This window comes from Diplotaxodon limnothrissa, linkage group LG7, assembly GCF_057381915.1.
Source record: "Diplotaxodon limnothrissa isolate DT_005_m linkage group LG7, D_limnothrissa_male_GT1.1, whole genome shotgun sequence".
Taxonomy (NCBI): domain Eukaryota; kingdom Metazoa; phylum Chordata; class Actinopteri; order Cichliformes; family Cichlidae; genus Diplotaxodon; species Diplotaxodon limnothrissa.
In genome coordinates, this window is record NC_140602.1 from 15,334,074 (window position 1) to 15,578,377 (window position 244,304).

At 40.6% G+C, this 244,304-nt stretch overlaps 17 protein-coding genes and 1 long non-coding RNA gene across 28 annotated transcripts; 5 read left to right on the forward strand and 13 right to left on the reverse strand.

The window, feature by feature from the left end:
• The first annotated feature begins 1,436 nt into the window (after positions 1 to 1,436).
• On the forward strand, positions 1,437 to 48,782 carry ano3 (anoctamin 3). Its single transcript, XM_085359285.1, has 25 exons — positions 1,437 to 1,497; positions 15,797 to 16,003; positions 23,200 to 23,330; positions 23,455 to 23,610; positions 23,702 to 23,802; positions 23,927 to 23,971; positions 27,979 to 28,113; positions 28,688 to 28,794; positions 29,407 to 29,462; positions 32,467 to 32,588; positions 33,393 to 33,527; positions 33,609 to 33,705; positions 34,221 to 34,281; positions 38,508 to 38,590; positions 38,701 to 38,841; positions 39,225 to 39,389; positions 39,567 to 39,603; positions 39,715 to 39,826; positions 40,167 to 40,224; positions 40,531 to 40,628; positions 40,892 to 41,046; positions 41,192 to 41,344; positions 47,698 to 47,848; positions 47,932 to 48,121; positions 48,600 to 48,782. The coding sequence occupies exons 1-25, from the start codon at positions 1,452 to 1,454 to the stop codon at positions 48,780 to 48,782; spliced, it is 2,925 nt and encodes a 974-aa protein (XP_085215411.1). The 5' UTR covers positions 1,437 to 1,451.
• A 17,858-nt stretch (positions 48,783 to 66,640) lies between these two features.
• Positions 66,641 to 67,352, forward strand: fibina (fin bud initiation factor a). Its single transcript, XM_085359309.1, has one exon. The coding sequence runs from the start codon at positions 66,647 to 66,649 to the stop codon at positions 67,274 to 67,276; it is 630 nt and encodes a 209-aa protein (XP_085215435.1). The 5' UTR covers positions 66,641 to 66,646; the 3' UTR covers positions 67,277 to 67,352.
• Positions 67,353 to 72,608: 5,256 nt separating this feature from the next.
• tmem276a (transmembrane protein 276a) lies at positions 72,609 to 74,651 on the reverse strand. Its single transcript, XM_085359305.1, has 4 exons — positions 74,016 to 74,651; positions 73,488 to 73,601; positions 73,245 to 73,382; positions 72,609 to 73,109 (listed from the first exon to the last, which is right to left on the reverse strand). The coding sequence occupies exons 1-4, from the start codon at positions 74,416 to 74,418 to the stop codon at positions 72,862 to 72,864; spliced, it is 903 nt and encodes a 300-aa protein (XP_085215431.1). The 5' UTR covers positions 74,419 to 74,651; the 3' UTR covers positions 72,609 to 72,861.
• Positions 74,652 to 75,873: 1,222 nt separating this feature from the next.
• Positions 75,874 to 78,327, forward strand: spi1a (Spi-1 proto-oncogene a). Its single transcript, XM_085359307.1, has 5 exons — positions 75,874 to 75,936; positions 76,351 to 76,474; positions 76,550 to 76,722; positions 77,752 to 77,917; positions 78,017 to 78,327. The coding sequence occupies exons 1-5, from the start codon at positions 75,910 to 75,912 to the stop codon at positions 78,325 to 78,327; spliced, it is 801 nt and encodes a 266-aa protein (XP_085215433.1). The 5' UTR covers positions 75,874 to 75,909.
• Positions 78,328 to 79,336: 1,009 nt separating this feature from the next.
• LOC146628023 (protein regulator of cytokinesis 1-like) lies at positions 79,337 to 86,364 on the forward strand. The gene is made up of 14 exons (XM_085359295.1): positions 79,337 to 79,347; positions 80,190 to 80,322; positions 80,412 to 80,534; positions 80,643 to 80,876; positions 80,953 to 81,123; positions 81,207 to 81,356; positions 81,469 to 81,616; positions 81,714 to 81,850; positions 81,940 to 82,035; positions 82,815 to 82,961; positions 83,075 to 83,185; positions 84,771 to 84,878; positions 85,266 to 85,442; positions 86,293 to 86,364. Exons 1-14 carry the CDS (start codon positions 79,337 to 79,339, stop codon positions 86,362 to 86,364), a joined length of 1,818 nt encoding a protein of 605 aa, XP_085215421.1.
• A 660-nt stretch (positions 86,365 to 87,024) lies between these two features.
• On the reverse strand, positions 87,025 to 90,564 carry LOC146628024 (ubiquitin-associated protein 1-like). The gene is made up of 6 exons (XM_085359310.1): positions 90,490 to 90,564; positions 90,268 to 90,418; positions 89,109 to 89,756; positions 88,841 to 89,011; positions 87,245 to 87,346; positions 87,025 to 87,159 (listed from the first exon to the last, which is right to left on the reverse strand). Exons 2-6 carry the CDS (start codon positions 90,388 to 90,390, stop codon positions 87,025 to 87,027), a joined length of 1,179 nt encoding a protein of 392 aa, XP_085215436.1. The 5' UTR covers positions 90,391 to 90,418; positions 90,490 to 90,564.
• Positions 90,565 to 91,390: 826 nt separating this feature from the next.
• On the reverse strand, positions 91,391 to 103,968 carry clpxb (caseinolytic mitochondrial matrix peptidase chaperone subunit Xb). Of its 3 annotated transcripts, none has more exons than XM_085359291.1 (16): positions 103,875 to 103,968; positions 101,146 to 101,184; positions 100,595 to 100,670; positions 99,714 to 99,874; positions 99,490 to 99,604; positions 97,896 to 98,050; positions 97,624 to 97,783; positions 96,453 to 96,494; positions 95,644 to 95,820; positions 95,369 to 95,533; positions 94,353 to 94,441; positions 93,922 to 94,086; positions 93,522 to 93,821; positions 93,078 to 93,170; positions 92,882 to 92,988; positions 91,391 to 92,760 (listed from the first exon to the last, which is right to left on the reverse strand). In XM_085359291.1, the coding sequence occupies exons 1-16, from the start codon at positions 103,935 to 103,937 to the stop codon at positions 92,670 to 92,672; spliced, it is 1,998 nt and encodes a 665-aa protein (XP_085215417.1). In that variant the 5' UTR covers positions 103,938 to 103,968; the 3' UTR covers positions 91,391 to 92,669. The 3 variants fall into 3 exon arrangements, with proteins under 3 accessions (XP_085215417.1, XP_085215415.1, XP_085215416.1); XM_085359289.1 differs by lacking the exon at positions 103,875 to 103,968 and adding an exon at positions 103,688 to 103,845; XM_085359290.1 differs by lacking the exons at positions 96,453 to 96,494; positions 103,875 to 103,968 and having other exon boundaries at positions 101,146 to 101,863.
• An 8,619-nt stretch (positions 103,969 to 112,587) lies between these two features.
• On the reverse strand, positions 112,588 to 114,064 carry LOC146628026 (uncharacterized). The gene is made up of 3 exons (XR_014906385.1): positions 113,704 to 114,064; positions 113,540 to 113,620; positions 112,588 to 113,051 (listed from the first exon to the last, which is right to left on the reverse strand). It is a non-coding gene; the product is annotated as an uncharacterized LOC146628026 (long non-coding RNA).
• A 4,154-nt stretch (positions 114,065 to 118,218) lies between these two features.
• Positions 118,219 to 130,231, reverse strand: LOC146628027 (uncharacterized). 4 transcript variants are annotated; one of them, XM_085359276.1, is made up of 26 exons: positions 129,767 to 130,231; positions 129,047 to 129,098; positions 128,921 to 128,938; positions 128,770 to 128,832; positions 126,583 to 126,684; positions 125,809 to 125,880; positions 125,611 to 125,715; positions 125,431 to 125,502; positions 125,103 to 125,195; positions 124,568 to 124,654; positions 124,373 to 124,462; positions 122,372 to 122,494; positions 122,206 to 122,283; positions 122,030 to 122,104; positions 121,690 to 121,782; positions 121,520 to 121,600; positions 121,160 to 121,231; positions 120,986 to 121,078; positions 120,829 to 120,903; positions 120,658 to 120,747; positions 120,481 to 120,561; positions 119,798 to 119,878; positions 119,583 to 119,651; positions 119,348 to 119,473; positions 119,109 to 119,256; positions 118,219 to 119,023 (listed from the first exon to the last, which is right to left on the reverse strand). In XM_085359276.1, the coding sequence occupies exons 1-26, from the start codon at positions 130,229 to 130,231 to the stop codon at positions 118,561 to 118,563; spliced, it is 2,967 nt and encodes a 988-aa protein (XP_085215402.1). In that variant the 3' UTR covers positions 118,219 to 118,560. The 4 variants fall into 4 exon arrangements, with proteins under 4 accessions (XP_085215402.1, XP_085215404.1, XP_085215403.1 ...); XM_085359278.1 differs by lacking the exon at positions 124,373 to 124,462 and having other exon boundaries at positions 122,372 to 122,476; positions 129,767 to 130,159; XM_085359277.1 differs by lacking the exon at positions 124,373 to 124,462 and having other exon boundaries at positions 129,767 to 130,159.
• Positions 130,232 to 132,338: 2,107 nt separating this feature from the next.
• LOC146628028 (aromatase-like) lies at positions 132,339 to 136,271 on the forward strand. Its single transcript, XM_085359299.1, has 9 exons — positions 132,339 to 132,486; positions 134,243 to 134,393; positions 134,492 to 134,646; positions 134,734 to 134,910; positions 135,046 to 135,160; positions 135,246 to 135,360; positions 135,434 to 135,596; positions 135,687 to 135,928; positions 136,041 to 136,271. Exons 1-9 carry the CDS (start codon positions 132,339 to 132,341, stop codon positions 136,269 to 136,271), a joined length of 1,497 nt encoding a protein of 498 aa, XP_085215425.1.
• A 1,052-nt stretch (positions 136,272 to 137,323) lies between these two features.
• ap4e1 (adaptor related protein complex 4 subunit epsilon 1) lies at positions 137,324 to 154,625 on the reverse strand. The gene is made up of 21 exons (XM_085359315.1): positions 154,326 to 154,625; positions 151,924 to 151,995; positions 151,681 to 151,804; positions 150,951 to 151,024; positions 150,745 to 150,866; positions 150,482 to 150,641; positions 150,231 to 150,397; positions 150,073 to 150,146; positions 149,864 to 149,986; positions 149,667 to 149,776; positions 149,437 to 149,576; positions 147,776 to 147,888; positions 147,538 to 147,656; positions 143,210 to 143,512; positions 142,636 to 142,747; positions 142,420 to 142,558; positions 142,070 to 142,325; positions 140,404 to 140,955; positions 140,121 to 140,311; positions 139,889 to 140,049; positions 137,324 to 139,437 (listed from the first exon to the last, which is right to left on the reverse strand). Exons 1-21 carry the CDS (start codon positions 154,464 to 154,466, stop codon positions 139,277 to 139,279), a joined length of 3,414 nt encoding a protein of 1,137 aa, XP_085215441.1. The 5' UTR covers positions 154,467 to 154,625; the 3' UTR covers positions 137,324 to 139,276.
• A 1,207-nt stretch (positions 154,626 to 155,832) lies between these two features.
• On the reverse strand, positions 155,833 to 158,971 carry gnb5a (guanine nucleotide binding protein (G protein), beta 5a). The gene is made up of 9 exons (XM_085359306.1): positions 158,860 to 158,971; positions 158,152 to 158,288; positions 158,008 to 158,049; positions 157,551 to 157,627; positions 157,307 to 157,439; positions 156,696 to 156,787; positions 156,334 to 156,382; positions 156,101 to 156,197; positions 155,833 to 156,005 (listed from the first exon to the last, which is right to left on the reverse strand). The coding sequence occupies exons 1-9, from the start codon at positions 158,969 to 158,971 to the stop codon at positions 155,833 to 155,835; spliced, it is 912 nt and encodes a 303-aa protein (XP_085215432.1).
• A 959-nt stretch (positions 158,972 to 159,930) lies between these two features.
• On the reverse strand, positions 159,931 to 170,753 carry myo5c (myosin VC). 2 transcript variants are annotated; one of them, XM_085359270.1, is made up of 40 exons: positions 170,711 to 170,753; positions 170,276 to 170,386; positions 169,991 to 170,162; positions 169,438 to 169,582; positions 168,506 to 168,662; positions 168,245 to 168,388; positions 168,074 to 168,155; positions 167,815 to 167,922; positions 167,629 to 167,735; positions 167,276 to 167,541; positions 167,092 to 167,173; positions 166,863 to 167,003; positions 166,639 to 166,761; positions 166,459 to 166,542; positions 166,243 to 166,374; positions 166,003 to 166,100; positions 165,818 to 165,904; positions 165,481 to 165,592; positions 165,187 to 165,398; positions 164,917 to 165,082; positions 164,678 to 164,824; positions 164,430 to 164,594; positions 164,225 to 164,318; positions 164,079 to 164,142; positions 163,488 to 163,762; positions 163,334 to 163,397; positions 163,173 to 163,253; positions 162,882 to 163,062; positions 162,696 to 162,789; positions 162,551 to 162,614; positions 162,293 to 162,461; positions 162,136 to 162,220; positions 161,942 to 162,040; positions 161,620 to 161,774; positions 161,236 to 161,325; positions 160,973 to 161,123; positions 160,607 to 160,892; positions 160,353 to 160,527; positions 160,174 to 160,254; positions 159,931 to 160,083 (listed from the first exon to the last, which is right to left on the reverse strand). In XM_085359270.1, exons 1-40 carry the CDS (start codon positions 170,735 to 170,737, stop codon positions 159,931 to 159,933), a joined length of 5,229 nt encoding a protein of 1,742 aa, XP_085215396.1. In that variant the 5' UTR covers positions 170,738 to 170,753. The 2 variants fall into 2 exon arrangements, with proteins under 2 accessions (XP_085215396.1, XP_085215395.1); XM_085359269.1 differs by having other exon boundaries at positions 161,942 to 162,081; positions 162,117 to 162,220; positions 166,441 to 166,542.
• A 1,933-nt stretch (positions 170,754 to 172,686) lies between these two features.
• LOC146628032 (unconventional myosin-Va-like) lies at positions 172,687 to 190,381 on the reverse strand. 4 transcript variants are annotated; one of them, XM_085359274.1, is made up of 40 exons: positions 190,324 to 190,381; positions 189,886 to 189,996; positions 189,197 to 189,368; positions 186,537 to 186,681; positions 186,281 to 186,434; positions 185,556 to 185,699; positions 185,191 to 185,272; positions 184,966 to 185,073; positions 184,067 to 184,173; positions 183,683 to 183,948; positions 183,512 to 183,593; positions 183,226 to 183,366; positions 182,963 to 183,088; positions 182,404 to 182,487; positions 182,029 to 182,154; positions 181,147 to 181,244; positions 180,944 to 181,030; positions 180,714 to 180,822; positions 180,393 to 180,604; positions 180,145 to 180,301; positions 178,953 to 179,192; positions 178,569 to 178,817; positions 178,174 to 178,267; positions 177,938 to 178,080; positions 177,616 to 177,729; positions 177,198 to 177,326; positions 177,006 to 177,062; positions 176,590 to 176,817; positions 176,172 to 176,239; positions 176,009 to 176,083; positions 175,730 to 175,928; positions 175,476 to 175,569; positions 175,236 to 175,379; positions 175,004 to 175,158; positions 174,834 to 174,923; positions 174,585 to 174,735; positions 174,217 to 174,499; positions 173,109 to 173,283; positions 172,930 to 173,010; positions 172,687 to 172,839 (listed from the first exon to the last, which is right to left on the reverse strand). In XM_085359274.1, exons 1-40 carry the CDS (start codon positions 190,348 to 190,350, stop codon positions 172,687 to 172,689), a joined length of 5,460 nt encoding a protein of 1,819 aa, XP_085215400.1. In that variant the 5' UTR covers positions 190,351 to 190,381. The 4 variants fall into 4 exon arrangements, with proteins under 4 accessions (XP_085215400.1, XP_085215398.1, XP_085215397.1 ...); XM_085359272.1 differs by having other exon boundaries at positions 177,192 to 177,326; XM_085359271.1 differs by having other exon boundaries at positions 177,192 to 177,326; positions 177,616 to 177,721; positions 177,921 to 178,080.
• Positions 190,382 to 193,116: 2,735 nt separating this feature from the next.
• arpp19b (cAMP-regulated phosphoprotein 19b) lies at positions 193,117 to 194,915 on the reverse strand. Its single transcript, XM_085359313.1, has 3 exons — positions 194,773 to 194,915; positions 194,188 to 194,310; positions 193,117 to 194,098 (listed from the first exon to the last, which is right to left on the reverse strand). The coding sequence occupies exons 1-3, from the start codon at positions 194,815 to 194,817 to the stop codon at positions 193,928 to 193,930; spliced, it is 339 nt and encodes a 112-aa protein (XP_085215439.1). The 5' UTR covers positions 194,818 to 194,915; the 3' UTR covers positions 193,117 to 193,927.
• A 1,398-nt stretch (positions 194,916 to 196,313) lies between these two features.
• rsl24d1 (ribosomal L24 domain containing 1) lies at positions 196,314 to 199,602 on the reverse strand. Its single transcript, XM_085359311.1, has 6 exons — positions 199,470 to 199,602; positions 198,304 to 198,417; positions 198,151 to 198,223; positions 197,291 to 197,354; positions 197,048 to 197,133; positions 196,314 to 196,716 (listed from the first exon to the last, which is right to left on the reverse strand). Exons 1-6 carry the CDS (start codon positions 199,548 to 199,550, stop codon positions 196,640 to 196,642), a joined length of 495 nt encoding a protein of 164 aa, XP_085215437.1. The 5' UTR covers positions 199,551 to 199,602; the 3' UTR covers positions 196,314 to 196,639.
• Positions 199,603 to 202,791: 3,189 nt separating this feature from the next.
• LOC146628035 (protogenin B-like) lies at positions 202,792 to 217,454 on the reverse strand. The gene is made up of 19 exons (XM_085359275.1): positions 217,388 to 217,454; positions 216,550 to 216,849; positions 213,255 to 213,399; positions 212,983 to 213,116; positions 212,599 to 212,895; positions 212,225 to 212,384; positions 211,847 to 212,094; positions 211,099 to 211,263; positions 210,585 to 210,890; positions 209,724 to 209,909; positions 208,012 to 208,107; positions 205,700 to 205,886; positions 205,407 to 205,534; positions 205,109 to 205,283; positions 204,556 to 204,734; positions 203,717 to 203,840; positions 203,452 to 203,581; positions 203,263 to 203,358; positions 202,792 to 203,169 (listed from the first exon to the last, which is right to left on the reverse strand). The coding sequence occupies exons 1-19, from the start codon at positions 217,452 to 217,454 to the stop codon at positions 202,792 to 202,794; spliced, it is 3,501 nt and encodes a 1,166-aa protein (XP_085215401.1).
• Positions 217,455 to 220,455: 3,001 nt separating this feature from the next.
• Positions 220,456 to 235,753, reverse strand: rfx7b (regulatory factor X7b). 2 transcript variants are annotated; one of them, XM_085359317.1, is made up of 10 exons: positions 235,377 to 235,753; positions 232,918 to 232,951; positions 230,993 to 231,079; positions 230,577 to 230,614; positions 230,364 to 230,486; positions 230,153 to 230,272; positions 228,247 to 228,328; positions 227,945 to 228,152; positions 226,776 to 227,071; positions 220,456 to 226,683 (listed from the first exon to the last, which is right to left on the reverse strand). In XM_085359317.1, the coding sequence occupies exons 1-10, from the start codon at positions 235,502 to 235,504 to the stop codon at positions 223,303 to 223,305; spliced, it is 4,497 nt and encodes a 1,498-aa protein (XP_085215443.1). In that variant the 5' UTR covers positions 235,505 to 235,753; the 3' UTR covers positions 220,456 to 223,302. The 2 variants fall into 2 exon arrangements, with proteins under 2 accessions (XP_085215443.1, XP_085215444.1); XM_085359318.1 differs by lacking the exon at positions 230,577 to 230,614 and having other exon boundaries at positions 230,994 to 231,079.
• Between the last annotated feature and the right edge of the window lie 8,551 nt (positions 235,754 to 244,304).

The window sequence follows — 244,304 nt, forward strand, 5'->3', positions numbered from 1 at the left end:
TTCCACATAACTGTAATATAACTGTTTAACACTGTCAAAAGCAGTGCAGGTGAAAACAAAAATGTTAACGTGCAGAAGCAGAGAATGATTTCCTGATGAAATATACACTGTTGTGTATTTCACTGCCCAAATCTGCAATAAACAACAAATCTCTCATTTAAGTGGATTTCTGTTTGAGCAGTGCACGACTATTAGTCCTCCAGTTTTAATAGTCTGCAATCAAAGTGCACTGCAGCTACATGGTGCCCTGTTCAGCTTTAGTTTTCATGACTGATGAAACATTTACTGTCATACAAGGGGTCCCCTGCCTCTGCAGCCTGGGCTCTGTGAGGCCTGTGTGAGCTGAGATATTGACTTTACAGACCTTTTGCTTTTGCATTTAGTTATTTTTTTTTATTATTATTATTATTTCTTTTAGTGTTAAAAAATTTGAATTGAAGCCTGACTGTAGCTGCAGCTTCCTCTAACAATAATAATGGATTGGATTTATATAGCGCTTTACAATTCCATTATTCATTCACTCTCACATTCACACACTGGTGGAGGCAGCTACAGTTGTAGCCACAGCTGCCCTGGGGCAGACTGACAGAAGCGAGGCTGCCATATCGCGCCATCGGCCCCTCACCAGTAGGCGGTAGGGTAAAGTGTCTTGCCCAAGGACACAACGACCAGGACAGAGAGCTCGGGGATCGAACCGGCGACCTTCCGGTTACATATACGCTTCCCAACCCCCCTGAGCCTCGGTCGCCCCCCTAACAACAACTTTACGCCATCATTGGTCTTGGATTTTTATGATCATGTGTCCCATGGCTTGAGAAAATTAGAGAGGGAAAGAAAGTATTTTTACATTTTCGTATTTTTCGTTTTGTTATAAAAAGGCTGATTGCAGTGTCTCAAATGTGAATTCAACTTAAAAAGAACAAACAACAACGTCCCCATGATTACATATTTTTATCTGTGATATTTGGGAAGCAGTAGCCTGTACTGCATTATATTTAACTTAATACTGGGTCCACGGCTGTGGGTTTTTTTTTCTGTTTGGATAAGTGCAGCTTTCAGCAGGAGGATAACTGGAGAGCAAATCAAATTTGTCGACGGTCCATTTGCAATTTGCCGTCCGTGGTAATTTCCCGCAGCTTTAGTAAATCAGCACGGAGGAGGACAGGAGGTGGACGCGTCCATCTCAGGACCTCCCCTACCTCCGGTCGCCATGACAACAGCCGTGGATGGTGGCGATAGGGGAGCGGAGGGGGGTGTTGGGGTAGGGGGGTGGGAGCTTGCATAGAGGAGACAGGTGTTGCTGGCGTTTGCGCATCGCCAGTGAGCTCGTTTGGCAGGATGGGAGCTGAGGGAACACCTACACAACCCCGCCACAGTTTCCCATGTTTTCCGCAGTTTTGCTTTTTTAAATACGGAATTTGATTTGCGCTGGGAACCAACTGAACGCCGCCATGGTGCACCACTCGGGCTCAATCCAGTCCTTCAAGCAGCAGAAAGGTTTGTGGATAACGTCAGGGGAAATTCAAGGTGTCAAGATGTGATTTTCTTTTTTGTCGTTGTTTTTAGACGAGTGTGGCTACTTTTTTTCCTCTTGTTGAACAGTTTGTGTGTGAAGTGGTGCTCGGAGGTAATGGTCTCTCCACTTGCTGTTAGTGTGACGCAGAGTTGGAAGCTTTGCAGCCTCGTCCTCCTGGGAAGAAGCCTGTTTCTGAAACCTGCACTTTTGGTATTTTGTCCGCTACTTGACGTTGCACCGACAGTCATACCCACGTTTTTATTATAAAGGTCCAGCCTAGTTAAATAAAACCGTACAGGTCAAAATGATCAGTAATGTAAAACAAAGATCAACAACTTGAAACTTGAAGCACGTTTGGTAGATTTAAGCGGAAAGCTGCGGGTTCTCAGAGAAAACACATTTCTGCGCAGTTCATACAAAAAATATCCCAGTTTCTAAACTTGTGTTCGTATCCATGCTCATATGAATGAGTAGGACAAGAAGCTGATAACCAAACTTAATATTCAGCTGTGCTTTGAAGGGGAAAAATAAATAAAAACCATTCTGTTTAGATCTGTTCAGAAGCATGCCAGATAGTTTGTGACAAAGTGATATGTTTGTGCCCTGAAACCTGCGAGGAGTAGCTTCCTCAGCGTTTTCTGACAGTCGTTTTTTTTTTTTTTTAATGAAGCTGTTAAAAGTTCCTGTAATGCAGTCAAAATGGAGGGGAAAACAGTCAGATTTAATTTCTCCATGTTGGTGTGCTGTTGGTTGTTTTGCATTTCGGACAGGTACTCTTTTTACACACAGGACAAACTGTTCTGTAAAAGAAAACTACAGTCAGCGCTCCAGAGGGCTATATCAGATTTATGTTAAAGTTTGTAACCCAGAGGACCCACTCAATATTTCAGTGGCTGTTAAGTGCACCATTAAAATAAACGCGAAGGTGGTGAATTTTGGCTCACAAAGGCCTGCTAAAGCAAAACTCAGCGATTATATTGCACTTCCTGGAACACAATCAATTGCGCCATATGCATTAAAAGGCTTGGAGCTGGAAATGCTGTTTCACCATATGAATCCATATGAAAAGCTTTAGTAGGATTCCTGCAGCAAAAAATTGAAATTGAAATTTAACAGAAGAGATGTCCTTTTCATCTTGCCTTCAAAAATATCTCACTCGGGTGATATGAACAGCAAAAAAAGCACAGCTACAGTTAGTCTTTGGCAAAAATGACTCATCTGATTTGTGCTTTCAAAGATTTGAGTGAATTTCAAATGCTCTTTGGCAGACTGATCATGAAGTCAGATTTGTCTGCAGCATGCTGGTGGATCATGTTGAAATCCTGAACACTCTGCAGAAAGTTTTTCTTCTTTTTTTTTTGCTTTAAGCGAATAAAAATTTAAAGGTAACCTGGTTCTTCAATCAAAGATTTAAGTCTAAGCTCCATGCTTCTACGTAGCGTTGTGCACTTTGGTGAGAGGTGTGTAGTCCTTCCAGCCGGCTTCTATTATAGTTTGTATGTTCTATATCAGATGATATTCTGCTCATCTTCATCATGGGTGTTGCTTTTTTATTTATTTATTTATTTTTAACCCAGAAGCCCTCATTAGCTTAAAAGGGAGTAACTTTGATGTTTGCGAGTGCTTGTCAGTGGTAGATGGCATCTGTAGGACTGAGGCTGTGCTCTCTTTGCAGTTTTCTACAGTAAATGTTGAAGTTTTTGTGTATTTGTTGTTGTGGTGTGTGCATGCACACGTGCATAAACCTTTGCTTGCACAGTCCAGGGCTGACCACCTGTCCTCTTATGCAAGCAGGCAGATGAGTTTATTGCCACAGACACTAATATCAGAACAGATAATATTATCTGTCTATTATATATTTAAACAGGCTACTGTAGGATAGTAAGCAGACATCAGTTTTATGTACGATGATTTATTCAGCATGCTTGGCTGAAACTAACAAAATAACAAAAACAAGTCTTGTCTTCTATGTGTGTGCGCACATGTGTGTGTGTTGTCTGGCAGTTAGCGGCTTTAACACTTTCACAGTCCTTAAATAGTCGGCGCTTGTTTGGTTGCTAGGTTATAAGAACAATGCAGGCAGAAGTTCTGCTGGAGCCCAAAACATATTTAATCACATCCACAAACCCCCGCAGAGTCTGAGCATTTGGGCATTTTAAACCAAACCAAACCTCTGTACAATATAGGCTTGATGTTGCATATTGTATCCTGTAGCTTGTATCCATTCCCTCCTCAGGTGTGTATGCAGAAATGCAACAGAGGCTTTGCAGAAAATCCTGTCATGTAGTGGAATCAGAAGCAATCGGAGGCATAAGTGGATAGTGTGACGTTAAAGCGATGAGGACGCAGATTGGAAGAGAAAGAGGATGTTTAATCTCCTATAATGATGCAACCCAGAGGTCCTGCCAGGCTTGTATAATAGGATCCTGAATTGTGTAAACAGTGGGTAAAAATTTGCCATCTGTGCAGAGGTACATTTACGGTCAGGCTGTCCGGCTCAACTGCACGTGACTGACAGACGTGTCCGTGGGGCTAATTATAAATGTTAGAAACCATTTATGAATTCATGTATTTCAAAGTGTTTTGCTGTTGGCATTTAAAAGTTTAATCGAAGCAGTGACCGTGCTATGTTGTTCTTTGAAACCAGACTGATTAGAGACCAAGTATTTTTTTTAATTGGTCATTCACCAGTTTCTCAAGCACTTTAGCTGGGATGCAAACTTCAGAAATGGGTTGATAGTTATTTAATAAAGTGGGATCACCACCTTTTTGGTAAAGGTAACACAAAAGTTCTTCTCCAAATATCAGGAACAGTTTAAGAACATTTGACACTGTTTGGGCTATAATACCAGCAGTGAGATGCAAGAAATATGGAGGGAGGTTATGAAGACCTGCTGATTTTTTTTTAGGATTGAGGCCTTTTACAGTCTTTAAACTTCACTGACAGAAAATACAGAAATAGAAAAAGTTTGATATTTGAGAATTTTTAGCCCTTATTTGAGCCTTTATTTTGCAAATACTAATTGTTTTGTGATGGACTCGCAGGCCTAGGCCCCTGCAGCCTTTCAGCATATGGGTCGCTTACTCAAACAGATGACATATAGTTTTAGCTCCATTGCCTGTTTTTTAAATGCTTTTAAAGCTATTGTAGCCTAATGCCACTGTTTAACCACACGGTTCATTACACAAAAAAAGTTTGAGGGCTGAATCAATTATTAGTGCACAACAGAGTCGCCAAAACTGCAATTTTATGACAGCTGAATAAATGCACTGAATACTGCTGCGTGTTAAATCAAGCTTAGGGATGCGTTATTGCACTCTGCTGTGAATCTATCACTTGGCAGGTGTGCACTGAAAACAATCCGCCACCCTTTGCCATCTAATGGCTTTTAAGATCGTTCAAGGAAGCTGTTTGCACCAAAATTCTCATATGACTCATATCATTAGAATAGCCTTCACACCATGTTTTACTGGCTAGGCCTGATAAGGGACGGATGAATGGGAAAAGTGCCCTTGCTCTATGTGTTACGGCTCTTGTTCAGGTCCTTCTAATTAAATGAACTTTCCAAGAGGTGATACATCTTCAATGCCTGATGAAGCATTAAGCTTTAGAAGCTTAGAGTTAAGGCAATCTTAAATACTGTGAAGAAAAACAAGACTCGAAGACTCTCCGGACTTTACTCAGCAATGTTTTAAGACTGAATTTCTCATCATCTGGAAGTGGGGAGTCATAACTGTGTATGAAAAAGAAATGTGGTAATCTGTGTGTCTTCAGTCAGTGTTTGCAGGTCTTTAAACTTAAAAAGTATTGGTTTATTAAAGATGGCATCATTTTGTGCTTCAAACCAGTGTGCCATTCTCCCAGTAACTTAAATGTGTGTCTGTGGTCGTAGTGTCATTGTGTTCCTGAGGTCTGGGCAATTTCCACAGTGTGATCATCATATCGCCCCCCTGTGTGATCAGCAGTAACTGTCGCCATCATCCCTGGGGGTGTATCACAAAAAAACGCAAACAACACTCTCACCAGAACTGCTGACACACACACACACACACATGTTTTGGAGTTTATTTCCCACTCACAGCATGATAACAAAGAATAGAGGCTATACCAGCGGGAAAGCCTCCTTCGCATACAGTGGTGAATGATTTAATTTACTGTTGTGGATGGATATATCGGCCGGACAGCTAAAACCCTGTGAAGTCATAACATTTGCTCGGTTCTTTATTTTTCTTTGTCCCTGCATGTCTTCCTCTCTGTTTTCATATCTATAAAATGAGCAATCCCCACACACAGCAGACTCTTTGACACCTGCCTAGTTTTTGAAGGTGAAGACGGAGGATGAGCGTGTATTTCTGCAAAGGCTCAAATGCAATAAGCTTCAAATCAAGCCAGCAGACACAAACTGCACTCCTGCTGTTGTCCTGATGATGATGGATCAGTGTAACTCCTCTCCAGACGCACATTCATCTCAAAGAGGAGAGACGTGAGCTTGAACTTCTGCGTGGGTGCCCAGACAGGTTTCTGTAGCAAGTGTCAGTTATTTATATGCAAGGATGCTGACATGAAACTATAGCAGGTTAAATATAATGTGAACCTTATAATGATGATAATAATAGCTGAGTACAGTAATAGGGCTGCATGCAGAAATTTGCAGTGATTTGGAAGCTGTTACCAGTCACTCCACCCATCATCCACCCTAATGCAGAGAGCTTCGACCCATTGTGTTCCAGTGTTCACAAGCAAAACGGCTTTTTGTAGATCTGTGTCCTTTAACTTTAGCAGGCAGTTAGGTGACTACAGTATCGACAGTGTCTTACTCACCAAAAACACTCTGACATTGCACTCAGGATCATTTCCAGTTGATAGGAGGATGGAGGCAGCTGGGCAAGGTAGTGCTTCAAATGATTTCAGAATATATTCTACTGTGGCCAGGCTTCATGTCAAGTATTGTTCAAGTAAGCTTTTACCTGACACCAGGGGGAAACTGTGGACTTTCATGTAAGATAAGATAAGAGATAAGATAAGATAAGATAAGATAAGATAACTCTTTATTGTCATTGCACAGTCATACATAGTACAGTAGTACAATGAAATTGGAAAAACTGTCCTACGTCGGCACTACATATAACACAACACGACACGATATGACACATCACAACGTAACAAACAACACAACACAGTATATTAACTTAGTATAAAAAAGAAGAATAAGTGTATGTGTATTGCACACTGTTATTATTGCACATTAATTATTATTGCACCTTGTTATAAATATAAATATTATTGTTATCGTTTTAAACATTGTTACCTCCCCCTAAAAAGTCCAGGGAGGTATCCAGTCAGGTCAGCTATTTACATTGATCAGGGCTATTGCCCTGTTGTAAAAGCTGTCCTTGAGTCTATTTGTTTGGGACCTCAGCAGCCTGAACCTCCTGCCAGACGGCAGCAGCTTAAACACCCAGTGTCCTGGGTGTGTGCAGTCCCGTAGGATGCTGCGTGCCCTCTTGAGACAGCGAGTGCTGTACAGGTCCTTCAGGGAGGGAAGAGGATGTCCAATGATTTTTTGGGCCATGTTGATGACCCTCTGGAGTGCCTTTCTGTGTGCTGTGGTGCAGCTGGAGAACCACACACCGATGCAATATGTCAGCACACTTTCAATGGAGCAGCGGTAGTGGACTTGTACAGGATATTACAGACACTGAGCAAGTCCTCTCACCGGATGTGGATGAACAAGAACCAGTTGGATAATGAACACATGTGATTTCCCTTCACAGCTCACCCTGAAAGGCTCTTTGAACCTCATGAAGTCTTTAAAACAAGACAGAGGCCCCACTTGGCTGGAGTATTGGAGTATTCTGTCTGCGCACAGGCCCGTACTTGATCTGAGCCTGCAGATTTTCTGACCTCGATCATATTTGTTTTTTTACATACTTAATGCTCCTTAGAGGAGGTGCATTTGTTCATTCCCATGTGCTGTTGCCTCGGCGTTTTACTGCAAATGTCAAGTCTGATGGTGCTTGATCCTGCAAACCTATGCATGAGTAGGTTTGAGTCATCTAGAACCGTACTGTTTATTTTGTGAGGTGTTTGGAGGAAAAGCTAATTGTGTTGGTCACAAACGTTAATCCAGGCCACAGTGGTGGTGAGGGAGAGGCCATAGTTGTTATGAATGGTTTACTACATGAGCTTTTCTCGTTGCTGCCCCACTTCCGTATGTCTGTTTTATGGAGGGATTCTATTCTTGAAGTTAAACCAAGCTAAACGCTACAGTTAAGAATCACGTGGGCTTTGAAACACGCTGCCAAACTCTCGAGAGACAACATCAGTCACATTAACACAGACTTCTGAATAAGTCTGTCCCAGCAGCTAGCAGAGAGAGCACTCAGGTCACATTATTATCATCTGAACTGATTCTGTCAAGATTTTATTATATAAGAAAAACATGAAGTATTACACACCCAGAAAGTACAGTGAAATATAACATTAATGGTGATGATGATAACAAGAAACACTCCGAGAGTGCAAATCTCCCCCGGGCAGCTCACTCTCTGGGTATTCTTTACTTTTAAGGGAATATTTGTTTTCTTTGTGGTAGTGCAGGAAAATAATGTATTTTGAAAGAAACGCAGATGTGAAAGTGAGGTCAAAGGTCAAATGTGTATAAAATGCATCCTTGAATGTGATATTTAGAAACACCATATACCAACATCATTTTCTAAATGTTCCCAAACAAGCAAAGGCAGCAGAATTTCAAGCATAGCTTTAAAGATAAAATACATTTTATGAAGATTTGAATTTATTTGACCTTGAAGAAAAGGTCAGAGGTCCAAAGTAATGTTATGCTGTTGAACGGCAGTAAGAAACATAGTTTTGAAAAGCTGTATATAGCAGTATTATCACTTTGACCATCACATCAATCTAGTGGCCTCAGATGAAAAGTCAAAGGTCAAATGTGACATGATATTTTAAATATTTCTACAATAACAGTACACACCACACTTGGTTATTCAGGGTTTTTATCCATTTTTGACCAATAAATCATTGAGTTGACATTTAAAAACAATTCACATCCTAGAAAATAAATGTGGACGTTCACGGAAGAAGAAGAAAAAAGCTTCATCATAAAAAAAACACAAACAAGGTTACATGTTCACAGTTGCAGTGATCTATAGAGATTGACAGACCACGTGACTTTCGCGCGTTGCATGCCGGGAACTCGTGGCGAAACAATCCAAGTACCGCATCAAATGCAAGCATTTGCAGCACCGCAAAACATTCATTCTCCGGTTCCAATAAATTCTTGGTTTTTCTTTGCCCCCCAAAAAAGGTATGTACAAAACGAAGGAGAACAATGCCGGTCCGTACAAAGACAGACTTGATGAAAAGTCAAAGAAAAGATACGAGGAAAAAATCAAAGGAGTGAAAGGGTTAGACCCTTACGAGCACACAGAGTGGACAAAATACGTTAGCGTGCTGCCCAACTTTCACCACGCTCATATTTATAATTACACGGTTCTTGGAGTGAGTGCATACACTCATGAAGTTTAGTAACTTCAGGTCACTGTAACAAGCCCAGGTACGGACCTTGAAATACACCGTGTAGAACGAAAGACCATCGTACGTATCATAAGTTTACCAGTCTCACAAATCGTCTTCATAAATACACATTCGTTAACCGTTTATTAATAGGACCTTTGAGCTCAACGGTAATTAATTAGTAGTGGAAATAATTTCTGGTAGCATCACAGAAATGTAGCAGTGACAATAATATTGTATGCTGTAATCGTACTGGGCAATTAGTGATACAAAACAACTGTTTTATCCTGTGAATAAAAGTATATGTTTTTGTCAATGTACTATAATAACAGAAGCGAAACACAATATTGTGTCAGGACAATTCACTATTTATGCACAATAAACAAAGGAGCATAGCGCGACAATTTCTTATATAGGATCACCAGTCATATCTGACAATTTCAGACTTGCTTGTAACCTATATCACCAATTATGTTAAGAAAAATGACGTATTAACTACTACAAAACACTGACCTTTGTGGAAATGCTTGGAGCAGACTAACCTGTGAGCTGGAGTGTTCTGAGATGTTATATTTGGTCTTTGAATGGCTGCAATCCAGGCCATCCGTCGCCTCTTTGTTACTTTGGAAACATGGCTCGAACAATTTCTCCTCAACGACGTAATCCGATAACAACCGATCTCTTTACCCGTCGGCTTTCCGTGGCTGTCATGCGACCGGCTATTGCAGTTAATAATACAACGGCTTCTTGCCATTTTTTGTGTTTCTTTTTATCTCTGTATAACTGATTTCAATTGAAAGCCTGCGTGCGCTAGTACCTCTTGCCACGAGTTCCCAGAATTCTTTGCGGTTTTACCCCTGAATGACGTCACATTTTCAATCTCTATTCTGACCAACTCTCTGTGAGAGAGAGGGTTTGACAGCATTTATCCAGTGCCTGACGTCTGGTCTGAGTTTTACTTTGTTTTGCTTTTAGAGATGAAATAAAAGAAGTGCCTTCGGGTGAAGTGTATTTTCCTTTTGAGATACTCCTGCTGTTTTTTCATCGGAGGCCACACATAGCACTTAACCAAAGTGATTGTGTGTCAAATGTGACTAGAGAAAAAAATAATGAAAAACTCAATTATCTATAAATCACCACGTCTTGAAAAAAATATATTAATTAAACATCATGAAGAAAATAATGGTGATCCAGCATGGAGGAGTGACTCGCTTTGATAATGTAAAAAGTGTTATCTTAGGATGCAATGAAAATGTAAACTAATCAATATGAAAAAATCGAATTTTTAAATGTAATTTGGTCTAATTAATATTTTTCTTTTGTAATCTGATGACACAATCCAAGTGATGTTTAATCCTTAAGTACCTAACCCCAGCATTGTTTGAAAAGGCCTTGATGCAGTGTTCCTAATTTGAAAGCTGTGACAGCGAAAGTGTTATAAGCTGAACAAGGATGAATAATTCAAAGGGTAAAGCAAGGAAACTTAGAGGCATGATGGGAAACAGCCCACTGACCTGAATTCTCTTTGTGCAACATCCTTTCACATAAAGCCTCAATGCCTCATAGCCCTTTTCAGTGATAGCGGACAAAAGTGACTCAAAGTGACATCCCGCAGAACTTTACGTCTGTTTCACCGCACTGTTTTTAATATCTCACTGCTTGTACCTGATCATCAAATCCTTGCTGTTTTTCAAATCAACCGCTTGCTCTTCCAGCTGGCTCAGAGTAGAATCGCTGCATTCACACCTAGACACAGTGCTGTGAAGCTGTCAGGCGTACGCCAGACTTATCATATTATGACAGAATTAATCAAGAGGAGCATAACGATCTGATAATCATCCTCCTTTCTTGGCTTTAGCATTTGTCACTAACATTTGGAGGCAGTAATAGAGTACACAGTATACGATCAAACAGGCACATGTATACGGTATCATACCCACACACATGGACAGACCTGAAAAATCCTTTTAATCTCACATTAAAAGACCGTCATGGACAAGCTGCACAGGAGAGATCCAAATCCCAGATCACGACCCTCCCTGAAGCTCGTCCAGCTTCACGTCAGATGAGCCTGAGTGGGTGTTTGCGAGAGTGCACAGAAACTGTCTTAGAGACTTTGTTGTATGCTGATGCAGAGAGAATTTGGAGGTGTTTTTTAACCTTATCACCTCACAGCGAGCGTCTTTTTCTCTGAATAGTGGGCGAGTCCCGTACAAAACTCGGACGTGCACACATGCACGCACAGTCTGAGCATGCACATGGGATTAACTTTCTCCTCACAAACCAGTTTAAGCCAGAACACAGCGAGATTAAGCATTACTAGATGAACCCCTTTTATATTTATGTCTTACACGGTGCACCGTCTTCAGATGCTCTGACAACAGAGTACATAGATTCATCGTGCATGACAAAATTGGGCCAATATTATTGATCAGGCCAGTGATTGTCAGATAACTATTATCATATCCCTAATATCCACAGAGTCTGATTTGAATGGTGCTTTTATCATCTCTAAATCATCTCAATTTCCACAGAAGCAATTTCACACAACACCAACTCCAATTTGTGGGTCTATTTTAAACTTTGAGGACCCATCAAGACCACCAAGCAGTGCCCCCGCAGACCAATTAGCTCACTTTGCTCTGACATATCATCTCAGACATGTTGAGTCTTGCTGCTGTCTTTTAAAATAATCGGGACATTGTTTGACTTTTTTAACCTTTATGCATAAACATAAGCGATTCAACACAGAGTCAGCTTATTGGACAGTTACATTGTATAAGGATACAGCCACTCTTTAATCTAATCCACTGTGACCAGTACACTTTAGGCCTCTAGCCACTTAAGCTCTCAATGATTTACTCCAGTCATAAAGCAAAACACGCGCTGAGCCTTTTTGCTAACCGGACCGTAAAAGCTCTGTTTTCTTTTTAAATGTTAGTGCAGATGTAATTGTCACAAGAAGTCTCCCCACAGAAAAAAGTGCTTGACAACCTACAGCTCTGAGTTGATTAGAAATATCAAAAGTCCTTCCAGAAACAAGTCTTGTCACTAGTCTTGCCATCTTGAAATGCCTCTGGGAACTTAGTTGCTCAGTTATTTTGAAGCATTGCCTTTTAGTGGCCACTGGGACAACTTGTATAGGATCACCAGTCATATCTGACACTTAAAAAGTTTGAAAACTTTTCCCCAAAATAATGTTTTAAAACTTGGAAGTTGTGCCTCTACAACTGTCTTTTGAATTGATTTATCCCACAGATTTCAGTCTCTGCATGTAATGACTCTCTCTGATAATGCCTCTGATGAAACTGACTGAAACGTTAAGCGTGCCAAGGAGGAACCTTTGTGATCCCATGTTGTTATGAGCCTGAGGACAAATTACATGATGAAAACAAAAAAATAATTTCCAGCCCCCATGTCGTGTTTTTGCTGACCATTCAGAGTTATTTTTAAATCCCCGCTCTTGAATGGAGTGGATTTTAAGCTGTAAGCACAATTTTTCTTTAATGCATTGAAGTTTTTCACTTTAATAATTCATTGTAGATGTTAGCTAGAGCTTACGACTTTCATTCATTTCATATCTGCGGGGTTATTGGGGGAACGAACACCATGATTGGCCGACAAGCTTGCATATTAAACTGGCTTTATTCTCACTCAGTGCTGAAAGATCCCGTGATGGTTGGCTGAATGTTAAAAGCATCAGGGGTCATTAAGTTGTTTCCGATTCGAAGCTTGCATTTTTGTTTTATTTTCCCTTTGTCTTTGGAGCTGGGGATTAATGCTGCACATTTACAGTTAAATTCATTAACTGTAAAAAATGAAGAGCAACAGGATGCTTTAAACTTTAAAAGGAGAAACTATAACATACAACTTTGCACCGGGCTATAACCTTTTAAAGTTGGGCCCTTGGTAGAGCAGCCACTGTGGCCTGATTTACCAAAATGACCCTTGTTTATATAAAGCAGTCTGCTGCCTTAGCCTACGGGGCAAAGGCAAATTTTTCAGACTCCAGTGTTGCCAGCATATCTCCAGATAGTTAAAAAATGGATGTCTGGCTCAAGACATCCTGCCGCGTGCATTAGTCATTGTTTACAAATGCAGATGATTTCAAAAATCTTATAAGAGGCGAAACTGTTGTCATGCAGCAGCAAATGGATTTCAGATTGTATATCAGCAAATTCAATCCCTCTTTTGCTTTCTACATAACTCGCTTCAGTCCAAACTCTGAATAATCCATTCAAACTTTTTATTTTTTACACTCCTACATTTTTCTATTTCATCCATAAAAACTACAAGTAAATCCTTCTTAAACCTCACCACTGATTTAAATTTAGTCTACAAGCAGACTCTAAACAGAAACCAGGTCTGATACCAAGCATCTTGTAAATTCTGCATATTCGCATGTAAATATCTGTTTATTAAGATTGTGCAGACCAGTCCAGAAGAAAAAAAGAATCAATTAACTTAAAGCGGTGCTCTTTCATTAACAGACTATATTTAAACAATACTAAGCATGCTAATAGTGGAAACTTGGTCTCCAGCTGCCTCCAAGCTTTCCTCCTCGTTATGTCATCAAGGAAAGCCCACACCACATGGGGGTCAGTTTGGTCCTTCCTGCTTTTAAACCAGAGAAAGTGCGGCCTAGAAAACAGGTGAGAAACACGAAAATGAATTAAAATCTTCTTCAAGATCTCATATATGACCCTGTGTTCAGCATAACACTCACAGGTTTAAATGCTTAACCTGCAGCACGATGGAAGGATGAGGATGACTGCGGTCGACGAACACTGCGTGCCACGTCCTCTTTAATTTACAGGGCCTCCCCATGACAATCCCATTCAGCTCAATGTCATGAAAATGAATTATTGAACAGCTTGCAGCTCGGGCCCTCACTGTACAGAGAGTAAATGATCAATTCATGTTTCACTTGAATGTTTCAGGAAGGTCAGTGAGTGAATTCATCACTGGATGTGAAAAGAAGTCACGTTCCCGTCTAAAGACAACGCCTTAATTTCGTTAATAAATAAGTCAGGAGCTGCAGAGCTGAGGCTGAAGGTCATTTACAGTGTTCTGTTTCAACTGATGGTCGTTCATTATTCTCATTAACTTCTCTCTTTACAGTTCATCGTCACAGTGATGAATATTCTGTTAGCGCAAAGCTAATCGGGGTGTAGAACAAGTTAATGTTATTAAATGTTTATTTGTTCAGGCGGTTGGAGTGCTAAGGCACTGCTGGTCTCGAGGTACTGGAGTGCGTCATTTGATGGAAATGAGGGAGTGCTGATGGTTTTAATGCACTATGAAGGACAGACATTAAAAGTGGACCTTTTGACAGAGATTTCTCCTTTCTTTTGGGTTTTTTTTTTCATCCCCTCTCATGATTTCAGGGCACTCAGTTTTTTTTTTTATGTTTTGTTGTTATTATTACTGGTCATATATGCTGTTTTGTAAGATACAAGCAAATATAAAAATGGTGAATGCAAAGCAGATACAAGCAAGGAAGTAAAATGATAAGATGAATATTTTATATAAACTTGTAGCAGGTTGACTAACTCTCGTGTTGCCTCAGTGATGATTCATGATCTGCTTTCCATGGGGAGTTTGCATGTTTGTGTTGGTGTTGCTTTTCTATGGGTGCTCTGGTTTCCTCCCACAGTCCAGAGACAAACACTTTAATTAAATGTTGATTCTGAATTGGGCTGTTAGTCATGTGATGTAGCTGTTAAAGGTGTAACCCTACATCTTGCCTAATGTCAGCTGGGATAGATTTCAGCCCCACTGTGACCCTGGTTGGATAAATGATTAAGAAAATGGATGGAAACCTGATAGGAAACAGCGGAAAGAAACTCATTAATGCTATAATTGATGTACAGCATGTCAAGTTCTTCTTACTTTAACATCTTACCAGGGGTGTTATTTTACTGTTTATTGACTTCAGCTGCTTTATTGCATGAGATAATCCAGTCATGCGGTGTTTATTATATTATATAAAACTGGCTGACCCAGAAGAGCTGGATTTATTAAAGAATTATCCAAACTGATGCAACATCAAATGTCCAAACTGAAATGCCATCATTGTGGTGATTTCCACAATGTTGTACAAGCATTGAAATTGGAGAACAGCATTACATGACTGTTGTCCACTTAGCCATAACAAGTAAGCTTACTTTCTGTTGAGCGGTGCGCCTTTCATATTTTCTTATCACTTTCTCATTCATTAGCTACTATGCTACCAGCTGTCAACATGTAATCTAACGGTGTGAGTTGTGAGCAGACCTCTTCCCTGATTATTTTCAGAGACTTTCGTGGTAATACGTGTAACCATCACATACCACATGGACTTTAGAGTACCACTTTTGTAGTATTGCTGACTTATAATGAAGTGCTGATGTAGTGGTGAGTAGTTCTCTCTGCATAATTTTTTGTTTTTTTGATGTCTCTTTGAGAGCTTCATCAACGAGCGCAGCCAAAGCCAATCCATCCTTTAATGCAAGTGCATCTGATTAAAACATATTTGTATTATTCTATTTGCCGTATATAGAAATATAAATTTCACAGTGGATCTGTGTATAAATTGTACAATATGACATAAAACTAAGTGTATAAAACACTTTCTTTTTCTCCATGAGCTATTCTGAAAAACTCATGCATGGAATTTTTTTAGGCTTGAGAGATTTCTGACTGCTCTTCTTTCTTTTAAGCAACTATTGGCATGAACTTTTCCTCCGTTTCTTTTTCCTCAGGCATGCACACAAGCATCAGCGAGATCCTGAAGGAGAAGAGCCTAAAGCCATCTCGCCGCAGTCTGCCCTGCCTGGCCCAGAGTCAGACTCATCCAACCAACCTCAACCACTTCCTGTCTGTGCCTCTGAGCCCGGAGCCTAAACCAGAGGTTGAGGGTCTGAGTCAGAGCATCAGCACTTCCTGCAGCCTCCTCCCCCCACAGAAAGGTCAGTCCGCTGTCAGTAACTCACATGTTTTCTATACTCATTAGTGGACGAGATGCTTCAGTTATTAGAGAGCGCCTACATCAATTTAAATTGATCTTGCGAGATATTGAAGCTCACCATGAAAGTATGTGCACACTTTAACATTACAATATCATACAACTGTAGGTTTAATCACTGTGTCTTGTTTGCTTTTAATTTGTGACTTCTGCTGTTCTTTGCTGGCCAAAAAGAAATAAATAAAAAAAATAACTTGAAAAAAGAAATTCTTGTTTTTGTTGACGAAGCTTTATTTTATTTATTTATTTTTTTTAAAGATCCACAGCAATCATGGTCTGCAGGGCCTCCTAATAAATATACAGTGGAGGAAATAATTTCTTGATCCGGTTAATGTGCTTCTTCTTTAGTCACTCGTTTGTTTTTTGGTGGTATGATTGCATGTTTTGGATCACTGTCGTGCTAGAAGACCAAGAGTTCTGGCTGAGGGAAGGAGGTTCTCTTCCAGGATTTTATGGTACATGGCCCCGTCTAATGGCCCCACAGTGACGTACAGTTATCACGTACTCTAGCACAAGAACGGCCCAAAAACATAACGTTTACATCTCCATGCTTGATGGGGATAGTGTTCTTTGGGTTTATACTCAGCATTGCTCTTCCTAAAGAATTATTTCCCCCAGTGTAAGTGTTTTCTGTGAAGTAATTGTGTTGTATACATCACAGGTTGTATAATATTTCCAAAAAAACAAAAGCCTCTGAAATGTTTTCACCATTATCGCCTTTCATTGTCTGAATGGCATGTTTAATTATTTTCTCCGTACTGTGGACTGATTGTATTGAACTTTAGGTTCAACAGGAATTGAGCTGGTCACTACACGGATTTTTATATTGATGGTGGTACTTAAGGTTAGTGTGTAATATTGATGGAACAGATTGTGTTAATGCTGCAGGGGATTTAGAAAACACTGCGCAAAGTCGCAGCTGCTGGGAGCACATTCCGAGGGAATGCGATAGCATGGGAAAACGCTGGTAATATAAATACAGTATATTATTGTTATGGGCCAGTACCACGGATGTGCCTGCTGAAGACGAAAATTACTCGGTCTCATTAACAGCTTCAAGAATATTTAGAGGCCACAGACGGTGAGAGTGCAATTTTTTTCACAGCATGAAAACTAGTGCATGCAGCACTTCAGCATATTGGTATTTTCCTGACCTTGAAATGCCCTTTGTCTGCATACTTGTTATTTTGGTGCGGAGTGCAGTGTGCAAAAGTGGGACTTGATATAAGAATTACACACTGTCTGCACGAGGTGTTTCTATTCTGGTGTAAACCGTCTCTTCGTGTGAGGAGCAGGTCTGAATTTTTTTTTTTCCTTTTTGGCTCAGAGTGCAGACAGAAGGAGAGAGTGTAGACAGAGCAAAAAGCAGGAGCTGGTAAACAAGGAAGATCATCCATCAACAGTTTCCCACCTGTGGAAAGTGACAGATGTTTTTCAGTGGTTCTCAAGCTGGAAGACAAACTGCTAGAGAACTGAAAATGTACAGCGGGTTATATTTTACTGCTATTGTTATCATTTTATCGCACCTTGAAACAGGAACTACAGGCATAAAAATCCACACAATTTTTATTTGAATGAGAACTTGAACAGTGCCCACATTATATAAAGACAATTAGATCACACTTCACCTTAAAGGGACACATTCTGCTCATTATTCCACCTCCTTACGTGTACAGAATGGTGACAACTGCACGCTCAAGAAACCCTGCAGCACCTGTGGTGAGCCACTTTGGTCCTTCGAGCCGGATATGCCGCACCTGCATGACATGGCTGCCTCCAGAGAGCAGGATGATGCACGAAGTCCCAGTCCTAGCAGGATCCATCGAATCCCTGGACATCTGGTGGACTATGAGTTGTCCTACCATATCCGTGGGCCAAGGCTGTCACCCAGTCTAACAGAGGAGGTTATGATGGCACCGTCAGACTCCCACTACACAAGGAGGCCGGATGTGGAGGAGATAAGATGGCGAAGAATGGAGGATTGTCTGATTAATATCCAGCATCAGATGTGATCTCTGCAAGTGACTGTAGCAGAGTCCCGCGACCTTAACAAACGTGTGCAGCGACTTGAGCGGCTCACCTCTCCAGTGCCAAAGGGGATATTAATGGAGGTGGAACCAATGGCTTCAGCTGTCTCTACACCAAATCCTACAGCCAGGGAGCCCGAATCAATTCAGGAGGGGGAGAGAATTACAGAGCCCATCCGTGTGATGTCAGCTCCTTTAGCCCCAGTCCCTGGCACTTCCACTGCACACGTTGGGCCACCCACAGTGCTCTCTATGGATAGATCAGCGTCTGCCCCGAGATTCACTTCGCCATGTCCTTACTATCTTCTCACACCAGTGCATCCAGCAACTCCTGCTCCACCTGCTGTAGCCAGCACTGTAGCTCCACCAGCAATACAGATGTCTGGGCCTCCTGTGCCATCGCAGACACCTCAACCAGACCCTCCCTTAGTGGCTGAGCCAGCCACTATGCAACCTTCTACTGCAAAGGAGGATTTCACTCGGGGTTTCGAGCCATGGATCCCCCCACTTTGCCCTCTGCCTCAACAGCCTCGATATGCTTCATTCCAGCCTGTGCTATCTGCACAGGAGCTTAGACCTCAGCCAGGTATGCCCCCAGCAGCAAACCACGTGAGTTCAGAACCCAGTATGTTGGAAATGTTGATTGCATCATTCTATGGCCTCCCTAAGCCCAAGCTCACTGTTTTCAGTTCTGGGAAGGAGAGTGACTTTGCCTTACTGAAGAAAGGACTGGATAGTGTTCTTGGGCCTCACAAGCACTTGTCCGAGGATTATAAGTATCAGATCTTGCTAGATCACTTGAAGTTCCCAAGTGCATTCCAAGTGACTAAACGCTACATCCATGACCCAACTCCATATACTAGTGCAATGAGGGCTCTTGAGCAGAAGTATGGTCAGCCAAGACAACTGGTACAGAGTGAACTCAGCGATATCCTGTGCAAACCCAAGTTGGCCTCTGTTTATTATGGACCTGAAACCACAGCCACCAAACCACCTGCTGTGGCCCATCCAGGTCCAAAGGCTGTTGCGATGCAGAAGAAAAGAGAACGTTTCAAGCCTTACTACCCTTTCTGTGAAGGGACAGAGCATTACTGGAGTAGATGTAATGAGTTCTCCCGGCTGGATGTGGCTGCGGTTTGGACTGGATCAAAGATAAGAATAAATGTTGGAGGTGTGGCCGGAACCATTCTGCTGACAACTGCACGCTCAAGAAACCCTGTAGCACCTGTGGTGAGCAACACCTCCTTGTATTACATAGCCTCGCCAAGGCTAAAGAGCAGAACCTCAGTATCCTGACCATGTGCACAGCATCCAGTGTCATCTATGTTGACCATCCCAGTCACTCTGGGAGAGTGATGTTGAAGGTGGTAAGAGTTCAACTCCACAATGGGAAGAAAACCATGGACACCTATGCTGTGCTGGATGACGGTTCAGAGAGAACCATAATATTGCCTGCTGCTGTGAAGTTCCTCGGCCTAGCCCCAACAGACGAGGCTCTGGCCCTCCGAACCATCAGACAGGATGTCCTGCAGCTGCATGGGGGAAGCATATCATTGGAGGTGTCCACTAAAGCTAAGCCGAAGGTGAGGCATCAAATACTAAATGCATTCACAACAAAACAACTGGTTCGGGCGGAGCAATCTAGCCCAGTGGAAACACTCAAAAGGAAGTACAGTCATCTACAAAGACTTCCCTTCACAGGTTTCAGCAAGGTGAAACCTATGATCCTGATTGGATCAGATCACCCGCACCTTATCACTCCAGTATACCCGGTGATTCGTGGACCACCTGGAGGGACAGTAGCAGTCTGCACAGAGCTGGGGTTGATGCTGCAGGGACCTGCCAAGAGTCTTCCTCATCCAGCGGCTGGACAGGCATGCTTGCACTCATCATTCATCCCACAGACTTCAGAGCTCTCCAAAGATGTTTAGAGGCTATGGCAGCTTGACGTCCTCCCGTTTAGGAATGAAAAGGAGGCCACCAGGTCAAAGGAGGACCAGCAGGCAATCGACATTCTTGAATCAAGGACAGTCCGCGTACAGGTAGAGGGAGTCCACCGATATGCTACTCCCTTGCTTCGCCGCACGGAGTTTCCTCAGGTGAAGGCACCTCAAGAAGCTGTCATGGCTCTTCTGAGGGCCAATGAGCGTCGGCTATGAAAACTGGAGAAGGCGGGCTATCCACTTTGTACAGAATGGTGTACGTCAGTTTAATGCTGGGTGGTGCTGCAATAGTAACTATCCTCGGTCAGAAGGAGAGGCTGACATCCAGGGATTAGATTACCGCAGGTGGAGTTTATTGGTGGTCAGATGGATGGTACAGGGAGGTATGGCATACAGTAGGAGGATGTGGGGGGGTAATATGGTGTGGTTTGTTTATGTGACGCACACCATCCCCAACAAATACAGGATGGGCTATTTGCTTTCCTTCCCAGCAGCTCTCTCCTCAATTGTTAGCCCAGGAACGAACGAAGACCATCTAGCTCAGAAATCCCATGAATCCCATCGCTGCCCAGAGGCCACTGGGTAATGTAGTTCACACTAACACACTGGCTTTTCTACATTAAGTCTATTGTTTGACTCTACTCCGCATTATTAACAGTCCAAAGTAATCCTTACTTATCTCAGACTGGTTCTTGGTGCAACACCTCAGTTAATACACTCACAGAAAGAAGCTATTTTACCTCTCTTCCCCCTGTAACAGTACACCTGACAGAAAACAGGGAGAAACATAACCGGTCCCCCTTAAAGATAAAAAGGTTTTGACAGTTAACATCACATTAAGTAGCAAGTATTTCTGCTCATCTGTATTATAATGATATTTTTTCCAGATGTGAAATAAAATAGATAAATCCGCTCGCTTTTTACTTCTGAGCCTCTTCATGAATCATCGCAACTGATCAGCTTCAAATATTCATATTAGTTTCACAGTGTAATTGGACATCTCGTCTCCTTTTGGATTTGTTTTACTACCAAATATTAGCCAGACGTCAGTCATTTTTCAGCACAATACTTTTATTTCTAAATGATAAAAAAACTACAAATATTAACTTTAATTGTGGGGAAACTTTAAACTAGCTGCTTTGTTAGGTACATCTTACAAAGTACTGAGTGTGGACCCCCTTTTTCCTTCAGAGCTTCCTTAATTCATTATTGCGTATATTCATAAAGGTGCTGGAAACATCCAACACATCCCCAAGGTGATCTATTAGATTGAGATCTGGTGATTGTGGGGGCGTTTTGAGCACAGTGAACTCGTTGTACCAGTTTGAGTTTTGTGACATGATGTGTTGTCCTGGTGGAAGCATTATCCACTGTGGTCATAAAGGGCAGGCTGTGGTGGTTAAACAATGCTCAGTCGGTACTAAGGGAGCCTAAAGTGTGCCACAAAATTATGCCACCATGAGCGTGAACTACTGATTTAAGGCAGAATGGATCCATGCTTTCATGTTGTTTATGATAAATTCAGAGCCTACCTTCCCAACACTCCTGCAGAAATTGAAACTCATCAAATCAAGCAATGTTGTTCGAGTCTTCTCTTGTGCACGTTTGGTGAGGCTGTGCAAGCTATATCCTTGGTTCCCTGTTGTTAGCTGACAACAGTGACTTTCTGTGTTGTCCATCTGCTTCTCTGTGTTCAGAGATGTTCTGCATACATTGATTGTAACGAGTGGCTATGTCAGGTATTGTTGCCTTCCTGTTAGCTCAAAACAGTCTGGCTATTCTCTTCTGTCATCACCACCCAGAGAACTGCTGCTCACTAAATATTTTCTCTCTTTCGGTCCATTTTCTGTAAACCCTGGAGACAACTGTATGTGAAAATCCCATTAGATCAGCTTTTTGTGAAATACTCAACCCACCTTGTCTGGCACCAACAACCATGCCACATTCAAATCACCTTTCCTCCCTCTGTTATTTGGTTTGAACTTCAGCAGAAGGCACACTCTACACCTGCCCCACTTCATTAACAAGCAGTTGAGCGGGTGTACCTAATAAAGTGAGTATAAATAGAGAATTAAAACAAACTGTATACAAACTGTGTACACCAGTAGGTGTAAAGAAGGTTGTCAATTTAGCTCCTCTTTCTGGACTAGATTTGTAGACTTGGGAAGAAATGCTTTAATACTATTATAGTTTCATCCTGTTTGTGCTGGGGAACAGATATTTCCTTCCATAACCTCCCTGCATTCGACATCTGACACATGTGAAGGTGAGCTGAAAACGTGGAGGTTGTTAGCCACAGCAGGTAGAAATGAACCCTATGCTTCTTTTTTTTTCCAAACACTGAAGTTTTGGCTCATTCTGATCGCTCTAAAAATCCAGACGAAAACTCCAGGTCACAGGAGCAAGGTTAGCTACAGAAAAATAAGTAGAACCCATACAGCAGCATTGCTTCTCTTAATATGGATTTCTTATACTTGGTTTCTGCACATCAGTATCAAACAATACACTACACTGATAAGGAGGTAAAGATACAGCTGCCTGAAGAAATTAGCTAATGAGCTGTCACATGTACCTGAGAAAGTATAACTTGTGCTGTGCTGTGCTGTGAAATGCCTCATCTCCCATGTCACGCAATTACAGAGCTTGTATTATGAAGTTTAGATTGTGTCATAACAACCCACACAACAAGTATTTCTTGAGACTAATAAATCATTTTGTTTTGCACAGCAAATACATTTGCCCTCATAAAATGGTGAGCTGAAAAGCTAACACACATTTTGCTCCAGATGAATAATCAGCAAGGCAAAAAAAAAGCAATGCTGGGACATTTAGAAAATGAATTTATGGCACAATATTTACTGTTTATATTGTGTGGGCTGGACAAAATGTTATTTGGTTTGCACATATCAAGGCAGGAAATAAGATTGGGGCTTTTTAAACGTCGGTGCTCGGATCTGTTAAATTGCATCAAGGTGCCGTTTTCAACCTGACACCCACGTTTAAATAAGTTAGCTCTTAGCGAAATAAAAATCTAATGTCAGCGTTGGCAGCCAGATTAGGGAGAATATTGACTTTAGCAAGAACAAAGACCTATTGCACTTCAGGTACTCTTAGTTGTTTCTTACCAGTTCAGTAGTGTTTTTATTGGTCCTGCTGTGACTTGTGTGCAGCAGAGGATGGCAAGGATCACTTTGTGGAGGAGTCTGAAGTGAGTACGTGTGAAACGAGGGCAGACGAGTCATTTCTGCTGCAAAAGCCTGTCACCCGTGCTAAATTAGAGGCCCGCACAGATTCAGTTCAGGTAACACACTTTCACTGATCCACCTGAATCATCACAAAATGTAAACTGATGATGTTCCAAGTTATTTTGGCATTAGCACACTGAGAAGCAGTCCTTTGTGTTGGATAAAACTTTGTTGTTCCAGAGAAAGAAACCAACGGATTCATCCGGGCTCTTTTTCCGAGATGGTAAAAAGCGCATCGACTACATCCTGGTTTATAAGAAGTCGAGTCCACAGGTGGAGAAGAGGTGCACGTTTGAGAAGAATTTACGAGCTGAAGGTCTGATGCTGGAGAAAGAGGTAAATATACCTGGGAGACTTTTAGTTGCTTTATTATTTACTTAAATCTCCCTTGTTCTCAGTTCCCTGCACTCCTTTTTTGTTTCGAAAGCCTTCCTTGACGAACAACGACATCATGTTTGTGAAGATCCATGCTACCTGGGACACGCTTTGCAAGTACGCTGAGCAGATGAATATCCGAATGCCTTTCAGGTAAATAAAGAATGAACCTTTTAACTCTGAAAAAACATAAAAGTAGATCTTTTTGTTGTTGTTTTTTAAGCCACAAGCAACTTTACACAGTCTTTCTAACCTATATTCTTGTCTGTTATTAAAGAAAAAAATGCTACTTTACAGACTGGAAGAGCAAAACCTTGGGCAGGTAAGTCGATTTAAGGAATAATTTACTCTGAATACATCTGTGTCTCTAATCAAATCCATAGGCATAGGTGTGTCTGGGGGATTCAGTAGTAAGTTGGATGATGGACTGAATTTATGAGTCTGTGAGGAACAGAGACGGTGGAAGATTGAGTAAGCCTGTTTTTGTCCTTTTGCAGCCCTCATAGTGATAAAGTATGTGAAAGTTGAGTGTACTGTACATATAGAGTATTTATAAACATTGGAATTTTAAAGTTGGAAGGTATGCAGTAAAGATGAGTTGCAATAAATAATTGAAAAGGAAAGCTTTTAACAATAATTAACAATATCAACTACTATTCTTAACTGATTAAGTGCGGTACTTAATTTTTCAGGGTTTTCCAAATACATGGCCTTTTTTATTTATTTAAAAAATAATGAGTTTACGATACAGCACGTTTTTAAAGGTCCAGTAAAGCAGCTCACCCAGTTCTGACTGCTTTTCTATAAAATACTCTTCATATTTAAAATGGAGCCCCACAGACTTATTTGCATGCTATTTTTAGAGAGCCGCATTTGCGCTTTGATGTGGTGTTCAAGTGTTGTCCAAGTTCTGTGAAGAACTCCAAATTTCCATTTCCTCTTCTCACTGGAAAGCAGACAGAAATAACCAGAAACTGAAAGAAAATGTGGTAGAACACTGTTTTAAAAACCACCATACTAAAAATCAAAACACCTGGTTCTTAGATTTTTGTACACCAAACTTATTTTCCCAGTCATGTAAAGGTCGCATCAAATTGCTGGATAGATCATCAGTATGTGGTTAATCACTCGTGAATGAGTCGTGCACAGCCATAGTTTTCATTAAATGCAAATGATTCTCAACTGATGGTCAAATATATTGATTTACAATATTTCCTTTAAAATATATACTCACTCATGCAGCAAAATGTTTGATAACTTTAGTCATGGCTTATTTGTTATAATTATTTAACATTATGGAGAAATGCATAAAATTTGAAAGCTATTTTTTCAATGGCTTTACTCACTTGATGAGAAAGAACTAAAATGATACTTGAGCAACAGCAAAGTGGACACTTAATGTCTGAGCTATGAAAGGGCCTTTGTTAAGCTCTGTAAAGGTAACATTTAGTGAAGTGTGATACTGCTGGTGGTGGAGGACTGTTCGCTTCAATCCATTAAACTATGAACATGCTGGGAGTGTTGTCGTTACTGTTGTTTTGCTGTTTTGAACACAGCTTATTAGCATAGCTGAACAAGGCTAAGTGGACCTGACACACTAACTGCAGTATAAGTGCCCGCTTTAGTGTTTTATTCTACTTAAATGCCGACTGCGTTGTAGCCATAAACTAACACAATGACATATGATAGACAGACTGTAGTCAGTAGAAAATTAAAGAGGATGACCGTACTCTGATAACTGCAGGCTTGTTTTGTTACGCTTTCACATACCGTGTATGCACACTAACCGCACGCACAAAAATCAGACAATATCACACGGACAGACAAGAATCACTCGCCCACCTGTCCAACTGAGAACAAAGCACTTCAGGGAACTAAATTAAATCTTGTGTGAGAGCGATCTTAGTCATTGTGAAGAATGAGGATCATTATGTTTTCCTCAGCGCTCCTGCAGGCTTTCGCTAAGCTGTTGTTCTTAAAAGAAAAATCTACCTGAGCAGTAAATGAGCTTTATGTGTTAACTAATGGTTTGTCTCTAACTCACATTTCTGTAATGCTGAACAAATGGGCTGTGGCGACTGCTTGTTGGTTTGATATCAGTATCTTTACATACAGTACCTGGAGCCTTCATAACAACACATTAAACACTATCTGTCAGCAAGTACGTTTTGCAGCAGAATTGCTATTTGTATTTATTTAATGCATACAAGAACAGCAGCCTCACAAATTACTGGAGGCCTCTCCAACAAATCTGGAGAAGGATGCATTGCCAAGCGAGCAGATTTTTAGCTGCATAGCAGAGTCACTGAAAGAGTGTCTGTCTGAAGGCTGATCAAACACTTGTCCAGACTGAAGGATTGTCAGGACATTTTGTACAGAAACTGATGGCTGCCTGAGGATAATTCCTGCTGGGACTGATATTAAAGTCAGATACATTTTATTAATAAAGCCCGGTATCAAAAACTGTGATGTCCTCTCTACCCTTAGATCCTTACATCTGTTTCTTTTTGCAGCTTCTTACTACTTATGTCATCACCATTAGGTTTCAATTTATTAGATTTTAACTTAAAATTTCTTTATAATTGTGAGTCGACTACAGTTAAATTTTATATGCAAATTTTTACATTTATACAGACCAAGGCATCGGCAGCAGCTCTGAGATTTTCACCTTTTTATACTTTGAAATATCTTCAAATGTACTCTTTGCATTGATGAAAATGATAATTCAGTTAACTTGTTATTGACTAAATATCTGAAAATTAATGCTTCACTGTATTTTTTTTATGACAAGTTAATGTCCTAAAATTAGATAGTGTGCAATGTAAAACTCAGACAGGATATAAAAGATATCCAACAGTATCACCCAGTTTGTTAAATTCTGTTTTAAACTCTCTTTTTTTGGGCGCCACAAATGACCATACTTGGAACTGGGTTCAGTGCTAACGTAATACTATACATTTGGTTATTCCTGAATGGTGAATATATGTATATATGGCACAGTCATACAGATAGACACTAGTGCACATTTAAATGGCCTGTATTTGTATAGCGCTTTTACTAGTCCCCCCCCTAGGGACCCCAAAGCACTTTACACACCCAGTCATTCACCCATTCACACACACATTCACACACTGGTGGAGGCAAGCTACAGTTGCCCTGGGGGAGACTGACAGAAGTCAGGCTGCCATATCGCGCCATCGGCCCTTCTGGCCAACACCAGTAGGCGGTAGGTGAAGTGTCCAAGGACACAACGACCGAGACTGTCCGAGCCGGGGCTCGAACCGGCAACCTTCCGATTACAAGGCAAACTCCCAACTCTTGAGCCACGATCGCCCTACTACTTACTACTTCTATAGGAATTCAGAGGCTAAGTTGGTGCCAGATGTCTGCAATTAGATACCCAGGAAAACCTCATCTCTCTGACAGCCCAGCTTAGATTTGCAGTGTCCTTTGGACCACATTGGAGATGTTTGGCATAATACACAGTGGAACAGTTGATTTGGGCTTGTTTTGCAGCCACAGGACCTGGGCAGCTTAGTCATTTAGTCGAGTATGAGCTCCGCTGTATATCAGTGTATTATAGAGTCAAATGTTAGGCCATCTGCCCAACAGCTAAAGCTTGGCCTGAAACTGGGTCATACACCAAGACAATGATGCCAAGCACAGCAGCAAAGCTACAACAGAATTGCTGAAAAAGAAAACAATCAAGGAGCTGCAATGACCCAAAGTTCAGAGCTCAACCAAACTGAAATGCTTTAGCTGCATGCAAACCTCAATGAAGTAAAGTAACGTTTTAAAGAAGAGTAGGTTAAAATTCTTTATAAGTGAGACACTTATAAAGTCATATAGAAAATGATTGCTTCACGTTATTGCTGCTAAAGGGGGTTGTGGACGCTGTAAAATGTAATGGCCTACACCTTTCACCAAATGAAAACATTTGGCATGAAATAAACAATAAAAAAAAAAGTTTGTGTGTATAGAGACCGCATGGAGTTCAACAAAAACTTTCCTTTTTCAATTGACTTGGGTAGGTGTTTGTTAGCATAAGCAAAAAATATAGTGATGCTATGATTTGGATTAAGCTAGCTGTTATCCTGGATCAGTCTCTCTCGGGCTCACGGGTCATGGAAATGAGAATGAAAAAAGATAATCAGACGTGCTGTCCAGCAATGCATGTACATGTGTGTGCAAACATGCTTTTTTGTGCTAGCGCGAAGTCGTCATGGTAGGTCAGGAGAAAAGGGTCAGGGAACTCCGTCTCATACCAAAGTAAACAATCTTCATTTAATCTGTGCTGTTAATCTCGTTTCTCTGCGTGCGCCTGTGCAGCAGGTTTCATCTGAGATGTCGCCAAATCAAAAGCTGGCTTCCCAGAAATCCCATGAAGCTGGACAAAGAGGCCTTGCCTGACCTGGAGGAAACCGACTGCTACACAGCTCCCTTCAGCAGAGCACGCATGCATCAGTAAGGAGGATGTATACACACTCGTGCATGCCAGGACACACAAACAGGATCACAGTGTTTTTACAGGGCACCAGCAGTCCTAGCCCCCCCACCCCTCTTTTTAACCATCACTTCCACTCACGTCCTGAAGTCTTAATGTGGAATTTAGAAACCACGCGATGAAGTTTGCACTTTAAAGTCTTGTATATTTTATAGTTTTGCATCTGAACTTGGGAGCCATGATGATAAAGACAAGTTGATCATAAATAAGAAATTGAAATACAGCAGCAGATGTGCGTGAAATAACTTGCTTGCTGTTCCATATTTTCAACACTTCCCTGTGATGAAAGGCATCATCTAATCTCGTCTATCAGTGAATCATTTCCACTTTCCCTTAGCTTGTCAGCCTGGGCCGTTTTTTTAAGGGGGAAGGGGATAATAATGTTGGGATGAATACAAGCTTTGCACCATAAATTGTGTTTTAATAACCTCCCATCGTTATCGACTCAGCTCTCATTAAAGGCCTCTGCTGAGTGATATTGATACACTGTTGCTTTATGAATAACTGAAGGAGTGTGCCGTTATTTCCTCCCAGCTTCACGATCAACAACAGAGAGACCTTCTTCTCCAATTCTACCAGAAGTAGAATAGTCCATCATGTCCTGCAGCGCACCAAGTATGAGGACGGAAAATCAAAGATGGGTAAATCACCGTGCTTTCTCCTCACGTTCAGAACAATGTTTCCCGCAGCATCGCACAAATGCCATTCCGTATAACCATCTTAATGATCCATTTAGGACAATTTATCCACTGAGAAAGGAACGGAGCCTACATTTATTTTAAAAGGGAAAACGTCAGTTTCTGTTAATTTGATTTCAGAGTGATAGGGGGAGCTGCCGATGCAAAAGTGGTACAGTCTAATTTGTGTCTGATCTCTCCTCTCTTCTCCTTCTGGGCAATTGGTTTTCTTTTTTTCTTTTTATCTCAGCATCTTCTCTGTCTACTGCCAACATTATTTGCTGATTAAAGTTTGGCCTCAGCATCTTGGAATGGGTTTCACGTTAATATTTTAATAGCTTTGACCACTTTACTTTCCAAGAAATCAGATCAGCTCAGTCACAAGATGGAGCAACCCTTTTCAAATCCATACTCCACCTTATCGCACTGTCTGGTGTTTCAGTGAATGGATGACAATAATTGCGCTTTTGTCCTGCAGAAATAACGGTTTTAATGAGCCACTCTGTGGATTTGTCTCTCAATTACAAGTGGGTTTAAATTTTTAATGTGGCATCCTTGTTCTTTATTCCACTGTAGGAATCAACCGGCTATTGGGCAACAATACGTATGAGGCTGCATTTCCTCCACATGAGGTGAGATGATTTTAATTCCTACTGAAAAGATGTTGAGACTCACAAATTACTAATATGAGTAATCACATTTTTATTCATGCAGAGTTTTTAAAGGCATTCAGAGACCTTTTGCATTGATTCATTCATTCAAAGAGAGAGAAAGTCTTTAAACTACGTGGTTTGATTACAAATCCATAAAGAGCAAATGAGATACCTGATATAAATTTGGCTGCTATTCTCTTCCAAGTTCGCTCCTCACAAGGTAATGCACCTCATCCAGAAGTCTTGCTATAAGACTGTGCATACTCATGCCAGGTCTTGTACTTACTACATGAATATTCACAATTGCAATTTTACCATTTGATGTCAGACTATCGATGCAGAGCTCTACAACTGAGGTGTCTGAGAGAATGATCAATGCAAACAACCTAAACTTGTGGCTCCAATTCAGTTCCAGTTCAGTTCCAATTCAGGGTTGTACCTAAAAGCTAATTCAGAAATTAACTTATCCTTTGGACTCTGGGAAGAAGCTGGAGTACCCGAAAAGAACCAATGTGTGCCCAGGTAGAACACGCAAACACACACAGAAATGTCCTGGCTGTCTGACTGGCTGGCTGGTGGATTCAAACCCTGACGCGAGTCCCAGATTTGGCTAAAATTAAATTCAGATTGCTTGCACAGGCTGTGCAAACATCTTGAGCTCAGTCCCTCACTTCTTTAAATTTTGCTAAGAAAGTGAAAAGCAGTTAATTTTTATTTAAACATTGTTACAAAATCAGTTTCACCCCGGTTCTTTTTTATTCCTCGAAGCATCCAGAGACGGCACCGGACTCAGTAGTCATTTTCACAAAAACCTTTATTCATCTTTATTCATCTTCATTTACGCATGCATCTTCTAGAAGGGAAGACGTGCAAGGCCGGTGTCCCTCTGCAGATCTTCCACTCCTTTGTCTGTGAAACACAATTTTGTAGAAGTGACCCCATCATAAAACCCCCATGGTGTGCTGCAAACTCTGTGTCTGTGTGTATGCACGAGCACGTGAGTGCCTGTGTGTGCGTGTACCCTGTATGACTATGTGAGTGCACGTGAGTGAATGTGCGTGTGGATGTGTGAGTGTAACAGTTTAAGCACTGTGTGTGTGTGTCTCTGCGTACGTGACTTCCTGGGGGTCATAAAAGTAATCTCACCCAAGCTACACCAAATTCCTCTACACAACATAGAAAACAGAGTTAACATATTACAAACACTGAGACCCCCACTCTGCATGGGTCAGATGGGCCATTGGCCTCTTGTTGTCTTACATTTACAGATAAGGTGGAGAGTCTCCTACAAACCTACTTCTAAGTTTATAACAATTATGAGTTTTATTAAAGGTACAAGCATCAGCATCAGCAATCCCCAACTGTAGCTTCCTGTCTCCTTTTATGGCAGGCAGACCCCCAGTGTCCATAAATTCCTTTTTCTCTAAACAAATACACACTCTCAGGCCTACAGCTAAGCCAAACTAAAACGCAGACAAATCCTTCCCTATTCCTCTGATCTAAACAAATTTAACACATCATATTATAATAATTATTTTCTTGTACTCACAATAATACATAGAAATACATATATATATGTATTTGGCATAACCACCTTTACTTCAAAGTTTGAACTCTCTTAGTCAAACTTTCTTAGAATTTCTATCTGAAGATGACTTTTCCATAAAGTCATCTTTAGGAATATCCATTCTCTTCTGCTTATCCTTTTCAGGGTCACAGGGGGGGCTGAAAAGGGCCTCTTGCCTTAAGCTGTCTTAGGGCAAGAGGCAGGGTACACACTGGACAGGTCACCCATCTGTCGCAGGGTCAACAAATAGAGACAAACAACCATTCACACTCACAGCTATGGGCAATTTAGAGTTACCAGTCAACCTAACCCCACTAACTGCATGTCTTGACTTTGGACAAGAGAATGTGGGAGGAAGGTGGAGTACCCAGAGAGAGCCCACGCAAACACGGGGAGAACATGCAAACTCCACACAGAGAGACGTTGGCCTGATGGTGGAATTAAACTCAGCACCTACCCACTGTGAGGCAGCACCTTGCCACCGTGCTGTCCCATCTTCAGGAATATTGCTACAGATTTTTTTTCAGATCACATTCAAATCTCTTCTTTGAATGTTGTCTGCCTTTTGTTTTGTTTTCAGTAAAGGTGATCCTACACAGTTTGTGAGACATTGTGTGTTTTTCTGTCCAGGCATTCTTTTACTGCATTGGCACTATGTTTACAACTATTGTCGTGCTGAAAAATGAAGCTGCTGCCAATAAGATGCTTTCCGTATGGTATTGCATGGTGGATCAAATCTGATGATACTTTTTGAGTTCATAAATCCATCAATTTTGAAATGCAGCCCCAAACCAAGACAGAGCCTCCGCCACAGTTTACAATTAGCTGTAGACACTAAGTGTTGTACACTGACACTGATTTTGATGAGGCCTTTGTGGACAGTACGTGGCTCACCAAAGAGACCTAAAGAAATTGGTTCTTTGCTAACTGGCTGTTGTGTGTAGACACAAAACAAACAAAACATTCCTCTGAAAATAGTCAGGTACGAGAACTGGACTGAAGATATTTGAAAAAGCAGATAATGTACAAAGAAAACCTTCGACCTTCAGAAAGCCTGGAAAACAATTGCTCAAGACCACTTTCAAAATTACGAGCAAGTCTGGCACCTCTGAATCGAAATGTAAAGAAATGAGGTGCGGCTCAAGATTATTACACAGTACTGTACATCATTTTTACACTGTGAAAGACTTCCGGTGCCCTTCACAGAGGTGCAGGTGGAGAGAACCTGACTTTCCATGAAAGGCAGCAAATATAGGAGTAGCTTTGGTAGTACTTCACTACATCACAAAAAACAACAATGCAGGGGATAGTGTGAAAATTCAAATCTGGTATGTTTTGTGTTTCTTATCGGCTGATTATATCTGAAGGATATAAAAAAATTTTTTAGTCTAGACTCTTCTTCTCTTGTCTCATCAGGGCGGTTACAAGAGCAGACATTCAATCAAGACGCACGGTGCCCAGAACCACAGGCATCTTCTGTATGAGCGCTGGGCCCGCTGGGGGATGTGGTACAAATACCAGCCTCTGGATCTCATCAGGTAATCAGCTTTGAAGCAGGTGACACAAATCACGAGCTGTTTTCGTACACATACATTGTGTACGTGTGTGCGTCGTACGCGAGATACCGCGTCCTGATTATGTTGCCGATCCTTTCTTTGATCACAGTCAAGATATGTTGTTTAAATGGAGTTTGAAGTCTGCACGATCACAGATTTCTCACGAGGAGCAGTCTCATCTACAACTCCTTGACATCGCAGCACGTCTGTTATTTCTGAAGTGATGGAGCTATTTTAACAGCTGATGATGAACTCGCTTTAGTTTCCGGCTTCCTTGGTAGCTCTGCATTTCATCACCATCTGTCAAGTCTGTCATATCCATCTTATTACGAGGAACATGAGAGTGGCAAGGAATGGTTTCATATTTAGGGAAATATTATTTTCACTTTCTTGTCAAGAGGGAGTTGAAATGATGACTGTCTCTGAAGCACACCTTGTCATTTTCACATTCACAGCTTTGTATGCATTAAACAGGTGACAGACAGCGTGAAAGTCATTAGGTTTTCGAGGTTCTAGTAAGTACTTTGGAGAGGTTTTTTGGTTTTACACTGTATTGGATCTTTACGAGAGCAGTTTTGAAATAAATGTCTTGCTTAAGCTTGCTGGGATCATCGATTATTTTCCAGCCTTAGCGTTCAACCTTCTATCCATTAAGCCGCTGTGATCATCTCACAGTGCACCACTGACGCCCACAACTCCACGCTGAACGGGCACGGTCAAGTCTAATTAAGTCGTCACAGTTAATTGGTGAATTTTCTCCACTCTATTTTTTTGTGTCTCTCCCAGGCGATACTTTGGTGAGAAAATCGGTCTGTACTTTGCGTGGTTGGGCTGGTACACGGGCATGTTAATCCCCGCTGCCCTGGTTGGGGTTTTTGTCTTCCTCTATGGTCTTTTAACCATGGACGCGAGCCAAATCAGGTCAGTTCACACAACTATGCCATGTAAGTCCGAACATCGTGTCGGTTGATGATGGCATTTATTGGTTTACTCTCTCCCCAGTAAAGAGATTTGCGAGGCCAACACTACCATCATGTGTCCCATGTGTGAGGAAAACTGTGAGCCTTGGACGCTGAGTGACAGTTGTGTATATGCAAAGGTCAGTGCAGCTTTGGTATTTCTCCATATGCACAACATTACATGATCTTAGAGTTTCTCAAAACTGTTACAAAGATGCCAGCAGACATGTATCTAGACTAGAAACGGGGGCACAGTGAACCTGGTTCTTCAGGTGAAACCTTAGGTTTATTATTTTATTTGACTTTTTTAATGTTGATTAAATAAATTAGGTCTTTTTTTAGTAAGTATTAGGTGGATTTATTCCCACTTGACAATAACCAGTGAGCTGTTTCCACCTGCTTCCAGTCTGCATGCCAAGCTAAGCTAATCAGTTGGTAGCTGTAGCTGTACGATCATTATTATAGGCAGTTGATGCTATTTTAAAACCATGATTTCTTTAACAAATCTCCTGCGTTGGGACCTGAACTCAAAAATGTTGATTGTCAGAGAGCCTGGAGATCTTTTTGGGTAAAATTGGGGCTGTGGATATTGATAATGTATTCTGTTTCACTTTTGTGTTTTTAAGAGCAGCGCTCCGTGTGCTTGTGCTTCTAGGTGACCTATCTGTTTGACAACGGTGGCACTGTATTCTTCGCTATCTTCATGGCTATTTGGGGTGCGTAGAAGCAGTTTGTGTTGGTGGCTTTTTCTTGTTGTTCCACATAAGCTTTGTTCTCTGCCTGATACCAACCCTACTGGAATTTGATTCTATTTATACTCGAGTGCTTGTGTTTCCACTCACCACTCATCTCTCCCAAACGTATTAAGTTTTTCAACTGAGAATTTAGTCCACAAGACACTCTGCAGTACACAAACAAGACAAACAAGAGATCGTCAGTCTGTAATGTGTTTTTCAGTAAGTAAATCTCAGTCCGCCTTCTCTGACTCCACACTTGTACTTCCAGTGCAGTTCTGATGTAATTAGTTTGATAATTAAAGATTTCTCCAGGGGCAGAATATCACTCGGCTGTCAAGGTTGTAGAATTGCACTGTGATATTCATATATTGCAGCTACGTTTCCCACAGCTATAATAACTTTGTAACGTGAAGTGTGAGCATTAGAGTGCATCGGCTGGCCCAGATCCATCTATCTGTCAAGGAGGTAAATAATCACTTGTGCCAGAGGGAGCAATCGACACAATTTGTTCTTTATTTGGACTAAGTGAAGGATAATGAGAGCTCAAAAGCCAAAGAATGTCCACACAGTTGCACTAACTGAGGTCTGTAGCTCCAAATCCTGCATAAAAGCTTTTGGCTATCTGGACCAAAGTTAGCAGCACTGCACCACTGAGTGAGTGCACTCAAAGTCTGGAGTTAGTGTTAGTGAGTGTGTGTGAGATAGACATGAAAAATTGGTTAGCCCAAGGGATTGAATGTAGGCATCAGAGAAGGCCGCTTTTCTCTCTCTTTAAACAAAAGTGGGTCAAGCTATATTAAACTTCAACATCTTTACGAGCGGCTAAAGTTGTTCTGACTGAGGATTCAAACTCTGGTGCATTTTTTGCCTCTGGTCTTTCTCATTTTACTCTACATTAAATAAGTTCACAGAAAATATATCACTTGTTTGGTTGCTTTGTTTGCTTGATTTATCACTTATTAATCTGCAGGCTTTTAATAATTTGAGTTAAAACAGTGCCGGAAAAAAAGCAAAACAAACCACATGAGGTTTAAAAAAATCCCCAAGGATAAAACATTTTAATAGATAAATGAGAGCCATTGTGAGGCTACAAAGAACCAACCACATATTTATATATTTTATTGGAAATCTGTTATAAAAACCACATTGTGTGCATATCTAATGCAAACTAATACACAAACTGTATCACTGCTACAGTGAGGTCAATAATATTTTGGACAAAGACACAATTTGTGTAGTTTTGCCTCTGCACTACAGCACAGTGGCTTCTAAATCAAACAATCGAGATGTGATTGAAGAGCCAACGTTCAGCTTCAATTCAAGGGGTTTAACAAAAGCACTGAATTAAGCATCGCTCATTTTTACAATATAAACTGGACAAGATCGGTTTTCTTGTTCTTTCATGACAAATAATTTTCAAAATTCATTCGAAAATATTGTATTTTGTCTTTCTTAAATATGAGATGAGATTTCAGGGCAAGTGAGGGAGGACTGAAAAGACATAAAAACTTCAGGAGCAGCCAAATCAACAATCTTACATACTTGAACAGATGGTGTTGTCAGCTCAGCAACACCAAAATAACAAGAAAGACCCCAGAAGACTACTAAAGGCTGTGATGACTAGGGATGGGTATCATTTAGGTTTTATCCGATACCAGTACCAAACCGGTACTTCTGAAACGGTGCCGGTGCTTAAACGGTGCTCGAACCGGTGCTTAAAGAATGGAGAACACAAAATTGGTCCAAAAACCTCTCATGTGCAGCTGTTTTTTTTGTAAAAAGATAACAATGTTAGCCTTTTCTGCAGCTATAGGGGATTTATGGTATCACTCTTGGCTGGAAGCAGTGCTTAATCAATGGAAAAAACACAAACTTTGTCCAAAAACCTCTCATTTTTAGCTGTTTTTCACTTTTCCTTTGGTCATTTTAGCCTTTTTGGCCAGGGTGAAGGGAGTATCTGCCATCAAACAAGAAGACAGCCTCGTGTAACTACGACGGTGTTTGCTAGTTCACCTTACGTGCATTAATGTAATCACGCGGTTAGCGTACTCAACGTAAATTACACACGAACAACATTAAGCTACTCACGCAGAGAAGAACGGCTGCTGCTGCATCATCATCCGTCATCATTTCTGCTACACTGGCAGGGCTAGGGGCCAGGACTCTCCTTTTCGGGTTTTTGGGGGATGTTGCAAACTCCGGGTCCGATAACAGGCACCACACCCGCAGTAGATGTGCACGGTGTGAGGTCTCGCAGCAAGCTATCAAATACGGCGCATTTCTCGGCTTTTAACAAAAGGCTATAGGTCGCCAGGTTCGTCGTCAGATTCGAGGAGTTACCTCCTTTGCACAGTATCACCTTAAAGCACTTGTTGCAGGCTGCTGAGTTTGCATCTTTTGCTGTGAAGTACAGCCAGACTTTTGACCGCTTCGCCTTGGGCATTTTTACTCTGTAGCTCTGCTCTAAAAGAACGTACGTACCTGGGCCCGCCTACTATCATTGGAAACGTAAAATGATTGGCTAGAATCCAAAATGTATCACAGCTCAGGAAAGAAAAGCACCGAAATAAAGCACCGAAATAAAGCACCGAAATGTGCGCTGCTTTTCGGTCTGTTTACTATCGTTTATGTCAGAACCGATACCGGTACCCATTCCTAGTGATGACAGACTTTTTTTTGTCCTTAGTTAAGAAAAACAACTTCTCAACATCCAACCAAGAATACTGTCAACGAGGCAAGACTATCACTGTCAAGATCTGCACTCAAGAGATGCCTTCATAAAAGGAAATAAGTGTTTACAACAGGTGCAAACCACTAGTTACACTCAAGATCAGGAAGGCCAGATTAGACTCGAAAGACTTGGAAACATCTAAAAAAGAGCCTTCACAGTTTGGAAACAATATTTGGACAGGTGAAACCTGAAAGATGAATTTGTACCAGAATGATGGGAACAGAAAATTATACAGCTGGAGAGAAACAATTCATGATCTGAAGCATACCACATCTGTCAAACATGTTAGAGGCAGTGCTATGGCATGTGCATGTATGGCTGCAATTGGAACTGGGACACTGGTGTTTCATGATGATCTGACTGCAGGTAGAAGTAGCAGGATGAACTGTGAAGTGTGCAGGGCTGTACTCTCTGCCTAGAGTCAGCCAAATACTTATAAAAATAGGATATTCTTCAATGGCGAAATAGGTGACATGATCTCAACCCAGCCGAGGCGCTTTTCAGTTGCTGAATGCAAAACTGACGACAGAGAGACCCATCTCAACCCAGCGTGATGTCCATGGGTTCTAGACTTCATGCAGTCGTTGAGTGTACAGGATTTTCACCAAAATAATAAAAACAGTCCTTATATTTCAAATTACATTAGTTTGTAGAATTAATTTTGAGCCTCTGAAAATGGAGACATCTGTCTAAAATATTTTAAATTTCCTAAACAGTTAGTGCAACACTTTTGTTAAACTACTTGAATTAAAACTGAAAGTCTGCAGTTCAGTCTTAGTTATTTTATTTAAAATCCACTGTGATGTTAACAGAGGTAAAACTGCAACAATTGCGTCTTAATCCAGCAAATTGTGCATCTTAATGTATAGAATTACATTGTGTTTTCCATCATACATGATAAAGTTTCAGTTTTTTACTGACTTTGAAGCCAAATTCTTCCAACATGTGGATTTATGTAAATGATTCCTTTGTGTGCACGTTTATAAAAGCCCCCGTTTCTCTGTTACACATTTGTCACATTTTCAAGGCGGAAAACATAAAAAGCCTTGACAGAAAAAGAACATAATTTCCGACGTTGTTTTTTACCTCAAGTCACAACAGAGCCTGACACAAAGGAAACAATGCCTCCAGTCTGAAGTCATCCCACAAAAAGCTTTACTTTAGAAGTCTCTCAACCCAAAATGGATCTTGCTCGACAAAGACACAGTTTGAGGATGTGCACTGAACAAGAAAAAGTCTATTTGCTGTTGCCAGTCTCCTTTAACTTGACATCCACAGTGTGAGTGTGAACTGATGACTGTAATCAGTCTCCATCTTGGGCCGTGCACATCACTGCAGCCTGTTTCACCCAGGATATCTGACTATGATGTGCTGTTTGCTTCTGCATGGCCTCTTCCTCTTTGCAGTTAGCTGTGCTATAGTGTATACATCAAAAATGATCAATAACGTGATTGATTCATGATCACTTCTGCAGCCACTGTATTCCTTGAGTTCTGGAAAAGAAGAAGGGCAGAACTGACTTATGACTGGGATCTTATTGATTGGGAGGAGGAAGAGGTATGTTAGACATATGCTCAAATATATGATTACCTCACAGTTTTAAGGTGTTCATGCTGTAAGAGAGCTACAGTTCAGTAGACAATGCTGGAATATGTGTTGTTAATCAGGAGGAGCTGAGGCCACAGTTTGAAGCCAAGTACTCCAGGATGGAGAGAGTTAACCCCATCTCCGGCAAGCCCGAGCCTTTCCAGCCTTTCTCAGACAAGCTTAGTCGGCTCATGGTGTCTGTGTCCGGAATATTCTTCATGGTAAACCCTTTAACCTTTGAATAATCTGTCTTTTTGGGAATCGGGCTCGGTGTAAGCTCACAGTTATTTTGTGTGCCATCTTTATTAGAACAGTGTGATGCGTTTGCAGTGGTGTAACATCTCCCCCTGCTGGACAAAGACCATACTCAAAGGAAATGGTGTATTAGCCCTTTCTCATGGCCTAATTTCTCCTGTTTACATATAAGTTGCTTCTGATTATCTATCATCTAAATAGTTCAATGTTTCTAAACTTACAGTTTTTTCATATTTATGGCACACTTCTTCCTTATAGGATAAATTCAAAACTTTTTTTCACCCTGTTAATCGTACTGGTTCTTCATCCTTTCTGCTGTGCTTGTCTTCTCTCCATCACCTCTGCTTAGATTTCCCTTGTTCTGACAGCAGTGTTTGCTGTAGTGGTTTTCCGCCTTATTGCGATGGAGAAGTTTGCTTCCTTTAACTGGTATTTTGTGAAGAAGAACTGGCAGTTCGCCACCTCTGGCACCGGTGTCTGCATCAACTTTATGATCATCATGTCTCTCAATGTGGTGGGTGCCCGGACGAGCATCATCCTACATCCCACGTTCGCATTTTCTATCCCATAAATACTTCACTCAGCACTTATTTAAGACTTTTTTTTCATTCCAGCCTTCCTCTGTTTCTCATAATCATTACCCTCCTCAACCTTTTCCTGTTGACACTGATGTGTACTATCATTTTGTCAGGTGTATGAAAAGGTGGCCTATCTGCTGACTAATTTAGGTGAGTGTTTCATGCATTTATGCCTTCATTATCTTTGGCTTCCCAGCTGGTTGAACATTATTTATTCTCTTCACCCATCTGCCTAACAAACCCCTGTCCCTCCCCTTTTAGAGCACCCACGGACGGAGTCTGAGTGGGAGAACAGCTTTGCTCTGAAGATGTTTCTGTTCCAGTTTGTGAATTTAAACAGCTCCACGTTTTATATCGCCTTCTTCCTTGGAAGGTAGGCAAACTGCCATAAACTTTACAGTGACTGTTTACACCGACTTTAATGAGGGATTGTGCAAAGATGTTTCCTTTCAAACTCCCAGTCATGACCAAGCCAAGACTCCTTCCCTTCCCCTCCTCAGCCGGGGAAATCGTGTTTTTTGGGTGTTTCATCTTTCAGCAGTTACAAAATGCTGCCCTGCCTACAAGTGTAACTAGGTCACGGATTGTTGCACATAATTAGCACCTCTAAGTGTCTTTTTTTTCTACTCTAAGTTTATTATTATTATTATTATTATTATTATTATTACATTGATTGAATCAACAGCTAATGTTGGCCGTCTTAATTTGATCAGGTTTGCTGGCAGGCCTGGAAAATACAATAAACTCTTTAGTCGATGGAGATTGGAGGAGGTGAGTGCAATTAGCCATCAAACGTAAGTAGGTGATTATGTCAGCAGTGACTGGGCTGATTAGTGCCTTCTGTTTTGGGATATATTTAGAAATTTCGAGTAATTCATCTTTCTAATGATCCGCCTGCATGTGAACCATTAATCTCACCACATAATTACTGTGATTTTCAATTTTAATGATTAAAAAAATGGAATCGGATCAAGTGTGTCCCAGAGTTTGCTCCTAGCTCTGAATTATTAGGCACGAAATATGAATGATACGGTTTTTGTATTATTATTATTTTTCATTGAAATCTATTTTTCTCAGTGTCACCCAAGTGGGTGTTTGATTGATCTGTGTCTGCAAATGGGAGTCATCATGTTCTTCAAGCAAATCTGGAACAACTTCATGGAGCTCGGTTATCCGTAAGTGCCTCATTATAATCGCACGCCTTCTTGTCTATGAACTATTAGAAATGACATGAAGCTTAATGACGTGAATTCAAGTGATGGCAATTAACAGGCCGTATGTAGTTTCTGCATGGCTTTTCCTCTTTCAGCTCATTTGCATGTGAAAAGATTTTTCTCCTGAAGAAGCACATCAAATCCTCTCGCATGTGGCTCAGTAAAACAGTTCTTGCAGAGCACAGTGCTTTGCCAGGGTTTATCGCTACTCTCTATGTTTTCAGTCTGCTGCAGAACTGGTGGTCTCGTAGAAAGATGAAGAAAGGAGGTGGTGGAGGGCAGAATGTAGAGAATAAGGCCCAGCTTCCTCAGTGGGACAAGGACTGGAATCTGCAGCCGATGAACGCCCATGGGCTTGTGGATGAATATCTCGAAATGGGTAAAAAATGCACTCCTACTAAGAATTGTGTTTTGACTTTCTGGAGAAGGAAATAATCCATGCAAATGCAGGCTATTATTCAAACCTCAGCATTTTTTTTTTTTTCGTGCCAGTGTTGACATCTGAATGATTCTTTCCGCTGCAGTTCTTCAGTTTGGCTTCACCACCATCTTTGTAGCAGCTTTCCCGCTGGCTCCTCTCCTCGCTCTGCTCAACAACATCATTGAGATTCGTCTTGACGCCTACAAATTTGTCACTCAGTGGAGGAGACCCATGCCTGCTCGAGCCACTGATATAGGTCTGTGCGGCTCACACGACATCTTCTTGGATCAGAGTCACTTTTAATTATTGTTTTTTCTTCCAGCAGTAAAATGTTGTGTTAGTTTAACATGACCTCTCCTACAGTGATGGATATGTTTCCATATCCTGTCCTTCTGCAACTCCATATGCTGCACCTCCCCTCTCATCAGCCCATCTCCCCATACGATTACAAACTGCATCCTTAAACTGCCATATGACCCAGTGATTCATGTGGCATGTTTCCTTGTAATTAAAGGAGGAATCCACCCTGAAACATTTAGAAATTCCTCCGCTGTAATGAACACATTATGTGTCAGTCACACAGCAAGCTAAGCTCCTTTGAAGAGTTAGGCTGACATTTCCTGATCATCCACACACAGATCTAAGGCAGATAAGGAGGAGAGATCCTTTTTATCTACTGTCTCTGTCTTCATTCAACTGCCACAAAACAAAACATTTTGTGTAATTCAATATGCTCCATTACCGGAAGCTGTTCAATCGCATTCGGGGACATTATTAACTAAGGCAGAAGTAAATCGAGTGCAGTGAAGTGAAAATGGCATCTTGAAAATTGTTACTTATAGAGCTTGAGCTACACATGTCAGGAACTGCTAACAACTGTGACCATAAAAGGTTCATTTCTGTTATTTGTGACCTTATCACTAATATGGAGTCTTGTCACACCTTCAGTTTCTCTGATCAGAAGCGAGCCAATTAGATGACGCTTACTATGCGCACAATGGGTAGGTGGAGAAGGAGCAGGATTGTTCACCCCGGGAGAAGCTTTAAACAAAAACCTGTGCAACCTATAAATTTACTGCAATTTAAACTTTAGTTTATTGGTTAAAAAGGGAGCAAGAACAACTGAATAAGATGGCCTCGTCCTTATTATTATAAATCTATCAGCTGCATTCTCATATTCACTGCATGAATGTTTAATCAGCATATCAATTTATCGGTGCCTACAGTATTTGATGTAGTATGTGTTTTATAAGGCAAGGCAAGGCAAGTTTATTTGTATAGCACAATTCAACAACAAGGTGATTCAAAGTGCTTTACAGAGACATTAGAAACAAGAACAAATAAAAAGCATGATTTAAAATTGATTAAAACAAGCAAATAAACTAACTAACTAATTAACAAACAAACAAACAAACAAAACAGTATATAAAATCAAAACAGATAAAATCAGAACAGTAGATAAAATCAGTAGTTAAATGTAAGTTTTGAAATTTAAGCTTAAAGTGTGGATTTGGTGCTTTATTCAAATGCAGCTGAGAACAGGTGAGTCTTCAACCTGGATTTAAATAAACTGAGTGTTTCAGCTGATCTGAGGCTTTCTGGGAGTTTGTTCCAGATATAAGGAGCATAAAAGCTGAATGCAGCTTCTCGGTGTCTGGTTCTGACTCTGGGAACTGATAAAAGACCGGATCCAGATGACCTGAGGGATCTGGATGGTTCATACTGGGTCAGGAGGTCATTGATGTATTTTGGTCCTAAACCATTCAGAGCTTTATAGGCCAGCATCAGAACTTTAAAGTCTATCCTATGACGGACAGGCAGCCAGTGTAAGGACCTCAGAGCTGGACTGATGTGGTCCACTTTTTTGGTCTTAGTGAGGACTCGAGCAGCAGAGTTCTGAATGAGCTGTAGTTGTCTGACTGATTTTTTTAGGTAGACCTGTAAAGATGCTGTTACAGTAATCAAGCCTACTAAAGATGAATGCATGGACTAGTTTTTCCAGGTCCTGTTGAGACATCAGATCTTTTATCCTTGATATATTCTTGAGGTGATAGTAAGCTGACTTTGTTATTGTCTTAATGTGTTTTTCTAAGTTTAGGTCTGCATCCATCACTACACCCAAATTTCTCGCCTGGTTTGTGGTTTTTAGATGTATAGATTGAAGTTCTCTGGTGACCTGTAATCGTTTTTCTTTGGCGCCAAAGACTATTACCTCAGTTTTGTTTTTGTTTAGCTGGAGAAAATTGTGGCACAACCAGTCATTGATTTCCTCAATGCATTTACCAAGAGCCTGTACAGGGCCTCGGTCTCCTGGTGACATTGTGATACATATTTGTGTGTCATCTGCATAGCTGTGATAGTTTATTTTGTTGTTGTTTATAATCTGTGCCAGTGGGAGCATGTAGATGTTAAACAGAAGGGGTCCCAAGATGGAACCTTGGGGAACTCCACATGTGATACTTGTCTGCTCAGATGTGAAGTTACCTATTGATACAAAGTATTTCCTGTTTTCTACGTATGTTTTGAACCAGTTTAGTACAGTTCCTGAAAGACCTGTCCAGTTCTCCAGTCGTTTGAGTAATATGTTGTGGTCAACTGTATCAAATGCTGCACTGAGATCCAGTAAAACTAGGACTGACATTTTTCCACTGTCTGTATTCAGACATATGTCATTAAACACTTTGGTCAGAGCGGTTTCAGTGCTGTGGTTCTGTCTAAAACCTGACTGGAAGGCATCGTAGCAATTATTCTGTTTTAAGAAGTAACTGAGCTGTTGAGAAACTGCTTTTTCAATGATCTTACTTAAAAACGGGAGATTTGAGATCGGCCTGTAGTTGTTCATTTGTGTCTTGTCAAGATTGTCCTTTTTCAGTATAGGTTTGATTACAGCAGTTTTTAGTGATTCTGGAAACACACCTGATAATAAAGAAAAGTTGACGATCTGTAACAGGTCTGACTCTAAAGTCTTTGAGACCTTTTTGAAAAAACTTGTTGGCAGGACATCTAAACAGCAGGAGGAGGAGTTCAGTTTACCTAAGATGTCCTCCAGGTCTTTGCTGTTAATAGGTTGAAACTGTTTCATGGTGTTTAAACAGTTTTTTGGTGGACACAGTACATATCCTGGATCTGCTGTTGATGTACCAATTGCTTGTCTAATTTTTTGGATTTTTTCAGTGAAGAATTTGGCAAAGTCATTGCAGGCCATGGTCGAATGAAGTTCAGCTGCCACTGACACAGGGGGGTTTGTTAGCCTGTCAACTGTAGAAAATAAGACCCGAGCATTATGGCTGTTTTTAGTGATGATGTCAGAGAAGTAGGACCTCCTTGCATTCCTCAGTTGTAAATTATAATTGTGAAGTTTCTCTTTATAAATGTCATAATGAACCTGGAGGTTTGTTTTTCTCCATCTGCGCTCAGCTTTCCTACACTCTCTTTTTTCTTTTTTCACCAGTGTGGAGTTTCTCCATGGAGACTTTTTCCTTCCAGAGATAACCTTCACCTTAATGGGAGCAATAGTGTCCATTACATTTAACATGTTAGCATTGAAGCTATTGACGAGCTCATTGACTGAACCTTTGGACAGGTCAGGTGTTAATGGGAAGACCTGGTTAAAAATTGCACTACTGTGTTCAGTTATACACCGTTTTGTGATCACTGTTGTTGATATATTTGTGTGGGCTGAGATTTTACTTTCAAAGAAAACACAGTAATGATCAGACAGGCCCACATCAGACACAGTAACCTTTGAAATGCTCAGGCCTTTGGAGATCAGTAGGTCAAGAGTGTGTCCTCTATTATGTGTGGCCTCTGTTACATGCTGAGTCAGCCCAAAGTTGCCCAGAGTGTTACTCAGGTCTTTAGTCCCTTTGTCCTGAGGGTTGTCCACATGAATGTTAAAATCCCCAGCAATAATTACACAGTCAAAATCAACACAGATCACAGACAGCAGTTCACTGAGGTCATTAAAAAAGTCTGTGCAGTATTTGGGAGGCCTGTAAACATTAAGAAACACAACTTTGGATGGGGCCTTCAGCTGTAAAGCCATATATTCAAAAGACTGAAAACTTCCAGGAGATAGCTGCTTACATTGAAATGATTCATTAAATAAGACAGCAACCCCTCCTCCTCTCCTGCTCGCCCTGACCTCACTGATAAAACTGTAGTTAGGAGGGGTCGTCTCGATGAGAACAGCTCCACTGTTACTTTGGTCCAACCAAGTTTCAGTTAAAAACATAAAATCAAGGCTGTGCTCAGTGATTAAATCATTAATTAAAAATGTTTTCCCAGCTAGAGATCTAATGTTTAATAAAGCCAACTTAAGTGTTTTAGAGGTATTACTTGTCCCCTCATGTTTGGGAGCAGTCTGTGGCACACAAGGTATGTTTACTATATTTAAAGATCTTTTAGAGTGCAGCTCTCTGTGTTTTGACCAGGCCACATGTCTCCTGTCACCTAAAAGTACAGAAATTTTAAAACCTTCTAGTAAACAGGGTCCCAGCTTCTCCTGGGAAAAGTCATCACTGCCATAATCCTCACAGCCCGGACCCTTCACACATCACGCATCAGACTGCGGAGACAGGGCATGAAGAGGAACTAAGGGGGGCGAGGCTGGGCAATGTGACTTCGATTGCTCTGTTGAGGGTGGGGCTCGATGGCGAACCTTTGGCCGCTCTGGTGGGGGGTTTATGGGGGATAAAAAGGGATTGGGACGGGGGGTAGATCTGAGCCCAGCATTGACCCGCTCCATCATCTCCTCAGTGAATTTCAGGTGTGGGGAGGAGGGAGAAAGGGAGGGGGAGGAGGGTGATGGCCTGTCAGGGGTTTGGGGGACTGGGGAAGGTCGTGGTCCCTTGTCCTGGTCGTTGGTGTTGTTGAGAGAGTTGGAGGCAAATAGGGACCCCTCTTCTTGCCTTAGATGTCGCTCCTTTCTGAGGCTCTTCCTCAGATGCCATGGATGTCTCTCCTTTCTGAGGCTCTTCCCGGGTGGGGGCAAATGGAGCTCCTCCTCAAGGTTTCTGCTGGGCTTTGTCTGTTCTTGGAGTACTGTTTGTTCCTCTTTATGAGATAACTCCTCGTTTATCTCAGCCTTGGCACCAAGCACGGATGGATGACGTATGGAATAAAACAAGTTGGAGGTGAACAGTTTCACCCCTGACTTGTTAAAATTAAATCCATTTGCTTTGAACAGATGCCTGCGTTCCCAAAAAATATTAAAGTTGTCGATAAAGTGCACTGAGTGGTCAGCACATGCTGATATAAGCCATTTATTCAGTGTAAACAACCTGCTGAATCTCTCGTCTCCTCCTCTGACCGGCGGTACAGGTCCACTGATGAATACAGCTGCATTCAGAGAGTTTACAGTATTTAATAATCCAGTAAAGTCCCGTTTCAGAACCTCCGACTGTTGTTTGGACACATCGTTTGACCCTGTATGCAGAACAATGTTTGTCACAGTTGGATATTCATCTGCAATTTGAAGAATTCTCTCCTTCAGGTTGTTGACCATATCGTTAGGAAAGCAGAGGACTTTAGTGTTCTTACCACACATCCTTTGTACATCCTTTACGGCAGAGTCACCCACAATCAGAGTTTCAGGCCTAGCCTTTAGCTTTCCCTGTGGCCTTTCACTTTTCAACAGATTTTCAGACCTTATTTCGCTGCTTTTAGATGGATGGTTGTCCGATATAGATCCAGGGTCCTTTGATAGTGGAGCAAATCTGTTCTGCAGTTTCACATTCAGTTGTTTTGGAGGTTTGTTGTTAACCTTCCTATTCACGGTTGTCCAATCCTGTTTCCTCCCGTATATAGGGGTAGAAGAGCTTCTCTGTCTCGTAGGAAGTGAAGGCCAGTCGGTTTCAGAGATTTCAGCTCGCTGTGCCCTGCCTGTGATACGTCCTCCCCCTTCCAGGAGACATGATTTATGTCTTGGTTTTGCACCAAGACAGTCTAAGGGGGGATTATCACTTGAGGATTTATAATAATGCACAGAGTCTACTTTCTTGGTCATGTTATCTGTGCTCCTTAGCTGTGTACTAGCTTGCTCATCGCCATTGTTTTGAATCAAAGGCAAGGTTGTTTCATTTCCACACAGTCCATTTACCTCCACGTTTACTTCTAAGCGATGAATTTTTGTCTCCAGTACTGCAATCTTCTGCAGGAGGCTGTGGTAGTCATCTGTGGAGAGGGAAGGCATCTTGTTGCTAGTTAGCCTAGCGGTTAGCACCTTTCCAGGCTATTGAGGCTGCTCGGTGCCCAGACGCTGTAATCAGGCTTCAGCTGTGTCTAGGCCACAGACACACGGAGCGCTGAGGACAAGGTAACCATAAAATGTTGCTGTTTCTGTTAAGAACACTCTAGTCCTAATGATCTACAAGTGTCCAGAAGTTATCGCAGGTAAGCTCACACGGAAAAAAGGGAAAAAATCAGCATAAAAATCAATAAAAATCAATATAAGAAGCAAAGCATTCAAGAGCAAAGAGATGAAGCGTCCACACTCACAAAGGGGAGGAAAATACGGTATGCTGGTCATGTCAGCCATTGCAGATAAAGGCACCCAGGTTTAAACCAACATACCAGCTGTTTTTCTTTCTTCTTTGTTTTGTCTGTCAGGGATCTGGCACGGGATTCTCGAAGGTATTGGTGTGCTGGCAGTCATCACTAACGCCTTCGTCATTGCCATAACCTCAGACTATATCCCCCGCTTTGTTTACGCCTTCAAATATGGCCCATGTGTGAACAAGAGGCACCACCATGGCAATGAGTAAGCCTTAAAAACAGCGTGTAACCTTTAAGTGCCCTGTATGTAGCCTATGCGTTTTACGTGATGGCCGTCTGCTTTCGCAGGTGTTTGCAAGGCTACGTGAACAGCAGCCTGTCCGTGTTTGACATGGGTGAGCTGAATAACAGAAACCACTCGGGATACTGCAGGTATAGAGACTACCGAGCGCCGCCCTGGAACACAGTGCCATACGAATTCACTCTGCAGTTCTGGCATGTCTTGGCTGCCAGGCTGGCATTCATCATCGTCTTTGAGGTTTGTAACCATTGGCCATTTCTCTTCTGTATGTTTACAAGCAGGACAAGCAGCTGAAGCTAAATCCTCTTACGCTGTGCCACTTTGAGTCAGCCTCAATATTTTTGTAGCTTTGCAAATGTTTTATTTTAATTATTTTATGTGCTGAGACTGAAACCGAAACCTCACAGCAGCAATTTAAGTGATTTTCATGGGTTAATTAAATCAAGGTCCTGGAGAAGGCTGAGAAAATTCTACCATTCGAAAAAAAAAAAAATAAAAACCATCACAAATTACATGGTTGCCATGCAAGATATTCCCTTGACAACACTGCCTTGCACATTCTACACTACACTACATATAAAAGATAGAAGGGCATATGAAGTTCCTTGGGTTTACTTTTACTCTTGCATGCGCCACTAATACCAAAACAAAATTGGCATCTAAAGCACGTGATTTCTCTGGATGTTGACTTATGAATAATTTAATCTTCCCTCAGCACCTGGTGTTTGGGATCAAGTCCTTCATAGCGTACCTCATTCCAGACATGCCGAAGGATCTCTGCGATCGCATGAGGAGGGAAAAGTACCTGATGCAAGAGATGATGTATGAAGCAGAACTCGAGCATCTGCAGAAGGAGAGGAAGAAGAATGGGAAGCGTTATCACCACGAGTGGCCTTAGCTTAAATCCCCTCACCCTGTCTCCGCTACGCGATCCTCAGCTCACAAGCTCCACCTCCCCTGCCTGCTTATTTATGTGTTAGCTTTTAGAGTCTAGCTTCACTGATGGCTGATTCTGTACACCAAAGACACCCTCTCGAGATCCTCTCCAGATCTGGCACTGGCCACTCCCTTGCCATCTGTTCCACCTCCCGGTTTCTGGCTCTGACCCTTTCTGCCTCCGCCCTCATCCCTTACCTGGCTTCACCCAACAGGGTGCCCTTGGGTCTGTGCTGCATTGTGGCTTAGCTGGGGAAAAAAAAAAAAACAACTTTGCAATTGTAATGTTTACTATGCAGATCAAGGGCTGCAGATCAGCACTGTTCACTGTCCCATCCTGCACTCTCTCTCTCTCCGTGTGGCAGCTACCACTTTGCTTTGACTCTGCAGTCCAGTGCAGCTCGCAGCATGGCCGTGTATCCCCTCCCCCGCCACCGCCCCAACCCTTCGTGAACATCAGCAGAGCCACTTCTGTGTGACAGAACTACAGTGGCATTTTTATTGTTGCAAAGTGATTCTGGTGATGTGGCTACCAAATAAGAATGACTCTGTTCTTGCTTCCTAAATGTATATTTGCTGTTGAAGCATGCTGATTAATATTTGCAAAGGAAAAAAAACAAACAAAACAAAACTGAAAAGCACTCCTTGTAAAGGATGTTAGCATCCATTTAGTACATCTGACAAAGTAAGGCAAGGCAAGGCAAGGCAAGTTTATTTGTATAGCACAATTCAACAACAAGGTGATTCAAAGTGCTTTACAGAGACATTAGAAACAAGAACAAATAAAAAGCATGATTTAAAATTGATTAAAACAAGCAAATAAACTAACTAACTAATTAACAAACAAACAAACAAACAAACAAAACAGTATATAAAATCAAAACAGATAAAATCAGAACAGTAGATAAAATCAGTAGTTAAATGTAAGTTTTGAAATTTAAGCTTAAAGTGTGGATTTGGTGCTTTATTCAAATGCAGCTGAGAACAGGTGAGTCTTCAACCTGGATTTAAATAAACTGAGTGTTTCAGCTGATCTGAGGCTTTCTGGGAGTTTGTTCCAGATATAAGGAGCATAAAAGCTGAATGCAGCTTCTCCGTGTCTGGTTCTGACTCTGGGAACTGATAAAAGACCGGATCCAGATGACCTGAGGGATCTGGATGGTTCATACTGGGTCAGGAGGTCATTGATGTATTTTGGTCCTAAACCATTCAGAGCTTTATAGGCCAGCATCAGAACTTTAAAGTCTATCCTCTGACGGACAGGCAGCCAGTGTAAGGACCTCAGAGCTGGACTGATGTGGTCCACTTTTTTGGTCTTAGTGAGGACTCGAGCAGCAGAGTTCTGAATGAGCTGTAGTTGTCTGACTGATTTTTTAGGTAGACCTGTAAAGATGCTGTTACAGTAATCAAGCCTACTAAAGATGAATGCATGGACTAGTTTTTCCAGGTCCTGTTGAGACATCAGATCTTTTATCCTTGATATATTCTTGAGGTGATAGTAAGCTGACTTTGTTATTGTCTTAATGTGTTTTTCTAAGTTTAGGTCTGCATCCATCACTACACCCAAATTTCTCGCCTGGTTTGTGGTTTTTAGATGTATAGATTGAAGTTCTCTGGTGACCTGTAATCGTTTTTCTTTGGCGCCAAAGACTATTACCTCAGTTTTGTTTTTGTTTAGCTGGAGAAAATTGTGGCACAACCAGTCATTGATTTCCTCAATGCATTTACCAAGAGCCTGTACAGGGCCTCGGTCTCCTGGTGACATTGTGATATATATTTGTGTGTCATCTGCATAGCTGTGATAGTTTATTTTGTTGTTGTTTATAATCTGTGCCAGTGGGAGCATGTAGATGTTAAACAGAAGGGGTCCCAAGATGGAACCTTGGGGAACTCCACATGTGATACTTGTCTGCTCAGATGTGAAGTTACCTATTGATACAAAGTATTTCCTGTTTTCTACGTATGTTTTGAACCAGTTTAGTACAGTTCCTGAAAGACCTGTCCAGTTCTCCAGTCGTTTGAGTAATATGTTGTGGTCAACTGTATCAAATGCTGCACTGAGATCCAGTAAAACTAGGACTGACATTTTTCCACTGTCTGTATTCAGACATATGTCATTAAACACTTTGGTCAGAGCGGTTTCAGTGCTGTGGTTCTGTCTAAAACCTGACTGGAAGGCATCGTAGCAATTATTCTGTTTTAAGAAGTAACTGAGCTGTTGAGAAACTGCTTTTTCAATGATCTTACTTAAAAACGGGAGATTTGAGATCGGCCTGTAGTTGTTCATTTGTGTCTTGTCAAGATTGTCCTTTTTCAGTATAGGTTTGATTACAGCAGTTTTTAGTGATTCTGGAAACACACCTGATAATAAAGAAAAGTTGACGATCTGTATTCCCTCAGACATCACAAGAAGTGCATGGTAATCCTGCTTTGTACCTTTTCGATAGACAAACTTCCTGTCTCGAGGCCTGGTTCACATGTGTCTGTACTCAGTGTGAGCTGTGTGTTAATCTCTGTGCTACCGCTGAGCTTGACTGTCTCGAGTTGAGGAAATGTGAACTCTGTGCAATTTGACTGTGCCTACAGTGTAACAACATGGCCGCGTACCACAGTTTGTGTCACCGAACATCACGTGTGCCTGTGTTGTGCAGCACGTGCTTTTTTTTGTTTTTCTTTGAAGTGCAAGAAATATTCTCTCTCCTCATCCTGTTGTCCTGATCTGCAGCAGACTCTCTGAACTCTCCGTTTAGGATTTGTTTTGGACATGAGTCACGCCGCAGTGTACCTACTCGGATCTCGGCTGACGTCAGCAGCGCACGCCCTAACATAACGTGTACGCTCGCATGCAGGATCCACAAATCTGCTCTTCCGCTCTGACCCTCGCAGTCTGGTTTTCATTTGCTGCTGGAAGCCCCAAAGCGTGGTTGAAAACTTGGATCACTTAGAAATACCTGTGGCTTGGATGTTCAGTTTTGAAACGAACTTCTATCCACTGTTCTTCGCTCGCATAATACGCTACAAGCTTCTGTTGCAGACTTTTATTAAACACACAGTGAGACACACGGTTTCAGCAGCTGTCTGATCTTTGATCAAACGGACGCGAGAGTTTATTCAGTTGCAGACTGGTGACATTGCCTTTTTTTTATATTGTGATCAGATTTGATGTCATGGATTAGAGAAGTGTGTTTTTGCCTAATGAACTCAGGAAAATAGGCATCGTGGCAGGTATAGTTGGACCTGCGAGGTTGAGTCGGGATAATTTCCTTTCTCTGTGCTGTTGAGTTTAAGAGTTAAAGGGTGTGTGATGTGAACTGAGATGGGGACTTCAAACACTTAAATGCATCATATTGATCATGTGGTGTTAAATGTAAAAATGTTATGCACTGTAAAGGTAAAAGCTGCACCAATCTAACATCTGAAGGGAAAATTTCTACCCTGAATGCATTGACAACAATGACAACATTCTTCATTTTGCAAGGATTGTCCTCCTTTCTTTATTTTACTTTGCCTGTTTTTTGTATATACATTTAATGACATACGTAATGTTTTTATACATTTGATTTTGCGCTATCACGTGCAAGTTCACTCGTTCTCACCCTCAGATAGAAAACGTTACGTCCACTTGTCTCAGGTGTCCTCTGAATGTCTGCAATGATCAACTTTTTTATCATATTTTCTAAGATGCAATCAAAGGTATTCTGCTTTTTTTAGATATATATTTTTGCACTGCCATGTTTTTGCATGACTCAAATGCGCACTCACAATAATAAGCATGTTTTGTTTTTTTTATTATTTTGCTGTATGTTAGAGCAGATCAAAGATCATGGAACGCACTCACATACTTCATTTAGTTGGCTTTTTTTTTTTTTCCAGGTTGTTGGTCAAAAAACTCCTTTCGGGTCACATTCAGTCCAACAATTCACGATTTCATTCACCAGAGAGAGAGATATATTTGCTTTCAAATCTTATTCCAATACTTAGGAAAGTAGTCAGTGTTTTCAGAGTATCCTCCCTGCTATGTGAACACCTAAAATCTATGCATGTTGTTATCCTTGAATGCTATGTTTATTTTGAACAGTCATAAATGTACTGGTACATTTGTGCTGTGGAGTATGCATGACTTAACTACTGCTTTGAGCAGAGCTAACTTCTGTAAAGTTGCGTCTTAAACATATCACTTCCCTGTTTTTTTTTAGTGTTGATCGTTTCTGGAAGGACCGGTGTGTTTCTAGATGTGGCAGGATTTTATACTGGTGCAGTATTTTCTAAAATAACAGCATGATCTCCAGACTGATTCATTTAAAAAATATGTCCGGGAATTTTACGCAGAGTCTGATAAAACATGTGAAACCTCAGACTTCCTCCGCTTGGACATATAATCACGCTTACACTCTAACAGCTGAAGCATTTAACCGAAGGGAATAGGGGCACTTTATGAATGAAAAATTACATGACCTTGGATGTTTGGCTTGCCCAGTTACTAATCGTTTCTGGGTGGATCTTCATCAGTTCACCTCACTGATACTAATGCTGTACAGTGGTGGAAAGGTGTCTCTCATGCTTTCTACTGTTGGCAATAGCACAATCTGGGTATTGTATAATAAGTAATAATAGCGTGACCTTGCACATCTCTGAAAATATAGCAGTCTGGAGGGGGATTAAGCTTTCTGTTCTATGCCTCCTAATAGGATTGTGCTTGAGTAATGATGTACTTGAAGCACAGTGACGTAAGCCCGTAGATTTATTTGTATAATAGGACGATAGCAGTCGTGACATGAAGTGTATCAATAACATTGTTTACTTTGTTCCTGTTTACATGTAAAAAAAGAAACAATGTAACATAAACTAATTTGGATATCACTCTTTTCTGTAATAAATCATGGATTGTATCTTTTAAATCAATTCTGCTCGCTTCATTCTTGTCTCTCTTATAAACAGCAGAGAAAAGGCCTTTGTGCCTATAGCTGATATTCTTCACACACCAAAGGGTGCTTTTTTTCCCCTTTCTTTCTTTTTTCCTCACTATTATCATAAACCACCAAGCCTCTGGCCACAGAGTGTTCATGTAACATATTGTTAAAAAAGATTGCATTTCTGTAACAAACCCACTATTTGAGTATGGCAGGGGTATTTTCCCCCCACAACTATGTTACTGTTAAATGCTGCTTCTCTTCTATCTGCTTTTCCGTTTATGTCGTCTTGGTTAACATTAGGCTTCATTTTTTACAATGAAATCTAAACAGTCCAGAAGAAACATGGTACGGTTTCGTTTACTTTGAGCCCCGATGACTGATATTCTATACTCTGAGTATTTTCCTCTCTTCTGGCGCCCACACTGACATATATCCTTTCACCTCTTTGACTTAGAAAGCTGTGGTTTGACTTTCATGTCAGTGTTGAGCCTTTCAGGGAGAATAGCATTTCAAAAGTGGATACAGATATTTTTATCTTCTAGTACTGTTGCTCCATGTGGGAGGAGCTAGACCATGTGATAATGGAAAAACCTTAAAGCCTCAGATCTATAGAAGGAAAAAAAAATGCCACTAATGGACAAAAAACTAATGAAATGGAAGCAAAACACCCAAAAACAGAATCAAATTATAGACGAGGGAAAAACCAGCGACTGAAACAATGTAGCAGTAACAGATATCTACTATCCTGCAGCACTCTAAATACATTTGAGTAGTAATAATACACTTACCAGCCACTTGATTGGGTAAACCTGTGAAAAGGTTCATTAACACATACATCTAAAAGCCAATCACATGTCAGCAATGTAGACATGGTCAACACAACCATGTGGTTCAAACTGAGCATCAGAATGGGGCATGAAGGGTGATGTAAGTGACTTTGAATGTTGTTGGTACCAGACACGCTGGTCTCAGTATTTCTGAAACTGCTGATCCACTGTGATTTTTCCACACAAGTGTGTCTAGGGTTTACAGAGAATGGTCTGAAAAAGAGAAACTATTCAGTGAGCTGCAATTATTATAGTCAGACTGCTTTGAGCTGAGAGGAAGGTAACTGCAACTCAAGCAACCAAGATATGCAGAAGAGCATGTCTGTAGGCACAACATGAATGCACTGATCTTACACTCTGGATGCTCCTGTATTGGCAGAAGCATAAAGACCCGCACCAGCAGATTCAGGGACAGTTTCTACCCACGAGCCATCAGTCTACTGAACTACTGAAACACTGGGCAGTTTATTTTGTACAATCAGTCTACACCTCTACACGAGAGCCTACAGTAGTTTTAGTAATCTGTATTTATTTATTTTATTCTGTTATATTTTTTTCTTTATTTATATACCTCATCTTATTTTTATCCAAGTGTTACTTACTTACCTTTTTATGTGCGATATTGAGAGTGCTCTGAACCCAAGAATTTCATTTCCAGTAGTAATGTGCCATTTTACCTGTACATGACAAATAAAACTTGAAACATGCTGAACCTTCAAGCAGATGAGCTACAGCAGAAGCGCAGTGCCACTCCTCTTGTATCCTTGTATCGATGTTCAGGCCTGCAGTGTAATTGTGTGGGAGATATTTTCTTGCCACACTTTGAGCCCCTTAGTACCAACTGACCATCATTTAAACCTCACAGCCTACTTGAGTATTGTTGCTTACCATGTCCATTCCTTTATTACCACAGTGTACCCATCTTCTGACAGCAGGAAGGTCTCAAACTGTGTTTTATATACAGTACATAACAAAGAATACACTGTGCACTGCTCAAATGCTTAGCTGCTCTCAATCCAATAGAGAACCTGTGTTGGAAGAGGAGATAGCTTCTGCTTCAGAAGGGGGTTCACCCCAGTACTATGAAGGTGTACCTAACAAAGTGGCTATCTCACATTTTGAAAAAAGTTATATACATAGTTATTTTTTTTTCAAGGCTTGATTGAACAGTCAACCCTTGAGAAGCTCGACTTGTTATTTTATATTTTAGCCACAAAAAGTTTCACTGTTCAGTTTTAAAGCACGTCCAAGTCTGATGGAAAACACTGACCATATAAACCAGTTCCGATTACTGTGAGGCTCTTGTGGCTGTTTTCAAACTGAGGATTAAATAAAAGACGAAAGAGACCCTCGGTGTCCAAATATTGCTGTGATGGGTGCCATGATTATCATTTATATTATTATTGTTGTCATATATCGAATAAAACAAACTGAGAACATTCTGATTCTGCTGAAAAAAAGAAGGAAAAAAATGAATGAATAATGTAAGAAAGTCAAACAAATGGATGAAAAGGCTCCAGAGAGACAAGCAATATTTTCACGTCTGCTCCCCACAAAACGACAGATGCTCTGGTTCAATACAATATTTATTCTCCACTGAGAAGCACGTTAGTAGCTCTGCCACTAAAACAGAAAGGTTATTCACATTTTAGGCTGAGCAACCATATACTGAATGATTTAACTATCTTTCCACCCCTGACTGCAGACATCAGTTCTTGGTCTCCAAGAGCAGCGCCATGTGACTGACGTTATTGATACAACACAGATCTACACTACAAGTTAGAAAGGCAATCAATAGATCCCCTGAGACTGCCGTCATAAATCCACCAGCACAGATGTGTAAACAGGACAGTGAGTAAATAAAGACCAGCAGCAACAAATCAGAGCACTGAGATAGCTCAGTGCAGGAAAATGCTCTCAGCATTATGTAGGGAGGTGTTTACTCTTCCATAATGTGTACTTAATGAGATTTGTAATGGAAAAATGTGTTTTCACAAGCAAGTCAGAATATTTATGAATTTCCACTGATTTCATCTGGTAGTTAAGTTTTAGTTGTCCTAGAGAGATGATTCAAAGATGATTCATGGTCGTTCTCCAGAAAGAGATCTCACAATCTTTTAGTCAGTGTGCCATGACATTTTGTGCAGACATGATCCTCACAGGTTGAAAGCCCACTAACATTTTTCTCTGCACCCTCTGCGTCAGCGTGGAGGATGTTCCGAGTGAGTTTTCTCACCAGCTAAATGGACTGGTATTTACTGGTCTGGCTTTTCGCTTACCACTCAAAAGCCTTTTACATTGTGTTCAACCATTGACACACGCTCTATGCAGTTTAAGTGCTTAATGCAGAAGCTAACATGCTAATGAATGCATCGGCGACAACTGTTGTGTCGAAACGTGACCATCTGCCAAAAATGATTGCCCATATTTGAACTGTTGCAAATCACTTGTTGGCCTATAATCTGTCAAACATATCTCTCATGAATGATATCAAGCCATTTTGAACCAGAAAGAACATTCATGTCACGATGTAGAAGCTGCAATCAGTGACTAAAAGTGTAATTGACATTTAAAATGTCTTTTTCCAGAGAGATGTGGCCAGGAGGGCAGCAGAAATTGCAAAAAATATAACATCACAGCTCTGCAAAGATATTCTTTGTGGTCAAAAACGACTGGACTGATTATACTGTAGGCACAATAATGCAGTCATGAATATACTTACAAAACAGGTCATTTGTTTATTTTATATATAAGCCCTTCATAATTCCTGTTGACTCCAGTCTATGTGCCAGTGTAAGCAAAAGTATTACACAGAAAATATACAGAAACATTTGAAATCACTGTTTGGCACAGCAACGACACTGGAGGAGCCAGGGGATCGAACCCCAAACCTTCTGATTAAGTGCTCACCAGAGTTTCCATCAAGTAACAAGTTTTCTTCTGTCACACCATTAGAAAAATTGGGGCTCATAGTCTGTTTTTTTTTTTTTTTTTTGCTCCTAAAGGTCATGCAGTAGCCCAAACAATCCAGACAGCGTTCCCATCAGCTTCATTTTTGGTTTTTTGGGGTTTTTTGTTAGCAACACGCATTCTAAATGGATACATGGTAGCCATTTTTGTCATCGTGAGCAAGTTTTTTTCTTATCTGGTGGCATAATACCTATCAGAGAGAGACAATTTTAGACACGCAGCTGAACCACTTTGAGTAACATTTATAAGAATATAATTTGGTATTTTGCAGAGCATACGAGGGGAAGATAGATGTGCAGCACGCACGTTGGGAAAATGAGCTGGGTGTAAAGAGGTGAGACTCAGATATGAGGCGTGAATAACAGCGATGATGGATGAGTGGACCTAGGTAAAGCCTCCTGCACAGAGAAGCAGCCTCAAATTACTTCACAGAGCTCAATGGATGAACGATTTGGCGGCTGTGCAGAGGGACAAAGCAAAACGTCTCTGAAGCACCAGGACCTTAATGAGCAGACTCCATCTTTTTATGCCATCATGCTATTATTCTCATAATAGAGTTAGCAGTAATAGTATTAGGAGAGTGGGTGTACTCCCACACCAGAACTCATTTTACTTTTGAAAGCATTTTTTGGTCGTTTCCTATTAGAGAACATGAAAACTGACAGTGAAGTGCATGCTGCTTCAAAGTAAACATGAAAAGATTAATCCAACATCTGGTCCTACCTTGTAAAAATGTGTTATGTTGCATCTGCTTGGCCACTTTAACATATTACTGGTTCATGTTTGTGATTATTATCCTGATTATTCTCGTTCGTGTGTGTTTATACAAACTTTTATGCTGGTAGCACTGAAGACAGTCATACCGCACAGCTCTGATGTCAGTCACTGCTGCGCTGCTGTTGATGGTCTCAATGCCGGTGTGATAATCATTAGCAAACTGGTTCTCTTTATGTTTTAAAGGTGCAAGCTGCAACACAATGCTCAGAAAATCTATGAAAAGTGAACGCAGTCCAGAAAAATGTGTGAACTTTTACAAGAAGTTCAGTAAAGCACACTCTAGTAAAGCAAGCAGTGGAAGCTGTGTAGCTGTGTGGAACTAGGGGCACTTAATTCCGTGTCAACACTTGCGTGGGAGGTGAAATCTGCAGAGTTTCCACATGAAAAGTCATCATTAAAGCGGGCGACTCAACGCAGGAAACGAGTGATGAGCACGGGGAGACGACAGAGAGACAGTGCACAGGAGGGAAGGGCAGTGTGAGAAAAATCTCCCTCGTTTAGACTTTTGAATATAAATGTGACCTTCAGCAGGTGGATTTCCAGTGGATTAATAATTTAATGCTCCTTCATCACAGATGGGCTGGAGACCTTGTTGCTTTCGGTGATGAGTATGCGCAGTTCATAACATAAAGGCATAAACCCTACTGTGACTGATCATAATGCTACAGCTGACAGTGGCATGTTTTGTAGTTATAACAATAGTCTATTGGGGCTGCTGACAATTATTTAACAATTATTTGATTGGCTTCAGTGGATTTCTTCTTTTTGCTTGTAAGATTGTCAAACTGGGATCAATAGCAAGCCAGAGAAAAGCCTTCTGACTTTACGGTTAATTCCCAAACCCCTTACAGTTCACGCTTTGGATGCTAATCAATTTCAACTGCAGCTGCAGTGAGATCTGACTGATCTGACTCGGCATGTGATCTGCAAAAATCAAACCAACACAGCTTGAAACAAATACTTGATTGTCCTGTGGTGGTGCACAGTCAAGACTGAAAGGCTTACCCATGTGTTTATGAAGATCCAACTTGTTTTACTGAAGCATGAGATATAAAACAATCTTTTTTTCATTTAAAATGTTACATTTATTTCCAGTTTTTCACCAAAGTTTCTTACACTTCTGTTTGGCACTTTTGTTTTTTTCAACACCCTGATTTGTTTTCCTGTATGTTGCTGCCAAATTTAGCTCATTTTACAAAACTACCTCTCTTGAATATTTAATGAAAAAACACTTAAGGGCATATGGCCAAAATGCCAGTCTGATGCAGTCCTCCAAAGATAGCATTTTTTCTCACAGAACTGCAGCAACAGTCCTTCATTAATCTTTCATCTAACTAGGGCGGTGAGAGGGGCTGGAGCCTTTCCCAGTTCACAGTAGACAGGTCTCCACAGGCTCAAATCCAATCCCTCTCCTACTCCACTATGGTGTAACTCTATTGAGTCTCTGCTATGGAGTTCATAGATTGTATAAAAACAAATAGATGTAGTCACATAATGTCATCCATCAATTTGGCTGCTAACATGTTTTTTGATGCCACAAGTGATCGTGTTCGGATGAGAAGGTGGCGTGCTAAGTAATCAGCTAACAATAGCAAGATTCATAACCCACTTCTGCTTGAGGCTGTTTGGTTTGCAAAAGGAGTCAAGTGTGTAGCCAGAGGGTGCGGAGGCCAGATTGGTACCAGGACTGTCACGGGGCTGACACAGGGAGACAAACAACCCTTCATCCTCACATCCACACCTGTGGCCAATTTGGAATCACTGCCTAACCCAACATGCATGCTTTCTGGACTGAGGGGGTCCTGTACAGATTTGAAGTGGCTATAGAGAGATTTAGAGGGTTGCGTTGAGGTTTGTCCTCTCTGCGTGCTTTGGAAACTTTTTTGCTGATTAGCGGAGGTCACCGTTTTAAATCCTCTGCTTTAATAAAACATGTGAGCATGAGCCTGATATGAATGATCACATCAAAATAATCCTTTTGATGGAATGAAATGAGCATGAAGTCATTAACAGCGAGCTGACTCACAGTCTCACAGTGAGTCAGCTCGCTGTTTCTGCAGTCTCCCACGCAGCCCGCAGGGCCTCGACCTATGCACCATGAGGAAGCCCATCACCATCAAATAGGGATCTGCTAGAAACAATAGACTCTGGGCCTTCTTATTCACATGCACTGCACACGTACACACTCACAAAGTCAACAATAGTGGATCAACAAGAACATCCCTTCCAACTCCGCTAAATTATATTTGTTTCTGCATGTGTTAAACATCTGCTTTTGGGCCGCTTTATTTTACCCCATGGTACCCCGCTCTGCCTCTGCGAGCAGGACAGTTTATTCTGTTCGTGTTTATATTGAGAGACGCTGTATTTATTCAGGTGTGTGACTTAAGAAGAAACAGAGAGGGCCTGCATGCCGAGAAGCCTCAAGCTGTCTCTGCTTGTTTCCCTCATTCAGCAGTGTGTTCAGAAGTGCAACAGCAGTTTCAAACAAACAAGCAACACTCCGATGACCCAGAGCTGACGGGAAATGAAAAACATGTGCATTTGTAGCATTTCTCACATGTATTTCAAAGTGCAATTGAAACATATTTCCATGAAGACTAAGATGAGATAGAATACACTTCATTTATGGGAAATCCCTGCATTAGAACAGTTATAGCAATGAGCTTAATCTGGAGGGAGGCCTGTGAGCTAGTTCAACCAGTCATCTCAAGCTGCACTGTGTCATATACATCATATCTCTGTCCCCTCCCATCATCCCCACCCCACTTTTGGGGTGCATTTAAGCTCCATATGTTCAATCTCTTTGCCACTGTTGCCCTATAATGACACCAGCTGTGTCAGCCCCTCCACCACCTCAACATCCACCTGTATGGGCTCCCTGATTTTTATATGTGACATAACTGTGGGGAACTCTAACTATATTTTTCTGGGGCCATAAATCATCTCAAATGTGGGTTTTCTGACTAAACAGCACATCTGCTTCTGATTAATCATCCTCTTTATCCAAGCATCAGTCTGCCTTGCCACAAGGTTTTAAGAGATGCTTTAACATTATAGAGAGGGAAACCTCCCATTATGTATGCTGACATGGCTTACTGATACTCTTAGAAGGAGCCTAGACTGTGTTAGCATTAATTATTAAATAAAAAGCAGAATGCAGAAAAGCCCATTACCTCTTTCTGCAGCAGTTGCCCCCCCTGTATTTCCACTTTTCCATCAGTCCATTTCTGTCCATAAGAGTAACCCCAATCTCTATTCAACTGTTGTTTTCCTACCTTTTTTTTTATTTTTTTGGTTTTGTTTGCTGCTGCTGTCAGCTTACATCTTGCTGACCTATATCCTTCCTGTTGACAAATCCTATAAATCCTGCTTTTATCCTGCTGCTCTAAACTGCTTGTTGGTGTCAGTCAAGAAAGGCAAGTGAAGGAACAGCAACTCCTGCATGCTGAATGTGAAATACTGCAAATTTAGAGCTCACTGAATATTTTTGCATGGTCCTAGTTCATGAATAAATCCAGTCTGTTTTGTATTATTGTAAAAAAAAAAAAAAAAAAAAAAAAGCATTTCCAACCGCTCTACCTCATTGTTTAGTGACAAAGATGCATCCCCTCTATAGCAAATACTATATGGATCAAACACAGGACCAAACAAGACATTTCCAGCCTTGTGTTTACAACTCACCATATGTTTCCAATTTGGGTGACTATTGCTGACAAGCTGTGAGCCATATTTGAGGCCACCCGGTGATGATGCAATTATCTTGGACAGGATGTGCATTAGAGGGGATCGAAGCCCAGGGGACTCTCCCCTTTACAGTAATGTAATCACCTGACTAAAGTCATCAGAGTGAGTGCTCACTGCTCACTATATTCTCACAGTCTGAAAATATAATAAAAATGCATTAACTACTAAATCTGTTTGAGACACTCCTATCCCCATGGAGGCACAGCACAACATTAAAACTACATATTAATTTGGAGGCCCCCCCACCACCACAGCAGCTCTAACCCATCAGTGTATAGACAGGGGGGTTCTGGAGGTAACCTCTAGTGCAAATGTAGAAAACATACAGCCAGAGGGCCAGAACTGACCCATGCGCTATCTCAATATGACCCCTAATGTCTTCAATGGGAAATTAAACATCCGCTAACATTTAAAAAATCTATAAAACACAGCCTCCAATTAATGGACCGTGACGTCTTTGACTATAGCAAGTCTGTACTGCCCTATGACTTGATTTTAGCACAGGGTAATCCAAATGTTTTTTCTGCAATAAACTTCAGCACCTTTATTCTAAAGATTAAAATTATATTGTGAAAAATAAAATTGATATAGCTTTTAAATGGATTGTTTTGTGCCACAATACACCATACTGAGGAAAAGTAGACAATTTCTAACACAAAGATTTTTGTTTTTGAATTAAGAATTCATTCTTTTCCCCACAAATGTTCATAGAGTTGAGCATTATGTACAGAATGCTTCTACTCAGTTTGTTCAAAATGCAGCTCTTCATTCACTTTAGCAAATACATTTCTAAAAAATGTTGCCCACCCCTGCTAGTGTGGCACCTGGAAAATGACAGTTGATCCTTTGGATTCAGTAGGTGGTGGGGTGACGCCTCCGTGGATCGGGCTTGTTACATTGCACTCAAAAAAATGAAATTGGGTGGTTGTTACATTTACAAATTTCAAGCTTGTAATGTGAACAAAATAATTTCATGTTTCGGTGGTGAATGTAATTAAATCATGTAGGATCTGCATGAAATTCAGCAACTTAAATTATTCTTGTTGAGCTGACATGATACAATCTACTAAGAGTGGTTAGTTAGCTGGACTCACAAAATTCACAAGATCACCCAAGAGTTCAAACCACAGGAAAATCACTGGGGTTAGAAGAGACAGACAACCATACACACACTATGTACATGCCTTTACTATTTATTGTGGTTTAACCTGTAAAGGACAAAAACGTACAGAAAATTCTACATCAAGCCTTGTAATCATAGCCTCCCTATTTTTTGAAGTCTATATTGACAGCTCGGTGGCACAGTAGTTAGCACTGTTGCCTCGCAGGGCTGGACTGGGACAAAAAATCAGCCCGGGCATTTTGACTAGAGACCCGCCCACCAGGTATTATAGGAAAAACCATAAAGCCTTTGAATGAAAACAAACGCTGTTGTCACAGTGATATACACTGTCTTGTTGGCATATATGTATCAATCTAATAAACTTTAAGTTTATTAGATTGATACATCTACAACACATGGTGGAAACACATGGTGGAAACCTGAAATTAAGACAGAGAAGACTACAGGTGAGACATGACCATTAGTGAATATTAAAAATAATAAATGACAGATTTAAGGATATTTTCATAAACTATTCATTTACCACATCAATAATCAGCATGGCAGGGCAAGATATTTTTTCTAACATAACCTTTAAAAAGTGAAAGGAGATAGAAAGACAGGTGAGAAAGAATAAAACTTAATTGACTTTTTGATGGTATTTTACACACAGTACTGGTACAGAATCTAGAAAATGTGGGAAAATACTGGCATCATATACAGTACTTAGCTACTTCTGAAGAAATTATGATGGGACCCTAAAAAAAATTACTATGAACAATAATGGATTTCTATACATTTAGTCAGATGACCACTTTTGTTGTAAGATTCAGATAATTATGTATTCAAAGTTTTTAAATGACATAACAAAGAAAAGTATTTCTTTGTGCCCCCTTTCCCTGTTAATGCCCTACCTGGCCCCCTGGACAAACGTTGCTAGACCCGCCCCTGCACAGTTACCAGCTGTCAGCTACTTAGAAAAGGATCCTGGTGTTATTTGTTTCTCAGAAACAGTTCATAACTTCCCTTCAACTCATTCATGTCACCTAAAAGGTAAATCTGTTTCTCCATCACCTGTTCAGCTCTGATGATCCAGTAAGGACATCTCCTGGTTGCATCTTCATGTTTCCCTCTCACCACATATCCAAACCGACATCATGACCAGCAGCTTTTACAGCTGTGGCTCCAGCAAACATCAGTTGATACTAGAAATTAATATCAAATAAATTCTAACAACAGCTGATCAAGCTTTTCATAACTTCTTACCTGAAATTCAGTTCACCTGACACTCGGACTGGTGGCCGCCTCGGGTCTGTCCTCCTCCTGCCTCCCCTTTCTCTCATCCACCTACTGGCCTCCACCACTTGCTAATGTTACTGAATCTGTGGAAGCTCCACGATAGCCACCACCAAACAACTGAGTTATTTTTACACATCTCCCAGCATCTGGCCAATCCACCACCTTTCAGTGTTTATACCGTTACGGAAAAACAAACAAAGATCGGCCCATAAAAACGAAAAATCACATCGGCCCACCGGGCAAATGCCAGGCATGCCCGATGGCCAGTCCAGCTATGTTGCCTCGCAGCAAAAAGGTCTTGGGTATAAATCTGTAATCTGGCCAAGTTTGCAGTGGGTTCTCTCTGGGTACTCTGGTTTCCTGCCACAGTTAAAAGTCACGCAGTAATTAGGATTAGGTTAATTGTCGTTTCTAAAATATCTGTGAACATGAGTGCAGATGGTTGTTTGTTTCTCTGTGATAGACTGGTGACCTGTCCAGTACTCTGACTGTCACCCTATCACATCTGGGATAGGCCCCAACCTCCCTGCAACCCTGGTAAAGATAAGAGGATGGATGGAGTGGAAGTTATGATAAATGCCTTAACATTTTATGTTAGCCAGACCCTAGACTGTTGAACACTCCAAAAAAATAACTCATTTAATGAACTTAAAATAATCATGGAAAGGATTTGCACATTAATAAATGGCTTTCTATTACGATTAAGCATTTTTGTCACACTAACGTAATTTGCATGGGTTGGATCAACTCAATTAAATTAAGTTGGACTCAAATGTAGTGAAACAGTTGATTCATCATTAATTAATCAAGTGCATTAAGTTGGAATAACAGAATTGCATAATGCTAAAATAAAGCAATTTTAATTATGTGGAAATTCTTTCCATGATTTTTTTATGTTCATTCAAAGAGTTATTTTTTTGAGTGTGCTCGCCCAATTTAAGTCTAATGCTCCATCGCTGTATTTGGCTCTTTGTCATTTTCCTTTTGATATTTCTGACACCGGATTTGTCACGTGGTGTGTGAAATTATTCTCCTGTAGGAGGTTTGTTCTATTGAGGAGCGCCTTTAGTTAGTAAATGTCAAAGTCACATCCATCTGAATCCCAAAACCCACAATTTCTCAGCAGCACAGTGTCATTGTGAATGTAGAAGGAAGCACTTTGTACCCTCTTGCTGGTGAGCCACGCTTTGCTTATTATATGCCATGGATGTTTCCATGCTTCCAAAAAGGCAATTAAGACATGTAACAATTTTGCATGTTATGGCTTATTACCAACAGCTGCCACAAAAAACTGTGTCTGTATTATATCCGTGTAAAAACCAGCTAAACACCTAAACATCACATGCAACTTTCCCCACAAAAATCTTGCTCTTGTTGTTTCCTGGACCCTTTAAATCATGTTCAGGCCCACAAAACGCCCCACAAAGGACAAAAAGCAAACAGTGGGAATGCACTTGTATTGAAATAAGCACTGCTCTTCACAAGAGCTGCATAAATACACTTACCTGCACCCTTTTCTAATCATATGACAATCACTTACATTTATGGCCAATGCTGTCTCTTTATCTTAAAGCGTCTGTTCACTATGCACTTAGTAGCGGCTCAAGGGCCTGAGAGAAGAGCATTAAAAGGATCAATATCAAATCAATAAATGGTTAATGGTTCTCGTGTGTAAGTTTATGCTTCTCAGTGTGCAAATGTTCTACCTAAAAGTGCAAATATGCCCAGAAAAGTGTCTAGCAAGGTTTCTGATTGTAACAAAAGGGGGGGGGGGGGGGATGCAAACCAGACTGCTGATACATGATCGATTGCAAATAACTGTTAAATACGAGGTTATATTTGTAAATCATAGAGCATAATGCACAAAACACGCTGTAGAAAAACCACTTATTCTAGATATGACTGACGGAATGCTTATTTTCCACCCAAAGATATTTTTCTGCTGTGAACCATGCCTTAAAATTCTGCGGTCGGAAACACAGACGCTCAAAGATCAGCCGCATGACTCTGCACTGGTGCTGCGCGCTTTGCCTGACCCTGGAGCCACCGCAGAGGGGCCCTTCTGCCTTAAAACAGGCAGTCTGCGCCTTTTAGGTGACGGGGGACTGTGTAATATGAGTCGGGATGAAAACTGCGCGCTGAATCCGGCTGCCAGTCCAGATGCTGTTCGCTGGAGAGAGAGAGGAGGTGCATGATGGATCCCGTCCCACTGCTGCTCATCATCGTCACATCTCTGCCAATTTGCTCGGCAGTCTACACTGGGCCCCTGCAGCCCGAGATCTCCAATGGCACTTTCCATCACTTCTTCGTCCCGGATGGAGATTACGAGGAGACAGAAGATCCCGAGAAGTGCCAGATGCTGTTTAAATTTTCAGACGTGTATCCATGCGCGGCCTTAGAGGACAGTGACTCTGTAGTGAGGGAGGACTTCGTCCTCACGAAGCTGCAGGCGGAGGACTCGGCGCGCCTGCTCGAGGGCATCGGCCGGACTGTGGCCCAGGATCTGGACGGAGAGGACAGCTACGGAAAGTTCCTCCGGCGGGAGATCTCCCAGATCGGCGAGGCTTTTTCAAACGTGGACAAGTCCCTGGTGGAGCTGGAGGTGAAGTTTAAACAAAGTCAAGAGACTGAGCTAAGGGAAGAGCAACAGCTGAACGGGCATGTGGTGAAGCAAGTGGGTGACGTTAGGGACGCACTGAAGGAAACCACCGACATCTCGCTGGGCCTGAAAGATAAACATGAGCTGCTGTCTCTCATCATTCGCAGTCACGGTACCAGGCTGAGCAACCTAAAGACTGAGTATCTTAATGCTGGTTCTTAGTGGGGCTGTGGGAGCTTTAAGTGTGTGTTTGTGTATGTGTGTATGAAAGAGAGAGCGAGAGACTGAGGAAAAAGAAAGAGCGAGGACGCTCCAGTTCATTAACCAACTGGAAAGTTTATTGTGGCTTATGAATATCCTTCTTAAGCATTTGAACTTCTCTGACCTTTGGTTGTTCCCATTCCTTGGAGCTGTGTCACTGAAGGAGCTCTAACAGAAATATTAGCACATTCCTCTGAATCAGGAGGGAACAAAGAAATGTGGACATAAGTTATGTCTGCAAGGAACCCTCAGTGCCACCCCAGAGGAGAAATCTTATCCAGAAGAGAGAGTGTGAAAACAACCCCCCCCCTCCCCCAACATGGATTTATTGTCAGTAAAATATGTAACTCTGTATGATTTTAACTATGCTGTTCACGCTGTTAGGTTGTCATAACTGATCAAATAAATATTAAATATCTGATATTTCTCCCTTTCTTTCAAGCAAGACAAAATGTTCTTCATTCTTCTCACCACATCAGGACTTTCAGGTATTTTCTTTTTCAATGTGAGACGTCTCCCATCCTTTAAAATTTGCGATGTGCAATAAGAACTCGAAATCTTTGAAATTGTAATTTTTTTCACTTTCATCACTTTCATGTGACCCTCCTCCTCCCTCATGTCTTGACATCACCGTGTTTGCTGTTGGCACTACAAGTGGCAGGCTCGACTGTCCCTTCAAGTGGCCGTGGTTAATTGGCGTCTGAAGTCTGTCACTGCCTCCCACTTCCATCTGGAAGTAATCTGCTCGAGTATGAAATATGCTTCTTCAAAGGCCGTCACTGTCATCATTATCTAGTCTTTTGTCTGTCATAATCCACGCAGTTCGAGGTTGACATGAGATGTTACTGTGTTTAAACTCTGAGCTGTTTTGGATTATGTCATTTTTACTAAAAATAGGCTTTTAACTGGCAAGTTGTTTATATGCCTATAAAAAAAGCCCTGTTTTGCTCTTGAGTTTATTTCAGAGACACTGTTTATGGATGGAAAATTGTTTTGAATTTCCAAAATAAGCATTAACCCTGGCTAACAGGGTCACACATAAACACATCTGTTAGGCAGTCTTCATTTGAAGTGCCTTGGATTTAATATCACAAATGCCTTTGGTGGTAATCTCTGTATTTTCTTTCTCTGACTACCGTAAAATGTTCTTATTCCAGCCAACGTCTGCAACAACCACAAAGTAACAGCTACAAGCATGCCCACTTTTTTTCTTTCTTACTTTTTTTTGTTAACAGATATGATGTCTATGCAGATGTGAGTGAGCCAGATGGGCTGCAATGGGCGCAACTGGGTGTGATTTCCTCTGTCTGGTTTTCCTCACAGTCCAGCTTCCCCTGAGGGACCCCTTTTTAAAAAAACAGCTCTTTCTTTCTTAGCACAGTGCAGACCAGCACAGCAAAAACCCAGAGCTGCAGGAGCTCCTGAGAAACCCTATATGTCTATACAGCTCTTAATTTCCAGGGGCACAGTACAGGGCTCCAAGATTTGATTAAAATATTTGGACAAAATTTCCACTGTGTTAGTAAAAGTGGAGCTATTCGCAAAACCTCTCATAAGCAACCTGCCCATCATAGTTAATTTGTCTTTTTTGGCTCTGATATAAATCCACCTATAGGAAAATATTTTTTTCCCGCAAGATTAGATTCAGATCCACGCTGCTTAGAGGCACGACTGCCCGAGCGTTAAGCATGCTGTTGAAGAATTTATTCTCCTTAAGAAAAAGAAAGAAAGGTCAAGAATGCAGACCACAGTCGACCTGAAACTACTCTGACCCGAAAATGACAGGCCTCTGGGGTGCTATTGTTAGAAAGGAGAGATTTGTTAAGTGCTCCATCTGCTACTAGTCTTACCGTTATTATTACTGCAATGAAACGACTGATCGTTTTAATATGATTCAACTGCATCTGACGCTCTTTTAAGGAGCTCTTGTTCAATAAAAATAGAGATACTGTTTAACTTCTCAAGTTTTTTAACACATCTCAGTGGACCAGCTCCATGACAACAGAGAAATTTCCCACTGAGCAAAGTCTGCCTTCTGCTAAAGACCATGAAAGCTCTTGAAAGAGCAGGAAAGTGAACCTTGAGATAAGACTTTTTTTCAGATTGCTATGTTGAAGGCCAACCCCCCCCCCTTTCACATACTCAGGAGCAGAATTAATTTACATCCTTAACAAATGTTGCTGATGTAACAAGACAACATAACTAAGTCAAAGACGAAAAGAAGTGAGAGCTTTAACTTCAGTAAAAAAGAAACACTTATACCAGTGTGGTATGCAGGGATGTAAGCAAAAATCCTACATTTAAAATTAATTTTAGTATAGGAAGTATTGTTAAAGAAAACAAAATGCAGAATAGCCCATTCGGAAGGGACGGATGACCTCTTTCACTGCTTAATTGCAATGAAAAAGCATTACTTTGCTGTAAGTGGAAAAGTTGATTCCTTACTCTATAGTAGCTGGTGATCAACTATAACTATTTATGTATATCAGTCTGTCTTATTTTTTTATATTTGTAAAGTCATTACTTAATTGATGAGAAATGGAAAGTACAATATTTTTTTCAAAAATATATTTTAGTATAAACCAGAATAAAATACCAACATTTAAGTACAATGGCCTTCAAACTGTACTTTAGTAAATAGTCCTTGCTACTTTCAGCATCCAGGCCTATGGAAAACTAAGTACACTCTTACTGCTTCCACTGAAATTCAAAGAGTAAGGCACAGTGAGGTGCTACTAATTACTTGATTACACTTGATTAATTAATCATCTGTATGTGTGAGCACCCTTGTAAAACCAGATGTTTTGGCAGTTTGATGTCTGCAGCATTCAGGTGGGTGTTAATGGAATACCAAGAACTGTTCCTGCCCATCAATTTGAGATGAGTTATGAGGCCATTTCCAAACAATTTGAAGTTCATCATTGTGCAGTGAGGAAGATTATTCACACGTGGAAAGCTTTCAAGACACTTCAAGCTCAGACTGTGCAATGCTCGGAGAAACTGCCAAAAACAAAACAAGAGGTACATCTCAGACTCTGCAGGCCTCAGTTAGCATGTTAAATGTAAAAGTTCATGAATATCACAATCAGGAAAACAAATGTGGTTTGTTTGGAATGGTTGCCAGGAGAAAGCCTCTTCTCTCTGAAAAAAACATGACGGCACAGCTTTGGATTGCAAAACTGCATCTGAACAAAACAAAAGGCTTCTGGAACAATTTCCTTTGGACAGACAGGACCAAAGTGGAGATGCTTGGCCATAATACACAGCACTCATCCTGGAGCGAACACTTAATACTAACTGTCAAGCACGGTGGTGGAAAAGTGATGATTTAGGCTTGTTTTGCAGTCATGAGTCGACAATGAACTCTTCTGTATAGTCAAATGTGAAGCCATCTGTCTGACAGTTAAAGCTTGGTGTAAAACTGCATTATGTAACAGGTCGATGGTCCCAAACGCAGCAGCAAATCTTCAACAGAATGGCTGAACAAATATGTTGCAATGGCCCAAAGTCCAGACCTGTTTGAAATGCTGTGATAGGACCTTAAGAGAGCTGTGCATAAATGAGTCCCTCAGTGAACTGAAGCCACGCTGTAAAGAAAAGTTGGCTACAAGCTACTGAATCATGGGCTGCATTTAGCTTTTCTTTTCACAAGACTCCACAGAGTCCCATTTGACCTTATATAGAGAAAAGCATACACGCTTTTTACTCCACTTATCTGACATGGTATTAGTCACTGTTGGGGTTGGGGTTTTTAATGCAAAGCATACTTAAAGTTCAAGCAATTGAATGCACTTTGGCCAACAAGCCATGGGTATGTAGCATAATTAGACCACCTACAGCACCGGATGACTTTTTAATGATGTGGGCACATGTAGGACATGTATGATTCCTCCTCATTAACCACACAGTCCTTTGTATCATTGATACCAGACACTGTAACACTGCAAAACAAACCAGTCTTCACAATTCGTTTGAACAGTTAGATACATTTACAACAGAGGACTACTGTTTGTTTACATGAAAAATGTTTTCATGTTTCCAGGGGCTGTTAACGGAATAAAAAGGAGCTCTTTGCAATGAATTAACGGTCCACTAAGAGAGTCTGTGCATCCTCTGGCAAATGATTTTATCACTGAATATATTTTGTTCATTTATGATGGAGAGTGTCTGTTTACTTAAATCTCCAGTGACTTAAGTAAACAAACACTGTGCCTAATCAACAACAGGGATTTATTTGAAGACTGCAGATGAAGATTGCCACAATCTGAGCAACAGAATAGCACCGATGAGCAGCAAAAGTTCAGGAAATGAGTGAAGCCAATATTTGAATTAGCTGTCAGAACGATTAATTTTTTTCTTAAAACTAGTACGCATGAAAAAAAAAACACCTTGAAAAATTATCAGCAACATCAGTGTGTTAATCTGTGAATTGTCAGCATGTTGTGATCCGAGAGCTTTGGCTGAAGTTGTCCGGACATTCCTCATTTTATGTGGCCCTGCTGTTTATAAACATAGATTGAATTTCCACTGAAGCGTGCAGGCGGAAAAAAAATTACTTCACTTTCATGTTCTATTAAATTTGGACTGATTTATTTCTGTCAGTTTTGTCACTCAGTTTTGGTCACTGATGCACATTTTGGCCACTGACATTTGCACATTTAAGCATTTAGAAGTGGTTGCATAAAACGGTGGCCTGCAAGCAGCTCCAACACCAAGAGAAATAAATTCAGCTGCAGTTTTAAAACAATGCTGTAAACGCCTTGACTCGGTTAGCAGGCCTCTTCTGCCTGCTGGCATAACAGTGAACACATGTTAAGACATAAGACAACCACAAAGGTTTTTTTTGCTTTTGTTTCTTTTTATATGATGTCTGTTCAGTGCATTACATGAGGGGGGAGGGAAAAAAATACTTTTGCATGGCTCTTTTATTTTTCAAAAATATTCCGACAGGGGTAAGACCTCAAGAACAACAAAACACTTCCCTCAAACACAGTTTGGTCTAATGCTCATTATTTTTTTTCCTTGAATAAACACAAATGCATCTGCATACATACAATTCATAAAGTACATGTACATATCTTGTTTTGAATGGGTACATAATGATACACAGTTGCCCTTTGAAATGTGAATTACAAGTCCATGGTTTGATCTTCAGTTCCCATTTGAAAGTTGTGCTATTGACCTCCTGCCAGTGCATCTTTTTCTCTTTTTTATTCTGTTTTTCTTCTCAAACTAGCAGATTTTACAAGAAGAAATTGTTATATTCTCCTCTTGAAGAGCAAGCAATGACACTCAACAGTTTATTCATAAAGAGGGACAGAAGAAAAAATCAAAAAGCACCAGAGGAACTGAAACCGTCTTCAGTCAAATGTCACCTCTTTATCATTTCCCATGTGAGTGCGAGCAAGTGTCCCATGCTTTCTCTGTGCCTGGCTAAGTGAAGGCTTTCTCTTCTCTCTGAGTCCCTGGGTGAAGCTGTCTCTGGAACAGGGCTCGTCACTGTTTCACAGATGAGACAGGTGTCTGTTTGGTATGCCCGCGGCCTGTCACACACAGCCGTTCTCCTGTCTGGGCTTGTGCACCGCACTGGCCTGTGGGGGGTAGAGGGAGGGAGCGAGTGTGCACAGGAAGCCAGCCAGCAACGTGAGGCCCAGTCCACCCCACGCACAAAACATGGACCAGCCGTAACCATGACTGATGTCCTCTGGTATGCCAAACATGTAGCGCGGATAGCGGGACAGTTCAAAGTTGATTCCGGCCACACACGTGCAAAGGGAGATTATGCAGCACGTCCCTGCCAGAGAGCGAGGATGAAACAAGTCAGCAACCCGATTTGATCCCCCCGTTTTGATGCGCCACGGTTAATAAAGACCACACCGCCCCTCTGCGGTGAGTCGGGGCAGTGCTCTTTATGTAAAGAACTTCTTACCTCCCATGAGGAAGAGAAGTCCGGCGACATACTGCATCAGATCGTGGTCTTGACAGCAGCCCAGAGCGCCTATGATCCAGCCGAACATGATGATGGATATGGCCATTCCTATGAAACTGGCAGTCATCCTCTGGAGATCTGCAAAAAAAAAAAAAAAAAGGCACAGCAGAAAACACCGTGTATGTCAGGGGGCGTGCTCAGTTTTTCTACATTAATTCATCAGATTAAAAAAAGGTAACTCACGAAGCGCGTGCCACTCATCCTGCCTTATTGTCTTCGTCAGATTGATTGGCAGATTTCTGGGGAGCTCTGATGATGAGTAGTAGTATTTTATTGGTGTGCAGCGTGGAACCAATCCTGTGGATGTAAACAACACAAAAAGGATGTCTCACATTAGCACTGAGACGAGATGAAGAGGATATCACAAGGCTCGCTCCTGCCACCCCCCACCTCCCAAAAATACGCACCCAGCCCCCACTCCACCACCGCCCACCCACACCACTGTGGAGTAGCTTATTGTACGCATCCCGAGGCTTCTGTTACTACAGGCTGCCCTTTTGTGCTGGGGCGAGAGAAAAAAACAGCACGTCGATCGCATTGTAACTGTACTCCGTGCGATACTGCGTAGGCCTCGAGGGTCTTTGCGCAGCATCAGCACCTTGGATAGCGCATTCGTGCACAAAGTATTGTTACCGACAGCGCCTGTCACTCGACACAAAGCTTCCGAAACAAACACGTTACAGCACAAAAACACGAAGCCCGACACCAAACCTTTAAAGATCAAATCCTCCGTCTCCAAGTCAAACCCTTCTCTGTGGCACTTCCTCCACAGTCCGGTGACGGTGGAGTTGAAATGCCGACTGCAGAGAGACTCCATTGCCGGGGCAGGAGGCAAGAAGTGCCGCTTAGCCCGCAGCAGCATTTCGCCGCTGACACTGGAGCCCTTTCTTTCAACGTTTTTCTCCTTTGGCAGCATCCGAAGCGGAAGGTTGTTGTTGGAGATGTAAATGTAGCCGGGGTCGTTTCTTTTGTTTGAGTAATTCTTGCAGCGTTCCCGGTGCCTCCTGGCGTCAGTCTCGTACCAGTTGTCGGTGCTGATCGCCACCGCGATCAGTCCCAAAGCGCAAAAAGCCAAAAACAGACCTGCCACGGTTAAAGTCCTCATAGCAGCCATGTTCCATGCGTATCTCGCCTCTGTGCCGTGATATTTCCACGGGACAGCGGGACTCCGCTCCTGGCTGCTGCTGATGTCAGTGTCTAAGGTGGGGAGGAAATTTGGCAATACTTGGAAATCGGAAATGCTGATCAATCGGCGAAGCCCTCATTTCTCTAATTTGTCAAGCATCCCCTAAAAGAGCCATATTCGGGGGCGGAGGATAAATAGATTTGGGCCTCGATGTGCTATTTTGGTTGTCTCCTCTATGCCTCTGAACTCAGTCTAGCCTAGATACTGGCCAGTTCAACGTTTCTTTCCAGTAGATGGAGACAGAGCAAATATTTGAAAGCACGAGAAGCCCCAGACCTGCACTTTACGCACCGTGGGTCACGGTTTGCAGTCGTCATAAACACGATTTTCTGGGGTTAAACAAAATAAAGGAACCTTTGCCGTCTTTTAATAGACCATGTCTCAAGGCACCTCAGCTGATGTGTTCCGTGAAACACAAAAATGCAGACAAACAACCTGCTTTTCTCCCTGTGGTGTGCTCACAGGAAACAGTTTCATCACAGCCAGCAGACTGCCTCTGGTAAGTTTCCATTAAACAGAGGCAAAGATGTCAAAGCACAGCGTAATAATGTTTGACTCATTCGATTATTTTAAAAGAAGTCATAAAAATCCACCTCCATGCCAGAAAAAAAAAGTCAGAAGGTGGTTATAAAAATCTCAGTGTTGTATGTATAAAAACGTAGACAAGTTACAGGGACAAAGTGAGTCCAGCTCTTTCCGTCTTTTTTTCACTGGTTTCATCTCATGGTCAGAACTTCCTCAATTGAAACCATAATGCCAAACAAAAAGAGGAACAAGGCTGGTCCAAACTTCACTTTTGGTTTCGACTGCTGCCTGCAGTAGCGATTAAAAAATTCCTGTGTGAATAAACCATACTCATTGTAATTGAGAGTTAGAATCTCATAAAGCCTGCTTTCCTCTTCAATTATGATGTGTTAAATGAAATAAGTGTTGCATTATCTTTAAGTTTAATCATGTTAGGAATGAGTGCAAAGATTAGAGTTAATGTCTCTCTAATCACATCAGTTGAACTGATGAGAGAGAAGAGTTGAAGCAGGGAAGGGCTCGTCATTTAATATGTGATAACCTTCTCCTCTCACTGCGTCTTCTTTAAGGGTGTGAATGTTTTCACAGACATGTGGAGATGTTTTGCACTCAGAGTGTGCTATAACACACAAAAAAAGCACACTGGGCTTTAGACTTTTAATGCATGCATGTAAACATGGTGTATGGCCATCAGGAACTAACTCACCATATGAACCTAGCAACTGGATATGAATGCAGACTGTATATGTTCCAGCTTATTTCTCACTTTCAGTTCCCATTTGCGTGCTGCAGTCAGTGCCTGGCGACACTCCGTATTTATCGGTGAAGCAATAAGAAAAAGTTAAAAATTACCACAAGCTTAAAGAACCAAGAAGCTCATGAAGCCTTGTTTACATGATGGATGGCTATGTTATATCATCTGTAAGTGGATCTCTTTTGATTTTTTTACCATGTATATGTCATACACCAGGAGATAAGGCTTTGATTTCAGTTTGCGACATCGTGAAGGTATTTTGTTTTCCATGTGGGTTTCTGTTAGATTGAGTTTTCAGTTACCTTTGAAGGTTATTCTAGTGACCAAAGTAGAGCTTTAAGACACTGGAGGTGGTACTTTATTTGTTATTAATGTCTGCAAAGATGATTTTTGTTTGTGTTTAAACAGGATATACTTATTTCACTGCATTTTAACCGTTAACATATGGTAAAGTCCAGTATATAATCTGCACTCCTGCTTTATTCAGCTGATTTGATTGTTTTGTCTGTTTTATGTTCTTCTAAAATCATATCTGAAAACATTTTGGAAAGACAAAGAGACTCAAACTTTTAATTTTTCAGAAACAACATCTCATATTTCCCCCCCAAAAGGCTTCAGAGGAGGTTATTGCAAATGAGGCAGAGAACTATCGACCGTCTGTGGAGCTGTACCCTTACCTCACCGGCGTGGGGGAGATTTGCGATGGTTAGTAGACTGGATTTCAGTGTTAGAAGGTGACTCATCATACGGCCATGTGCTTAAACCTCGGTCACTTTTCAGAACGTAGATGGACCTTCCAATCTGAGCGGGTCCAGGCGTCAGACTTTGAGAATCCCCTCACGGAGCTTCAGGCCGTGTCTCCCCCACAGCTGATACCACCCTACCGCTATGGCAGTGAGTCACTGTACCTCCAACTTGATCCTCCACTCGTTCCTCTGTCTGCATCACCACAAGTAAGTCCATGTATGGTAGCTTGAAAAAACACAGTTTCCATTGATGTGATTGGAATTACTGACAAGTGGCCTGACAAGTAACGAACCCCCTTCTATTAGGATACACTCACTGCCCAAGCTACTATTCTAAAGTAGAGAAATCCTTTTAAGTGTACTGCCGGGTTGTTTTTTTTTATTTGTTTTACTGTGATTGAGGTATTAACATGTAGCAGTGATGTTAGGCAGTGATGAAAAAAACATTTACTCAACTGTTACTACACTGCGTGACTCACATCAGTCTGATTGCTCATTATTTCTTCCCTGAGGGAGAATACATTTACTGGAGTCTTTAAAAAGACCTCAAACATTAAAAGAAACTCAGAAAAAAAAACAAAAAAACCCTAAAGCTTTGGTAATTATTCTCACTGTCTTGAACACAGCCATGTCTGAAGTAACAGTAAATTATTTGACTTTACTCTGATTCATTTGACATTAAAATGTTCCTCATGTAAGGGTCACGTTCACTATGAAGCCTACATAATGTCAGAAAATTGCCTATAACAATTTTCTATACTCCAAGCAGAATCACAGGCCAAGAAGACCAGACAATATTTGGTATTTTTCTACTACACACTTGTAATGAACATATTTAGTTGACAGATTAATCAACAAATGGATTAGCCATTTCACACATAACTGTGTATATAAACTGTACGTGCTCCTGACTTTCAGAATCATTCAACTGCTGCCAAGAAATGAAAACAAACTGTGCTGCTGTGAACTGAATCGGGGATTTAGAAGATTATAATGTGATTTTATCTACACAAATACAGCACATGATGTGGACAGTCTGGGATATTTCCTCTGAAATGTCATCTGCACTGTTGGGTACTGCTGAGCACTGAATTCTAATTCTGGCACGGCAACTTCCTCTTTTAACACAATGACTGAGTTTAAATGAAAATGTCAGGTGATGAATAACTGCAAAACAAAAAATGTTGCCCGGTCTGTCACTTCTGTGCATAAACATGCTTTAAATTTCCCCTAAAGATCCCATATTACACCTCACCCCTGTGCTACCAGTACCCGCCTTCGGCCTCACCTGGACAGTACTACTCAGAGGAGGACCAGAGAGGAATCAGTCCACCGCTTGAGGTATCAGAGGGCGAGGATGAATATGAAGGTCATAACCCTTCTTCCTTCAGGAGAGACACTAGTGGGTATTTTCAAACCTCTTTTTTTTTTCTTACATTCAGTCATAAACCTTGTAAACTGAATAAAATTGCTTTAGCAATTCTTATACTTTCCACTCCAGACAACAAGAAGAAAATCCGTCTGTACCAGTTCCTCCTGGACATGCTAAGAAACGGCGACATGAGTGAGAGTATCTGGTGGGTGGACCAGGACAAGGGCATCTTCCAGTTCTCCACCAAACACAAGGAAGCCCTGGCGAACCACTGGGGTATTCAGAAAGGAAACCGCAAAAAAATGACCTACCAGAAAATGGCTCGAGCTCTGAGAAACTATGGTAAAACCGGAGAGATTAAAAAAGTGAAGAAGAAGCTAACCTACCAGTTCAGTGAGAATGTGTTGAGAAACTTATATTCACGTCAGTACCCTCAATGACAAGGGAACAAACGCTGTCTTTAATCATGCTAAACTACTCAAATTTTGTCTGTAGATTTACAATTTCAGTTTGTTTTTCTACCATGTTTCCTTCCTTATTTATTTGTAATCTGTGACATTTGCTAATGTCTATATAAACAGCTTAATTTTAAACTCAAATTATGGGTGAATAAGAACAAAACTAAGAGTAAAAGATCAGTGACAGCTGCAAATAAATGTTTTAAAAATGCATATTGTAATTTTCTGAATGCTGTAAATAAATATAATGCTCTGCTATTTTTGTCAAATTATTCAAATGAACTGGGTCTGTCTTTGAACAAACAAAAAATGTGTTTTACTCCTTAAAATAAAAATCTTCCTAGCCTTGTTAAAAAGGCAGAATAGAGCTGTCCCTCTCTGGAAAGATAGAGAACTCATTAGAATATTAAATTAAATAGATGTCGCAACAACACTCTTCGTGCAAAAGATTAAGTACAATAGTTGCTACGAAATGACCTGCGAGTAAATTATAAAGGTGTATTTAGTCTGTACCTATGTAACGTCCTTCCTTGGACAAAACTTTTTCTTCACTCGTCAGTATAGTCCTTATACCTGGCTATTTAAGAGGAAGGACTTTTATTTTTCTTTGTTTTGTTTTATTTTGTTTGTTGCAGACATTTCAAACACTTTTGTATGAATCATTAAAGCAATGTATCCCCATTTACCTCTTGCTGAAGACTGCTGCAGCCCCGCGTTTGGACAAGTGGGAGAAGTTGCACGTACAGCATAAGCTTTTATTTTACAAGTTCTCTGGTTCCGCTCCACAGCTATTTCCGCTTACGTCATTTCACCGGCCAATCAGAGTCCAAGCATTGTTTCGGTCCAAATTTCAAATGCACTCGACAAACGAACGGGCAGTCGGGCAACTACACTGACTTTAACCTAGATTTTTTTATTTGAGGAGTCAAAAGACCGTCTGCAGGAACAGGACGATTCTTTTTAAAACATTTCAATTGTCTGCGGTGGCGAAATGAGAGTGAGGTTAGTACTGAATATAAATATAATTCTTAGCGGTTTATGTAAGTTGTGTTCTAAACTTGCTGATTAGCTTTAGCATTTAATGTTAATTGTGAGAAAGGTCGCACAGCCTGTTTCACACATTGAGACGGAGCAGTCGTTAGGTTATGCTGTCATTACTATTTGGGTTTTTTTGGTCACTCATATTGTTCAGGATTAGGGATACCACGGATATACTACGCCGTCTGCAACTATTTAAATGTTAGTTTGCTCGGTCGATGGTGGAAGGGCTGTTGCGTCTGGTTTTGCGGGTGCTAACACAGCTGTTTCCTGTCTGGTTTTAAAATCCCTGGCTTACTGTAGTATAAAATAATATACTTTTTTGTTTACATTTTGAGTAATTGAAACACTAGTTAAAATATCAAAGTCCTGCTAACGTACAGGCCGCCCCCCACCCACCCCGAGGGCCACTTTGAGTCAGGAAAAACCCAGTGAAACCTGTCTGATTTGATTGTTAGCCCCGAATACACACCCGTAACCTCTGTGTACACCAGCTTATTTTATTACAGTATCCACCACACTTTACACTCGGTTACCCTGAACCTGTGAGCGGATACGTTTTTCCGTTTGATGAGCTCTTGAACTTTATTTTTACTTCATGAAATTAAAATTTTACTTGTATTGCGTTGTCATGTTGTATTTTATTTCATTGAAATGTATACCTTTCTACTTTTTTATGCCATTTTGTTATGTTTTTTGTTTGTTTTTTGTATTTAGCTTATTTTTGAACTGCTGCAACAAAGGAATTGCTCAACTTTTGTGGTAAAGTGTATCTTAACAAACTTGAGGATCTGGTTCTCTTCCAGTGAAGTCCACGCTGCTGAGTCTGTTGCCTACCTGAACAGAGCCCTGGTCAGGTTGCAGGATATTTGGGAAGAGATAGGGATTCCTGAAGAGCAGCGCCTACAAAGAACCAATGATGTTCACAAGCACATTAAAGTGAGTTCTGACACTGGTGTACATTATGGTACCTTTTGGCCTTGTAGGACTAATCATACAATTGCCTCTTTGGTTTTTCTTGCCTTCAGGGTTTGCTGGACCTCATGATTGCAGAAGAAGAGGAGCTCAAGAAGAGAGTACTCAAAAGTATAGAGTCTTGTCGCAAGGAACTCAGTATTTTGTATAGTGAGCTTCAGATGGCCCCTTTTGAGGTATTTACATTTGAGAAGTGTGTCTGAGTGTTTTTTTTTTGTTTTTTTGTTTTTTTATAACCAACAAGACGATCTGTGTTAGGCCTTACCTTTTGGATTTCTTTGCAGGAGGAGGATGGCTGCAGCATGTTGCAGATGGAGAAGAACTGCCGCACACATCTGGAGGTGATGAAGGAGCACAAAAAGCAAAGAATGGAAGAGCTTAAAGGCCTCGTTGTCAAAGACCGAGAGCTGTGTGATGTTATGTGCACTACCCCATTTTGCATCAACCAGGACTCTGTTCCATCATTGACACAGCTAGAGAGCTATCGGGCCTACGTTGATGATCTCACCAAAGAGAAGGTGTTTTTGATTTTCTGTTTGTTTCTTTAATATTACAGTTTTTGCTTTTGGTTTGTAACCTGTCTCGTCACTGCAGGAGCATCGTCGCAAGGAATTTGTGAGCATCAAAAAGGAGATCATTGTATGCATGGATGATCTGGAGCAGCAGCCAGAGACGAGTTTTGAGACTGATGTGATTTGTGAGGATGAAGAGGCATTTTGCCTGTCGAATGACAACATTGCTGCTCTCAAACTCCTCCTCGGTCAAGTGAGTTTGTGATCTTTCCTTTTCTAATATGATCCGTCTATGGTATTGCATAGAATAACGTGGGTGATTTCTTCTTCTTCCAGTTGCAAAACCGCAAGGCTGAGAATGAGCTCCTTTGTTCAGGTTACCGCACTAAGATCCAGGAGCTCTGGGAACGGCTTCAGATTCCCCAAGAGGACAGGGAAATTTTCTCAGAGCATATGATCAACACAAAGAAAAGAAACATGGAAGCGGTACAAACCTACCTTTTGATTTATAATTTTAAATAATGTGTCTGTTTACTTTCCACCCAGATCCTCTAAGCCCTCGTAAAAGGTTCTGATAATGTGTATCCTGTGTTTCTAGCTCCAGGCTGAGGTCCAGCGTCTAGAGGTGCTGAAAATGCAGAGCATGCAAAGTGTCATTGAGGCCATCCGAGCAGAGATCGCCCTCCTATGGAATAAATGTTTCTACAGCCCCGAACAGCAACAAGCTTTTGCTCCATTCCATGATGGTGAATGTCTGTTTTAATAACGACTGCTTTATTTCAAACATATGCACCAAAGGTCACAGAGGGCGTTACTGTTCTGGTACATCTTTTCTTTACTCAGATGATTTCACAGAAGAGCTCCTCAATCTACATGAGGCTAAGATCACGACCTTGAAGAAGTGTTATGAGGACCACAAAGATCTCTTTGAGGGAGTCACTAAATGGCAGGACAACTGGACGTTGTACTTGGAGCTTGACGTGAGTGCTGTCTCTAAGTTTTTTGTGGAAGCTTTTAAAATGCTTATCTCTGGGCATGGTGACATGTGGCTGTATGCTTCCCCTTTTAGAAAAAGGCTAATGACCCTTCAAGATTCAACAACAGGGGTGGGAACCTTCTGAAAGAAGAGAAGCAGAGAACTGACCTGCAGAAAAGTTTGCCTAAGGTGAGAATTTCTATGCTGCTTCAGTAAAAATAGCATTACTGTAAGCAGATGCCAGCCTGTAAGATATTCTCTTAGAAGACATTTCAAAGATGTCATATTGGATGAATTGGCAAATAAAAGGAGATGAAGAAAAACTCCATTGCTGTATTGCAGGTTTTGTCCAACAGATGGGGATATTAAATGACTGTCACTCTCTGGTTCAGGTGCATATGTCTGTTCATCAAAAGCATTTCAGAAATTGATGTAATCTGAAAGTCCACTGTCAGTGCAGAAGCTGTTAAAAGGGAATCGGCTGAGCTCTACTAATCCAAAAATGCGCATTTTGCTGTTCAAAATGGGCTTTATTTAGATAGCCTAGTCAGGGGACACATGCAGCAAAGGGCCTCTGGTGGGTGGCCCTGCATTTCTGCCTTGCAATCTATGGTCAACTGTATATCGTGTGAGTTCAACTGCTTTGGGATTTTCTCTGGAAAAAGAACAGTTCAGAGCAAATCATTAAATGCTCAAAATTACTCTGACATTATGTCCGTGATGACTGGATGTAATCTTTCCTACCTTACTTCAGGCCCACACGGTCTTTAAAAAACCAGTTGAGTGCAGTTTGAAGCCTTGAGTTTTGGCTCACAGGGATTTTTCTCACATTAGACTCCCTCCTCATTATTAAGTATTGGTATTGTTTCACAGTGGTGTCTGTTTGTTTTTTAAAGTGTACATATAAGAGAAGTAAGTGTAATAAGGCCCCTTTTTGTGACAACATAAAAACTTATGCTTGTTTTCAGTTGGAAAAGAGTCTGAAAGCCCAAATCGACGTTTGGGAGCAGGAGCATGGCAAAGATTTTCTGGTGAATGGACAGAAATTCCTCGATTATGTGCAGCAGCAGTGGGATCAACACCACAATGAAAAGGAGAAGGAGAAGCTTGAAAGGGTATGTGAGGTTATTGCTGTGACACACTCTGTCGTGACTTTCACTTCCCTGTAGCAGTAGTTTTGCCAGTGCATTTTTTTTTTTCTTTAAATGCATTGTTCTTTGGAAAATAGCAAATGAAGAAAACTAAGCAGATGCAAGAGGAAATGCTGTATGGAACGATGGTGAAAACCCCGTCTAAAAGGCGGATAGGAGGGACTCCAACACCTGGAAAAATGAAAAAGGTAAATGGGTAGATATTTCTGTGGTTTTTCTCAATCAATCAAAGCTTTATTCGTCACATGCAGGTTGCCCTGCAGTGAAATGGGACCCCCCCGACCTTACACATATAGCACAAACATTACATGGGGATACAGGTCGGAGATTGGTAGAATCAGAGAAAAAAAACATTGAAATGTACACTACAGTGGGGAAAGTACAAGAGGGGAAAAAAGAGACCCCTACTCATGCTGTGCTTCCATGGTAGGACAGCATGAGAACAGGAAACAAAAAAACTCCTCTGCACATAAATGTCCACAGCACAACATTGTGAAGATATGACAAGCCACAGGGGTGGGTGGGGGGTGAGGAGTAATCCGAAGCGAACACAGCAGCCGCCCTGCACAGCGCTACCATTCCAACGCGGCACACAGACCCGCCGTGTTCCCTCGCAGGAAACAAGCATCGAAGGCGTTGGAAAGGGAGGGGGGATGAGTGAGTGCCTATCAGTGCAAGTGTATGTGTGTGCGTGTCCATAGTTCAGCTGAGACAGTGTCCTTCGGCCTATCAGGCTAAGTAAACAGTCCTCCAGCCAATCCAGGTGTCCTTGCATGGGATGGGAAGAATAGCCGTAACACAGTCGTTATCAGGGAGTGATTGTTCGGCTCCAGCCTTGGGCCTGCAGCTGGCGCCGTGATGGGGATCCGCAATGTTCATGTTGATTTTGTTAATTTCCATGCGAGCAGCCCAGGAGAATTTTCAGGCTGCTCTTTAACACTCCGACGCTGGTCTCTCAATCTCCCGTTGGAGAGTCGCGAGCCTCCCCATGATGGTATCAAACTTCTGTTCCATGGTGTTATCATTCTTTTGATTCTGAGACCTCACAACTGCAGTGATCCGTTCCGCGATGTTTTCCAACTGTCACTCAAGGGTCTCATTTTGAGCAGGCCTCTCTCTGATGTTTCCCCCCATACGCTCACTGGTGTTGTTTTGAGCCTTCACAGCAGCTGCAAGCGTCTCCAAGGTGTTGACCATATTACGTTCGTTGTGAGAGGTTGCGCCTCGTTCCATTTCGATTCCAGCGGGCAGCCTTGGGGGGGGTTTGAACAGCCGGTTCCGCTCTCTTATTTCTCCAATAAACCAGGGCTAAGCCAACTCCGATCAGCATGAACCCTGTTATCACGGTTCCGAATAGATGGATATCTTCAGCGTCCTCGATAGACAGTCCCGCCAGGCACATGATCCTCCAGTTCTGCCACCCGTCCATCGTGTATCCGGCAGGGAAAGTCCCTCCAGGGCACTCAGGCTCTCCCGAGCCCAGATTTCTCGTTGAGAAAAGGGTGTCAATAGCATTCAGAGACCAGTTGATCAAATCCATAATTCTCTTTTAGGTTTTAGAGAACGACAGTGTGAGGCTATTCCAGGGAAAGTAATGCACACAAGACAAGGACATAGGCTAAGTAGGGAAGATAAGGGTGAGGAGGAGAGGAGAAAAGTGCGACCGCCTTCGCTGAGAGCTGAAGAAGAAAAATATTTCTGTGGTTTTTCTGTAACTGTGTTAATGTCAAACGTGAGCACTGACTGAAACGCCTGTGTGCCCTGTCCACTCAGCTCAATGGCACCTCAACTTTCTCCACTCCAACCAGCTTCCTGAGTTCAGGCCTCAGTGGGACCATGTGCCTGTCGTCCACCCAGAAACCACCGTTGTCTGCTAGCAAGGTATTGTGCTTCATGTTGTTTTTGACAGTCAAACCATCAGGATTAGATTGGCTTGTTCAGTATCTTAGACAGGTTTGATCATCATTATTTTCATATTGAAACGGTAAAACCTCTTACATTAGTTTGTATCTAGACTCAATGTTGGTCAACGTTTGAGTTTAGTGTGCTCTGAATATGATGCAGACGTTGACACTGATAATCATTCTACCCAACTAGTCAAGTCCAGTGTCGTTAACTAAGATAAATATACATAATATCAAATGCATTATTTTGTATGTCAAGATATTGGACACGGTGAAAGTGCTCATCTGTCATAATGTCCTATATAGTCTTTAAAATGAAAGGGCTTGCCAAAACACATCATCATTCTAGTTGGTCTCATTGTAGGGTCTTGGCCTGCGAACCCCTGGACATGGAAAGGCACCCCGTGCGCTAGAGCGAAACAAGGAAAATATCTCCCACCTTAATAGAAACACTCCAAGTGGCACACCACTAAGGTCTCAGGATACTCAAGATCACACCTTCACCTTTAACTCTATTGCTGGCTCCTATTTGGAATTTGCGGTAAATGGGGTTTTTACATCTGTTTAGTCAACTCAGTGGTAAAGATTATTGTAAGACTAAACATTTGGCTCACAGTTTAAGTTTACCACCAAATGTACAACTTATTTAATTTCTTGCTATGTGGGTGTACATGTATTTTATAATGCAGATGAAATTCCCACATTATGCAGTTGTGATGCAAAGAAAAAGCTACAAAAATCATTTATAACATGATGACAAGACTTTAAGAAACAAAGCTGTCTGCCATCTTTTAATGTTTGAATACATTTATTCCAAATTTCGTCATACAGTCAGCAGTAATTAATATATAGAAAATGTTGATTATTTGTATTGAGATTTACACGAACCACCACCTTTTACATATAAGTATACATATAGTGTTTGACACATCCACTGGGAGAGCGGGCAGGGGGATTGCGTCAGAAGGGGCAGCCGGCATACAATCAAAGTTACTGATTCATCCACTGAGGCAACCCCCTGTTAATAAAGGGACAGCCAAAAGAATCTGTCTACAATGAATGTATAAATTTAAAAAGTCAAAGTACACTAGGTCTTATGAAAAAAATATTGAAATGGCTACGGCCCTGTGCTATAACTAATAAATCAAAAAAAAAAAATCCTGTCATGCCAAAGTTTCAATGACTTATTTGTCTGAGCTGCAGCTAAAACTTTCCACCACATGACTCAAATCTGGTCATCATGAGGTTAAAGGTTTCCAAAGTGAATACATCTACTTAATTTGTCATGTGAGAAAACCATGTTGATACACAAATATTTTACCTTTGATCTTTTTTTTTTCTTCTTTTTTTTTTTTAAATATGAAAACATTAATTTGGACTGTTTCTTACAGAGGGACCTCACGAAGTCTTCTAAATCGAATGTAAAGTCAGGACTGCTGAACTCGACTGTCAGTCATCAGTGATGGTTCAACAGAGCTGCTCTGGCACAGAGGGTCGCCCACCTCAGGGGTAGTTTGGTGACACAATGAACAAGAGGGAACTTCTTACAAAAAACTGTAAATATTTTGTCAACATTTCTCTTTATTAGAATTTTTTCCAGGGTTTCCTCTGCTCTTTGCATTTCTCTGGCATTTTAAAAGTTTTACGATGTCTTTTTATTTGATCCTATTTTGGCTTAGATTAAATATTATCTGTTATCTACGGCACTACTGTTTTACTAAATTGGAAAGTGGCACCATGATTTTCTTTTTCGAGCTGGATTGACAGCTAATTTTGCTTATCAGAAACCAAACATAGGGTGGTTTTATTCTTTTCTTTAACCTGTAAATAAACGTTTTAAAAGCAGTTTGTTCTCTGTGGCTATTATTTTCCCATCATTCCTGCCCCTAATTTTTCAGCTGAACATGGTTTTACTTCAGCTGAGTGTAAGCCAAAACGCAGTATTTGATTTCAGCCAGAGGTAAATCCTTGCCAGAGTTATCATTGTAATTGTAAAGTATTGTTCTTTCTATAAAACTATAGGTAGGGGACTGGTCTGGAGGAACTGAGCTCTCACGAGTGCTCTTCTAGTGAGTGGATGTAAAAGTCCTTCCCTTCTTTTCACTGGAAATGTGATGACTTATTTAAGCCATGCGTGTCATGAGCTCCTCAAGAGCCCTCTCACGGTGATTTTCATTAACAAGCAGCACTTCTTTGATTGCGCTTTGCTGGAAGCCCATCTCGTTAAACTGAGCCAACAGGCGTAGGAACTCAGCAGCCTGGAAAAAGAAGATATTGTTTTGCTCCTTCACGTCAAGGTACAATAGTGTGTGACAGGTGCTGACTTGGAAAAACTGGATTTACCTTGCTTTCACAGTTCTGAAACATCTCCAAAGCCTCTTCCACCTGTGCTTGGTCATAACCCAGCTGACACAGACGATCACAGGTAACCAGATATTTTAACACCTGTCGATAGCAGAAAAAGCATGAATTTTATCCATTTCTGTGTACAATTTTATGAAGTCTATTCATTAACGTTTGGGAATGTGAATACAGGATATAGCTTGACCTACATACTATTACTTTACAGATGTGTTTTATGTTTACCGGTAATGCATTAGAAAAACATTGGTTTGCCAAGTATTGCAAATTAGGTGAGGGATAATTGTGATTGCTGTATTTTCTTTAACCTCTTCTGATGCCATTACTTTTTTTTTTTTTTTTTAAGTATGTGTGTATTGGTTTTTAAATACTTAAAAAACGCATTTATACAAAACAAACAGGCCATTGGTGGCGGCTCAGAAAAAGCATTACTTGAGTTATAAGTATTCATAGTACAATGTGATATTGTTAATCCACAGGACAATGGATAGAATAAAGATTTATTTTGATCACCAATTTCATGGTGATTGGTTCCCCAGGAGTTCCCTATTTAATGCCTTGGTGGAAAAACTCAAATTAGTTACCCCAAAACGTCTATAAACTGTTACTGTAACTTGTTGAACTCATTAGATAGGGTTCCTTGCTCTGTTCAAAAATTTACACACAGAGGTGAAGTGCCTTTGAATATTTTACTTAATCTAATTGGATAGAAGTATGGACAGCTTTGAATTGAGGTGTGCTGAGCATTTATAGAGATACTGTGAATGTTTACCAATCCAGTTTTACATGCCAATCTGCCTGGAATGACTGAGGATGGATCATTTACATTTGGTTGGATGCTGTAGAGTTGAGACACAGCTCATTTGGAAAATAGCTTAATTTTCAGGAGACCATCCAAGACCGCGTGGCTGGGCTTCTGTTCATCTTTAAAAAGGATACATGTCTCAAGTTTGCGCACGTCTTTCAGTTTTTCAATGGAAAGCTTGAATGTCTTCTGTAATTTTTGGAAAGGGGCAAGCTAGCCCTCTATAGAGGTCTCCCAACTAACTTATACCCTTCTGCCTCCAGATTTTAAACACACAGTCCTCCAAACCTGGACTGAATGATTGATTGAAGCATATTGGGGACTCGACATATACCTTGGGGCCTTTCAGTAGTAAGAGCACCTGAGGCCAGACTTGATGCCCAGTGTCTTTAATTAAAATACAATAGCATATATCTTATCCCACCACTCATAACTGTGATGCTGGGCTAACAAAGAGACAGATACCATTCATGCTCACTTTCACACCTATGGCCAATTTAGATTCACATATTAACCCAACATGCAGGTATTTGGACTGTGCAAAGAAGCCAGAGAACCCACACAGGCAGGAGAACATGTAAACTCAACACAAAAGGCTCCAGCTGGCTAGTAGATTTGAACCTTCTTGGTGCTAACTACTGTATCACTGTGCCGCTCTATCCTAAAAGTTTTAATTTCGAGTCAGAATTTACTCAGTCAGACTTAAGAGTTCACAGTTTCGTAGAAAAATGCAATCATTAAACGGCATGTTCTAGCCCCAGTGTGTTACGTACCTTTTCAGGGCTCCTATAGCCTGTCTTCTGCAGCGCCAGAATAGCTGTTCTTAAAGGGTAGCCTTTCTCAGTGATTGTTTCAAGTAACTCTCTCTCTTCCTGGCTGAGGGCTGTCAAAAGCTCTGCTGCACAGTCGAAGAAAACCCCCCGAGACACACCGCTCGTCAGAACCTGATGATGACAAGGGAAGACCAGGCACAAATAATAGAAAACAGCTTTACCTGCTTCAAGTATTATATTGTTATGTGACGCTCTCAGAAAAACCAACCTTCTTTCTGCGGTTTTGTAAAACAGGCCCTGCAGAGGAGGGTCGTTGTTGCTGCCTCGGTGGGGAAGGTCCAGCGGGTGGTGTGTTTTGGGAGAACTTCCTGCCTGAAGAGCGCTGCCTCTTCTTGATGTTCCTCTGGCCCTGAGGGAGCGGGCTGGCTTGCTGTGATCTGTGCTGCTCGAGCACACGCAGAGGCTGTCTGCACTCTTGGGGAGAAGACGTGCCCCTGTGACCTCTGAAACACTGAGCTGAGCCAGTCTTACAGTTGTGAGGGGAAGCAACAAAGTGCATGTCTTTGACTCTGGAGATTGGGCCTTTGAGTGAAGCGCTCCGGGGCCGCTCCCTGCAATTGATGAGGTGAGGGGCATCTTCAGTAGAGGACATTTCATTGTCCTCATGATAACCATCTTCATCATCAGAGTCAGATACGAGGAACTTGACGGTGCGATGGCGCAGCCAGTGAGCGTCTGCAGAGTTCAAGCTGTGGCTGCGGGGCCAAGGGTTGGGGACCCACTGATCGCTGCTCCTGGGAGTGACTCTGTGACTCTCCTTAGGGCTGCTGAACATCAACCAGTAAGGTGGGCAGGATGGAGCCTGGCAGACTGGCTGCTGGCCAGTTAAAATCCATCTCTCCAGGTTGAATCCGTACTGCAGAAAAATTATAAAGATTTGGAGCATTAGCCTTTTCCACAGCTGACATTTACAGGTGTGGAGGTTACTAAAAACCGTAATAACTGTGTAGTATTCAAGTGTGGACATGACCCTAAATATACAAATTTTATCATACAACCTGTGCTTTTCTTCCAGGGGAAAAAGACCTATACCAGTAATGTTAATAAGGTGCAATAAAAACCATTTTCAACTTCACAGTAAAAGCCCAATCTAGCTTTTTTATTTGAACTTAATCCTTCATTACAGTGTGCATATTGTTTCAGGAGAACATTGTCTTCAGCACTGTTTAAACTCTTATTAGAATCTGTAACTTCAGAAGTGCATTAAAATGAAGAAAAAAAAAAAGCTTTGCTAAACTCCAAAACTCAAACCCTGGATTTTAAAGTAATTAAACTGAGAAAGTAAAATTGCAAGCAGATACTGAACAAGAAAGAACACACAGGCTCTATATTGAGAAATTTTTTGAAATGTTTTTTTAATGTTTGACCTCAGTTTCCTTCATTATCTGTCGGCAGTCTGGTAGAGTAATGTCCGGAGCAGGCAACAGCTGCATTTCTTCCTCCAGTGGACCCAGCTCGGTCTGAAACGGGACATCTTCCAGCATGTTCATCACCACCAAAATGTTTCAAATCACCAACCTGCATCAGAAGACATGAAGATCTCCTGTATCTTCAGCTTTAAGTTTTAAAAGAAAGTTTTACCTTTTGACATTTTTACCTTGGTCAGATATGTTCTTCCAGGTCCACGGTCCTCTGAAACAATCGGCAAGTGTTTGGAGTAAATGACTCACCAGACAGCAGACGTGATAAACCCCTTCGCCACTAAGCCTCTGACATCATTGAGTTTGTTTACCAATACCTCAGGTGCCTGCTTTAACCTCCTAAGACCCGAACTCTTAAACGGCATGCATTTTTAATTTCTCTTTGATATTTGGGCATATTAGGGCCCGATGAATGTAAAAACAAAGAATTACCAGATTTTCTTTTTTTTAACCTTATTTTTGTTTTTAGAAAAATAAGAGCCACAAATGAAGATATTCGTTTAAAATTTTAGAACAGTAGCAGTATAATGTCCTCGTAAGTGGATATCAGGCCCTTGTAGAGCAAAATTGAGTATGTTGGTCTAAATAACCCAAAATGTGATGTCCACATATGTGGACGCCAGGTCCTAGGAGGTTAATCCCACAGTCATACAGCCATTAGAAATATATCAAACAAACATATCAAAATTAAACCATGTAACACCAAAACATATTATACATATTATATTTTGAAAAACAAATACAGTTGTCTAACATTTATAAGTATTATTATTAAAACTTCACTATTTTATCCCTTTCAGCAGATTGTATCATTTTCCATCTGTATTCAAGGCCACACTAAAGACTTTGTACGGACACTTTGTGACTTTCCTATGTACTAGGAGGAGGATTAGGGAAATGCTGAGGTATCAGGAAACAAAGCACAGCACAATACTTTCCAGAGATTAGCTGATTACATAAAGGTGACAGCCTAACAGTGCATCGCAACATTGTGATGTCTGTTGCATTCATTTATTCGCACCTCAAACTTAAATGAGAATGAAAGAACAATTAAAAAAAATTGTACCGAGATATACATTTTATTTGTACACTTTAAACAATCACAATAAATTTAAGATTCACAATATTTTGGGGGTAGGGGGGTACAGGTTCTGTAACAGACCTCTGAAAACTTTAGTAAAATAAAATGAAGCTTCAAGCAAAGGGGGGAACAAATCTAGTTTAATCTAGTTTGAAAGCACAAACAGCATTTTAAAGACCGCAGCAGCATGGTTCAGTCAGAGCATTTAAGTAGAGGCTTGATTACAGACGTGTACTGAGGTACCATTTAGTAACAGGATATTACATCACTAAAGGTAAGGTGAGCTTCCAACAACCAACCAGGCAACCACAAGGAAAATAAAAAATATCCATGCTGCTCTGAGGGGTGTTTGACAATGCAGGTTTGGAGAGGCAGCCAGCATTAACAGGAAAGAGAGCATCTGAACACGGTTCAGTTTTTATAAAACAAAACTTCAGAAGCTATTTCACTGATACTTCAAAGTGACCCGGCTAACCAGCTTTGTGAAACAGCCCTCTGTGAGACAGGTCTGTAAGTAAACACTTATACATTCCCTAAAAAGTGTGCTAAAGGAGGAAGCCAAAAACTGAAAATAACCATTCTGGCTGTTTAAAAGGTCACCATTGTGTCTCACCTGCTGTAATTAGTGTGCTGGTGCATTATACCTCACAATATGTTTTAATAATTAGAGGTCATGTCATACAAACTGCTTACAAATGCTACCTAAGCAGCGTGCCTAAACATTTACAGCTGATTTCACTGTGAGCACCATTATTACAATGGTGGTAAAGGAAAAAGAAAACATCAAAAATATTGATGTGCTCATGGAATATGATGCCCTGATGAGGCATCAGCTAACATGTTAACATCATATCGGGTCTTTCTTTTCTCAGCATCCCATGTTTGCAAGTGTACAGTATGATCCCATAATTTCCATTTGCTTCCCTTGCCATTACAACCCCTCACTACAAAAAGGAAAAACAAACTAGCTACAAATATTTCCATGAATAAAATTTCATTATCTTTATATAGATAAAATGTTAACAATCCCCAGAGATTGAAATATTTTAAGGTCCACCCTGTGAGTGCACCACTATAGAATCTACATCTGATGCACAGGACCCAAGGCTGTTACACTCTCTTAACTTCATCACAAAAACCCTCCCCACCAGTGTCCACAGCTTATTCGTCAGGGGCTTTAATAAAAGAGTTGGTACCAAACTTGGTATCCAAAAGGTTCATAGTGATCTAATGATTTGCGACAGCGTGGCCTTTAGGGTAAAATGGTTCAGTTGTTAGCAGCGTCTGCCTGCCTAGGCCAGTTGTCCTCCTCGATGCCAGAGTCGTATTCCTCTTCTGCCGAATCCTTGGCAGGAGTTCTGAAATTCAAATAAAGGATGCAGGTCGAGTTTCAGTTACTGAGTCGCCATGTACTCTGTGTAAGAAAACTGATCTCTAGCATGACCCATCTACCCCGAAACTGTGAGGAGAGGTACTGACCTGACATATCTGGGTTGGGATTTTCCTTGGACAACATCTTTGTCCAGCTCAACAGCCATGATGTCAGAGTGGGGCACCTCAAACATGGGCTCAAGGAGGAGTTTTTCCTGTGCATAAAGACAAGTTTTCACTTTACACCACACCACAACAAAAAAATAAAAACCTAAGTTTGGCACCTTCTGTAAAAATCACATACCATGATGGATCTGAGGCCACGAGCTCCAGTTTTCCTCTCCAAAGCCATTCTTGCTATTGCCCTCAAGGCATCCTGAGTCACATTGAGATCACACTGAAACAACAGATATTGACCATTTAATTTTAATTCTAAAAATCAAGTCATTTAAGTCACAAACACAAATGTATTATGTTTCTGTACATTGATCTAACAAAAGAAATAGAGGCTGTGTTTAGAGAGACATGATTTTTTGGTACCAGTGAAACAAGAAAGTACATGCATCAGATTACTCTCTGGAAAGTGTTTGTATTATAAATAAAAGGACTGTGTGCAGATATTTGAGAGGACACTGCTGTATTTTGACTCAAGAAAACCTTACTGTGCAAACACAGCAGCCCAAATATGAGAATGTCTACCTCCACCACCCACACAGCGTTGCAGCAACTACAATATTAGAACTCCTACTTTGTCCATGCTGAACAGAGCCTGGTACTGGGGCACTACAGCATTGCGTGGTTCAGTCAAGATCCGGACAAGCGTGTCTTCATCCAAGCTGTGCAGAGGAACGATAACGGGAAGACGGCCAACAAACTCTGGGATCATTCCAAACTCAATTAGATCCCTGGCCTCGACGTGCTTCAGCAGCCTGTCCTTCTCCTCGATCTCTGCTACGGTGTCTGTCTCGCCGCTGGTATTTGCCAGATCTGCAGCAGCAGCTGCGCGGCGCCCTTTCCCCAGGTTAGAGGGAGTTCCAAAACCCAAATACTGGACAGATATGAAACACAAGGAACATTTTAAAGGCAGGAATAACAAACAGGCTGAACACCTGCTGGCGTGCAATACATCTGAGCCTTGTCAAGTTTACCTTTTCATTCTTTCTTCTGCTAATGATTCTGTCAAGTCCATTAAAGGCACCAGATGCAACAAAGAGTATGTTTGTTGTGTCGACCTGCACAGTTTCTCCTCTCAGTTTCCTGGAGTTTTTCTCAGGAACGTTGACAACTGTACCCTCCAGAAGTTTAAGTAAACCCTGACAGAGCAGAAAAAGTGAATGTAAGTCTCAGTTGACCAATACAGAATGAAAAGGACAACAAACAGAAAACCGCAAGGTCATAAATGTAAACAAAATCTGTCTGTGTTCGCACAAAACAAACCAAAAAAAAAACCTGGACTGTCCTAAAACTTTAACAAGGAGGAATAAATCGAACATATGATCTCTAAATTAAATAAAAGTATAATCAAAAATAATTTGTTGCAGCCTTTAAACAAACTGCTGCATAAAGATTGCATACTAACCTGCTGAACTCCCTCACCACCCACATCTCTCAGCTGATGGATTCCAGGAACACTGCCAATCTTGTCAACCTCATCCAGAAACACAATACCTGCACATGAAACAGGAGAACAAAGCTTAATGTCTTACAAAGACACTGCCTGAGACACTTCTTGTCTTTGATGAGCTTTCTGTGGATAACTGCTTAGTATTTTCTTCCAATTTCATGCTTTCTGGTGCATACACCTCACCAGTATTCATGCTGAAAGCTTGGAAACACGCAGTGCAGAGTACAGTGCATGTGTAAGCTAACTTGTTAATTTAACCTGAAATCCAATTAATTTAAACCTGTTCCTCTTCTTGTCAGTATATTCAACATAGTAAAGCCATAAACACATTCTTTAGCACAGTAAAGGATGCAACATGAAAAAAAGCATTCTAGTTTTTAGATGTGTTGTAGCAGAGTAATTCAGTAATGTATATGAAAATGAAACAGCATTAATCTTCTCAATGATTAAGCTTCACAAAGTGATTTTCCATACAAGAGTCCTATGGTACCATTTTAATTTGTTTATACTCTAATCTTATCTACTCCCAGTCCTCTAATCTAATTACTACTGAGTTTTGGTCTCGCAGTTGAGGCCTTGTTTTTATAAAATACCACTGTGATTGCTTTCTTTTAGGGTCACCATAAATGAATCTGTAAATAATCAGGTACATTAATTTGTACAACAATGGTTTGTATGGTAAACATTGTGACATTCAAATATTTTCTCATTAATCCAACACTTGTCTTAATTTTAGGTAATGATTTGAGACTTCCTATATCAAATGAAATATTATTATTAATTGCATGTTAACATTAAAGAAACAGTTGGGTGGATGTGAGGGGGAGGAACGAGATTATGTTTGTGTTAGATACTGCTGGTGCTTGCTGCTTGTGCTCAGTGTTTTCAAAACAGGCAGTTTCTTACTTAGTAAACATACGTATCATTCTGACACTGGAAACTCCTTCTGTAAATAAAGTCCCTCTGCCCACCTTGCTGTGCTTTTTCCACTGAGTAGTTGGCATCTTGCAGGAGTTTGGCAATAACCGACTCGATGTCCTCTCCCACGTATCCAGCTTGAGTTAGTGTGGTGCAGTCGCAAATTGCAAATGGAACATCCAGACAACGTGCCAGTGTCTGCGCCAACAATGTCTTTCCTGTGAAAATTTATGTGAATCATAAAATTGTCTGGAGAAGGACATAATACAAACACATTGCACAGTGTATCTGACAGAATCAGCTTAAAAGTATTACAAACCAAACTTACCTGAACCAGTTGGACCAAGCAGAATAATGTTGCTCTTCTCCAGTTTAATCTCAGTGTGTGTAGAGTCCAACACTTCCCCACCTCTCCTTTCCTGAGGTGCCTGTTGGCTCGCCTGCTGCTGCATGGACGCCCCGAGAGCATTTCCATGAGGGCTGATTCCTGCAATCTGCAACAGCTCTGGAACAACAAGCCAACCGGACAGGTCACCTCATTACTAAAAAGAACTGTAAAAACTCTATGCTTCATAAATCACTAAAATGCAATGCAATGATGTAATGGATTCCTTTGAGTCACTGTTAGACAAATATGCCATTCACTGATCATGAATGCAACCATTTGTGTAGAGTAACAGTTCCCATACATGGGCTAAAAATACACACACCCTGTTCAGTGTCACTGTGACTTACTGAGAACAGCTCAACTAAAATTAGCAAACATCTGAAAGTCGGTCAAAGGTCAACTTCATCTGCTTGTCTGGTCTGTCAATCATTGAAAAGTGTAATTTTACTGGTTCAATTTCTAGGTTTTATTTTATACAAAAGGTCACCGTTACAAACTGGAAATATACCCTACTATCTGATGTTGACAAAATGCCTTAATCATTTTAGTTCAAAGTTCATCATTTTTTAAATTGGACACGGCCATAAATGCATAAAAAATGTAATCTCTCTCTGAAAAAGGCAAAACAAACCCTTGACTGTCACAGCGGTCTGTACACTTTGGCATTTGCACAATTTAAAAACAACAAACTGCTGATTAAGTGACTTCAAAAGTGCTAAAAGACAACAGCGAGTAGGACAGTCACTTACTTGTGAACCTGTATTCATCCTCTCGTCTTCTCATCTCTAGCTCTACAGGGAGAGGGTGAAAGTGCTTAAATCAATATTAATACTAATATTGCTATATTACCATTATAACATTATCAATGCAGTTGCTGAAAAAGAGCTTTATGAAATCATATGATAAATATTGAACAAATGCCAAATAATACAGATTATAACTTAAGGCCACAGCTGTAACCTCTCTACGGTTATTTGTAAGGACGTTTCAAGAGGAACCGTTGATACTCTTAACATGCAAATATTAATATTGTTTTCAATACTTAATATTGGGGGTGGCTGTAGCTCAGGTGGCAGAGCAGGTCAGCCACTAATCAGAAGGTTGGTGGTTCAATCCCAGGCTGCCTCCTGGCTGCATGCCAAATATCCTTGGGCAAGATACTAACCCCGTGTTTGCCTACTGGTGGTGGTCAGAGGGCCCGGTGGCGCCAGTGCCCGGCAGCCTCGCCTCTGTCAGTGCGCCCCAGGGCAGCTGTGGCTACAATGTAGCTTGCCATCGCCAGTGTGTGAATGTGTGTGTGAATGGGTGAATGACTGAATGTAGTGTGAAGCGCTTTGGGGTCCTTAGGGACTAGACAAGCGCTATACAAATGCAGGCCATTTACCATTATTGTTTTCAATGTGGCAAACATTAAAGTCTGCTTATTTATTTTGATATTTGCATGAACACATTTCAAAGTGAAAACTTGCATGATCATATTTTGTTAATTTATTACCAGCTTATTTAAATGAGCTTTGCTTTTAGGACATACTGTTGCTGTGTCCAAATTCAACTTAGAATTCACCAATTCTCTACTCCAAGTTTGACAGACATTCAGCACAGCCTATTTTCACTTTGAGGTTTAGTTTTGAAATCATTAAAAAAAAAATTTTTTTTAAAGATTCATATTACATTTCAGCTCTTGTTCATTTATGGATCGTGTTTCTGCTTTTAAATGAAGACAAGAATTTCACACAAAATTTGACTAAGCTCGGCACTATCTACCAATACCGAAAAAGGACTTTCATAAGCTTTAAAAAATAAATAAATAAATAGATAAAATCAAGTATGGTTTCCATCAGACAGTAATGGTCGATATTATTTGAAATAAATCCTTAGATGCAGAATGATGCCGTGTCTGCAGAGAAGACTGACACTAACCACGAGGTGTTAAAGATGGCTGTTTTTCCACCTCCACCTGCTGTCGGCTCCCAGAGGGGATGTTATTGTAGATGCGCTTATAGTGATTATACACAGCAACTGCCAACACTTTTTTTGCATAGGACTGGCCAACCACATACTTGTCAAGATAGGCATATATCTGGGAAGGAAAAAAAAAAAAATCTTTCACAACAGGAGAAAAACACAATCAAATTCCCAATCGAATGTTAAAAGCTTGTTTTGACAAATTGTTTCCTGCTTCAGTTTCTTACCTTCTTTGGAGGTGGAGGAGGTTTCTGTGCAAATGCCAGTTTCACTGCCTCCGCAGCAGATTCTGGCTCTTTGTTTAGCCCTTTCTTAGAGTCAGTTTCAGACAGCACCACGAAGAAGTGATGACATTTCTCACATTTGACAAATCGTGTTGATGCTACAAAAAAAAAACAAAAAAAAAAAAAACACCACATACAGTATTAAAGACATTTTTAAACCAAGCTGAAGTAATTTTTAAAGACACTTCAACATAAATTTATGCATTAATCCCACTGATGCTGAAACCTAAACTAAATATGGAAAAAGTGAAAAACTGCACCTTATTATGTTTTTGATCCTTCGTTGTTTTGAATACTGTTCAGCTTTGATTACCAATAACAGTCAACACATGCTCATTTAAGATCCAGTTAAGGACAATCACAATCTAACACATAACAAGCAGTTCTCTTCATCGCATGCATTACAGGCTTAAGAAAATTAACTCCCCAATAACCCCATCAGATTTCCTGTAGCTGCTCATATTCATTTCCTCTGTAAGCTATAGATAGTTCATGAATATTTCTGAGATGTGTTGACTGACTAGTGTGGTGTCGACCATCTACCCCTAGACAACAGGAAAAGCTCAACATTTTCTGCATTTGTTTGTCTTACTGAGAAATAATGAAAACCCAGATATTGATTTTTCTTAGGCCTTTGTTTATAAAGACCTTTATTACCTGCAACTCAGGTTTTATCCTCCTAACTGGAACACCTGATTCTCAAGCTTTTATTTTTGTTTTAATTTGAGCATCAAAACAAACCTCCACCTTTTCCCTGTGGTCTATAAGAGGATAAATTGTTAAACAGCTCACGAACTGTACATCATAAACCACTTCTCTGTCTGGAAAGTGTATTGTAGATTTAGATTGGCAAAAATTAATAAAGCAGGTACAGCTGATGTAAATGTGATTTTTAATTGATAGTACTCACTATGATTGGCCGATTTAAAGTCAGAAAGTCGTAAAAACAAATATACCAGCCCCTCTTGGTTTAAAGCAATGAGTCAAAATGTTTATGTGGCACCGCAAACTCTAAAACATTCCTGAGACAGCAATAAAACCGACATTACACAGTTTATATCCACATCTTTATTTTGACAAGCTGTGCCAGGAAAATACTTGAAGTGGTGGTTTGTGGTGCACTATTCATCTCCTGTGTTTACACTAGTGTTTATAGTTATTTCCATGCACAAAGGTCTGTGTAACAGAGAAATATGAAAGTTGATGTTAACATGTTTTAACACTAAATCATGAATTTAAGTGACGTCTAATTCATCTTTTTTTCTCCCTGCTCATCATCCATGTTGAGAGGAATCCAGTAACAGCAACCATTTATTCAGCAACCATTAGTTTTCTAGCAGTGATAATACCATGTATTTATTTATAATCAGTTTATTTACTTTGGTTTGTTTTTTTTAACAACTGGTAAACAACAACTTTATATCGTAAGAAAACATCTGGGACACAAACATTTCCACAACTGACACAACATGACATGACATCATTCAACAGTTAGACCATTTGTAAATAATTGTTGAAGAGTAATATGTGAACTCACATACAAAGGTCTCTACATGTGTGCAGGGGTCCCCACACTTAGGGCAGCGTAGCTGGCTTCCACCCTTACCCGATCCTCCGGAGCCAGACATTCTCTTCCCCTCACTGAGGCTCTTCTGTGTAAAAACAACTGTGTTAGCACGTGTTAAATTAAAGTATTATCATCCACTGCTTTAACTAGGTTGTGTACGTCCACATTTACAAAATGTTGCAAATAAAGATTACCTTTCCACCATCACTTCCACCATCCTTGGTTGTCCCATCTTTAGAGCCATAACAGACAGAGGTCTCTGAAAACGACCTCACACGTACTCGAGGAGGCAAATGAGTTTCTCGAAACCCGTGACGACTCAGAAAAAACAACTGAATCCGAGAGCACGACAGTCCTGTTAAAAAAAAAATTTTAAAATTTTAAAAAAAGCAACATCCCTTTAGATTTCTATCAGCCATAAGTCTGAAAACTAATGACATTTACATATGATTTTAATTGCGTTTTCCTATACAATGCATAGTGTCCTTAGCATTAATTTTGGGGGAAGAGGGCATAATATTTTCACTTAAATTTTCTTTTAGTTTTCAATTAGGCTCCACGTGTGTCTGGGAAATGGGCAAATAAAGGTTAAAAGTAAAACAAAAATGTTTTTTAGAAACGTTTAAAGATTTAAAAAGGGGCATTTTAACAACATGTCTAATATTACATGTTATAAGGCTACATAATGCATAAATACCATAATACCAAAGACCATATTTCTATTTCATGTATATTATTAAGAGCAGTACTTCACGGTCTGATGCAAGCATTGTATTTACATGGGGTAAAATCGCTCCTTATGTTTTTGTTGTTTGTCATGAAATCATATGTATTGTTGGTCTAAAATCTGAAATACGAAAACGTAGGTGATGTGACAACATTGTCCTAACTTTAGCTTCTAAACTGTCATGAATTACCTTTTTACCTCCTGTTGACGTTAGCTACAGAACTGTCATAACAAACAGTAATCTAGGTCAGCTGGGGCCCTGATTCCACAAGTTGAAGCAAATAGCGCAATGTCATGCAGCTTAACGCAGCTGTAGGGCAGGGAGTGTGTGCGTCTTCCCTTTCGTACCTCTGTTAGCAGTGTTTAGGAACAACCTGGCAGCCGAAGCACATGGACAGGACATCTTTTCTTCTGTCTCAAACTCCTTAAACAAGCAAAAAAGTGTCAAGTTAGCATCGTGCAGCTAACAGACTGCGCTGAATAAGACAGGCCGGTTTAACGCCTCAATACTCCAACGTCACAGTTAGCATTAGCACAGCAGCTCGTTGACGAGACTAGATAGTCGCCACTACAGTCTAAATATTTACACTGTACACCACACGAAAAGGTGTTGGTATTTTAAGCTATCACGCAATGCTAATGCTATAAAGGTACCCTTTATGAACACTCTATCTAGTTAGCTTACGTAAATAGGTAACTGTTAGCTTCGCATGCTAGGCCTTAACAAAATTCACTAAGCGTTTTCTTCTAGAGGAAATGACAAGCAGCCGACGCTGCAGAGCTAATAGGCAGAGTGACTCCTAAGAAAAACAAATTTGCAGGTATCGTTCCCAGCTTATTTAAAACTACTAACTACGAAACACAAAGCAACATTTAACTAGCTTTCCAGTTTTACTCACAGTGCGCGTTGAAAGCAGTCGCGTCTTGACAGCCCCTCTCTGAAACACAAATTTGATAAATCACTAAAGCTTCTGCACGTTTGTTACAGCTAGAAAGGTCAGTGTGTCATGCTAATGCCACAGTGCCTGTTACATGGACTGAAAAGTGTCAACTTCTTTAGACCGTTATTTCACAGGTGTGACACGAACTAAAGTGATGTAACGCCTGCTGTTATGAGCTAGGTTATTAGGTTGGTTACCCGGCTAGCGAACTAGCCTTCCCCAAAGGAAGCGTTAAAAACAGTGTGCAAGGTGTCAGCAGCATGGTGGATTCATTCGTGCCAGAGCATTCAAAACCCATCCAGATATTTTGAGATCTGCTCAAACATAGCGCGATTCGTGGTGCGTTCATGACAACATAGTAATATGCAACGTTAACAAAGATATTGTGAAATTAAGTTGCGTTTGGTAGTTAAGGGACATATCACATCTAGCATTATAACCTGTTAACAGTCGTTTCAGTCACACTTTGTTATTTGATAGGCTCAGTTCAGATTCAGTATGCATTATTATGTAGAAGTTTAACACAGCCTTGGTACTCATGAGAGTTAGTTTGACATTTTAATGCATGTGATGAGATGAGATGAGATAGCCTTTATTTGTCAGTTGCAGGTCTTTTGCCCACAACCGAGATGACAGACCTTGCCGACCGTACATACAATACAAACATCACATTGGGGAGACAGGTCAGGCCAGGTAGCGAGGGAAAAAAAACATTGAAATGTGCAACACAAAAGGATAATACAGGAATGCACAGGTATCAACACACCATAACACAATAAACACAGACAAGCAACATGGGAAAGAGTTCCAGTGTGTACACCAGGGCCCTGTGCTTCGTACGTCGCTTACTACATCCAAGATCAAATGAAACATCCAAGATCAAATGAAACATCCAAGACCAAATCATCGCGCTAACTCTGAGCTCGCTATTCCGGTTCCCCGAACACACCTGTTGTTGACGATTAGTACAGCTGGATGAAGTAATGTGAGATCACTGGGTGGCCCAACAGGGGCTACGCATCGATAGTAGAAACATTGATCGGCAACCCTTTGATTGGTCGGCGAAAATGTCGAAGGAGCGCGCTCGGTATTTTTCGGCAGCAGAGCAAGAACTCTTGAGTGAGGGATTTCAGGAGTTTCAGAGTTTAATTAAAACGCAAGGGAACACTGCAAAGGCTGCAAAAGCAAGGAGAGAGGGCTGGCAGAAAGTTGCTGACAAATCAAACTCGTAAGTAATTCAATAATAACAATAATAATGGAGTGGATTTATATAGCGCTTTTCAAGGCACCCAAAGCGCTTTACAATGCCACTATTCATTCACTCTCACATTCACACACTGGTGGAGGCAGCTACGGTTGTAGCCACAGCTGCCCTGGGGCAGACTGACAGAAGCCAGGCTGCCATATTGCGCCATCGGCCCCTCTGGCCAACACCAGTAGGCGGTAGGGTAGATTTATCATATCACACCATATTATCCAATATTATATTATTACATTATATTATATTATAATATGTTATATTATATCCCCTTTCACATTAGAGCCACAACAGGACCCACTAGAACATGGGAACAAGTAAAAGTGAAATATAAGAATATTCTACAGAATGGTAACATTTATCACTTATATTGCTTGTCGTCTCTTGGAAAGAGACCCTGGAATACTCTGTTTGTTTGTTCATAACAGCAACCAAGAAAAGGGCAGAGCAAAAAAAAAGACAGGTGGTGGTCCTGCACCCCCTCGTCAACAAGTTGGTTAAGTGAATAATACCCTCACGGGAAAATCGATATCTCTCTATGAGCACACTGTCGCGCTGAGCTAAAGGATCCTGTCTGTCCCGCAATATACTGTAACGATGGTTAAGTGTTACTGGACAGTGACATGTTGGTTTTCTCTGCACACTGTTGTTGTTCCTTTAAGATTCATGTTTGGTTGGGCTGCAGGAAGTAGTGAGGGTGGTGTACAGGAAGGGGTGGGGGGACCTGGTTGTTCTGTGTGTGTGCCAGGCTGAAGAGAGGTGTAGTTCGAGAGCGCTTCCCCCTGAGTTAACAACCCGCTGGCTTATGTGCCGAATAAACGGACAAACTGAGACCCCAACCGTCTGGTTCTTGTGAACGTTACAATACGCTGAATTCTGAGGACTCTCCTTATCAATCTTGCACCTTCCGCAATGGGTTGCTCGCGTAAACGGACAGGATATGACTGCGACAGACTTCCCAAATCCACCTTCGCTTTTATAGCCGTGGTCTCTCATCTTGATTACACGAAGTAATTTACAATTACTACTCTGAAATATGAATTACATCTGTAATAATCACATACATGTAATAGAATGTTAATAGTACATTTCCCTTTTTTAGGGAATGACCTGTATGTATCTGTGTGACATCAATAAAAGGATCAAGTGCTGCATTATCTTTAGTTACATTGATGTTATTTATTTATGGTGAAACAGTGGTGGAATATCGCTGTTGCTTTCGTATGAATGACGCGGACATACCTGCGTGGCCGCGATCTAATCCTGTTTACATAAAGTAAACCTGCTCCCCAGCAGGTTTACGCTTACGGCTCTGTTGCTATGACAGCAAGTCCCGGATGGGCTTCGGGGAACCGAACGATCCAGGATCACGCGAAATCGTCAACAATCTCATCCAGCTAACTCACTTAGCGCGGTACGAAGAACAGGCCCCTGATCTGGGACCGCTGCAATCTCTCGACTGCGCCTCCAGCTGACCCGATGTCCACATCATGGGGGAGGTAAGCGTTGGAGGTGGCGTTGGATCCGGGGTAGGGAGGGTGATGCGTCAGTGAGTGCTTATCAGTATCAGTATGTGTGTGCGTGTCCATAGTTCAGCTGAGACAGTGTCCTTCGCCCTTGTTACAGGAAAAATGATTCTATGTTTCTTTACCTTCTTTTAAATGTGCAAGCATGCCCTTTTGTCTATGGTTAGATTAGTTTAGAATTATCTTTTTAGACTTTCTCAGCAAAGACATACTGTTTTGGGACATATTGTTTTAGATTGTTTTATCTCTCACAGCTTTCTCCCAGCTCTCTGCTGACGAGACTAGCGCCACATATGGAGTTGTTTATTTTATCTGTTTTGTATTTTTCTTATCCTGTTCTCACTGTCTTTCCTATAAAAAGTGCCCAGCCTCTGTACACGTTGTGAGTTGTTCTTAGCAGCTCACCCGTGTACACGTTTGATAAAGAAAGTAACTTTGTCTCATTGTGTCTTTATTTCTCCTGGGTTTTTTACAGAGTTTTCCCCCAACATTTCTTGGTCCTTCGACAGCCGGAGCGCCTCCATCGTGTCCCATCTCCGTGACCAGTCCACGTTGTTCGTCTGTCAACAGCTCACACACCAGGTGTGTGATAAAAGTCCAAGAGCGTTTAAATTCGGGTCTTGGCCAACGTCTTAGAAAGCGACCCACGGTGGTGGGACCCGATCGAGGTGGACCAGACCCGGCGACACTGACCAGGTAGATACAGACACACTGACACAATCTTGCGTAAAAGCGCATTTTGAATTCAGGGAATTTAAAATAGCGGAAGTAGCTCGTCGACTGGTAGCTCTGGGAGCTCGTCGACTGGTAGCGTAGCTCGTCGACTGGTAGCGTAGCTCGTCGACTGGTAGCTCTGGGAGCTCGTCGACTGGTAGCTTTGGAGCTCTGGGTAGCTCCCCCAGCTGGGTCTAGACTGGGTCTAGGGAGTAAGTAGCTCTGGGAGCTCCCCTTATCATAAGGGTTCTGGTCGCGCGCGCGTCGAAGCTGTGAATGTGAATGTGTGTGTGTGTATTGTTTTAATTAATGGAGCAAGCTGAATTTTCACGGTCCAATAAGAGACTGAGCTGCTCCTACTGTGTTTTTCTTTTACTGCTATTCACTGACGTGCTGGTGAGTTGAGAGAACGGTCGAGTTCCGTCTCGTAAAGTTCACACCGCTTTTGGAAATAGTCCGAAAGTAGAAGGGCGTGTGAGCAACCACTCTCGTCTCTAATACCAGCGAAGGTGATAGCAGCTGTATTGTGTATATATTACTTAAACAAAAATAAGTAAATACATAAATAAGATGGGTAATCAAGCAAGTGAAATTAAAACTCACTCCTGCTGACGAGCAGTGGTGAGAAAAGAAAAGTCTAGACGCCGGACAAAAACAGTGTCTGTAAACTGAGAGATTTAAGAAAACAAAATATAAACAGTCAGAAGAACAGAACTCAACTGCCAGTTTAGTAAAACCAGAAGACGAGACACTGTGCAGTTCCCACAATCCTTTTAGTAAACCATCACTCACTCCTGCAGCCGCATCTGCAGCAACACCCATATCAGGAAGAACATAATAATCCCTTATTAAGTGAAAACTAGAGATCACAGTAGTTTTGTAGTAGTTTAAAAGGGTTGAAAACAGACCCCACTGAGTAGATATAAATATAAAAAGTACGAAATAAAGATGAACAAAGGGAAAGTTACAGTAGAAATTATCTTTAGAGTATTTGAAATTAATAATAGCAAGGATAACAACCTGTAAAGTGATATTATCAATGAAACACAGTTGGCATGATGACCATGCCCAGCATGTATAAAATGAATATAAAGCAAATAATTCACACGAAAATATTTTAATAAAATAAATAAGGTATATTAAGGCTGTGTCATTGTTCAGCCAAGGACAGTGTGTGAAAAGGTAACTGTCTCCACCCTGGGAAAAGGATGATTCTGCAGGTCATCTGAAGCCCTTGATGGATACAAAATAAAATATAAATAATATATTATAATAGAACTGCCTGGTCCGTCATGCAACAGAGAGAACAAATGTGACCGCAGATTGGATGAATTCTAAATTATCTGTTTGCTGAATAAGATGATCCTAACTAACAAATTGGCTCAGGAGTAGTATAGTGGTACACACTGATAAAATATTATGCTATTGCTGTTATATAAGACAAAGAGGATAATATTAACAATGACATAATATTAATATGAAGAGGCACCTTAATCGGTTATGATGTGAGGTGGATAATTGTTAAGCAGTAGTCTGCATCAAGCTTAAGGTTTGCTGAAACTCAGTGTAATGACATGTGAGATGAAGACAATACAGAGAATAACTAAACTAATGAAGTGCATAGAGGCACTTGACCAGCTTGAAACCTATCATCCTAGAATGACACATTGCTGAGATATAGAGCACACCTATAATAACAACCAATAAGCAAAACCCTGTAGACAACAGCTAAAACTACAGGATTGAGAAGCTGAATTAAATATGTAGACACTGCTAAGCTGATGAGCATGTTACACATTTTCTTTTCTTTTTATTTATTTGTTTCTTTTAGAGCAGAAGCTGCTGTAACACACCCAAAGAAAGACTCTAGGTCTGACCAACCGTCTCAGTCGTGGGCAAAAAGATGTCAGTCAATAAAATTCTAAAAGATAATTTATTGACAAAAAATATATCAAGAGATAAAAGATAAAACAGTCCAGTGTCCCACTTAAGAATTGTATAAAAACACACAGTCCCAAGGCCAGAGCCAGCTATGCCACACAGCCAAGTTGCACTCCACATGTTGCCTTTAACAGGGTTAGAAGTTGTCCTTGGAGACCCACCACCCTGCAAGCATATAGTCAGTGGTAGTGATGGCCCGCTTGAAGCTGACGCTCCGGAGCGTGTGTCGAAAAAAACAACACACTGGTTCAGAAGCACTGTGTCGAGGCTTGCTTCGTTTGGCAAAAGTCACGTGACCAGTTGTGGCATGAATAAGGCACGGCGGGACCACGGAGCGACGTTCAGAGCCAACTTTATTTGATTCACGTCACACCACACCACCACCAACCCCTGAGTCCCCGTGTTTTAACACGGCGGGCGTGATTGCGGATGCCGTGCAGGTGCGTCCGTACGGCCCCGCAGACCACGCCCCACCACATACCCCCATCACCCGATTGAGGCCGGGGAGCAATCCGGCCGAACCTACTCTTTCCCCCCCCCCCGCGAACTGGGGCGAGACTCGGCCCCTACACATCGGCGCCCCAGCCCCTGACCAAGCGACGGGGAAGCGTCCGTTCTGGTGGCCGCCCGCGCATCCAGCGGCAACGGCGAAGCTGGTCCGGAGGCCGGCCGCGTAGCAAGCGGACACGGCCCCACAGGCATGGCCGTGCGCTCCTGCACACAGGCGGCTGGGCAGACGTCAGGCGCGCAGAATCGACTGGTGGCAGCGAGGCTGGACTAGCCAGCCCACCGATCCCCGGCCTAGCGGGGCTGTCCCGCTCCTCTGCCTCCAACTCCGGCTGCACAGGCTGCCCTGGAGCAGGGACCTCCGTCTCCCCGCACAACTGCTCCGCCACCGCCTCCGCCTCCGCCACTCCCGTTTGGAGCGGCTCCCCGCACTGCGCCTCCGCCCCCAGCAGGCACAGCCCCTCGCCCACCTCTGGGTGGAGCGACTCCTCTGCCTCCGGCAGGTGTAGACCCTCGCCCGCCTCGTCCTCGGCCTCCGATTGGAGCGGCTCCTCCACCGCTCCCGGCAGGAGCAGCCCTTCACCCGGCTGCTCCTCCTCCTCCGGCAGGCTCGGACCCCCGCGTGGCTCGTCCACCACCTCCGGCTGCCGAGGTGACCCACACGGCTCCTCCACCGCTTCACTGTCCTCGGGACACACTTGTGGGGGTGGCGCCCAGGCCCAGAGCAGCGCTGCCAGCTCTGCCATCTTCCCCAGGTGGCGTTCGCTCTCCTTCCGCAGCTCTTCCTGTTGGCGACGCACCTCCGCCGCCTGCTTCCGCTGGGTGGCCGCTATTTCGGCCACCCTCTCGGCCAGCTCTTTCCTTTCCTGGCTCTGATAGGTACCCGCCATGCCGCCTCCTGGGTTTCGGCACCAATGTGGCATGAATAAGGCACGGCGGGACCACGGAGCGACGTTCAGAGCCAACTTTATTTGATTCACGTCACACCACACCACCACCAACCCCTGAGTCCCCGTGTTTTAACACGGCGGGCGTGATTGCGGATGCCGTGCAGGTGCGTCCGTACGGCCCCGCAGACCACGCCCCACCACACCAGTGACGTCCGAAGCTTCATTACGCACGTAACTGCTTCGGTACCTGATTCAAACGGATATAAGGAAGTGAATCATCCACGGGATTCGTGGAGTGTGTTGATGGTGACAGAGAGCGAAGAGGTGATCATTCCACTGACAGATATGGAGCCAGCGAGGAAGAGAGGACATTCTGGCGTGTGGGAATATTTTGAGTTGATTTTGCTCAATTCATTTTATCTGCCGAAGTGAAAAACTTGAAATGTCCAAAATCATGTTTTCATAATGGAAATATCATTACAGCATATGACTTTAGGAACACTTCCATGTGAATTAAAGCTAATGAAGACTACAACAATGTATTTGACACTATACGTACATGACATTGCTACACAGTTTAGAAAATCATTTTGTTTATTGTTTTTAGGTGATAGTCTGCAGGACCCAGGAATACCTGCATATCTACCAGCTTGCAGTGTAGTTCCTGCACTCCACAGCCTCTTCTGTTCCATGCAAGTGGATTTTCTCCAGGGCAGGAGAAACTATTTCTAAGAAAAGAAACAGACTCAGCCAGCGCACAGTAACACTAATCCTCTTGTTAACTGTAAATAACAAAAGGGCTACCTTACATTGATCATGTTTTTACTTTGCAAGTTCTTGATTAGGGGTGGGTTTTGATTATCGCCTTTCTGATTACAATCCATGCTAAATTGAATAAAGTGATATTGATTCATTAAAATCCCGTGTCGATTTGTAAATTAACGTTATTATGCCTGAAACGCCAGCATCTCAGGTTAAACCTCACAACATGTCGTCAAACACCATGCAGCTAAAACAGTAACTGGGAGCAGGTTTACGGATTCTGCATACAAACGTGAACACAGAGCGCGGACCCGACGCGTCAGAGTCAGATTTTGATGTGTCGTCGGGTCCGCGCTGTGTTTGCCTCTTTTTTTTTCGCTGGCTTCTGCAGCTGCAGGTTTCATAACTCTCTGTTTACATCTCTAATTAAGTCTCACATGTGTCAGCTTTCTTTTAATAGATACGAAATTATGGATATATACTGTTAAATGATCAGAATTATAATATTTCTGACTGAGGCAAAACTTTCCAGATTCCAATCAAATTGAATCGGATCCTGTATCGAATCAAAAATGATTCTACAAATCAGTGACGATGCAGCCGTACTCAGCTCCCTAAGCATTTTCCCTTTCCAGTTCACAATCAATCCCACCCCTAGGTCAAAAATATGTATAGGACAATTGGCCTCATCTAATATTTTGTATGAACCTGTCCAGCTGTCCAGTGATTAAACGACAAGTAGATGGAGGCAGGACTTCACAGCAGGGGCATACTCCATAATGTGCTGTGCATTCTCATATGTATATTATATATATTGCTCACTTATTGTATTTACCAACATCAAGGAGTTATGAGCAAAGAAAGGCCACCATAGTGCATGTTTAAATAGGGAAAGTTTATTGATCAAAATGTATTACGCAAATACGCATTACATTTTTTTCAGCCCCCCAATCGAGAAAACAAAACCAATTACATGTTCAAAGCAACGGAACGGTGGCCCAATATCAGAGAGAACTCCACTCTTGAGTGAGCAGTGATAATTGAGCAGTCCGTTTTATTTTGCAGATTCAAGCTGCTCTTCAAAATTTTCACCACCAGATGTCACCGGAGAGGACTGTGTTGAAAAGCTTCGAGTAATGAACCGTTTTTCAATACAAGCTTCAGTGCTTCGGAAAGCTTCATTTGGCCATCACTAGTCAGTGGTCACTCAAGCCTCTGCAACTCTGCTGCCTTTAGGCTGTGGCATATAATAGGCCCTGGCCTGCACAGAGAGACAAAACGACACACTTAATATAAAATTCATAGGGCAAAACCCATCCATCCCAAACATATCTGATTTCATCACATTACATACCTGCACAGAGAGACAAAACAACACAGCAGTGTTTGTAGTGTGGGCTATAAGAAGACCAGTGTATCAGTGCAATCAAGTACACCTGCCTCTAATTAGTCCAACCCCATTCCAGCCATTGGCTCACCAAAAATGCGACACACACAAAACCACTCCCAACCCAGTGCAACTTCACACAATAATATGGAGCTGAATTAACACAGGCACATTAGTCTACCATGTTACAAGCTGCATGCTATTACAAGCCAACATATGCAGACTTCTGCCTTGTTCGGGTGGCAGCATTTTTCTTTTTTCTTTTGTGTCCTGACACGTTTATGTTTTTTGTTTTTGTTTGATTATTGTGTTGGTTTTGGAAACGAATTTAAACGAACCTGTGACAATACTTGAGAATCACAGTGACACATAGTGATTAGGCATATGATTGAAAAATGCCTAGGTTTAGAGCTGTGAGCTATGAGCTGTGAGCAATGCAAAGTTAAATATATATATATTTGTATAAATGGGAAACAACCCTAACTTGAAAGTTTGAAATGTGTGAGATCCATGAATTGTTTGAAGAACTAGAAATTATCTAAAAATGCCTTAAGTGAAAATGTAGAGTTGCATCTATTCTCCCAAACCAAAAAAAAAAAAAAAGGAGAAGAAGCATTCTGTAACTTAGAAATAAGGCTGACGTGTTGACAACAGACTAAAACACTAATTCGCAGGTGGCTACCAGGAACAGAGAGGCGAGCAAAGTCACAAACACCAAGGCTGCAGACAGCCACGCAGAAACAGCAGATAACATAGAGACAACGCCTGCTAGAACCGTGGAGAGGAAGGTCACTTCACACGAGATTGTAGGAGTAGGCCACAGAGAAATAATGCAAAACAGTTTTGAGGCAGCCACTTAAACTGACAGTTTTCAAAGGACAAATTAGTTGTAAAGTCAGCTTCAGGCCACACAACTGTACAACAATTAACTGCCCCTTTAGAACTAGTACATACAGCAAGTGGCCGCAGGTGCTTTATTAAATGCATATATGACCCGTCGTGTCCAGTAAATTTGCTAGGTAGAGACGCTCTGACAAAACTTAAGATAGCAGTCATGCCATTCTTTTCTGGTATTACACCTGAGTGCATGCTAAATGACACCCGCCACATCCACTTTCCAGAAACCGACCGAGTATCACAACATTCTGAGATTTAAACAAACTCCAGGCCCAGATCCACCTTATGATCAGCAAGTGTGGAAGCTAGGAGTACAGCATTTGACCTTACAGCACAGGCCGAAATTGTGTAGGTTACGCAGTAACCACAGATAGTAAAATAATAGAAGCAAAACCACTTTCTTCTTCATATTCTGCACAGAGCGCTGAGCTGTCAGCTGTGATTTGCGCATGTGAAATACACAAAGATAAACAAATAACCATTTATATAGACAGCCAGTATGTTTTCTCTGCTGTGCATCATTTTGCAAAAAATCTGGAAAACCAGAGGAATGATTACACCAACCGGAAAACCAGTTCAGCATGCCAACCTCTTACAACGCCTCTTTCATTGCTACAGGCAATAACTTTGCTGACAGAGCAGCAAAACTGGCGGCACAAAAGACAAACATCACATTGATGGCAGTAAACACACATCAGATTCCACTGGATGTGTTGAAAAATGAACAAAAAGCAGCAAGCACAGCAGAGCAGGCAAAATGGCTAAAACACGGTGCAGTTCTGACAAACGACTTAATGATGTGTTATGGCAAGCCAGTGCTGCCAAAATCTCTCCACAAGATGGCGGCATTAGTGACTCATGGCTATACGCATTTGTCATCGGGGGGAATGACCTGTATTGTCAACTCTCATTTCTACACTGTAAATTTTGAAACTTCAGCAAAACAATTTGTCAGAACGTGCATGACGTGTCAAAAATATAATGCTCAGGGAAATCTGCGACCAAAAAGAGGCCGTTTTCCCACTCCACCTTATCCTTTTCACACAATTCATATGGATTTTATTGAACTAAGCGAATGTCAAGGGTCGAAATACGCCCTAGTGGTTATAGACGTGTTCTCAAAATGGCCGGAAATCTATCCAGTGAAAAAGGCAGATGCAATTTCAGTAGCAAAGTGTCTGTGCAATCACTTCATACCCACATATGGCATCCCAGCTTTGATACGATCAGACAACGGCACTCATTTTGTAAATGATGTCATCACTAAGGTCTCTGAAGCACTCGGTTTCAGCATAAAACACCACTGTGCTTATCACCCTCAGAGCGCAGGCCTTGTAGAGAGAACTAACGGCACTATAAAACAAAGGCTCAGGAAATGCATGGCAGAAACAGGAAGGCCGTGGCCTGAATGTTTGGGTTTAGTGAAAATGTGGATGCGCTTAACGCAAGGCTCCCATAAACTAACTCCATTTGAAATCATTCATGGCAGGCCGTTCCCACTGCCGATCACCAGTCAACCAATTGTAACCAACTTTAAGGTATAAAGGTGAATTACAGCGCAATAATTACTTGGGCTCGTAATAAGACCCTGGCCAGAATCAGAAGACACCAAATTCGTATGGAGCCAAAGTATTGAGCAGCAATAATGACCTGGACACAATGTTAACTTTTGAGTAGCCACTCTTGTATTGTTACAAAGTATAACAGGTATTTGTCCAATTTGTACAGATAAAGTATAAAATAAAATAAATAGTGTGCACACTCAACAAAATAAAAGTACTCGTTGGGGCCCTTTAAGAATTTAGAGTTAAGCTGGCGATAGCCAACTTCAAAGGTCCTTGTGAATGTAACTGGAATGTATGAGTGTGTGGTGTGTATCTTCTTTGGGGTAGATCGTCCTCAAAGTGGTTGGCTCGCCATCTATCACAACCAGAATATCGTCCTGGTCCTTGGACTTTTCCGTCCTCTCCAAAAAACCTGACCTATAATCCAGGTCATAAAATGTACATTCTAATCAGTCTGTTTCAGATGCATTGTTTAAGGTTAAAATACAAAATCAAAATATTGCATCACCTCATATTCATTGCATCAACATCTTAAATCTTATCAAATCTCACAGTTCTGTTGTACAACATTCAATTTTCAAGCATATCAAATATGAGAACTAAACATCTAAGTTGCTCAAATATTTCTCTATTCATGTAAACATTAATTAAACAATACTTATGGTAAGTAACCATTGACACTCAAAATACAATACACCATAACAAATTCAGAACTATGTGCAAATAAGCAACAAAATATACATATGAGTTCAGTTCAGAGGCATTAAAGCAGTGTGCTTAATTTCTCCACGCTATAGGCCTATTCGTGAGAGAGAAATGCACTAAAAATTACCCTCTAGATTACTTTAAACTCACAGTGAACTGACAAAATTTAGCTTTAGAGCAGCTAAGAACATGTTGCTCACCGTTGCTCTGTTTCACAAAAGCCCAACACACACTGGCGTTGGAATTGCAGCAGCTCTCCGGATGAAAGGTGAGTGGTTAGCCTGTGAGACACCGAGCTAGCATTAGCATGATCGCGACGGTAAGTCTCTACAAGTTTTTTCCATCAGAATAACACTCGTCTTACCGACGTTGCCTCTCTCCTTCATCCAGCCACTCGACTCCGGACTTCCAGCAGGTAAGTAGGCTGGTTTTCCTTCCTCTCAATCCTGAGTTTTCCTCTCTTTTGTCCGTGGATTTCTCGGTTTGAGTAGCAGATGCCTCCACTCCTCTTGCTGAGATAAGAAAAACCCGGGACACCATGCACCTCCACCTCACTTCCTGGCTGACAGGGTCAATGCGGCCTGGGTAGGCTCTGATTGGTTGCTGAGCTAGGTGCCCTCACGTGGGGTGAACTGAGAGGTGCATTCAATGGTCATAGGAAATACGACGCTTGTTGATGTGGACAGTTAATATAAAGAGAATAAGTATGATATTTTTCATCTGGGCTACACAATAGACAAAGCAATCAGAGAAAACACATTAGCAGAATGGATGTCTAAGCTATTGGAAAACAAAGAGATCATTGTACATAATCAACAACCTGATGATGTTTCTCCAGTGTCTTGCAGACTAAAGCCCGGTGACTGGGTTCTGATCAAGGTGCTCCAAAGGAAAAACTGGAGCACACCCAGGTGGGAGGGGCCATACCAAGTCCTCCTCACTACACCGACCGCTTGCAAAATTGCGGAACGACCATCCTGGATCCATCAGAGTCACTGCAGGCGAGTAAGTGAAGCCATCTAAACACAGCTGACAGCAGGCTTGCCCACTTGTTGTGATCTCGCCCGGTGGAGGGGTCAGCTTTCCTGGCCGGGGGGTCTACTCGCGACAGGAGGGTGTGTCCCGTCGTCATGAGGTGGTGGCTCTTAATAACTGCAGTGGCCCTGACCATGGCCGGGCTCCTCATCTTTGCTTCCGTGAGGGACAACAAGTCACGCAATATGAAGAAAAGGCAGACACTGTATGACAAAGGACAGTACACCAAGTTTCCCCATGGCTACGCCACTAACTTTTGGTGGCAGTTTATGAACACTACAGCTCACTGGAATAATAAAACTGACTGCTATGCATGTACCCATATGCCCCTATCCTCGCAGACGTCTGGCCTGTGGCCGTACAGCATACCTGAAGATCGCAGTTGGTGTCTGTTGGGCCTGGCAACACATCCAGGCTACGGTACTCTTTGGTCCAAGGCCAACTACAGCATCCCAGCAAAAGCAACCTGGAGGTCATCATCACCCACAAATGTGAACTGTTCCGGACAGACCTACCTACTGACCTGGCCCCAAGTCTCAGACCCACTGCCTGATGTAATTCTACTGAACAAGCTGAACGCAGCGCAACTGCCAGTATGTGTGATGAACAATGGATCGCGGGCAGTGGGGGAGCTGCCTACTCACCTATCTACCGGATGCCACTACAAACAAAGACTCAGTACCAGACAGGATGTGCACGGACGGCACCAAGCAGTAAAGGAACCAGAGTTTCGCATCTGAGGAGGAGTGAAATTCTTACAGAGCTTGATCCCCGGCATTGGAGCTGCCGAGGTGCGGGATCATGTGGAGATCAACCGATATGCTCTGCTACGACGCATCAACTTTGACAAAGACCCTGGGACCGGCTTTAGCAGGAGAACAGAAGGCCATCAGAACGATGGTGCTGCAGAACAGACTGACTCTAGACCTGCTAACAGCATCACAAGGAGGAGTTTGTAAGCGGAGACATTTATGAAGCTTTGCAGAATTTGACCATTCTGCAGAAATATGTCACTGACCACACATCTGGAGCAGCTACACCGCCATGTCTAAGAGTAATGATTTCAAAGATGATAACAACTACAATGACTGCTTATGTTGCCGTGCCTCAAGAAGAACAGCATCCCGTTGCAATTCTGTTAGAGGAGAACTTGTAATAACTGCTAATGAATGACGTGGTGATTAAAAATGACTTGTCAAGTGATCATGCACTGATTAACACATTAGTAGTTTATGCAGGTACAATATAAGGTTTTCATCATTTTAAACATAAGGTTTTCATCCTTTTATTTTTTGTAGTTTAGTTTTATTATTTTTTCTTGTTTATTCCACTTGTTATTTCATTTACTATGATTTTCATTTACTATGATTTTCATTTACTATGATTTTCTTTGTTCTTTTTATTATTTTATTTTGTTTTATTCTTTAGACCAAATGATTTCCATTTCTGCTATGCTGACATTTTGAAAATTAAAAAATTGCTTAAGATAATAAATAACCTTCACAGACAATTGTTGTATACATTTAAAATAAGTTAAAACAGGAGGGAATGTTACAGGAAAAATGATTCTATGTTTCTTTACCTTCTTTTAAATGTGCAAGCATGCCCTTTTGTCTATGGTTAGATTAGTTTAGAATTATCTTTTTAGACTTTCTCAGCAAAGACATACTGTTTTGGGACATATTGTTTTAGATTGTTTTATCTCTCACAGCTTTCTCACAGCTCTCTGCTGACGAGACTAGCGCCACATATGGAGTTGTTTATTTTATCTGTTTTGTATTTTTCTTATCCTGTTCTCACTGTCTTTCCTATAAAAAGTGCCCAGCCTCTGTACACGTTGTGAGTTGTTCTTAGCAGCTCACCCGTGTACACGTTTGATAAAGAAAGTAACTTTGTCTCATTGTGTCTTTATTTCTCCTGGGTTTTTTACAGAGTTTTCCCCCAACAGCCCTGCCAGGCTAAGTAAACAGTCTTCCAGCCAACCCAGGTGGCCTTGTAGGGAATGGGAAGGAACAGACTCAACCAAGTCGTTATCAGGGAGTTTTTGTTCGGTTCCAGCCTTGAGCTCCGGCCTTGAGCCCACAGCTGGCGCCGAAGGGGTAGCCGCATTATGATGGTACTTGAGAATTTCAAGCTGTTTTTAACACTCCGACACTGGTCTCTCAATCTCCCGTTAATAGCTGCGAGCTTCTCCGTGATGTTATTAGCCGTCGATTCTGTGGTCTTGTCACTCTTTTTTGCTCACATAGCAGATTCTGAGACCTCACGACCGCAGCCAAATGCATGTAACTTTAAACAAAGAAAGAAATGAAGAAATACTCTCAGAAATATGGGCTAGGTTTGACATCACCCGTGTTATTGGCAAATATGCACTATTTTGTCTTTGTTCTTGATACTGTGCAGTGTTCTTGTTAATTTGTGTATTTCCTGTTGCGCTATCCAATAGTGTTTGCGATTTTATAGTTCAGTACATCACTTATGGATTCTTGTGATATGTGTCCGCCTCTGTAACCCAGAGCCACTCAAAGTTAGGGCCATTTGTCTGTCTACATGTAGTGGAAGGGCCCGAGGGTTAAAAAATACTGTGCAGTCCTATATAAAGTTGTCTTTGTGTCACTGTTTTGCTGACAAGGTTTTTTTGGACACTTGATGAGATCGAGTCTGTGAAGTGAAAAAAAAAAGTGTATGATTATCTTGACCGTTTCATATGTCATGCTGTTTCTGCACAGCTAATTCTTCACCCTGTTAAAGCAGCTTGATAAAAGACAGACAGAACTTTAAATCAGAAGTTATGCCCGTTATCTATGGATGACAGAAAAAATACAAATTTTAGGGACATGTTTCATCAGAAATATACTGTATGCTACAAACAAGAAGCTGTTTTTTTGTTTTAAGAAGGGGCCATGACACTTTGTCATGGATGTTATATGGATAACGGAAAAACTACTAATTTTAGGGACATGTTTCATCAGAAATACTGTATGCTACTATCATTCAAACAGACGGCTGTCACAAGATGTCTTGTTAAATATAAGTGAATGAATGTGAGGTCAGAGAATAATGGCCAAACTTCTCTGAGCTGATTGGAAGGTAACAGTAACTCAAATCACCACTTGTTACATCCAAGTGTATGCAGAAGAGCATACCTTGAAGCTTCAGCAGCAAAACATAACACTCAAGACTGCATCTCCTGTCAGCTAAGAACAGGAAACCAAAGCTACATTGAATTCACAAATGCTCACCAAAATTGGACAACAGAAGATCTGAAAAAACATTACCTGATTGAATGGTTCTCAGTTTATACTGCAACATTTGTATGGTAATTAAGGCAGTTCTAAAAGCAAAAGGAGGTCCAGCCCGGTACTAGCAAATTGTACCTATAAAAGTAGCCAATGAGTGTATGTGTAAGGTTACAACTTTTTTCCCAGTCAGTTGTACAAAGTAAGACATGCAAACAAAAACGACTCATATAAATTTACATTTAAAGTCTGATTTCAAATGTCTCAACCCAGCTGCACAGTTAGCTGTAAAAGCTGTTCCAGTGTGTCATCTCTTAAGGCTCCTGGACAAAACTTGGCTTGTGAGCTTCTGCCGTCCACCACCACCTGTACACCACCATCATGTATTCAGATAGCTTTATCACATGCACATACTCATTAAGGCAGGCTCTCGAGAGAAGTGAAAAATGCTAAATATCACGTTGACACAGTAGAACCTGATTATTATTAAAGAGGTATCACACACCTTTTATTTGACCGGATTATAAGACTTTCAGTACAGAAGTCTGTCTACAGAAAAATACAAAAATATACGTTGCTATGAATACTATTCATCCTTGGTTTTTTGTTGTTTTTCACAAACAAATTAAACTGAAAAGCACACATCAAGAAAAATTGCGCTTTGTAGCAACTGAAAATAAAATAAATTCATAATTATAATAAAGGTCAATCAAATGGACCAATATGGCAAGGCCATGATGATCCACTTGGTAAAATAAATCCGCTTGGCATCTTTCTTGGCCTTAAGACAACAATTCTGATGGCTAAAGATCCAAACGGGACACAAAAAAAATAAAAAAAATTTAAAAAAATTGCGCAATTATTTACCTGTATATTGTGACAAAACTAAATCATACAATGCCTTGTGAAGCCAACTGCATGATGTCATAGAGTTTGATTATTTATTTTTAGGTCTTTTTGAATTTAACTCTGCAGGTATTCACACTTTTGTTGTCCCACACGTACAAAATCTTTTTGTTGGGATAGTACGACAGCATAGCTAAGATTCCATTACCTGATCTTATGTCAAAACCTGCATCCACAGGACTCTCTTTCTTTAAATCATAGGCATATGTCACCCTTCTGTCTTTGTCATCTGTGAAATACAGCACCCCACACACAATGAAAGCATTTCCTGCTTTAGCTGTCGGGTAGGTGGTGTTTATGACAGACTCTATAGAGAATGTGTCATCGTCGAGCTTTGCGACCAGTGTGCTGTCATCTGCGTTTGAGGCAAAGATGACCCACAGTCCACTTTCATCCACAGCAAACTTGAAGTATGTCTTTGAGTTTCGAAAAAGATAAGTCAGGTTGTGATATCTGGTGTCTGGCATGGTCAGAATCTGCGTTCTCTTCGTTTTCAGACCAAATCTGTAAAAATTTAAAATATTGACCATTAAATAAATGTTGCAGGCATCAAACACCTCAAGACAGTTGCAGATGGTGCAGCACTTACTTTATAAGTCTGTTTTTTCCGCCGTTGTGGTAGTAAAATGATCCTTTATAAACAACATGGCCACACCCCTGGTAGAACCTCTTGGTGTCTATAGTGTTTTTAGTGTTTTGCGATGTTGAAAGGTCCTGATATTCCCACAAATGTCGACCTGGTGACAAAAAGTTCTTGCGTTAAATCCAATCAAATAACTCTCAAAAGTCTGTTATGAAGTGAGAATTCATGGATGTTGTGTAAGTCACCTGAAAAATGATCGGCTACCCAGTACTGATCTTCATCCAGCTGCGACGCGTCTGACATCCAGGCTCCATAGGTGCTTTCCATTTCAGTGGGCTTCTCTGAGCATATTATGTTTTTAATAATACACTCTAAACAAAAAAAAGCACACACACACACACTTTTGTATTTCAGTAAACTATACAGTAGAAGGTAATTAGATAATGGCATGATTTGAAGCTTAATTAGCAAGTCTCTAACCACTTTCTGTTGATTTGTCACCGGTGGTCACACTGATCTTATTATCAGACCAGAGCTTATTTGAAGAATCTGAAAAAAAAATGAAAGATCATTTTTAATGTAAATATTAATGATGTTTGAGTCATAGCAAGTGATCATTACTTTGTATTTTTGTGTGAGGTGTGAAGTGAAGTGTCAGTATTGAGGTCAAAATGGGACACGTGGCAATTCCTCACCAGTTGTCATGGGTTTATCATTGACGTTTCCACTATTATTGAAAGTGTCTCTGTTTTTATCCAGTTCTTCAGAAAGTGAACCTTTAAATTGAAAAAAAAAATGAAAGAGTGTATAGAGATTCTAATGATATTATAGTTTCAAAAACACCATATTAGGCACATACTGGCACCAGGTTGGGCCCTCTTTTTCCTTCACACCTTTGATTTTTTTGGCATAGATTCAACAAGGTATTGTAAACAACACTCAGAGATTTTGGTCCATATTGATATGATAGCAACACACAGTTGCTGCAAATTTGTCAGCTGCATATCCATAATGTGAACCTCCCACCCAACATATCCCAGAGGTGCTCCATTGGATTGAGTTCTGGTGAATGTGGAGCCCATTTGAGGAGTCATGTCAATTAACCAGTTTGCTAGAAGCAGCCATTCAGAAGACGTGTACACTGTGGTCATAAGCACATGGACATGATCAGGATCAATACGCGGGTAGGCCACGGTCTTTAATGATGTTTAACTTGTACTTAGGGGCCCAAAAATCCATGCTGTCACATGGTGTTTACGTAAAATTTTAACCATACCATCCAAATGTTCCAGCAAAAATCAAGACTCCAATATAAATAGGATGAAATATTCCATATAAATAAATAACGCTATGAGAGTAACGAGTGTGTTAGTCTTACCTATAAATCGTGTCACTAATGCCTCTGTAGCATTTCGTATAGCAACATTGAAGGCAACATCTTTATCAGCCTCTTTTAGCTCTAGAAAACAAAGTAGAGTGCTTACTCTCTTGTTTTTTTTTCTCTTTTTTTCATATATTTAGACTTCAGTTTATCTCTAGTGTCTTAATGTTTTACCAGGTTCTATTGTTTTATCTGCTTCCTTTTTAGAACCAGGAACAGTAAAAGCATCTCTGGTGTTTTCAGCTGGATGTGGAGTTGGTGTTACTGCAGATACAAAGATACAAGTGAGTTAGTACACGTATAAACAGTATAACCAGAATCAGATACAGTATGGCAGTTTTTTACCTGTTATTGTGCTTGTTTTAATGATGGTTCTCCTGCCATTAAATGTATCACTCTTTATGTTGGCATCACGTGGGGCTGCAGAGTGAAATTGGAGCCACATTCAGAACTTTTATTATGAAAGAAGTAACTTAACCATTCAAAGCATATGATTTCCTACCTATTAATACTCTTACTGGACCCTCTGTGACATTTGCAGTGTCTGTATCATTCCAGGAGCCCTGGCTGTCATTTTGATCAAAATTTAAGGACTCTGGAAAATTTAAAGAAAAAAATGGCTTTAGCATTTTCTCTTCATGTAGTCAGACTAAGGTTTGTCTCATCTGAGGTTTACCAAGTTCTGTTGTTGCATCTGAAACATTCAAAGCACCTCTGGATTTTTCTGGTGAATGTTCTGTTGGTGATTCTACAAAAAGAAAGAAAACTTTTACTAGAAGAGCTGGCACACCAACTAGAATCAACCAGTCCTTATAAGCTTGAGCTTCTTGTCACTAAATGTAAAAAGTTAAGATATTTAAGGTTTAGTTAAATATTGAACCTTGAGTCAGCATAGCTCCTGATTTTGTCAGCAGCTCAGGCATCATTTTGGATATTTATTCAAGATTAGAGTGAAATGATAAAGTTCAAGAATTTTATATAAATAATAACCAAAGTCAAATAGGATATTTCATAATCCAAAGCAATGATTTCATACCTGTTAACAGCATTACTGGTCCTTTAGTTTCTGTGTCATTCAAGGTCCCCTGGCTTTCATCGTCATCAAATGTTACTGGTTCTATGATTTTAAAAAATAAGTATTAGGTTGAATTTTGTTTTTTAATATATTCAAACTTATGTTTGCCTTTGCAGTCTTGGTTGATTTACCAGTTTTCACTTTCATGCTCAGATGTTTCTCAGATTCAGAGACATTCAAAGCATCTGTGGTGGCTTTCTGAAGAGGATACGCTGTTGGTGATTCTTCAGGAAGAAACACAAGATGTAACTACAATTTCTGCTGCACACATTAGATTTGTATACAAGTAATATATAAAAATTGGTTTCTCACTCCTGGTTAAATCTCACTGTTCATGAGATAAAAAAAATAAAAAGCCTAAACTATATATTTTCATAATTAATGATGTTTAAGAGATAAAGCTCTTACCACCCCAAAACATTTACTACAGAAACATAAAACAGCACTGAACTTTAAACAGCTTGAATTTACCAGTTTTCAGAGTTGCTTTAATGAAGGTCTCGCTGCCATTAGAGGAGTCACTGTTTAAATCTGCATCAGGTGGAGCTGTGAAAAGAAGACAACAAAGTTCAACACGTCTTCTTTGCATACCAAGCACAACAAGAGGAGGACATGCAGTTAATAACTCAAAGCACAAGGTTTATTACCTGGTAATAATTGTACTGGTCCATTTGTAACATTTTCAGTGTTGGCATCATTAAAGTTGTTCATAAATGGTTTTGTGTCTAGAGGAATTAAAATGTTGTCATTAATCAGTCCTGGTGAATTTTTTGTGTTGGATTTTTGTGTCAGAAGGGTTACAAATGTTCATACCTCCTCTGGTGTTTGTAGTGATGGGATTTCCGGCTCTTTTTAGAGATCCGGCTCTTTCGGTTCCGCTCACTAAAAAGAGCCGGTTCTTTCGGCTCCGAACCGGCCCTTCAGGTTGTTTTGTTGCTTTAATTAATTTATTATTAACAATAATATAAAATTATGCACAAAAGGAATTACTAACGTAAAAACAAGTGGTTTTATTTATATATGTTTATATATAAATATATGCGGTGGCCCCTAGAGACAAAACACGTACAAACTCCAAAACACATTTCTAGCATGAACTGAACTTCCAAAGCAGAGCTACTAGATCACTTAAATTACACAATTGAAAGCATGTGTGTATTGTTTGTGTATTTATACACAGGCACTCATATATATATTCAAATAATTTTTAAAAAAGTTCATTTACCTGTTATTACCACACACCAAATCCGGTCATTGGTACTTGCTGGCTTGTGTAGCCACAAGATAACAAAGGCTCAACACTGCGCCCAGCATCCTGGAGCACTTCTGTTGTTCTTTTGTACGTGTTTTGAGTTTTTATGTGCTTCTGAGTTTTTATATGCTTCTGAGTTTTTACGTGCTTCGGAGTTTGTACGTGTTTTTACGTGTTTTGGAGTTTTTACGTGTTTTGGAGTTTGTACGTGTTTTTACGTGTTTTGGAGTTTGTACATGCTTCAGAGTTCGTACGTGATTTGAAGTTTGTATGTGCTTTGTCTCTAGGGGCCACCGTAAATATACTTTTATTTATTCACTCCACATAAAATGTAATAAATAAATCATCTAATACAAAAATCAACTATTCACATTTCAAGTTTTAACTATTTACATTTTCAGCTTTTTCCTTTCACAAATTTAAAGTGAAAAGAACACAAAACACTGCAAACCACAACACAATTAAATATAAATTATAATATGAAAACTAAAAGAACATGCATATTCTCTGTCATATGGACCTGCATGAATAAACTTTCTCAATCCTTTATCATCTGCAACCGAAAATAGTTGTGGATGATTACTATACCTTTCTAATGTTGTTGTCCCTGCCTCTCTTTCTCTCTCTCTGGCTCTGTTCCTGTGCTACTGAGTGTAACTACCGCCCCTCCCCCCTCTGCCCAGCGTAAAGCACAAGGCTCGCGTGCAGAGTGAAGCGGAAAAAAAGTGCGAGAGAGAGGCTGAGAGAAAGAAAAAAAAAAAAAAAAAACCACGTGACGGCTCGCGATAAGGAGCCGGCTCGCGTCGTTCACGTCAAAGAGTCGGCTCTAAGAGCCATTTCGTTCGCGAACGACCCATCACTAGGTGTTTGCAGCTGGACCATCTGTTGGTGATTCTTCAGTAAGAAAGAGAAGTTGGTCCACACATTAGAAAAATTATATATTCGAATAGTTAATTGCTTCAATTTGGAGCTCAACTTCATACTCTGCTGCAAGTATTTTAAACAGTTTTTCATTCTTAGGAAAAATTTAATTTGCAGTTTATTTTAATCCCAAAATTGGAAAAATCTTTTTTCATAGAAGTTAAAATCAAGTTAAACACTGCAGACATGATTAAGTTGCTTAAATAAATAGAGCTCAATAACATAGAATACAGTATGATCACATTAGGATCAAAAACAAGTGTTAAAAAACAATCTGAAAGCAAATGAAGTAAAATAAGTATGGATTAAAAATATGAAGTGATAATATAATACTATATAACTAAGGTAAGTATTCAAAGACATTTAAAAGATATTAGTGCACAGTCTGTTAGTCAGTTGTAACGTCAGCTTGTGAATGATTGTGAACGAATAAAGTATCTGCAGCCAGTAAAACTAATCAAACCAAGTATGAGCCCGTACACTCACAACAGGAGCATTTTTAAAACACACCAGTTTTTACTGTTGTTCACTGACAGTTCTGCTGCCCTTAAATGCAGCACTGTTTAGATCTGCATCACTGGGGTCTATACAGTGAAAGCACTTCTAAAGTGACAGAAAGAGGATGTTTTAGAGTTTAATACCTGTTAATTTTCCTGCTGCCTCTGTGATGACTTCAGGGTTTCTAAGAATTGCTGTGCTGTAGCTGTAATCTTCATAAAACGGTGAACGGTCTAGAATGGGGTTTTTTTGTTTTTTTTGGGGGGGGGGGGGGGTTTAAACTGTGTGGTTTAAATACATTTTTCATATATTCAAATTTAGTTTTTTTGATCATTTACCTGATTCTGTCTTATTGTCCAGTTTCTCAGAGTCAGAGACATTCAAAGCATCTATGAGGTTTTCAGATGGATGTGCTGTTGGTGATTCTGCAGAAGGAACGTAGAAGATGTCACTGGATGATTGGACACACAATTTATCATAATTGTAGAAGAAACTTGCTGGTTTATTACAAACAGCAAGCGATCTTTATGTCATATCGTGTGTAATTTAAAATCACATAATTCACCAGTTTTTGTGTCTCCAGTTATTAGGTGATCGTAAATGTATCGTTTGCAGAAATATAAATGAATTTGTTAACGTCAGTTCTAAAACATTCAGCCGTCTCTTAAATATCTTAGCAGAGACACTCTGACACTCAAATGGTTTCTTACCAGCTTTCAAATATGTGTCTAAAGTTTCATCAGAGAGAGCTTTTCCAGCATCATGCGGCTCACCTGGTGTTGGTAACACCGTGGAATCAAAGAGGAAATCCAGTACAATGAGTATAGTGTGAAATAAGATTTGTGTGTACAATGAATGAGTACCAATATTAACCTGCTAATAAATTCATTGGTGCTTCTGTAACATTTTCTGGGTCGATTTCAGTCAGGTTGTCACTTTGGTAATCTGGGTGAGGTGATATCCAGTCTGCAGAAAAGAAACATGATCAGCATAACCATAAATGTTTTAAATGAATCCAGATACACTATTATACTGTATATGTGGCCAAAGTTTCAAATCCTTTTGAGCCAAAATGGAAATAAGCACAAAAGATCGCATTTAAGGTTTAACTGAGTGGGAAATGCAATTATTCAACCATTTTTATTTGTGTTCTGAAGTGATGTGGCAATACTGATAGCAAGCACAGCAGACATTTTCTTACCACTTTCCACTGTAGTAACAGTAACATTTCTGAAGGAGTCGCTGTTGTTGTCTAAGGCTACACTCAGCAGGCCTGGAGGGAAAAAGAGGACATTTACAATTCTGCAGCATTTTCAGTTGTGACACAAAAAACAAATGATCGTGGCTGCGCTGACTGTTGTTGAAGTTCAGCACTTCTCACCTGCTGATGATTGGGACCTCTCACCTGCTGGGACCTCTGTGACATTTTCTTCTTTGGTATTGTTGAAGGCGTCTTGACTGTGGTTTGGATAAAAAGAACCAAAATCTAGGAAATAAAAGATGTTGAGTTTGATGCTTTTTCTTAGTCAAATATTAGTCTGCCAAACAAGACTTCTTATCGCTCAGAGTGGTAACTAACCTAATTTTATATTTGTGCCACTAACATTCAAAACATTAGTTGTGTTATCAGCTGGACGTGGTGTCGGTGATTCTGTGAAGAAGAAAAAAAGAGACATAAATTGCTACCCTTATCTCAGAGCAGTTACGAAGCACACACCATCCATAACATCCACCCATACAGACATACATATATACTTTGCAACTTGTTGTTTTCTGTGTTGTTTTATTAGCTATTAATTTTAACCCTGTGAGGTCTAAGTCATCATCAGTGATCACCCTGACTCTAACTCTAAACAATCAGAAGATGGATGAATGGATGAACAGTTGTCGATCAGGCTAATGGACACCTCTATGACCAGTGTGTTGGGAACTTATCTTTAAGATCAACATGACTGAAACTAAGAGACTAAATAAAATAGAGACAAATCCAGACAATCAAAGAGTTTAAATTAAAATCTAAATAACAGTCTTAAATCTTGTTTCTGTAGGAGAATGGCTTCTGTGCTTTTAAAATCTCGGCATTAATCATGCCTTTGACCAGTCTGATTTGTGAGGAGAGACGTGAAAAGATTTTACTTTGTGGTAAAACAACTAGAACTGTGAATGTTACACTGCTTAATATCATAGTGGATAAACAAGTGATTTTTAACTACTACTGAAATCGAATATAGAGTGAACAAAAGCAACTGAACACTCTTCAGGTCAGCCAACACTGTTTTTTTAATAATCACACAGCTTCTCATATCATGTTTGCGGTCCTTGGTCCACTGGCTCATTGTGGCATTATTCCTACCTCTCCATGCGTAAATTTGACGACTACTTCCTTCAGTAATCTTGTTTTTCATGTCACTGGAACAACAGGTGGAGCAGGGTGGACCAGGTGGACCAGGAAGACCTTTATGTACACAGATTATTAAAAATATGATGTGCAGAACAGACCAAATTAACAATACTGCTAATATAGACTCTTTAATATTAACCCAATTATATTTATATAGTGAAAAGTCAAAACATAAGTCATCTCAGAGTATTTTTACACTGTAAGGCTAAGACTTCACGTGGTGGGTGGGTGGGGGCTCTGATTCTATATTCATTTTGAATGTTACCAGCCAAAGAAGCTGTTATCAGTTATTGCCACTTTCATAAATATCACTGGATGCATAAATATGAGGTGAGTGACTTTAACATGAAGAAAGATCAGCCTGGGCCACACTTATGAAGAGCACACATCAGCCTTGACTGGTTGGGTTAAAGGGAGAGAGGAGAAAATAGGTCAAGGAGACAATTAAAACAAAGAAGGTTGGCTGAGTCAGAAATGTTCAGCTCCAGAGCCAGAGACCTCTGCTGAAAGCACAGGGAGGTAATGGCATGCAATGTTCATGGCCCTTTGAAGTCTGTGGAGTAAAAGAGAGAAGAGTAGAGGAAAGGTGCTCGATGCGTCATGGGAGGTTCCTCTGACGCAGCAGCATAACTAAGTGATGGTTCAGGGTCACCTGATTCAGCCCTAACTACAGGCTTTATCAAAAATGACCGTTTTAAAACTAATCTTAAAAGTAGAGATGGTGTCTGCCTCACAAACCCAAACTGGGAGCTGGTTTCAAATGAGAGCAGCATGATATCTGAAGGCTCTGCCTCCCACTGAAATGCTGAAAATGTGAGGATCAGAAGTAAGTCTGCCCTCTGGTGCTATCTACAGAATATGGTACCATGAGATCTATAACATGTGTCAGAGTGTGATTAAGCAGGACTGCAATTCGGTTCTAGATTTAACAGGAAACAAATGAAAGGGCCTTATTATGACAGAAATATCACCTCTCTCTACTCCCTGTAAGTACTCTTGCTGCAGAGTTTTAGAACAGCTGCATCCTGTTATAAGGTGTATGGTAAGTACAGAAGTCTGGCACAGAAGTAACAAAAACAATAAAAGAAAAAGGAATGCTGTGATGTGGGCTACCCTATTAACTGTTCATATAAGACTGTTTTAACCTTAGTAATGACTTGTGATGCCTCAAATGTATTCAGTTCAGTTACATTTTATTTTTATCGTATTAAACCACAACAGCCAACGACCACAATAAAGGTGCTTTATATTGTAAGGTAAAGATGCTACAATAACAGAGAAAAAGCCACAAAAATCAGGTGATATGAGCAAGCACTTGGGGACAGTGGGAAAGAAAAACTACTACCGGGGAGTGGCAGCCTCTGCCATGACTGGTTTGGGAGTGAGTGAAGGGAAACAGGACACAAGACATATTAAAGGTGTGTTTTTTGATGGAAATTAGAACACTGGGGTTTTCAGGTAGCCCTAGTGAGCTGTATGGGCAGAGATTACCCTCATTAACATTTGATGCACACCCAGTTATTTTGTTCTGGAAGCAGGCCTGAAAAATGACAAAAGCTACTCAGTTTAGAAAAGAGAAGTAAGGATTAGCCCTACTTAGCATAAATTTAACACATCACAAAAAGACTGAAGAGTTGAAGGAAGGAAAAGGAACCAATAACAGTTAACAGTCTTTTAAGGTAATGTCAGGCTCCCTGAGTATTCATCAAGAGCTTCATGTTAGTTCAAAAACCTAAATTTCTTCAGAATCTCAGATTAATCTCAGAGTTTAAGCCATGCAGAGTTGGTAAAAAGATACAGTGAATGAGTGAAAGTTAAAAAAAAACAAAAAAACATTGCCCACACTGCAATTTTCAGTTTCAAAACAACAAAAATACTATAATTTGGGCTAATCAGTGCTAATCAGTGCAGCAAACACTTATCCCACTGCAGTAAACAGCTATGTGGCAGCTAAATACAAGTTTCTTGCAGACAGTGAGTGGGATGCTCGTGTTGTGCAATCACAGCAGGAACAATGAAAGACTGTTTGAAATGCACGAGAAGCTTCTGTTCTGCAAATTTGGTTGTTTTCATACAGCTTTTCGCTGAATGGGAGAGGAGATGGGTTCTCAGATTTCTTAGACATATAAAAGTTCTCACCTTTTCTACCTCGTCTCCCCTCTGGCCCCGGTGGACCTGGGGGTCCAGGTGAACCAGGTTTACCTGACAGAACAAAAACACTTTGTAATGCAGTAGGAATTTAGCATAATTTGAGTAAATTTACTCAGTAAATTTAAATTTCAGTTTTTACCTGGGGGTCCAGGTGGGCCTGGAAAGAAAAAAACAATTCACATATTTAAAAAAAACAACAACAACAACTATGGGCAGTAAATACGCAAATGAAAACAGTGGAGATGCATGTTTTTATGATGTGCACCTGTTAAACAAATTCCTTTGGAGCTCCTGCACATGTCTGTGAAGGCTTTGACCTGAAATAAAGAAAAAGACAGGCATGAGGAAAGTTTTGATTTAGGTGTAAGTTAACCACATATAGGGCCATTTGAGTTAGGCCCTGTTAACACAGAAAGGACAGGGTGTTTTCTAAAGGTCTATATTTTAATCTTTTGCCATGTTCAGTGTTTATTCCCAAAATCCAGCAAAAGAATCATTCTCGTTAACAGAGCTGAAGCAGTTAGAGTATAACAACAACAACAACTAAAATTCCCTAAAATTTTCTCACTTCTTAAATGTCTGCTGTTCTTTTAATCTTTAGGCTTTAGATGAAACAAACTGAAAGTGAAGATTAATTGTTAATAAAAACAATGATACTGCCCCCGGCTCCCTCACAAAATATACAGTAGCACGGCTTTGAAGAAATGCCAGTTTTGTAGTGGAAGAAAGTGGAGCCGAGGGAGGAGCAGTCACTCTTCACAGCACAAAGTACTTTTCCAGGAAGCACTCAAGACTAGAAATTTGTTAATGGTTACAACAGACTCCTGGATTTCTTAGATTGCAAGGAGATGCCTCACATGATCGTATTAAAGACACCAAACTCTGGAAAAATAAAAAAATTCAGTTTTTGTCATAATAGAGTAAACAACTTTTAGCATTAGTATTCACAGTCCTACAGAAACATCCAAGCATGCTGATGTCTTACAGGAACCATAGAGTATGTCATGAGCATCAGCATATCCTTCTGATCTTCGCTTTGCATTGGATCTTCTTCCTGGTTTCTCCTGCGGCGGTGGAGCTTCCTGAACTCTCGGGCCTCTCCGGGGTCGACGGGCAGGATTCCCGTCCGCAACCTGCAGCTCTCTGTCAGCTCCTGCATCTGGGACTCCAGCCTAAACAGCTCATCTGCCAACTCTTTCTGCCGAAACAGCAGAAACACTAAACCTGCCGTGCTCAGGAGCAGCAGCACGCACATCCCCACCAGCAACACTTTCCACATGGGAGAAACAACACTTCCCTCTTTCATGTTTGTGCCCCGTTCCTTGGTCCTCGCTGCACAGTGATCCGGGCTGTGTAATTCAGAAGCACATAAAGCACATTTCTGAACACCTGCCAGCAGATGACACGTCAGAGAGAAACCACAGTAGAGCAGTTGGAGAGGAATAAACATGTCAAAATCTGCCTGGAACTACAGCGAGAGAGAGAGACACGTGATGCATTGCATAATAACAAACATCTGCAAGACTGCTGAAATCTGTAGGCTTGCATGATTTAAATGCAGCTAATGGACATATTTCCAGAATGACACATCCTCCAGACAGCATAGGGCTTCCCATCATTCTGGTGCCTGTTTTCCTCAGCATTTTCACTAGCTTGTCCTACTCAAAATTACATGGAAGTGGAATAAATAAGCTTCGAACAAGGGACACATTGTTGGGATCTACAAAAGAACTTTCAGAGAGCTTTCAGCAAATGTCTGCGAGTGTGCGGATGTACATGTGTGGGTGTCAGAATATCCTTTTTATGAAAGGGTTTTGTTTTTTTCTATTCATTGCAATATGAATTTCGAAATTGAAAGTTTCGTAAATAGTCAATGTTACATTTTTTTTGATTGATTTTTGATTTGCTGCTTTTTCGGGGGTGGGGGGAAGAGGTCATTGTAGCTTCTGTTGCTAATTTCAGAGCAAGACCAACACATCCACCCCTAGATGTGTGGCCAGTATCTTTAAACAGGGCATACCAGCTATTCACAGGTACCAAGCATGAAAGCCAGCTCATTCACAAAAGCTTTCCATGAACAGTGTTTTTTCCTTTCAACTTTGCAACTATGATTTCTTACACTGGACTAACTAACATGCAATCAATCAATCACTTTGACAGCACTTTTAGATTAAATTATTAAAACTGAGCTTTTAAGAATATAATTATGACATTTTTTAATTCTTCTTTTCCCTTTCTGAACTCCTGAGTAAGTCCTTGTCTCCTTTGACACAGGTCAGTCTGACCCAGCTAATTAATTTCCCTTTCAAAAGCCTCCCAGGTTGATGAATTGGACAGTGGGGTTTCTCTGGGTGCAACAAAGCTAAATGTGAAGTAAGCCCATCTAAACACTAATGCAGAGCACAACCAGTGAAAGCCTTGCAGGTTCTCCATTCTTATGAATAAAAAGCACCTCCTTTGTTCTGCTGGAAACTGCTTTGTGGTTCAGATATGCACTGCTGTGTCTCAGGTTCACTCCTCTGCCATGGTGCTTGTAACCCTCAAGTGACCACGTCTCCAGGCAACTGTTAAAGTGAAAGCTCAGCCAAAGGATTTATAAACACTTGAAACACTGGATTTATTTGCACAAAGGATGCTGGTCACCTTTAAAACCAGTAGAGGAAGTACTGCACCTCTTCAAATTATACTCTAAGTTGGACTGGAGCAGGAGAGGAAAGAGAAGTAAGTAGAATTATTCAACCTTTTTTTGTTACAAAGATTTATGAAGCAAACCTCTCACATAGACTGTTAATTTTTTTAAATTTAGATTTTCTATATATATATATATATATATATTTTTTTTTTTTTTTTTTTTTTATTCCTATTTATTCTATTTATCCCCTTTGTATATTTTATTTATATTTGTCTCTGTATTTATATATGTGTGTGTGTGTGTGTATATATATATATATATATATATATATATAACAATTCTGTAACTGTAACTTCGGTCGTTGCTGTGCTTTTTGGAAGTCGAATTTCCCAGAGGAACCCACCCGAGGGATTAATAAAGTTCTATCTTATCTTATCTCTCTCTTATATATATATATATATATATATTGTATTTGGACCTTGAATTGAGACACTGTGTTTGATATTAGACTTTAATATTAAATCAGTTTCTGCGTCTGGCATCTTGCTTATTTAGTCTATTTATTTATAATGAGCTCACATTTCGCTGCTCATCAGTGTCCTTCTGATGCAGTCTGACAGCAGCAAATTCATGTTGTTCAATTTTCTGCAGCACAGTGATGAAAAACTTAAGATACATGACAAAATACTGTAATTGTAAAATAACTATAAAGGTATAAATAGTTTAGAAAATATCAAAGACAATAAGTAAGATAAGGGCTAATGACCCTATAATTGTAAGATAACAGAGATCATCATGAAAAAAAATCATAATGATGTCTGTAATTACTGTATATTTGATGCTAACTACTTCAGTAATACAAACAGTTAATGATAAAGGTTGATGTGGGTGTATTTTGATTTGAATGTGGCTCAGTGCTAGAGAAATGCAGAGGATGCTGCCGGTAGAGGAGCTCATCGCTGGCCCCATGGTGGCTGATAGAGCGTCAGAAGTCACTGCTGTCCTGCTACTTCTGCTGCTGTTGCTGTTGCTTTTCACCACCTGGAGACAAAGAAAACAGTCACACATACCAGGTAGGCACTAATATATATATATATATATATATATATATATATATATATATATATAAATGGTAAATGGCCTGTATTTGTATAGCGCTTTACTCAGTCCCTAAGGACCCCAAAGCGCTTTACACTACATTCAGTCATTCACCCATTCACACACACATTCACACACTGGCAATGGCAAGCTACATTGTAGCCACAGCTGCCCTGGGGCGCACTGACAGAGTGCGCCCCAGGGAGCCTTTAATTAATATGGTATATAAATACTTATAGTTAGTACAGTAATTACAGTAATTACACTCTAAATACACTTCAAATTACAATTAAAAAATCTTTACCTTATTTATCAAATCCTATTATTCATCCTAAATATCTCTCTATAAGGAACATATTATTCCATTATATCAACATTATATCAATATGAGTGTGTGTGTATACTATATATATATATATACATACAGTGGGGCAAAAAAGTATTTAGTCAGCCACCGATTGTGCAAGTTCCCCCACTTAAACTGATGACAGAGGTCAGTAATTTGCACCAGAGGTACACTTCAACTGTGAGAGACAGAATGTGAAAAAAAAATCCATGAATTCACATGGTAGGATTTGTAAAGAATTTATTCGTAAATTAGGGTAGAAAATAAGTATTTGGTCACCTCAAACAAGGAAAATCTCTGGCTCTCACAGACCTGTAACATCTTCTGTAAGAAGCTTTTCTGTCCCCCACTCGTTACCTGTATGAATGGCACCTGACATACAAGACCACTGATAATCTCCCTCGATCTGGGGCTCCACGCAAGATCTCATCCCGTGGGGTCAAAATGATCATGAGAACGGTGAGCAAAGATCCCAGAACCACACGGGGGGACCTGGTGAATGACCTGCAGAGAGCTGGGACCAAAGTAACAAAGGTCACCATCAGTAACACACTACAACGGCAGGGAATCAAATCCCGCAGTGCCAGACGTGTTCCGCTGCTGAAGCCAGTGCATGTCCAGGCCCGTCTGAAGTTTGCCAGAGAGCACATGGATGATACAGCAGCTATAAATACTAACTATAAATATGTAACTATAAATATATAAATGTACTAACTATAAATACTTATAGTTAGTACGGTAATTACAGTAATTACACTCTAAATACACTTCAAATTGCAATTAAAAAATCTTTACCTTATTTATCAAATCCTATTATTCATCCTAAATAACTATATATATATATATATATATATATATATATATATATATATATATATACATACACATAGAGTTATATATACTATATACTATAAGTATTTATATACCATATTAATTAAAGGCTCCAAAGTGTCTTTTTATATCATTTAGCCATCCACTGCGAAGGAATCAGATACAGAGTAAAGTCAGCAAGCATCTAATGACAAAGAAAGGGAAACCCTCATATACACAGAAGGTCTGCATCAATGACAAAACAAGGTTTACTCAACCATCACAGAGCGTGTTCCTTGTCTATTAAAACTATCACAAACAGTCTCTGTTTTGCAGCTCCAGGTGCAAATTCCTGTATACTGATGAAAATGGTTCATGCAGAAGTCAAATAACAGTTACACACAGAACAAAGAGTGCCGTCCTTACTTGCCACTCTCCTATATACTAAGATCAGAGCCTGGCAGCTATCCCAAAAAAATACACTATCTTTCTCAAATTAAACTCAACAGACAAGGTTCTTGCTAATTTGCAGTAGAAGTGGGAGTCTACTATCATAACCTATTTCTCTCTGTCAGGCCCTTCCTTCTTAGCAGGACTCGGTCCCATTCTCTCCTACAGCAGGTTCATCTGGTCTGGGATTGGAACAGCGTGTAACTACTACAACAACAAATATGGGAGCATTGTGCGGGTGTGGATAAACGGAGAGGAGACCCTGATTTTGAGCAGGCAAGTGGGTTGTTTTTTTTGTTTTTGTTTTTTAGAGTAAACCGAACTTGTTTTACAGTAAATTTTCAGATAAAGGTAAAGCCTGGTTTCTTCTGCAGGTCCTCTGAAGTGTACCACGTTTTGAGGAGTGCCCACTACACCTCCAGATTTGGGAGCAAAAAAGGACTCGAGTGCATCGGCATGTACGGAAATGGTATCATTTTCAACAGTGATGTCCTGCTTTGGAAAAAAGTGAGAACATATTTTTCTAAAGGTGAGCGATTACCACACACTGACAGCACATACTGTGGTTAGACTATTGCTTTCTTGAACTGTGGAGCTACTGAATGTTACTGTGCAGCTCTGACTGGACCCGGCCTGCAGAGGACCGTAGGAATCTGTGTGAGCTCCACAGCCAAACACCTGGACAACTTACAGGATATGACTGACCCCTCTGGACATGTGGATACTCTCAGTCTCCTGAGAGCCATCATTTTGGACATCTCCAACAGGCTGTTCCTAGGAGTGCCGTTAAATGGTCAATTGCGTGTTTACTGCACATAGATTCCTAAAACCGCATACTATCTGCAAGAAATTGTGACGCATGAGCTCTGGCGCTGCATCTATTGATTTTTTGTTGTTGTTGTTGTTGTTGTTCTTTTTAATAATTCAGAGAAAGAATTCTTGATGAAAATTCACAACTACTTTGAGACCTGGCAGACAGTTCTAATAAAACCAGATATATTCTTCAAGGTTGGATGGCTGTACAACAAGCATAAGAGAGCAGCGTAAGACACCTCATCTCACAGTAAGTCAGTATTGTGGTTTGCGATTTCTTCAACCTAATGTTTGTGTTGCTTTTTGTGCCAACAGACAGGAGCTGCAAGATGCGATGGAGAGCCTGCTTGAAGTTAAGAAAAAGATGATTCATGAAGCCGAGAAACTGGACGACGAGCTCGACTTTGCAACAGAGCTCATCTTTGCCCAGGTCGGTCTCTTTGGAGGGATTTTTGTCGTCCCCCCAATTGTCTTTTCTTATTCCCGTCTGTTGTGTTTAACAGAACTACGGAGAGCTATCAGCAGATAATGTCAGGCAGTGTGTGCTAGAGATGGTAATCGCAGCCCCCGACACACTTTCCATCAGCCTCTTCTTCATGCTGATGCTGCTGAAACAGAGCCCGGACATAGAGCTGCAGCTAGTGGAGGAGATGAACACCGTCTTGAGTTAGTGCAGCTTTACAGTGTTTCCAATATTCCATATTCACAGTTTCACTCTGGTGAGTAGAAGTATTCTGACACATCTTTCATTTTCAGATGAAAAAGACGTGGAAAATATCGATTACCAAAGTCTGAAAGTGATGGAGAGCTTCATCAACGAGTCTTTGAGGTTTCATCCTGTGGTCGATTTCACAATGAGGAAAGCTCTGGAGGACAACGACATCGCAGGTACAAAAATCAAGAAAGGCACCAACATCATTCTCAACATTGGCCTCATGCACAAAACCGAATTCTTCCCCAAGCCTAAAGAGTTCAACCTCACGAACTTTGAAAAAACGGTAAGTGAGCAGAGTGTAGTTCAGCAATAAATGTTTAATGGTTTAAACTAAAAAAAAAACATGCACACACACACACACACACATTTGAGTCTTTGCTTTCTCTCTTTGGCAGGTACCCAGTCGTTACTTCCAGCCCTTTGGCTGCGGGCCTCGTTCCTGTGTGGGCAAACACATCGCCATGGTGATGATGAAGGCCATCCTGGTCACTCTCCTGTCTCGGTACACTGTGTGTCCTCGTCAAGGCTGCACGTTCAACAGCATCAAGCAGACCAACAACCTGTCACAGCAGCCAGTGAAAGACGAGCACATCCTGGCCATGCGCTTCATCCCACGAATGACATAACCCCACAATATCAAGCTGCGAAACATAACGGCGCTTTTTACACTTCAGATGAAAACATCTTGAAATGGGTTTAAAGGCCTTAATGAAGTCCTGTACTAGGAAATACTCACAGTAAATTTGTATTAACAGCACATGTACTCCAAATTAAACTTTACTAATCTTTAACAAAGTACACTTGTTAAGTATAGATTTCTGATTAATGTTTTGACAGTGTACACAGCTCATACATTTAATAAAGATGCATTTACAATGATTGAAATAACTGAAGAAAAAAATCACATGCAGAGGAGCAATGGTTCTGTATTTACATTAGTTTTATTTGTATTATGTTTTCAGTTTGATATCAGTTTCTTCTCATCTCATTTAGCATCTGTTGTTTTGTAAGTGGGTCACCCAAACATTACATTACTACAGGAGCTGCTCAGCTACAGAATCTCACGCTATGAACCTTTCTCAAAATTTCTCAAACTACAGTAAACTGTTGCAATGGTGGCACAGTGATTGGTCCTGAGTTCAACTCCACCACCTGGCTTGGGCATGATCTCTCCGGGTACTCAGTGTAGTCTCATTTTTGGCTGTGTTGACAAATTTGGTCAAATTAACTTGAGACTTTTTACTCTGTGGTTTTGTAATTACCCAACATTATGCCTGATTTTTAAAAAAGGTTTTTTAGTTTATATAACTAAAAATAAAGCTATAGAAAAAGTACATTATGGCTAAGAACAATAACCCTTTTCATGAATGATTTACCGTAAATAAAATCTGCATTTACTTTGCCTTTGTGGGTATTTCTATGTTATATAATCAGTGTAGAAATATGCTATAATGCTGTATATACTTCAGCTTCACCATGCAAACAACTTCACATAAAAAAGCTCATTTTAAATATTCATTTTCATTATTGTGCAGAATCAGTAGTTCATATAAATTTTCGTATTATTACTTCCTGTTTCACACCCAATACATGTGTTAATAAGCATAAACTCCATGAGAGCCTCAATTTATTAAATAACCAATGAGTCAAAGTCAAAGGGTCATTTTCACATGTTGAATTTATTCATAAGTTAACTGAATGTAATGACAGGCACTCCAAGAAACAAGGATGTTTTTTTTCCTCTGTACCACAGGCACAAATCAAACATGCCGTACTGGCATTAAAACATAAGGCGTAGGGTTAAAACTGAGTATTAGAGACACTGTTAGCATCACACTGTGCTTCAAACCAGCACACAGGCATAGAAGAAACGCAGAAAGCAAACTTTCCCTTCAGGCTGAATTACTTAAAACAAGCCAAAACATGTCAAAGAAACATACAGGTGTAATCTGGCACAGACCAGTCAAACAGCACATGAAGAACAATGGTTCCCTTTCTTTCAGTGAAATGCATGTAAACATTTTGTAAGAATATAAACGCATAAATATGTTCTTTTAATACTGCAGTCATACAAAAATATAACAACCCTTAACATCCACCTAATGAGAAACATGAGTGCTTAAATAATCAGTCCATACCGTCCAAGACAGACCGCTCACTGTACGTGTCAGAAAGAAAAAAGGGGAAGTTCACGTCAGCCGCGAGCAGGCCAACTGGATATTTTACAAATATTTACAACACTTTAAATTTCATGAATATGCCAAACATGACCGATCAAATGCTTCAATTTCTTATTAACCTCCACGTGGAGTCGTTGTCAGTATCGTCCTGTGCTTTTTCAATAAAGGAGCAAAAGAGCTGCAAATAAAATGAACTAGTGCAAATATACTGTGCGCTCATCCATTCAAGAGACTAAATCAAAATCAGAGGACAAGCTGCTGATTCTTGGAAAATAATCAAACACTGCACTTCTGTTTAGCATCTCATGAGACAAGTCTGTAAAAAGTGAACAAGAGAGCATCTTTCTTCAGTTTTATTTGCATTTCAGCCTGCTGTTATTATGGTGAAAGTCAAAAAAAAATTAAAAGTGTAGCAATTCTGTAAATCCGAGGTTCAGTTGTAAGCAGGAAAAGGTGGTTGGGCTGGTTTTACCATGAGATTTATCGCTAGATCATGATTAGATCAAGTAGAAATAATCTCCATTAAGCGTCTTTAAATATTAAAGCTAGCATGCTTTACATTTACTGGGCATTAGCCATCACAGCTCAATAGGGCTAATATGTTAAAGGTGTAGAATGTATATAGTGGTGCTGCTAATTTTGAAACCGCAACGTTTGCATTTTATCAGCCACCGTGCTGGTCTTTTGGAGAGAGAAGCAATCAATCAGCCTCAAGGGGCCATTTTTGGTTAGTGCTGCATATTTAGCAACCATGCTTGGCTAACGAACTAATAGAAAGTGGCTTAGTGATGACATGATCCTTCAGTTTCTCTGCCGTGGCCGTCATGTAATCCTTCTGATTTGTCTGTGGTTATTCATACACTGAAGTTGCTACACTATCTTTTCTTCAATGCATCTGTTGTAAATGTGAAAGTGGAAGAGGGACAAGTGACTGTGGACTTACTCGCTCCACTGTTATGATTGTTGTAGCCTAGAAAATGTATTTCAGATCACAAAAAATATATATCTTCTCTCTGGTGTACAGGAAAAAGAAACAACTGAGAACTTCATTATTTTACACTTTGAGAATTTTCTGTTATACAAAGCATACCATCAGAATTTAACCAGGAAGAAGGCTTCAATTGTTTAGTGATTATGGAGCTCTTTCACGACTAAAAGGCAATAATGAAACACCCACAGATGATTAAACACCATCATTTGACCCTGAGCTTTTAACCTGCCATGTCTTTCAATGAGTTATAGTTCTGCCAAATAAATACAACCAAATCTTACTAAATAACTTTGAGTGAAATTCATAAAGACCGCAAAATAAAGATCAAAAGCCACAACAGCAGGTTTCTCCTTTTCTGTTCAGCACTTCAGCTCTGTGTACCTTCCTCTTCAGTGAGGGTCTAGTGGGTTTAGTTCCTCAGTGGTTTCAGTGGTGGTGAGTGGTGCTGCAGCTCTGAGTCTCAGAGGCTCTGTAAAGCTCTCTGGCAGTGGTAGATCAGGCAGTCGGGCAGGTCGGGCACCGGCGACCGCAGCCAGACAGCCAGCCAGCCGGCATTCACCCGGCAATGCATCAGACACGGCAGATCCTGAAGGAGACGGCAAGCTACGATTCCTTCCATGCCTGAGCAGAAAACAATGAAGGTTACTCAGCAAAAAGTATAGGACACATTAATATCTATGTCTCCTTTTCTATATGCAATTTTAAAATCTTCTTCTTCTTCCCCTTTGTAATGCTGTTTATTGGTACCGCCGTGTTATTTAATGATGTTCATGCTGCATACAAGCGAAAGTTAAAGTTGTAAGTTTTCTTCATAAACTCCTAAGTACACCTCATTAGAGGCATATTTGACGTATAGTCAAGCTGCATTATCTCATCTTTTTAATTAATGTAGTTTTTTAAAACAGTTATTCCTAATGTTAAGAATAAATAAACAGTAGTTACCACAGATGAGTTGGTGAATATTCTAACACACACATGTTGATGTGAATGCTGCTTTTATATGCATTAAGCATAAAATGATACTCTCAGTTTGAACAGCTTGAATACGAGCAGGAAACAAATGTTCATTCACCTATAACTTCCACAACATGAAGCTGGAGCTTCTTCTTCAGAGCATTCAGAGTGGCTGTGAGAGGTTCTTGGTTGTCATTTATCAACGTCAGATTCTGCTTTGTGTCGTGAGAGAAGGAAAGCCACATCGTCCCATATTCCTCTGTGGACACCACAAAAGGCCTGCAGGAAACTTGGATTAATTTTATGTCACTTAAATGCTGCACTTCAAATACGAGCACTACATATCTCACCTGATGAAGCTGGTTAAAGGGACTTTATATGAAAACTGCAATGACTGAGACGTCCCAGCAGGCAGCTGGTAAGATACCGTCCCGACCACCTCGACGTGAACCGCAGGCCTCTTCACAGTTAGAGAATACTGGCCCACTGCTACACTGTAGCTTGTCACCTCCCCCGCTGGACTATCACATAGGCAGGATACCTAAAAATAAACAATACAACGAAGCAACCTCATTATAAAAGACTAATGGACACCAAACGACTCTATTGATAATTTTCTACTGAATAATTTACCTCAAGTTCTTCAGAGTCGACCTGAAGCAGCATCTGTTGTATGGCAGACTCGGAGGAGTTCATAATAAAAACAACTAATATTAATGAATCTTCCTTCTGCACATGACAGGCTGAGAGATTCAGGCTTTGGTTGGCACACAAGGGAGCGATTTCTGAGTGTGAAAGGCCAGAAAGCTCTGCAGGAAGATAAGAATCCAGACACACTTCTGTTAGTCTGCCTGGGTCGTTATGTGGACCAGGACCAGCAGCTACCACACAGTTATCCCTGCGGAGAGCAGGGTTACATCCCTTTGTGTCAGATTCAGTTAACTCTGCCTCTGCGTGACAGGTGCCATTAGCAGTAGTGAGGCTCTGAGAGAGCTGAGATGTCTGTTCGGCCAGCTCTGAGGCGTTGTTGGAGTCTAGTAGGTTGTTACACAGCAGGTTATCTACAGCACTGGGAGGAGAGATGAGGGAGCTGGATATTTGCTCGTTTGCGATAAAGGACGAGCCCAGACCTTGACCTTTGGCTTTTCTTCGGAATCGCTGTGGCATCGGCTCAGATTTTCCCATCTGTTAGAAGCAAAAACACATATATGTAGGAAAAATGTTCAGAATCAGCAATGCAAATAGCTGCACAAATAGCTCCACGTTAAGCACTTTCACTTATAGCAGGGGTTTTAAATGAGAATTGGCCCTGCAAGGTCTCCAATGGACTTTGAAACGTGTTCAAGACATACCTATGCAAGTTTAAATGAAAGTTTAAATGAAAGAACTACTAGAACTTTTTATGCATTTATCATGTAATTTCAAAGATCTGGCCCACTTAAGATCAAAGTGCGCTGCATGTGGTCTATGATGTAAAATGAGTTTGACATCCTTAAATTAATAGCATTAGTAGATCCTACCACCCGAGAAAATGTTCAGCCAATCATTGAATATGTTCTAAAAAGCAACACCTTTTGTCTCATCTTAGACTCACCGAGTAGCTAAATGGGCCTCACAAAAATGTAAGAAATGTTTGGTTCATCATCATTAATTTTGATAATAAAAACAGACGAGTGTTCATCCGGTCCTCTTTGTTGCCCTCTATGTTGAAATTGCCAAAAATGTAAAAATAGATTAACACATATTTTATTCAGGGCTACCTTCAGGGATGAAGTGCGATCATAAAGTTCCACAACTCTGGCCATAAATATCAAAAACCGTCACTGATTTAAATGCTCCTTAAAGATCATCTCCTTTGGCAACACTCCAATGTTTTCAGTGTGGCTGCTATTTTTGAATCAGAGGAACTCCTGTTCTACCCCACTGCCCTTGTGGGTGATGCATGCTTTATCTCCTCCTCATTTCAAAATGATGACCCTTCAAAAGAATGAATGAATTAAAGGCAGGCAAATCTGGTGAGTTGGGTGATAAGCACAGACTGAGTTGTCGAGGCCAAAAAAAAATATTCATTTTAATTGTATGTTAAATGTGCTGTCAGTAGGCACATTATGACATGTACAAGTGATGAGCTTGTTTACAGCATAACTGACTCCGGTGACAGTTTAAACTCTGACCTGATGCCCTAAAACTCCTGTGGCTAAAGTGTTTTCGGTGATCCTCCACATAAAAATCAGAACAGTCTGAACCATAAGCTGATGCTTGCTCTTTGCACATATGGTATATGGACTGATAACCTCACCAGAGACACAGAGCTTTGGGAAGCCAGGCCAACAAACAGCGAAGAAGCCAGCTGCTGTTTCTCTTGTTCAGGCTCTGGGGTCGGTGTCTGAGTTGGAGTTTGGCTGTGCAAACTGTCGCCTTCGCCCTGCCGGCCGGGAGACTGAATGGGACTGGGAACCTCAACCTGTGCAGCTTCCTCTACAGGTTCTCTCTGGGCCAGATAGCCCTCCCTTCCCCACACCCTCTTTATGCCATCCAGCTTCAAAGCTGAAGAGCTGAAACACAAACAGCAAGTCTTCAGTGTGAATTCAACACTAAAACTAGGAACTTGATTACACCAACAAATGCATGCATGTGGTGTCCACATACCCTCCTTTGTGTGAGAGGTCAGCGCTATCCCCTGACAGACCCGAGCTCATGGACAACAGTGTAGGAGACTGTCTGTCAGTGATGCTGCAGGAGGACATGCTGATAGGCAGAGAAAGGCCATAGGGCTCCAGGCTCAAGGCTGAGATAGACAACAAAGTCAGAACAAATCCAAACAAGATGCCGAATGTGCTGCCAAGATATTTATCTACATTTTACCTTTTGACTGATCTAATTCCTCCTGCCGTTGGTGGGGAGGTTTGTATGGAGCAGCGCCAGCAGCCAACGCCTCTGACACAAATCTGTCAAGAAATGACAGCGAGGAATCCACCTAAAAACAATCAAACAGTCACGCAAAATTGCCGCAGGACTGAAGACGTTGCGCCTGAGTGCTCTGTGTGCTTTGCTCAGCTACACAAAAACATATAATTACTAATTTATGTGTTTAAAATAAAATTCTTGGCCAAAAGAAGAGAGATTGGTTTTCTTGCTCTCTAAATGAATGAAAGTGAGTCCGATACTGAATGAAGTTCTCTGGAGAGCTCCGCCCTTCAGACTTCTCCAGACATGTTACAGGTTTGATTACTCATAAAATGAATAATGTGATTACGGTAAAGGCTGTCATCAATCTAATCAATTTTGCACCCTGAGGGGTGTTTCCATAAAGTGTTTGCAGGTTTTCACAACCGTCAACTAACCTGCTTTTACTGTGAAAAGAGCTACAGAGTTAATATTTAAATGTTATTAATGTGGCCGGGTTCTCTGCTCACTGCAAACAAGTTAAACACGTTACCTCCAGAGTCTCTGGTTTGGCACCTCGTGGCAACACCCTGGCTCTTAGTTCAGGGTCTTGGCTGAGGTACTGCAACTCATGCGCCCTTTGTCTCAGCACTGTATCCAAGGAGCTGCTGTATGTCTCAGAAACCTCCTGAGTTACAGAAGCATCAGCACCACCTTTGCAGAGTTTGGTCATGGCCATGAGGACCCAGCTCTTGGTTTCACTGCTGCTGTTTTTCATGTCCAAAAGTTTGGCTAGCAGGCTCAGGACTTCAGCAGGTTCAAGATCCTCCCTCAAATGAGAGTATTCCCCAAGCACCTGGGAATTACAGAGAGTAAGTAAAGGTTTAGCATATGTAGCCCTGGCTGTATAAGTAGCTCATTATTTAAATTTGTTCATTAATATTGATAGTTAATTGCAAATGTTTAATGTGTTCAAGAATGTATACAAATGCCTGCAAAGTATGTGATGTGTGTCAGTTAAATGCACAACCTTTTTATTTGTATTTTGAGGTTTATGTCATTATTTTTGATATGGTATTGATATGTACTACAGCTCCAGTGAACCCTGAAGTAGTCTCAGGTAGAGGGGTGGGAGTAAGTGGGGAGCCGTGTGCACTCTGCAGGAAGCGAGAGAGACGAGAGCTGAACAGTGTCGAGTGAACGCAGAGTTCATAGAAGGGCGACACGCATTTTCGGGTTGACGGATAGTTAACTGGAGTCGAGAACTGTTGTACCCTACTGTGAGGTAAATGTGAATTTTGTCTGACACTTGAACCCAATGTTATTGTGTAAAACAGGCTAACTGCTAACCGCGACTAGCCGCTAGCGTAGCGTAGCATATTCGCTAAGCTCTTGTTCTGCTCTGTTTTTATTTATTAAGCTAATGCTAAGATTGAATGTTAACGCGTGTGAACTGGCATTTAGCGGGGTTGTGTGATTCAGTAGGAGGAGACGGACGTCTTGCTGGCGTGTCAGAGAGGCCCCTTCTGCTGGTGTGCTGAAGTTATGTGTTCACGTGGGAGCACGTGGAAAGGACGACTGTGAGTGCTGCTGCCGCGGCCTGCTGGTAGCCGTGACCCAATTTCCCCGCTATCCCCTTGAACTGCCTAGAGGTGTGAGTACTGTTGTTTGCACGTGCTTTTATTTTTACTGCTTGGCAACAAGTGAAGCGACCATATTGTTTTAGGTCCCAACGCACCCGAGCCACGACTCAGGCCTGCAACGAGGGGTTTGCTAGCAGAAAGACTGTAGCACTTGAGGTGTGTGTGTGTGTTTGGTGAGAGCGCGTGAGGGCCCACAATATTGTTTGATTATTTTGTTTCTGTTGAGGTAGATACCTTACCATTGTTTAACAAACTTTATTGATTTTACTTATTTCCTTTGTGTTGTTAATTCAGCATTCACTAAAGTGGAGTTAACTTTATAATTGACCTGCTTGTGTGTGATTTATTTCCATATAGTGTAGTTTTATTGCATATTTAATACCATAAGCATTAAAAAGGGAGTATCAATAGGAAAGTAACAACAGGAACCCAGGGCCCCTCTCAATAGAACGTGGGATGGGTGTTACACATAAATATTAATGAAGTTCTGTAGAACGCTTTTAGTTGCAACAAAGGAAAGCTGTAAACTTGTTGTTGTCTCTCTCTTTTAAACTAGTGTCACCTTCTGTAGTGATACCCAAAGCAAGTAGTTTCTCCACCTATTTCTAAAGAACAGTTCCTGGTTATGATCCTGTTTTCATACAGCACTGTGCAAAAGTCTTGAGCCAGCACTCATTTTTTTATATTTTGCTTCCAAGGAGCAACTCTTTTAAAATGGTCTTGAGGAATACTTCTTCAGGCTTTGTGAAGGTTTTCTAAAGTTTTTCTTTGGATATTGGCTGCTTTGTCCCCAATTTCAGTCCAATCTCAGTCCTGAGCCACTTAATATGGACATATGAATTATTCAAGCACTTAATTCAAGGGACGAACTAGTGTTTTACCTACACATACAATAGACAATTTTGCAAAGAACCAGTATCAATCTGTATCTTTAAGTATTTTGTTAGTGGTCACAGTGGAAGGGTGGTTATTAAGCCATTCTTAAGGAAGGGAAACTGCTACCCCTTTTTACAGGTGTGGTGTGATCAGGAGAGAGGAATAATAGTGGGTGTCTAGGCCACCTGTTTAATACACTGGAGGCTGGTTTAGTGTTGCGGTTCAACTAGTTTGGTTATTTTTTGAGTCCTTTTAAAAATGTAATTCTTTATAAATTCAGTAGTCAAAAGATCAAAGTTACCACATAATCCACTTTAATGTGAGGCAACATTTGTGCTCCTTCATTAGCTGATCTCTTTGGGTTTCCCGACTCTTGGGTCAGGAAAAAGCAAACACATCTGCACTTGTTCTTGTTGGTTACTGCCTCTATATTTCAAGCTAACACATATTAACCTGGCTGTGTTGTTTTATGTTTTTGTTTTTTGTCACAGGCTTCAGTTCCTGTGAGCTGACTAACATGTTCTCGACCAGACTCAGATATGACTAAGCGTTCAGCTTCTGGATCCTGAAACCTGTGCAGAATTTGTACATTCATATTTTTTCACAGCACTGATTTTATTTTTCCTCCAGTTATTTTTCGGAACATTAATTTACAAACCGGATTGCAAAAAAGTTGGGACACTAAACAAATTGTGAATAAAAACTGAATGCAATGATGTGGAGATGGCAAATGGCAATATTTTATTCAGAATAGAACGTAGATGACAGATGAAAAGTTTAATCCGAGAAAATTTATCATTTCAAAGGAAAAATATGTTGATTCAAAATTACACTGTGTCAACAAATCCCAAAAAAGTTGGGACAAGTAGCAATAAGTAAAAAGTAAATTTGAGCATAACGAAGAGGTGGAAGACCAATTAACACTAATTAGGTTAATTGGCATGATTGGGTATAAAAAGAGCTTCTCAGAGTGGCAGTGTCTCTCAGAAGCCAAGATGGGTAGAGGATCACCAATTCCCACAATGTTGTGCAGAAAGATAGTGGAGCAATATCAGAAAGGTGTTACCCAGCGAAAAATTGCAAAGACTTTGCAGTTATCATCATCAACTGTGCATAACATCATCCGGAACAATCTCTGTGCGTAAGGGTCAAGGGCATAAACCCATACTAGATGCCCGTGATCTCCGGGCCCTTAAACGACACTGCACCACAAACAGGAATGCTACTGTAAAGGAAATCACAGAATGGGCTCAGGAATGCTTCCAGAAACCATTGTCAGTGAACACAAGCCATCCGCCGTTGCCAGATGAAATGCTACAGTGCAAAGAAGAAGCCATTTCTAAGCAAGATCCACAAGCTCAGGCGTTTTCACTGGGCCAGGAATCATTTAAAATGGAGTGTGGCAAAATGGAAGACTGTTCTGTGGTCAGACGAGTCACGATTCAAAGTTCTTTTTGGAAATGTGGGACGCCATGTCATCCGGACCAGAGGACAAGGACAACCCAAGTTGTTATCAATGCTCAGTTCAGAAGCCTGCATCTCTGATGGTATGGGGTTGCATGAGTGCGTGTGGCATGGGCAGCTTGCATGTCTGGAAAGGCACCATCAATGCAGAAAAATATATTCAGATTCTAGAACAACATATGCTCCCATCCAGACGTCATCTCTTTCAGGGAAGACCCTGCATTTTTCAACAAGATTATGCCAGACCACATTCTGCATCAATCACAACATCATGGCTGCGTAGGAGAAGGATCCAGGTACTGAAATGGCACGTCTGCAGTCCAGATCTTTCACCTATAGAGAATATTTGGCGCATCATAAAGAGGAAGGTGGGACAAAGAAGGCCCAAGACGATTGAACAGTTAGAGGCCTGTATTAGACAAGAATGGGAGAGCATTCCTATTTCTAAACTTGAGAAACTGGTCTCCTCGGTCCCCAGACGTCTGTTGAGTGTTGTAAGAAGAAGGGGAGATGCCACACAGTGGTGAAAATGGCCTTGTCCCAACTTTTTTGGGATTTGTTGAAACCATGACATTTTGAATCACCATATTTTTTCCCTTAAAATGATACATTTTCTCAGTTTCAACATTTGTTCCGTGATTTATGTTCTATTCTGAATAAAATATTGACATTTGCCATCTCCACATCGTTGCATTCAGTTTTTATTCACAATTTGTTTAGTGTCCCAACTTTTTTGGAATCCGCTTTGTAAAATAATTTTGTATTTCAAGCACTTTAATATTTAACTGTATGACGTAAACCGAGCAGTAACTGCATGTACTGTTCTTTTGCTTCTCGCTCTTATTACATAATAATATAAAAGTCTATTAATGATCCACATCGTGAGAGCATCACTCACCCAGCTGATGACTTGGAGGAAGCGCTGTGGCAGTTTGCCAGGCTCTCCCCGCAGCAGAGGAATGTACGAATTCACAGCAAAAAGCCTCAACTTCCTGTCTTCCTCCACACTGTCAAAGCCTGCGTATTTAGAGAGAAATTCATCATCCATCGCTCACAATTAAAATTTCAATCAATCAGCATCATATCAGTGAGCAAGAAAATCACAGCAGAATCATTTGAACGTGTGGGTTTCTCACCCTCAGACAGCAGTTTGAGAAAACTGTTAGGGATGTCAGGCTGCATCATGTCTCCACCAAGAGAAAACACAGTGTTCATCGTTTCTATGAACCATTCGTTATCTGGTGCATATGTACAGTGGTTTATAGGAAAATACAAGAAATTTAACAAAGTATAAAAGATACACTTTGGGCAACAGGTTGAGGTAAACCCCAGACAGGTTGAAAATCTATCAAGGAGAAAATTGCAGTGAATTTGTACTAACTCAGCATCATAAATAACATTATATTTAAAAATATTTTGTTAATTTCTGTTTACTTTCTGTCACGTGATCTCAACCTCCAATTGTTGATAGTTATGATGTTTTAGCGCAATATTAACTCAAAAAAGTATCAAGGGTTTCCAATAAAAAGAAACTTGAATGTTAATGTTTTCTCTAAATTCATCATATTATTGCTAGGAAGTATAAATTTACATCAGGATTTTTCAAAACCTTTTTTGTGCAGTTTCATCATGCATTCACTGTGGGTGAAGAACACTGAGTCCCCACCACATGTCCATTTGTGAAATGTCCTAGCTACTAAATATTCTACAGTGAATTGTTAGAGGTTTTATCACAAAGGGAAGTGATTGGGATCATGAGAAATTCAGCCACAAAGTTGTACACCTCGTAAAATCCACAAAGCAGGGTCAGCGGATGCTGAGGCACATAGTGCACGGAGGTCACCGACTTTCTGCAGGCTCAATCACTACGACCTGATGGAGGAGTCTGGGTTTAACGGTTGGATCATGGGCCCATAGTTCCAGTGAAAGTAAATGGTTCTTATTTATTTATTTTTTCAACTCTAAGTGTGCATTCAACATGCTTTACACAACTTGCCTCATTCACACAAGCTCTCTTTCTCTCTAACATTCACACACACTCATACTTACAGATTCATTAATTATAATACATTGTTATCATAGTTGGCATGCGGACTGGAGCAGACGGGGGATCAAACCACCACCAATTAGTGCTCTACCACCTGAACTACAGTCTCATGCTTTAGCATACCAGGACATTTTAGACAATTTGACTCTCCCAACCTTCTGTGAACAATTTGGCCATGGCAACTCCTTCCAACATGACTGCATACCAGTGCACAAAGTAAGGTCCATAAAGACATGGATGACTGGAAGAACGTGACTGGCCTGCACAGAGTGCTGACTACAATCCAACAGAACGCCTTTAGGACGAATTGGAGGGGAGACTGCGAGCCAGGCCTCTGTCAATGTCTGACTTCACAAATGCAATTCTGGAAGAGTGGTTAAAAATTCCCATAAACAAGTTGTTACAACTGCAAAGGGTGAACTGACATCACATTATTTCCTATGGATTAAACATGGGAAGTCACTGAAGCTCATATGCCCGTGAAGGAAGGTGACCAAATACTACTTGTGGCTAAAGGGTCGTTCTCCCATCTCTTCTTTACTTTTTAAAGTTTGATTTATGTGAAATCTAACCAGAAAAGCTGAAATGACAGCCTGTTGTGACTCAGCACAACAACATAAGTTTACAAAGAGTTACTTTGAATATGAGTTTCTATGACTGTGATTTCTTAGCCGCAGCATTTTACAGCTCCAGAGGGCCTCAGGAGTGATAATGAATGAACATTTAAGAAGATTACACTTTAAAGGATATTTTTCCGCTAGTTCTGCCACCTTCCCCACCAGGTCAATGGTAGTGTGATCATCTTCACTGATACACAGAAACTCCAGCATCTTCTCAACAATGACTGTAACATTCTGGCCATTAGTGATGCGAAAGAGCAACTCCAGCGTCTACAAGACAAAAAAAAAGAAGCCTGGTAATGCTAAAAACCTGCAACCTTACAACCTCACACGTTCAGACTACATCACTGTGAGCCTCACCTCACGCTTAATAATGAGGTCAGGGTGATCAAGACACTCTATGATGGTCATCTGATGCTGCAAGGCCAGTTTAGGATCCTGCTGGACAACGTAGGTGAGGGCCTTCAGGCCTGCAGTATCATAGAGAAAGTGTTTTTGTTAGATTTTCAACAAAGAGACATTATTTATGTACAGTCGTGTTTCTCTTTGTCTCTTACCTAGATATTTTAGATTTAACTTGGGGGACAAAACAAAGTTTCCAATGCACTTTGCAGCTTTTTCCAAAAGGTCGGACTTTGGATGAATTGTGTAAATACATTTTACACACTCGTATAAAATAGCTGGAAATAAAGAGAAACGTATATAAGTGGCTGACAGAAGAACTTAAATGGTTACAAAAAGCATACTGATTAGAAATGCTGCATACCATAAGTGATGTTATGGTTCATCTCTGCTCTTTGTAAAGACTCATCAAGGACTTCATACATGACCTCACTTGTACTATGAAGAGAGAGAACATGCACAAAATCAGTGAAGAATCGGGTGATTTTAGTGAGATGTGAAGATGGGACAAATAATATCTACCTCTGATCATTTTTTCCAAGTAAGGAGAGTATTCTGAGCAGCTGAATTTGAAGCCATGGAGCAGGAACAGTGTGATAATTAAAATCCATGGGCAGCTTTCCTCCCACCACCTGCTTCAATATGGTGACAAAACTTGGCGTCAGGTCCTTGTAAGCTTCTGGGTTCTCCTGTATTAAAGCAAAAAATAAATAAATGCATACATATGTACATTTCAACAGAGTACTGCAAATTATGAGGAAACCAGTAACTACCTGGATCATCTGCAGGTAGATGTGTAGTGAGGCTGTCATCACACCAGGATCTTTGTCACAAAGAGCTTTGCGAAACTTGTTGTGGATGTGCTGAACTTGATTTGGTGCTATTAGGTAGAACTTGTACAGCGCCAGGACTGCTTTCCTTCTAATGATTTCTCTGAAAGTTTGTTCCGACAAAAACGTATTAATAAAAATATTCAAGCTCAACGGCACAAAGAAATATTCAACCATGCATGCAGGTGATGAGCAGCGTTCATTACTTTGGGTGATTTAGTTTTTCCTCCACTAGAGGAAGGATTGCAGGGATCATATCTTTGGGGAACATCTGGCTGACAACAGTCAGAGCCATGCACACTTCAATAAGATTTGTACTCTGAAGATCCTGTGAACACAAAACACGACAATCAAATATCCTAAATTCCCTTTTGGGCATCGTATGATGAATGTTGTGTAAGCCCACGCCCACCTTTAACACAGTGTTTACCAGGAGGAGCAGAAGCTCGTGACTTTCATTCAGAAATAAGGACACAGCGAGGTAACCTGAAAAACCACAAATAAACATATTTGTGACCAAAGCAGTCTAGCTTTTTCATATTTAACACTGATGTTGTAAATAAATCCATATTCTGCAACACTCTCAACACTCTGAAGCTTTTAAAGTACCACCTTGTGTCTTTTTGTTGTATAAATCTTTATTGTTCAATCCTCAAAAATGACAGTATTATCCTTTAAATTAAGAAAAGAGGAGGGAGTAAGGCCACGTAAGGACGCGCACTGGAACATAAATGTAAAATGATTCATGAGACCAGGTGCGGTGGGGTTTTTTATTCCTTCGTGGTATTCTTTTACATGTCGTTTTGTGTGCCAAGGATTTAGAGGAAGATCAGCAGCTTTCAACAACCAGCTGGAGCCCACCTCCTATCAGTACATTCTGTTCAGCTGACTCTCTCGTCTCATCAACACCCTTCTCTTCTTCCCAAGTAATCAAACATGAGTTATGAAACTAGACATATGTCAGAATTTGCCACAAAGGACGAAGCTTTTATTGTTCCATGCAATATTCTCCTCGTTGTCCTAACAAGTTTATGCAACCTGCCTCATCATCAGCTGCTCCTCCTGGCCTTGTGTGTAGATCATAAGAACAAATGGGCCCTGACACACGAGACTCTGAGGAATGAGTTATTTATTAAACCTACCGACTCTCTTTTCCAGAACAGTGCCTTGCTGAGCCAGTTTAATGGCATGAATATAGCTGAAGGAAGCCTCGTAGCCCAACATTTCACAGTAGATCGATCGCACCATGAGCTCCTTCATCTGCCTCTGAATCAGATTATGACAAAAGGAAGAAGTAAACACATTGGTAACTTCGTGTCTCGGTGGAATTTTAATGTATATGATTTCTTGTGCAAGACAGCAGAGAAAAACCAGGAAAGATTTACCATGGTGGTGTTGGGAGAGGATACTTGTTCTTTGATCGCCAAAAGCTCATGCTGAATAAGTTTTTCTTCCTCCTATAGAACAGGAGACAATGGGAAGTAAGATGAAATACATTGGTGGTTTACCGAGTCATGCTTATTTCAAGGTAATGAGAAGTTTACAGCGAGCCAGTGATGCAAAGAAACACAAGTTTAAATGTATTTCAGACTGTGAGACGTCAAGGTTTATTCCTATAGAGTATTCCTACTGAACATGAGAATTATTTGAATTATGTCATAATGTTTTCGGCCTTGGCGATACCTTATAGAGCAGGGGTCTAAACTTAAATGAGCGTGGGCCACTGTTGGCACTGTCATCTCACTGGGGGCCACTTCAGTGTTCATGTAGTACAAAATCCCCCACAAAAAATAGAAAACACCCACAAATATTTCCAAAAATGTAGTGCGGGGGTTTTTTTTGCAAATAAACAAATTGGTACTCTCTTTCCTGCCAGACACGTGGCAGCACTTCTGCTAGAATTTTCCTACTAATTTCCTACTAAAATCCTAAGAAGCTCTATTTTCTCAAAAGCTTGATTTTATGAGTAATTCACTTTGAAACAAGGGGAAATACTGGCATCAGTGGGCGAAACAGATGGCACTGTACTGTTAGAGACTTAAGTCTTCTGAATATTTCTTCACAGTCAAATGAATTGATAGGACTTTGAAGATATGCAATAATGGGGTGGTGGTCATTGTTACTCATGTAATCAACCCTTCAAGTAGGACGGAAACTCTTTTGGGATATTAAGATATCTTCTTAATTCAGAAAAATGGGGAAATGTTTGCTTGGAATTTCCAAGATGGTGTGAAAAGTTAATTTTGGCTGCTCCCTTTTCATAAGGAGTCTCCACAGCAAGTAGTTTTGCATGCTTAATTTGGCAGAGGTTTTACGGTGGATACTCTTCCTGAAACAACCTCAAAGGGGATTTGTATCTGTGCTCGGAAATGAACCACCAAGCTTTTGCTTGCCAAAAGGTAACTGGAATATACAGACACACCATTTAACACCAAAGAAATGCAGTAAGAATTTCAGGTATGCAGGTTTAACAATACAAGGTTTATACAAACTGGCCACTTTATTAGTTACACCTAGCTCATACTAGTGACTAGTCACTCTCTTAATTCATGATGTGAAACTCCGATCCTACAAATACCAAAGGTGTTCTTTTGGACTAACATCTGTTGACTGTGGAGGTCATTTGAGTACAGTGACTCATTGTCATGTTCAAGAAACCGGTTTGAGATGATTTGAGTTTTGTGACATGGCGTGTTATTCAGGTTATGGAGTTTAATTGATGCTCAGTTTGCACTGGGGTGCCCAACATGTGCCAAGAAAATATCTCTCACACCATTACACCAGCAGCAGCAGCCTGAACCACTGACACAAAGTAGGATGGCTCCAAGATGTTTATGCCAAGTTCAGACCCAACCATCCAAATGTTCCAATAGAAAATGTGAAACTAGGCAATATTTTTCTAATCTTTCATTGTCCAATATTTGGTGACGCCATCCAAATTGTAGCCTCAGTTTCCTGTTCTTTTTTTCCCCTTTTATTAATCAGTTCCTCCAGTCAGTTTCCTGTTCTTAGCTGACAGGAGTGGCACCTGCTATGGTCTTCTGCAGCTATAGCACACCTGCTTCACAGTTAAGTGTGTTGTGCATTCAGAATTTAAACATTCAGGCTTGCTCTTCTGTGTTTTCTCTTTTTTGGGCAATGTTCTCTATAAACTCTAGAGAAAATCCAAGCAGAGGAGCAATCTGACAGACTGAAATACTCAGACCAGCCTGTCTGACACTAAGAACCATGCCATGATCACCTAAATCACGGATGGTCAAGTTTGAACTTCAGCGGGTTCGCATGTCTAAATGCATGGAACTGCTGCAACGAAATTAGAGATTTGTGTTAAAAAGCAGTTGAACAGGTGTGCCTTATAAAGTGGCAAGTGAGTGAATACTGCTGACTACTTGTCCTGTATGCATTGAGTGCTTTCTGCCACAGAGACTAGACGTGATAAATACCAGGATCCTGTCCAAAAAACATTTACCAAAACCTCGGAAATCCCAGAAGACGAACTTCTCCAATTTGTCTGAGTTTACGAAAATGAACATGAACGCACCAGTGAGGATAAATGCGTGAAGTAGCACTGCTATAATTTGTTCTGCCACATGATATTAACATGGCAAAAACAACACAACGCCTGTAAACCAGCCTCTAACTTAGTACAGTAATGTAAGGCCTCCAGTAAGTAGGTTAAACGTAAAGACATGCCTATAATGAGTTAGCACAGGCAGCTTAGCTTAGCAACCTTAGACGGTATCGTCAACTTATCTTGTTTTTAGTTCATTTCAAAGGGCAAACTCACATGTTTAGACGTTAGCTCAGTGATTCCTCTGATGAGGTTTCCTAGCTTTGAAGTAGAGGACAGTTTTGCAGACCCAGGGTGAGAGTCTAAAGAGAGGAGGCTCGGCAGAGCTGTCAGCGTCTTCTCCACAACATCGCTCATTTTGGCAGCTAAAAGCGGGCTAAGCAGCTGGCTTCTCTCTTATAAAACACACTTATTAAATCGCTAAACATCACAATAAGAGTCTCTTACATACACACATTAAATGTTACTAGTTAAACATTTAAAACGACTACAAGAGTTACAACACTGGCTCTTCTGTCGGCCATTGTTTTGAATCGGCAAGGCTTTTTGATGATGTCACTTCCGCTTGATTTGAAATTTTATTGGAAACCCTCAACAGTAACAGTGGGCCCTCACTCTGCTGAGATAATAATAATAATAATAATAATAATAAAGAGACACGTAGGAGCGATATTCAAAACTGATTTTATTATGTTTGTAATAGTTTGATTAACAGTCCCCTGCATATCTGTACACTAAACTACAATAATTACTCTAAATATGAAATTACAACCATTGGACAACTGCATGAAAAGGAGTACATTCAATTATATGTATATATATTTTTTAATTAATTTTTTTTAACTTATTAGTATTTCAACAGTGGGGTAGCACAAGTTCAGGGTGTCTCTAGTGCACATCGAGTAGTGAGTGGCTTCCACATCTGGAAACGCAAAAAGATGTAGTAAACCATATTTTAAATTACAGGTATGAAAAAAAATCATTCATCTCATGTTTACCTATTAATGTGCTTTCTTTGCATTGATATTGATACAGTATTATATTGGCAGGTGAGAAGCAGCTGTTGGGTGCACACGTTGTTTGTTAGATGTACATTTAATATAATTTCCAAAATAAAATATTAATTTGTACCTTTCTCCATAAATCTCATTATTATTTCTCATTACTTTTGCCATTCACAGAAAAGCCCCCCTGCTCTTTGATGTCTCCTCTGAATGAATGTCCTCATTTGTTTAATAAAAAATAATAACAATAAGTAAACATGTATTTTCCTCCATGTGGGCTAATTAACACATCACATTATTGTGTCACTTCTATCCTAGACTGATGCAAGCCACTACCAATAATATTTTCAGTAATATACTTGTTTTAAACTTCATAGTTGTAATCGTAAGAACTTCTGTGCACCTTTTCTTCCCATCACATTGTAATGCGAGCTAGCCATTTGGTTTATTACTCTTTAAAATATGTAAATCTACCCTGGCCAAAACACTGGAGTATATACAATGCTATTGATGTGCCCTATGTACAATCAAAACTGAGTCTCTATCTCTGTGATTGTACTCTAGCAAACAGAAACATCAGTGTGTCTTCAGTAGGTCTGTCTACTATTTAATCGTTTTTGTCTTGATGCTTAGGCCCAGATCTGGAAGGCAAAGAAAATAGACATTACAAGATATAACCAGACAGAAACCTGGAGTAATCACATGTGCCAGATCAGATATCATACCCGAAGAGTGTGGTCCCAGGAACCTGTGCAGAAGGCTGTCCCATCAGGGGAAACCCGCAGGGTGCTGACACGGTTCTCGTGTCCAAACAGAATAGAGACCCGTGTTCCTTTGAGAACATCCCAAACATTAATGGTGTAGTCGTTGTAGCCACCAAACAGTAGCCGGCCTGGGGAAAGAGAGGGCACACCCAAAATGTTTTAGCGGCATTATCCTTAAGCTCAGTACAAACAACGGCGAAGGTAAATATTCTATATATCGTACCACTGAGCGAGAAATCAACACTGGAGACGCCAAATATGATGCTGTCTTTGGAATAGATAGCCACTTCCCTGTCTGCCCTTAGGTCATACAGGCGGCACTGTAACAAAGGGGAGTGTTTTCATTTTTTTCTGTTTTTTTATGGTGCAGTGTAATTATGATTAATTATCTGCAGCACACTGCACATGAAAACTGGCTTCACCAGTCAAAGGTAACATGAAGAAATCAATTCTTACTGTAGCGTCATCCGATCCAGATGCAAAAGCGTCTCCGCTGGGATAGTATCTGTTAAAATACAGACAGCAGTAATAAGAAATCAATTTTTAAAGCTCTTACATGTAAGATTTGAATACTTCTGACTTATAGCAACTCCTAGTGGTAGCATAAGAAAATGAGACTCCAGATTTTAACATTTTTGTTTGCAAACAAAAATATAGAGGCCATTACAATAACATAAAATATGTTATGATAATGCACACATGATGAGGCCTTTAAAACACTTCCTTTTAATGCGTAATTATAAATAGAAAAGGCACTCATCTTTACACTTACCTTCTCTACACTTATATTCAGGAGCCATTACAAGGGTGTGACTTACCGTACGCTATTTATGTCTGACTCGTGAGTTTCAAAGGACTGAATACACTGCCCTGAACGCATATCCCAGACATTGGCCTTCTTATCACAGCCCTGCCAATGAAAGCAAAGCAGAAAGTGTCAAAAATTTCAGTGTTTAGCCTCTTTAAGTAAGCTGTACCGAAAGCTGTGCAGAAAGTGTCCTCACCCCCGAAACAAACGTGTTTCCGGTTTCAGATGGGGCCAGATCCAGACACAACACGTCTGCAGCGTGTCCATGGAAACTCTGTAACAGCTGCCCACTCTCAACATCCCATAATGCACATGTTCCATCCCCGCTGGACGTCAGGATCTTGAATGCATGCGGCAAGAGAAAAAAAAAAAGAAGTCGTTACAGGCTATCATGTAGTTGTAAATGGACTGCCTTTGCAGTGTGACACCTCATGTGACCAGGAAGTCAAACTTGTAAATTATTAACAAAGTATGGGAGCTCTCACTGGAATATAGAAGGAAGTGATATCTGATTGAGAGAAAAATAAAAAGGTAGCTTGCAGCTACTGTTTCCACAGGCATTTTACCCATGATCCTCAGTGGTTTGTGGATGTTTTTAGAGTGTGGTGACAGTTTTCTCACCTGCATATCCGAGTTGGTGAAGCTACAAGCAGACAGGTAGTTTGTGTGCATGGCCACTGACTTCTTCTTTGCAGCTAAGTTCTCATTCTTGTCCAAAGACAGAGGATAAACTGAGCATTTATTGTCCAGGCCTCTGCAACAGAGAAGCTACACACTTTACCACAAAAACAAAATACAGAAAAGCAACAAAAAATACAGCAAAATACAACCAGATCTGGATCATCATAGAGAGTAACGCACTCACCCACAAGCTACAGCGCAGCCAGAGGGGGCATAGGCACAGGCCATCACCCAGGTGCAAGGCATTGTCACAGCATGTTCCTATAAACATCAGAAGACAAGGCTTTTGTGCTCGAGCCGCACAGGGAGAATTCATTATCCATAATCAAAGCAGAACAACTAGCTTTGGTTTGTCCCATGTAGAAAACTTTAGAAAACACTTTTACACAATTTCAGTTTTTATCATCTAACTCTGATGTCTCCTTCATAAAAACAGGACAGTTGGATTTACCATCAGCACACAATAGATATATTGATGCACAAATCCTATGTGTCACTCCTATCTGATCTAAAAAAAAAAAATTCTATCTAAAGCAAACTTATTACCATCATGGAAATTTATATTATTTTTATTGTTATCGATTCAAAAGCAAAAAATACAAATATCTAAGAATACGTGACCCATGAAAAGTAAAAGTTACCTTGTTGGTGGTGAAAGCGTCCCACACAATAACTTTTCCATCCTGTATCAAAAGATAATAAAGGTTTGTACACTTTTAAAACACATGCCACCAACAACAAACTTGCTCTGCAGTCAGCTGGAAACGAGACTAGGGGTTTGTGACCTGTGAGGAGCTGACGATCCTCCTCTTGTCCTTGCACCAGTCCATGCACAGAACTTTATTCCCGTGCCCCTTCAGGGTCCTCCGGGTCTTCATGACAAACTGGCCAAGCCCCTCCACCTTCTCTGCCACCTGATGTACTGCACAAACACACATGTATATTATACATTAAACATGTCCCCACATTAACACTCGTGGCAGCAGCCAGGATTAAACTACAGCAGGCCCATCTAAATGGAGGAATATTGAATTAATCTATTTTTAATCTGCCATGTCTCAGATAGCCCGAATCACATAAAATATGCATCAGAAATGACCTGTGCTTGATTTTCACGTTTTTATTTCACACTCTTGCTTTAATTGTCATATTGTTCAGATATTATGAGTAAAATATGAGTAAAAATAAATCAATAAATAAAAAGAAAGAAAGTAAAGGAAAACAGTCCATGGATGAAACATGGATGAAAGTATTAGGCTATGAAATGGGGAGGCAAACAAAACAGCCTGCCCCCGTCTCTTGACAAATCGGTGACATCGGCGCCGATCGGATCGATAATCTGCTCCGCCAAATCCCCCATCTCCGGTAACACCGGCGATCTTTGACTTCTGGCGGAGAAACGTGAGGCTATGAGGAGACGCTCGCTGTTATCCGTCCCGTCACAGGGTAAACGCAGGAATGAATCAGGGCCTCTCCATTTTTTTAGCACTCACGCTCGACATCGTGCAGCTTCGCTCTTTCCTCCTCCAGCTTCGACTTCAGCGTCTCCGACTCCGTTTTGAGGTGAGCCAGAGTCTCGTTCAGCGGTACCTCCTGTGTCGCCATTTCAGGGGTTGGAGGGGATCTCATATATTTCCTTTGAGCAGGAAGCGATCGGCAGCGAAAAGGCTTAGAGCAGAGCTAACAGCTGATGCTGCTGTCATGACGTCAGAGGGCGAAGATGCTCCTCCAGTTTCCAGGGGAGGAGGATCCTGCATCCCGGTGATGCTGCCGCACACACACACACAGGATGCATCCCCTAAGCAACACTACACTCAGCTTAATAATGCATTTTTTTCACGCTGCCCACATGAAGAGAAGGGACAAGCTCGTTTGCCTGAAAGGCATTAATGTGGCAGAGGGAGAGGGAGAGAGGGCTTTCTGGCATTTTAATATGCTGAAATGGAGCAAAGATGTTTTCATTTTAACCAAAAAAGAATTACTGAGAAAACAAGTAATATTGTTTGTTAAAGTAATTTTATTCTTCTTCATTTTTTTTAATGAGCTGTTATGAGTTGGTGATTTGGCATGCTATTTTATAAATTCATATTACTTCATTTTCACATCTTACATCCTCTGATTCAACTACAGGACACACATATGAAAAAAATACACAGTGAGCATTTAATTAACTCATATTTTAGCCTTGCTGTATTTTAACCTGAGTATATGATAGTATAAAATAGGTTTGCATTGGTATAGCTTTAATCCAAGATAATGCCTTTATTCATTTATTTAGCATGTTATTGCAATTTAAATAAAAATGTACACACACACACACACACACACACACACACACACACACACACACACATATTATATACAGTACACAAGAATAAAATATCATTGCTATGTCGTGTTTGGTCAAAATGTTGCAATGTTATTCAGTTGTTCTTTGTTTTAAACATGTGCTGTACAGGGTTTTAATGAAAGTGCTTAAATATTTCTATCTACAATCTAGTGCAACTTTAAACAGACTGACTAAGACTCAGCATAAGGAGTAAAAATGTCAAAGGATCTGTGTCTCAGATCCTGTTGAGGAAGTCGAGATGAAGGCTGTTCGGGACCTGCAGCAGCTCCAGAGCCTGTGTGGACGTGCAGAATGGAAACGTGACCTGGAAACGATAATCTGCATCCAGCATCAGCTGTGCGGAGCCTTCGTGGTCTTGGAGCAAAGACTGGAATGAGAAATATATTGACAGCTTAGTCAACTGTATTTATTTTGGCTAGGAGGGTGTTTATATTTGAAAATGAACAGCTGGGCTCACCTGAACTTTGCGGACAAACGATGATGTCACTCTTTTTTCAAAATCGTCAATGGGCGTGTACGAGTTCAAAATTTTGACAATCTACAAATTTTAATGTTAGGTTGGAGTTTAGTGCGAGATTTAAAAATGAAAAAAAAAGAACCCACCAAAACCACATTTTAGACAACAGATGGAAGTACCTGAACGGGGCTGAGTTCAGAGCATTTTTCAATGATCTCCTTGGCATCATCATCAGTGGATTTGTTGACTTGCAGTAACCACGCAGTTTGAGCCAGTGGCTTCAAAGTATCCATAGCATTCACGTTTTGAAGTTCCTTCTCTTTCAGCCACTCTTCTAGATAACTGATGTTGCATCTGAAAAGAGAAAGCAGCTGTTAAACTAAACTCTCTTTGAGTTGTGTTCAAAGCACATACCTGATCTGCGAGCACAGACCTGATCTGCATCCCCTTCCTGCAGGAGCACATGTCCTTGCGGAGCATGATGTTGTTAAGAGTGATCGCAGCCACGAGGTAGAACAGCTGTTTGATCACTTGTTTGATGAGGCCCTGGTCCAGACTATGGTGGTTCATGGTGGAGTGGAAGACAGTTAGATGCTGGAGGATGGAGGAGATGGTGTAGGTCTCTGATTCCTCATAGAAGCTGTTGGAACGCTTCCTGAAGCCCGTCGGCTTCATGCTAGAAATCCCCTGTAGACTCTCGTGCTCCAGCATGCCGGGTACTAAGAAAGTGTAGAAGTAGGGTTTAGCTTACTCATAAAAGGATTTTTTTGGCAAAATATTACATTTGAAAAAACATTACCAATAGTGGGAGTAAGAGTCTTTTGCATGACTGAGATAAACCGATGATAGATTTGGATGGCCAGATCGCTGAGAATCTGTCTGTGTTCCGACAAATCGAAATTCTGCAAGCAGTTTTTTTTCTGGCGAGGTGTACTTTGCTTCAGGAACTCCTTTTGTTAACAGGATGGAAAACAAGAGCATTTTAATATGTATATGATATTATCAACAGACAGAAATGAAACAGTAACTACTGATTTTTTTTAAAAAAAAGTAAATTTGTACTTCCTCCCCGCTGTACTGCTTCAGACAGTTGAGGAGCTGGTGGGTGTTTGAGAGCCAGAAGGACAGGAACTCTAAATCTTTTTGATGACTCTAAAACAGGAAAATGTTGTTTACATTATTAGATATAAACAATACCTCAAAATACATCAATCCATTCACCAGTCTATCCATATATATCCAGGGGAACAGAGAGGTGTTCCCAGGCCAGCCAAGAGATATAATCTCTGCAGCATGTCCTGGGTCTACCCCAACTCCTCCTGCTAGGACTTGTTTCTCAGCTAGCTTAACCCCACCTATCTGGGGTGCAAAACCCCAAACGAGAATCTTGAGCTCAAGAGTTTTACTTCCTGGTTAAACAAGGGTTACAAAAATAGTTAACTTTACCACGATGACTTTCTTGACTCCACCAATGATTGCATTCATAAGGGACTTGAGTTTTGCCTCATCGTTCAGGTAGTCCGCATGGCGGATGCACATGAAGAGGATGTAAGCTGGCAGGGTCGGGATCATGTTGACCGCCACGCCTTTGAGTTTCAGATCTGCGAGGAAATTGGGACAAATTTGTCCGAGAATATGGTTTATCCATTCATCCGAGTTTTAATACCCTCACTCCTGCTCACATCCATGGATCAAATAGCTTATATGATTATTAAATAAAAGGCAGGTAACATGGGCATATTGCAGACATAGTGCAGGGGAAGAATACCCAGAATGATGTTTTCAATGAGCCTTGGTTCATCCTCTCTCTTGTACTCCAACATGCCAAGGTAATCTTTGGGAAGGGTGGATGCAGTTTTTTGCCTCGCTGTTTGAGAAACAATAAATGTGATGAAAAAGTTGAGACAGCTTGTATGGACTCGATTTCTTTGTTTACATGTGGCGCAGGAGCTCCAGTGCTACCTCTCTGTGACGTTTCGAGGCTCTTAACTTGAGTCTGAAGTTTCTTTATTAATCTGTCTTTCTGGTCGAGCAGCTCGTCAAAGTCCTGAATTAAAAGTGGAATCAGTTATTGGTTTACTCTCACTGTAACCTTCTACCCTTCGTACGCTCAACGCACCATGTTCTCAGCAGTTAACCGTGAAGTCTCCTCTCTGAGTTTGCTTTTGACCTCATTCTCCATCAGCTGCTGTCTCTTCAAGTGATCATTCTCCTCTTCCAGCTCCTCTACTCTGCCTTGAAGCTCTCTCTTCTCCCCCTCCAGCTCTTCAGCTTTTTCCTCAAAGTACCTAAAAAAAACATCCAAAAATCAGGATGAACCAGATATGACCGTCACTACTTTAATCAAGAAAGACATCACTACCGCTGAGTAATTTACCTCCGTTGTGAGCTCTCTTCTGTAATCTTCTTTTGAAGATTGTGAGAGATCTCTTTGTTTTTTTCTGTTGAATGACATAAAAATAAAAGAGCAAGTTAAAACAGTAATCTGCTTCACTGCGAGACTCCTGAACAAAAGAGTGTACCTGTTAATTCTCTTTTCTGCTCCTCAACAAGGCCTTCAAGCTCTTGTTTCTGTCTCTGCAGCTCTGAAACCCGCAGCTTCAGCTCCGGGATCACCTGCGAATGAAATTAAAGCAGACGTCACAGTTACATTCTGAAGCTCGCACCTTTAACCCGTGACGTATCGAATAATACGTGCAATGACATACTGAGTTTTCACTGCTGAGTCTGGACACTTCTTGGCAAATATTTTCATTGACATTGCTTTTCTCCTGGAACAGGTTTTGCAGCTTGCTGTTCTCATTCTCAAGGTGGTCCACTTTCAATTTCAAGCCCTCTACTTGAGTCTCATAGCTTTCCTTCTGCTCCCTCTGGTGGTTTTCTAGAATCCTGCCAACAAATGTGAGACATTTAACAAATTCAAGTACAGACACCCAGAAGGAAAGCTGCACGTTTCTGTTAATAAGAAAGTGGTTTGCTATGGTTGAAAAATGGAAGACCTGATGGCTTTTTGTAGGCGTTCAAAGGCTGACAGCAAATCTTCAACTTCATAAATCTTCTCTGATTCGTCAGAAGTCATCCTTTGGAGAAACAATGTGTCAGATTAAATGACTAATAGAGATGAAGTGAGGAAACACAGTGCTCAAAATATCTGGATTACCCCAGAAGAACTTCCTCTTCAACAACACCTTCAAGAAGCTGCCTTGCGATCTCACTCACTTTACCTGCAGAAAACATTCAAGGCTCATCAACAAACAACTTCTTTTTCTTTACACAAAGGAGTTTTTTTTTTTTACATAAAATTCTATACACACCTCTTGCTTGTTCCGACTGCTGCTTCATCTTTCTCTCCATGTTATTTCTCTGATTTTGCAGGTTGTTCAGATCTCTGCGTAGCTCGGGAATTAGTTTGACATGCTTGGTGAGCTGGATGACCTGCTCCTGCAGGTCTGAGTTCGCCTGCGCCCCCTCTTCTAACTTTCTCTGCAGGATGACTCGTTCTTCTTTCAGCCTTTTTATCTCCTCTTTCAGAGTTGCCACCTCGGCCTCGTGGTCCTGTCTCTGAATTTCAATGTTGTTTTCCGCGATCCTTCAGAGAAGAAAAAGCTATCTGATTAAACCAAAGAAGCTGGGATATATATATATAGCTTCTTTGGGAGAAATATTAGCTTAAATATTTGCTCAACCATGCTGTACACCAGCAGTGTTTTTCTTTTTCCCTCACACTGTCCCCAAAGTGCTTGCTCATAAGGGGAGCTATATAAACAAAACTGAATTGAATTGAATTCTGCAATTGTTATACTGGTCCCACCGCTTGAGATCAAACTGGGCTGTGTGTTGCACATAAACTAAAAGGAGTTGGAACCCCAGCTGTAGATGATAAATCTCACTTTTTAAATACTTACTTTCTAAGCCTTGCTTCATTTTCTTTTTCTTCCAGAAGGTTCCTCTTTACTTGATCAAAGGTCTCTGAAAGATTGTGAGGCCAGTCACAAATGTGACGCAAACGCAGTCACTGTGGTGTTTATACAGAAATCTCAACTCTTATTACCTTTGGCGTCTTTGGTAGAAGCTTCAAATGTTTTCTCCAACTTCTCCTTCTCAAGGTTGAGAACTTCTACTTCCTTTTGAAGTTGTGCGATTGTCTAGGCAAGAAAAACAGGTTTTCCTAAAGGATCTCAAACAGAGCGCTTCCTCTGCAAACAAAAATGCAGCAAAGACACAAACAGACTTCAGGCATCAACTTCAATACTAACCAAACTGGCATCTTCTTTAGCTTTCTTCTCTCGTTTCTCTAAAGAAGCCTTCTGGTTGGTTGATTTTTCCAGCTGTGTCTCCAGACCCTGAAGCTTTTCCATAGTTTGGGAGTGTGAGTTTGCCAAGCTTGTCAACCTTTCCAATAATCCACGATTCTCTTTGTTCTGTCAGGGAACACATTAAATTACATTATCTGCAAAAAACAAAAAGAAAATCACAGCTAAAATTTGTCTCGAAGCACCGTTACCTGCTCTTCAATCTTCTTTCTGAGCTGCTGCACCCGGTAGGAGAGCTGGACATTAAGCACGAGCCGACGCATAGTCTGAAATCGCCGTCGTGCCAGCCACGCTCTGGCATACTTCTGGATAACCAGCGCTTTGTGTTCTTCTATCATCTGAGGTTTACATAAATCAGGAGGTTACATTCAATTTGTCAACAATATTTATTTTAGTGATGAAAATGATTTGTAAACTGTCTGTTACAGACCTTCTTGTATCGTTTACGAGCTATCCAACCTCGTGTGAAGGCCTGGATGGTGATGGTTGCCAGACGCACTACCTGGTAGACCTGCCTCAGGCAGTAGCCTCTCCAGTGTCTCTGTATCACCAATGCTGCCCAGCCCTGCTTCAGTGTCGCAGCAGTCACTGTTTTACTGAAGGTTTACAAACAAAATAAGTGTATATTCATTTTATAATCTTAAGAGGAATCTTTACAGGATGCAGGTCAACAAAACTCAAACAAGTGAACGGTTCTAACCGGATTGTCCTCTTTCCACGGACATACTGCTGGAGAATGATGGCGGCCTTTCTTAGGGCCAGGTACTTCCTCCTCTGGCTCCATCCACGAGCATGTTTCTGGATGGTCTCACAGGCTCCTCGAAGTCGGTCCAGACGCAGCTTCTCGAGATAAGCTACCTGACCAGCTCTGAAGAAGATCTTTGTCCGGCCAAACTTATACTGGTTAGAGTCCTGGGGAGCAAGCCATGAGGACAAAGTGATGCACGGCCATGAATGACACTTACATTAGTGAGTGCCATATGATACAACATACGTGAATCAACCTCTGCAGCACATTCTTGCAAGTCTGTTTCTTGTCATTGAGGTCTGCCTCCATGTGTGACATTAGGATACTGTATCTGCTGTAAAACTCAATGTATGTCCACCTACAAACAAAAACCATGCCAATACTCAGCATGATGACATGGAGCTGAACATGCTATAAGTTGTAATTATGCTGCATGAACACATATATATATATATATATATATATATATATATATATATATATATATATATATATATATATATATATATATATATATATATATATATATATATATATATATATATATATATATATATATATATATATATATATATAAAGTCACCTGGATGGGTAGCTCTGTGCACTGATACGAATAGTTTCAAGGACTCCGCAGGCTCGCAGCTGCTGCACTACCCTCCTGGAGTCATACCTAAAAACATGAGAAAACACCAAAAACAGAAACATGAGCAAACACTTCAGTGACACAAGAGTGAAACATCTGAATTAAAAATTCATTAGTAATCATACTCAAATGGGAGCTTTTCATCGTTAGGCTTAATGCAGCGCACGTAGTGAGGCGTGGTCGCATTCAGTGTTTCCATGAGTAAGGAGAGGGAGCTGCGAAACTGCATTCAACAACATCGTTCAAGAGACAGAACAGAAATACAAATTCAGCCGGTTGGATAGGAAACAATACAGTATGTGAACTTCAGTGAGAATGTGAGTTCAGCCTAGAGCAAAGCAGAGAAACAGAGCAAACATTAGCACCTTATCTCCCACTGAGGTTCTCAGGTTTTTATTGGCTGGTTTCACTGAAGGCCTGGCGGGCTTCACTTTGACACTCTTACCGATCGCAGCGTTCTTCTCCTCCTCTTGGAAAAAGTTGGCCAGAAAAGGTAACTGATAACATTTGCAAATAAGAGGAATCTGTTAAAATGAGGAAAAGCAAACATAAAGTGAACATACGTGAAGGCTTTTGATTACCTTACTAGACCTCATCATGTCCACGAGTTCTTCATAGAGAGCATCTCTGTTCTTCTCGAGAAAACCTCTGCACTGATATTCCACCTGTAGAAATATGTATATAAGAAAAGAGTTCATAAAGTTTATAACGGCAGGGAATTTTTTGCTATATTGTGCAGATGCCAGGTGATTAGACTCCACCTTGTCTGCAAAGTGCTGAATCACAAAGGCCTCATTTGATAACCTGGGCTTCTCAAACATAGGGCTGGCTTGTAGGTAGTTATAAAGCTTTTGCAACCAGCTTTGATCGGTGCCTTGAGGGAACTGTGAAGCAGAAAGACGTAAAAAAAAAAGATGCTGACAATCAAGTCAAAATGCAATTTGTGACTGATAACACCAAGATCCTATTATTAATCAGATCTTACTAAACATTCTTCATCGAGCAAGTCAAGGATCCCCATCTTTGCTTCAATCAGATCGATGACAGGTTGATTGTCATAGAAATCTATCAGCGTCCATGGGATGTCCTCTTTCATGTACTCCTCTTGCTCCAGCTTGAATACATGCTGAAAAGACCCAAGAGAATAAACGTGTAAGCTGGTAAAGAGGTGCGTGTGGTAATTAGCAGTGAATGTGGAAGAAGGCATTGCTGACCAGGTTAAACTGCTGTTGAAGCTTTTCGTTTGCATAGTTGATGCAAAACTGTTCAAAGCTGTTGATGTCAAATGTTTCAAAACTGAAGGAAAAAAAACAGAATGGACATTTAAAAATGTCAGCAAAAGAAAGCTGCACACATATTGAAAAAAAGAAAAAGAAAAAAGAGTTGCGCTTGCATTACCCATAAATGTCCAGAACACCAATGAAAGCATGTTGCTTTCCTGGCACCTGTAGTGCTGTGTTTATCCTGTTTATAATGCAGTCAAACAGATGGGCATAGATATGCTTAGCTAGAGCGTCTCTGGCATTTACTGCCCGATCTTTGGGGACCGGCTTCACAACCGTTTCGGCTACCAGAACGATCCTCCGATGGCACAGCCAGCGTACGAGCCCCTCTGCGCTCACCCCCAGCAGCTCGCAGAAGACAGCCAGGTGTGGATCACTGGGCTGAAAGATATACAAATCAAGCTTTGTACATAACCTGGTGAATGATTCAAGATCGGTCGCACACACAAGTTATGAACAGCTACTCACGGGAACTAATGATTTGTCATCGCCTATGTTTTTAATCTCCACATTACCCAAATGCAGAATGGCTGCCAGAACTTTAAACACATCTGACTGAAAGTCCTCCTTCAATCCTGGAGAAAAGACGTTAAAGCTAAGATAAAACTTTAAAATCATAAAGGGAGGTTTCAGTCATGTTGAGGCAACCTTTACCCAGAAGTGAGAAGGTCTGTCGAGTCTCTTCCAAGTCCTTCTTGTCATTCACACCTTCAATGGTTATGTCACCACCCATGCAGGTGTAGTTGAACTTGTCTGCACTCTCTGCAGATGAAAGATTATATTACTGATGCTGCTTATAATAAACTACTGCAAGACTTAGTTGTGTTTTCTGGGTGAGTTAGTTTAAATAGTAATAAAACAGCAGCAGTTAAGTGTCACAGATCCACAATAAACCCTCAGTGCAAATACTTACGTAGTCTCAGGTTCTTAAACGCTGGTGAGTCTGCACAGGAACAAATCTGGTAAAATATGTGGTAATTACGCTCATTTTCTGCCTGAAACAAAAACAGAACTTAAGATTAGTATTATGGATTAAACACAGTAACGAAACTTGAAAGAATCCTGATCTCACAATCATGCATACCTGAAAGACCACTCTGGATTTCTCTAACAGGTAGGTCCTCATGTTTGCTCCGATGATCCGGTACTTCCTGTCAAAGCTGATCTCTGTGTATTTCCCAAAACGGCTGCTGTTGTCGTTCCTAGTGGTCTTTGCATTTCCTATTGCCTTAAGAGGAAATGAATTATAAGAACTATTTATAAGATTTTTTTGTGTATGAATAAATATGTGAACATTTTTGCCTGTTTAGTTCAACAGCTGTTTTGTGTAGTCTCGAGATCGTACCTCTGTTATTGGATTGGATGCCAGGACTTTGTCTTCAACTCGTGTCTTATTTGCAGATTTGCTCACAACAGCAAAGTACCTCATAGCGTATCGAGCAGACACCGTTTTACCAGCTCCAGATTCACCGCTGACTATGATAGACTGGTTCTTGTGGTTTCTGAGAAAGAAAAGGGGGATATAAACAAAGTACGCACCACTGTGTCTTGAAGCATTACTTGGGACTTACTTGGGCAGTTATTGACTAGATTTCATTTTAATGATCACCAGGACATAAACGCATGCACGCATAGCACACAACCATACAGTTGTGGTCAGGTGATGTCATGGCAATTTGGGGCCTTTAATTATTTCTTTGGACTTTTCTTTTTCCAGGGTGGAATGATTATGTTTAATGAGTTTAAAAAACAAACAAAAAAAACCCAACAATAATTAGGCGCATTTTGAAGTGAGTTTGGCTTTTCTCTAACCCCCACAGGGTCAAATAGATATACATACACTCACTCAAATCTAATAAGTGGGGCTGAAGGCTGTACATTGTTTATTATCTTAACAAGGCCAAGGTCTATTAACTTCTCATTAGTGATCATGATTGCCTACAACTGTCAGTTTCCCTTTTCCAGCATAAAAAGGATTTGCCTGACAGCACTTATTGGACTGACTAATACTCAGAACAGTGGGAGACTCCAATGAACTCAGTGATCTGCAGATTCCAAGAGCATCAGTTCAAACAACTGTACATAAGTACAAGTTATTTAGATGTTTTAACACTTTCTTGGTGCTGACCAAGAAAGTTTGCCCCATGCATATGTTAGTAGAGTCCTTTTAAATCTGCAGACTCATGCTCACTGCCTCCAATCTGCATACAGCCATCAGTTCTCGCTGATGTAAAACTACTATAAAACTTAAATGAGGCAATCTCAACTTTTATTTACCTTGCCATCTGTTTGTAAGCCTCCTCTGCCACTGCAAATATATGAGGGTCCATGTCTCCCATGTTCTGTCCTGAGTAGGCATGAATGATTGCATCTCCATAGATAGGAAGCTGCTTATAGGGATTTAGAGCCACCAATATAATACCTGAAATGAGGGAACAACACAGACTAAGCAAGAAACTTAACCTGCTAACACCTCAGTACTCAGTTACACAAATGGGTGACAAATTAACAAAAACGAAAAAACACAACAACAGCATAAAGTGTTTTAGTAAGGTGTTGGTTCACTATGTTGGCCAAAAATCTCTGATGACTCTTAAAGCCATAATATGTGAGTCATTATTTGTATACTTATCATGTTATTCAGTGATTCATCGTGACTGCATCAGCTGCATCAGTATCCTGTTTGTGATCACTTGGAGCAACGTCGTATGAATTTACAGTAAAAATGCATTACAGAGCCACAGGACCACCTCATTGTAAGGGTCAAGTGTGAGAGGTTTTCCTTTAATTTATCACCCATTTGTCAGTTTAAGGCTTCTTGCAGTTGTACCACAGTAGGTATAGATGATTCTGGACTCCACAAATCGCACTTTGAGATTGTGCAGGACTGCAGGTTCATGCAAGTAACTCAGAGCTGTCAGGTCATTCTCCCCCACCAAGATGTCTGGGTTTCGGAGAGGAGGGAGTTGTGGTTTAGACGGGTCAACAGTGTAGCAGTACTCCTGTCCAGTGATAGGTGATGTAGGAGAATCAGGTCAGCTGGTGCTTCTCACCATTATAAATGTAATACAGTCATATATTGAGGGTATTATTAGTCACTTTCCATTTTACTTACAGAGCCATCCTCCAGAAGCAATTCAAGAACTTTATCTCCTGAATGGAAATCTTTTACAATCTCTGCCGATTTCCACACATGTTCTTCATCTGATATCCACACTCTGTTGTACTAAAATGATTAAAAAAGTGACAAATAATTATTTCAGTTATTAATGCCATGGATTACTGTACAAGTGACTAAAACCAATACATGCAAGAGAAAATCCACCCAATAGGAACCAATACTCCATCATATATGCTACCTCATAATATTATACTATAAAAAGATGTAGCTAAGTGTTTCGCCTTTAAATTCCTGTGGATCTGTTTGCTTTACAACCTTTCAGAGCGCTGACAAAGTTTCCATATGCGTCTGTAAACTTGCAACCTCTAGACTGTATGGAAACATGATCTTACGTGTATTTTAAAAGATTAGGCTTGTTTTCCCTCTTACCTTGGTGTACAGTTCCAGCACAGCCATGTTTGTGCATTATTTTAGTAACTTTTTTTGTCCGTGTGTTTATCACTTGCTGTTTCACCGCTTTCCAGGTTACCAACACATTTCCTCCCCGCCCCTCACAAATATTCCGGAATAACCTGTCAAGTTAGATTACAAACTCCCGATGATCTTTTTCAAAATAAGAGTCACCCTAAGGCGTTTTTTGAAATACACTGTGCATCATTACAGACGTTACGTCATCTATTTGTGTTAATTTATTCGTCTGCACTGTTTTGTATCATTCAAAGCAATTAAATTGTACTTATTATAAATTTACTTTTTTATTGTTGGTAGCCTGTTACTGTCCATTTTGAAAGAATCAAAAGATTAAAAGGGTGAAAAGCAATTCTGCTGTACAGATCAATTTTTACATTTTACTTGAAGCTCTTTCCCTGGACACCTAGATGCTGTAAACTATTAAAACTTCTCTAAATCCTCTCTGGTTAAGTTGATCCAAAATAGATTCAAATCCATGTATAATTTTGTTTACTGTCTGTTGTCTCAATACCACTGCATTCAGTCTGTAACAAATATATAAAAGCATTGAAATACAACAATTAAACATTGACAATATTTTCATAGATTGTTTGAATTATATTGACATTTAATTCTAAGAGATCTCAGTTATTGTCAACACAGTTTTTGTCACTACTTAGAAGTAAATTATCAATAAACCATCTGAAAAGTCTCATGTAGTCATAGCTTTAACTGATCACACGTGAAGGCCGGGGACTGCAGCGGTTGAAAAAGCTTTTGCATTCATTCTGAAAAAACGATCAGTCATCTTCCGGGTTTGTCTCCTCATTTTCTCGGTGCCTTGTCGCTCACCTGCTCCGGACTTTGGATGACTCCGCCCTCCCGTCTTGTGACAGCGGCTTGCCAGAGTGGGTGTGCTCGTTTTTGAACAAGGATTCTCACTCCTAAAGAAACAGGATGCTGACGTCGGCCACCTCACCATATATGAGCAGATGTAAGCACACAAACACTTAACTTCTTTAAAAACCAACTCATCACATTTAAGTCAATCCGACCCAAGACTCACAAAAGACTGAACCAGAAAGGCAAGGAAGCACATTAACACATCCCCAGTGGGCAGCAGGTTAATCATTCATAAATTTTTAGGTCATTTCATCTGTTAAACTTTTGCAAATTCACAGCACTTGTGAACAGGAGATAGCATGCTATTTAGCTGCACAGCAATGTGCAGCTACAAAGGCAATGTTGGGCCAGCACATTTAATTAAATTTTACTCCCAGTTTCTTTAATGGAGGATGTCTACAGTTAGACACAGCTGTATACCTTATTACAAAGAGAAGTGGATGCATTACAGTGTCAAGAGAAATATTGACCATAACTAAAATACTCTTGATTGTTCTGAAAATTCAACAGAACACCAAGCTTGACATACCTCACAAGGTAGTTAAACACTGTGCAGCATTTTAACATCATCATGTTACTGATCAGCCAGCCTTTAATGTGACCGACAACATCAGTTAAATACATATACATATATGTACTTGAAGTCTCTCTTCCTTCCCCTTGCCATGATGTGCATAAATAGAATAACATTACATCAGCAGTTATAAAAATATAAAGAAATACTGGAGTGCTCCCAAATTTCTTACTAAATTAAAAAATATGAACTCCACTTTTATGAATTCATGTAATCATAAATACCATATAAGCAAGTGAATTTGTGAAACTTCCGACCCATGAACGCAAGAATGAACCAGTGTGTTTACAATACAGTCAGCAACACAAGATTTGCAACCATTAAGAGACCTATATTTTATATTCACTGTTCCAAGAACATTTATGCTTCATACTAAAAGCAAACAGATAACATGTACACGGCCTCTCCTTGGTTTCTGGAGTCCAATAAAAGCCAACTGTGAAGATATTTTTATATGCAAGTATCAGAAGTTACAGGTCTAGATGCGAGTAAGGAAGCCCAGATTGAGGCTACTCGGGATCTGGACGGTGTCCAGAGCAACAGAGGAAGGTGTGAACGGGAGGGTGACGGTGAAGATTTTCTTGGCATCCATCATCAAAGTGGATGACTCAGCTCTGTCTTTCAAAAGGTTCTAAAATGCAAAGCAAACAAACAAAGCCAGATAAAGAAAAGTTACAAACATATTAAACATTAACATAATAGTAAAAGAGGCTTTACTCACTTTAATCGTTGTGATGAATGAAGGTGACACTCTCTCTTCAAACTCAATCACCGGTGTGTACAAGGTCAATACTTTGACAATCTGTCAACAATAAACAACAAAAAACAAAAGGCAATCAGAGCACAAGCAGGATAAACTGTCTACAGATTAACAAAGCTGAGTCTTAACTGATGGTCAACCTGCGCTGTGGTGAGGCCAGTGCACATGTTGCAGATGGCTTGGGCATCTGCTTCAGTCTTTTTCTTGATCTGTAGAAGCTGTGCAGCCTGTATGAGAGGCTCCAGAGTTTCTTTTGCACCACAGTCTGTCAGCTCTCTCTCAGCCAGCCACTCCTCCAGCTGCCATACATTGTACCTGAACCCAGAGAAACAATACAGATTAAGCTCCATACTGCCCAGGTAAGTTCTTCCATCATTCTTCTATCCAACCACAGAAATTAAAACAAATATAAAAAAACAGATATGTATTATATTACCTGAAAACTCTGCCACCTTTATGGTTTTGGCAGTGCTATTTGTTAACCTCATATTCAAGGGTAAAGGTCAATTAATATAGTCTTATGTTAGGATCAGTTGATGCCCTCTTCATGTTTTCTCTCTGGTGAATGCCCAACTCAAATCAAAAAGTTGTCTCAAATGGTATTACCTTACATTTTGCTCTTTGAAATAAAGCCCCTAGATTTCTCTCCCGTCGTTCTCCCAGCTGGATCTCATTCAGTGTGCCATCAGTGACCTTGACATTAGTTTGGGTGAACCTGGCTCCCCTCAGACCCCATCTTAACCATCTCTCCTGAGTTACCATTGTGCATTTGAACTTGTTAAACCATATGAACTTTTTTCCAAATGTGTTTGCTTAAGAAGTGGTGAAATGTGTTTAAAAACCTCCTTTGTATTATATCTGGAATATTTATATTTCATGTAATGATGCAGCTATAAAATAATAGCATCTTCTTTACCTGGACAGCCAGGTAAATTATATGCAGTACGTGATCAGTCTGTGTCAAAAGGGGGAAACTTCAGATTAAAATCAAGGTCTAAACATATAAGGCTAATGTAACATAACTCAGTAAGATGGGACTGAGGTCTTGTGTTTGAAATTCATACCTGTAATTCAAATACGACAAGCAGCCGTTTATTTTATGTCTTGACTTTTGAATGCTGATTGATGATAAAGCAGAAATCTTGCCTGATATAAATAATAGACTATCATTTTTATTTTTTATTTTTTATCTTCGCTCTCTTTACCATCTCTTTTTGTTTTTCATGCCCAGTGTGTGTTTGGCTGTACCTGATCTGCAGGCCTTTACCCCAGGAGCACATGTCCTTCCGCAGCAGCAGGTGGTTGAGTGTGACCGCACAGATGATGTAAAACTGCTGCTTGACCACCTGTTTAATGAGGTCTGAGTCCATCCCATGCTGACTCATGGTGGTGTGGAAGAGGCCAAGACGCTGCAGGAGGACCTCCATTGTAACAGCCCCCTCTTCTGAGAAACTGGTGCTCCTCTTCCTCAGGCCTGTTGGTTTGGACCCTAAAACACCCTGGATTGTCTCGTTCTCCAGCATGCTCGAAACTACACATAAGACACAAATTGTAGATGACAGACTTAATAACATATGTTGTTACTTGTTAAGTATCATTAGATTACGTCTCCTCACCTATGAGGTGCTGCAGGATGTCCTCCATACATTTGATGAGTTGACGGTAAATCTGAATGGCCAGATCGCCAAAGACCTGCTGGTACTCTGATAGTTCAAAATTGGTCAAGCAGTGCTCATTCTGCTTAGCCGTGTTGTGCACCATAAACACCTGAAGTCCACAAAAGTCGCACAGATATGTAGGATTAATTAAGTTCTATGTACAGCTACATAAATAACACTGGTATACTGGCAAACTTTCAAGCTTACCTCATCACCACTGTACTGCTTCAGACAGTGCATTAACCGGCAGGTGTTAGCCAGCCAGAAAGACACCACTTCAAAGTCATTTCCTCTCCTCTGCAGAAAGATTATAAAAATTAAATCAAACTAAAAGCGTCACTTACTTTAATAATGCAGATTTAAGTTATATGCTGCACCTTGATGACCCCTTTGATGCTGCTGATGGTTGAATTTAGCAGAGTGCTAACTCTCTGATCGTCATTCACAATGTCTGCATATCGTACGCACATGAAGATGATGTAGGCAGGAAGGCCTGGAGTGAAGCTGACAGCAACGCCGCGAGGCTTCAGATCTTAGCAGATTGAACCATTTCATTACAAAAAACATCAACCACATTTTATTATTTCCTTGAACATATGTTTGTCCCACCTATGACCAGATTCTTAAGCAACCGGCTCTCGTCACCCTGCTTGTACTCCAACATGCCCTGGTACTCCTTCTCCTTGCGGGTGATGTTCACTGCTCTGCCAGGAGGACTCACCACTGAGCGTCTGGTCTCTTGCTCAGTGCTCACTAAACACAGCAATAACATGAGCAATGACAGGATTATTGCTAACATGCTCTTAAAAATAAGTGTAACTATGTACAAACTCAGTTCTTTGTGGTTACCTTCAAAATCTTCAACCTTTTTCATGTAAAACTTAAGTTGTTTTTTCAGCTTTCTAATGGTTTTGTCTTGTTTCTCTTGCTGTTCCAGAAGTTCCTAAAATTACATAAAAATTAAATGATTACATTATTATTTTAAGGCTAATACATGGCAGAGAGGTGTTTGTTACTGAAACTGTGAAACTAAAAGTATTACTAATATTATTATTACTACCACTTTACTTTAAGGCAGAGTGATAGATGTTGGATAAACCCACCAGGTTCTCTCTGGTCAGCCGTGTAATCTCAAGCTTCAAGCTTGCTTCAATTCGGGCATCTTCAGGCAAAAGGAGGCTCTGAGCCAACATCTGCTGCTGCTGCTCCTTTTCATCCTTCAGCTTGTTCATCTCCTCTACCAGCTTCATGTACCTCTCATTGTGAACCCGTTCCTGCTCGTGCATCTGGTACTCCAGAAGCCTGCAGGATGGAGGGACAGCTTTCAATGGCCTTGAACATGAACTTGCTTTAATAAGTCCTGACTATTATTACTTCATTACCTATTTGTCTCTTTCAAGCCTTCATAAGCCAGCCACAGCTCTCCATCTTCATTCAGTGTGTGGATGTCAGTGGATCTGAGCAATTGGAGCATCACAACATGAATTCATTGCATTCAAATTTTTCAGGAACATTAATATTTCAGCAGAAACCAGGAGGTCTTACTTGTGAACATCTTGATATGAGGGGATTTCACTGAGATCCAATTTCACACCTTCTCCCAGTGCAGAGTCCTGCAGGTCAGATCAATATTATATCCCTCTAATTACTGTTCATTATACATCCATCCATCCATCCATTCGCTTCCGCTTATCCTTTTCAGGGTCGCGGGGGGCGCTGGAGCCTATCCCAGCTGTCATAGGGCGAGAGGCAGGGTACACCCTGGACAGTTCGCCAGTCTGTCGCAGGGCCAACACACAGGGACAGACAACCATTCGCACTCACATTCACACCTAGTGACAATTTGGATTATCCAATTAACCTATCCCCACATTATACATTTTAATGAAAATACAGTGTTTTTAAATGAATGTATTTCCATTTCTTTTAATGGGAATAACAACAGTATCATTCAATTTTTCACCTTGTGTTTAAGAGCCTCTTGGCGCACCAAATGCGACCGCAGGAGCAGCACCTCCTCTTTCCTCATCTCCAGCTCCTCTGTGGAAGAATTGAGTTGCTCCAGCAGGACTTTGTAGGGCAGAGAACCAGGGGCAGGGGGCACTAAATCACTGTTCTCATTAGTCAGAGACTTTCGCAGCTCATTTAGATCCTGCTTCAATTTCTTGTTCTCAGACTCCAGTTCTTGTCGCTGCATCGAGACATTTAGAAACAAGAAAGACAAAAAAAACAAAAAGAATCAATAAATATATTTTGTTTATAATCATCTTTCAGTATTTCAGTACAAAGAAAGGTTATTATAGACTGTGGTAATATGTTAAAACTATTTGTGGGCACTTTATTTCTGGTATGCTGAAACTGAACCACAGAGCATCACACCTTCAATGTTTCCAAGTCCAGTTCTGCTCTTCCACTTGTTCTCTGTTCCTCGACCACCTTTTATTTAGAAAAATATCAATAAATAATAATAATAAATAAAATCACCAAAACCCTTTAAGAAAAAAAAAGCAGCTATGTATATTTTGCAATTTTACATTTTTGGAGAGAGAAAAATTGCATTCATACTTTTGCTTTTTCTTGCTGGTCTTCCTCTCGTTTATCCAGCTGCTGCCATAGTGACTGTTTCTCCTGCTCCAGCTCTTTCACTCTCCTCTGAAGCTTCAAGAGGACTGGCAGGTCCACTGCAGTCTGGGTCTCATCCTAACAAAACACAGCAAGCCCTGGTTGATCTCTTTAGAATCTAACTAAGAATGCTGCACTAATAGGATTATAACACAGACAATGCCAGAAAGAAATCTTCCCACAGATGATCTGAGGAAGGAGCATCCAGTGCCTAGAGGAAACCCACATAGATAACATGCGAACTCTACCCAGAACCGTCTTCTGAAGTGCCTCATAAAAACGTGTTACCTGTAAAATTCCTCGTAGTACATCCCACAAAATGCTTCACAGCCACCTCAAAGCTGACAGACAGGCGAGTATTTCATACCTCTGTTTGTACAGAGCTGTCTTCACCCTCAGTAGAGCCTAAGCTCTGACTAAACTCAGATGAGTTACTGCTGTAGTTGGAGTCTGTCCTCTTCAGACTAGATTTGCTTGAAGTCTAGGTGAAAATGAAAAAGACAACATGTCATACAGGGAATAAACATGACAAGCATTCCTATGTTTGCAGCACTTAGTCTTTGTCTAGTACTTATAGCTGGTTTTGGTATGCTCTGTAAGTCATTGTGACCATGTAAAAACTGGTCATGGTTTGTAAGTTATGCTTGAAATTCCTAATGTGTGTTTGAATACTAAGTATAGTTCCTCACAGTGTTGAGATCCATCTGTTCCTTCAGGTCTCTGTGCCGCTCCTCCAGATGCAGGTGTTCGCTCAGCAGACTTTGGTATCGAGAACGTTCCTCAGTCAAGTCCTGCTCCAGCTGTTTGGTGTTCTCAGCGTTGGTTTGAATCTCTGGGTCAAAACAGTTTTCTTTATGCATATTTTTTTTCTAAATGTCAGGAATTATTGATGACTAGTAAAGGCCTGACGGTAACCGTTTAGTACCTGTCAGCTGTTGCGCTTGTTCAACGATTTGCTTGTTCAGTTCATCTACGTCATTTTTAAACAAGTTGTTCTTCGTGTTAAGTTCATCTACCACCTGATTGTGAGAGTGGACATAATCATCAGATATTATTTCTGTTCATTCTTTGGAAAATGACACATTTTTAAGGTCCTCTTGCCACCAAATATATGTCATATAACACTCTTTATTCAACATTTACAGTAAGGCAACTTGTTATTCTCTATAGTCTGAGGTGTTATGGAATACAATATTATCTCAATTGCATGTGACATTGTGTCATTAATCTACGATGTCACCTTTTCTTATAATTAACAGGTATGAAAGGAAGTCAGGTCAAGGTTTGAGGCAAATCTCGAAGACTGGAATAACGGCTTACCTGCTCTGTCTGCTCCTTGTAGACCTTTGTCTGCTCTTCCAGGTCTTCCTTCTCTCTGCGGGTGTTTTCCAGTTCGTGCTGGAGGAAGGAGAGCTGCTCCAGCAGTGAGGGTAGCCTCTCTGCTTTAGCTCTGGTCTCTTGCTCTGATCTACGCAGGTTTTCTATCTCACTGCTCTGTCTCTCTATCTCCATAGTCTGAGCTTTCTCCGTAACACTCAGCTTCTCACTGAGTTCTCTGTTTTCCTTTTGCTGCGGGAGGGGGGGGGTACAAACACATGCTGTTCATGTGATATGACAACTCCCAATGAACTTTTTTTCTTGTGACAGAGTAATCAAATACGTACCTCGTACAAATCTAGACCTCCATACTCACACAATACCCACCTGCTCATTTATCTTGTGCTGCAACTGCAAAATCTTGTTCTCCATGCCAATATTGAGCTTCTTGAAGTGCTCCACAGAGCGTGCTTCTACTTTCAGCTTCTTTAGTTCCCTCTTTGCCCTCATGCGACGCACACAACTCTGCAGCAGGATAATGGCTGCCAGGATGCGCTTGTAATGCTGTCTGGCCAGCCAGCCTTTCACCCACTTCTGAATGACTATTGCCTTTTTCTCATACATCAACTGTGAAAACAAAGAAGGGCAAAAGCAAGTCCATAACGTCATATTTAAAAGTGAAGTAAAAGACTTTCACTTAAAAAAAAAATACAGTTACTTGTACATAGTGCTTATCATATATTTAAAAAAATTAAGTCTGTTAGAAGTGCATCTCTGTCTTACACGAATAATCCCAGACCATTTCAGTTTCAAACATCATTAATTACAGATTTTAACTTGAGAATCATATAGAAATAGAGCGAGCAGACATCCTTCTTTATGTGGGTCTGCACTGTGTTTTTCTTTCTCGTAATGAGAGGTTTTCAAAAGTCACTGCTGTAAGGCAGAAGCATTAAAAAAAATAATCTGGCTTTCACTGAATGGAAGTGAGGGCAGGCTTGGGTTTCCGGGGGCTAAAACCCAAGGCGGAAAACAGCTCATCATCACAAGGTCACAAGCCGCACTGAATTCAATGAAAAATACCACAATTAAAAGGAAGTTCAGCTACAACTAAAATCAGGAAACTTCTAATAACTGTCTGTGTTCTCACAAGAAACTTAAAGCTCAAAACATATACCACTTGATGGCTACAGTGATGATTACCAGCAAAAACAGCTATTAAAATAATCATTTTAAATCTTACCCAGGAAAAAAACAGAAGAATACATAAGAATAAAAAGACATAATGCATAAGAATTAAACTTTAGCTTATTTTTATGCTCACTGCATTGACTTAGTGAAGGGGTTGGGAAGACTGCCTTTAAATATAATGTATTCAGATGCTAAATACGTCTCATTTGTAACATATCCCACATTATTAGGCAAAGATGCTCTTTTTCCCATATTTAGTTTGTCGGTATATGGTCAACTTATATTGTTTATTTTTTTGTTTATTGATTAGCATTCAAATCTCTCAATGAATACAGAAGAAAAAAATAGGTAGGATATAGTAAACGTCTAAATATCAACATGATGTTACCTTATGGTACTGCTTTCTAGCCATGTGAGCCCTCCAGAAGCACTGAACAGTGATAGCTGCAGAACGCTGCTGCTGGTAGAGTTTCCTTTTCGACCACATTCGCACATTGCGCTGAATGATAATAGCTGCTCTGGTTTGCAGCAGAAACTTGGCATAACTGACAGAAAAAAGCATTTCAGAAATACATCTAAAATATCCATAAAGTTTCTAAAATCAAACTTCTGCTCTTGTTTGGCATCCTCACTTACCAGCGTGCCTGGTGACCCCGTACATGTTTCTGAATAGTAATGGCAGACTCCCTCATCCTCAGGTACTTTTTGCGTGCCAGCCAGCAGCGAATAGTCTTCTGGATGGAGACACAAGCCATACGCAATTTGTCCGAGCGCAGCTTCTCCAAGAAAGCCACCTGGCCAGCTCTGAAGAAGATCTTGTTTTTGCCAAACTGGTATTTCCCCTGGTCCTAAAACAAAATTAAAAAAAAAACAAAAAAAACAAACACACAGTCTAATATGTATTACATCACATTAAAGTGAGCCTGTGAAAGCTGATTTTATAAAACACACCCATACCTTTATAAGTTTTTCCAGGAGATTTTTGCAGGCCTGTTTTCTATCAGGAAGCAAGTCCTTTTGCTTCATGAGAACCCGATAGCGGCTAAAAAATTCCTGATAGGTCCACCTGCAATAATCAGATCATAAATTATATCTATAATTTATATAGGATTATCTATTGCAAACATTTTTTTAACAGCTTCTCGTGGCTGTTTGCTCTGTATCAGAAGTGCTTTCTGATATGCTACCTTGATGGGAAGCCTGCTGCTGAGATCCGGATAGTTTCGAGGATGCCACATGCTCGAAGCTGTTGTACAGCCCTCACAGGGTCCAATCTTTATTTAAAATAACATAAGCGCACAACCTTTAATCTGTTCTTGTCGAACATAGCTGTATGAAGAAAAAGTGGGAAACAAAAAAAAACAACAACAAAAAACAAAATCTGCCTCACGTGAACGGAGCTTTATGGTCATTTGGTTTGATGCAGCGCACGTAGTGAGGAGTTGTAGCATTCAGTGTTTCCATCAGCAAATGCAGGGACTGTCGAAACTGAATAAAAAGACAAGAATGAATTCTTCCTAAGAGAATAGAAAAATACAATAATTAACATGGTCAGTTACTATAAATTTCCACATTAGTTTTAATTCTCCCCCATCATGCAGTTTCTCTACAAGGATCCTAAACCGACTTGAACCTGAACAGCTGATACAATGTCCACAATCATGCATGCTCTCCAGGCTTTGAGAACAGGGACTTCAGAACTATCAAACATCACATTCACAACGCTTCTTTATAATTTAACAGTTATAAAGAAGGGCAAAATAAACCTTAAATATGAGGACTTTAGTGAACATGGAGTACAAATCAACAGTTAAATCAAAGCATATCGGCTTCTCTGTCTGTTCTGCACAAGCTGGTTATTACAGGTTTAACTAACACTGTGATAAATTCATCTTTACAATGGTTATGCTTACATAATGAGACACTGTATAACTTTACAGAATTCATTAGCACACAGTTACAAGAAAGACCAGCTAAAACCCTGCAATTCTGTCCAATGTCATGGTCGTCTATAGTATGAGAGTTGTATGAGTGGAAATGTCAAAGTTCCTTGGGGTAGTTGCCACTCAACTGGCTGTACATCCAACCTTTATGCTGAGAAGGCCAGAGAAGCCTGGGTTCCACCCCAGACCATATTCTTCATGCCTCCCTCACTTTAACCCTAATTTCCTGTTTGCTCGTTAATGTTCTACCAAAATATAAACTGAAAAAAAAAGGGGGGGGGGGGGGGGGGGGGAACAGTCAAAGAGTTACCTGTGAGTCATTTTCTCACCTGCAGTCCAACAGTCTTCTTAGTATCCTTCTTAGCTGATCCAGCCCTTCCAATGCTGCTTGTAAGTTTGTTAGAAGAATTTGCTGCCTTCTCATCATCCTCAAATAGCTTCAGCAGCAGATCAAACTGAAACAACAGAAGTAATCAGTGAACAGCAGATGGCAGCATTTTCAATGCGGACAAGTGTGTACTTCCTTCAATAGTTATGCCTGAACAATTCAAGGGTGTGTGCCCACAAACATACGACATTTGATCTTGGCTAAGTGATGCTGAAATTTAAACCTTCTGAATACTTTTACACAAAAAAACAAAAACACCCCCTGAATATTAGCAGAAGTGAGAATATAATAAACAACAGAAAGTTTATAAATTCACCTTGCTCTTTTTCAGCACATTAATCTGTTCTTCATTGACTGTGTCCTTATTTTTCTCCAGGAAGCCCACACACTGATACTCCACCTAGGCACAAAGGACCAGGTCAGACTGTGTTCTCTCACTAAAAGAGCAAAGATCATATTCACCCAAAGCCTGAAGCAGACTGAGTGGTATGGCTTCAATAAACAGAATCATATGAATCAAACATTTGTGGGAAAGGTATGGATTTTGACTTTGCAGACAGGTACAACTTCACTGTTTTTAGTTTTGCTTAGTAAATGAGTCACACATCCGTCTGTTTCCACACTGCTTGTTCTGTTCAGGATATGGAGAGCTGGAGCTAATCCCAGCACACACTGGGAAAAAGCATGGGTTTATACCACAGAGTAGTCAGTAACCAATGAAGTCACAAGTACACACATTTGCACACACAAGCAATTCAGTTAAAGTTCATTTGAGACACCTGGAGAAAACCCACGAACACACAACAGAAAGAGATCCTGAACCCTTCAAGCTGAAGCAAGGGCACATTAGCGTAAGCCATACAATTCCTTTTCACCTTGTCAGCAAAGTGGTGGATGATGAAAGCTCTATTTGACAACCTTGGTTTTTCAAAGTGAGCATTCTGCTTCAGGAGGGTGTTGTACAGCTTCTGTGCCCATGTTTCGTCAGATCCTTTGGGCATCTGTGGAAAGAGGAAGAGCTGACACATCAGTTAGTCACGGCATTACTCATAACCTCCAAGCACAGTGTGGCGGAGAGTCTGAAAAGCAGCTGGACACACTTCTGGTGGGAAGAAAATAAACAAAAACAGCATTTTACCTTACACTCCTCATCCAGAAGGTCCAGGACGCCCAGTTTGGCTTCGATGAGATTAATACAAGGCTGATTGTCATAGAAGTCAATCAGTGTCCAAGGGATTTCCTCTTTCATGTACTCCTCTTGTTCCAGTTTGAAGACATGCTGGAAAGAATGGGAGCTAAAAATGATTTACAGGTACTGTATGTTTTGACAAAAAAAACAAAACATTATAAGATAATAAGATCTGTCATTATTGTTCAAAATAAATAAATATGTAAAAACAATTTGAAGAGAAAAAGACACATACCAGGTTGAACTGTTGTTGAAGCTTTTCATTGGCATAGTTGATGCAGAACTGTTCGAAGCTGTTGATGTCAAAAGTTTCAAACCTGAGGAAAAATACAAAGTTAAATTAAAAACAAACATATCTGGTGAACTGCAGAGTATAAACAGAGAAAGCTAGTGTTCAAAAACAGACCCGTAAATGTCGAGCACACCAATGAATGAGTGCTGCTTCACTGTGGATTTTAAGGCACTGTTGATACTGTCCACAATCCAGCTGAAGAGTCTGGCATAAATGTGTTTGGCTAGGGCATCTCGGCCATAGATCGCATTAATTTTGGGAACAGGCTTAACAAAGGTTTCCGTGGTTGTCTTGAGCTTCCTGTGGCATAACCAGTGGGCCATTTCTTCGCAAGGCACTCCCATCAGGTCACAGAAAACCATCAGGTGGACATCATCCTGCTGGAAATACATGAATAACATTGATCTGATAAAGACCTACACATCCTCAAAGCAACATTCATACAATTATATATTTTTTAAAAATTGTATGTTGTGTCCTGTGAAAAATAATGTTTACCTTTATGCTGCATCTGTCTGCTGACTGGTCTTTTACCTCCACATTGCTAAGATGAAGAATAGCTGACAGAATTTGGTAAATTTCCATTTGATCACTTTCCCCAATTCCTACAATCAAGACAATAAATGAGGATTTTTAATGTCACTGAGTCCAAAACCAAGACTGTACAGATGAATGACAAATGAACCCTTGACCCCTATAGTGAGGGGATCCCATGTTTCTATAAGAGGGGGGCTTTAGTTAATTGCCAGCATATAGCCCAATTTAATCTCAACTGGGCTGGACAGAAAACATGTTTACTTAATGTGAAGAAGTGCATGCATGTTCTACAATGTTTGCATTTAAGGAACCACATGAAGTTCATTTCTGTAATGTTTCACATTATTCACACTGGACCTGCAAAGCACAGAGAGTACAGTTTGTGTAACTATTTTACTGTGTATGAAGCAAACAACTTGTGGCCATCCAAAAATACTTTCTGCACAATTTAATATCATTCTTTCACAGTGTTCAGATCACTCCATCAAAATTGAAGATATCATGTTATCCAGAGGCTGAATTAGACCTACTGGCCTGCCAGTTCTAGGCCCTGGGCAACATGTTTGATGCCACTGCCTTAAAGCAAAAGTAACTCCAACTCAATACGAAGTTATTCTAAATTATCATCTTTACAAAGAAACATTTTTCCCCCAAAGGGAATTGTTCTTTCAGCAAGAAAATGGCCAGACTCGTTGGATCTCACGAGTCACTGAAAGTTTTGAAAATGAAAATAATGTGAATTAAATGTTGCATCCTTCCCACTTTGGGCTTATGTGTCAAACAAAACTCTATAACACAATCATCAAACGATCTGCTCTACATGCACATGTAAACCTTACTAAAACACAGCAAACACTCACCTAACAGTGAGAAAGACCTACGGGTATTGCACATCTCTTTGGCATCATCCACTCCATCTATGACTGGGCTCTGACCCTGGTTAGTGCAGTGGAAGTCATCTGCGCAACCTTACCTCATTAGTGAAAGAAAATACTGTATTAATACAGACAACTGTAATTGCAAAATGTTTTATTTTTATTTTTTTAAATGCCTAAAGGAAATTTATATTTTAGAGAATTGCACACCTAACCTGAAGGCTTTGAACTCTGGTAAATGTGAAGAGGCACATAGCTGGTAGAATATATGGTAGTTCCTTTCACTGTGGGCCTAAAGTTGTGAATACAGATGTAACATAGTTACCACAAAAATGTACCACAAAGAAAACTTAGTAAAATTAGGCAGAAATTCAAACTAAATGTTGCCTTAAAAATAGCTGGTGTTCTCCCAGACAAATCAAACAGTGGGTTGTTTATGGTTCATTGTTACTACACTGCACATTAAACACTGTTACACAAACATTACAGTGCTTTAAAATAGCTCACTTTGGAGGAGAAATGCTTCATATAAAAATATTAAATATTCAAGTAAAATCCAAAGAAATGAAATTTACCTGAAACACAACTCGAGACTTTTCCAGTAAGTAGGTTCTCATGTTAGCCCCAGTTATGCAATACTTTGTGTCAAACCCAATCTCAATGTATTTTCCAAAGCGGCTGCTGTTGTCGTTCCTTGTTGTCTTGGCATTTCCAAGGGCCTACATAAAATATAAAAAGTTTCAGTTCAACAAGTTAAAATAAGATGAAGCTCTGACCATGGACAGGGAATTCTGATGTAGATGATCAGGCATGTGTTTGGCACTCAGAAGTGATAGTTGCAGGGTTTTCTGTAAAGGTCCCAGTCTGCTGTTCTGGATCCTAATCTATTTTTAATTTATTTGTCTTGCTGCAGTTGTCATGCTCAAACAATCTGTTAGTGCTTAGTGGCATAATCAAAAGCCACGTAGGCATCAGGGTAGATCAGATTCAACCCACGCAACGCTGTGTTATTTCTACTGTGACAGGAGTGTTGATCCCAACAGTGAAAGGGTATTTCTAAATTAATTGTTGCAGAGACATATAGACCACAGGCAGAGAAAGTTGCATCATGATTTACACTACAGTTGCAATTAAATGAAATGAAAGGGTAAATAAGTTTTTAAAAACAACAACAAAATTGGACACAAAACTGAAAACAATGACACATGTACAAATTTAGTGTATAACATAAATAACATCAATATACGTACAGATGTTCAGTAACTTTTAATATCTTCTATTTTTGTCCTAAGTCCTTTACCTCCATGATGGGACTGGATGCAAGAACTCGCTCCTCCACATTGGCCTCTCCAGAGGAGCTGACTGTTGCAAAGTAACGCATTGCATACTTGGCAGAGACGGTTTTGCCAGCCCCAGACTCACCACTTACTATAATGGACTGATTTCTTTCATCCCTGGATGAAAGTGTCATACAGACTGAACATTAGTAAGAGGAAATACAAAAGAATTTACTTGCTTTAAAGTTTAACATGATATGTACTTTGAAATGTCAACACCTGGCCATCTGTTTGTATGCCTCCTCTGCAACTGCAAAGATGTGGGGATCCATATCCCCCATGTTTTGTCCGCTGTAGGCATTAATGATGGCAGCGTCATAGATGGGCAGTCTCTCATACGGATTGATGGCAACCAGGACAATTCCTAAAAATCAACCACAAGAAAAATGTTCACTCTAAATTACAACATCATGAATTGTCTAAAACTACTTCTTCCCATGTATTTAAACTCTACCACGGCAAACAAGCTGCAAAAGCAGACTGGTTATCAGATTGTTAAACATATTACTCAAATTTGGTAAATGAAAATATATCAAAAGCATTTACAGTGGAACCAAAACAATTTCACTTTCTTTGTATCCAGAAATACATAAATATGACAGAAATTAACAAACATGAATGAACATCCGTCTCTTAATCCGATAAAGCTGATAAAATAGTTGTTTTTTTTTGGGGGGGGGGGGGGGGGGGGGGGGGGGGACAGCTTGGGTACGACAAATGATGATAAGCCCTCCACTAGAAAGAAGTCTGTACATATATATAGTATGTGTATATACACATATGTGTATGTATTACTTAAACTTGCATTGTTTCTGACAGCCACCAGAGGGTAAGTAAAGTAAGTAAATTTTTATTTATATAGCACCTTTCAAGATAAAAATCACAAAGTGCTTCACAGAGAAGCTAAAACATAAAAACAAAAACAAAAAATCAACCAAAAGCAAGTTTAAAAAGATGAGATTTTAGAAGAGACCACTGAGTCCACAGATCTCAAGCTCAAAGGGAGAGAGTTCCACAGTCTGGGGGCCACAGTTACAAAAGCTCTGTTGCCTTTTGTTTTCAGCCTCGTCATACCATTATGGACGAAAAAAGACTTGTGAAAGAGTCTGGGAGAAAATAATCCAGGATATGCTCACAATGACTTCTGACTGGCACGTCTTTTTTCAATGAGTATGTTGTTTCACAGTTAGAGCCACACCTTGCTCATCACATCCACACACAGACAGTGACTCTGGCAACCAGAGACCCTAGAAAGGGACGACATTCGTCATCCATAATTTGTTGCACAATAGCTATATTTGTAATTTTGTCTCTGTATACCACCACCAGGGACTTAAAACAATCAAGATCTGACTGAAGCATAAGCTTCCAGCTTTATTTCAAGGAGTTAAAAAATAAAATGGCAATAACTGTTTTAGAAATTTTATCAACTTTTATTTTCAAGCAGGGCTAGGTGAGGCCTGTACCATCAGTGTTTCAAGACAAATTGAGACGACATATTATCTGAAGTGAATTCAACGTTGAATTTGCATATTATAGCTTTTCACTGTAATTTTAAATATGAGGCTCAGAGAGATGTCAGTGCAAGTAAGAGAGGAACTCTTTAGGCTGGGGGAAAAAACTAAAAATAATGTTATGGTGTGGCCATGCATGGCTGCCAGTGGAACTGGGCCACTAGTGTTTACTGATGATGTGACTGCTGATAGCAGTAACAGGGTGAAGTGTGCAGGGCTGTACTCTCTGCTCAGATTCAGCCAAATGCACCAAAACTGATCAGACAGAGTTTAATATTGTAAATGGATAATGACCCAAAGCATATGGCAAAAGTACCTCAAGAGTTTTGTAAGGCATATTCTTGTCAATGTCTTCAATTCAGTGTCTCCAGTCAGACACCTGATCTCAACCCAAAAAGAGGATGCTTTTATTTACTGAAGACAAAACCAAATCTAGAAAGATCCACAAACAAGCACCAGGATTTTCAACCAGAAATCAAAAACAATCTCTATTGTTAAAATGACTGTTAGTTTTACAATTAACAATTAGCTCTGAAAAACGCCCCTTTGATTAAAGCTGAAAAATTGCACTTCGATCCCATCTTGATTGTTTGAAAATTTGTTATATGAAAATCCACAGGTGTTGTTGGTGTTGAGAGGCAATACTTCAAAAGAAATGTGGTTTTATCCAACTAACTATGGATCTGGAACTATATGACAGGGTGGTAAATATATTAGAGGCTTACCTAAACTCATGCAGAAAACAAAATATTCACAGAACTCAATGCAGTCCTGTAAAAATCTAAATATGCTCTTACTGATGGTATAGGCATTAACAGGGTAAAAAGCAGGTTCAGCTAATCAAATGACCTGTAGTTAACTGATCATCCACAAGTATGACCACCATAGCACCATATAAAAAACAAACAGAGCAGCACAAACACCTGTAATCAACTTTGAACCATGGTGGTGGAGGGGTGATGATTTGGGCTTGTTTGCACACACAGGATCTGGTCATCTTGGAGTCAGAGTTCACGATGAACTTCTCAGTATACCAAAATATTCTAGAGCCAATGTGTGGCCCAGGCTGCCTACAGTCAAAATAAACGTTGTTTTTCACATTATTGTAGGCAACAGGAGCACAGGAATGTCCACTGGGAACCAACCGCCAGCTACAAGGTGGTAAAATCAAGTATCCATTAGCTTTCACTTAATTCACTTATTTGAAGTATCCTGTATTATATGGTGCTGTGTTCCTTTAAAAGCGACCTGCAGCACATACATCAGCATAACGTAGTGCAGATTATGTCAGAGTGTACAGTGAGCAGAGCTCCAAAGTCTACAGTGACAGTGATAGTGCGAGTCAAAGGAAATGTCGCTCATTACCACAGTATGTGTAAATCAACCTGGAGTCGATAAAGCGCACTTTGAGGTTGTGTAGCACTGCTGGCTCATGGAGATAGCTGAGAGCTGTGAGGTCATTCTCCCCCACCAGGATATCTGGGTTTCTTAGTGGTGGCAGGTTGTTGGTACGTGGGTCTATTTTGTGCTCCACTTTCTAGAAAGACACAAAAAGGTAGCAAAACACGAAGAAGAGAAGAGAGTAAGTTGCTTCCACTTTTAGGGAATGGCATCACCAGGTGTGCCTAATGATGAAGCTAAAAAGCAGCCACTGTGCTCCCCCTGTTCATGTTCACTCACGATAAAGCTTTGGCCTCATTTTCATACCTGCTGTGCATGCCCAAACTCGACATCATAGCTGCAGGCAGCAGCATAGCTGAGGATAACTCTTTCACCACATAATTTTTCCTATTTTCCACCTATTTTGAAGGCAGCAAATGAATTTGTTGACTTCTTTAAGTGTTTTTTAAGGATTTTTGTGCGCTCATCAAACAACTCAGCTGTCTCAAATAATCCTTCAGGGCACATAGAAATTTATGAGGCTCTGTTGCCAGCATTCCTGCAGAGAAATGTGCGCATGGCTCTCAGACAGAAGATCAATGTCCATTTCAGTGCCTCTATGTGAAACTCTTGTGTGTCCCGTATGTACAGTAGTTGGTATTTAATTGTCTCACCGTGCCATCCTCCAGCTGCAGAGAGAGCGTCTGGTCGCCAGGAGTGTAGTCTTTGGTAAGCTCTGCTGATTTCCACACTTCTGCTGCATCTGGGAGCCATACACGGGCATACTGAGGGGAAACGGGTCAGAGCCATTCAACCAACCATTCACTTACAGAAACCGTACAAAAAACTACAGCATAAACATCAGTGACAGGAAAATTGAAGAATAGCAATTATGAAGCATTCACTCATATCATCAGCGCTGACACAGTCTAAAGGTCTGATTTAAAGACCTTTACTAAATGAAGAGTTCTTAAACTCTTCATTTAGTAAACTCTTCATTTAAGCAGACACTCCTATGAGAAAAACGCCATACTTGACCCAGCTGAGTTAGTTAAAAGTTAACTAACTCAGCTGGGTGAAGCTGGATACCTGATAGTCAAATTCAAACCTACCTTGGAGTAAAGTTCAGCGGCTGCCATCTCTTTAACGTCCTCAGTGAGCCTGCTCAAACGTTTTCCTACCGCGAAGAGAGGCGCCGAGCATTTTTACTGACTCCCAGAGTAGAATGCCATTAACTTTTCTCCTCTCCTCCTCCGCTCTCTGGGACTCCGAGCGCCTAGCGGAGAGTGGGATTCAACACATGCGCGTGCTCAGGCACGGTTTGCTCTCGTGCGTCTTGCGTGCCTCCCAGCGGCCAGCCTCAGCCCGCGAGGACAACGCCACACTGTAACCGCGGAACTACTAATTATAGTGGAAAATATTACTGTTTCGAAATCATTACTTGTCCACAGGGAGCATCACGGGGCACTGCGCAGAAGATCACATCTTCTTGTATTAACGAACTGTTTTTGCAGGGCAGTGGAAAATGTATTTAGACGGTTTTTTTCTGTGCCCGAGTAAGATGTGCTGTGCATAATGTGACCTTTCACTTACTTCATATCAGTCTGCTTCTTAGATATGAAGAGAACATCACATTATTAAATTACGTTAAAATATAGGAAATGTTGTTAGTCAAAACACATTTGAGTAGGGCTGCTCGATTATGGCAAAAATGATAATCACGATTATTTTCACTGAAACTGAGATCACGATTATTTGACGATATTTATTTAACCCTTTAAGACCTACCATAGAACCAAGTCCACCAGAGCTTATATTATTTTTTTTACATGCTGTAGTGCCATTTGTGGGAGCATTTCAAGTTGCTATACATCAATACAACTGTTATAGCCCATATTTTAATAATATGTATGCATTAAGTCCATAGTAATTACATAAATTGCAAAAAAGTGCAATAAACTACAAAAAAAATTGAAAATCGCTTTTGTTTTGTTTACATATATTTCTACTTGGAGAAATTTAAGAGGTTTATCCCTCAAAACTTTAAATACAATAAAGTTGCAAAAAAATAGTTTCCCACCACAGGAAATTTATTTTGAGTGTCTTCATACCGTAGTTTTATTTTGGAGATACAGCAATTTTTATATACTGCAGGAAAAACAAAAAACAATCCTATGATGCAAATTTGCAAAGAAAACAGCATGTGCATCATTTTACTGTGGGAAGTGTTACGAACAGCTGATAGGAACGGCAAAGCGTGTTTCTGGAATATTATGTTTTTGTTCCTGCAAGCGCTTTTTATGCAATTTTTGCAAAGCTATATGTGGAAACCGTGACCTAGGACAAGCTGATGGCATCAGATGTAAGTACAACTCCTCCGGTTTCATATGCAAAACAAATTATTGCGCTAGCTTACACGGTTCAGATTCTACAGGGATTTAAAAATAGTTACGCAAAACGGAGCGTGCTGCTCTGACCGGCTTTAAAGGGTTAACAATGACTTTAAAAAAATAATATAAAATAGTGTGCAACACCACTGAAGTTTTTTTTTATTTTTATTTTTTAACTCTTTTCAACCAACGGCAGTCACTCTCCAAATAACTTCTGCTTAGCTTTCCGAGCTTCCCTCGGGTCCTCTTAATCAGCGGTCTCCACCCTTTTTTGCGCCACGGACCGGTTTATGCCCGACAATATTTTCACAGACGGCCTTTAAGGTGTCGCGGATAAATGAGGGAGGGGCTAATAATCGGCTCAGTCATTTTTAATGATCGTTGAAAGCCCAGATCGTAATCGTGATTAAAATTCGATTAATTGAGCAGCCCTACATTTGAGTGAGTTTTTCAAAACCCAACAATGACATAAGATTGCGTCAATGCAGTAGAAATATTATTATTAGAATGAATATTCTTTCATCATAGGTTTGTCTGAACATGAGTGGAGCACCTGGCTGAAATTGAATGAAATAGCAATATGGACTTTTGTTAGTCATTTAAGTCAAACTATTGCCACCATGCCTCCGTTTGTCTGTAGGTTGTTGAGAGGCTGAGGTTGTTTCACTTTAAGGATAGCCAGATTGAGATGCTTCATGGGCCGGTTCCATTTGATTATAGTCTTTACCTGAAGTCAAAGTCCTGTTTAAGTGTTAGTGCAAAAAGTTAAAGTACCCACTACACAGAATCCTACATGCTCACAGAAAAATCCCAATAGATTAGCAGTTTCTGAAATAAAGATAGAGACCAGCCTGTCTGCCTCAAACAACCATGCCACATTCACCTTTCCCCCCATTCTGACAGTTGGTTTGAACTTCAGCAGGTTGTCTTGATCATGTCCACATGCCTAATTGGACTGAGTTTCTGTGGTTCTGCTGAATCTCAAACAAACTGGCTTATTGGCAGTTGAACTGGTCTTCTTAGCAAAGTGGCAAGTGAGTGTACATCATTGGATCATCGGTATTGATTCATTAACATGCATATTATTTGCATACAAAATATTATGGAGCAAATGTAGAAATGGGCATACCATTGAAATACTTGAGAGTACAGGTACATTTCACCACTCTATTCATGCTCTCATCCAATGGTTTTGGGCATTGTAATATAAACAGGTTCCAGCTCAGTGGCATCGGGTAATTTACTTGCACACCTCAGAATGTATCTGTATACTAACTAAAAAATATTCAATATAAAAACACAATATAAAAAGTAAAATCTTTTTTTATAAATATATCAATGCAATAGAAACATTTCAAGCAGTTCTTCTGTAGTTTTGCTTCTTAGTAAAATTGAAGCATAAAAAAAAAAAAATCATGCAAGGACAAATTCCACTGAAAAAGTCTAAGCTATTATGCAAAACTATTTTTATTTACAAAACAAATGGCACAGTGCGACTGCACAGTAAATGCACATGCACACTCCAGACATGACAGGGGAGTTTGTTTCCATAAAATCATAAATCCCAATCAGACAGTGAAGGACATTTCAGGCAAGATTCACAACTAATATTCTAACAGAGGGAGCAAATATTGCTCAAGAGAAACCATTCATTCATTTTAAGGCCATTTTAGAGGTCAGGATGAGATTGAGACCAGCAGCAAGTCAATGCAAACCAATGTTACTAATTAGACTTAAACACAACTGGATACAAAGCTAGTCTTGAGCACTTCAAAAGCATGGAATCAAGTAGCATGACAGAGAAAGCGAGGGACGTAAACAGAGTAGAAAGAAAAAACACAAATTGAGGATTATTGACTTTTCACCATTGAAATGCCTCCATAAGAGCATGGGATCCCTCAAATTGCTGTAAAATCAATTTTCTGTTCATAGTTCTGTTTCTAGCCTAATGAGCAGGAACAAAGAGGAAAACGGAACCTTTTCACAAGCTTTCAAGCATTTACTTTGGAGGCATATATTCTTAAAAGCGAAATAATTTGTCAACATAAGATAGCCATAACATTTAAATATATAAGTGCGATGACTGTTCAGGAAATATCAATGTATTGAGTCTTTAAGAGCCTGAGAAACACTTTCCCTTAGCTGAATTTGTCTCACTGATGCCCCAGTGCCTCACAGTTGCCAATTCTTCAAGTATTTGGCTTGTTACATGACTTGTTCTTACAGAATACAAACAAAATGAGAAAAATAAACAAAATGTAAACAGTGTGCGAAGTAGATATTAAATGGACATGGGAATAGTAGCAAAACAGTAAACATAAAACCATCAACCAGCCAGTTTACTGGCCACGATGGAAGTTTTTCTTTGAGGTAGGTCCTGAGGTGTTGGGATGTGTCCCCCTGTGATCTCAGTCTTCTCCGTTGGGGCGGATGGCAACTGTTTATTCTTCATTTTTGCCTTGGCCATGTTGTAGTCCCCAGAATCAAAATACTTTTGCTGTAAACAAGAATAAACAGAGTGAGATCTCTATAAGGCTGACATCTTTTAATTGTAGTAGCTAGCCAAAGTTAGGTGAGAAAACTCACCCCCTTCTGGAGTCTTTTCCTGAGAAATTCAGATCCCCCTGGCTTGCCTCCAAGGTTGGGATATCTGGCCTTCAGTTTGGCCTCCTCTGATTTTTCTGGGCTGATTACCTTGTCCTCCATTTCCTGTTGACAGAGTGCAATGTGTAAGGATAGTAAAACTTTCGACTTGCAATTCGGTTTTCCAGCCGTATGCATCAACGTGACAATAACGAAACTTCAATATGTTGTATACTGACAGCAGCACATACTATGGTCACAGATTACTTTGTTTGATTAGATACCGGCGCCGCCATGAGGTAAACTGCTGTTTGCACTAGCATTAAAAGTTACTGTTAGCATGATGAGCTACTGTACAATTTTGCATGTACAGTGAAGAAACCTGTTTGCCAGACCCAAAACAGCACAATTTTACTCTACCAACAAACGCTAACAGAATATTAGCCAATTCAGCGACAGCATCGCTAAGGCTCTCAGTCAAGGTTAGCAGCTGGCTAACTAGCTTGGTGCTAGCCGCCAGCTAACCAAGCAGCACTGGCTAACTGGTGTTAATTTGATGTAATTTTCCATTTAGTGGTTACAGTTTACCTGCTGTTCCTCCGAAATTCTCGTTTCTTCAACTTCCTCGGACATGGTTGTGCTGTATTCCCGCTCTGTTCGCAAAACTGTAGTTATGGCCGAATAAGCTCCTCTTCGGGAAGATAAAAGGTAGCACTGTCAAAGCAGCGGGCGAGGACAGCAGCAGCCTGTCATGCAGCCTGTGTAGCAACAGGCCGGTGAATCGATGCTAGAGACGCAGATGAGCGGGACGATAGCGATCATAGAATCTGTAGGCGCTAATAACAAAGTTGTTTTTCTTCAGACTAATTCACGCGTAAAAAATATGATAGCGTTGTTGAAATTTGATTTTGCATTGTATATGGATTTTTTTAACCCGTCACTTTGTTCAGGTACACCTGTTAAATAAGAAACATAATAGTTTATTAACCCCAAAGGAAATTATGCAACGGATCACAAAAAATGGACAACAGATGACTGGAAAAATGTACTTGGTCTTGACTTCTGATGCAATATTCAGATGATAGGGCCAGAATCTGCCATAGTCCGCATGGAAGCATGGAGCCATCCTGCCTTGTGTCAACAGTTCAGGCTGGTGGTTTTGAAAAGTTGAGAACGATATTTTCTCTGCACACTTTGGGCCACTTAGTACAAACTGAGCATCATTTAAATACCACAGCCTACTTCACTGCTGTTGCTGGCCATGTCCATCCCTTTACTACAGTGTACTCCCAGTGCACCCATCTTCTTAAGGCTACTTTAAACAAGATAGTGAACTATGTCACAAAGCTCAAATAATCTCAGACTGGTTTCTTGAACATGACAATGAGTTCAAATGACCCCACTTAGGACATCTCAATCCAATCAAACACATTTGGGGTGTGGTGGATCACATAATGGATATGCAGCCACTATGTGATGCCAATTTTGTCAATGCAGCCCAAAATCTGAGCAATGTTTCCAGCAGCTTGTTGAATCCACCTATGAATAATTGCATTTGTTTTAAAGATGTGAAGAGCTACATGCTCAAAATGACCATGTGAAGGATATCTGCTCTTCCTGGCATCATAAAGAGCCAAAAGTAGGACTTATATGTACTCTGACCTCATTATTTGAAACTTCCAACATGTTTATTAGGCACAGCCACCATTTTAACAGTATAATAATAACTGACCCTCACAATTTCTCTGTACAGACAAGTTGTGATTGAAAGACTGGCACAGGCCTATAGTTTTTTTCCTGCTGTATAACAGTTACTGCAGATAAGGATTAAATGTTTACATTGTACAATATATACAAGGGCAGCTAATCTCTTATGATGCTCATGCCAAATAACCTGCTGAAAAAAGTAACACGGTTTATGGTCTATTAGTCTTCCAAAATCGAATCTATTATTGGCAGCAACTTTAATATTCATTCATGTATTATTTGGTAAATGGCCTGTATTTATATAGCGCTTTACTAGTCCCTAAGGACCCCAAAGCACTTTACATATCCAGTCATCCACCCATTCAAACACACACTCACACACGGGTATTATGATCATCTCACAAAATAAAGAGCAGGAGAAATTCCAGAAAAGATGGTTTTTAATATATCGGCAATCTTAATATTTTCAGAACAACTGTAATACATTAGACTTTGCAACAGGGTTAAATCCATTTCTTCACTGCTCCAAATACCACACAGTGAAAACCAAAACAGAGCAACTGGGAAAACTGCAGTTAATGGCTGCTGCTTTGCACTAAGGCCTTTATGAAGTCAATACCTTCAAATCTTTCACAGCAATTTAAAGCCAAATGCTTTACTCAGCACAACAACTGCTATTTGCAAACTTAAATTTCCAAACAAATATACAATAAAGTTTTAGGAGAAAAAAAAAAAAGGCAACAGAAGATTATTCATCCTCCTCCCGCATATCCACATCTTCTTGCAACTTCTGCACCATTTTGTCTTCCAACTGTTTGGCTTTTCCTGTAACAGATAGTGCAAACCATGCTGAAATTATCTTTATTAAATGGAAAAGTAACCAACAAATATGTATGATCAGTAACTGCATTTACAATGATTCTACTTGAAGAACCTCCATTCTGAAGAAAGGAAAAGCAAGAATAGTAATCTTATTTCTATTTTATGTGCAGACATTGGTTCATCATCTCTTTTATACCTAAAGAGTGCTGCACCATTGACCCTTACCCTGTTTTGTCTGATAAAGTCACACTTGGCTGTAAGACACTTGTACTAAAATCACTGTCACCAAATTCACTATATGCACAGTCATATGGATAACTTCATGAGTCTTTACCTGCATGTGGTGCTTTGATGAGGTGAATGTTTTTCTTGACTTCGCTGATGGCCTCTTCTTTCTCCAACTCTTTGCCCTTCTTTAATCTACAGAACAGAAATGGTTTAGGCAAGGCAAGTGCTTTTATCCCAACCGTTAAACATATTTCCCTAATTTGCAGAGATTTTAAAAGTATCACATTTAATATTCAATATTCAAAAATCTGAACAAAGTCTATTAAAGTATAAAAAAATAAATGCTCACCTGTTCATGATAAATCTTGCCTGTCGTTTATGTTTTATTTCGTTCACTTTCTTCATTGCTTCCACTGCAAAAGTTATCAGAACATAAACACATTGCTTAGAATGAGACAATAACCAGAGGTTTATATGAGTGTGTTCTTTCATGTATGTGACAATCAGAACATCTTATTATAGAGTGATACTTGAAAAACTAGCCCATGGATTTGTTACTGGTTGTCCTAACACCTCCCTGAAAGCTTTCAGCTGATCAAAGATGCTGCAGTCAGAGAAGGAACAATGAGACAGATCACATTTCTGCTAGATAAAATGTAAAAAATATATATATACCTATATACAATTTAAAGTCTTTCTACTCACAAAGCTCGATGATACCTTAAAGACCTTAGAGGATTATAATAATCCAATAAAAACTGTACACAGGCTTCAGCTATCAGGCTCTTCTTCTGCCAGGGTTGGGTTTTGCAGGTAGATGCCCCTCTTCCTCTGAGATTAAACTTCAAACTTTTGTTGTTGATAAAGCTTAAAAGTAAGATTAGATCCTATGATCCTGAATAATTGCTGCCAACTATATTATCTATTTTCATGCATCTTTCATTTGTGTGTTTGTATGCTACCATTACCTTTGTTCCTAGTCTGTCTCACAGTTTGTGGTTTCCCTTCTGTTGCCTCTCTACGTACTTACATGTTATTCCTTTTCTTTCCCCTAACTGGGCCCCCGAGCTGGGTTCTGTATTTGAAACTCTTAACCTTACATTTTTTTAAGTGCTCTGAGATTCCTAATGTTGGTATTTAATGGTATACATACAATTAATGTGAACGTTTTCGCCCAAAAAGCTTCTAATAAATAAATATATACATTACCTGTCTTATCCCAAAGCTCCCTGTTATATTTAACAGGAATATTTCTGCGTTTCTCAAACTCCAAAGAGTTATCCTGAAAGACAGCAAGTGTGTTGGTTAAGGTTTAGTCAAACAAATGAACGACGAGGTGGTCCTCATTGATGAACAGCTTACCACTGTCAGCTCCTTTCCTGATGCCTTTCTGAATGCTTTGGTCCATCTTGTTTTTCTTGGGTTGCGCTTCTTCTTGAAGTTCTTGTGGCATTTTGATTTGCAGAATCTGAATGTCTGTTTTATTAAAGAGAGAAAAACAATTTAGGGATCACCCAATAAGAAAATGTGTGGATATAAACAAGCACATGAGTTAATGATAGAAAGTGAGACATTATCAGCAGTAACGATATTACATTTGCTGAAAAATTAATGATTGAAATTTCAAGATTGGAAGTGCACTGGCAAAATCAATAGCTGAAATTGGAGAAATGGTTTAGGACGACCTCCAAAAATAACAGGAAAATTATGAATTTACATATACAAACATACATACATATATATAGGGGATATAGTTGATACTTTACGACTTAAAAATACATTTTCAAAACGTTTACTGCTTGTTATTAGCACTTAAACCTACATTTATTGTACATTATTAAATCCTTTATCTAAACAGTCTTTTTGACTTCCGGATTTCTCTGTGTACGAAATCAGATACACTGAAGAAGAACTACATTATACATTTTTATCTTTAAGAACAAAGTTATGAAACATTGCTGTAACTGTACTACTGAGTATATATTCACAAATAACCGGAAGACAAGAGACATACGTAAACTAAACACAAGCGAGTTTAATGACCTATAGCATATTTTCCCTACAAACTAAGATGTTTATAAATACCATTACCGTGGCACAAAAGTCAGGATTGAGGACCATCAAGTGTTTGTATTAATATTTGTTTACAGCCTACAATTCTAAGCTCCTGGTCTCACACTGAAGCATAAGAGGGCGCACTCACTCCATCAGGAAAAGCCGAGGCCCTCCGATTTACACGTCCAGACTCACACAACAACTTCATGTCCATTAGGTTTGTGAAATAAAGTAATGTGTTTTAAAAAGAACTTTACTGTCTATTTCTTCTCTTTTCCGTCGCAAATACGATTTACGACTGTTATTTACCGTTTTCCAGCCCTAACTCCCTGCTTTGGACCCACGTGAATGAATCCAGCACGTTATGTTAGCATGCTAGTATTAGCCGAACACTAACGAGCCACCACTATCAGTCAAAACAGGAGCTTCGGTTAAAATTAACAGCATTGTTCGGGCAAAAACCTGCGCCATACCTTACAGTCGTTCCGTACAAACATCACCCCATGTCCGGGGTACACTGGTCCCGAGCAAAAATAACACTTTTCGATGCGCATTTTCGCATCAGGAGTGCTGCGTGTGGCAGCTGACAAAAACAAGACCGTTCCCTCTTCTTCTGCTTCTTTTTGTTGCCTGACAACCAGCAGTTTGGTGTCTTTACCGCCACCTAAAGACGAGACTTGAAACTGCAGTTATCCTTCAAGAGATCGGAGGTTTTCCCAAGCATCCTAACTAAACTGTGGAAGAAAATATGTAACAAAAATGTAAATAAATAAATAGATTGATAGAATTCCAAAACTAATTTCTGTGTATTAAAAAGTATAAATAAACAATTTCCAGAAACACATTTAACTTAAATCTTTGTACATTTGGTCAAATTTGTCAACACAGCTAGAATTTGGTGGCATTGGATGGAAATGTTTACTAAGAAATGGGTGCCTGTGTGACTGTTTCAAGTGTTTGTACTGTTGTGTTTTAGTATTTCTATTAGTAGTAGTAGTATCCTGAACTTAATACATCTCACAGTCTAATGCACTCTAAAACTAATTTACTACAGATAAAGCTAACACAGAGTGCCTTTGCTTCTTTAGTATTTTCTGTAAATTATACAAGATTGTTTTTCATGAAGTCATGCTGTCAGAGAGATAACCTCCCTTCGGTATACAACGGAGTCCATGGGGAACCAAGTGATTCTTAGGTGACATGGGCATCCCTCCACAATTACGCTTGACAGTTGGCATGAGGTGTTTGCACTGATATGCTGTGTTTGATTTTCTCCAAACATAGCCAGACACCCCGACTATGGTCTTGTGCAAAGAATATTGATGAAGAAGTCTTGCATTTTGTTCAGATGAAACTTTACAAGTTACGTTGCCATGTTCTTCTTTTAAAGAGATGAAGCCTTTTCCTTGCAACTCTTCATAACAAGCCACACGTTCAGTATTTTTCATGAACTTTAACATTTAACATGCTAAGTCCTGCAGAGTCTGCTCTTGTGTCTTTTTGCAGTTTCTCAGAGGATTGCACAGTCTGACTTTGAGGTAAATTTGTTAGAACATTGCACTACTGGGAAGACTGCCAACCATCTTGAACATTTTCCAGTTGTGAATAATTTTCCTCACTGAATAATTATGGACTTATAAATTGTTTGATAATGGCCCTATAACCCTTTCTAAATTGATAGGCAGCAGCAGTTTTTTCTTAAAGTTCATTGTTGATTACTTTGCACTTTGTCATTGTTCATACATACCTGAATACTGCTAAAACCTCTACTTTTGTAGAGGTACAAGATCAAAAATGAAAACCTAAGTGGTCCTAGCAAACCTCATATAAGCTTTTAAAAAAAAAATAAAAAAAAATGACAAACTGAAACAAGTGCAACACATTATTTTTTCCAAGAATTTTATTATCATCATCATCATCATCTACTAGTGTGATCATCTTGAGAGTATCAAAAAAAGGCCTTTTGGAACATTTTAACACATATTCTTTGTTGTGTTGCTCTCTTTGGATCAAACATGTAATTTGGTATTTAAAAGCAGAAATATTTCAAAAAACAAAACATAAATAATAACAAATACATCTACACCCTAAAATCTACACTCTGAACCCGAATGAAGTCTGCAAAATTATCAGTGGCTTACAACGCAATCTTTCATATTAAAGCATTTCACAGAGAAACTTTAAACTGACCGTAATTTGCAAAATGTCACATTAAAATTAGTAAGTTTTTCTTGACATTATTATAAAATGGGTCATCTAAACTATTTAAACATATTACTCAGGTAAAAACATTTTTTGGTGATAAGCACTGTTTTTTGACATCTCAAGCTTAAAACAAAACAAAACAGAAAAACCCTATGTAAAATGCCTTTTCAGCAACCAAACCCACAGATATTATCACATTTAAATGCAAATAATGTATATAATGTAAATGAAAACCAAAGAAAATTACTAAATAATACACATCAATATTCTTTGGTTAGCATTATTTGTTTTAGAAAGGTATCAAAATTTGATTATGTTGCTCTTCACACATAGGGTTTCCATTATGATAGTCAAAATCCTTCATTGTCGCACCTGGACAGGAAACATTGTGGAGAGAGAAAGAAGTCTTTCCCATACGGCAATATTTGTGAACGGTGACAGATGATTCTCTGAAAAATATAAACCTCATCTGTCACTGGGACGCTGGATCTTTGGTCTTGGCATCAACATTTTCGTACCAAGGATCGACTGAATAAAAGAAAAAAGGCTGTACCCATCTGAGGAAGCAGACAACTCTTTGGATAATAGCATCGGCATCACCGCTGCACTCAGCAATGGTCTAGAAGGCAAATGAAACAAGCCCCGGAGACTCCTGCTAAAGCTTTCACCAGAATAAAGCATTAATAAAATTTACAAAGAGGAAAATCAGCGTTCTAAAGGGAAATTTACATCACTGGCACAAGCAAAATTTGGGCAAGTACACCCTTTATGTAAATCTACTAAGTTTTTGGCTGCCTTAGAATATCTTCTGTAGTATCAAAAACTCTTTGGGTATAACTTTTCCCGTCTTTGGATGTCATCATCTAAAGTACGCAAAGCCCTTTGACGTTAAGGCATTATTAAAGCTTGAAGTTCAGTGCACTGGAAATGCCAAACAATACTGTTTGATAAAGCTCTACAAGGTTTGAAAAAAACTGAATTCACTTTTCATCTTCACAACATACAGGATTCAAAGACAAACAGCATGTAACGAAAGCCCTTTCAACCATGAAAACAAAAACTACGCGATAACTTTCGAACACGGTAACAAGACGTGGCAATGAAGTGTTTTCACTTTGTCCCCTGAGTCAGAGATAATACTGCACAATAGGTGGTTAAAAACAAAAGGAGGTAGTAATGTATATAAAGAATAGAACACTGAGGTAGATAATCAGTCTAAAAAGGCTCAACTACATCCTCCGCTCCAGTGGAAAGTAGTTAAATATAATGAAAATGCACCGCAGTACATTTCTGACATTCTCTTTTTTGACATTCATCGTGGGTGAGTTTTGGTTTAGGACAGACCATGCCAAACACAGAAATACAGGTAGGAAGTTGTTTTAAAAAAATGGAAATAAAAATGTTAGGACAAATGTTCATACAAAATCCTGAGGTAAGTCCAAAGCAAACGCACACATCTTCCTTTGCAGCAGCAGGATTCCTGGTCCCTCATTTCCCAGGAGATATCTAAAGGGCTTCCACTCGGGAAGCGGATGAGGTAGAAGTGGCATGACTCTGGCTGTTGGGAGAGCAGATGCAGGCCTGATGATGTTAGCAGCTGGCTGCTTGACAAGTACTGGAGACCACATGAGCCTCTGAGATGCCGCGAAGCAAGGAAGCATCAACCTCTTTTTCCACTTTGAACGACTGCTTCAGCTCCAAGACTGCGATGCTGTCGTCTGGCCCTAAAGATTCAGGCCTAGAGCTTCGGCTGCTCGACGGGCTGCTCATCTCTTCGTTGCTTTCTTCGTTGGAGTAGTGTCCAGAGTCACCTGTCTCTTGGCTGCCCTCACTGGTGTGAGAGCTCTCTGAGCGAAGAGGTCCATAGATGATCTCTCGTGATGAAGGCGGCAAGGGCGCTGAGCCGAGATGCTCCTCGTATCTCAGAACAGTTTTGCCAGCTTCGTACAAGCTGGCTCTGGTTTCGATCTGAAGATGAGGACAAAATTAAATTAAGATTCAAAAAGAAAAATCTATTTGGGGAAAAAGCTGAGTAAGCAAAAACAATGCCACATCACTTACATCGCTGTCAGCTGGATTTCTGATTTCTCTGTTGAAAAGCAGCCACTTCTTGCTGCTGACTGGACCCGTACCATTTATGATGATACTAGATCCACCCTTTAAAATGAGAGAACGTATGGAAACTACATGAGAGTGTTTTCTCAACAGACATGTAATCACGAGAACCCTATTTACTGTTCCGTTTCTCACCTTAGCATCTATGAAGTGATCACTCATGGGTATAAGGGCCTCAATATTCTCCGAATGCCGTTCACTGGGAAAACCAGAACGTGGACCTTCAGGAGCTCCTACAGCAATGACTTTATGACTGGAAGATTTTCTATTAGTTAAACAAATGACAATAAATATATAAATATCAGAAAGAATGCTTATGCTTTATTATATGATAATATAATAAAGCATATATTATATATGAAAGTATTTTTCCATCATTTGAAATACAGATAATCAGTACCTTTGTTTCCCCTTACTGATCAGAATCAAAGCACATGTAATTATACAGGTCAAAGCGATGCTCACACCAACGATGATCCCCGTCATAGACCTCTGGTCTATGTGGTAGAGACCATCAGAGAATACTGGAAGATAAATAGAGAAAAATTCTGCTATATTACAGGATTAACAGGCCCTGCGACAGACTGGCGACCTGTCCAGGGTGTACCCTGCCTCTCGCCCTATGACAGCTGGGATAGGCTCCAGCACCCCCCGCGACCCTGAAAAGGATAAGCGGAAGCGAATGGATGGATGGATGGAACTTAAAATACATCTAAGAGACGGAAAGCAGCCGTACCCATTTATTATTATTCTATTCAAACTCCTGTTAAACAAACCTGCATGTTTGTGGTTCACCGTCAATACTGCATGCAGTACTTGAAGTGAAGTCCACCAGGCATTTATTAGAAAAACACTTATATTCCCCCCTTAAATATCAAAATACACTGGACTGGATGGTATGGGACAGACCTTTGCCCAGACCTCTGTAAACTCTTTCCTGTCGAATTTATGGGATCAGTCACTTGTTTCGAGTCTTACTGAATAAAACATTATGTGCATTTTGGAAGTTCTTTGGAAGTGAGATACATCCCACAGTTTTTGTTTTTGCTTCTGCGATTCATCTCACTCTTTTAGGAGTTTTTGTCAACAAAAGGAACGTCCATTCAATAAAAATGAACTGAAATTAAACCTAAAGACACAATCCTAACACAATTACCACACGGGATTTTCAGTCCATTTCATTTCAGACATAGAAATGCAATGCCTTAGAAACCAAAGCCAGATAAAAGCATGTCTGACCTGTACTATCTGGAAACCAGTCAGAGTGTCTGGGATTTTTGCTTCGGTGGACGTTTCCTCGCTTCGGTGCCAGCTCCACGATCTCAGAGAAAGGACCTTCACCCACCTCACTGGAGGCAGCTATTTTTACAAGGTAGACATTTCCTGGCTCCAGCTTCTCCAGCAAGGCCATCGTATGACTCCCTATAAATGACAGCACAATCACACAGTAGAGATTAGATCATGGCTGAGAGGTACAGAACTAGAACACCAGAAGATCCAATTTGTCCAACTTTGCTTTGCAAAATATTTCAGTCACAAATGAGGAGATCATAAATTTGGGACTTTTCATTGTATGTTTTAATTAAGTATGGAGGCAAAGACAACATCATCATATGCAATTAAGAGGTAAAGTATACCAGAAGGAGGTGGTAAACTGGGTGTGAAACATTTTTTCACACTCAGTTTTAGTTTAGTTTGATTTAACTACAATAACCTTGGCTGGATCATTCAATCCCCCAAAGAATTATTCTGAAAAACGTATTTAACACATTATAAAAACAAAGTAAACTACTTGCCCTCTCTCTGGACTTTTTGCCAGTGTCCAGCAATCCAGTCTTTTTGTGAAGCATACAGGATGGTATAGCGTGTAATCACCACGTTGGACTCAGTGGGCTCCCTCCAGGACACCAGAGCGGTGTCTTCCTCAATCAGAGTTACTCGCACTCCTGCGGGAGGTTGGCTTGGTGCTAGGCACACAGAACACAGAACAACTCTGAGTACATTGGTGAAAAATATGCAATGAAATGATCAGAAAGAAACAGAAAGAAACACATTTACAGTAAAATGACGTTGCACTGATAGTTTGTTACCTGCTGGGAGGGTTTGATGGTAAACTACAGAACTCCAGGGACTCGACATCTGGTCCACATGAAGGCGCACCACAAACTCATAACGAGTGTTTGGATCCAACTTCTGAACTGTCACACTTTGCTTCGTACTGCAGAGAAACAAGATTCCCACATCATGGCAATTTGGCAGGAAATAGCCCAGAATACATTCTCACAAATTACATGAAATACAAGATGTGAATTATTAAAGGGATGTACTCATCAAACCAAACTAAAAGCAGGCTTCAATTCTCATGCCTTTGGGAGGTTCTTACGTTTGCAGGTAGCGTATTGCAAAGACGTTGTGAGTGCCCACAGGTGTACAGCGGACTGTATAACTGACAGCCTTGCCAGAGGGGAAAGGAGGATGACTCCAGCGCAGGGACACTGCAGATGAATTGCCATCCAAAACAGTGACTTGATTTGGAGGTGGAGGAGCTGCTGCAAGTTGGTCTCTAGCCGCTAAAGGAGGAAAGAACATGAAACTCTTTTTTTTTTTTTAATTTACAGGCAAAAGAAAAACCCAAGAGTTAAACTTTCCTCATTACAGGCCCCTTATTCAAGGGGAGGACTCAACCTACCAAACTTTAGGAATTATTATCTGGCCTCCCAATACCGATCAATTTTGATCTGGTTATATGCAGAGAGGAGTGAGGTTCGATGGGTTCCAATAGAACAATATGAGGTGAATCCCATATCATTAAAAGACGTCCCATTTCTAGGTACGAAAAAATGTTTATCTAAGCTCACAAATAATTCGATAATATTAAACACCTTCCGTGCCTGGCAGGAATCCCACTCACTTCTAAAAATAAATATTTCTTTTTTTAGAAGGACACCCCTATGGGGCAATCCTGATCTCTCCCATCATATTTCCGACTCCATATTGCGGGGATGGAAGGATAGAAATATTCGAACTGTTGCCGATCTATACAATAATGACACATTTATTGACTTCCAACAACTAAAGGAAAAATTTAAACTTCCAGACCAAAATTTTTTTAAATTTCTACAAATAAGAGACTGGATCAAAGAAAAAACCAAAGGAACTTTCCCTGAGATTCCCAAAGAAAGTCCTTTTGAAACGCATCTTTGCACCAAACCATGGAAGTCAATAAAAGGAATAGCATCTTCAATATACACTATTATTAATGAAAAATTACCTGACTACAACAAAACGGCTCTGAAAAGAAAATGGGAGGCAGATCTGGGCTATGTTTATGAAGAGGTAGAATGGTACCATCTAATGGAACAGGCACAGACCATGTTAATTTCCACAAATCATAGACAAATGCAATTTAATATATTCCACAGGACATATTATACACCTTACAGATTACATAAAATTGATATTAATTACTCTCCCAAATGTTTGAGATGTAAGGTGATAGATGGTGATCTCCTTCATATGCTGTGGAATTGCCCAGTAATAGAGGAGTTCTGGAGACGGACTACTGAAATAATTTCAAGGGTGATTGGGATCCAAGTCGAAATGGACCCAAAACTATGGATTTTAGGTGACATAGATTCTATAAACGTGGATTACCACAAGAAATATTTTATTTTACTTGCAAGTACTGCAGTTAAAAAAATGTATTCTGACACATTGGAAATCTGAAAATTCTCCAACACTGAGATATTGGATTAATGAGTTAGCATCCTACTGTACACCTGAGAAGATATCGCATAGTGTAAAAGGGAAATACGGAACCTTTAAAAAAATTTGGGGACCATTTCTTTCAGTATTACCGTCTTTGGACTTGACAGAATATAGAGATGACGTAAATTCCTCTGGGTTTACCCTGAATTGATCCTTGGTTAGGCCCTTCTGATCAGAGTTCTTGAATGTTGTGCTGATTCTTGTGTATAGACGGGTGTAAATATGGGCTGTTTGGATACACGAATGTGATGAAGTTGATAGCCATACAGGGGTAAAGGGGTGGGGGGATGGTGGGAGGGGTTCACACGATATGTTTTTCCTTTTTTCTTTTTTTTTCTTTTTTTTTTTGTTTTGTTTTAAATTTTTGTAATTACCAATACTGTTACTATTATAATTATTATTTATTATTATTATTATTATTAATACGCCCGTATTTTCTGTGTTCGGTCCTCAGATGGTTGAGGCAATGTTAGAAAGATAAAGATACTAGAGTGTGTTCCTGAGATTTATTTATTTATTTATTTATTTATTTATTTTTGGTCATAATGACCAGTCAAGCTTTGGCTAGTTGATGATACTTTGTCCCATAACTGTAAACGTCTTTTATTGTTTGTTTCTGTTTGTTTGTTGTTCATTTTCAATTTAAAAAATGAAAATAAAAAGTTAAAAAAAAAAAAAAAAAAAAAAAAAAAATTTACAGGCAAAGTTTGTATTTCATTTTTAGTGTCAGCCATGAAAGCACTGAAGTCATTTACTATAAATACACTATATTGTACAAGACCATCATCAGAAGACCAAACTGAATGAATGAAAACACGAAGAAATCATTCATCTAAGGCTTGTGTGTTGACAAGATTTTCACATAAAGGTTTGGGTTGGCTACAAAAGAGCAGTCTTTGGGAATGGATGATTTACACCAATACTTACACACACATCCCGGGGTACTGATGGTCTGGTCTCTCTGATGACCATCTGCAACCTTGCTGACAGCCAGAATCTTGACGTGATACTTTTTCCGTGGATCTGGAAAGATAATATTCAGATTTTAGCCATTTTAATGGACATTTTGCTAGAATAAAAACATTTAATAATTAAAAAATATTGTCTAGCAAAGCTGAAGGCTGAGAGATCATGGTGGTTAATAATCTATTTAAAAAAAAGAGTGAGAGGGGGACATAAGGACAATTAGCTGCAGGAGGGTAACTGCTGGTCTTAACTGGCCATCCCCCATGTATGGACAATACTTGGCCTCCTGAGTCACCCCAACCTTTCATTTGTCTCGTGGTGTCATGTGTAACGACCATGAGAAAGCTCAACCAGGCCCAAGCCAATGTAAATAAGGTGACGCGCTCAAATCTCCAGCATGAATGTTGTCACTACATGATTCTGCACTTAACTGACTTTACAACTATGAAGCTCTGACACCACAAGCTTGCTTCAATATACAATACAAATTACTGATGTCCACAGAAATAAACAAAGGTGGATGAGGTAAAATATTTGAATAAGACATTCAGGACAGCCACAAAAAAAATCTGAAGTAAACAAGACCTCTAAGGTCAGAACTTTTCTTTTAAAAATATTCTGTCACATTGCATATTTTAACTTGAGAAACTACCATTTTTCCTCAGCACCTAAATCAGGATGCTTTTAGGGAGCGTTAAAATCTGTAATGCCTCTGGAGTGAAAGGTCATCCTTTGGGTATTGACCAGTGAAGGCAATATGTCCAGGCCTGTTGTGGGGGCTGGGGTAGGGGCAGCGTTCAGCTGCTGGGATTGTGGGCCCATGGGACAGGAGGGGGGTTTGACTGGGGTCCCCGGGTCAGGCCAAGAACAGAAAGAATCCAGGAGCAGGACTGTGGGATAGGAGGTGGGCCTCTTTTGTTATTTTCTATCGCTTTTGTGTTACAGCTTTAAACTTGGAGCAACAAAAGAAGTTCAGCGATATTGTAAAATATCAGACTAATAGCCACTTGTGATTTTTTTAAACTTAAATAATACTGAAGAGTTTTGAATTTTTAGACAGGTTAGTAACACAAATAGATTTCCAAACAGAAACATGTAAACTTCTCCTGTTTCAGCTTATTTGGGACTTAGAAATCAAACTGTGCTCAAAGACTAATTCATATAAATAATTTTTTTTTTTTTTTTTTTTTTTTTAAATCTGTAGATTATTTAAATGGACATCAGAGACAACTGGTGGGGGTAGGGTACTAATCCAAGTGTGCTGTCCCATGGCTAGAGGTCAGTGGCTCTGAAAAAAGGGTAGCGGCCAGGGTCTTACATGCCACGTCTGGCCCTGGACAAAACACAATGGCTAAGCATAATTATGCAATGCCCGAGATGGCTAGTAGTGGTGGGAGGGACATCTGGAACCTGACCTCTAAACCTGGGAGCCTCGTACTCCAGCCTGACTGGAGAGTACTGCTGGTTAGGCAGGAGAGGTCAGCACATATTGATCAGGATAGGGGATGGAAATGCAAATGCAGAAGCTGACTGCCCATCGAATTAAATTTGAGTGATGCAAAAATGGCCCATCACTCTCTGCCGTCTCCTGTCCAAAGCACAGGTGCAGATAAAGGAAATTCACTAATCGTAAACATTTTTTTAATTTACTCCTGGGTTCTAGGCACACTCACCAAGGCCACCAATCGTGTACGTATTGGTTTGAGCCTGCAGCTGGATGTCGGGCTGCTCTGGTTGTCCTTCCTCATGGTAACACAGACGATAGCCCTGAATAGCCACAGATTCAAGGGAGCTTTGCCAGCGTGCCACAATGGAGGTGCAGTTTAAAGCTTCAAGTTGAAGAATAGGGGCTGAAGGCACTAAGAAGGCGGCAGAGAGAGCACTCATGAGAATTATGAGACTACTGACATAACAGAAAACAAAAATAACAACAGGACAGCCAAAGAATGGATTGACGCTGCAGTCAAACCAAGAATTCCCTTTTGGTTTTAGTGTTTTACAACAATGTGTAAATATAAAGCTAAAATTCAGCTCTGGTGGAAAAAAACAAAAACAAAAAAACAACCTCCCCAGCACACCAGGCTATGAAAATAGGATATTCTTTCCCCCACATAGATGCCTGAGGCCCTCTCTTTATGACCCGTGACTGAGGCCAATCTAGCATCACTGACAGCAAAGGGCAAAGGTTTCTGAGTAACCAACACAAAGACTGTGGGACAATGCTAAAACAGCAAACTCCAGTCATACGCTAGCCACTCTGCATGAACTCTAGTGTCCTGGTTTTCAAAGAGCAGCCAAACAGCAATGCGACAAAAGAAAAAAGGTTCTGCTAGTTACACGTTTAAACACCATCTGATTTCACTTTGCTGTAGCATTTACTAATTTGCTTTTTAAACTTAAATTTTTATACTGCATGAAAACAGGAATAAACTAGAATCACAATCATGTGATGAGCCTGCAGAGACTTTTTTTTGTTTTTTTTAAAGCAGCTAAATGTACGTTTTTTTTCCTTTATCAGACTTCTGCTGGTTTACCTTTGTTGCTGGAGGTCTTAGGCGTACGGTGTGATGTCCATGCTGAGGGCTCACACCAACCCACTCGGGTGGCTGCGGCCATGCGGAGCAGGTAGATGGTGTCAGGCTGCAGCCCCTCCAGCAGGTATTCAGTGCTGTTCTGCAGTAGCTCTACAGATGTGACGGTGCTGTCTGCAGCTGTGCGATAAGAGAGTCTATATGCAGACACACGACCGCGGCTCACCTTGGCTGGCAGTGGCTGCCAGCTCACCTGGATGTCTGTTGTGCTCTGGCTGGTCAGGCTCAGCTCAGGAGTACGAAGAGGCACTGGAGGAAAAAAATTGGATATAGAAAATGTATTAAAAACTAGAGATTTTTCTACTTATTATTCAAATCAACCAAATTTTCTTAATAAAAATCTGATTCATAACACTACAATCTTGCCAATTTCCTTTCAAAACATGCTTTGCATACAAGCTAGCTTAACTACCAAAATGATTTACTGCGAGGAATGTTGGAAGCGCTTCAAGCTTACCATCCTCCAGGGTATGTTGACTGACTTGGTCTGACATTCGACTGGCTCCCATTGGCATATAAGCTACAATGTAAAAGCTGTAGTTTCGAGCTGGCTCCAGGTCATCGATGATGTAACTGGTAGTGTCGTTGCCAATAACAACTTGGTATTCTTCGTTGTTTAGACCTGGAAAATAAATAAATAAATAAATAATCATACAGCAAGTCATTAATTAGGGTAAGATTATCCACACAAGAGTGAAAAAAAATAAAGCGAGTTCAACTTGGTAGTTAAGTGTGCGTCCTATAAACAATCAGTGCTTGGAAAGAAAAGTTTCTGAATTCTCTTTTTTGTGTGTAAACGTGTAATGAAAATGATAAACATACAATTGATTCCAGCCAGCATAAAATAAACCCAGTTTAACATCTAAAAGACATGATTTATTGGAGGAACTCAGCTATTACTTTAATGGTTAAAGTGAATACAATCTTACAACTTTAGTTTGCAAAACTGTGATTTTTTTTAAAGCTCGCCGTCCCTTTAAGTCCGAGCAGAATGAGCTAGGGAGTGGACAAAGGGCTGAATAAGCCTGTTGTTATTTAAGTGAAGTAGCCTTGACCCCTGCGCTGTGCAGCAGCAACAGATGGCCTTCACCAAGGAAAGTTGATCATGTGAGAGTGTGATGCAGCATAAAGATGTAGACCCGTCAGCCTTTTAAGGCCCAAATTATAAGAACAATCAAATAAACCATCTTTTTCCTCTGTCTCACCTTCAGCCTTCATATAATGGACAGAGTAGGCAATGACTTTGTCCGTATTGTACAAAGGTCTCTCCCAAGCCAGTAAGATAGCAGAGCTTGAGATGGTCTCAGCATGGATATTTCTCGGAGCACTGGGCCGGTCCTCAGACATGACAACAATAAGGCGAGCCAAGGATAGCACAGATCCCTGTTCATTCTCTGCCACACACTGATAGATGGCATCATCCTCAGGAATGATCTGTGTAATCACCAGTTTACTATGAAACAAAAGAAAAAAGGAAAAAGAAAAATCAGCAAAGCCAAAGAAGCCAGCTTATTTAAGCAGGTTTGTCTTTCATAATGTTTAATTAAATTTAAGCGAGCCCAAATCTCCCGTCTATACTTTACCTGTTGTACATCTTAATCCTCCCATTTAAGTGAACTTGTTCTCCATTCTTCAGCCAGATGATGCGAGGTGTAGGCACTCCCTCTGCTTGGCACATGAACCGGGCAGTGCCTGCCCTCGGACGGGTCTGGCTCTCAGGTTTCTCAACTATGTTTGGTGGCACTGAAACAACAGCATAACAGAAGAGCTAATGGTTACCTTTTATTAAGCCATGGAGTTCTAACTGTGTGGCATCTTGCACCTAACACGTTTGTTACTTGGACGTATAAACATTTGCAAAACCTTTAGTTATGAGTCTGTATACTGAATATAAGAACCAGGCCAAAGATGTGATCTGAAGACATCTGTGGCGTAATCATCAAAGACTGATCATTACCCAATACTGTGAGGTTGGCTGCAGCAGTGGTGTGGTTGCGGGTTCCGGGGGTGGTGGCCCTGCAAACGTAGACTCCGCTGTGCTTGGTACTGACATCAGTAATAACCAGGTTTCCATTGCCCAACACTTTGGCATTGTACACATCGATGGGTTTACTGTCAGCACGGCTCCAGGAGATGATGGGCCGGGGATTGCCTGTGGCCACACACTCCAACACCACCGTTTGGTGAAGAGAAACGGTCACATTTTGAGGTCCAGCAATGATTCTGGGTCTCTGACGTAGTTTAGGGCCTGCATCTTCACAAGAAAATGTAAACAAAAAAAGTCAGGGAATGACAGTGCTTAACATTCATTCGTAAAATGCAGTCAGTGCAATTAATTTACCTAGGTTGACTGTCAGTGTGGCCTCTCGACTCTTCAACACACTACCGATGTTAGTTGCCACACATTGATAGTGTCCGGCATCCTCCAGTTGTACATTGTGAATCTGAAGAACTCCGTTTGGCAAAACAGTTATTCTGAAAACATACAAAACATACAGTCTGGGTCAAGCTAGAACGCTCATGTGAAACCCAACAGAAGATGGAGCTGTAGGCTAAAAAATAAACTGATAAAAATGTGCCTAAATAAAGTTATAATTATGTTTCTGCAGTTACCTGTCTGTCTGCAGTGGCAGTGTCCTTTGGTTTAGCTCCCAGGTTATGGTAGCAGGTGGGCTTGAGATGACTGCACAGGAGAATCGTGCCACAGAGCCCACAGTCACCACAACAGGCACAGGATGCAACACAAACTCTGAGATACCTGTGAAAAAAATTAAACAATCAATTTCAACTAATTAATTTGTTTTAGTACCAGATGAATATAATGCATTTCTTTTGGTAAAATATACATTATGCATACAATGCCCTGACTTTGATGAATGGTAATTGATTAGATGAAAGGTACTGATTTTATTTTTGTGCAGATGAGCTATGAGGTCCTCTTCTGACCAGCTGGCCTAATCAATGGATCAGTCCAACAATGACACTGAATGATGCATTATTATATATGAAAAGTAATCAATTCACTTCACATAAAAAACAAAAAACAAAAACAAAACTGTAAACAAAAGTAGACATGAGAAATGTCGAACAATGCTGAACTATAATGCTGTGGTTATTTTTTGCACACACATGCAACAATTAGCTTTTCTTACACATATTTTAGTCATTTAAATCGACTTTAAAATTACAAAAACAGTGCACTCTTTATTTAGGCACTTCCGAAACGTGTTTTAATAGCCACCACAAATAAACAACCACCAATCTGCATTTAACTGAAGGCTACAAGATATGATCAATGATCTTCATTTATTAAGGTGATAACCATCTCCCTGCCCCCTCACTCACAGGAAGGAAGTCAATATCATGTTAAAGGAAATCAATGCTCTGTTTACCCACTAAAACTTCCACATTCAGATTCTGGGATTTAGAACATCAATAATTGAAGAGCAATGCTTCAATTTAAACTCTCGTCTCATCAGTATCAAACAAATAAAACTTTGATTCTGTATCTGTGAGGCGAATTAAAGACTGCTTTTTGAATGGATTTGGGAATTGTTCCTCTGAACTTGCAATAAGGGGTTGGTTTAAGGTTAATGTACAACGGCAAAATATCACAAAAATAAATACACTTATTTAGTCGCCAATCATTTGTCTCATTGTAAAGTCTGTTACTAGCCACATGCTCCCATTTCTGACACCAAGGCAAGCTGGTGGACATCCTGAAAACACACACAGCGTCTGGTAGGACGTTAACAATACGATGCTGACCACCTGGTTTTGCTCTTGTAGATAGAGGGTGTGGCCAATCTGCTAATATGGTCACCCCTGTTGTAGACTGCAGATCAATGTCTAGGTCAAACAACAGAAAGGTCTCTCCAAAGAGGTCAAAGTGCACTGCAACCCAGTGTCAATTCCATTTTAGCCCAAACTGGCCGGATCGAAGCCAGTTTACCATTGGTCAACCAAAGAGACCTGGTGATTCAAATGTGGGGGTTTTTTTCCTCCCCCAAATGAGATACTTGTAATGATCTGAACTATTGCGAATAGATTTTATATACATATCAAAGGGCAGGCCAAAATTTAAAGCCACACCTGTGTTCATATTTGCAAAAGAAATAGTTTCTATGGCCAGCTGGAATATAATCAGATCTTCTGATTGTCAGATGAAGGCACAAAAGTGTGAGAAAACCTAGCTGGACCTTGCAGCTGTTTCTCCCAACACTTTTATTCCTTTTACATGATTTGTGTGGTTTTCCCAGCAATTAACTGATGAGTTTTACCAACTTAGAAATGCCATCTTTCTTTAAAAAAAAAAAAAAAAAAAAAGTAAGCATTTTTGTGTACTAATGTAGTAAATTTCAACTGCATTCATAATTTTTTGTGGCACACCATTTGGAATCAACTGTTGTAAGCAATGTTCAGAAAGACGTGATTTCTGACATCTTTCCAGTTCTTGGATTTGTTAAAATTGGGGACTTGGTGAAAGAAATAACCTTAAAAATGCCTCCTTTTATGTGGATGATCAGGCTCAATCACTCACATGACAAACTGGCCTTTCTTTAACAAAAGCGCTGTGCTTGACAGGGCAACAGAGAGGCTGATCCAGTGAAAGGGGTTGTGGGCTGGGCAGAAGAACAGCAGGCCGACCCAGCTAAAGCAGGCCTGTGACATCACAAAGCCTTTCCCCAGCTGACCCCTGACCTCAGGACCTCTGGACAGAAGGGGAGCACAGAGGAGCCCCATCCTCCACTCCCCTGCCTGCAGCTGACCAAAAACCTTTAACCCTTTCACAGACAATGGCTGAATCCCAAACCAAACTTGACTTTGGAATATTTTTAAGTGGTCAACTGCTAGAAATTCTTATTAAATAATTTCCCCCAGGGATCAATAAAGTATTCTGATTCTGATTCTGATAAATAGAAAACAACTGCAAACAGTGCATTTTGGTGGAAAGTCAACAGTGGGGATGAATTTATTCAAACATAAAAAACTTTTGTTTTCCTCCATCAAATGTCCAGTGACAGGAACATGCACTAGCTTCTGTTTGCTAACCCATCAGGTTTATGTGTAGATGCCTCTCTAAATGTCCGTACTGGGCAAATAAATTGTAAAACATTTTTTATTGCTTTGAATCTCATCTTCTTGGATTGAAGTTGTAGTTTTTTTTTTCTAATGCTGAGTATTAATGCTAATCTCTATAACCCCAGTGCCCTCTCAGTATATTGCAGAGGCCAGTACTAGTTTCCATGACACCCGTCATGGGATATCCCCTTCTAAGAACTATGAAAAGTGTCCATGGTAGACCAGGCCCATTGTATAGACACAGCTGTCCTGGCCACTGATATGTGGACAAATAAATGCCCCAGGATCAGGCCTTTTCTTCTGGATCAGCCAGGGGCACTCCAAACAAAGGCTTAAAGGCAAATGCTTTTCAGAGATTCCTTGGGGTAGCAGACCATCCGTCAATTACACACCACTATAGTCCACTCATATTTAAAGAAAGGAACTGATAATTCCTTACTTTTGGCACTATTTATAGGATACATACCATAAAATGTGTGAGTGATACTTAGTCAAAATACAGAAAACCTGGTCTGCTTGATTATGGAGTATTTATGAACCTTTAGATTTACCCCCATCTACATTTAGCGGTCTTTTACAGTGATTTTAACACTGGACTAGCAGCTTTTAATTCTGACACAGAAGCTTGTGTTTCAGAGGATCTTCCCAGGAAAATAAAAGCAGAGGGACTGAGGTACATCTGCCTCCCCTTTCCAGGTTTGTTGTCCATGAACTTGCCATTGTGATTTTTGCATGCTGACAACACCACAAAGTCAATACCACCAGCAAGTCTAACCAGTCATCACACTGATCAATGGAAGAAAGTCCAAGTTAGATCCATACTCACTTGCGATAGTCAAACGTGATTTTTGGCTTAAGATAGCTCCAAATTTGTTTTGGGAGAGGCACTGGTAGAATCCTTCATCTGAATCCTCCTTGGTATGCTTTATCTTTGGTATGTACAAGGAGCCATTTGGCAGGAAGTGTATGTGCTCACTTTCTGCCAACTTAACCCCATTCCTCAGCCACTTGATGGTGACTGGAGGCTGTCCATGGGCCTGACAGTCCAATACAGCAGGGTCCTTTGGTAATACAGTAACATCACTGGGTTCTGTGATGAAGGACAACTCGCTAAAACATAAAACACCTACAGGGAAAGAGAGGCTGCATTATTAAGAAGAGAAGAAGACTAAAGCAGGTCATATTTACTCTATAACCTGTCAGAAAAACCTCACTGATTACAGGATTATTTTTATTTTAAAGACCATCCAGCATTATGTAGTTGACATACATGTATTTTCTCAACATAACAAACTCTATAAAAAGCAGATGCAAGTCTTAATGTTAATATTTAACGTGTTAGGACAATTTATAATTGGGAAACAATGATGTGAAAATAGTATCTGACGTGAAAGCTGAAGGTCCCAAGCGACGGAGCTTTATCGCCTTAAAGTTAAACGTTTAGCGACATGCCATCTTATCTCATCTCATTCAACGTGGAACAAAAAACAAAGCTATATAATAGAGCTAAAATAGTTTGTTTCAAAGAAGAACGGCTGTAGGCAATATAAGCGTAATGTACAATCAACGGTAGAGGTGTGTGGACAGAAAAGGTCAAGCACCGCTAAAAGTTAGCTCATTCACAACCATAATATCAATAATTAAAAAAACAAACAAACACTTACTTGATAAAGGAAGACACAAAACAAAAAACAACCAGTGCCGGAAAAATTTCATCTTAAAATGTGCCATTTATCCAGAGTGCTCTGTCATTTTCCCCCCACCGAGCGAACGCTGCTCCTCTCCGTGATGCCCTCAAATCCCCAATGAGGCTTCTGCCAGCAGAATAGCACCAGCGGCTCTACTGGGGTACCGGGGAGAGGGGGCCCCACCCCGCCCTCTAACGCATGCGCACATAATAAACGAGCGTAAAAGTGAAGTCAGATGACCACGCGCTCCTTGGAAAGTCTCACAAGATGACAATCTCTAATTATTATTATTTTTAACTAAATACTTTTATTTATAACACCTACACAGTGGTCTAGCCCCGAGGTTTCACACATACAGACAGCTCGTCCCACTGGCTGGCTTTGCAAAGTGTGAAAAATCATTAAAAAGAAAAATAACACCTTGCTAGCCCACAGACCACAATTTGTTTGGCATTACAAATCTGATGTAGCTCATTATCACAGCTCTTTAAGGCCCTCACCTGAACAACAGCATATCTCACAGACAGGAATACTTCATGCAGCTAAATGAATGTGACATTGAATTTCACCCTTTGTGAGTATGTAAATTCCTATTAATGTATTAATAATATCATCTGTAAAAGTAAAGACTGCTTTGTTATGGCATAATGTTGTCCTTTCTTTCTTTTGTTCTAATCTAACTCTGTGTTTAATTACATATTTCAGTGAGACTTTCTGAATATTTACTTGTTAACGTTTCGTGGGATTTCATGGGGCCTCCAGTTGTTGTCCTTCTCCATTATGTAATTTGCCATTTTTGCTTACTCTGCATGTGACACAGCCTTCCATGCCTATTAGTTTGTTCATGGATTTGTAAATACCATAAAGACCTATAGAAAACTGAATTCAATTCCTTTTAGGCTGTTAACATTTCAGCATCAAGCACTGATCAGAGCATTGACTAGATTACCTACACACTGATCAGAAATCAACAACCAGTTTCCCATGTTTCAATAGATCAAATGTTCTGGACAACAAAATAAGATGAACGTTTGAATTATCAGTTACCAGCAGTTAATAAGGTCATATTGAACAGCATCTGCTCCTATAGTAGAGCCTAGTAATTATGACGAGATATTGATGGCTACTAGTCAGCTGCTTAATGAATTCAGATATTGATCCAGCCACTGTGCCTTTTGACAATGGCCCTCCTGTCTCCAGGCTCTCATTCAGTAGCAATACAATGGACTCCAGCGGTGAGCTCAGCCACGCTGTATCAGCAAAACCTCCCTCCACTGGCACAGGTAAATAAAGTCATCAAGCTGGTAACTGTGCTCCCTCACAAAACATATCACACTCTCCTTCTCAGCTACATCTATGAATGGATGTTTACCGATTTCAGAGGATTACTACTTAAAAACATGCATCGCCAAACTCCAATATCCAATCAAATGAGGAGACACGAGTGTAATTATGTATTGATTAGAACTAACTATTGATTTAATCATTTAAAGCCTTCTAGTCATAACCCAAGGCTCAAAATCATTTGTCAGGCAAATAGCATTCTTTATTTTCATGTTCTAGCCTATCAAAAACAAACACTGCATTTTTTTTCCTTGTGAAATCTGTTGACTCATGTTGCTAAATGTTGGCTGAAGTAACCACTGGCCCCGTATGGCTAAAGGTCAGGGTGTTTGGCCATGATCAATAGGGTTAAGGTTATTAACATATGATGAATATCATGAGGCCCTGGGAAAGCAGAGCAGAGGGCCAAAGAGCTGGACTCTGGTTGGCTGTAGCTTGTTTCCAGGAGGCGCCAACCCCCCTACAGACCTTAGAGGTCAGTTGAAGAGCTGCTGACCTCTAACCTTGGGTCGAGAAGGTGATGGAGAGGTTTGAAGTCTGCATAAAACAGACTGATAAAGTATTAAATGTGTCGGTGTTTAATCAAAGACAAATAAACATCAGTGTTAGTATATTTGGAAAAATCTTTACTGTACAAGCTTTATTTCTTAGTCTCCTTTCCAAAAATATAGAAACAATAGCAGGAATTGGAAATTTTTTAACTAGTAAAGCAACCAATTCCTTTATTTCTGCTTGGTTTTGGCATGCTGTGGGGCATTTTTTTAAACTGTAAAAAACAATTACAAAAATAAGGCCAAGATGGTTGTTGGGATTTAAATATATAATCTGAAATCTTATCTGCTGATTATATTGTTTTAAACATGTGGCTACACTGGTCAAAGAAGGCTAGGGTAGGTGTGACAAAGCCTATAGCGACCCTTAGATTAATAATAATAATGTAATTATTTGATGCGCGTGTGGAAGCAGTGGCCAAGAAGAGCCATCTACACCTGTACTGAGGAAGTTGCTGTTTTTTCCTGTATATAGAAAACTGCTGACTATTTGTTGTTGAATTGGTTTTAACATTTCTCATTATTATGTGGTTTGGAAATATTAGAACCAAGGACAGTATAAATGTGAACAAAGATGTGAGGATAGTCACCAAATATGAGCCCACCCCCAGACGTCACTACCTGCTGCAAAAGGTCCCCCCAGTTGTGGAAAGCCAGACCCAACCCTGCACAGAGAATTTAAACTGCTTCCTTCATGCTGTAAGTACAGGACAGCACGAGTTAGGTGTATTAGGACCAAAAAGTCCTTTGTTCATGTAGCAAAAATGATACAAATTAAAACTGAGATGCAAATGTAACATTTAATTTCTTGTTTAAAAAAAGACTTCAGCTTCAAAAAATTTGAATTTTCTGCCAGTTATTTTGTGTGATATCTGTACCTTACCTTACACCAGTGGGGTTTTTCCCCAAGAAATTTTAGTTTATTTTAACTGGAGGATTATTTATTATTATTTACATTTAATGAATTTTGGATGTGGATTTATGTTTTGTGGTTGTGTATCGTTTTTGTTTTTCCTTGTGGAGGATTTCTTGAGAGAATGCCTGTAAACCAAGTTTCCCAGTAAGAACAATAAAATGACTGAACGTGAACTGAAGCGAAAGAAGAAGAATGAGCACTTAAAACGCGCGCACAAAAAAACCTTCTTTAAAAAAGTTTATTGGCTTTTAAAACCACTTTAAAAATCTCACCAGTGAGTACTTTCCATTGAAAAAAGAAACAACGCGATTGCAATATTAACAAGCTACTGTACATTAAGCGAAACACCAGACAACACCACAGAGGAGGGTTTTCTTTTTTTTTTCTCTACTGGTAGAAATGGACAAGATAGTCTGACAGAGTTGGGTCTGGGTCAGTCAAAGGTAAAGAATCACTGCTTGATGGAGCTTCGGAACTCATAAAGAGGTGCATTTCCTTCATTCAAATTCAAATATCAGTGCCATATTGTTAAAGAAAAAAATGAAGAGAAAATGTTAAAGTAAAATACTCTTCACAAAATGCATTTTGCAAAAACAAAATACAAACAAACAAACAAAAAATATGTAAAAATTGTCAGAAAACAGTCAACATAACATACAGAAGAACATTAACTTAGTAAACAGCACACAATGAAAATGATGTAACTCATGAAACTAGCACTGCCAGTCTGGTTAACAGAACCTGCCCAAATCACAGAAGACAGTGGTTACCAAGAATACAACGTACAACAGAAGTAATCACACATGCGTGCGTACAATCATTTATCAACATAATGAGCACGTAGGTTTTAAAAGGTTATTTAACTTTTTTCCCCCCTCAATGCTTTATATTCTCATGTAAGAGAATGAGTAAGAAATGTGTATCTCACTGAGATTAATGCACATTTTGCTACAAGACAATTAGTCATTTTCTGACAATTCACTGAAACTTCCTTACTCGTTTTGTTGTAAAAAAATTGTTTTTGTTTTTTTTTTTCATTTTCTCTTTTTTTTTGCGGGCATCCATCATTACATTTGTCCATAAAGATGTGGCAAAGCCATGTGTCATAAAAATTTAGTGCAATAACGTGAACCTCCAAAGTTTGTTGAAACGTGAGTAATCGCTTTTTTTTCATTTGTTTTTTTTTCCAGTGTCTGCTGAAAGACTTTGAGCACAATGTCTGTCACAGAGATGTTTGCAACCAGCTAACAGTATCACAACTTTTTTTTTCTCAATATACCATGCTATTGATCCTGCTCAAAGCACACATCACTTCTGCAACTGCAGAGACCTTTGAATAGAACAAAAAAATAAAACTAATGAAAAAAAACATAATCAGCAAGCGAGACCAGACAGCATTACTTTTACGACACACTGAGCCAGAAATGTAACACACAACATACAGTATCTTGCTGACTATAAATCTGCTTTTTTTTTTCCTCTTTTAAATGGCACATACTTAGCTAGAATAATGGCCATAATATAGTGTCTTGATACATCAAATCTCTATGTATCTATCCTATTTACAGATGGAGCTTAAACATGACTTATACAACATTGACAATAGCCAAAAAACTCAAGCAAGCATCCTACTGTATCACTTAGCCTACCTGGCTAGCAGTGATGGTTTCAACATGCTTTCAGGTCCATGGTTACCTATAAAACATAGGACAGTGACCATTTCACAAATATACATACTGTACATAAGATTTATCTAACTTCATCCTTTTCTGCGAATGCAATAGATCTCTTTTATATCTCTGAGGCTGCCCGCTCCCCGTTGTTGTTAATGTTTACAAGGAGTGTTTCTACGTGTAATAATCTCTTATGATTTTCAAACAGAGCATCTTTGGTATGGACATAAGGCTGGATCTCCACAAACATAATAATGTAATTTCCTCTTGATCTCAAGATGACATCAGAACACACTTCAGCCTCCATCCTCCCTTGTAAATGAGCCTTCTCCATACCATTGATATTCTTATCCAAGCTGGGCGTACAGCATGCCAAAACCCCCCATTAAAATAAAAACAACCTCATGACTGTGAGTGCACCTGCCATGGTATCGTGAAATGACGGCATATCAAATTCCTCTAAATTCTTTAACGATAAGGGCACACACAGTGTAGTCGTTAGCCTATACAATACATATCTATACTGAAACACTGCGGAACAAAAACAATAAGAAGTAGTATTGAAAATATCAGAGTAACAGCTGCCTTGATATGATGAAGCTCTGGATGGTTCTGAAGATATCTTAACATTATACTATATACAGTCTCTCTAAAGATGGCGTAAGGCCTTGGACTTTGGAAATAAGGCAGCCAGTTGTTGATTCCTTTCAATGTATCGTCCACAAAGTGGCCTGAATCCCCATCTTCTCACTACAGATTCATCTACTCCCTTTATAAGATAATAAACAGTACAAGAAGTATAGGCTTAAGAAAATTTCACTCTCGGACAATGCTCAGATGTGAATCAGTTTTTCCACTGATTTGGTATATGATAAAGATCATGTCATAAATTCAGCACCCGGCAGCTTAAGAGGCTACCCTTTTAAATATTCAGATATGGCAGGCAAATGTACTACAACTAACATGTGCATATACTACAATATCGTCTCCATTTGGTTGAATTTGAACTGCAAAAGCATATGTTGTTGTTTTTTTTGGTGAAGTCTCTTGTGCCAAATTTCCTACCCATCACTCTTCCTTAATTGTTCATCAAATACAAATATTGCATTATTGAAGATTGCCCTTCTCCTAACGTTCTTAAGTAAGTGCACGCGGCCACTGAGAGAACTCAGATGAGGGAGAAAAGTGGTTCGACACTGAAACTCTGGGTGACAAATGCCAAAAAAGGGGAAGGGATCAATTAAACATCGCGTGTAGGAGAGATTTTCTGGTACGCCTGGCACTTTGAACAGAACAAATGGCAAAGTCCAGACAAATCCCAACAAACTAGAGTTTAAAAACAGATTTACTACATATGCACAAAACCAAACAACAGAGAACAGAAGTCTTACAGAATAAAAGATAACATTAACCCAGCATCTCTACTGTAGTAGGCTGGTCTTTGCTTTCTAGCCAGTCAAAACCAGAGTTCACAGTATCACTGCATATCTGCTGAAAAAGCGGGTCGTTCTTCAGTTCTTCCAGTGTTGAGTCTTCATATTGTTCCTGCTGTTGATTGGGATCAAACAGTAAGTTGGTGTCCAACGTGTTAAGGTCAGTGATGCTACTGGACAGATCTGAGGTCAGTCTGATGTCGTTTGAGAAGTCGGACGCCACGGCGTTGAGCTCCGAAGCTACCTGACCTACCAACTGGGAACTGGGGTTGAGGCCATCATCCCCCAGCAAGTCCTTGACAGTGTTGTTGAAATCCAGCTGTTGCTGTTCATCCTCCACCTCCTGCTGCTGTGTGCTCTGGAGGAGCAGCTGTGGCTGTGTTTGCACTGGATTCTCCTGCAGCTGCTGCTGTTGCTGGTCTTGTTCACCAGAGCCCACTTGTGCTTGGCTGTCCCCAGTAGAGAAACCTCCCTGTTCTCCACTTCCGGTGGTGAGGTAGCCGTGCTGCTGGAGCTCAAAGGCAGCAGGACTGGAGCTGACGGGCAGCTGAGTCTGATGAGCAGTCCCTGCAGCAAAGCCAGGCGTGGTCTCCAGGATCTGTGTGAGGTTCATACGGGCCGTGTAGTTAGAGGGGAGGTTGTTTATGCCTAGACCGCGGACAGAATCATCCCCGTCCGCTTCCATTTTGCTGAGGAGAACATTCGTGATTTTGGCCGTGTTGCTCTGACCCTGCACGGGCAGCATCTCACTCTGCATCATGATGTTCAGAGGTACAGACTGGCTACGCTGGACCATGCTGTGGACAGAGGTGACGGTCTGGCTGTTCGACAGGATGCTGAGAACCTCGGAGGTGATGGGGGAGTTAAAAGGTGAAACCACAGCGCGCGTTGTCGTGGTGGTACTTGTGGTGGTGGTCGCGGGGCCAGTGTTGCCACTGAAGTTTCTCTGGCGCACTGCTGGGCTAACACTGCGGCAACGGAAAGTACTAGATGCAGACGAGGATGAGGCCTTGCTATCTAATGGTGCCGGCACAGCAAAACTCTCTTGTTTTGTAGGAGTTGTTACAATTTGCTGCTGTTGTTGCTGCTGCGGCTGTTGTTGTTGCTGCTGCTGCAGCTGCGGCTGCTGCTGAACTGGAGAGATCGGGGTCAAACGGCCAAAGTGGGCAGCATCCTGTCTTGACTGAGATTGAAATGACTGGCCAGGAATTGCAAATGCATGTGGCTTACGAAACTGATCGTCCACCAGGTCTTGGTAGCTGGGCAAAATGCCAATGCTATGGTTCGACAAAGGACCTGAAGAGTTGCTGTTGTAGCGGTTGTTGATCCACTCCAGCTTGGCCTTGTCAGGGTGGGTTGCCATGGGCCTTTGCATGGGCTTGACAGGGCTGCTGGAGACAATACTGGCGTCGTGGTAACCTGTAATGCTCGAGTTAATGGGAGTAAAAGCAAAAGGGTTCCTGCACTCCACGGGGCTCGGGGGGACGCTGCTGCTGCAGTTGGACAGTGGTGTGCTGATAGGGGTGTGACGACCCATGGCTCCATCCACAGGGGTTATGGGAGCCATACGGGAGCACGGGCTCTCCCTCGTCAGGCTGTGAGCGAGCGTCATTTCAGAGGTAGGGGTGGGTGTCGGGGTTGGTGTCGGCGTGGGGGTTTGGACTGGAGTGGTACTGCTGTGGGCAGACGGGTAGAAGGTAGTAGTGGCCTGGTGAGTGCTGAGGATAGAGCCTTGACTGCTGGCTGACTGACCTTGCAGGGTAACATCCACACAGTTACCGAACAGACCCTTCAACTTCATCTGCTCCTCCATTTGGACTAGCTCCTCCACAATGCTGTCTTGGGTCATGTCATCATCATTGAATGGGAAATAGTCCATGTTGGTCTGAGAACCTGCAAAATCAACCATTTCCTGTGTGAGGGTGAGCTGGCCCGAGGCTTCAGAGGGTTGGGCTATAATGGAAAGTTGGTCAGCAGGGGCTTGTTTGTGTTCTGCTGGTATCTGCTGGGCAAACGCCTGCTTGCGAAGCTCATCAAGGTGCCCCTCCTCCCATATTGTGCTCTTTAACTCACTCATCACAGAGGCTTCGTGTGGTCCTGAGTTGGCTTGTATGGCACAAGGATCCCCAGTGATCTGCTGCAGCAGCGCCTGATCGGTCGTGTTATTTCCCGCCGCCCCAGTGCTGGTATCGGGGCTGACAGAAGGGTCTTCGTGTTTCACCACCAGGTCTTGGTGTTTGACAACAGTCTGGGTGCTCTCAGTGTGTGTGATGGGTGAGTCAGAGAGTGCGAGGATCTGTGTGGGCCCTATAGAAGTGTGTTTCACTTTGCAGGGGGCACTCTCTGGTCTAGCAGGGGTTCCTGGTCTGGGGATCCTCTTCACTGCAGCGCTGACTCCAGGTTTGGGATTGTCAACTAGAGCCAGCGGCTGCTGGGATATAAACACCCTTTTCACTGGAATTGCATGGGATTCCCCGCCTGTGCGCTTCCTGGGGCTCTTGGCGTCTGCGCAGGGATCCTTTGATGTTGAGGTAACAGCAGAGGAGCCACTAGATGATGTGTTGACACTGGAGTTCTGATTATCAACAGTCAAGTACAAAGTACTGTCATGGCAGTTACTGTTATTGCTGTCCTGAGTCCCAGCTGCAGCTACAGAAGTAGGAGGAGATGTGGAGTCATTTTTTATCCTCGCCCCTTTGTCTGTTCCTGGAGAACATTTAACAAGGAAACTTGGCTCACTAGCAGCCCTGAACTTTGCCACTCTCTCCTCTTTGGCTCCTACAGCAGTTTTCTCCATGCCAGAGGCAGAGTTATTGTCATTTCCGGCTTCAGACACCACTTTGGCGTCAGCAGAGGGCATGGGAGTAGAGGCAGGAGCACTAAGTCTGACTGCAGGAGACTGGGGGGCAGCAGAACTCCCACTTTGTAACTGCTGGGATTCATCCAAAGCAGCGGTGGTGCTCACGCCAGCTGAGGCTGGTCGCACAGAAGTGCTGCTGCTGTTACTACTACTGCTGCTGCTGGGAGCGAGAGCGATGGCTGTCATCTTCACCACGTTCACTGAGCTGACATGGGGAGTGGGCATCACAGTTTTTATTGGGCTGTTGGTGATGAGCAACGTGGGGGGTGAACGCAGCGTGATGGCACTGGTGGCAGAGGGCTTAGGCAGGATCTGGGCGTACCGTGTACTGTGTCGCGCCAGCCGGTCACCTACAGGACAAGCTGAGATATTCTGAGAAGTTTTGGGGGACTGTTTGAGAGACTGAGTGACCACTTGAAAGTTCACAGGCAACACTTTTCCTTCGGCTGTCCCTACGGGACTGGGTGAGGTCATCAACTGCCTGCTTCTCTGTACCTGGGAAAACAATGAGAACATAACAGCACATTTTAAGCAAAATGATCAACAACTTGTCAGATAATAATTAAATAAAAAACTCAGTCACGTACCGTCACTGGGCTAGGGACAGCTGCTACTACGATGCCTATGGTAGGCTGAGGGGAAAGCAGAGCAGGGCTGCCACAGGGGATCGTGGGGCCCGGGGTACTGGCCTCTGTTCTCTTGACCTGGGTCTCAGTGGGCAAGGGTGAGTGAAGCTTCTGCTCCTGCTGCTTCTTCTGGATCTTGCGTTGCAGTTGCTGCTTTGCATCAACAGAAGGCGAGGGCAGGGTCTTCACCTGGGGCTGGAATGAGTTACACTCCGCTGTCGGCACAAACGCAGAAGCTGGAGTTGGTGTCTTCATTCCTATCAAGACATACGAGAGGAAAAGAGCGGTAGATCGTTGGTGGTGTTCTTGTCTTGTCAAACATCTCTGCTGAGGCATGAGCTGTCTGCAGTTCTGGATAGTTAAAATTCAACAAACATGTACTGTGTGTAGCCTAACAAACATTTTACAGCACACAGACATCATGGGGACGGTTAATTTAGATAATGCTTAAAAAATAACTACCTAAATAAGGCCTTGATAGGTGTCAAGAGGGCTACTGATTGGTGTGAATTACTTCAAGTCGAAGTGCTTTGCATAAACATCAGCTAACATCAGTAAATACACTCTCTTGTGCAGATATGCCAATACTGGTTAACAAGACTGATACTGGCCAATGCTGGCTAAAACCGATTGTTGGACAATAACTTGGTGCACTGCTCGAGTATGTGCAATCACGATTTTAAGTGACAGGTTAGTTTTAGAAAGATTTGCATTATGCATGTAGCTTCACTTTAAACATGAAGTCAGTTTTTTCATTTTGGTATTTCTGCTTTGTCGCTTGCAGTTCAAGCATCAGCGTGGCAGAAGCCGCACATTTATTTGCAATTTGTGACTGACGGTCATTTCTGAAACAGGACTTTTGATTTGCATGAAAGGCTGGGCTCAAAAAATTAGGATCACACTTAGAAAACACTCTTGAATCAGTGAGATGGAAATATGTAAAGAAAGAATAACAAACAGCAAATTATATTTTTTGACAGACGGTGGCTTTATGCCTTCCGAGCTTGTATATCTCAAGTGAAAAAACACAATGTTTAAGATGTACTACAGTGCCCAATGAACTTCAAACTTACATGCACACGAGACAACAATGAAACAAACACGCCAACAGATCAATAGGACACCTTTACCTGTGGGTGTTCCGGTCATAACAGTGAGTGCAGCCATGGACTTAGTACCGATGTAGTGGCTATTAAGCAGAAAACGAGCCAGGTCCTCCACGTTGTCAAACTGACGGCTCAGGACCTTTTGAGCCCACTCACACACTAATCCACAAGCTGCAGACCTCATTTCATCTTCAGCACTCGGAGACTGGCCCGTTGGCTCCATCAGTTCACACTAGTGAGACAGAGCAGAGCAGCAGGGAGGTGAGCGTCGAACAAATTTTTCAAGTCTAACTATATGGATCGGGTTTTTTTGCAGGCAATCTTACCCCATCACCAGACTTCTGAAGGTCCAGGTTGGGTAGGGATGGCATGTGAACAAAAGCTTTCTTCCTTAACCCGCTATAACAGTATGTGCGAAGGAGTTAAGGTTTCTAAAGCATGAAGACTGTGCAAACCTAAATGATTATAACATGCCGATATTTGTACGTTTTTTTGAAATTCTGCCCTAAAAATATGACACCATCTAAGGTCAGTCATCAGCCTTTCATCTGTGAGCCAAGGATTCCCTGCTACTACCTTTCTACTTCTGTAGCCAGACTCTCTTGGAATTTTGACAAAATAGTTCTCCAGGCTTTATGAAGGTATTTCAAAGCTTTTCTCTGGATATTTGCGGTTTTTTCTTTTTTTTACCATTTTCAGGGGAATGTTGTTTAATTTCTTAAGCCACTTCACACTAAACTATGAATCATTCAAGCACTAAAAAGGCACTTAGTTCAATGGATGAGCAAGTGTTAACACAGTTTAACAGGCAAAAAATATTTTTACACTAACAAGCTGATTCCCAAAGAGATAATAGTTGAAAACGTGGCTTCCCAGCGTGGTGTGCAGTGTGTCTTTAAAAATATCTGAGGGCACTGGACTCTTTTTGAGTTCACAAACTTGTATCTTTTCCCTTGGTTTGGTTTCTTTTCACACAGCAAAGACTCCAAGCAAACTCCAAGTGAACCAAAATGCATCACCACAAACCACATGAGAACATTTAGTCTGCTTACTGCTCAGACGCGTCTGGTGTGTGAGCAACACAAGCAAATACAAGAAGAAGGTGCTGTGTTTTGGCCTTATAGAGATAACATGGAGAATTTACATTCACTTTACAGCTAGCTGCTAGCCCATACTGACTACTTATGCACTCTGCACATCTAGGTTACCATGCTGCATCCCAGAATTCAAGAGAAGATGTTCAGCTCAAACTTGTTGCATGCACCTGCTAGTTGGCTCGGATCACGTTCACACCATAAATGAACCGCTCGCTTGGAAGTGGACTGAGACCCCCGACCATGTTCACACGTGCACAAGCAAACCACACCAAGATTGAAAACTATTTTGGCTAAACTAAAAACTGGCTAAACACCGCAGGTGTGAAAGCACACTAGGAGAGTTCAGGTATTTTGAAGAATAAAGGTTTTCACACCAAATATTGACTTAGAAGCTTTTTAGAATTGTACTAACTCTGTGTTGCCTTGTCTACTGTATTGACATTTATGTTTGCATGTTTCAGTAAATCCTTGCGCCTATTTCCCATTTTCCTAGCAAAATATAAAGACAGATGCCTCAAGACTGTTTAACTTTTTTCTTTCTTTTTTTATTTTATTAATAAATAACGGAGCAGCTTTGAAGCTTCCTCTTTTGGGGCAGCACGAGAACATGAAAAAAAACTCAAACTGGGCGTGACAAACACCCAGTTTGAGTCTTTCTTGGCATGTAAAGCCGAGAACTTTACTTTTTTCCCTTGAATTTTTTCCCCCTGAAGCTTTGTAATCCCCTTATGTTGTCTGGCCATAGGGTCTGAGCTCAGGTAAGCCTGTCCATAAAAAAGGGACCGTAGCAAATAAATGGCAAACTAACTTACATGCACTCTGGAACTTAAATTCACAGAAGCCAAGCAATGATAACTAATGGCGCAACTCCTCTCTTGACTCTATCCTCTGTGGAATTTTGAGGTTTTAATATATTTATAAAAAGCTTATTTTAAGCCCAGCTAGTAGTATCATGTTGAGATGAATTGCCTAAGATCTCTGCAAGCAAACATTAATGATCTGCCTGCTCATCATCCATACAAGCCCAACTGCACACATGCAATCACCTAAAAGAATCACTCATGTTGAAAAAAAAAAAAAAACGAAGAAAGAAAAAAAGAAAGAAATACAACCAGGGTAACACTTTGTTTAAGGATATTTGGATTTCCCTCTCATTCCCAGACGACGTGCCTTCATGTTAGGAAAGACATTCTTCATGATCTTTCCAAAGTCTGCTGCACTCAGTGGATTGTAGCCGAGATTGTCACAATAGCTCCTTGTAGGAGAAGAGAACCCACATGAGATTATGACGAAACTATAACTGTCTGAGAGCAGATCGCACGTCTTCTGCAAGGTTATCCACTTACTTGTATTCATCATACACCTCTTGCTTTGGGAGGGAAGTCTCTGGGTGCTCTTCTAGGTGATTGCGTATCCAGTTGAATGCATACATCTGTTGAGTACGGCTTGACGACATGGAACTCTGATCACTGAAAGTGGTGCATAAGAAAAAGACATTTGGTGAGGCAGTACCCTCGACTGCGGTGCATCATTTCTTGTTAATACAGAAACTTTAATACCATAATCCAGGAGTGGAGGACCCCCTCTCATTCTCAGTCCAAATGGGCAGAATTTGGGGGTTGGGGTGATGAATAGATATGGGGAAACAAATGAAACACAGACAGCTAGGTATAGCAAAAGTCTACAGATTTCAGTGGTTCAATCATACAGCTGAAATGTTGAAGAAAAAGAAAAAACCCTCAACAGTGACTTAAATTCAAATTTGATGCCCCTCTAGCGTCTATCAGCCTAACCTGTGTCTGTGTAGCAGCCAGTGGATTTTTGACAAGCAATGAGACAGTGCCGATAATGTAATGAGAGCCACAACAAAGCATGTATTTGTGTGTGCGTCTGTGTGTGTGCGTGTGTGAGAGAGGGAAAAAAAAAGCCAGAGAGCAAAGTGGAAAACTTAGTTTAAGTGCTCGCCTGTGACATACCTTTTATCATTGCCACTGCTGGGACCAGAAGGCAACTTAAGGTAGAGGTAGAGCTTTTCGATGTCTGTAAACTTCTCAACATCTTGCTGTAAAAATAAAAACATCACAGAGAGGAGAAAAAAATGAATATGTCTGAAGAGTTTAACACACGTGCTGACGAAGGCTGTGGTCAGGCTGATGGTTTAAAATCTGGTTCATAATTCAACTCAAACAAACACGGACTCTGGAATTACAATTGTATGCAAAAAAATTTATTATTGATCCCAACTTAAGTGCTTTTCATCTGGTTTCTAAGAATGGATTCATCTCACCTCTTCCTTTTGTATTTGCCTCTTTGTTGCTAGGGGAACCAATACTTAAATGAACGAGGTGAGAGCTGTCAGCCAATAAGCAGTGAACGAAGACGCTATTTACTACACATCACTGCTGCAAGCCCTGAGTGAATTACATACACAGTCCTGACCTGCTGGCCACTGGCTGGAACCTAACTCTTCCCTTTTTAAACTTCCTGAACTTCTTTTTGGTTTTTAAGTCTGATCTGATGATCAAAATCACACCACGCCTATGTATTTCTTAAAAGTCTTGCATCAAAAACAACTGCAAATGCAGATTATACTGGTGGAAATTTCTCTCAGTGCTATTCTCTCTAAAGTTACACAAGGTTTTTACTGCATAGAGAAATTTTTGGCAACCGGCAAAGAGATTTTAGCCAGAGCCAAAGAAAAAACTACAACAAAACAACACTGGAATAAAACTTTGCTTCTACTAAGTGTTATTAATCTGAGCTTCATTTACTCAAGCATAAAATTTGCTAATCAAAGAGGTCAGAAAACAAATGCAAGGCAAAACAGACTGCCACTAATCTTTGAGGTCTGATTGTGCACAGCCCTCCCAAAAAATCTCACTCTGCAGGAATAAAACCCACTTCAATGTGTCACCTGTTCAATAAATTTTTCTACATAGTTTAAGGCATCTCGTTTTACCATTTTTGCATGACAACAGTGGATGTTAGTGGCAAACATTTGTCACAGACATAAAAAAAACAAACATATACATTTTATCTGATTCTAAAATGACAATATCATATATGTATCTTATTACTATCTTATTAATAACAGAATATACAATTTGGTACCTTTGACATAGAAATTCTGTGCACATAATGATATGCTGATAGTAGCTCTATCAAACAAAGTTATTAATATAACCACATCTCAGTGCGTTTTGAAAAAGCCGCCCTTTTAGATGTTTATTTACTGTTTTATGTGGAAGCATCAGAGGAGTCAAAGAATGGATTTTTTTTTAAATCGAGACAAAAATGGAATAAAGCCCAAAAAACAGCGAAAACAAAAACATCTGCCTAACACCAGACAGAGGTGTTGAAATTAAAATCCAGGCTCTGTCTGCTTTACTGACGACAAAAAATAGACAAAAGCTTTATCACGTCGCTTTGATGTCACTGACACTTCTTTGCAGCTGCATAGGCGGCGAGACAGAGGGAGACGCAGCAGTTTGAGAATAATCTAAAACTGTGCATGAATAACCAGCTGAAACCAAAATACAAAAATCTTCATATATTTATATAAACATTGGAAACACTTTTGTCATTTGCTTCGCACAGTGCAAAAAAAGGCATTCATGAACATAACATTTAATGTGTTTACATGTGTTACTAAAAAAGAAAGAAAGAAAAAACACAATATAGCGTTAAGATTTCTGCATGTAAATATTAGTTAATCAAATTGAAGCTTTGTGGGGTTGGCTTTGTCTACTCTGCTTCATCAAGCATGAAACATATTTAATCATTTATATGATTTAATGAAACATTCATTGCACAACTGTTCTCCGAACGCAACAACAAACATTAACACATGACTCTGATAATGAGGGGATTGCAGATTAAGCAGTATTTACTGATACTCACCAATATGCTGTCCACTTTTGATTGTACAGATTTGCTACAATGAGAAAGAGATAAAAATTTAAGAAAGTGAATAAATAAGAAATAAAATGTCATGGATGCATGCAAGATTTTGTCAACATTTCAGCAAATAAAAGAAAAAAATCTCCCTTCCGGGTTACATTATTTTTGTACGTCGTTCAATACGACATATTTTATCATTCGCTGATATACTTTGAGAGCATCTTTGATAAAGTGAGAACATGTTTTAGGAGATTTATGAATATATTAAATCTGTAAAAAAAAAAGACATTTTGAGTCCTCTGTCTGGCAGATTCTCTCTAGGTCGCTCTCTCAAGATGAACTAAGGCAGCGGTCCCCAAGCCCCGGTCCACAGACCGGTACCGGTCCGTGAGTCGTTTGGTACCGGGCCGCGAGAGTTGAGGCTCAGCTGTGAAATGTATGGTTTTCAGAGGCTTTATCAGTTCTTAGCATTATTTTTTTTATCGTTACCCTGGTTTCCCTGGGTCTTTTCCCATGTGTTATGAATAAATCTTCTTCCTCTGGTACCGGTACTGGTTTTATTTTGTTGTATTTATCCGCGACACCTTAAAGGCCGATCCGTGAAAATGTTGTTGGACATAAACCGGTCCGTGGAGCAAAAAAGGTTGGAGACCGCTTAAGTAAGGGACTGAGTTCCAGGTTTTGGTGGTGTTGTCTTCTGTATGCTTCGGGTCACTATCATGCTGAAATATCGTCTGTGTAAGTTTTTTGCATCGTGTCTCCACGCTGCAGAAAGCTGGCATCCAATATATCAGCACCAGTGCCTTACTGTACGGCTGATGTTAGCCAGACTGTGAGTAACAACTAGTGCCTGTATCTCTTGGTCACTCTCCCGACCAAAGCTCTTCTTAGACCATCACAGAATTTTTCTGAATGACCAAATTTTAGGAAAAATTCTTGTTAATTTCCAACTTGGCTGGAACCCACTAACTTTTTATGCCTCACGGCCAGATTTAAACATCTATGGAGATCGCAATGTGGGTTTTTGAATCACACCCAACCAATGTGAATCTGCCACAGGTGTCTTCATTTACTTGCTACTCTCAGCAAAACGCTTGGTGACATTTTATCATCATTTTAGGGTTATCACGAGCAGATGCCGACTGTTTTTTTGTTTGTTTGTTTTTTTGCAATTAAAAAAAAAAGCAGCATATTTTGAGTCTGGTGTTACTACACAGTAATGCTTCCATGCCATACCGGACTCATAATAACAGGGAAAATTCCGATGCGATTAACATTGCTGAAGTCTCCGTAGCGTGTGCAACAACGTGTAAAATTAGGCCTTCACTAATCACATTTTATACAGCACGTGCTCGTCCATACCATGATGCCGACGCAAATAACACGGTGGCCGGTTTCAGTTAAAAGAGACTCATCACTAGAAATATCACAAGGCTAATCAAAGCAGGTGTATCAAAGGAAGATGAGCTGAATATTTATGTAAATGAAAAGTTTCACCTTTTCATATGAAACCCCAGAAAACTAAACACACCAGAAAGCACGTTTGCAGCTTGTCACTGCTGGTTATTGTGTGTGTAATGACTACTTCAACTTAACCTTTTATTTTTTTTTAATTAAAGCCTCAGTGTAGTATGACATATCATCTGAGCAGACACGATAATAGCAGCAAACGTGCATCTGGTTAATCTTAATCCCAGTGCTTTTAAATTTGCGACGTGCTTCTTTTTCCTTGTGGTCTTCATGAGTGATCTTTACTTTATCCCTCACGCGCTTCTGACTCTTATCTACGCACAGATGCTGTTTACATCTTTGGCTTCCTTTTTTTTTAAAATTGCTTTCTGCTGGAAATGAGCCCGTGTGGCCATTGATCTCTTTTTTCCCCTTGTATTTAACATAAACTTAATTTGCTGTAGAGTAATGATGAGGTAAGGGAGGGAGGAGGGACAGAAACTGGTGAGTAATATCCAAAGCCACAGTGCACAAAATAACGTACTGGTTTTTCAGAAGGAGCATTTCTATTTATAAACACACGTTATTCCCCCAAATGATGCAGCCCTCTCATTAGGAGCATTAAATCAGAGCGAGGCTGGACGTGTGGAGCTGCCTGCTTTGACACCTGTCATCCCGAGCATCAGCACCGCCGGTGGAGTCGGTGTCATCTATTATAACATGGCCTCCTATGGCTCGATGCTAATGACCATAGCTACCCCTGTTGTAGGTAACCCGACGTTACCGTGTCGTTAGCGCACAAACAGGAACCAGACGGAGCGGCGCGGTTCGGTGCCGTCGTGTTTCTCTGAAATATTTACGCCTAGCACGGCAGCAGCCGTGTTGTTTTTCGGGCAGCTTTTTGTGCAGCACACTGCCTCCTTGCCACTCCACAGTCAGATACGCTAATTACAAGGCTACGGCTAGCGAAAAGGACAGTGTGGCCGCTTGTGGATCGCTTCCATCCTTACCAAATTGAATTCTTTATTTTGAACTGTAACGCGTTAGCCTCGGGCCCCTGGAGTCCTGGCACCAGCGCTGGAAGAGAGCCTAATCCCGAGGCAGGCTTCTGACCAGGTTGTTGTTGATCATCAGCCATCACGATGGAGGGGTGGTGGGGGAGCTTTAACAAGTAGGCCTCATCCCCGGCTGTGCACTGCACCGGACCCACCGCTGCTGGAGCGGCTCAGTCAGCTAGGACAGCCCGCTGAATCCACCACAGAGCATGGCTACAAACACTGTGATCTGACCCTCGTGAAGCACAAAACAAAACCCCCCAAAAAACACCCGGGAATACAAAAGGCATATCGCAGGGTTATCTCCGCTGCCGCAAATTGCACGCCTGCAGCAGCCAACAGCAGCTACAGACGGAGCTGCCTGCGTCAAGACGCACGCGAGCTGCAGCGCCAGACCGGAAGTAGAGAGGTTTTTTTTAGGGTGAAAATAAAATCCCGATGTTTGCCATGTCGAAAGTTCACTCATATGTGTGTGTGTGTGTGTGTGTGTGTGTGTGTGTGTGTGTGTGTGTGTGTGTGTGTGTGTGTGTGTGAACTTATTAAATCGGTGATGAATTCTCTTAAAAGTCATAACACACACCAGGTAGGAAGCATAAACTTGTTTTGGCTGCTAGAATAAGTTTAGGAACTGCTAATACACACCACAGTGTGTAAAATCCACAGTTTCTGCACTTGAAGTACTTGAGAAACCTGCATTTAATTACATTTTAATTGTTAATTGATTTGAATAGTGAATCTAGGACGCCACTGACATTGCCCCGTAGAGCCATCCATTTTACCCTTATGCGTATCCATTATATTATATACATTTAAATTTACTTACCTTTTCTAATCTGCATCTTTGGAGTGACAGATGAGGATGCTAAGGATAGGGTGAGATAGAGGCAGATGATCTGCTGTAGTGATCACTAAAGGGAGCCGTTGAATGAAGAAGAAGAAGAAGAAGAAATATTTTAATGAATGATAGCTGGGCACAGCTGTTATCTAAATGTCTGTGATGTGGTTTTTTAAAATTATTATTATACTTTATTATCTTCCACTGCAGACCAAAGAATTGAACAGGCAGCTGAAAAATGTCCCTGTTGTTAATAAGAAAGACATTATTAATCAAATTATGTTAAACAAAAAAAATAATTCTTGCCTTAAATTTTCTTCAGCCTTATGTATAAACTAAGCAATGAAGCAAATATAGGGTGGGTCTGCTCAATTCTATCTGCCTGATAAACTTAGAAACTTAGTTTCAAGTAACAGTGCACGTAGTAATTGATTTAAACATGACACACCATTATCCCAACATCTGCCTTTGAAATTTGAAAAATTCCAGGAGGCTTTTATTTGAAAAGTCATCAGCGGGACTTCAGGGTCTCATAGCGTCTCACTTGACGCGCTGTAGTTCCCACATGCACCTGCAGGGGGCTGCTGCAGGAAGCTGGTTGATCAGATAGTGACAATGACGGGTAAACAGCCAGGATAATATCACTTTGCCATGTAAACCAAGCATTTATAAACAAATATATTGATCTCAGTATCTACCGACGCACTTGAATAAAACGGTGATCGAAAGAGACGATAGACGAGGAAACGCTGATACACCAAAGAGGTGTCACAGACAGGTCGCTCCAAGATTGTCTTTGCTCATTGAGCAGCTTGCTATTTTTTTCCTACTTCGGCTGAAATCTGAGACACAGTCGGCAGGAAAAAAATAGCCCAAGAGCATGACACTAATCGAGACCATCGGCACCAGATCTAAATATAACGTTTACTTATGCTACATCTGCCATAAATGAGATATTTCCACGTGGCAAATTAATTCAGTGGTAATAACCTGTTTTAACCAACGCGTGATCAGCAGTGGTTTATAGAGCTCCTATAAGGGAAAAATGCATGTGAAAATTCAAAAGAATGAAGTAACCAGAGCAAGAAAAACAAGACCTAAATAAATGCTTATTCATGACTTATTTTATGCTGCCATCTGTTGATGGAAACTGGTAATGTTACTCCAATACTCTACTAACGCCGCAAGAAAGCAACAGACACACATGGGTGGGTGGGCACGTATGAGCAAGTACACAGTGACTGGAGTGACCTCATGGCTCCGAAGACAAGAATAACAGGAAGAAGAGGAAATAGTACCAACGGTGCTGCTCGATTTCTGCTACTTCTGCAGGACTTCATGCTGCTCTGCCCCAGCTGTGTTTGTCCACATGTTTGTTTAATGTCCACAGGACTGTGTGTAACAGCTTCTCTGTTTGCCTTTGCAGTGACTAAGCCTTTATTTTTTCTCAGTGTGAGTGACCTTATGAGTCAGAGGCCCAGGTTAGACATCCAGGTGTGGAGATATTAACGTTACTGACAATCCAGTGCATGGCTTCTTTAGTTGAATGTTACAGAGTTTAGTGTGCCTGCAGTGAATAGCAGAGAACTGGCATAGAAATTAAACTCAGGTTCAGCTAGACGGGTTATTCTCATTTTAGCTTGTGTTGCAAAATGGGACGAAATAGTATTTGTGAGTGAATGATTCCTGCAACTAGTTCCTTGTGAAAAGCACGGCAAGAGCACTCAATTCATTTTCTATTCCTATAATTAAGAAATAGTAAAACTCAAGGGTCTGGTTGATTTTTACACACTGCACAAATTATATATAAAGAAACAAGGACACAAACTGCTTCCTGGGAATATTCTAAAGTGATATTCTGAAAGAGACAGAGGATACAATTTGGGGAGTTAAATTTAAAACATGTATCTGTACATGTCAAAAGGGCTAAAGTCTAAAAAGCACCACTAAAACATGTGTTTTGCACGGTATGGGATGAAATGGGGCTTTGATCAGGTGTTCTCACAGACTATTTAGTCTATATGTGTGTGTGCATGTGTATCTGTGAATATGCAATACTGGGCCTGTTACTGGGATTATAAAACCAAATACATGTAACAAATTATAATAAAGGATTTATGACGTAATAGAACAAGAAGGAAAAGTGATAATTATTTGTTAATAAATAGTGGAAAAAATAAGCTTATGCTTCTTCCTGCTCCTTGTTTGGAACATGTTAAGCTATTTATTATAATTATTATTTTTTCTTGTGTTTTGTTTGTGTTTTTTATTGTTGTTGCGTTATTTTTAACGTGTTCAAAATAAAGCCACACATTACATTACAATAAAAAATGGATTGTATTGTATCACAGGAAATAATGTGTACTGATGCACATTACATGCCGCTCTTATCATAGGAAGGAAGTTGGTGTCAAAGCCTGAGTTGAGACGCCTCTGACGTTGTCTTTTAATTTTTCTTCTAAATGTACAGTAGCTGCATTATATTTGATGATGTGTATAAAATGCACTCTCACAGATATCCCCAGTAATTATAAAAAGCATGCATGTGGTAGGAAAAGCTTCTAAATGCTTTTTCCAGTATGGACTTTCTTCATGATTTTTCCTGAGATTAATTCAGTTTGGTTTGGATATAAAAACATGGGGTTTTACTCCCTAATCTACTATTTCATATTTATTTGTCGCTATATAAACTATTGTTCTATTATAAGTGATAGAAAAAGTATCCAAATACACTTTTATTTGTTGGATGCTTTTATTGTGTTGTTTTCATTTAGGAGCTTTACAAAGACTGTGTTTGGTCAGTGTGCGCTTAAACCTCTGTTACCCTTCAGAGACGGTTGCTTTCATTTTATCACTGAAGAAAAATTGTGTGTAGGTGTTTCTATAACCCTGTGGTAGCCTCATCATGATTATGTTGTGCAGGTGTCAGGAATCCAGGCCAGTTCCTCAATTTAAAAAAAAGTGTTTGTGTTCAGGTAGTTTTGAACATGCAGACATCTACTGTATGTATGTTATTGATGTTTTATTTGGTATTAGAATTCATCTTTTTTAAATCATCATATTTCATGTAATTCACTTTAGTTTTAGGATTATTACATTGTCCCATTAATGCATTTGGGCTCGCGGAGCACCTACTGCAAGTTATATAATACTGTTTTGGTAAATGGCTGTTTCAGTTGCTGTTCATGGAAAGTCCTGCCACCTATTTTGCATCTGAGATTTAGATTACTGCCTATTATTAGATGTCATAAGGTCATATTTGCTGAGATTTACGTAGCCTTGTATTTACAGTGTTACCCGCTGATTAATGAGAAATTATGGAAACATCTTGAGCGGCCAAATGTTACTGAAATAGGGCCAGGTTTGGATAGCGGGCCACTATTGGCTCACTACTGCTGCAGTGGTTTAGAGAGCTCATGAGGCAATATTATGTATAATAAGCTGTCCCATAGAAAGCACACACGTGGCACAAATGTTGAAGTTTTGTGTGTGTGTGAAATGTAAAGAATTTTGTTTGTCATAAGGATAAAACTCGATCCACTGCTGATTCAGTACAAACCAAACTTGAAAAAAAAAGTCAATATTCCCATGTGTTACTGGAAATAAGATGTTTATAACTTGGTTGTACCCTAAAACCTACAAGAGTATGAACAAAATGTATTACTGGCCTAGATATTCTGGAAAATTTACCCCATCTTTCCATTGCTATCACACACATCCATCAAATGTTGTCATCTCTAACTTGTTAACAACACCGGGGGTGTAGAACGGTGGCTCTTTATCTGAATTTCAAGAAAACGTTGTTTCCTTGTTAGTCAATGTTTTCTCACTCTATTTTTGACCTTTGGTTGCTGGCTACTCTGGACTGATTTATTTTACTGTCAATCTCCTGTCACTTCTGATTTGGGATAGAAGCCCTCATCTCTGCAGTCTTTGCCCTTGCTCATTCCTCCAAATGTTAAGTTTTGCTCAATGATCTCCTCAAAGTGGCATTTTGGTGGCCATTTCACACCACACTAAAAACTTACACGTATCTAACCCTCTTCTTTTTAGGACATAAATTAGACTTCAAATATAAAGCCAATATTAAAACAAAGGATAACACAACAGAAGCCCAAGATTTTTTTTGATAATTTTAAGAGAAATGAACCAATGCTGGTATCCCACACAGTAGCTTATCAATGTTTTGTTTGTTGTACGGATTTAATTTAATGACACACTTCCTGTTGATCTAGTTGGTGACATATAAGACTGGCGGTGACCTACAGCCGCTTCTCCTCATAGGTGCAGATGAATGTGGGACTGCGAGGTCATTGTGGCGGAGAGGACAGTCAGTCTGGATCTCACGTGCAGCCGCGGCCTGTCCAATCCTCTTACAACCCCCACTTCTTTCAGCATTCAGGCCAAGATCAGCTTGCTGTGTGCAGGTCTTATCCTGAGGATACAGAAGATCCTCGGTGCAAAGTCACGCCAGCACGTATCAAACGCCACGGTAACACATCTACCTCGTGATAGCTTTTGAGATGCATTCACTCACACACTTTTTCAGAGAGTTATCTGCACATATCTGCTCTATGGCTTTTAAATTTCATTGCTTCTCCAGATATAACCACATTATAATGAAATCAACAGATAAATTTGCCAAATCAAACCATTTTATTATCTATTTGTATGCTATTGTCAGCAAAACAGTTATATTAGAAAAAAATAATTTATTTCTAATTAAAGAAATCCAAAGCTCATTAAAGAATTAGTTTAAGAGGTTCAAAAGAAGAAACACAACTAGTCAGTGAAAAAACCCGATGATTGCTGATGTTTAAAAAAATCACATGATAAAAAACTCAAATACAAAAAAAGCCAATTATTTAATTGATGAAAATGCTAAAAATCATCAGTGGCACTGTTATTTCTGTGTTCTGTAAAAAGAAGAAAAAGCCACAAGGAAGCACTTTCAGTCATTTAACCTGTTATCAGACCCTCCGCTAAAAAAACAAGGCTCTGACCACAATGTGTTAGTACTTTTGCTCACTTTTTCCGTTGGCTTATCAGTTCTGTAACAGGGTGAAATATGGGAGTCCCTGCTTTGACGTCACTTACACAACCTTTCCCAGGCCAGGCTGTTATTACAGATTTTATTCAGTGTTTTTTCCCTTCATTTTCTTGGCATCCTGTGGAAGAGCGGATGGGAAATTCTGATGTCATCAACCTTGGCACAGCGGGACAGAGGAGCATGCAGACCCTCAGGGTGCCACTATTGGTGCCCATGTGTTTGTGCCCCGTAGATGGTGAAATAGATGGTGTGGTGCTGCCCGCCTGTGCTGCACCTGCGTCCCAGCATGCTGATTGATCAGTTTGGTCATGTGGAATGTCACCATCTGCTCCCTAGTCCCACTCACCCCTTCTTGTGTGAATGCCAATCACTGGCAGGAAGATAGTTATTTAAGCCATGTCAAATCAAGCGCATGGCGAAGAGCAATATACCAACAACACTTGAAATGTGCGTTGCAGGCATAGTAAGCACAACAGCACATCTTACATAAAAAGACTAACCATAAGAGCTGCAGAAGAGGTCTTTACTTCTGGTTCCCTTTTCAGTTTCGAATTATCTTCTCACATCTATGCAAAATTCAAATTTTGATTACTGAGTTTAGCAATCACGCTGTGCAAGTGTTTCTATGTGTTTGCATGTGTAATTCCTCATTTAATTTTGATCACGACTCCTTATTTGTTTTTCCTCCACCCCCCCTTGGGTTTCTCTTTTTTTCTTCTTTTGTTAGCTTCTTAATGGCCAACAACATATCAGGGGGCCATCAGGAGTGACATTCCTCTTTGTGGAGCGTCATAACCAATGACATTTCAACCGTGGCAAAATAAAGATATGCAAATCGGAGCTCATTAACATTTGCATTACCTGTTTGAATAATCGCACTTCTGACAAGGCAGCAATTAGCTAAGATTGATGCAAAGTTCAGGGTCAGGGGACTGTATATATTTGCTCTTGGATCATTTGCCCAAGATATGTGTGAGTGTTGGTGTGTCAGATAGAAGAGCTGATCTCTGTCAGCGGAAAAGGTCAGTCAGTGGCCACTGGTGTACCTGAATACCTGAATTAAAATAAAAACAAAACAGCAACACACAAATATATATATATATATTATATATATCTATATATATCTATATATCTATCTCTATCTCTCTCTCTCTCTCTCTCTCTCTCTCTCTCTCTCTCTCTCTCTCTCTATATATATATATATATATATATATATATATATATATATATATATATATATATGGATGTATTCTATAAATTTAGAATATTTACTCAGCATCTTTTTAATAAAGCACAGTCCTGAAGGTCAAGAAATTGTTGTTTTGATGAAGCCGAAGTGACTGACCTCCTAACCCAATTGAGCAGTCAGGATTAGGCTTTACCTTAAGGAACCTGAGTGCACTGCACAGCTCACCTTCAGAACATAACATGTTTTTCTACTCTCAGCTCTATAGTTTGCAGTTTATTCAGTAGAAAACTGTCATTTAAAAAAAATGCATATTTATAAATTGTAATTAAATGATCCCATAATGGGCAGCCACGGCAGACACCGGGTTAAAAGTTTAAATATAAACACAAATTTCAAGATTCTAGGTCGCTGTTATTTTGGCCACTTTGCTCCCACTGCCCTGCGGTGTTACTGTAAACACTGGGGACGATGACTTCAAGATAAAGGCTTTGCTGCTGTCTCGCTTGGAATTATTTGATTGGATTCTAGTGAGGGCTCTTTGAGCCAAAAAGCTGTGCCAGGACAGTGTGCCACACTGTGCATCACGCCAACCACAGTGTACATAAGATCACAAAACATAGATTTGCTGGTACTATTCAGAACTCATTCGCTTTATTAATCTTTTCCCCCCATGAATTTGTGACTCCCAGATGTTGTGCCTTGAGGTGAGTCTAGGTGTGCACATTACTGCTGAAACTGCATAAAAAGCAATTAATTAGACTTAAAATTACTTAGACTTTAAGCGCAGATCAGTGGGTATGCCTGACAACAAAGAGCACAAAACTACAACAAACTACGTCATAGGTGCCTTCACCTAATAATATGCAATTAACCAGCTGGCTGGGGTCTTCACTAAGATCTTCAACACTTCACTGTCCCAGTCCTGCATCCCGCCGTGCCTAAAGTCAGCCACAATTGTCCCACTGCCAAAGCGTACTAACATTAGCAGCCTCAACGACTACCGACCAGTTGCTCTAACACCTGTTATAATGAAGTGCTTTGAGAAACTGGTCCGATGTCACATCATGTCCTGCCTGCCACCCACACTCGACCCGCTCCAGTTTGCATACAGAGCTAACAGATCAACTGAAGATGCCATTGCTACAACGCTCCACACCACCATCTCTCACCTGGAAGTGCAGGGCCGTTACGCCAGGCTGCTCTTTGTTGACTTTAGCTCTGCTTTCAATACGATACTCCCGGACAGACTAATAGATAAACTGCTGGAAATTGGACTTCCTTCCACCACCTGCCGCTGGATCAGAGACTTCCTCTCAGACCGTGTACAGAGAGTTAGAGTGGGGCCTCATCTTTCCTCAGCCCTCAGCCTCAACACCGGCTCTCCACAAGGCTGTGTACTGAGTCCCCTACTGTACACTCTGTACACACATGACTGTGTTAGTTCCCACCCAGACAACACAGTCATCAAGTTTGCAGATGATACCACTGTGGTGGGGCTCATCTCAGGGGGAGATGAGACTGCATACAGAGCTGAAGTTCAGAGGCTGTCAGATTGGTGTGCAGACAACAACCTGGACCTCAATACCACCAAAACAAAAGAACTGGTAGTTGACTTCAGAAGGAGGAAGTCCGAGCTGCAGCCTGTCAGCATCAACGGGGAGTGCGTGGAAAGGGTCTCCAGTTTCAAGTTTCTGGGTGTGCACATAGACACAGACCTCCAATGGAGCTCTAACACCTCTGCGGTCTTAAAGAAGGCCCAACAGCGTCTCCACTTTCTGAGAATCCTCAGAAAAATGGACCTGAAGAAGG

Bases quoted from the DNA above. Each gene is read 5' to 3' on its own strand.
- ano3 (XM_085359285.1), top strand. From the start codon at position 1,452: ATGGTGCACCACTCGGGCTCAATCCAGTCCTTCAAGCAGCAGAAAG. The intron at 16,004-23,199 runs GTCAGTCCGCTG...ACTTGTGTGCAG, and splicing joins CCTCCTCCCCCCACAGAAAG to CAGAGGATGGCAAGGATCAC. The intron at 38,842-39,224 runs GTAAACCCTTTA...ACCTCTGCTTAG, and splicing joins TGTCCGGAATATTCTTCATG to ATTTCCCTTGTTCTGACAGC.
- fibina (XM_085359309.1), top strand. From the start codon at position 66,647: ATGATGGATCCCGTCCCACTGCTGCTCATCATCGTCACATCTCTGCCA.
- tmem276a (XM_085359305.1), bottom strand. From the start codon at position 74,418: ATGGCTGCTATGAGGACTTTAACCGTGGCAGGTCTGTTTTTGGCTTTT. The intron at 73,602-74,015 runs GTTTGGTGTCGG...TTACATCCACAG, and splicing joins GGAGGATTTGATCTTTAAAG to GATTGGTTCCACGCTGCACA. The intron at 73,383-73,487 runs GTGAGTTACCTT...TTTTTTTTGCAG, and splicing joins GGATGAGTGGCACGCGCTTC to ATCTCCAGAGGATGACTGCC.
- spi1a (XM_085359307.1), top strand. From the start codon at position 75,910: ATGATGGATGGCTATGTTATATCATCT. The intron at 76,475-76,549 runs GTTAGTAGACTG...GTCACTTTTCAG, and splicing joins CGTGGGGGAGATTTGCGATG to AACGTAGATGGACCTTCCAA. The intron at 77,918-78,016 runs GTGGGTATTTTC...TTTCCACTCCAG, and splicing joins TTCCTTCAGGAGAGACACTA to ACAACAAGAAGAAAATCCGT.
- LOC146628023 (XM_085359295.1), top strand. The intron at 81,851-81,939 runs GTGAGTGCTGTC...TTCCCCTTTTAG, and splicing joins CGTTGTACTTGGAGCTTGAC to AAAAAGGCTAATGACCCTTC. The intron at 82,962-83,074 runs GTATGTGAGGTT...TTTGGAAAATAG, and splicing joins AGAAGGAGAAGCTTGAAAGG to CAAATGAAGAAAACTAAGCA.
- LOC146628024 (XM_085359310.1), bottom strand. From the start codon at position 90,390: ATGAACATGCTGGAAGATGTCCCGTTTCAGACCGAGCTGGGTCCACTG. The intron at 89,757-90,267 runs GTCAAACATTAA...ATTTTTCTGCAG, and splicing joins AGATAATGAAGGAAACTGAG to TACGGATTCAACCTGGAGAG. The intron at 87,160-87,244 runs GTAAATCCAGTT...TTCTTTTTCCAG, and splicing joins TTCAGAACTGTGAAAGCAAG to GCTGCTGAGTTCCTACGCCT.
- clpxb (XM_085359291.1), bottom strand. From the start codon at position 103,937: ATGATGTGGACATCGGGTCAGCTGGAGGCGCAGTCGAGAGATTGCAGC. The intron at 99,875-100,594 runs GTACGAAAGGGA...TTTTTTTAACAG, and splicing joins CCTAAACACTGCTAACAGAG to GACTGTCGTGCTCTCGGATT. The intron at 95,821-96,452 runs GTAAGTGACTGT...TTGTTGTTCCAG, and splicing joins GGATGAATACAGGTTCACAA to AGCTGTTGCAGATTGCAGGA.
- LOC146628027 (XM_085359276.1), bottom strand. From the start codon at position 130,231: ATGTTTATTCCTCTCCAACTGCTCTACTGTGGTTTCTCTCTGACGTGT. The intron at 120,748-120,828 runs GTAAAAAACTGC...TTGTATCTGCAG, and splicing joins TAAAACAAGCACAATAACAG to TAACACCAACTCCACATCCA. The intron at 120,562-120,657 runs GTAAAACATTAA...TTTGTTTTCTAG, and splicing joins AGATAAAACAATAGAACCTG to AGCTAAAAGAGGCTGATAAA.
- LOC146628028 (XM_085359299.1), top strand. From the start codon at position 132,339: ATGCAGAGGATGCTGCCGGTAGAGGAGCTCATCGCTGGCCCCATGGTG. The intron at 132,487-134,242 runs GTAGGCACTAAT...TCTCTCTGTCAG, and splicing joins AAAACAGTCACACATACCAG to GCCCTTCCTTCTTAGCAGGA. The intron at 134,394-134,491 runs GCAAGTGGGTTG...TTTCTTCTGCAG, and splicing joins GAGACCCTGATTTTGAGCAG to GTCCTCTGAAGTGTACCACG.
- ap4e1 (XM_085359315.1), bottom strand. From the start codon at position 154,466: ATGAGCGATGTTGTGGAGAAGACGCTGACAGCTCTGCCGAGCCTCCTC. The intron at 149,777-149,863 runs GTAAGAGACAAA...ATGATACTGCAG, and splicing joins GTTAAATCTAAAATATCTAG to GCCTGAAGGCCCTCACCTAC. The intron at 149,577-149,666 runs GTGAGGCTCACA...TTTGTCTTGTAG, and splicing joins ACCTCATTATTAAGCGTGAG to ACGCTGGAGTTGCTCTTTCG.
- gnb5a (XM_085359306.1), bottom strand. From the start codon at position 158,971: ATGGCGACACAGGAGGTACCGCTGAACGAGACTCTGGCTCACCTCAAA. The intron at 157,440-157,550 runs GTGAGTGCGTTA...TCTCTGTTGCAG, and splicing joins GGCTGCGCTGTAGCTTGTGG to AGGCCTGGACAATAAATGCT. The intron at 156,383-156,695 runs GTAAGTCACACC...GTATTTTAACAG, and splicing joins TCAGACATAAATAGCGTACG to ATACTATCCCAGCGGAGACG.
- myo5c (XM_085359269.1), bottom strand. From the start codon at position 170,737: ATGGCTGTGCTGGAACTGTACACCAAG. The intron at 168,389-168,505 runs GTACGATCTCGA...TTTCCTCTTAAG, and splicing joins CATCCAATCCAATAACAGAG to GCAATAGGAAATGCAAAGAC. The intron at 162,790-162,881 runs GTATGTCATTGC...TTTCATTCGCAG, and splicing joins GACTCAGCAGTGAAAACTCA to GTGATCCCGGAGCTGAAGCT.
- LOC146628032 (XM_085359271.1), bottom strand. From the start codon at position 190,350: ATGGCAGCCGCTGAACTTTACTCCAAG. The intron at 182,488-182,962 runs GTGAAAAGGAAT...CTTTGTGCCTAG, and splicing joins TCCACCACTTTGCTGACAAG to GTGGAGTATCAGTGTGTGGG. The intron at 173,284-174,216 runs GTACAGCCAAAC...CTCTGGGTTCAG, and splicing joins GGTAAAGGCCTGCAGATCAG to GTACAATGTATGGCAGCTGG.
- arpp19b (XM_085359313.1), bottom strand. From the start codon at position 194,817: ATGTCCGAGGAAGTTGAAGAAACGAGAATTTCGGAGGAACAGCAG. The intron at 194,311-194,772 runs GTAAACTGTAAC...CTCTGTCAACAG, and splicing joins GAATTTCGGAGGAACAGCAG to GAAATGGAGGACAAGGTAAT. The intron at 194,099-194,187 runs GTGAGTTTTCTC...TCTTGTTTACAG, and splicing joins GGAAAAGACTCCAGAAGGGG to CAAAAGTATTTTGATTCTGG.
- rsl24d1 (XM_085359311.1), bottom strand. From the start codon at position 199,550: ATGCGCATCGAAAAGTGTTATTTTTGCTCGGGACCAGTGTACCCCGGA. The intron at 198,224-198,303 runs GTAAGCTGTTCA...GCTGTCTTTCAG, and splicing joins CAGGAAAGGAGCTGACAGTG to GATAACTCTTTGGAGTTTGA. The intron at 197,134-197,290 runs GTGAGCATTTAT...TCTGTTCTGTAG, and splicing joins GCAAGATTTATCATGAACAG to ATTAAAGAAGGGCAAAGAGT.
- LOC146628035 (XM_085359275.1), bottom strand. From the start codon at position 217,454: ATGGCACATTTTAAGATGAAATTTTTCCGGCACTGGTTGTTTTTTGTT. The intron at 212,896-212,982 runs GTAAATTAATTG...TTTCTTGTGAAG, and splicing joins CACACTGACAGTCAACCTAG to ATGCAGGCCCTAAACTACGT. The intron at 212,385-212,598 runs GTAATGATCAGT...CTGTTGTTTCAG, and splicing joins AGCCAACCTCACAGTATTGG to TGCCACCAAACATAGTTGAG.
- rfx7b (XM_085359317.1), bottom strand. From the start codon at position 235,504: ATGGCTGATGATCAACAACAACCTGGTCAGAAGCCTGCCTCGGGATTA. The intron at 230,487-230,576 runs GTATTAAAGTTT...CACCACTTTCAG, and splicing joins TCCTCCACTCCTGGATTATG to TGATCAGAGTTCCATGTCGT. The intron at 230,273-230,363 runs GTAAGTGGATAA...TTCTCCTACAAG, and splicing joins GAGGTGTATGATGAATACAA to GAGCTATTGTGACAATCTCG.